The sequence below is a fragment of the Hoplias malabaricus genome, chromosome 15 (assembly GCF_029633855.1).
Source record: "Hoplias malabaricus isolate fHopMal1 chromosome 15, fHopMal1.hap1, whole genome shotgun sequence".
Taxonomy (NCBI): Eukaryota; Metazoa; Chordata; class Actinopteri; order Characiformes; family Erythrinidae; genus Hoplias; species Hoplias malabaricus.
In genome coordinates, this window is record NC_089814.1 from 22,527,467 (window position 1) to 22,815,824 (window position 288,358).

The following is a 288,358-nucleotide window of genomic DNA, read 5'->3' on the forward strand; positions in this document are numbered from 1 at the left end:
TTTGCTAGAATGGTGCAAGTGATCTATGACCTCATGCTTTCTCAACCTCTTGGCTCTAGGTGCTGAAGCTGAAGTTGACAACATTCATTCATTCATTATCTGTAACCACTTATCCAGTTCAGGGTCACGGTGGGTCCAGAGACTACCTGGAATCATTGGGCACAACCCTGGAGGGGGCGGCAGTCCTTCACAGGGCAACACACACACTCACTCACACCTATGGACACTTTTGAGTCGCCAATCCACTTACCAACATGTGTTTTTTTTTTACTGTGGGAGGAAACCAGAGCCCCTGGAGGACACCTGGAGCGAGAATCAAACCCACAACCTCCAGGCTCCTGGAGCTGTGTGACTGCGACACTACCTGCTGCGCCACCGTGCCACCCCAAGTTGACAACATGACTTAAGATAAATTTAGTACAGACTTTGTGATGTTCAACACCTGTAGCTACATTGTGAAGAAAACACAATAGAGCCATGTCCACTGTGACTGGATGGCTGGAATACACTCACATACACTGTTTTGCAGAGACCCCTAATAGAGGCAAAACAGACCTCTTTGAATAATATCAAATCCTGTCTAACTAATTCAATAATGGCAAATGGAGGAGTGGTGGTCCATCTTGATGGTTTGACTGTTGCCTATGTGGCATTATTTACACCCAGCAGAGTGAGTCAGTTTGGCTTGTCATAGCGTCCATATTTACCTGATATCACTCTTCCTGTATTTGGCAAATGCCCATTCACTATTCTACCAGCGCCATCTATTGGATTTTCAAAGTAAATACAATAGCGCGGATGAGCACTACAGCCACCAGTCATAATGGAGAATTGGGTAAAAGTTACTGCCGTTCATAATATGACAGGTAATCAATCCATTTTATCACCATTGTAGCTGAAATGTAAGAGAATATTGCTAATTTTCTAACTGGCAAATAATGCTGTGTTAACTAGTGTCGATTACTTTGTCATATATTATATATTCCAGGGGACATATGAAAAAAACACAAACATTTAAGTGCATTAGCACATACAATTTGGGATCTGGAGTTTCTGCCAACCCACACACTGAAATAAAGCAACTCAAACTGTTTGGGTTTGAAAACATGGGATTCAGCTGCCCGTCTGATTTTGAGCAGTGTCTTATGAAAAGAGCACACACTGAGTAAAAACAGAGAAAATGTTATGGAGAAGAAAGAGAACTGAGCAAAAATGGTTAAAATCTAGTGTTTTGCTTCTAGATCCTCCCATTAGTTATCTTTCATGCGGAATAAGGGAGGTTTATTTTCAACAGGCATTGAAATCAGTCATTCTGAACAGGATGTTTATGGGGGACAAAATGTTGCATTCTTTGATCCTTGTGGTATTTTGACCAAAAACCTCTTGTACTCCTATGGTGCTTATTTGCTTAATAAGTAAGATAAAACATGTAATTGTTTCCCCTTCTAAAAGCTTCAGTATATTTAGAGACTTTTTCTCAATAGCTTGAAGTGTCACTAACAGCTTTTAAAGAAAGCATTTTAGCTGTATCCTACATAGTTTCAATCATGAGAGACTGTCTCAAAAAGGCTTCCCAAAAAAGGGTCTTTCACTATCAGTCTCTGTGCATTATGGGGCTTCTGGCAAATTGTGCTGCCCATTGACATTATTTTACTTTTTTCCACAAGAAAAACGTTTTCATATTTTCACCCACACAATAACAAACCCACACACACACACACACCCACAAACATACATATACATAATGAAATAAATGAACAAAAATAAATACAATTAACAGTTTTACATAAATTAATAATTAATTAAAAATGGAGAAGAAATATACATAAGATGGCATTATCTGGAGTGAATTTAAATATGAAAGAAAATGGTTCCATTTAAAATACAATGCAGTAATTTTGCCTTTTTATTTTATTTTATAACATCACGGAGCCACATTGAAATTGAAGGAGTTTTCGATTATTTTCATAATAATATAGGATGTCTCGCCAAAAGAGTCGTAAATTAAAATACTGGGCGCTGGACGGGATCACACCCTGGAGGGGGCGCCATGTCCTTCACAGTGTAACACACTCACACCTATGTAAACTTTTGAGTAGCCAACCCACCTACCGACGTCTGTTTCGGTCCCAATACATTATATTTAATCAAATATTAAGACAACCCTCTAATCTTATAGCAACAGATTTTCAGTTTTATTACAATATTACTTCTAAATATCTTTCAGTGATGATCTTAGATCGTCTAATTCATGACTCACAGTCCTTCTTTTAGACTCTACTATGGCAGACAGATCTTTAAGTTTCTCTGCCCCAAAACTTTGGAACTCTTTAACTCCTATACTTCATAAGTGTTCAACTCTGTCACACTTCAACTCTCTGCTCAAAACGTTTCTCTTTAATTTTTCTGTCCTTCATAATTTTCCCTACGCTAATCATAGCATAAAGCATACTTGAGTTAATGAAAAGTGCTATATACATTGAACTAATTATATTTATTATTATTATTATTATTACTATAGCTGTTTATTTTTTTCTGTCATTCTTCTCTTTTTAGACTCTTTAAGCCTAAAAAAATTCTAAATCTTCGAAGTCAATTTTGTGACAAATCACATAATAATCCATTCATTATCTGTAAGCTCTTATCCAGTTCAGGGTCACGGTGGGTCCAGAGCCTACCTGGAATCATTGGACGCATGGCGAGAATACACCCTGAAGGGGGCGCCAGTCCTTCACAGGGCAACACACACTCACTCACACCTACGGACACTTTTGAGTCGCCAATCCACCTACCAACGTGTGTTTTTTTTGGGACTGTGGGAGGAAACCCACGCAGACACGGGGAGAACACACCAAACTCCTCACAGACAGTCACCTAGAGTGGGACTCGAACCCACATCCTCCAGGTCCCTGGAGCTGTGTGACTGTGACACCACCTGCTGCCCCTCATATAATAATCAACATATTTAATAAATGAACCATTCTTAGTTTTTAAAAGAAATTAAACTAAATTATTTTTAGTTTTATAAAATAATATAATATACAATAAATAGTTTTATAAAATGTTATATTTTTATTTCAGTGGAGGAGTGATACTGCCAACCAGAAAATAAGTAAAAAAACATCTCTTTGGCTAGTCTGGTTTTGAACACACCAGCGGTGTAGGAGATTTGAAAGATGGCCAGTCTGTACTACAGTGACAGTTCGCAGTGGGCACTGGGGGGAGGGCACCTGACAATTCTGAGGGTGATAAATGAAGATGAGGCACCAGCAGTAAGTTTGGGTGGGCTAAAGGGCGTGTGACCTGTAGTTTTAGTACAGTCCAGATCTAAGAGCTTGAAGAGATATTTGAATTGTTTAATTAGATACAAAGGTCCTCCTCATGAACTAATCCAAACCCAGCAGTTTGATGTGCTGAAAGGTAAACTAAAATCTGCCGAAACCATAATTTAATCCCTCAAAAGACTAAAACCTGCATCATTTCATTTCAGAGCACATTTTTTATTCACAAACACTGAGCAGCCAAAACACTATGACAACCTCATTGTTTTTTACACTCACTATTTTCTCAGCTCCACTCTATATTTCTACAATTACAGACTGTAGTCCATCTGTTGCTCTGCATAATTAGTTAGGCCACTTTTACCCTGCTCTTCAATGCTCAGGATCCCCACAGATTTGTCTATTGGATCATACTTAGTGCTGCAGAAACACGGACATGGTGATGTGTTAATGTGTGTAATGCTGGGGAGTGTCTGATTTGCATGTATCAGCACAACACACATTAACGTTAGTGTTATGCAGCACTGAGAATCCACCACCCAATTCATGCCTGCTCTGTGGGGGCATTGTTGGGGAATAGAGTAAAAGGAGGGACAAACAAAGTATACAGAGCAACAGATGTACCACTGTGTGTTATTGTAGAACTACAGAGTGACCTGTATCATAACTGGAGCTGAGAGAGTGTACAGTGAGTATAGAAACAAGGAGGTGTTTTTAATGTAATGGCGGATGGGTTGAGTGGAGTCTCCGAGAGGCAACCTGCGCATGCGCAGCAGATCTCCGCTCCTCGTAATGGCTGCCAGGTGGTGTGAACGGGGGGTGGTGTGTTGTTGTGTTCTGCTGAAAGTTTGCTAGTAAACGACCAATTCCTCCTCACTTCTGTTTTAAAATGATCGATGCTGGGGCAGAGAAGTATACGAAGAGTGAACTGAACTCCGTCAAGTGAAGCCCTGTTGGGTGAGTATTGAGTTAAATGGTTAGAAATAGGGGCGTCTTTTCGAGAAGAGATTCCTCAGCGCCAGCGCTAACAGCTAACACGCTGCTCTCTCTCCGAGGGCCTCGCCGAGAACAGCGTACGGTTACAGACTTGTTTTATGGTCCGTGACCTTGAGAAGCAGCACATACATTTCCACAGAGACGCCGGGTTGTTTAGTTGACTGCATTTAGTGTTCATTTCTTATAGTTACTCGCCCACACAGGACACCACCGTTCTCCCTTCGCCCCAACGGCGGGTTACTGTCGGTCAGGAGTTTCCCCGCAGTGCTGCTGAGCTGATCTGAACGTGGAATTAATCTCCAAATGTTAATCCAGAGAACTGTGAAAGAGCTGAACCTTAACGGCTCTTTAATGCGCACTTGATAGATTCCTGTCTTGAAGTGATTGCCAGGGTATAACTTTTTAAAAAGCCGGAAAGTATTATTTAACAATTGTAGGGTTAGTTGTACTGGTTTGGGCTTTATTATAGAAGTGCGGTGTTATTTAAGAGTTGGAAAAACTCTCTGATGATCTATACACCAAAACAAGATTTAAGTGTTGAATTCCTTTCTAAGTGCATTGTTGTGGCCCTCTTCGTGAAGACAGCAGCTCTGAATCCTCTACAGTTACAGATTTGAAAGGTGTTCTTTAAACATTGCGAAAGAGTGCAAAGAACTCGACTTACACCAACCAATGCACAATGATCCCTTTAGTACAGCTTTACTTTATGTACCGTCCTATACACACCATGACATCGCTGTTTAGTTTTAGAGAGATCTCTACTTCGGTATGTATTTCTTAGTTCATTGAAATAATGCCCCATTATTGCAATGTCGATATGTTAGTGTTGTTTTTATATATACACTATACTCATAGATCCAGACAACTGCGATGTATGTTATTTTCTTCATGCTCCAGATTAGTTTAAAAGTGAAATGCATAATGCACCCAGGTTAAAGCAAGTGGTTCCCAAACGTTTTCTGCGCCCACATTGACACGTACACTTCTCCCAAGCTCCACTGGAATTTATACATTCATACAAAACTACTAATAGAAAAAACTAAAATAAAACGATTGTGCTTGACATCAGTTGTCATTGTTAAACATATTTGCACCTAATTGCTTCCCTGAACAAAAATTTTGCTGCTCTGCCAAAATGATACATTTAATCCCCTCATCTCTTCAGTGACTGGTATGAGCTTGCTTTGAGATATGCCTCATTATATTTTCTTGTTTTCCCTTTGTTAGTTGGGGCTTGTGAAAACTCATTTGCTGCACGGTTAGCTCTCACAAACTTGTTCATCTTTTGTTAGCAGCGCTCAAACGTGTGTAGCTTTGCCCCCATCCGTTAAAATAAAGCTGTAATTCATAATCAGAGCTTTTGATAACAGCGGTTCGCGTTTTGAACGAACGTTTATAGCACTGTGCAGAACTTCATTAGATTTAAGCAAAGAACAGAACAAATAAATATGTCAGATCTGTAAGATTAATACACCGTTTTAAATGTTTGCTTATATATCTGTAGACATTGATGTATTTTGTAAAATATTCACCATAAATAATAGTGTCATATAACAATGCCCTCCTAATAACTGCAATGTATTTCAGAGAGATTTGTGAACACCGAACATTGTTCCAAGTATAATAATAATTACACTGATACTGATCTTAAAAAAATTAGCTTTTTTCACAGTTCTCTAAAATATATGCTACACCATTTGTGTATGAAGACTGTGGTTTAATGCAATAAGAGGATTTTTATATTATATCTTGTGCTTTATATTCTACTCCATCCTATTTTTGTTTTGTCTTAGTAATACACATGCTCAAACGTGACTCTGAATAATCAATCAAGATACATTCCAGTGCCACATGAACTCCTGTGACCTTTAACAAACCTCATTTCCAGAAAAGTTGAGATGATGAGCAAAATGTAGCCTAGAGAAAATCTGAATGCATTGATGTGCAAATAATTTTAACACTGTATTTAATAGAATCCATGATCCTAATGAGATGCACTGTTCATGGTCCTGGTCATGATCAGTGATTCAGCCCTTTAACTAAATTTATAGGCTAAACAATATTTGAACACTTTATTTAATTGTTTTTGTAAACAATTTCTCTGCAATTGTCTGCAAACTGATGTTTGAATTTTGAACATAAAGTGCTATTGTAGTGGCTTCACCACCTTAATTGATGTGCCATAACTCAAAATGGTGTGCACTGTCCTTTATTTTAATTGTAGGAACAAAATAATGTTAAAGCCTCATTGGTTATAAAGTGTGCATTTTAACATCTGTCATATCTTAAAAACACAAGTGATGTGTTAAAATCTTAATCAAGATTTTGAGAACATGCTGACAGACTATAGCTCAGTCTTTAAACCCTCAGGCACTTTGCCTTGATCCTTAACTAGGATAGTTTTTCATTTTCAGAAATCTCGTAATCGCCTTTCACTGGACTCCATTGCTGAAAGGGAACCATTTTAAACCACAAATAAAGCTTAAGAATGTGGGAGTGGTGTGTGGTTTACTGGTGCTTAATAAATCGATGGTGAACTTTGGTGTTCAAACAATACAATAGCATTTGAAGGTTGAATAAACAGAACTGACGTGTCAAGATGACTTTATCATCCATGTGTACAGTGCCCATTGCCTGGTTTTTGTGATGTGCTGTATCCCTCTAAAGAGCATTGACCACAACTATTACAGCCGTTCTTTCAGCTATATTGAAGTTTCTCTCTCTCTCTCTCTCTCTCTCTCTCTCTCTCTCTCTCTCTCTCTCTCTCTCTCTCTCTCTCTCTCATATTCTAACTAAGCTGGTATAGAGGGCTATTTGTGCCCCAGCAGCCATGGCAATGAGGGCCCGAATGGAGGCAGTACTAAATGTGGGTCTGCGTGTGCCCAGCATCATGTTGTTGGAGGTCCTGTACCGCTGGGATGTCAGCTCCTTCTTCCAGAAGGTCCAGAGGAGCAGCCTCAACAACAACCCACTTTTCCAGTACAAGTACCTGGCCCTCTATCTGCACTATGTGGGTAAGTAATGGAAAGTTACTGGGTTTAACCAAGATTGGTGGGATTACTTTGAAGTTAACTCGATCAGATTTGGCTGTAAAGTTAGTTGTTTCAGTTAGTTGTATTTAGACTTGTCAGTCTTTAATTAAAAGAATCGTACCAGGATTTGCTCTCATAGTGCAGTTCATTACAGTAAGTGTGAACTCTGGTGTGCGTCTAACAAGCGCACTGGGACTCACTGAGGACTGGACTGGGTCCATTACACTGTTTGGCATAATGCCAAGACTCATTATTGCAAAATTACCCCCAAATATTGTGTTAAGTGTAGTAAGCCCAGCTGATGACTCTGACGACTGGCTCGCCAAATAAGAGTCATGCGTGCATCACATGTCATTTTTTTGCGACATACTTTGGTTTGATTGTAAACGTGCCTGTGTGAACTTGAATCAAACCAGGACTGAAATGTAACAGTGTATCATTTGGTCCAGACCAAAGAATCAGAATTACTTCCAGAATGAATTAAAGTCTGAACACACCCTTAGACATCAACAGCAAATGTGAATGAACCTTGGAGATTATATGTGGATGTCGGAATGAAATGAAGATAGCCAGAGGTCACAGTTTATTCTGTTAACTAGCTGTGAAATCAAGGACGTTGTCCTCTCATTTCTGTAAGCAACGCTAACTGTATAAATCTATCAATAACTGTGTTAACATCTTAGAGGAGGCATTTTTAAAGCTGTGTGCCTTGATGAAATTTGCTTATGTTGATTACACCGCTAATTGTGGTATGATTATACTTACTGTTTTCCTATGTGTCTGCTGGTGCAGTGTTTTTGCATGTGTGAGCTCGTTTCCTGGCTGGAGGCCTTCTGTAACAGGCCAGTGGAAATGCAGTGTCAGGAGTTTTAATGAAGGAAACGTCCCAATCTGGCTGTCATTAAAATGACAGCAAACAGTGCCTGCTGTAATTAAGATTTAGCCTGAGCTGCAGCAGCTGCTCTAGTCAAGTGGGAGATTCGGATCTCTGCTTTTCCTCCAAGTTTGTAGTAAATTTTCACGACTGACCATTGTGTCATTGATTAGAGAGCTCCAGCTTTAGTTTTTCTTTCTTTTTAAAATTTTATTTTACCCTCAAGCAGTGCTCCTGTTGTACCAGATTTAATCTGCATACTGTTTAAGCAGGCCTTTTTACTTATTAGCAAAAGGAAAAGAAATAGTCATGCACACACATGTAGTTGCATGATTCATTCTCAGTGTTGTGTAGTGATTAAGCACAGACTAACTTATGTATACTAAGTGGAATAAGGGAGTTTGTTCTCACCACAATGGGGGTGGCACCACAGTGTTATGGAAGGACATTTACTATCAGCACAGACAGACAACGAACAAAAGGTGGAGTTTTTTCTTCAGCCTTTTTACAAATGTTTAGATGTAGACAGAACAGCTTGTATGATTTTAAAAAGAGCAATACCAAAGAAAAGTATAATGATGCTGTCCATTAGTGTATTTTTATGTATGCTGTAGGGGTAGACGATATGGCCCTAAAATAATACTATGCTATTTTGTGGTATTTTTACAATATTATTATTGGCGATATGATAAACCACTGAAAAGTACTTTTATTCATTTCAGGAAAACACTCTTGCAACCAAGTAAATGTTACTAATATTAATTTTATTAAATTATTTATTAAAGTTTATTAAAGTTTTACAAATATAAAAATTTGTAAATATTTGCTTATGTTGTAAAAACTAAACAATGTAGCATATAAATATTTTATACAATTTTCCACAATACTTGTCGCTATGCCTAAATGACTCACATTTATAAACATATTAACACATTATAAACACCATATTACAGAAGTCAGAATATCACAATTTTAATTATTCATTCATTCATTCATTCATTCATTCATTTATTATCTGTAACCGCTTATCCAGTTCAGGGTCTTGGTTATTTTAATAATATTGATTTATATATATATATATTTATATATATATATATATATATATATATATATATATTTGTTTATTGATATTAAAACAAACAATAAGATATGGCAAAGCCCTAATCTGCAGCTCCTTTAAAGTGCAGTCATTGTGCAAACAAGTTTTTAGTTGTCTCAAACATGACACAAAACATGGGGAAAAAATAGCAAATTCTATTGATGAAACAGTTCTCAAACAGTACTAATTTCTTTTGGAATAAACATGTCAATGACAAAATATCAGACAAACCATATAGATGAAAGGAAAAAATGACACAGTACATGAACGAAGACAGAGCAGAGTAAATCACATGGTTTAAAATAGAATTGAGCATTGCCAATAAAATCAGGAATCCTTGGTGCAGCGGCACATGAGCTGAATACACAATCTCTGCTAAAGTGATATAATGCCCCTGAGAACTGTGGTGTGAAGTAGTGGAACTCTGTGTGGAGTCTTATCAAATATGGAATGAGATGATTTGTTGTAGTGTTTGTAATCAGAACTAATAATTTAACATCCCTAATACTCTTGTATTAGTGACAGCTGTCATTATAGTCTTTATAGCTATGTTTTAACATCTTTTAAAAAGCTGTGCCTGTGGGGAACTGCAGTTCTCTCGGATTTATGAGCATTCAGAAGCTCTGCGTGTTTTAATGTGGAAAGTTCTGTTTGAGGGGAAACAAAACTTTGTATGTGGCTGAAGTTTAACTTGCGTGAAAGTTTGGTCCAGTATTTAATTTACCACGTGAACTTGTTTGTAACTCTAGTTGTTTAGTTTTAGCGCTTTTGCTCTGTTTATTTTCATACAGTTTACATTCTCCTAAATTTAGGGAGGGTTCCTGCTTAAATAATCTGAAAGAACAAAAGTAAGTCAATATTATCCATTTATGGAGCAGGAATAAAGCAATATCTTCTCTTTTCATGATTTCCAGTGTTTGGAGGGCGCTCTTCCATTTTTCTTCTCTGAGCAGTGAGAGAGCAAACCTAGCATTCCTGAACAAGCCACATTGGGTGGTTTTTTTTTTTTTTTTTTGTTTTTTTTTTAAACCTGCAGTTTGGTAACATGTAGTTGATTTCTTGTTTGAGCTGTACTTATGACAGATTAGAGAGAGACTTGACGCCATGCAGCAGTGGCCTAATGGTTAGAGAAGGGGCTTGTGTCTAGAAGTCATTGGTTTAATTGACTGGCAGGCAAGTTGGTGTGATTAAATAGAAAATGAATATTTCTTCAGCTTACTCGACTCTCCCATGCCTTGTTACTCTTGGTTGTGTAAAATATCTTTGGAGATGAAAATGTGAAAAAAATAAGTTATGAAATAGTTGGTTGAGTTAATTGCTGTGTGTGTATTACCCTAGTTCCTTATTTTAAAAAACAAATTATTGTTGTCTGTGTACGTGGCTGGCTCAAATTCTGCGAGACAGGTCAGCTGATATGACTGAAATAAATTGCTGATGGAAAGATTCATCTTGTTGGAAGGCTATGTCTGAACGTTAGGGGTGAGTCTGACCCCTAAGATAGCGTTATACACTTATGAAACACTATTTATATAATTTTAGTGTTTAGTCTTGGCCCCCATTTTCTCTGTGCCTTCTGCTTTCCTGCTGCACAGTGAGGTCCATTGCCAATTTGTGTTCCGAATGTTTGCTCACCTAAAAAAAAAAGACAACCCATCTACTCATTAAGATTCTTGTCATGCTCTGTTTAGACAAACAATGACTGTCTCTATCCTCCCATCGCTTTCCCTTAACCTTAGTTCAGTATTTGGTTATACATAGCTCTAATTAATATGTAAAAGAACCTTCTAGCGAATCTCTTTTTTTTTTTTTTGTATGCTAGTAAGCAACCTTACCTTGTGTCTGTGGGTATTTGTTTTAATTTGAATAATAGTAATACATGGTATTTATATAAAATGTTATATTAACAAACACAGACACTTACACTCTTTAATACACAGAACATAGTCTGTCAGAAGGCAAGCAAGGAAGCACAGTAATAGAGGGCCCATTGAACAGGCCCTGGAAATAAACAAGTCCAAGGAAAACAGGAGCAGTTAACAGCAGTGCTAGTGTGGAGAGCAGCTGCATTGTGTTTTTGGCATCAGTTAAGTGGACACTCCCTGCCATCGCGCAGGGCAGAGTAGCAGCGGGGAAATCGGGCCTTCTCCAGCATGCTGGAGCTGTGGCAGACACTTCTGAAGAGCTCACAGAGCTGAGCACTTGCAGCTGAAGAGGGCTTCCTCAGTCATTGTACTCAGAAGATGTGAGTACAGTGATGAGAGTAACTGGGGTCAAGCAGAGATTGGAAAGCAGACTACACAGGTCTGCGCAACAGCAGACAGCAGCACCGAGAGCATGCAGTGCCAGCATAGTGGAAAGATGCCCTGGCTATTGCTAGAGATATTGATGACTATGAAGGGACAGGGCAAACAAACAGTAACTGAAAAGAGATTCACGTGATGGTAAAGCCTGTATGTAAACATGAAACAAACTGCGTGCTTGGCCCTTTATTTAGCCGTGTGTGTGTTTGTTTGTATTTGTGCCTTCCTGTGTCATTCAGTCTCTGCTGAAACATAATCCAGGAAGTCCAGGAAGGAGAAGCCCTGATATTTTAAGTTTTTAGCACATAGGCACAATGTCATTTATATCTTCTTTACAGATTTCTCATTGGAGCATTCTGTTTTAATATTTCACTCCAGAGGTCTTAACATTGTACTGACATTGGAGGAGTTTTTTTTTATATATATTCAACATTTTTATTATAATTAATAACATTATAATGCATCTCTTAAATGAAACATTGTCAGAAGCATTTGTGATTAATTGTTATATTACTTCTATTATACTTAATATGCTTCTGTTAACACAGAAAAAATATACTTGGGTATAGCCATTGGATTAAGCAAAATGAATATATAAAAACTTAGGGCTTTAGGATTGCACACATTCTGTATTTCAGTAAACATCAGTGTTGTGTGTTGTTTCATGTAACACAAATCAGTTTATTTTATTTTTTATTTTGTGTTTTGTAAAGAAAGTGGTAAGACTGTACCCTCAGACTGGGGTAAACATATGTTGTACCTATCTGTACAAAACCCTGTCTTTCCATTAAACAGTGAATATCTTTCTACGGGTCAAGGGCTGACATTGGGAAGTTTTATGGAGCCTTGACCATTGATCAGTTAAAGTTAGTATGAATTGTAAATCAACTGCAATGCAAATACCTAGTGTGTCGTTATATGTTTCTGAACGAAACCTGGTATTAGAAAGTCTCTGTAAATAAAGAAAAGAAATCTCTAAATAGCACATAGTTTTTGCTGACTGATGATACAAGGTAAAAGGGAATTTAAAAAATCAGGAGACATTTTGATTACAGACTTTCTATTTAATATGGGTCTTATCCAATATGACCAGTGACATGAAGTAACAAGGTTTAAAAAAAAAACTGTCCATACACCAATCCTGTATACACTCGACTTATTTACTTAGCATTCACATATAGAGTACATGTATCAATACACAGGAATGTTGTAGGAATTACAGTTACATTGTTGCATATATTTTTTTTCTGTATATTAATAGGCTGTTAGTATCATATTCTATACAACTTCTCACTCACTTATGTATATGTTCAATTGCTCGTATGTGTATTGTGTCTCATATATTTTATACTTTGTATATTTATAGTTATTGCGACTCTGAAATGGATAAGCAGAAAAGATGGTGATATATATTTATGCATATTCTTATGTATATTATATACTTTTAGTGCTATATATATGCTTGACATATCTTTATGTACGTTTATTTTCCTTTGTTCATATTTATTGCATTGCTTTTGCACTCATCTGTCTTTGCTCATTGCACTTCTGGTAGGTGCTAATTGCATTTCATTGCCATGTACTTGTACTGAGCACCAGTGGGTTTTACTGACCATCACATCATTTGGGTTTGCCCTTCTCTTTCATTAGGCTACATCCTCAGCCTGGTGCTGCTGACTCTGCCACGGCAGCACCTGGTGCGGCTTTACCTGTACGTTCTCACAGCTCTGTTGCTCTTCGCTGGACACCAGCTTTCCAGGTATGTGCACCATCCAATAGGCCTCACACAAATGGTGTTGGATTTGTAAAAAAAAAAAAAATAATAAAAATAAAAAAGGTAAATATACATATAAAATCTGACTTTTTTTTTAAACATTCATAAATCATTTTGATTTATGCTGAGTTCAGCATGTAATGGGCCTAATTTTGTTTTCTTTGCAGTGGTTGTCTTAACTTTGTAGACCAAATACTACCCATTATCAAACCACAGCCTCCAAGTACCACTTATGAGTGTTACCACAGAAACAAGAGAGGCCCTGGTTCCTCTTTCAGAATCTTGTTTTTTTTTTTTTTTTTTTTTTTTTTAAACTGCATTTTTTACGCAATTATTCTGCATTAATTACTAAACATTATAGAGACAATACAAATAACTAGGCCTAAACTGAATGTTTTAAACACAATTACACACTTATGATGCAGATATAATTTATGGTAAATAAGCTTTATGAAAGCAATAAAAATCAGTTATGTGCTTTAATCGAAAATAGGTGAAAATAGCGCAGCACTTGGAGTAGGTGCTCACTGCGGCTCTATTCGCTTGTATCAGCAGGTGAAGGAGGTGCGGCTCTGTGTTTTAGGACTCTAATGATGCGAAGAACAGCCACATTGTTTTCTTTCATTTGAGTGTGTCTTCACGTGTACAGAATTCTCGCTTTGTTTTTCTTTATTGCCTCTGGAATTAGTCCTTCTGGGTTTCAGGGTATTTCTGAGGTTTGGTCTCTGCTTGTTTTTCTCAACTCCCCTTTGCCCTTTTTGTAATAAAGTCCAACTTACTCGTGTCTGTCTCTAGCCTTTGTTTATATTCAGTAAGCAACTGAAACTGGGTGTTCTTTACAGGGATTTCTCAAAGTGCATTCTCTCCCTGTACCCCATTCCCTTAGACTTAATAAATTACTGTGTATATGTAGCATGTTACATGTTTTCATTGGGGCATGATTATAAAAACTGAAACATTGTGTAATTTCCACATGAAAACTTCAGATTTTCACTTAAATAAAATAAATTCCTTAAGTTATTCGAAGTCATTTGATGTACCATCTCTTGCTGCTTCATGTTCCACTGTTTGAGAATCCCTGCTTTAGATAATGCATTTATTTTTTTTAATAATGATGGTGCCAAAAACAAACAAACAAACAGAAAATCTATGGATGTCTCTAGAACGTTTGGGAAGACAATGTTTTCTATCAGATTTGCTGAATTGTCCTTTTGCCTTATTCAGGGATTATGTTCGTGGTGAGCTGGACTCCGGATATGAAGGGCCTCTTTACCTGGACCCACTCTCCACAAATCGCTTTACCACAGCCCTCCTCGGTAAGCCCTGCCTGCTTAGTTTTATGGCTAGTCTAGATTGTGTTCTCACCCAGGCTCCAGGAGATTTGTTTTAGTAGCTTAAGATGAATCACATTTAAAATAGCAGACAATTTCTCTACTCAAACCCTGACATGATAGCATTGTTGTTGTCGTTCTTTGTGCATTATCACGTTTCCTCCTAACTGCCTATCAGCATGACATAAGCACGAGAGCACAAGAGTCCTGTGGACCTTTCAGAACATTGTAGTCGTGAATGATGTACCTTTTTTTTTTTCTTCTTCCCGCTCATACTGACCACTACAAATCAGTAGTTTGGTTCTCTGTGTTGTGCTCCTAATTTCCTAAGTGTACTTTGAGCATTTTGTAGAGAGAATTTGATAGGAATGGGTTTCAGATGACTGAAGTTCAGTTCCCACCACTGGCTGAAAGAGATTTGACTATGGAACAGACACCAAAAACCTGAAAGGAAAGGAACTGGATATCAATGGGCATTGTCCACAGGCCCTCTGTTTAGAGAGCCTATAAGCCCAGAGAACGTAATGAGCGGTCTGGGAACATGAGCTTTCATGGGAAACTGTGTCGAAATGTTAGTAATTGTAGTAATTTTATAGTAATAACTGATGGTCGTGTTAGATTTTGTAGGAAGAGAGTAGTCATGTTTGCTGCTTGTAATAGGGTTAGTGAATTAAATGTACTTATGAGGGATTTATTTATTTTTAAAGCATAAGAATAATGGAAGCTTATGAAAGCAAAAGAATGCATTTTATGATGTGAAAGAATGCGCTAATACTGTGTTTGGTGAAAATGGAGTACTATTAAGCTGTATGATTCTCATTATTCTCCAGAATAGCAATTTGCAAACATTCAATTTTAGTCAGTGTGTTGAACATTGATACATAAAACTGTTTTATTTTAATATTAAATTATTACAGAAATTACGATTGGCAAGTGCCATCTGAGCCTGATCCAATACTTGAATCCTGTTCAGTAAGGACAGATATTTCAAGCTGTTGATATATCAATTTGTGATATATTTGTATATTTATTTACATTATTTTTATTTTTTTAATGTCATGAACTAGTACCTAATACAAAAAATGCTGTCTGTTTACATTCATTTTGTCAGTTATAACCATACTTGAGATTTAACCCCACTGTTGGGGGTGGGGGGAGGAATCATATTCTGGGTTATCCTTTTATCCTTATGTGGGCAACAACAAAAATGTTGTTTTTTCTTTAATTTTGAAAAGAGTGGGTTTTGGTAGAAGGAAGGGGGGATAGGGAGTTCCAGAGCCAGCGACAGAAGGGAAACATAATTCTATGTAGATTGTATGATGAGCAGAGATTGTAAAAGGTAAAATGGAAGTGTGGGCGAGTCCTGGAAAATGAGTTTGTAAAGTAATGGAAATCCTGTATTTAGCAACTGTGTGTTCCCTCTCCAGGTCAGCTGGTGGTATGTACACTGTGCTCCTGTGTGATGCAGACCAAACAGATTTGGCTTTTCTCTGCTCACCTGCTCCCCCTGGTGGCCAGGCTGTGCCTAGTCCCCTTGGAAACCATCGTCTTCATCAACCGCTTTGCCATGATTTTCACAGGCCTGGAAGTGCTATACTTCTTGGCCACTAACCTGTTGGTGCCCTACAACCTGGCCAAGACTGCCTACAGAGAGCTAGCACAGGTATTTTAATGCATGCTGATCGTTGATATGTTTCAAATGTTTGTATTCCTCACTGTGAAAGCTAACATTTGTACCTACTAAAATTTGAAATGTGTAATGAATACTATTACTTTTCTCTATAGTTTGCTTTATTTTCTCTCTGACCCTTCATCCACTTTTTTTCCCTGTCCATAGGTCGTAGAAGTGTATGGGCTTCTGGCTCTGGGGATGTCTCTGTGGAATCAGCTGGTCTTGCCTGTACTTTTTATGTGTTTCTGGCTGGTGCTGTTTGCACTGCAGATCTACACATACTTCAGCACGCGGGATCAACCACCTTCTCGCGAGAGGCTGCTCTTCCTCTTTCTCACCAGGTGTGAAAATGTATAACCTAGCGCTGACGATACTGATAATGCACTGTTGAAATCTCCTTTACTGGTCAATAATGGCCTCATTAAAGAGGTCATGTGTCAGTCAGACGTGATTATTCCACATTTTGTTTTGTTCAGGTTATGAACATTGTAGAAATGTTACAGTACAGGGGGAAGAATGTATGGATTCTTGTAAATATTATGCCTGTGTCTGCAGCATTGCAGAGTGCTGTTGTACGCCATACTCTCTGTTGGGGCTGGTCTTCACCGTTTCCTTTGTGGCGCTGGGCGTCCTCACACTCTGCAAGTTCTACCTACAAGGCTACCGAGCCTTTATGAATGACAATGCCATGCACAGGTAAGCTCTGCCATTGTGCTAAAGAAAGCATACTACTTTCTGCCATATCCAAAGTCAGGTTATAGAGCACATTTCATGAAGCAACATGTGGATTTTAGTGCTTTACCTGAATGTCAAATGAGAAAAGCTGAAAGGTGATAACATAAAACATAATTACCAAAGTTGAATTCAAACTAATAACTAAAGATAGAATCAGAATCAGGTTTTAAATGTGTTTATTTATTTTGCTCCTCCCTCTCTGTTTTATCTGTCTCACCCTCTCTATTTGTTGCTCCCGCTTTTTCTCTCAGGGGGATGACAGAGGGCATTACTCTTCTGATTTTGTCTGTACAAACTGGACTGATTGAGCTCCAGGTCATCCATCGGGCTTTCCTTCTCAGCATCATCCTATTCATCGTGGTTGCTTCTATTCTCCAGTCCATGCTGGAGATTGCTGACCCCATAGTGCTGGCACTAGGGGCCTCCAGGGACAAGTGAGTATTCTCCTCTTCTTTTTCCTTTTTCCTTGCCCAATTTATACTTCTACGTTAAACCTACTTCGTAGCCTGACATGCACCTCCGCCGGACATCTAACCATGTGACATGGACTGCAGCTGTTGTGATTGGTCCGCTGAGCCTTGTGTTCCTGCTCACACATTAAATTATGTTAATGGAATTGAATGGTCACTTTCTGAAGTAAGCTATATATTTTTTGTTTTCTGTTTTGTATTTACATTCTATCATTTACTTAACCGTAAACTGTTTAAAATAAACAGCTTTAGGATTGTAGTATTATATACGGTTCATTGTTGCACTGTAACCATTTCAAAACTGTATTTTAAATAAATAGTGCATATTTTGCCATTGCATTTTTAAAGAAAAATTGATGTGTCCTTGTTCATGTCCTTTAGTCAATGGTCAGGCTACTAATCAAATCCTAGTTAACTTTGGAGTACTGTAATTGCTGTTTACATATCTGGGCTCAGGGGCCTACAAGTTGTGTTAAATGTGTGTTGCATACATAGCACCTCCACTCCTACCCACCTCCCGGGCATGGAAACTATCATGTAACTATCAGCCCTGCCTAAGTGAAACATGTAAAATCATAGTAATTTAAAGGACAACTGTCTGTTTTGGGTTTATAGCTTCAGTTTTTAGACAGTATACCAATATTAAAGTTTTAAATAGAATTTCTAACTGTCATGAGTAAATGGCTAAATGCATGAAATGAGAAATGGAAACGTTGAACAAACCCTTTTTATTAATAAACTGGAAAAAGGAAGTATGCAGTTACATAAAATGTCAATTGCTACAAGTGGAACACTCTAAGGGAGAGTTACTTACAATAAATTATAAAAAGACAAATGCACAAGCATTAAACAAAGCATACATCTCTTTCTCTCTGTACCTCTTCCCTAGGAGCCTGTGGAAGCACTTCCGGGCAGTCAGCCTGTGCCTATTCCTTCTGGTCTTCCCTGCCTACATGTCCTACATGATCTGCCAGTTCTTCCACATGGACTTCTGGCTGCTGATCATCATCTCCTCCAGCATTCTAACCTCACTACAGGTACACACACTCCCACGTTTACAGCCTTACAGAAATGCTGAAGTGTAAACATGGGTGGAGTACAGAAATGGTTGTTTACATATATCACGTATGATGTTACTGGATCTGGGCAGGTACATATTTGGTATTGCACGGGTATTAAACATGATTATGTATCATGAAGAACTTGTTTGGTATTAGCAGAAGCAGGTTGTGGATGGTAATTTTTCAAAAGAAGACACTTTTTTATTTTTATTTTTTATGTATTTTATATATAAATTAATAAGTGCTTACTGCATGTAATCAATGTATTTTGCACATTGCTACATACATGTGTATACACACAGATCAGTCTCAACATTATGACCACTTCCTTGCTTCTACTCCCCCTGTCCACTTTCTCTGTTCCATTGACCATACAGAAACCCTTTGAGTACAGTCTGTAACTGTAGAACTACAACCTGTTGCTCTGCTTCATTTGTTCAGGATGATCAGGGCCAACACAGAGCAGGTAATGTGTGTTGGTTCTTTCTTAGCACTGCAGTGACACTCGTGTTGATTTTGTGCTAGGGTGTGTTGCACTGGTGCCAGTGGATCTGAGACAGCAGTGCTACTGGAGTTTTTTAACCCTGTGTCCACTCTCAGTGGTGGGGACCTTATTGATCCACTTTGGTCATAGACAGTAGCTCACTTTGTTGCTGCACATTTTGTTGGTCATCCTGTAGTCCATCAGTGGACACAGTACGCTACCCACATGTCGCTGTTGGCTAGCTATTTTGGTTGGTGGACTTTTCTCAGTCCAACAGTGACACTGAAGGGAAATAAAAACTCCAGGGGCACTGCTGTGTCTGATCCACACAACACACAGAAACACCACATCAATATCAGTGCAGCGCTGAGAATGATCCACCACCCAAATCATACCTGCGGTGCAGGGGCCCTGAAAGGATTCAAATAATACATGCAGAGCAACAGATTAACTGCCGTCTGTAAATGTAATTGTAGACCTGTAAAGGCAGTGGAGCTAAGTGAATACAGAGTGTAGAAACAAGCAGGAGTGTAGTGATGCTTTATATTAACTTGTATGCCTTGTCTCTAAACCGCGACCCTCTCCCTCAGGTCCTGGGCACACTATTGATTTATGTGCTATTTATGGTGGAAGAGTTCCGCAAGGCTCCTGTGGAGAACATGGATGAGGTGATCTATTACGTCAATGGAACCTATCGGCTGCTGGAGTTCCTGGTGGCACTGTGTGTGGTGGCTTATGGCGTGTCAGAGACGCTCTTTGGTGAATGGACTGTCATGGGCTCCACCATTATTCTGGTGCATGCCTATTACAACGTGTGGTTGCGGGCACAGCTGGGCTGGCAGAGCTTTCTACTTCGCCGAGATGCAGTGCACAAGATCCAGAGCATGCCCACGGCCTCAAATCTGCAGCTCCAGCAGCATAACGACATTTGCTCCATCTGCTATCAGGTATGTATGTGAGATGTGTGTGTGTGTTATATAGCAGGTGTCAACAGCAGCAAAGGCTCAGTCAAAGGCCTGTCACATTTATCTGATCTTATAAATTATAAATGGTCAGCAATGTCATTTCGTTAGTGTTTTTTGGAAATCTGTTAAATGTATTCAAACGCAAGTCAAATAGGCTAATTTAGCTATATACCTTTTAGCAGTCAGTATTTATTTAAAGATGCTGTATCTGACATTTTACGTGCATGCTCATTAGTCCCAATCTGTGGAAACCTTTTCCTACCACACATTTTGTTTTGCATTCTCTGGGAGACGAGACAGCGACATACGTTCTACTCAAAGTGACTGTCCAAATACTCTTATATTGAGGGAAAACAAAAAAACAAATTCTTTAGCTAAATACCACTCGGACAAAGAGTTACGACCCCATTCACAATAGCAGGTGATGAGTCTCCAACTTTTTCTCAGGTTTTCTCTTATGGGTTTCTTTGAGGCACTATTTGTGTCTTGGAACACCAAATGAACTTTCCTGGTTGAGAGTCTCATCCATGTTTAACACCACACCGAGAATATGAATGAAATAGTGTGAATGCAGAGAACATGCTCTTGTACTCTTTCTCTTTCTGAGCACCATACCTGAGACCATGAACTGGAATCAGAGGTGTGACTAAATACAATGCATTATTTTGGTCTAAGATGTTGGTGCTCTAGTGTGACATCTCATGGTATAACATTGCACTAGAATAGCAGCGTCTCAGACCAAACCCAATGCTGCCACTCATGGTGCCCAGAGAACTGAATGTTATGCATTTGTTTGGTCTGAGATGCCGGTGCTTTAGTTTGGCAGAATGACAGATATAGCACCTTTTTAATACAACTCGGTTATAGACCATTTGCTCCCTTGAAAGACCCATGAAATCTGTTTGCTGCTATGAAAACTCATGAATGTGATGCTTACAACTGTGGAAAAAATTGTGCTCAGTTCCTTAAAGTTTAATAGAGGTTGAATCTTCTGCTTAACTATATAAGTCTAACTTCACACTTAGCATGTAGTAATACTTCTAAACTTAAACAACACTAGTCATTTTTCTTGTGTCTGTCAAATATCATCTCTCTCCATGTTTCAGCGCTTAAATCTGTTGTCCCCCTCTGCTCCCATGTCTAGGACATGAAGTCAGCCGTAATCACGCCTTGCGGTCACTTCTTCCATGCTGGCTGCTTGAAGAAGTGGTTGTATGTGCAGGAGACCTGCCCACTCTGCCATGGTCAGCTCAAGAGCCATACACAGTCCCCCCCAGCTTCTGAAATTTCACCAGCTAATCAGAACTCTCCAGAAACAGAACAGGGAGAATCCACAGGTGAGCTGGCTACAGAAGAGGAAGCTCAAGCTGGACAGTCTTCCCCAAATTTGGAAACCCAGTCAAGCCTTGAATATTCACCTGAGCCAGAGGTTGAAGGGCAGTTGTCAGAGAATTCCCAAGAGGAATCAGAAGAATGTGACTCACTGACGCATAAAGAAAGTGTTGAAGGTCAAACAGAAGAACTGGACGCTGAACAGGCTCCACACTCTAGTACAGGTGTCCCTCTTTCCTCTTAAGCAGAGCTGTGCTCAGGGGGACTATCTGGACTACTATCACTGGAACCCTCATATGGGAGCTCAGTGGTTAAACCGGACACTCAAACTGTCTGCACCATTTTCATGTCTTTCTCACACACACACACAAACACCATAAACATCTACCCTTGATTCAGCTTGGGATTCATCTTCATATAGCAAGTTCCATAACATGTCCATTTTTAAAACCATCTCTTTGACTGAGCTTTAATGCCACATTGTGGTGACATTTATAATTATTGGAGGTTTTGCCATAATTTCTGTAAGCTGTGGTGTAATGGTCCCTACAATTTCTCTGCATTACCAATGAGCCACATTCATTTCAAGACTCGTTCAACATTCTGAAATGGAGAACTGTTACATTAAAAGGCACATCACTTAAGATTTCCTTAAAAGATTGCAAAACATCCAGAGGAACTGCGTCATAGAGATAGGTACTATGATGCAGCCTCCAGGGCTCGTTTCTGAGATGTCTGTTTTGTAGGAACATTGGAGAGTGCCACAAAATCTTGGGAAAATTTTGAGTGCCCTTTTTTTCCAGCTGCCTTTGAGCCAGACTAGTTTCTTTATTGTTTATTGCTATAAGCTTATTCACAGATTTTACCATCTGTGTAGAGATATTTTACATTTCATAGTTAACATCCAAATGCCAGAATTTTTATTATTGGGAAGTGGTGAAAGACTTTGGATATCAAGAAAAGGCTCAACTGGATTTAATTCAAGCAATTCTTTTCCCTCTAGAAGAGGGAATCAGCTGTCTTTAAAATGGTGAATATGCATTAACAGTAGACAATCACTTGAAGTCGGAAGGGAGGGAAAATAACATTTTACTTCTGAAGATGTCCTGCTCGAACCTGCTTACCCCATTTCAACTGGCTCCGCACTGTGTCCAAATTTCAGTTACAAAATTAAAGCCCCACCCACATGTATCTGGAAATTGAGAACGGCTGCATTAACGTGCCACTCCAGTAGGGGGCCACAGTACTTGTAGAGATGAGAGAAACTATAGTTTAATCCCAAATCACTACATGCTCTCTATTTAGTGCACTACACAAGTCGCATGAAATTGCTGACTCTAGATCTTAATAGTACATAATATATTTCTAATAAAGGATCATTTTGTTTGTTTGTATTAATCTGAATGAACATACTGTAGTTTTCTGACTTGTGTAATTCACTCTATAGGGAGTAAGGAGCTGTTTTATTTTCAACCTCTTTAGAAAACCTCCAGTGACGTAAAATTCAGTTTTGGTGTGAATGGGAGACAAATGCAAACAAAAACCTCGGTTTTTAAAAATATCTGGATACATATGGACAAGGGCCTAAGACAAATCCTCATCAGTACCATATTTAACCATGTTTAAATTACTGAAGGCAGCCCTCTATGTAGGCACCTGAAACATGGTTAGATTTGCACTCAATGTCTTGTTGTTTAGCCTGATGTCCTGCCAATTTGCTTTTGCACAGTCATTAAGTGCTGCATTGCAATCTTTTCTTCTTGGCACGAATTTCTCGTCAATGCATATAAGGTACAGCCCTATTTTAATGTCTGTATATACACACATTGAAATGTATATACACCCATCAAACAAAACATTAAAATCACCACCTTGTTTCTACACTAGCAGTCCATTTTACTTCTGCAAGTGGAAAAAGGACTGATAAAGTATGCAGAATAACAGAGTACAGTCTGTAAATACAAAATGAATAGTGGATCTAAGTGAATGGACTTACTGTATAGATATAAAGAGGTGACTTAATGTTTTGACTGATGGGTGTGGTTTTTATATGCTGAACAGTGTTAAAGCAGTATTCACTGAAATGACGTGTCCTTTGGGCTTGTGGGAACACTTTGGTGCCCTCTACAGGTAGAAGTGGGATTGAGCCTAAAGACACTGAATGGAGTTACACTGCTCTGTTTGGGGCTTTCGTCAGTATTAAGTATTTTGACATTGGTGAGTTTGTGTGGATGAATACATGAACTAATGTATGACTAAGCATAAACACCAATAACATTAGCCACATCTTAGTTTTGCACATTTTTTTGAAGGAAAATTAAAAAAAAAAAAAAAGGAATCACTGATAAAATTGGAGTTCAAAATTTGTTCATCTTGTTTGTTATAATTATTGTTTATTATTACTGCCTAAAGCAGTGACACACTGTTTGGAAATTTGGGAAAGAGTTTTTTTTTTTTTGTCTTAACATACTGTATTGTTGTTTACCACCTATTGTTTCTTTTATAAGGGTGTGTGAAGTAGGCTACTTGGAACAGAGTGAATTATTTTCTTTTTTCCAAGAGACATGTAACAGATTTTAACATGCTGAATGTCAAAATAAACTGTTTATTGCTTACCAAAGGATTCTGAGATTTATGTATTTATACTTTTGATCACAATGTGCTGATGTATATTCAGTGAATTTTTATGAATTGTATCCTGTTTTATAAAAAACAGATTTGTCATTAGGGGTGGACGATATGTCCTAAAAATAATATCACAATATTTCAGTGTGTTTTGGTGCAAATTATATTTTGGTGACATGAACAAAACACTGAAAAAACCTTTTATTCATTTCAAGAACACACTAATGCAACAAAATAAATGTTTAATTTAATATAATTCATATTAATTTATGTAATATATACAGGGTGGGCCATTTATATGGATGCACTTTTAAAAAACGGGAATGTTTGGTGATATTAACTTCCTGTTTGTGGCACATTAGTATATGGGAGGGGGGAAACTTTTCAAGATGGATGGGGACCGTGGTGGCCATTTTGGATCCAACTTTTGTTTTATCAATGGGAAGAGGGTCATGTGACACATCAAACTTATTGGGAATTTCTTCTTTCATGACTTATTTACAAGTTTCTGACTACTTATAAAATATGTTCAAAGTGCTGCCCATTGTGTTGGATCGTCAATGCAACCCTCTTCTCCCACTCTGCACACACTGATAGCAACACCGCAGGAGAAATCCTTGCACAGGCTTCCAGTATCCGTAGTTTCAGGTGCTGCACATCTCATATCTTCACAGCATAGACAATTGCCTTCAGATGACCCGAAAGAAAAATGTCTAAGGGGTCAGATCGGGAGACCTTGGGGGCCATTCAACTGGCCCACAACGACCAATCCACTTTCCAGGAAACTGTTCATCTAGGAATCCTCAGACCTGACACCCATAATGTGGTGGTGTACCATCTTGCTGGAAAAACTCCAGGTTCAGTGCATAAATAGGGAAACACATCATGTAGCAATTTCGCATATCCAGTGGCCTTGAGGTTTCCATTGATGAAGAACGGCCCCACTATCTTTGTACCCCATATACCACACCATACCATCACTTTTTTGTTCCAACAGTCTTCCAACAGGAGGGATCTATACAATGTGGGTTAGTGTCAGACCAATAGCGGTGGTTTTGTTTGTTAACTTCACCATTCACACATTGCCTCATCACTGAACAAAATCTTCTTTGTAAACTGAGGGTCCTGTTCAATTATTTTTTTGCCCATTCTGCAAATACAGTGCACCTATCTGGGTCATCCTTGTTGAGATGCTGCAGCAGCTGGAGTTTGTAAGGCTGCCATTTGTGAGTAGCTAATATGCCGAAGGGATGTTCGACTGATGCCAATCTCCAGTGACATGCAGGGAGTGCTACACTGTGGGCTCTTGCTGAATGAAGCTAGGACAGCCACTGATGTTTCTTCATTAGTGACAGTTTTCATGCGTCCACATTTTGACAAATCCAACAATGAACAAAAGAAACAAAAGAAATCAATTATGCAAAAAGTAACCTTCAACGGTCAGACATCCAGAAAGCAGGTATGATTTGGCTGGTGGATCATTCTCAGCGCTGCAGTGACACTGACAAAATGGTAGTGTTAGTGTGTGTTGTGCTGGTATGAGTAGATCAGACACAGCAGTGCTGCTGACATTTAAACCCCTCATAGTGTTTGCTAAGCCATGAGTGTCCTGTGTCCACTGATGAAGGACTAGAGGATGGCCAACACAAACTGGAGTAACAGATGAGCTACTGCCTCTGACTTGACATTTACAAGGTACAACATGGTAGGTGTGTCTAACAGTGTGTGCACACAGGGCTTTAAAATTCTAGTAGAACTGAAGTGTCTTATCCACTTGAACCAACACAAAATAGACAACGAATGTAAAAACAATGAGGTCATTATTTATGTTTGTGCTTATCTGTGTGCATTTTCCCAGGAGGACTGTGGTTCATCTAGTTGGGGTTTGTGTATTGTCCTTCAATAACAAAGTACCTCCTGGACTTCCAGCACACACAATATGTGAAACCATCACTCCAAATCTCTCCAATCAGCTTTAAAGGTGACATATTACATGCGAATATAGCAGCAAACAATATCTATGTAAAGAGTGTATGTCTGTGTTTAGTGGAGTAAAGGCATCCTGAGCGGAGAATGAATTCATGCACCATCTGTATGTGTTGTTCCCTGCTCTTTGTTTTAATACAGGTTTGTCTCACCCTGTGGAAACTTTGCCCATTGTTCTGGTTTTTGATTTTCCCTCCACAAGAGACTAAACCATGACTACAAACACATCAAGAGGCAAATATTTGCAAGATGGAAAAAGGGTGTGGGTAAAGGGAAGGGCATATCTGAATATGAAGCATTAGTTTTGGTCTGACACGCTGGTATTCTAGTGCAACATCTAATGGCAGAATGGTAGATATAGCACCTTTAAGATCTTATGCCATGTTCACCCCAGTTTTGCAGATATATAACATCAGTTTTATTCTTACAAAAACAGCACCAACAGCTGCCAACGTCTTGCAAATTTTGATTATGTTGCAAATTGTGATAAATATGCCAAGGTTTGTAAAGAGCAGATGATTTTTATGTTTGGATATGAAGATCTGTCTGCCCACCTCAGTCTTCGGAGTTGTCAAAAACAAAGGCACAAGGACTACATGGGTACCCATGGGCCTTGCGCAACAAGTAACAGTAGTTGTTAAGGATTGCCGGTTGCTGATCGGATCATAAACGGCCACAGCAACCTTAGAGTTGAGAATTTTGGTCGCTGCAGGTAATAAAAGAGTGTGGTGGACCCTATATGAAGCTCTAATGGATTGGCATAGGATATCTTATTTTGTGTATGATAATAATTAATTATTAAATCCTATTATTTTTGACACATTTGTGTTCAAAAGCACTTATAACAAAGTGAATATCTAAAAGCTCTCAGCTTTGTTAATGCCAGTAAATAATTCTACATTTGCAAGTTTACAGCTAATGAGAGTCATAATGTAACAGCAGGGTTCAGTAATGTTGACCAGAACACTTTTTCACCAGAGAGAATGTGAATGATGAGAATGTGATAGATTTATTCACGAGGACGAAAAGGAGGCGTGATGCACAACAGCAGCCTCACAGTCAAAACATTGCCAGTGGCTTCATTATGAGATTCAAGAGAACCGGAAAATCATTTGGCAAGAGCTGTGGGTGTTGCAGGCAAGTCATATTAAGTTTTTGCTGAGAGCAACTTACGACGTCCTTCCAACGCCTCAAAATCTATAGCTGAAGACCCTAGTTGTGGATTATGTACAGCGGTTGGCACATTGAAGCATATTCTATCAACTTGTAAGGTTATTTTGTCCCAGGTTCAGTATATATAATCTGGTGCTAAGGGTTTTAATATGTTTATTGGACAGCAAATGCCTAGAAGTACTATAAATATTGGTAGATGAGGTGACACACAAGATTGGAAATTGCTGGTGGACATAGGTAAATAACTGCAGGTCCCAGAGTAAATTGCGTTAACTACAATGAGGCCAGACATCGTGCTGTACTCTGAAAGTAAATGAATAGTTTACTTCATAGAATTAACAATTCCGTTTGAGTATGCAGTAGATGAAGCATTCGAAAAGAAGAAGCTGAGGTCCTCAGACTTGGAAGCTGAGGTTAGGGAATGTGGATGGCAGGCACATGTAAGACCAGTGTAGATAGGTGGTAGGGGATTTGTAGCCAAGTCTGTCACATCCTTGCTTGTGCAGTTCGGCATCAGGGGCTGGAAACTAAGGGAGGCTGAAAGGTCTAATCAGTGGTTGTTGATAAGGAGAGCACAGATTATTTGGGGAAATACACTGTAGAGGTGTTGTTGTGGTGGTTGGTGATGTAGCATGTAAAGATCACATGGAATTGGTGGCACTGAGCATGCATTAACAGTGCCAGTGGAGCTAGGTACGGCCTTAGTCAAGAGGGAGGTCAGTGTGGATATATGGTTGTTGATGGTTAATGGAAAGGTAGGACTGTAAAACAAGCTTGGAGGGGGTTCGGGTCTGGGACGCCAGACTTCACTTTTGAGCCTTCTGGAAGTCTCATGGGCTTAATTCAGTGAAACACTGACAAAGGGAGGTGCCTATCTGATGACCCTTGTAAAGAGCTAGTGATACAGTGGCTGGTTTGGGAACTCATGGGCTGGGCTCAGTGAGTAACCGTAGTTGTTATAGATAGCTGGTTGCTGATTGGATCATAAACGGCCACAACAACCCTAGTGGGTAGTAGTAGGATACTAGTACACCTAAATGTTGCCAGATGTAGCTGGATGCTGATTGGATCATAATTGGATCACCACAGTGACCTTAGTGGTTAGGTGTAGGAACAATTGGTGATAGCAGGATTTTTTGTGGGTGCATATAGGAAGAGAATGGCATGGGCCATATGTGAGGCTCTAATGGATTGGCATAGGATATTTTACATATTATCTTGTGTATGGTTATAATAGGTCTAAAACTTGACAATTAGCTTCATGGAAAATTTGGGCAGCTTTGTGTTTAGGTTCAATTATGTCAGGGTTTAAAAGGTTACTGATGTAAACAAAGTTTGAATAATAGACTCAATTCACATAAAAGAACAGCATTGCAGAATATGCTACAAAATTGTGCCTTGAATTTTAACCTCTGTGGCAGTGAATGCATGCAAACACACACACATTCACTCTCATATCTGTGCATTATGAGGGCATTACATTATAATTATACATTACGTAGACTTTCATTCACTTTGTGGAGAATTACCATTAACTTCTCCATAAGTACTGTTAGCTTAACCCTGTAAACTCTAATGTTCAAAGTAATTAACTGGATTGAGGGATTCTAACTTAAAATATATAGAAATGTTTCACTCAGTTAAATAATTCAATTATTTTCAAACAATTTCTTCTTTTTGAGATTGTGAAATTGTAAAATTTTGATTTAGCAAAGTCCTGTTTGTGGTTTTAAGTAAAAATACCTTGTTATGAGAGATTTAACTGAACTTAAAGGTTATGAGTTTTTTGCAGCGTGACGTCTGAAGTCACAGACATAGGACCAGTGCAGCAGTTTTCAGCCGAGATGACGGATGGTCTGGGGTTCACTGCTCTTAGTGAATTTTGAATTAGATTTATGTGTTTATTTCAATGCAAGCGGCCGTGGTGTAACAGGTAGAATCACTGTCAGCTAGCTACAGATTCCTTGGGTCGTGGATTTGAGACCCACATCGGGTCACTGCCCTGAGAAATTTGGTGTGTTCCCCCACAGTACAAAAACACACGCTGGTAAGTGGACTGGCCATACAAGCATGTCCATGTGGGTGTGTAATGCCCTGTGATGGACTGGCACCTTGGTTACAGACAATTAATTAAAATATGGTTAAATTAGTTAATATCAAATCAAATTTATTTATATAGCGATTTTCACAACTGATGTCACAAAGCGGCTTCACAGAATTCCAGTAATTAATAGTACTTAATAGTAAATAATAGTACGTAATAGTATTGAGTACCAGAAATGCATTTTTTTGAGTTGTATTAAGTATTAAATGAAGTTGTAGACACTTAAGTAAATTTAAAGTAAATGTATGCATAATTCAGACATTTGAGTTTATGAACTTATATTCATTCATTCTCTGTAACCGCTTATCCAATTCAGGGTCACGATGGGTCCAGAGCCTACCTGGAATCACTGGGCGCAAGGCAGAAATACACCCTGGAGGGGGCGCCAGTCCTTCACAGTGCAACACAGACACACACACATTCACAGACACTTTTGAGTCGCCAATCCATCTACCAACGTGTGTTTTTGGACTGTGGGAGGAAACCAGAGCACCCGGAGGAAACCCACCGGGAGAACACACCAACTCCTCACAGACAGTCACCCAGAATGGGAATCGAACCCACAACCTCCAGGCCCCTGGAGCTGTGTGATCTGCTGCACCACCATGCCGCCCATGAACTTATATGACTTATTTAAATTTTATGGCAACTGATCGCCTTAATTTTTTTAAGTTTGCTAACTTATTCAGGTTTACAGCGTAGCCCTAACCTTAACATTAACCCTAAACCAAACATAATGTCTTCACCTCAAATTGTAACGATTTAAGCTGTGGCATTCAGCTTGTGGTCCCCACAAAGAAGACAAGTCTCCCCTATATGTGTAAATAGAATATTGTCCATACAGTGTGATATATTCAGGGAGAATAAAACTCAGAGCTGTGGGCAGCCATCACAGCATCCAGAGAGCAGTTATAGACCTACCTCAAACGCTCTTCAGCTGTGGAATTTGAGTGAGGAATCAGTGCTATTCTTTCACTTCCCAAAATTAATCCTGTGGGTTGAGGGGATTGATGTAGCAACCTTCTGGCTACAAGCTCACTGCATATAACACAACTATGCTGTAAAAACTGCCAATCTTGCAGTAAATATTTTGTGACATTTATCCTTTTAGCCTACAGAAGTTTAGACTCTCGCATTATACTGTTTGTTTCAGCCTGGACTCTTTTTCTGTGTATAGGACATCATCATTAACATATAACTATCTTAAACACAGATTAACAAAAACAAATGGCCATAAAAGGGAAAGGGTCATCAAAAGGTATCGTACAAAATGAACAGAACTTGTAAAGTTATTATCAAAAATGGCAGTAGATGTGTGTTGATATCGCCTGGTTCTCACCACCACTGTAAAGAAAAATCAGATAACGCTTTAAATTACAGCCCGCTAATTACTGGGTAAGTACAGAGTAAGTACCTGTTAAGTAAGGTGTAAGAAAATGTAAGTAAAGGGGATGATATAAAAACTTTACAAATAAGGCACGAAACTATGTTCCGAATCCATTGTACTTCTCAGCATAATTTTAGATTCATTCATTCATTATCTGTAACTGCTTATCCAATTCAGGGTTGCGGTGGGTCTGGAGCCTACCCGGAATCACTGGGCACAAGGCGGGAATACACCCTGGAGGGAGCACCAGTCCTTCACAGGGCAACACAGACACACACACATTCACTCACAAACTCACACCTACAGACACATTTGAGTTGCCAATCCACCTGCATTGTGTGTTTTTGGACTGTGGGAGGAAACCGGAGCACCCGGGGGAAACCCACGCGGACACGGGGAGAACACTCATTGGGTTCAGTGCATGCGATTTACCACAGTAACCATAATCACATACTTAGGAGTTATTTTACCATGTTTAGCTTATATGTACTAATTCATTATACGTACATAGCTGACTAATGATTAAATGAATTGTCCCAGACAGTGAGCATATATTGGTCCACTGGCATTAAAAGAATGGCACACCACTGAATGTAGACCACTGCTGGTGAACCATCGGACCACTCAGATTACTGTCCTGTACCGGATATAACAAATTTGAAATCTCATCAAACAGATTTTAAATTCACAGAGACTTCTATTCTGAAAAACAAACTAATACAAATGTTACCAACAACCAGATACAATAATGAGTATAAGCCTGATATAAAATGATTATGCTAAAAATGTTGACACTGTACTGGATTAAAATTATTTACTAATCTTATTTATAAAGAATAACAAAAGAACCTAATGAAGGAAAAAAGCACATTTTACTGTGAATGGATAAGTGCTAAAATTGGCATTTTGTATAAAATCTGTTTAATAACCAGTGGTCCACCCAGAAAATGCTGTGCAAAACACTAGTGGACCTCCAACGTTGCCCTCAGTGGGCCAACAGTAGTCCGCTATCTCCTTGCTATCAGGGGTAAAATACCCAGCATAAACCACATATTTCTAGTATCATACCCTTTAATTACTTAGTTAGGGTGACCAGACGTCCTCTTTTACCCGGACATGTCCTCTTTTTTAGACTTAAAAAATGTCCGGGCGGATTTTCACAAACGTCCGGGATTTTGTTTTTCTAGATCTTACATAGAATTTCGAGAAGTGTTTCGTTCACAAACTAGTCCCGCCCTCCCCTACTCTGATTGGTTCCCTTGAGTGAGAAGGGGCGTGGTGAAGTAGCCTAAAATCTTCTGATTGGACCGTCTGACTGTAGAGCTACCGTTATTGGTCGATAACCTTCTCTGTAAACATTTAATTGCACGTCAGTAGTCATCCCCCCCCCCTTTCTTCTTTTTCACCATCTCAGATCTGGTCACTCTAACTTAGTACTTATATTATCTTACAGCTTACTTATCAGGTACTAACTCTGTGAAGATCGGGTGAATTCACTATTAACCAAAACGTTAACCAACACTAAAGCGATTGCGTGTCATTTTCTTTTAGGCACACGATGGCGGTGTTGCATTTTATAAAAGCTTCGCCTGTGGGAGCGCTGCTCCACCGTCATCTCCCTCCCAGTGTCTCAGTGTCTCAGCGCCTCTGCGCCGCAGGTCCGAACTCGAGGAGAGAGGCAGCCACGAGAGGCCTGTTTACTCCGTCACGATAGAGAAAGATGTTTTTATTATTATTATTGTTATTGTTGTTTTTATAACAGAATAATAATACAAAAAACGCCCGTAAATAACACTGTTACTAAGTCCCACACTTTTTATTCGTGAATCAATTGTAACGATATTTTCTGTTTACAACGCGAAACGTCATCAGGACAGTGCTTGGACTGAACAGTGACTTTTCACAGGAAGCTAATGCATTAGACTGCTGCAATCTGTTGCGGTTTCCAGCGGTTGCTGGAAAAATAACATTTATTTTTCAATAACAGGCTCGTTTAATTATAGCTCAGTGACACTAAATGTAAAATAAAATAATATATTTTTTTCGCCCATGTGTATCATCAGTAACAATTAAATTATTATTTTGGTGTGTTTTTCGCAGCCGGAACTGAATAGTCTTTAACGCCGGTTAAATTCAACGCCAACTTCTTTGTCTATTTTTCTAGTGTTGATTTCATAATGTTAAATAAACGTGTTTACTCCTCTCCCGCCCTGTTTCCAGTGCTCTCTTGTTGTGTCGATTTTATGGATAACTGAGGTGTGGAGTTCAGTCGGGGACAGTCACTAAACACGGCCAAGTTCTGTGCAAAAATTCTGGCGCCCCGGTCAACGGAAATATGTGTGTGAACATAAGGACATCCTGAACACACATCTGCACTCTTTAATCCACAATTACAGTTGAGCTAGTTCAGGTTGGGAAAAGATATGAGCCTCACGCCTAAAAACTCATCACTGTTCTTTAAAATGACATCTAGAAATAATTTCCAAGAATAATCTCTACACCATGGAGGATCTAATAAGAAATTAATTCCTGCCTCCATCTCCATTGATCCCCTCTGTTAGCACTGCCCTGCACGCAAAGGATTAATTCCTTAGGCTTATGATGTAAGTAACCCTGGCTGTTTGAATTTGCCTGTTCCTGGAACACAACCATTGTTTTGTTTTATAGTGGAAATGCTCGGCCATGGTGTTAACTGCTAATTTCTCACATACTATTTCTAGCATGTGACCTCACGTGGACACTTTATCCAGGTTAAAATAGTAGTGAAAATAAAACCTTTACTAAATGTGGTGTTTTGGTCAGACTTTGCATCAAAACCCAGTATGGACCACCCTTCATAAGATCTGTTTTCTAATTTCAGCCTGTTCATTACTAAACAAGGACTCTACACATGCTCACAAACTCTCTCCCACACGTTTTGCTCTGTTCTGGTCGTCGTATCATTAATATGATTTGGACGACTGTTTCTTCAAGCATCGAGGCAATGAAAGCTATATTTAACTGTTGCATCAATGAGAGCTGCGCTTAGCTTTTCGTTCACTTCAGCGGTCAGAAAATCATTCCCATTTCAGTTGTGGACATCGCTACTGGCTAATAAACATTTTTTAAATGATTATTAAAAAAAAACACACAAGAATTTAATATTTCTCCCATTTATTTCTTGATTATTTTTTGTTAAATGGACGGGAATGACGCCAGACCTGTTGGGTTGTTTTTTAATTCCTCAACATGGCTGTTAAACCTTCGCCTGCTGTTGCTGAAATCTCACTTATGAGAGAAAAGTCTCTCATCTTTATTCCCCTGAGGTTTCGAACCTGTAAAATGTATTAAGAATAAAAGTGAACTAAATCATACGACAGAGGCCTGAACTCAATTTTGCTTTTGTGAAATACTACGGTACATAAAAATATGACATACACAGTGAACTAAATACATGGGAATGAGGGGATATTACGTGCCTCAAAAGAATTGGGATCATGTTAAGATGTTCTTTGTGTGAAGTAGAAAATAGAGGCCAGCTTTTAGTATCTGTGAGGAAATTTGATTTATCTTGGGACCGAAAAAAACAAACCAACCCGAGCCATAAATAATGATTCAGACGTGTCCCTGTGTTCTGAACTGTAGTCTAGCTAGAGCTGTGTTCACTCAAATTGGCTTAATAGGTTTAATGTAGTTTATGACTTTTAAACCACTAAAAAAGGACAGAGTGCCGGCTGTTTAGTCCAGGGAAACCTTCGCGGAGGGACCATTTTCGACCACCCCGCTAGTCTCGTCCCCTCGGCGCTCTGCAGCCGCTCCTCACACTTTTACCTCAGGACCAAGCAGAGAGGGAGGGGTCAGGGATGGGTAATAAACCTTTCGGCACTGCGATTGGTCAGAACTGGATTGTGGGCGTATGCTGGTTCCCCAGCCCCGTGGCCCCGCCCTCCAGGCTTTGGGGTTAGTGTGCCGTTGTTTGGCTCGCAGAGACAGAGAGGTTTCCTCAGGGAAGAGACACAAATCACTGCAGGTTTTCCGCAGAATCTCCAGCGACCTGCTGTTTTTGCTTCTCCGGTTCGTTCTCCCTCTTCCCTTTCACAGGGACGGATCTGTGGGCGAGCGCAGAGGAAGCGGAGAGGAGGAAACTTCTTGGAGGATGATGATGGTGACATGTGAACGCGGTGCGGACTCTTAGCTGTGTTTGACTCCAGTTTTCTGAACTCTTTCCGAAGTCTTGGTGCCGACCCCAGGACCTGGACCTCGCTGCTCGCCGTGTACTTGTTGCCCGCGGTTACTGTCTTTTCGTTTCGCCGCCACTCCTCTCCTCTCTCTCTCTCTCTCTCTCTCTCTCTCTCTCTCTCTCTCTCTCTCTCTTTCTCTCTCTCACTCTCTCTCTAGCTATATATACATTTCTATCTCTCTCGACCCACGAGGTAACCGGGGAAGCTCGACAGCACGCGCGCACTGACGGGACGGAGGCACGTGCGCGCGTGTTTTTGCTTGTGTGAAGGAGGGAGCGCGTGTTCATGTTCGCGGTTCAGGACAGCGTGCAGCGGAGCGCGTTGAAAGAGGAGCCGCTCGGGATGAACGCGGTGAGGTCGTGGATGCAAAGCGCCGCAGTGCTGGACTCGAGCACCGCTGCGCAGAGGTAACTAAGACACACACACACACACACACACACACACAAATAACATCTAACAATAATACAACAAATAATAACAACAACATTTTAAAATCACCGACCACAACAGCTAAAACGTCAAAAATAACAAATGTTATTCACTCTCACGCGTACGCCACCCGTTACAGTAGGACGCGCGAAGAGTTTTGCGCTGTGAGACGCGTTGACCGAAGCTAGAAGTGGACCTTGTTTCATTTTTACTATTAAATAAACAGATTAAATAAAACAATTTAATTAGCTTCTTATTAAATTTAAATATTCCGCCTAGTTTATTTACAGCACAATATTTACATTCAATAATCATAACTAACAAACAATTCTCGAAACCCTAATAATAATAATAATAATAACAACGATATTTATAAATTCAATCACTAATGAACAGCAAGGAAATGCACTTTAGCAGTAAGAGCTACGATAACAAACGACCGTGCTACTTAGCAATAATAATCTTTATGTAGTGCTGAAATATTTCAGTGACACATGGAGACATATATAAAGTGACAAAATAAATCAGTCACAGTCAAGAACAGTTTATGGACGGAAAGTCGAATTAAAACATTCAAACAGTGATTTCACTTGTCATTGTTTTATATTTAAACAACGAATTTACAAAAAGAAACCCCTTTTTAATGGCGTGCTAACAACAATAATACAATCAAATACAGAACAACAGAAACAACCACAATGCTAGTAATAACATAATTAACAATAATGATAATATAATAACAATATAATAACAAAAATAATGACGTCAAGACGTATTATTATTATTATTATTATAAAACAATGATGGGTTGTAGAAGCAGTGGTAGTAGTTTATTCTTACGATTGTTGTTGAAAACAGTTGTATTAAAAAAAAGTCATGAAATAGTACAAATTCAATAAACCAGAAAGCAAAATAAAAGTCTGTGTGTGTCCACAGTGGGCTCGCTCTGGCTCGCGCGCACTTTGAGAAGCAGCCGCCCTCTAACCTGCGCAAGTCCAACTTCTTCCACTTCGTGCTGGCGCTCTATGACCGGCAGGGTCAGCCCGTGGAGATCGAGAGGACCTCCTTCATTGGTTTCGTGGAGAAAGAAAAGGTGAATTCACTGCGCTGTCCCTGTCCACAAACCCTTCATTATTTTACTGGACTCGGACCTAGCTTCAAGACTGTGGAAACCAGTCAGATTCTTCACTTATTTATAAATGCCTGTATACTTTGGAATGTGTAGCTGCTGATGCACGTGTAACACTTGTGCTTTAGCATTTATGCCGAATATTTCAAGATAGTTTGGATTTTGCCGTTTTTTTTAATAACAATTATTTCAAATACGTGCAGGAAATTGACCGAAGGCATAAAAAATACCCACGGTGCTATTTCACGAATATTTAAGAAGTATATTAATTTACTCATATTCTTACATTCAGCCTGTGGGGTGTGATACAGCTGAATTAAATCAGCAAAGTTTTCTTTAATGTTATTGTTATTTGTTAAGTGTAGTTGCATTATAGGATGAGAATGGTGTTTATTTCACTACTTTTAAATTGTTAATGTGCAGTGTTCTGTAGCTGTTTTCCTAATTATAATCCGTTGGTATTTGTAGTCAAATAGCGAATACTATTTATAATATTATCTATAATACTTATAGTACTTTAAGGCCACAGAGTGTTCTGTGAATAAATTAGAAGAATAAATGTTATATATTGTTTTGTTTTTTTTTTTGCTTCGTTGGATTTGCATTTAATGTTCGTCTAAGAATAGGTTTCGTTTGTCGGAGGCCTGATTATTCTCGTGACTGCTGTGTTGTTTTGATGTGCAGGAGACCACTGGAGAAAAGACCAACAATGGAATACATTACAGACTGCAGCTCCTCTACAGTAACGGTGAGGCACTGTAGACCCCGGCTTTCACTTCACTCCTTTTGCATGCGACTAAAATAATATATAAATAAATAAGTAAATAAATAAATAAATAATGAATATTAAAAATAGCCCCGGAAAGCAGGTGCTGTCAGATAATCCTCTACACGAAGATTGACGTTTGATTTAGCTGCTTAAGTCAGCGATTAGCATCGTTTAAATAACTGGCTTGTAAACAATTAAACTAAACTCATGATTGACTTAACAACATTAAACGTCGTCTTGGAACAATTTCAGACTCTTTACTCTCTCTTAATGTTCCATGACACGTCCTAAAATAATATTTGGCTTCGTCTTAATATTCATAATTGGTTTTTGGAAAGAACTATTACTCGCGCATTGACAAGACGGACTGTGATTGGTGCCCTGCCTGCTCCCGAGTGACCAATTAGAATCGAGCAGAATTAGGCATTACGAATGAAGTTTAATATTCAAAGTAGCAGTGTCCTTCTATTAAAATACAATAAAGCCCTAAAAGCGACGCGAGTTGCTTCGCAACGCGACTGTTTGTCTGATATTTTAAGGACGTTTTTATTTTCTCAGCTATTGACAGAGTTATTCTTATCACGTGTTGGATTCGTTGCTTTTCAACTTGGCTTTTAAATGTGGAGCATATCGCCTCAGTTCAGTTTAACATAGTTCCTTGAATTGTTTTTGATATTTAAACCAGCTGCTTTTGGAGCACTTGAGGCTGGTTTGGTTGACATGGACGAAGCATTAAAATGTGTTTTGCAAGGACACCTACACCAAGGGTTGCTTAAGTCAACATGCTTTGGGAAATAACGGGCAGAAAAATATATTTTCAGTTATATTTTTGTATTGATATTCCATATGATTTTAAATGTAGTAATGTTTGTGCAATTTCACATATATATTTATGACACACAGGAACTTTTTTTGAGTATATATCCTATTGTGTATTTTAATTGCCACTCAGCATGGTATTAGTGTAAGTTCTTTTCACATTTTTTCAAGCCCCAGTTGGCTGGCCCTCTTCATGTTGCTTTGAGGAAGTCCCAGACGCCATTTTAAGCGCTGCTCTATCAGTGTGTTTTTCTAAGTGGAGGTTTAAGAGATGACACCTTGCAGGGTTCAGTTATCAGGGGAATGAACATGAATAGGCTTTATAAACTGTGCTCAGACAACCACCTGTTCCCTTTTCAGCACCACAGTTGTTTAGGAACAATACTCTTAAAATGCTCAAAGTTTTATACTGCAGCATTAAGTTTGCTAAGTGCCAACCAAGATTTATGTAACAAACTCCATTGCATTCTTGATACTGTATTATGTTCTATAGCACTGATATTACTTCATTTTATCTTAATTTGCAGTTTTTCATTTGCATGTTTGCAAATCACAGGGTAAACTACTAGCAACCTCCACTACAGTTTTAGACCAGGCAAAGTGATTATTCACAAAATGTATGCATATTCTGACTTCTCAGATACACCTAGTCAACATTACAAAGACTAAATAGCTAGCTAGTTACTTCACTTTGGATAGCCCAGCCTTTCAGTCCTCGCTTACTGTCCTCGCAGTGCTTTGAGTGCCCCCTAGGCAAGTGGCACACACTTCTAAGTAATGAATCGAAGTTGAGGAGGTCACCTAGAAAAATTGTAACAGGACCTAGAAAACTGTACTTCAAGAAAACATGATCATGAAGGTGTAAACACTGAATTTTGTGAATTTCATCTGTCTGTTACAGGCATTAGGACAGAGCAGGACTTCTATGTGCGTCTCATTGACTCCATGACAAAACAGGTAAGACATTGTATTGGCAGCATCTTTACACAGCATGAGGGTGTCACAACAGTGTACGTGTGACCAACAGCTCTGGTTGTGCTTTTTGCATTTTTTTTATTTACAATCACTTTGACTTGCTTTATGTCTATAGTCAAGTTTGTTTTTAAAGTAGCTGCACTTTGCTGGAATACAATCACAGTGTGAAGGGAAGCCCATCTGTTGTCAAGCACAATGGCAGGATCCTTTAGACACTCTTGTGAGAGGTGGACCCCTCTGAAATAATAGTTACACAGATGTTGTGTAAAAAACAGATTACCATACCCAGTGTGCTGCCCATGCCATGCTACTTGTTGTTATAAGTACTGTGTTAGCAAAGGTCCATCATGCAGATAATATCAACAGCAGTCCTATGGTCAGAGACTGACCAGTAATGAATGAGACATAGTGTGGCTGACAATTGGCAACATATGGGCTGCAGTCTGTAAGTGTACACTGACATAGTGGACCTGTTAATTAGGTTAGTGGTCCTCGGTCTTGGCCCTGGCTTTGTCAATTAGCTGTTTATATCAGGTGTGTTAGAACCGGAAAAATAACGAAAAATATGCTTTAGGGGGAAAATCTAGGTCAGGATTGGGAAACATTGCTGGGAGTTACAAAGGGGACTCTGTAGGTTGATTCTAAGAGGAATGAAAATAAGAGGTTTCAAACCTAAAGTTTGTACCATGGCCTTTGTTAGAAAGTTAGCATTGCTAGCGTTCCCTGTTTCTTGTTCATTTAAATGAAACAAAGTCCTCATTACAATCCTGTTGCTGGTGGTTCGCTGTTTTATTTGTTGTTAGCAAGAGAGAATATCACAAAGACTGATAGTAAATCAGGTGTGAACTGTGTTTTCTCTGTGTGTATTGGCTAAAATGGCTAATAACTTACATTTCTTGTGTGGTTTAATGTACCAAAAAGCTAGTCGTTATTTATTTTTACAATAGGTGGAGTTAAAGAATGAATATGCAAATATATATGCATATAGGCAATTATATATGTTAATTGTGTACATATATACATATATATATATATATACACACACACACACACACACTAAGCGTTACGGTTACTAATGGCTCATTATGGTAAGTTTTGTTTCAGTGGTCTTCTCTGATTAGAAATGGCTGCACTGTAAGTGTCTTGGTTTCTCAGCGGTAACATACCTGCGGGCGCTGATTCCCCCTCGCTCTCTTTCCTCCATGCGTCATGGGGGATATCAAAGCACATTAAACCCCGGTAGCTGCCACTTTGACAGCACTTGTCTGCCAGTGCTGGGAAGCGCTGTTGTTTCCTAACTAACTGTTTTGCCACACTTCGTGGGAGGACATGGCACTTTTGTGCACTGTGTCGCTTGCACTCTCTCTGTTTATCAGTGTCAAGTTGAAAAAAATATATAATAATAATCACCCTGTCGCCTTGGCTTCTCCCTTACAAATCTTTTGTAGTTGTCTGCTGGCAGATCGCGGAATATATTTAGCACTTGTATTCATTATTTTTTTCCCTCACCTAAATGGAATAGGTGTAATAGAAGTCGCTTGTAATAAGATTGCCATCCGCTTTGTTGCCACATTGGAAAAAAAGTTGAGGATTGCGAAGGAAATGCTGCTTAAGACATGAATCGGTTGGAATTCAATGTGATGTGCTCGTGTGCACTCCTCTCTCAGGTAGTGGAGTGGGTGTAAAAGTAGTATCACGTTTTGTTTTCTCCTCCACAAAGGTGCTGCTCTGTGTCGCATCCACCTGTTCCACTAATCTTAGAACAACTATGGTTTTATTTTTTATTTTTTTTTACCCAGCTCCTGGGTAGGTTTACTACAGAAGAGTAGCAGTTATGTACCTCAGTTGGCATGTGGCTTTGATTTCTGATTTCCTCAGATCAGATGTTCTTTAGCTGTAGGCCAGTCACATCTGTCTAAAGCTGGAGGAGACACCAAGATTAGAGGCTGGCCACATGCCGCACCTACAGAGCTGTACCCGACAGCGTCATTGCTGGATTTTCCGTGATGTGGTCCAGTTTTTTTGGCAGAAGAGTTGCACTGGTCATTATCTACAATATCACAATCAGGTTAAATTATCAATTTTTTTCACCACAGGCTTTAGTCACAAAGAATCATGGTTGGGAGATGGCTGTTATGGATAGCCTCAGCTTGTCTTCTCAGTGGTTTGGATGCTTTACAACATTCAGCTTCACATTCATCAAACTGTCTTCTTCAGCTGTGAAGAGCATGTTTGGTCTAAATAATAATTTGAGAGATTTTTTTTAAAATATTGTTCGCAGCACACTTTGTAAGTCTTTTAGCTCAAAGATGGTTTAAAAAGCTGAAAGTCTGGAGGGCTGACAACATTTTGGCTTATATCGTTATCTCTGAAATAAAACTAGCTAGTCATTAATGCAACATAGGTAGTATTTATCTTAAAATTACATCTTCAAAATTACTGTGACGCTTCACTGACCTGTAATAAGAAGAATAGTGTCTCAGTTGTTGCTACACCAGTCCCAGCACTGCAGAAACTGCACTATGTAACTTTTAGAGGAGGGTAGGACATTAATTTGTATTTGACTCACAGGTTCTATGTACTGATCTTCTGAGTAGGGCTGGACAATAATTCAATATCAATATGAATCGCAATATAAAACGTTTCAATTACAACGTGATTTTTTAAACACATTTTCAAAACACATTATTTACAGCATCAGTCACTGATTTACATTCATTACAATGTGCTGTTTGCACTTCGTTGCGCTCAATTTTAGTTTGTTTAAAAACATTAAAATTGACTAAACCAAGAGTTTCCATGTTTCTTGTTTGTTCTTGGCAGTTTTTCTGTGGCTTATATTTTTCATATCAGTATCGGAATTATATTGTATTAACCAAAATTCTGTAATATATTGTGACATCATTATTGGCCATATCGTCTACTTCTGAGATGGGGTTTTATCTTTCTAACACGTATGGTATACTCCAGGTAGTCATTAATATATGAATAAATCATGTGAGGAAGAAAAACCAGACATCTATCTATTTTAGCATTTGTGTTAGGGCCAGATAATGACAGATTGCTGAGGGAAAAAAGACGAGAGAGGGTAAAAGTCCTTTAGCTTGTATTTAGCGGATCAAAGCTACAGCCCTTTTTCTATTAATCCTCTCCACTGTCGTCCCAATCTCATCTCTTCCTGTTCAACTTTTCCTGTTTTGACTCCCAGTTACAGTTAAACGTCTCCTTATCCTCACAATTTCTCTCTCAATCTTCATATTTAATCTTCTTTTTCACCCACTCTTTGTTTTATTCACTCTGACACCCCCCCCCCCCACATCTGCCTTCCTCTGCGTCTCATTTAAGCGTTCTCCTGCTCTGTGTGGAGCTCGCTTCTCTATCTATATCGGTTTCACCCTTCCTGGTCTCTTAGGCTTGATGCCTGTGTCTCTGAGTTGAGGTGTGGTGGCAGAGCTGCTTGTGTGTGTGTGTGTGTGTGTACGCGCTCTTTGGAACAAAGGGTAAATCACGGTACCTAAAAGTAACTCACACACAGGCCAGCACAGAAAGGCGGCGGTGTTAGCACGCTAACAGATGATGCTAACCATGTAGGAAGTGTGTTTCCGTGTATTTATAAGCTCCTGTTTACACGACCACGATTGCAGGCGTCACATCAAAGTCGTCGAGGAAAAACACCGGATAGGATACGAAGAGGGCATTCTGCAAGATGAAATATGTATTAAACAGTAACATGTTTCTAAACATACCCCCCGTGTACCTTCGAGGGCGAGGCGGTCCTAAATAGCGCTCTCGTGTCAATAAAAGATGGCACTCATTTTAGAGGGCAGCTGTTATTTTTTCTCATTAGAGCATTGTTTACTAAATTAAATGTAAAATAATAGCCATGTTATCAGGACTTTATGTAGAGCCCCACTAGTACTTAATGAAATACTGTGTAATAGGTATTATGCAGCGTATAGAATAAAGGTTCAGTGTCTTAAATGTCACAAATAGTCCAAATTCAGTCCTAGTTGGTCGCACTTTTTCCGCTAAGTAACTCCATTAATTTAATATTGTTGAGGTCTGCTGACCTCTTTTTGTGGTGTGTTGGTTTAATCCACCATGTTTTCCTCATCGGTTTCTTTTCTGAGTAATGAGGTCTTCCCAGGTACATATCCTTTCAGACCCATAGTGTTGAGGTCTCAATTCAGAGGAAATTGTATTGCTCATAGGTTGCTCCATAATGGCTCAAGAGACAGAATGAGACTAAAAGGAGATGTAAGACACAAGAAAGTTTAGTTCATTTGGCAAATCTGAGCACAGTTTGTGCTGTTGCTGAGGTCTCGACTAAAACTCCAGAGGAGATGAGTGTGAGATCACTGAAGGTTTCATCTCAGGAGACATATTTGAGCAGCTGGGGACTTACACTACAGTCTGTTTTGTCTTTCCATCTGATCTTGCTGTTGTGTTTTTAAGAAAAATTTAAAACGGTAAATAAACTAGTTATTTTTTAAGATTCACTTGTAACTGGAAAGTAAATAAACTCCTATTAATGATGGGACCAACTGCCCACTGATGGGAACTGATCCAAATATGCAGTTGAGGGTTGTCGAGTGTTTCTTTAATTTGACCATTAATGAAAGCAGATCATTGAGCTGACAGTTTGTGTGTACAAACCGTACGGTACAGAGATATCTGATCTAGTTAACTCTTGCTTATATTTCATGATAATGGAGTTGGCTTCTACTTCATTCTAATTATGAGATACACTCTGCTTCTCATCATTTAGATATTAGACACTATAAAAGGTATTAATACAGCAATTAATTTACTTCTAGCAGTCTGTTGGATTTTTAGGTTGTGTAGTGATGAAGTTCAGATTTAAAGGGGACGTATCAAAAAACCAGTAGTGTGTACATTACTGTGTGTGTGTGGTAGTATCTACTGTTCCTACCAACATGCAAATTGTGAAAAAATACAGTGATCTGCCAGAAAATATTCAGTAAATACAGGATAAAACAAGCCGTTTTGATTCTGCTCCGTGTCAGACTTTAGAATCGTAACGCCCTTTCATCTGAGTCTCTCCATCCACAGCGCTGGACTCGTGTTTATGTGAGAGCAAAACAGACACAACGGGTGCAGAGATATAAGAGAGAGCGCTAAGTAGAAACAGAGAAAACCAGAACAGAAGAAAGAAAACTGAGCGAAAACAGCTAAAAACCAGAGGTTCTGCTCCTCGCTCCTCACTGCTGTGTGCTTGGAGCCGGGGGGTGAACCGTGAGCGGCTTATTGTTTAAAGGAACAGGCGCTGAAAGTGGCCATTCTGAACAGGGCTGTTTAGACAGAGGGAGAACGCTGCTGTGGGGCTTGCGGGATTTGGACCAAAGCAAGTCACAGACATTTCATTGAGAATTACAACTGTGTTCTCATGGAGAAAGTGGGGTTGTGGGTGGTGTATGTCCCTTTAAATGATGCAGTTAAGTTCTGGGGCTGTGAAATGAGGAATGGCTTCTTAAACATAGTTTTAGTGTCATGAATTTTATTAGATTTGTTTTCTCATTAATGTAATTTTATTTATTATTTATTAATTTTTATAGTGTATCAGCTGACACAAAATCAGTTATATTTAGCTTCCCTTAGTATGTATTAAGAGCATTAAGATTTTTGTAGCTTAGGGCCTCCCTGGGTTTAGAAAAGGCCTTTTATGTGTTTTCCTTCCATGTTCTTTAGATTAAAGAGGTCAAGTAAAGCATATAAAAATCTCATAGATGACAGAACACTGATTAATGAACTGCCTAACGCTACCAACCAAATATACCAAGGGTAATTTATCTCCTGTTGTTAAGCTTCTAGAAACAGTTCAGTATTTGCTGAGCCTTATTTTTGAAAGCCAATAAGTCATTCTGAGTTATTACAGCTTGATGTTATTGATGGCATGTTTTTTAACTGCTATGGCATTTGCGTACCTAATAATATGATCTCGAGGCTAGTTTTGATTTCAGCTTGTTATTATGTGCTATTGGAATACATTAGACATTTTTATAAGGAAAGCTTGGCATGAGTTTAAGATGAGCTATAGGTTTGTCCTCATAAAGAGTGCAGGGCAAGGCCGGGACGAGTGAAAATACCTACCTACGCCGTGTAAGTGCGGAGTGGTGAGGAGACAGTGATATATTCTTCTACACGCTTTTAGAAGACCTTGGCCTGCATTCTCTGAAAGTGAAAGAAAAGCAAATGAATGAATCCTGTGAGCTTGCCAGCTACGGCAGTGGCTGCAGAGCTATCATTTTCAGTGCTGTTTGTGTGGTGTAAAGTACACCTGAAAGACATCAAACAATGTATCAATTGTTTGCCATTGTAAGCCGACATATCAGCTGACAAGTAGGACGAACCCAGCGTCCAGCGACAGATTGTCACCAGTGTTATTCACTGGAGATTTTGTTGAAAACATATTCAGAGATTTTGCTTTCATTCCTTTTAACACACTACAACTGGGTTGCCAATAGAGTTGGGAGGGGTTTGTGTCCATCACTAGATGAGGAGTGCCTACCTTATTTCTACACTCATTGTTCATTTTTTTCAGCTCCACTGACTATACAGGAGGACTTTGATAAGCCCTGATGTGGTGTGTTAGCATGTGCCGCACTGGTACAAATGGGCCAGACACAGCAGTGCTTCTGGAGTAATAAAGCCCTCAGTCTCGCTGCTGGAGTAAGAATAGTCTACCAACAAAAATGTCCAGCAAACAGTGTCCACTGATGAAGGACTGGAGGACGACCAACACAAAAAACTGTAGCACAGAGGTGGTGTAGTCTCTGACTTTACAAGGTGGACCAACAAGATAGGTGTGCCTAACAGAGTGGACAGGTATTGGACACAATGTTTAAAAACTCCAGCAGCATGGCTGTGTCTGATCCACTTCTCACTGCAGCGCTGGGGATGAGAAAGTATGCAAGGAAGCCGATTACAATCTGTAATTGTAGAATGACAAAGTGCTCCTGTATTGACAGTGCAGCTGATAAAATGGACAGTGAGTGTAGATATAAGGTTGGTGCTCCTAATCCAGTGATCATTCAGTGTATATCAACTCATAGAACAACAGAATCGGTGTGCTGCTGTGTTTTCAGTACAATGCTTCATAGTCTGATATCGTCTCTCTAAAAATAGTAACATTAAAAGAGGAGGAAACAACAAGTCCAACAAGCTTTCAATGAAAGCCAATATAAAAAGGTTTATTTCCAAGTAATTCCGGAGCATTTCTGTTGGTCCATTCATTATGAAACTTTCACACAGTGTGAAGGACAGCTGCTGTCTTCAAATGATGTTTTTCCGTGGGCAGCGACAATATGTTTGACAGTTCCTGAGCTAATGTGCACACATTAGTTATGCAATTCAGTTTGCTGAGGGCTTAGTACTGTTTTATCATATACATGATTGAAGTGAAGTATAATCCTATTCACATATTTGCCAACTGCACTCTAACCAAAGAATAGTTTTGACTGGAATATAATAAAAATGATTAAACCTTTTGAGGAGGGGACTTTTGGAGACAGACTGCTTTAAAATGATCACTATTTGTATTTGTTTAGCTGGTTATTTCAGAAGAATGGCAGACAGCATACATTTCTTTAAAAAATGTAATATCTCATGATATGTTATATCTTATGGTCCATATATCTCGATTAACGGTGATCAGATCAGCATGGCGGGAACGGTTTACTCCAATGACGAATATGGCTTGTCAGAAGGGGAGGAAGTTAGTAAGGTTTATGTCTATCTACTTTCATGTTACTTACAGTACTATGCAAAAGTCTGTAAAAGAACTGATGCACTCAATTTCTCTTCAAAAATATAAATACAGTCAAAGTAAAAGGATTTCCCCCGCCCCCTAAAAATGTGTAGGTGTGTTGTGAGCGAATGTGAAGAACAAAGTTTCCAGATATTCTCCTTGACATGATATGGATTTGTTAAATCAACAGCACACTTGATTTAAAATAATGAAGTATTTATTAAAAACTAGGTATTACATGATAAACTTAAATTATACTGGACTGCCACGAAGAGAGATTTCAAAAGAGTTGTTTGTTTTTATGTATTTTTAGCAAATAAAGTTTTACTGCTCAAATTAACAGCTTTTTAAATCCTATTTTCTCAGATTCCTATAACTTTTGCATAGTACAGTATATTTGACCTCATGCTAGCTTACATTTTTTAATTGGCCTTTGGCTTAAACGGCTAGGCTTGTGGTCAATAATCCCCAAGGTTCCCATTGTTTTTTATGCATGACTTTGGTTATAGTGTGAGAAGAGGGGTATAATATGCTGCATTAGAGAATAATGCATATCATTGACCATAAAAAACATAATTTTAGATCGAAATACATGTTTGAAATTTTAAGCATTTCACTTTTAGTTTGTCCATTTCTCCAAAGCTTGCCGTCTTTTGTCGAGAAGCAGCCGTGCTTTGCATGCTGCAGGTCACAGGTCAGCAAATTTGTGGAAATGGGACAGATTTGTGGCCAATCTGCACACTTCTAAATGAGATGCATGAGTCCTAGCAAGGTGACGCTGTTGGCACTGGAAAGCGAATGTGTGGCACTGGTTGGAATGGCGGGCCATGCATGATATTCCGCTTTAGAGGCCTGTTTTAGAGGGTGGGGGCGAGGAGAAGCGTTGCCAGCCTGGCACAGATGCATTTTTTTCCCCCTGCTATGGAAGGGTGAGAGCAAAGACATGAAGTTTCAGGAGAAAATTGGTGGGGGGTTGAGGGGGGCATGCCAGATGGCGCCTCCGTGCTCCAGTCTGGCATCCCAACTGCTCGCCCCCACAGCCACCTCCAGCCCTCCTGCCCACCTTCCACGCACCCCATCCCCGCACCACCACCCGCCACACCCCAGCGATTGTTTGGCGCGTTACACGCTAGAGTAGGTAGGACCTCAGCGAACGCACAGGCCATTACACTTCCTACCCAGCTTTCTCCACACTTTCAACAGCTGAGAAACAAACCGAGAGAGAAAGAGAGAGAAGCAGAGGAATGAGAGAAACAGAGAAAGCAACAAAGCAGAGAGTAGAAGAGAATTTAGACAGAAAGATGAGCTCTTTCTACTTCTTTTTTTTCCCCCAGAAAGACTGGGTACTATGAGTCATAAATTTTTAAGGCTTGAGAACGAAGGGTGGGGATCCAGCCATGCACAGACAGGAAAAAGATTACATTTTTCTCCCCAAATGTCTTCTAGTTCCCCTAGAAGGCATCTTATTCCGGTTCTCAAAGAAAAAAAAAAGAACTGGCTTAAGTCCATGAGTGTGTTTAATCTCATATAACACATGGGAAAAGCATGTGCTGGCTATTAATGTCTAATTCTGCGTCAGTTTTCTCAGAATTCGGATGTATTTTAAATACCTGCATTACCACTAAAGGTCACGTCATCTTTCCCTCCTACAACAGGTGTTCTTTAAGATCTTTGTCCCTTAAACAGAACATAGCCTGGGACTAGTTTTAAAAACATACTTGGAGATATGTGCTAAGATGTAATGAGCACTAATAAACAGATTTACAAACGTCTTAAAAACGAAATGTAATTTTTATTCGTAAATTCATACTTAAGATAAAAGTTAATATAAATAGTTTTTTAACTACATTTTTTCTGTAAAGTAAATTCTAAGAAAATTAGAATTTTTATATATGTTTATATATGTTCTAAAATGATTTCCTTAACATTAAATAGAACAAATTTAAATAGATGAAAATGTCAAAAATGTGTAATATAACAAGATTAAAAGTGCAGATGGTTCTTAAATTACTGTTAGATTCTACATAAGGAAAATATGTTTTTTTCCTTTTATTTATTTCTTGTTCCATAACTTATATTTTAAGATCCTTCTAAGTCTGTGTGATATGACTGCAAATCAACACCATGTTTAATTGAACATTTGACTTTACGATTTTACGATTAAATAACAACATTTTTGTTTTTATTTGTTGCACTGACAAGGCTTGTACTGTAAATATGCTCAAATATTAAAGCTGGGATATTATTATTTCTTAATTTGTTCATATTTGGTGCAGATACAGCATTTTTTATTGGTACAAGTTGCTTGAGTTGCTCGGTTGACCTCGTTGTTTAGGTTCTCCTCCATATTACTTCCATGTGGTCAGATTGGATGGGGCAGAATCATATGACTTCATGAGTGGTAATGTGGTTTTAATGGACAGTACATGGACACAGAGGACATATTAATGCAATTAACACACACACACACAGAAAGAACAGAATTAAATAAGATTGATATGATAGATATACGCCAGATTACACAGATTAATAAACATTAACAGATATATTTATCAGACTGTTACAATTTTTTGTATATTTTAGACACTAAAAATGTGTTTTGAGGTAAAATATGCTTTGAATACATTTTATGTAAGTATTTTTCTAGGCGTGTTGTTTCATAACTTTTGTAACGATCAGCCTCACGTTGGGAAAATGCAGGAATGGTCAAAAGCAAGATGTTTAACAGCTTGTTCTTCCCATCATCACTTTTTTATGTCTTTCCATGAGCCCCGTGGCTGTCCAGACCCTCTGGATGGACAGTTCCTTGGCCAGATAACATTGGAACACCCCAAATGGGTTCCCACGACACATGGTGCTGTGCATTATACACAGTGCTGGCCACAGGCCGTAAAAGCTTAAGCTCTCAAGCCCCTTTGCTGGATGTTTGTGTTTTTCTCAAGTGGAAATCGCTCTCTTAAATTCCAGACTGTACAGGAGCAAGCGAAGGAGGAGCAGGGTGGGAAAAATGTTACAGATTGGGTTTAAGAGGTTGCACTTGAGATTGTAAGTCTTTAAGAGATAGGAGCCCTATAGAACATTCACATACACTCTGAAAATTTGCATTAATTCCTATTCACATGGGATTAGCTTTACATGGGGAGATTACATGTGATTTTACAAACAGGACGTCATGTAATGTTTATGATGGATTCGCACTGGATAAGATATCTTAGTGAAAATAACAGAGATGGGAGTGGCTGCACCATTCATGCATTGCTGTCACACTGTGTGGATCAGACTCAGCAGAACTACTGGAATTTTTAGACTTTCATTACTGTTCCGAGAACAGCCCTCACGCCAAAAATATCCAGCCCTCGACCACCTTATCTCTTAGTTCTTCAAAATAGATGATGGGCGAGAAGATGGCAAACTAGGACACATGGTTATAACATGTATGTAGGCTGCTATTACACACAAAACCCTACAATAAATGTCTCGTTTTGTTGATTTGAGTGTGTCACATTGTTCAGCAGCTGAGCTTGGCCTCGAATTGTATATTTGGTACTCGAACTGTATATTTCATCACTAAATGCTCCTCCATTCTCGAACAAAACCCACGAGGGAAAACAGTTTTCCCTGGGATATGAATATTTGCCCACATGTGTATTCGCATGGGATTAATGAAACCTGGAGATAATTTCACTGGTCATTTTACAGTAAAATGCTCGGGAACCTTTCCCTAGACGGGAGCGTGAACTTGTGACAGATGAGTGAAAAAGTGTAAAGAGTGAATGGTGGTAGGATTAAAAACCACAGAGAAATTCCAGTAGTAATTACTTTACCCCACGTCCACAGGTAAAACCTTTCTGTATGAATAGGGCTTTAGACTGACAGTGGTGAGTCCCCCTTATGTTACTGGGGTTGTACCATGAAGGTGTCTTCAGTGCATTTAGATAGAAAACAGATGTGCCATATTTCAGTACAGTTACATTTGTTCAGTTCTTTCTGTACACGTTTTGTTATGATTGGTCAATTCATTACAAGAATTTCACACAATGTGAAGGAAATCTGCAAAAATGGAGATGTCTGTTTTTATGTTCACAATGACAATATGGAACCAGCAAACTTGGAGGTATTCTTATGGGGTGTTCCCTCATGTGAAACTTGCTTCAAATGCTCATTGTTGAAATCTCCCTGTTCCAGTTACTTACCCTACCCTCATTTTCCTTCTCTCCAAGGCTATCATCTACGAAGGTCAGGACAAGAACCCCGAGATGTGCCGTGTGCTGCTTACCCATGAAATCATGTGCAGGTACGTTAGTCATTCAGCACAGAATTGGTCAAAGTTTGTGATGACTGTACTTAAGTGAACGCACACTCGTTATCCTCTACTAGTTGCTTTTAAATTCATGTTAAAGTCTCCAAAGCAAACTTAGTGTGAGTCATAAAAGTATTAATAATGGTTATTTTCTTTGATGATTTCTGTGGTACAAATGGGAATAGTACTTGCAAATTCATGACATGGCAGTGACTTAGAGGAAGTGCACCATTATGAGTTGCTTTCATTTGAAAGTGCATGTGATTATTGAAATCATATTTATATTGCATTTAATTAGATATTTATAAAACTGGTTATTTTATCCAGAAAAAAGTAAAGGCACATTCAGGTATTACATATGGGATATATCCATAAAATATGATTATTTTCATCTATATAATACAATTATATTTAATTATAAACATATTTAAATAAAAAGCAAAAATGTTTGCTTTTTGCTCCTACAGCTGCAGAGTGTAATTCACTTTTACAGCACTGTAATCAAGGGGGAGAGTGGAGGTTGTTGGGGGTGTTTTCCTACCCTCCTTCAAAAGTTACATAGTCCAGTTTCTGCAGAGCTGAGCCCAGAGTAGCGACGACAGAAGCTCTGTTCTTCCTGTCACAGGTCACTGAGTCATCACAATGATTTTGCAGCTGTGTTTATGAAGTGAAAGTACGACCTAGTGTTGCTTTAAGAACAGAAATCACCACACTGTATTAGCCTATGTCCCTCTAGGACCCCTATAGTCCCAAATACCTAACAATAGACTGTTCTCTTTTCTAACAACACTTTCTTTTGCACTAGTTATATAACTGCACTTGTGTTTTTGTGGGTTACCTTGAACATTTAATATAGGTTCTTAAGGAAATCTGGCCATTGTTCATTGCCTAATTGCAACAGTGTGACACAGTGTAGTCCCAGTTTAGATGAATATAAAATATGCATATGCATTCGTTTAGATATATTCTGCCTCTAAATGATAACCCTACGTCCTGTATGATTGCAATGGTCTCAGTAGAATACAGTAATATGCTAGGAATGAAGTAGTATGCCTTGTTGCTAGTGCCTAATGCCAACCAGGTCAGCCTTTAAAACCTCTCGTGTATGAAGAAGACAACGATAAGTAAAACAAGGTAGAAGATGAGTTTTTGCTATCACCCGTTCTGTCTTTAATTAACATGTGAAGATGAATTTTGCATAAAAGTAGGTTGTGAAGATAGACCTCCTCCTATTTTTAGCGGCATTTTAACAGTGCCCCTCCTCATGAATATCACCCCGATACCTAGTTAATTAGGGCAAGTGGAAACTCATTACTCAGTTTGATTTTTTATTTTTTTTCCCCAACTTAACAAATACGCCTCCACTCCACTCCAGCAAATGCCAGGTTTGAAATAGGAGGATACATAACTTAGTCAAAAGCTCATGTAGTAGTGGAGGCATGTGTGTATACACACAGACACACACACACACACACACACATGACAGTGACAAACATCTTCCAGCGTGACACTAGGCAATCTGGTGCCAAGCATTTGGGCTCGCCTCCATCACTTCCCACAGCACAGTGCTGATTCTGTGAGTGTGTACGTATGTCGGGGGTGTTCCGACGCACTCTCAATTATAAGCAGAAAATTAGGCTGTTCACTATTAATCAGCCCTGCTAATTGCCACACACCACCATTAGCCATATGGTGCGGTGCCAGCTTGCAACTGTGGGACAGAAGTTCTTATTCCTTTCATTTGAACAGATAAAAAAAAAAAAAAAAAATATATATATATATATATATATATATATGGATCTTGGTTTATATAAATATATATATATATATAAACCAAGTCCAAAACAGTGGGGAGGACGTGCTTGGGGACACTCTTTGCAGAACGTAGCCAGACCGGATCCCTTTTTACAGATTAAGGTTGTCATAACACAAGGGCAGTGACATAAATCAAAGCATTCGATGAAGCAAAACATACGTTGGGGCGTGGGGTGGTGGTGGCTGCGGGGGGGGATCGGGGCAGCCACGTTGCGATGTCGACAGCAGCCGCTGCGTGTTGTTAATTACGTGAGGCGATTTGGGTTTAATTTCTTCATAAGCTGCATCGGGAAGGAAGCGCTGAGATTAAAGATGCCATTTCCTTTCAGGGGGTCCTAAGGGATGGACTGATGTTAACAGGAAAAATAGATAATGCCCCCCCCCTCCGAAAAATAAGCTGATATAGGCATGAAGTAATTAACATCATTTCTGCTTATAGTGCTTTAATGCTGTGAGCATGTGTGTGTTGTTCTGTGTGGCAGGAGGAGGTTGATAGGGACCCTGTCTCCCATGGGTGCTAACAGATTTGATCGTTAGGCAGCTACAAAAATCATGTTCCCTCACTCTGCTCACACAAACACACACCCACCCACACACATGATGGCTCTACAGTACTTCTGAGGACCTGCAATGGAATAATGATTAATGTAGCTAATTAACACTACACTTACACCTAACCCTAACCCTGACCTTAACCTCAGTAACAAGAAGTAAATCATTACTCTCTATTTTGCAGGTTTTTGTAAAACCAAATTATCCTCCCAGTACCACAAATGTGAGATATTCCTATCCTTGTGAGGACATCTGGTCCTCACAAATATATAGAAACACAACCACTCACACTCACACACTTGACTCTCTCTTGTGTTGGTCCTTTGGGATGACACTGACCTAGTTGAAGCGGAATCACAAAGGAAAGAAGAGGGAAAATTTGATGATATCTCACTATTTGCAACATCTTAACACACAAGCCCATTCCATTTATATATTTTATAATATATATATATTAGATAGTTCAAAAGTATGAGGCCACTAATGAAAATACTTCTATTATACATTTTGTTCTCATATTAAACAAGACTCTGATATGTAGATATAATCCACCTGAGAGCCATCTATGCAAACAACCATACAACCAATCTACTGCTAGAGTCATAATCATTATTGATAAGGGCCTGAAAATTGTGTCACAGGGACGAATGGGGTTGGGGGGAGTGATAAGAAAGCAGGAAAGAGAGAGAGAGAGAGAGAGAGAGAGAGAGAGAGAGAGAGAGCGCAGTGAGTATATTGGGGAAGAGGGACAATGCCAGGGGTTTCATGTGACAGTTTCGTCCCCAGCCCCTTTCAGCGTTCCACTGCCATCTGTGCAGAGGAAATCTGAGCCCAGGGGGTCTCTTTCTCTCTCCCTTTCTCTCACTCCCTCTTTCCTTCTTTATTGAGCCCCCCTTTTTACTCTCCCTTCACAATCCCTAACCTATCAATTGCACTCTGGTCACCTCAGCCCTAAATGACCTTATTAGCCTTATAGTATTAATGTAAAGTATAACAAAGTTAACTATTGTAAACCTGTAGAATATCAAAATGTAGTTTTACTTCACAACTTTATATTATATGTCTCTTGTGAACACACACTCTCAACTCCACTGACCACGCAGGAGCATGTAGAATGTAGTTCTACAAATCAGACTGTCTGTTGCTTTGCATACTTTGTTAGCCCTGTTTCACCCTGTTCTTTAATGCTCAGGACCCCAACAGAGCAGGTATGATTTAGATGATGGGTCATTCTCCGTGCTGGAGTAACACTGATGTGACTGTGGCATGTTAGTGTGTGGTTTGTTGCGTTGGTACAAGTGGATCAGACACAGCAGGGCTGCTGGAGTTTTTAATCCCCTCAGTGTCACTACTGGAATGAGACTAGTCCACCACCCAACAGTATGCACTACCCAAATGATACCTGCTCTGTCGGGGGGCCTGTGTGGGTCCTGATCACTGAAGAACAGGGGGTGTAACAACAGATGGACTCCAGTGAGTACAGGTATACAGTCAGTGGACAGTAAGTGTAGAAACTAGGGGGTGGTAGTATAGATATGGCTGATTGGTGTAAGTGCTGACCGATCCGCATTTAGTGCAAAATGAATCGTAAAACCAAAGATTTTACTAGCTGCTTCCAACTGGAGGATGACGTATGCGTGCACTCAGAGTAAACCCTACCCCCGACACACAGCCCCACCCTTTACCTGTCTCAGGTAATATGAGGACAAAACCCACTGGATCCTTTCTGCTCTCCTCATGTCACTCATTCCCACCCAGCTGCCGTTAAAGGCAAACCAGCCTCTGGTTTGAATTGCTGTTATTTGGAAGCAGTTATCTGTCCATATGTGTCAATATCTAATGAACCTAAGGCCTGTTGCCCTCCTGTGTGCCGTTAGCTCCCCACTGGCTTTAACCAAAGTATAGTGTAATTCAATAGTAATGACTTCTCACACATATTTCGGGAATGACAAAATTGTGTAACACCGAGTTTATGTTAAAAGTTGTCTTTCTAAACACAGTAAACACGAATGACACACGTGTTATTTCATGAGAATGAGTACATGTGATTATTTGAACAAAACTAAAACCGTGTCTGTCAGATTTTAAAGGTTAAATGATGTCTGTATTTACTTTTTAAAGTGCCTTGTAGGGAACACATAACTGGAAGTGAATGAGACGTAAGTCTTACAGTGTATAGCTCAGTAATAAACCTAGGATGTAAAGGTATAATGTATTAATGTGTTATTTTTTTCCTCTTTTTTTCCATTCTCCTGCACCAGTCGGTGTTGTGACAAAAAAAGCTGCGGGAACAGAAATGAGACACCCTCGGACCCAGTTATCATCGACAGGTAGGAGCACTTCCTTTCGCTTCACTCTACAGGGGCAGGTGTCTGGATGTGTGTGCACAGTAAACAGGAGTTTTTATGGTGCTACAGTTGTGGTAATGTCAGGCATTTGATTCCTCTGTATATTTGGAGATAGAGGCATGTTGCCAGACTCTGTGATCGGGACTCTGCGATCTTCCTGGGGCAGAGTTTTTGGCTTTTGTTTCTCTTAAGGACTTGGTCAGGTTTTGTAACATATTTTGAAAATATGATCATGCCTTATAATCCAGTTGTGCCCTATACTATTAAAGCTACATTTGAAACAAGTGAGATCTTTAAGATGTCTGCTGCTGGATGCTAATTTGCTACTGGCAGGCTTCACCACTTTTGGATTTATTCTGGAAGCAGTGCGAAAGAATTCACGGCCAAAACTCTGCGTTTTTCAAATCGGTTCTCCAGAGAGTGTTTGACAGGAACCATGCAAACATTCAAGATAATATCAACATAATAAGTATTTCAAATTGGTAATTGGTCTTTATTTGGATTCTGTTCCCCAGCCCCAGAACTGGGCTGTTGGTTATTTGTTTTTATTTTATTTTTATTTTTTTTTGTGCATTATTCTCCTTAATGAAACCCACATGGATAATGGCCTTTGAAACAATAGCAGCCAAAGGCCCTCAGACTTCCTTCTCTCTCTCTCTCTCTCTCTCTCTCTCTCTCTCTCTCTCTCTCTCTCTCTCTCTCTCTCTCTCTCTCTCTCTCTCTCTTTCCTGACCCTCATAGGTATCCAAATGCAACTTCCTTTTCTCTCTGCATCTATTCCCTTCAAATCCTACTCCATCATTAGTGTATTAAAACACACTTGTATCATTAATAGTTAAATTATATAAATAGTTGTATTTATTGCACCAGCCATAACATTGGCATATTAGCCACATTCTTGGCCACGGTCACTTCATTGTTGTTTGTGTTGTGGTTGTTAACGCTTGTGCACGGTGCCCCAGGTACGCTTGGTTCTGTTTAGTTGGGTAGTGTGGAAAGTGCTCTTTTTGCGTAATGTGGAAGCTCTGGCCTCAGCCCTACACTCTGAACGATACATACCTCTACTCACTGGACACTGATGTGACCATGAAAGACCACGTTCTGGAAGATGCACCTAAGGATGCCATGAAAACACAAGAAAACTATCTCGTATGGCACCATGCGCTGTTCAGAATTTTTTTTTTCTGTTTAAAAAAAAGCAAAACCAAACAAACAAAAAAAAAAAACTGGCATCCTGTTGAATGTGTCTCATTTTTTCCCAGCAGAGTTCTTCCATGATTTGTCCACATGACCACGTCAGGCCACAAATCAAATCTATTCTGCAAAGAATGTACAACCAAGACAGAGAAATGTTTGATTTATGCTGCATTGATCAGCATGCCTTCTCAGAAGAGTTATTGTTGCGTGCAGTCGAGAATGGCCTAATTTGAAACTTTTCTCAAATGGACATCATTTGTAAAAATCAGTCCCTGATGAGGGGACAAAGGGGTGGGGTATCTTCTCTATGTTCTTCTCCTGTTCGGTCTTCTTGTCTTCTTGGACTGGGCACTGCTTTAGTGGTATAGCTTATAAAACAGCTATGGACACATGTAGCAGAATTTTTGTTTTACAGTTTTATTGTACTCTTTTATTATAGTGCATTTTGCAGATAAATTTCACTTATGTATCACTGTTTATAGAAGACAACTTTACAAAAATTCATTCATTCATTCATTCATTATCTGTAACCAATTATCCAGTTCAGGGTCGCGATGGGTCCGGAGCCTACCTGGAATCATTGGGCGCAAGGCGGGAATACAACCTGGAGGGGGCGCTAGTCCTTCACAGGGCAACACACACATTCACTCACACCTACGGACACTTTTGAGTCACCAATCCACCTACCAACTTGTGTTTTTGGACTGTGGGAGGAAACCGAAGCACCCGGAGGAAACCCATGCGGACACTGGGAGAACACACCAACTCCTCACAGACAGTCACACGGAGCGGGTGGTGCAGAGGGCAGTGTTGCAGTCACACAGCTCCAGGGACCTGTGTGTGTGTTGCCCTGTGAAGGACTGGAACCCCAGGGTGTGTTCATGCCTTGCACCCAATGATTCCATGTAAACTCCAGAACCACCGCGACCCTGAATTGGATAAGCGCTTACAGATAATGAATGCATTGCATTTAAATTTGGCATTAACCAAAACTATTGTAATAAAAATATTGCAAAAATGCCCCTACAGAGCACAATAATGCACAATCATGCATTATTTTATCATCTTTAAATTCTTCTTACAAAAATATATGGCATTAGTTGTAAATTTAAAATCTCACTTTTCAACAGAGTTGCTGTTTGTTTCAGTGAAGTAGACGATAGATAATTTTATATAGATGTTTGCATATAACTTGGGCTTTGTTTAATGTCTGTCAAAGACCTGATCAAGTAAGGCATAAATTATATGTTAAAGAGTTTGCAGACATTCCTTATTAGTGAATGACTGTACAATACATTGAGGACACACCTTGTATAAACTTCACAGGAAATCATGAAATGAAGAGGGATGCTCCACCGTCAACATTGTGCTGTAGAGTAGTGACACTGTTCTCCGGAGTGATGAAGCTCCATGCAATTCCTCAGGGATGAGTTGGAGTCACTTTTGTGATCCATGAACTGCTCATCTTCAGTAACAGAGTACTGCTCTTGTAGCTGAATGCGATCAAATCCTCACAGAAATGAGATCAGTCCAACACCATCAACACCCAATACACTGTCAGCTTCACATAATTACAACAGCCACAGCTTTTTGGGGACAGCTGAGGCCAGAGTCATCAGAAACACATGTAGACGGAGAGACGCACACGCACGCACACACACGCGCACACAGATGAGCAATAAAATGTGCACATGCATGCACACATCGTCTCACACACACACACACACACACCTTCAAACCTCACAGAACAAACAAGATCCGCTGACTTTTATCAGCGCAAGAGCTCCTGCTCTCTCATCTGCCTCAGTCGCAGCGTATTATTCATAGCTAGTGTTGTGATTCTTAGATTTTGCTTCCTGTGACTGATTAGGCTGTGTATTGCTAAAGTGGGACAATTTCAGACACAGCTCTGTCTCCAGCAGTGTTTCTCACAATCCTCCATTATGTGCATTAGTTTGAGCTGATCAAAGGAAAAAACCCTAAATGTGCAAAAGTGCAGGCACATTTAATATATATATATATATATATATATGTATATAATAAATTAAAAACAATATATATACAACTTTTTTAAACGTGTACGGCCGAATTAGGTACCTGTAGTGGACCTGTAGGTCCTTAATGGAAAAAGGCTGTGACTTAAATGAACCAGGGTTAATGTTTTGTTTCCCTGATAATGTGCTTTTTGGTTTCTGAGAAGCCAAGAATGTTTAGGTAAATTCAAACACAAGCCCCTAGATCAGCACTGACAGAGTGGAAAATGTCGATTCACTAGTAGTTCCTACTGCTAAATTATGGTCTGTGCTGTTGATGTGTGAGTAATGAATACAACTAAAATTGTGTGCAGTTTTGTTTTTCAAAACCTAAAATTCGCTGCGTTGTTTTGCTTATCCTTAATATTCAAGGTCCTGGTTTAGAGGAGACGTTTAACACTCCCTGCAAAAACGACACTCTGAGGAAAACACATGAACTCATGTTGCTGTGTAATTACTGAATCAAAGGTTAGAAAAAATTTCAGAGAAATATTGAGGCACGAGCCTAAACCTGAGACTTAGTAAAATTTGCATAATGTTTTTACTTACCATAGATGTGCTTGATTAACCAAGACAAGTTTGTGTCCACATTTTTATTTAGCACAAGAGCTGCTAGACTAACTTTACAGCCCTAAAAATGTCTCTCAGTTCATTCAAAGCTTGTGGTTCACAATCTGTCCTGCTGTGTCCCACATCAGGTTCTCAAGTCTGTATTATTGCAGATGAAAGTGTGGGTTGGGCTAGTTGAGGTCTAATTGACATTGTATTTGTTAGCAATTTTAGCCACACAGAGTCAATGCTAAGCTAACAAATAAAAATATGATGCAGACATGACTTGGCTAATAGGCTATGTATGGAAATAGATTACTCATCTAAATATTATTTCAAATGTCTTAAAGTCTCTCGGATTGTTAACATACAACAGACTCTTCAGAAAGAAGCCACATTCTCATAGCAACAAATTCATACCAGTTTTTTACATGGCACATTCAGATTTTTGTCAAATGTTCTCATAGCACAGAAAATGGGTCACACAAGTGAAGAGCAAAAAAAAAAAAAAAATAAATAAATAAAATAAAATAAAATAAAATAAAAAAGTGATGGGGAAGGAGACATTTTGTATTTTTTTAACTTCATTTGCTTTGATAGCTTGCTGGCAGTGTGTCGTTTACTCAAAAACAAACAGTGCTCCCGATGATACTGCCTCGATTATAGCTTATTATTTCCACTCTGCGTGCAAAACAACATACAGCGGCCACAGCAGCACCCAGCCCTTGCTCTTTCCTCTGAGTTATTTATCTGGGTAAATAAGAGCTCATTAGGCGGCTCATGTTTGAAAGCGCTGATTCGATTTCACTGCAGCAATTAGCTCAGCTAGTGCTAATTCTCCGGGTTTTCGTGTCGAGAGGGACGCCCTAATTAGATTCCTCTCCGAAGACGCTCAGACAGACCGCAGCAAACCTAGGCCTGTGTTAAAAACACTAATGAACTCTTATTATAGCGTTAAAAGAACAAATTTCATGTTTATCCTGGTTTATATCACGCATTTGTAAACAAACAATAGCAGGTCGGGCTTTGGCATGCAAGGGTCGTTACTGAGCGTATTTGACTTGAATTAAAGCAAGTGCGTGTGTGTCACTTTCACAGGTTTGCCGGTTGTTTCTGGTTTGTACACATGTGCGATGAGTATGTAAGTTGAGGGCGGTGAAATACCACAAATCAAAACTGCTCACGGGATTCATAATCGACTCCAGCAAGCACTTTGATTTACGCCATATGTAAAAACATTTGTTCTTCATGCTTCTTGTTTTCTGTGGATCTTTTGTTTCTAACTTTTTTTATTCTTCTAACTCTTTCTTTCTGTGTGTGTGTGTGTGTGCATTTGTCTAAATTAGGTATATATTACAATGCGGGGACCGAAATTTGTTTACACACTCACCAACAGGTTCCTACAATGGAAATCATTACATTACATTAAGCTGAAGACATGTTTTAAGGTTGGGTTAAGAGGTGTGAATGTGTGTGTGTGTGTGTGTGTGTGTGTATACACACATGTTTGCTTTCATAGAGAAAAACACCCAAAAGTGTCCACCTATTAAGATAAGACAAAGAAGTGCTGTTTATCGGATTATCAAATATTTGATATTGGTATTTAGGAATCACTAGGTAGTATTTCCTCCAGCTTCAAAATCATTGTGATGTAACGTGTGTAAACGTGTGTATCCTGCTGTAGAAATACGTTAGTGTCTCGCTTGTTAATCCATATGCTCTCTCTCCTGGCCTCCTCATCCTAGACTGACCTTTCATTCTTCTTCTGTCAGTTCATTTCCAATACCTTAATCCCCCTCTCATTGACATAGACACAACAGCCAGCTGACGTCTAATAGACACCTCCACACTTTTTCCCCTCCCCCTCTCCATGTTTTCCTCCCAGTTTAATCACTTTCAGATCAGGCACTCCACCCCCCCCCCCACCATCTTCCTCCACCCCAGCCCTGCTGAGGACCTCTATTGTTCAATGCGTTGTTTTATTCCACCCCTCCCTTTGCCCTGCTAGTTTTAGTTTTATGTTAGGCTAAAAAAACAATATCTAAACATTTTTGTCCCCAAGTTCAGCCTCCCGTAGGAGCAGTTCATGCGGCTGTGTTTTAACGGATTTATAAAAGATCTGTGCATCTCTCTCTGTTTACTATTTGTCGTGATTTTTAAAGAGAAATAGGTCGCTAGCATCAAGTTTTGTCGCTCTGTTCCTAGCGGCTCCTTTGAGGCATCTCAGCTTACAGGTTGCTTGTTATTCCTGAGACCTGAGATCCTTTTGGCCTGGGAGGGGTGTGAGAAAGCTGAGTTAGTTTGTGTGTGTGTGTGTGTGTATGTGTGTGTGCTAATTTAGGCTTATTTGAACCCCTTGCCACATGTTTATTCATTTTCATAATAAAGCGTGAGAATTTTATAAGCGTTAGGGCAAGTAAGTTATACAGCGTCCTACTACTTCCAACATGCCTGACTTAAAGCGACACTAGGTATTATTTTTACCATAAAATGACAGCTTCAAAATCACTGTGATGTTCCACTGACCTATAATAGGGAGAACAGAGCCTCTGTCATTGTGCTCTGCAAAAAACTGCACTATGTAACTTTTGGAGGAGGGTAGGAAAAGACCTCCTTCCCACTCCTCCTCCCTCTTGCAACTGAATTACACTCTGCTACGTTATACCAGTCTGTTTGTGAGTTGGAAACCTGTCTAATGTGTTTACGAAGCTCCAGTAAATGGGTCTAGGCTATGCTAGGATTTCTCTGCTCATGGAAGAAAAAAACTGGTTTTTAGACAACAAAGAGACCTTCAAATGTTGAAAATGCTTGATTCCTGCTCCACAGAGGGGTCATTTTTACTTATTTTTGCTGTAGATGGATCTGACTGAATTCAGAAAAGAGCTAACTGCATGAAAGTAAACACAGATGGAAAGTGCTCCAAAACTAAACAACTCGAGTAATAAATTACTTTCTGTGGTAATTCAAACAGTGAATAGAAACGTACAGACAAGTTAGACTTCAGCCTCATACAAACAACAAACAAGCTTTTTCCCCTCAAACATACCATTCCACCTTAAAAGACTTGGAACTTCTAAATGAAAACAAACCAGAGAGACCAGCAGCTCACTGCAATGTTAGACTTTGCCTTTAAATGTGTTTGATCTTTTGTTAAATTAAAGTTACTCTACATCTGTTCACAATAATCATATGCCTGATTTTAGTTCTGGCTTTAGTCTGGCTTCATCTTGTTTTGGAGGTGCTTGCTGCTGTCCTCTGTGAGGTTTCTCATACTCTTTGGATGTTGGAGCCCATGCTGGGACGTGTCAGGAGGCTGTCGCCAGGCCGGTCGAGGATGGAATGTCAGAGTTCCCGTGGATATCGTGGGACTTCCTGAAAATCCACCCCAGTCTCCCACCAACCCCCGCCACCCCATCGCCTCGAGTTCTCTGCCTTTTCGTTTTCTTGGCCCTGGCCGGCCTGGACGCTAATGGCCCAACATCTGGATCTACACACTAACCAAAACAAGACAGTGAGAGCTGACGGAAAGAGGCAGTGGTAGCAGCGGACCTAACGGGACACCCCTGCTCTCCCCTTTCACGTTTTAATGGCTTGTTGAAAAGGGGTAGTGCTAACGTAAACATTTCGGAGTGGCTTAGCAAAAGTAAATGACCAGCAAGTCAGGAGGTCTCTGGGTGTGTAGGGATGAGTGAACCCACCTTGGCTTTTTTGGGCTGGAACAAAGATTGCTTCAGGGATACTGACTATGCCTGTATTTTTTCTTGATAGACCGAGACTGGTTTAAACCTTGTATCCAAACCTACATTTTCCTTTTATTAGCACTATATCAAAAATAAATAAGTAAATAAATAAAAACTTTACTGAAAATTAAGGAAAATAAGAGAAAAGTAAGAAAAACTTTTGGTAGATGTGCCTCCAGTGCCATAACTATATCATAGGACCGAGACTTTCTATTTATCTTAAAGGAATATTACAAATCAAGATGCTTTCCCACCCTCTTCCAAAATTTAGAGTTGTTTCTGCAGTGCTAAACTTGGAGTAAGAAAGCCTTTATTCCTCTAGTAAGAGTCTGCATTCTCTCTTTTACAAGTCAGTGAAGCATCACAATGATTTTGAAGCTTTAATTTTAAGGTAAAAATGTGTGCTGTCAATGTTAACCTGATTAATCTGGAAAACGTAATTAATATATTTTTTTTGTTTTTCAATTCAAATAAATGATTTTACCTAAATTAACCACATCTTCCTCCGATAATTCACCCTGTTTACAGATTCAGTGATGTATTAGTGGTTTAATTAGGTCACGTAAACACAGCGTCGCTACTGGTGCGTTCAGAAGGTAGATTACATTATTTTTGTGGTGAAATAAAACACACACATGCACATAACGGCTGCTGTGAAAAGTCCTACATGTTTATTTTCTAATGCTTGGCTTAATCCACACATTTATCTCTCATAAAGTTGTTGAAAAAGGAATACGTAGGAGTTTTATTGACTGAGCTATGAGCGGGGTGCTGCAATTTTCTCAACAAATAAATTGTGTCCAAGCTTCATTGTGTTAAATGTGAACACTCTCCCTGAAACTTTTACTTAGCAAATTAAGAGATTTCAATTCAAAGATCAAAAACTACTCTGAAATGATATAATAAAGTAAAACGAATGGTACCCTCTAATCCCTACCAATGTATTTGATTTATTTCCCTTAAAAAACAACAAACTAGGAAATACTAGCATTTGTAACTTGTGATTAATCATGATTAACCACAGAATACATTTTTTTATGTCAGTACATTTTCATATGTCAGTAAAGGACTAGAACTGAAACAGCGGCGTTCTGGAACAGAGTCTGTTATTATTATTCTGGTATTATTTTCTGATTTATTATTGCTGATTATTGTTGTATGGAAAGCAAACACATGCTTACCATTGAAACAAGTGATAAAAATAATGACTTGTAGAGCTAAAGCTGCTGGAACATAATGCACAACTGCATAATTGTGTAATTGCATTTGAGTTTAATAACTTCCAAGGCTTTTTTATAAATTATGCGTATAAAAATAATAAAGATCGGTGTTTGCTTGTGCATTTGTGAGACTTTTTTTTTTTCTCTGAGACTCTGACAGACATGACCTGGTGTATTAGCAGGATCCATTGCCTACCACATGGTCGCTCCGCATTGTCTGTGAATAAGCTGATCTGGTCATTGTCAGGGCAAGCCTGGCCAGCTTTGGGCAGCTATTGTGAAGCAATTAAAGAGAGCAGTGGCATGCAGATTGAGAGAACGAGGGAGGAAAAGTGAGGGCCAGCGAGAGAGGAATCAAGAGCAGCAAGAAGGGGAGCATTAAGAGAAATGAAGAGAGAGAGAGAGAGAGAGAGAGAGAGAGAGAGAGAGAGAGAGAGAGAGAGAGAGAGAGAGGGAGGAGGAAATCTCTAACACATTCAGACGTGTCCCCAGTGCTGGGCTGACACAGTAGCGAGCCACAGGACTTGGCTGGGCTTTCTCAGCAGTGGTCCTTTGTGATCGGCTGCGTGTGGCCCACTTAATCCCAGCCTGCGAACGAGATAATAACACACCATCGACCTCTACCTATCCAAGTTAATATAGGGTTAACAATATGCAGTTCACCCCGCCACAATCCTATCATACGCCTGGTTGACCCCAAAAGAGTCGGATGCGTTCGGCCGTGTGAGAGGGAGGCTGTTTCTCCGCTGCTCTCTCTCTCTCTCTCTCTCTCTCTCTCTCTCTCTCTCTCTCTCACTCACTCACTCACTCTTGCCCAGCCTTTTAGGAACACCTCGTTTCTCTATCGAAGTCTGTTTTTTTCACTGTCATTCAGTTCAGCTCCATTTTATTAGTGGCTTTGTGTATTTCTTTATTTCACTGTCAATTCATATGTCAGTTAGTCAGATAGTCTCTCTCTCTCTCTCTCTCTCTCTCTTTCTCTCCCTCTCTGTCTCCCTTATATTCTATTTCTTTCTCTCTCTCTCTCTCTCTCTCTCTCTCTCTCTCTCTCGTATTCATTCCCTCTTATTTTTATCTTTCCTTCAGTCCTTCTCCCTTCCTCTCTTTCTTTCTCTCTCCTTCTGCCCCCTCTCTCTCCCCACCTCTCTCTCTCTCTCTCTCTCTCTCTCTCTCTCTCTCTCTCTCTCTCTCTCTCTCTCTCTCTCTCTTTCACCCACTCTCCCTCCTTCTTCTCCTCCAAGACAGTATTGGCCCCAAGGGCTACCTACCTCACAGCTCAAAATGTGTGTGTAGGTTGGATGTGTGTGTTGGGTGTGTTGCTGCAGTCAGTGGAATCACTGGTGTGTGTCCTGTCAGAAGGGGGGGGCAGCCTGTGGGGAGGAAGGAAGCCCCCTTTCCCCTGCTGGAGATAAGACCAATCACAGCACTGTGTGTGTGTGTGTGTGTGTGTGTGTGTGTGTGCGTGTGCATGTATATGTGTGTGTGCTTGTGTGTGTGTGTGTGTATGCAATGAGGCCTGTCAATCAAACCTCCATCGACTCTGCTGTCAATCACCCTTTGTGGGCCACTCTCTCACAACTCCGTCAGATCGGCTCAAGAGCAGAGTTGACTGGGTACGTTCGCATCAGCCTGTGTGTGTGTGTGTGTGTGTGATTCTTTTGCACCTATTTCAGATTTCTGTGGTTAATTTACATTACAGAAGGTGAGACCATTACTCACCATCACGTAAGCTTAATTACTGTCCATCTGTTCCTGGCCGTCTAATTGACATCTGAGAGAGACTCGGAGGTAGACAAATGGAATGGACGCGTTCATTCCTCGCCACGTCTTCGCCAAATCCGCTGCGTTGGCCGCAGGCTGTAAATGGCAGACAGATGGAGGGGCTTTGTTAGCTAAAGCAAGCTCAGCTACAGCATATAGCTTTAGTAAGTATATACACTATATTGCCAAAAGTATTTACTCACACATCTAAATCATACTCACACAGTTTGGGGAATGACCACTTCCTGTTCCAATATGACTAGGCACCAGTGCACAAAGCAAGGTCCATAAAGACATGGATGAGCGAGTTTAGTGTGGACAAACTTGACCGGCCTACACAGAAGCGGAGACTGCGAGCCAGGCCTTCTCGTCCAGCACCAGTGTCTGACCTCACAAATGCGCTTCTGGAAGAATGGTCAAAAAAATTCCCATAAACACACTCTTAAACCTTGTGGAAAGCCTTCCCAGAGGAGTTGGAGCTGTTACAGCTGCAAAGGTTTGGCTGACATCATATTAAACCCTAAGGATTTCGAATGGGATGTCACTCAAGTTCATATGTGTGTGAAGGCAGATGTGCGAATACTTTTGGCAATATAGACGTGGGATAACGCAATGTGTTTCATTGTGGTCATTGAGGACCAGTGTCCAGCGCAGAGTGGTGTGGTTCCTGCCGTCTTTAAAGGTGCTGTTCACTAATTTAATAAAAAACCTTTTTATAAAATTCTGAAGAGTCTGTTTGCATGCTCAGAACCAGTCTAATGCGTTTGTGAAGACCCTGTGTCTGTAAATGGGTATGAAAACAAAGTGTCTCTGTCTGGTATGCTAGGATTTCTCTCTTTGCTCATGGCAGTAAAAACGGGCGCAAGGTGGAATCACACCCTAAAAGGGGCACTAGTCTTTCACAGGTTGATACACACTCACACATTCACTCACACATCTGAGGACACTTTGAGTCGCCAACCAACGTGTGTTTTTGGAATGTGGGAGCACCTGGAGGAAACCCATGCGGACACAGGGAGAACACACCAAACTCCTCATAGACAGTCACATGGAGCTGTGTGACTGCGACACTACCTGATCATTTCTACCTTAATTTCAGGAGAGCGCTAACTGAATAAAAGTAACACAGACAGAAAATGCTACAAAACTTAACAACTCGAGTAATAAAGACGTTTCTGTGGCAATTTAAATTAATCATTTTTATTCCCTCATAGATACTGTTCCACCTTAGACGATGAGTAGAAACGAACTTTATTTCATATTGTGTGACCTTTTTGGACCAATGGATCAGTAGCGATGGCTCAAAATGTAATATATTGGACTGTTTATGACATGGAAAATTCAACAGATTTATTGTTCATTATTTATTGTATTCTTTCCCTTTTTAAAGGAATTGGGTAGTATTTTTTTTTTAAATTACAGCTTAAAAATCATTGTGATAATCACTGTAATAAAAAGAATAGAGCCTATATCTTTACTAATCACTACAGAAACTGCACTGTATAAATTAAGGATGTGGGTAGTTTCTCAACACTTCCGATCCTCCAATCTTAAAAGTGGGTTACACTTTCTGCTTCTCACAATTCCGTTTTAAAACCAAACATATTCAATGGTGTTGAAGACTGGGCTCTAGGTGTTCAGTTCATTGTTCTGGGAGCACCAGGTTTTCTTCATCTGTTTTGTAAAAAGACATTACCTCCGATATATTTTCCAGAATAATAATCAGTTTTGGTTTGAAAATTTGAAATGTTAAAGTTGACAACATTTAGGGTGATCTTAGACTTTTCTACAGCACCGTTTTTACAAGAGTGAAAAGTGGGAAAGACAGGAGTGTGTGTGTATACAGGTAGGGTGCAGGTTCCTCACCTCCACTGCTCAGGTGATTGTGCATGTGTTTACCACCAGAGTACAATAAGAATATTTTCTTCAGCGGCCAGAGAGAATGTTTTTCCTGTGGAGTTGTGTGTGGGCATTGGGTTTATGTGTGTGTGTGTGTGTGTGTGTATGAGTGTAAAACACTTCCCACATGTTGTTTCAATAACTTTATCATGTCGGCACATCTGAAACCAAGAGCGACTCGCAGCTTTTCCCATGTGAAAGAGATGGGCACTGGTTTGTTTTGCTCTTCGAATGTTTTGCTACTGTGTGTACTGTGTGTGTGTGGGTGTGTATGTGTGTGTGTCAGGGATATGTCACCTAGAGGGGACTAAACTCTGTTTACACACCCACAGTTTGTGGACTTCATGTAATCATTCAGTTTTAAGATGAAGCCATGTTTTATGTTTGGATTTACGTTAGAATTAGGGTTAAGGTTTAGGGTAAGAGTTAAGCTAGTACCACTTATGGAAAACGGAATGGTAAGTCTCTACAAAATGAATGGAAGTCTTTGTAATGTCCCCACAATTCACAGATACGAGATTGTGTAAGAGTGTGTGCGTGCTTAGCGCCAGCGAGGTGTGTAAGACCTTATTTGTCGGCCTGATGATCAGTGTTTCCTGCTGAATGACCTGAGCCCAGAATGGTAGACAGGAAAGACCCCTCCTATGGTATTGATGTCAGTTCCTGCTGTGTGTTGCACTCTTTCGCAGGTGCGCGAGAGCGGCGGAGAGGAAAACACTGTTTTCAACACACCGCAGCGCTTGGATTTGTTTGTTTCTGTGGTGTGTGAATAGGATAACTGACCAGTAAACCCTCTAAAAACTGTCACACACCTTTGGATTCAGAAAAGTATTTTAGTGATTGTCAGTGAAATATCGGCCATGCGTAGTGCTGGTAAACAGAGAAACAAGAACCGAAAGTTTAGCAGGGCATGTAGAGTGGCAAGTCACACAAGATTGACTCTTCTGAACAGGATAAGCTACCTTAAAAGAGGAGGGTTACAAACAATGGTTAAACAGAACTGTGCAGAAGTCATAGAACAGTGAACACATTACTAACCTCAACAAATAAATGTCATAAAACAACAGCTTTTGTATTCAAAAGTAAGGCAGATATTAAACTGAATCCCCTGCACTTTGGGCGCCACTGAGCTAGCTGTAGTAAGGCTGGGCCTTTGCTGGGTCTTTAACTAATTCCATGTCCACAGAGACATATCTCAGTGATGGCTCTGGAGATATAAATCTAAGTAAATCAGACGTTTGCACTGTGCTGTAAATGACCCTTTCTTAATTTACCTCAGTACGTAGGACACTGCCATTCCACCAACAACACGAGGCCATGCCGAGTTTGATGTCATGGCTGTTAGTTGTTGTGTAGTCTTAGCACAATTGCTAACGTTTCTGCAGTGTGCATAGTTTTGAGCTTTGTTTACTTCAGCGTGTGAGCTGATTGGGCCCTTAGCCGCCAGCGCTGTGGAGCTTCTAGCCAGTGGGTGGCTGTGTTTATTCAGAGCACATTTTGGGTTCCGTAATTGAATAATTCATGAATTTGTAATATATGGAATCCTGCAGATTTCTGTATCCCCGGCTGTGGTTTTAGCGTCCCGTTAGCTGGGGTCTCCCCGTGCTTCGGGACCATTGTTGTGCTTCGATTCCACTTCCTGCGGGGAAAGGTCACCCGTGGCTCTGAGAGAGAGCGTGAGACCAGTGAATTATTCATGCCATTGACTTTGTGTCAGAGAGAAGGAGAAGTGTGAGGAAGGGAGGCAGAGGGAGAAAAAGCCAGAAACCAGGCGAGAGAGAGAGAGAGAGAGAGAGAGAGAGAGAGAGAGAGAGAGTGAGAGAGAAGGAGAGAGAGAGAGAGAGAGAAAAGAGCAACAAGGATGTTTTATTCATTTTTCTAATTTAAGATCCCTAGCCGCACCTTTTCTACCATTAAAAAGCTAGCGTTTACAGTGGATGCTAATATGGTTTAACTAATGCCTCTCCCAGATACCCCCAGGCTTAATGCTTTAAAACACACTGCTTTGGAGCACAGACCCCCAGCAGATTTTCTGTTTATGGCAATAAACACGCATCTATAATTTCACCATAATATCAAGACCTAGTGTTTCACCACTACTAATTTAATGAGAAACCGCTGACTATTTTGCAACACAATTCCAACCCACTGGCTTTGCGTTAGCACCCAGTGCTGCGCAGTGGAGGGCCCAGAACAGTGCCCTCAGGCTGTGTTTAAAGGGGCGACAGGCGCACACCCTCCTCCTGGGCGCAGGCTCTTTAGGGTTTACAAAGCACTGGAATTGAGGTAAGGGCAAGGGGAAACGGCCTTGCCCCAGGGTACGCTACACACACAGATGTGCACCTGAGTCGAGCCATTACTAGCCCCTCATGTTGCGCTTGGCAATCAGCCCTTTAGAGAAGTGTGGGGGTGGGGGGGTTATGTGTGATGGCTGGGCCTGAGGACCACTTACTTTCTCCGTCTATCTGACGTCTCTCCCACAGCATTTAGTCTGGGCTCATGTATATGGATATTTTAGTTTTTTTTTTCTTATCCATGTCAAACAGCTCTTTAAGAAACATTTCCATGGTGGTCTTTTCTTTTTGTATTATTATTTTTACTTTAAATTGCTATGATAAATGTGCCAACTTGCTGTTCTGCTGCTTTTAACATGTTGTAGGACTTATATGGGACATGATCATTAATTATATATGGTCAGTAATCATGGGTTTGTATTTATTTACATCATTTAGTTATTTGTTTTATTTGTACACAGCCATTGTTTTGTTGCAACACATGGTCATGTCACTTCTACAGCTGTACATCTTGCAGGATGGACATGTTTGTAATGATGCTGTCTATTAATGTGTCAATGCATGTTAACACAGGAGAGTAACTGGTAATTATATTTATAAAACTGAAACTAGAAATCAGCAAATTAAGAAATTCTATTTCATAAAATCATCAAAATTACACAAATAAAGAATACATATCACTCCACACATTTATCTCCCTGCCAAAAATACAAGGAGGTACTAGCATTTCACTGTACTGTTGTGATTACATTTTTTAGATCGATAGACAGACACTGTAAATATAAATATAATTCAACTCTGTTGATCTTGCATTGATTCTTTTATTTTACTTTTAAATATAAATGATGAATAGCTTTAGTCTTATAAAGGGACAATGCGATTAATCAAGATTAATCACGATTAATTGCAGTAAATTGTGTGAGTAATTAGTTATTTTTTATTTGAAAGACAGCCCTAGTTGTAATGTTTCTCTCTGGTCATTTGACATCATTAAAAAAAATAACAACTAAAAAAAAGAAGAGTTCTCAAATATGACAAATCTTAACGTTTTAGATACAAATGAAAACAAAAGAAAATGGTTTCCTCTTAGAAGGGAACCACTCCAAGCTCTGTGATGAAGTCTTGGTGGACACACACACACACAGAAACACACTCACACCAGCCTGCTCACTCTGTGCCACCCTGCTTCCCACAGATTACAGACTAACCCTCCAGGGCTCTCCGTCCAGTCAGTCAGCAGTGCTTTAGTGAAGTAGGCTCTTGGTGGACGATGGTTTGTACAGCCTCCCCCCGCCCAGGCTCCTGGGCACCCGTGCACAGTGCTACACTCACTCTGAGGGCCATTAGCTTCTCGTATGCGTGGCACCCCCTCTGCTACCTGACCTCTGAGTCCGCTTAGCCATGAATAGGCTGCTGTGTGTGCCCCGCTCTTCCAAATCGCCACTGCGCACCCACCCAACCCCCGACCGAGTGCGTTTTCATTAGCAATGTCATTAAAAAGAAAACGGACGCCGTTGGCTGGGAAATTTGACCAGGCCCTCTCCGTCAATGGACAGATTCAACCAGGCCTCCAGCCCCTCCCCATGTAATGGATGTTTATAATTTGCTCCTGCGAAGCAGCATGTGTGTATGTGTGCATGGGCTTGTGCATGCGTAATTTCATTAGGACAGTAAGTGGCAAACATACCTCGCTGCTGGTTTTCTTTATTTTGTTTTTAATTTCACAGCTCTCCGGGTGCACATCGCCATCACGAGGAGGCCTGTTTTGAAACAGCACTTTTGAGGCATCGCTCGCTCTGGTTTTTCGGAGCCACTCCCATGCAGACGGGGCTTCAAAAGGCTGTCAGGAAACACGTTCAGATGGCTCTCCATCAATGTGCTATTTATTCCCGTACTCTCTGCCTCCCCCGTCGCATTAGAAAGAGACACGGTGGAGGGTGGGTGGGAGGGAGCGAGCGAGCGAAGGAGGGAGGAAGGGAGGTAGAGGGCCGCTTTTGGAGTGCGGTGACACGTTTGAGATTTTTTTTTTTTTTTTTTACATTTCTGAGCTTGACGGAAGGTTCCTGAGGGGTATGATCCTCTTGCTTGCTCTGGTGGTCTCGAAGTGGCCATCCGACCTTTCCGTAGTGGACCCGGCTTTGAGTGACAGCTTGGGGTCTGGGGATTGCCGGACCTTGGGGAATTGGTGCACTGTCACCGGCCAGACAAGGCATGATGGAGGATGCTCCAGAGGCTGTCACTCTCTTCAGCAGACAGTGTGGACCAAGCTATCATTCTCCTGGAAATATAAGTATGTTAAATCCATAGAAAAGGACACGGGAGCCTGTTTAATAAAGGAGACACGTATGAGGAAATTGTATATTCTCACACATTGTTTTCCATGGGTCAAGATGTATTTGTGCTCACCTGTAGATACCTGTAGTGGGGTCTTCGGGACTTTGGCAACAAAGAAAGTGACACAGAGGTGGCCTTATTATTCTCAATCCTAGTGTGTTTGTGTATGTGTGTGTGGATGTGCGTGTGTGTGTGTGTGTGTGTGTGTGTGTGAGACAGAGATGCTTCAGTGCTAGTGCCTCGAGCAAGTACAGTTGGATGAGGCTCTGAAATTCTCTTTACTTTCCTTCTGCCTGTCTTTGTTTTTCTTTTTTCAAGCCAGGTCGATGCCATGGAAGAAAACCCCTTGAGGACTGTGGGGCGCTATGATTGACACGCTGAATGTTTGGCTGTTTTTTAACTTGTCAGTCGCGGAGTTGGACTTCAGCCTCTCGTGATTTTTTTTTGCCAAAAAAACAAGTTTAGAAGTGCAAATGCTAGGTCTCACAAACTCGAAATGATTATCGACAAGCATGGTCCATGTAGACTCTGGGTAGGCCTGTCACTGTAATTTATTTTTGATTGATTTATTGTCCCAGAAATAATTGCGATAAATTATATTATTGTCATTTTAAAACCATTTTATTCCACTGATATGATAAAACACAGCTCCAGGGACCTGGAGGTTGTGGGTTTGATTCCCGCTCCGGGTGACTGTCTGTGAGGAGTTGGTGTGTTCTCCCTGTGTCCGTGTGGGTTTCCTCCCACAGTCCAAAAACACGCGTTGGTAGGTGGATTGGTGACTCAAAAGTGTCCGTAAAAGATCTGTAAAAATGTATTATAAGGGTCACAAGAGCAAAACACCCAAATCTTACCTCGTGTTCCTTTAAAGAGCAATCGCCTTTCATCAAAAAAGTTATAATTTTCAGATGTTGGAATTGAAATATAAAAAATATATACAAATATCTTACATAAATAAAATAAAGACAATGTTTTCACTCCAGAATAGACCAGAGAAACAAGATGAACAGAACAAAGCAAGTGGCTGAAATAATGGTGACATTTATGTTTATGTAAACAAACATGCCAATAAACACAAAGCGTGATATTAAGGTAAAAAGAAAACATTTTGAGGAAATGACCTTATTGTACGATTAATCTTAATAATAAAATTGTGACAGGCCTAACTCGAACTCCTGGTAAAATTGCCATAGACTTTTTAATAGCTACAACTTTAAAGGTTGTACGGAGAACATAAACAAGCCTGAGCGGTTTGTTGTATGTGTTGTGATGTGCATCAGGTAGCGCGTCAGCACTCTGGGCCGCACTGAGGGGATTTAAAAGCATCTGTTTTGGGGCGTCAGTGGGGTGGAGACGTGGGGGAAGGTGAGGTGGCAGCCATGCATCACTCTATTATTAATAGCCGGGTCCAAATAAAAATGCAAACCTTGTTAGATTTAATGGATGGCTGCGTCCATGCTGCCGGCCCTGTCCAAGAGAACTGGCGGGGTGCTGGAGGACCATGCTCCTTGCACAAATCTGTGAACGTTTGTGTCTATGTGTGCTTGTGTGAATTTATGGCCCTACCTGCAGGAGGGAATGAGCAGGACACTTTGGCAGGAAACAGAAGCCATGCCATGTAAATGATGCAGTGTAAGGAAACGTGCACTCTTTTAAGTGCTGCATAGAAGTTAGCAAGGATTTTCAGTAAACTGCATGTATTAACAGCCTAGTGTTTTGTTTTTACTGTGTTTCTTATGCTGAAGTTTGCTGTTTGTATTCCTTAGAGCTGGTGCCATAGTCACTTAGGACCCGCCCAAATGGATCTATTTATTTTGTAAAACAGTCATATTCGTCTGGATGGGGATTTTTCATAAACAGAGAAAAAAATTCCCAGTCCAGACGAATATGAAAATGGTTGCCTTATCATGCCAGTCCAGTAGGGGGCCATAGTACATCTTTTAAAGGGACATCAAAACACCACAAAGCATGAGAAATACACAGAGATATAATACCACTGCATATGAAGTACACTATGCAAGTCAGGAAATGACTGAATCTTAATAGTCCTTTATATGATTCTAACACAACCTTTATATTTATCCCTATGTGGGAATCTGAAATCTAGTCAATTCTGAATGTATACATTGTAGTTTTATGACTTTTCACTATATAGGAAGTGAGGAGTTTGTATTTGTATATGGCTTGTATTTCAGCCAGAGACAGGAACGTTTTGTGATGTTAGCATTTCTGAAAACCTCCATTTTCCTTGTCCACACAAGAACAGTGCAGACAGCTTTTCCATAAGACATCTCCCCCTTGAAGAGCGTTTTTTGAAAACGAAATCTCTGTTTTCAGTCATCTAAAATTCCATTTTTGTGTGAAAAAAAAGGGTCGCACAGGAAAATAATAATAATAATTGAATAACATAAACATGAAAACCCTTGTGCAGGCTTTACCTTATGCTGCTACATAGACGGCGTAGTTAGCCTAGCTGCTGCTTTTTTAACTTTGAGTGTGAACCCCACTTCTTATTTTTACCCCTACCCTTTGTTATTGAGTGTCATCCTTGGCAGGAATTACACTGTGTAGCGGTTAAAATATTCCCCTACAAAGAACCTGATACAACATTACAACACAAATTAAAAAAGAGCAGCGCTTCTTTCCCAGGCTACTAGCTGCACTCTTAAGTTAGCTGTGCACCACTATGCACTTGCTGGACTTTAGGCGTCAGATTGAAGGCATCATATGCGTTCAGAAGTGTTCCACAAACATTATATTATACATTATATTATAACTCCCTCCTAGTTCCAGTGTTCTGCATCTTTTTCAAACCGTACAGTTCCACCTTAAATGTTACCATAATGTCAGGCGCTAGAATGTAATGGATTCACAATTTAATGTGGAACTGGAAATGTATTATCTATCTTCCTACAGAGACATCAGTGTACTACTAGTGATGTTTAATGCTTGTTATGAAGAAAACTGTCATAATACATTAAAATTATATTCAATTAATATTAATTGTTATCATAGTTTTTAAAGGAGAAAATCCTGACATTTGTGTGTTTATTCCCCAACAAAAACTGAGACACCCTGTCCCTAGGCCTATTCTGAATACTGTAAATGTTCAGAGACTGTGCTGCCTGCGTCACGATATAAATCAGTGAGCAAAATGTGGATCACTTGAAAAAAAAGTTTAAAAAACTCTGACTTAGTGTACTTAATACAGGCAGTAAATTTTGTTATCCAGCCCTCAGCCGGCTCAAACGGTCTCTGTCGTCTTGTATCATGAGCTCTGTGGAGTAGAGCTCTGAGGAGCCTTTTTAAGTGCTTGGCTGCGCAGGGGAAAGCTGGTCCGGGGCTTCGTAATGAGTCGCTGGTTCAGGGTGGGTGTGCCACCTCCCTGTGGCAGCCTGTCTGGACCACTTTGCCACTGGGTAATTAACAGGCGGATGACGCTCCCTCCAATGGGAGGAGGGCTCAACCCTCTCTATTTTCTTCTTTCACTCCAAGTGTCTCTTCTGCAGTGCAGTGAAAGAATATGCACTTGTGGGTAGCGCTGGGCAATATGACTGCAAATCCATATCACGATTATTTGAACATTTTACTTTGTATTTGTTTCTGTGCTCATGTTTTAAAGCTGGGAAATGTTTTTCTAAAGTTGCTGGGAGCTTGTCAGTCTTTATTTGAGCCATGCACTGTTCATATTTGGTGATGTGGTAGTGCTTTAAGTGTTGAAACAAGTTTTTATTTTTTGGTCAGTCTATACATGCACAAATAACAGCATTTATTTGGGGGTTCTTTGAGATTTGGTTCACCTCCATGTTGCTTCCCTGTGACAGATTGCACTAGGCAGTATCATGTGACTATATGCACATTAGTGTGGTTTTATGGGGATGGTTTATGGGGACATATTAAAAGAATTAAGATGAAAAAAAAAAAAATCCCAGCCCTTCACGTAATGATCTGAATGACTGAATACCATATTACTTGTTTCTCCAGGCCTTGCTTTTCAGGATGACATCCTTAGAGGTATTTTACCCCTCAGGAGTCGCTGATCACGCTGACGTGATCCAGCCTTGTCACTGTTTCCAGATGAGACACGTGAAAATGAAGTCACGCTGAGCATTGCAGCCAGTTTCTGTCGAAAGTAAAGGCTTTGTGCTCTGATTTGTTTTTGTTTTCTGAGGCAGACTAAAGTAGAATTTAGGTGTAAAAATCACACTCCCATATGTGGACAAGTGTGCAGAAAGGGATGGGACAGACAATGCATTTGTTTAAATATTTTCGTGATTTTTCATCTGCATACGAAATGCAAGCTGAATAAAGTAAGGAGTGTGGGAGGAGCACACCTGCTGGAAGAGAGAATGTGGAAGAGAGAGAGCAAAAAGCATATAAAAAGAGAAAAAGAAAAGAGAGAGCGATATGAAAATCACATGTTTAATGTCGCATATAAAGGCAAACTCAGAAGTATACAAACATGGCCAAAATAAACCAAGACTCCTGGGGACTATGGAGTTTTTTCTGGTCAAAATGAGTCCTGTTAGGGAGTTTTCTGTCCTTTAACAACAGGCCGTTAACCCTCTTTCATTTGTCTCGTCTTTTTCTGTCCTTTTGTTTTTCCGCTCTGCGTTGTTTGGATACTGGTTTTTGAGACTTGGCCATGGGAGCCACAGCCGCCAAAAAAATGAATAGCGTCATCAAGCCCGAGTCACTTAGATGTGCTGTTAGGGCCATATTTATGGAGCGCTTGCCTTGGCAGAGCGTGGAAGCGTAGACAAGGTGCCCTCCTCTTCCAGTGCCAGTGCCTGTGGGCCCCTGACACAGCTCCATGTCCTCAGGCGCTTTCCTTGCCCAGGCTGGGCCATAATAAGAGGAGAAAGTCCCGTTCTTCCACAGCTGCTGCTCTGTTTGCTTAGGCCAACTTAAACGCACTCATCTGGACACTCCTAATTCGGCTGCCCCACCTTCTGTTGGACAGCAGCAGCAGCAGCAGCAGCAGCAGCACTGTCTGTCCGTCAGCGATCGTGAACAAATCTGGTGCCGAGGGCATGCTGACAGACCTGTGGGAGAATGCCTGTAGAATCTCATTGTGGTTCTCTTTCAGATCAGGTCCAGCGTCCCCTGCCCTTGTCCTTGGTGAGGGATGATGTCATGTGTCTGGCAATGCTGGCGGTCCCTTTGTGTAGATCAGGCGGCCCTTCCTGTCCGACACGTCTACCCCGAAACTGGGAGACGAAGAGGGGGGTTTGAGAGGTGACTTCCCCCTCCGAAGCACATCAGGAAGACAAGGCCAGTGTCCCGTCGAGTCTGGCATTGTTATCCACACTTGCACCCTCCTCTCCTGCGGCCCAGATCGATGGCCTTGTTCACCGTCTCGTGTTGACCTGTTGTTGACGCCCACCCCCCCCCCCCCCCCCAAAAAAAAAAAAAACAACACAAAAATATTTTCACAGATTTTCACCCCAAAATATCATTGTTTCTCAGTTGCCTAATATCTATAGACTGTTCAAATTTGTGGTTCATAACAGAAGGTGCCAGGGGTTTGGGAGTGTGAACCACCAATTGTGTGCCATCTTCCTATATTACATCAATCTCATGCTGGAAATGTTGAAAATAAGACAGCACTGTGTAGAAGCACTGTGTAGACATAGATAGCAGGAGTAAAGACACAAAGAGCGTGGAGAAATAAGAGCAGTGAGTAAAAATGGAGAAAACGAGAATGGAGACGAAAGAGAACCAAGAGAAAACAGCTAAAAACCAGAGTTTCTGCTATAGTATTTTGTGGGTATTATATGGGTATTTTCTAATATCTGTGATTAATTAAACATTTTAAAGCAGATTCCCTGGGTAATCAGTGGTGAGGATACGTGCTATGATCTTTGGTGCCAGTTCTTTATTAATTCTGTCATTTTGTTGCAGCAAAAGCTACAACACGTGCATTTTCACTTTCTTCTCCTCCCTTTTTCAACTGTGACCTCTCTGATCTCGTCCAAACAACAGAGGAGCAGTGGTGCCTGCTTGCATTTTGAAAGATATTCCGTCGGCTCTTGATAAATCTGCAAAGGAGCTTATGCAAATCAACACGCAAGATTAAAGATCAGACATCCCTTAAACCAATTGGGCCCAGGGCCAAGGAGCTTTTTACCCGGGCATTGTTTATCTCTGTTATTGTTATCATTACCCTTTATTGTGCTCTTACTCTTCATTGCTGGGTAAAGACAGTGTTCAGACTGAAAAGGCGTGCATTTTGATGCTGTCCATTGTTACATCTGTGTTGGATGGTTTATTTACTCTGATCTATGGAATATTTCACGATCAAAACACAACAAATCAGCTCTGTGAACAGCAGCGACTCCGCGGGAGCTTCCAGCTTAAACACCTCAGGAGCATTACGGAGAGACATGTGGCTAGGCAACATCAATTGCTCCTCATCGATCGAGACTAAATGCCATGGGCGACTGCACTCTTGCGCTTCCTGAACATTTAATGTTTTCTTTTGTTTTTATTTATTTATTCATTTATGTTCTAATGCCTTTTGTAAACATCCACACTTCATATTAAGTCTTCTCCTACAGGTGGAGTAAGGAAGAAGAAAAAAAAGAGAGAAAAAGAAGCAGCAATTTTCTAATTCAGTCAAATAAAGCACTCCCCGTGTCAGCTGTCAGACAGGGAGCTTAGCCGAAGGGTCAGGGGTCGCGGCGCGGCTTTCATGAGAGTGCTAATCGATTAGCCGTCAAGGCGCCGCGGCCTCGCTCAAGTGGCAAGACCGATGGCAAGCCACCTGGGTCCCATTTCAATAATTGCTCGCTGCCTGGGGTGTGCCATCATCTCCTACTCCTCCTCTTCCTAAGAAAAGGGCAGATGAAGAATGAGATGAAATTGAGAAAAAAATATTAGTGTAAGAGCGTTTAAAAAAAAATAAAAAAATAAATCTCCTTATACACCAACCTGCCAAGTTGGCATGGGTGAAAGTGTCAAGGGCAGTATCAAATCGATTAGCACAATGGCGACAGGTAATTGGGCCTGTATTTATCAGGTGACCCTGCTGAGGTTAAGCACAGAGCTCGTGACGCTTCATCCACTATCAAAGAGAAGGTTATTTACTCCTTGGAAGTCAGGCCAATACCTGTAATTCGGAATTAAATGAGAAAGCACTTGATCCCTGCTCTTGTACATGGCATGTTTGGCCAAGTGGGTCTCCCATTAGAGGCAAGTCTCTTAAAATGTTGCTGGAATGGAATTCCTACAATGCAAGACCTAGAGCCAAAGCAGAATGATCATCGTGGCATTTTCAGAAGGAAGCGCAATGCATTCCACTCGCTCCTCTCTTGTCCAGTTCCTCTCACTAGGGTTCCTCTAATGCTGAAGGATTAATTATGAGGGTAGGATAAGAATCAGATTTAAACAATGATGAAGTTCAAAGGCCTCCCTGAGAACACGTGTGTGTCTCAGCCTGTCGGAGGAAATGGCTACATTTCCCTCGTTGACAAATGTCAGGGACCTACGAGATAATACACGGAAGCGGTGCTATCCATCTTTCCTGAGGGCCTGTGCTGAGTGGGGTGTTTATTCCACTCTTTGTAGACTGTTCTGTTGTCTGTGAATGCAACTATCTTACTCAGGCAGGGCGAAGACTGAGACCTGCAAAAGGGAAGAAATGAATGTAGCCCAAAACATAACGAGCATTTAAAGAAACAGTATGTAATAATTCGACCTTAAACTTACAGCTTCAAAATCATTGGGATGCTTCACTGACCTGTAATAGGGAGAGTAGAGCCTCTGTCATTGCTATTCTGGGCTCATCACTGCAGAAACTGCACTGTGTATCTTTCAGAGGAGGGTAGGAAACTTCTCTTAACTCTTAACCCTTCTCATTTCCTTAAAAATCCATGCATGCACAGGCAACAAAGACAGTGCTTATTTATTTATGGCAGTGAGCATGCAAGAAAAAAATTGGGATTGTGCTAATATAGATTTTATTATTTCAGGGTGGCAATATTAATATATATTATTGGTATTGTATTATTTGCTATAGCATTAATTAATGGCAATATAACTTATTAAACATATCATGATATAAACTTCTTCTTCTACTACAACTACTACAACGAATAATAATAATCTGTTATAATCCGGTATTGCCCCCCCTACAATTGTAGAGTTTAATACACTTTTACAGCATTGTCCTAAAATAAAGCGGGAAGGTGGAGTGGGGGTGGGGTTGTTACCTACCCTCCTTGAAAAGTTACATAGTGCAGTTTCTGCAGCGCTGAGCCCAGAAAAGTAGAACAGAGGCTCTTTTCTCTCCATTACAAGTCACTGGAGCATCACAGTGGTCTTAAAGCTGTAATGTTAAGATCAGACTATTACCTAATGATGCTTTAACCAGCAAATTAAATAAAGTCAAATAAATATTAAAAATATATTAACATTTCTTTCAGGAATTGGGGAAAGTAAGATACAAACAAGTCCATGAAAATGTTAGAACCGTGCAGGTTCTGTAGAGCAGCTGTTCTATTCCCAGCAGGCAATAAGAGGTGAATTATTGCTGAGGCCTTTTTTTTTATTCTTAATGTGCGAATGAGAGCTGGAGACTACTGCTTTTTACTACAAATGTCCCCCGCCTACCCATTCCCTTTAATGGCTGTGTTTTCAGTTTTAATTGAAATCAATAGTCCTGGCAGATTCCCTTGATGGGTTTTGTAACTCTTTTGCGATTTGTGGTCTATGGGATTTTGCCCTCAAAGAATTAAATGACATCAAAATCCGTTTGTCTGAGAGGTGGGGTGAGGGGCAAAGAGTGTTCCTGTTTATGACCAGCTCACAAAGGGTGATCACGTTATCACTCTCTCTCTCTCTCTCTCTCTCTCTCTCTCTCTCTCTCTCTCCCTCATAAGCACACACACACACACGGTAGCAAGATGGGCCAGAATATACAGCCTCTCTTGGCAGTACTGGGGGGCGATTAGGCGCTAATAGATTGCTCAGTCAGGCACCGTAGCTTAGGCTGCCATTAGCGCTACGTTCCTGACATGGGGCCTCACATTGCTGATGTCACACGGTCAATTGGAGATGAGACAGGTCCCATCCGTCAAGCGTTTAGCACACTTATCACACTGCTATCACGGCGTGCCGCTTTCCTCTCCTCCCCAGGAATGATCAAGGTGCCACAGACGCAGCCAGAGAGAAATGAGACAAAAGCACTACCGCTGTAGTCTGAGAATCTAAGAATTGACAATGTTTTACACACCCTTTCCCTGAAATGTTTGTGTTGCCTTGGCAAATATATGTTTTAGCAGTTCTCCGAAGCCACAGCCATGTTTGGCCTGGTAGCCAAGGCCTTTTTTTCCCCCTCAGGTTGCAAATGAGTGGACATAAATTAGCAGCTTTATTTTTTTCACTTGTGTTTGCTGCACTGTAATTTAGGTGCCACCCAACAGTAAGATCCTAATTGGCTAAATTACCGTGCAACGACATGGGATTTATGCTCAGCTAACGAGCTGTGGGTTAAGCCGCTGCTCCCCCCACTTCTCCCTGAATCTCCACCAGAATAGAGAGGGGATAGGAGGGAGCGAAATGTAATGCAAACTTGCTGGCAACTGGAGGACATGGCAGATGAGTTACAACACTATAAACGTGCCCCACCTCCAAAAAAAAAAAAAAAAAAAAAAATCTCCACTATGTTCAAGCGCGCACTGTCGGAATCATAAATTCACGTCATGTTCCAGTACTACAAGCTTGGGGGGAACCTATCTATGTAGAACCCCCAGTCACCCTATCACATTCTATTCCCCCTCACATACATCCTTTTATCCCCCTCTTTCTACATGTAGCCGATAGCCTGTTTGGCTAGCGCAGTATACCTCCTCTCCTAAAGGTGTCATTGAAACAGTGGTTAGCTGGGAGTGGGAATGTTTACTAACACGTACTTGTAGGTTAGAAACTGTACCCTCAGATTAGCAAAAAACCATACCCTCAGATTTAAACAATACCTTTAATTTAGCAAAACAGTGGTCATGGATTTATATAAAATACCCTAATATTGTATGATATATGTATATATTTTACATACCTTTTTTATTTTCCACATTATTTACAAGCTTGGATTAAAATCATGGACAAATTTCAGTGCACTCAAACAATCCCATAATTATAATTCTGAGATTCTGACATTATTTTCAGAATTATTCTAAGATTATTCTCAAAATTCTTTATTCTCTGAATCTTTTTTCTCAATAAAACACTGTCATGAAACAGAGTATAGTAAACCATGGGTGCAGATTTTCCTCTTCATATTTTTTTTCCAGCTTACCTATTGTTCCATAGGAACATGCCAGTCCAGCATTTCCCTCCAGATCTTTACTGCAACTTACTGAAATAAGCTCTGGCGATTCACGCTGGCTCCAGTCAAAACACGGCAGTTTGCTTTCACACATCCACCTGATTTGTTTAGACACTTTTCTCTTGTCTAGGGGACCCGCCACTTAGCCTTCAAATTAGCTCGGCCGCTGTGTAAACAGACACTTTCTTTTTAGCCTCTCGCTCATTAGGTGGCCAACCTCTAATTTAACAGTCTAAGAATCTGAGGCGAGGGAGGTTTCGCAGCGTCTGAGATGCTGAGTCACCGCAGAACAGAGCAGGCAGACTAAAAAACTAGCCCTGTCCACACTTGCAGTTTACTGTACGCCAATGCTTTGTTCTGCTTTAACTCTAATAATAAACAGGACTATTAATACAAGTCATTGTTGGGGTAACGACATGGAGAGCAGTCTCACGGACCAAAGGAGGGTCTTGAAACAAAGAGCGTGAAAGGCTTATTGCAGGTGACAATAGATGCGCAACAGAAATAGAATGGAAACAGGGGGCAGGGGGCAGGGTGTGGAGCCAGTGGGCCCCATGTTGATGTCACCATAGGAAATGCCCCATGACCACCATGCCTTAGCAACGTTGATGTAAACAGAGAGGGGTGGCTGTGTTGTCAGCGCCGGAGGGGCAAAGGCACACGCTTTGCACGCATAGCGCTAGAGGACACAGCTGGAGACTGTGCCGTTGCTAGTGTTTCTAACTTGTTCACATGTATTGTCTTGTGAGAAACTGTTTTATTGCCACTTGTGTTGTTATGCTTCTAGGATTTTCAGCTTTAGTATATTCCTTTGAAGCATTGATATTTAGTACAGTGCAAACTCTGTTCAGGAAATGAATCCCTTCTAGAAAACTGATTTGTTTGAAAACACAATTATTTTGTCCCATTGGACATACCCCAAAATTCCACATGTTAAAGTGTTTTAAGTAAAATCCAGGGCATGAATTGATTATGGAAATATTTATATTAATATTTAGAGACAACAGCCCATCAGTGTCTAGTCAAAGTATTAAGTAATACTGCAAGAACTAAAATACCTCCTGAACCAACACTGCTAACAGGCTTGGCTTTGCTCTTTCTGACTAAAGTATGAGAGACTGTAGCTGTAAAGAGCCAAACTGTTGTAAACATGAGGCTGAGAGACACCACCCACATTTCCTCCCAAATTTATTAAGGGACAGTGCATTTTTTAATGAGGATCCATTCCATATGCTATTATATGCTATTATATGCTATATATACAGAAATGGTGGCAACCCTGTGTGTGTGTGTGTGTGTGTGTGTGTGTGTGTATGCTCTGTCAGAATGGCATCCAAAAAAGAAAGATGAATATTATGGGAAGAAAACTGTGCTCCAAGCCCAAATTCCCACCAAGACTTCACACACACTGTTCAAGCCCAAGCGTCATGGTCTTAAAGTGACAGTACACCCAAAAATAAAATCACAAAAACAGGTATACCAATTAATCTTTGGCTGAGAAATTTTTTAATTAAATGTAGGTGCAGATTTTAATGTAAAGCATGTTAAGAATCTATTTAATGCTCAGCATTTATCAGTCCTCTGTAATATTGTTTTATTTATTCAAATATGCAGTAATATATATTTCCTTGGTTCCTTCCTTGAAAAAGACAGGACAGCCACATGGAGAGATTTGCAGAATATCACTACTTTTGTATGTAATTAGTTTTTATACTAACATTAGGATATTATTCTATTATTTTTTCCTAAAGTTCCCTAATAAAATGCACAGTACATACACACACATACACACACACACACACGGGTATATATATATATATATATATATATATATATATATATATATATATATATATATAAAACCATGGTGTGTATCACCATCAGCAGGGCAGAGGTCAGGCCCATACTCTGATAAGACCTGGCTTGTGTTGTGCAGACGCGTGGATGTGCGTGTGTTTGGCGAAGATCTAGTGATTTTCTGCGTATGGCGGTCAGACCTGCGGAGGGGTCTTGAGTGATGAATTCCCCTCCACTCTGGATTACTTCCTGTTCTGGAGAACCCTGGCTCCATGTCCAACCTCGGCAGCCCTACTCCCACAGGAAGTGGATGTAGATCGGCTAATGGAAAGGAATGCATGTCCCCGGGGGGGTTAAAGGGTCCTAAACACTCTCCTGTTCTCTCTCTCTCACTGTCTCTCTCTCACTGCTTTTTCCAGGGGGTAAGTGTTGTGTTTTTGGTGTGTGGTTTGTGTTATAAGCAGCCCCAAATAGACAGACAGAAATAAACACGAAGGACTCAGCGCTTTTACACTGCAGCCGTCGCACCCAGAGGGAGTAGTCCTACCTGTGGAGTGAGGACATCTGTGCAGTCCTCACACGAGGATTGAGAGATGCTTTAGCATTAGGCCTACATCCCTATATTCATTTTCTTTCTGTTTCACTGGAATGCAGTTCATGTTAACAGGAAGTGCTTGATGGAAATGTAAATAAGTTTGGATAGAGATAGGAAAATGTTATCAATGATTATGCTAGATTGGATAAAATAATAATCCAATCCTTTAACAAATCTAGCCTGAAATAGCATGCACTCCTAGTGATATAATGTTGTTAGATGTGTTTTTCCTGTGGGGTAGTCAAGAGTTTGAGTTTCAGAGGCGTGTTTAGATAAAGTGATTCAATTTAAAATATCTTGTGCAGTTCTTAAAATATAATTATAATTTTTTAATAATTTAAAACTAACTGTTTTGATCAGTTAATCGTTATGAGGAACAGTCTAAAAAGCCATTTCCTATTTTTAAAAGCAGACTGACGGATGCCAATTTCCCTGGCTCCAGAAATGTGTTGAAATCCAACACAGTCATGGACTGATTACAGGCAGAACGCCTTATAAAACACTTAACAGATTACCATCTTTTCCTAGTGATTTACTAGAGGACATTGATTTAATGGCCCACCACGCCTCTTCCGGAGTAAAGGGAGCATTCAGAATGGTATGGTCCATTTCTGAGATGATAGGTAGAGTTTTTCTGTCCAAATCAGATAATGTACCTTCAGCTGAACTGGAGGAATTAAAGTTTTATAGGAATCTGGGAATGTGTTGTTAATCACGAGAGGGTCGTGGGTAACAGAACTAGGTTATAAATTTATCGCAATATTGCAGTCTTTCATTCAGAATTGTTTTCAGCTAATATGCAGAGAGGTGGCTGGGCATCTTTTATTTTTTCAATAATAACATTTTTATTTGATGAGAAAAAGCTTATTTGCCTGAGTTGTATAATTTATACTGAGTTTCAGTTTTGCACCTGTCAACAGACAAGTTTGAGTTGGTGTAAATTGGTGCAGTTTTTCAAACAATTCTCTGCCTCAAGAGATTTCCTATTTTTGTGTCTATAATTTTGCCTGGGAATAAGAATTATATGACCTCTTAAAGTAGCATTAAAATCATACAATTTACATATACTTACAGGGATAGATTTGGAATAAGAGTTACACAGATTGGAGATAAATGAGTAGTCCTTGTCTTTGGAGTGTAAAAAAAAAAGCTAAAGTACTTCAGCAACCCAACCTTAATTCTATCCCCAAATTGTAGGGCACAACAAGAATCATGCACGTTACGATGAGAATTCTCCAACAACATGGTATGGCTCTGCCACATCAAGCTCATGAAAACAAAAGCAGATGGTATAAAATGCAGACACTATTTACAGAAATAATAAATAAAATAATAATATGCTGGATGCTTTCAAGACCAAGAGGAAGAAGAGGCGGAAGGGTAAGAGAGAGTGAATTATTATATTTAATACATATTTCAGTATAAAAATAATGTACTCTACTGTGTGTTTACATCGCTACATAACACTGCTAATACTTCCCTGGATTCTGTAAAAGGAGTGAACCATGGGGGACATTTGTGGCCAGAAAAAAAAGATAGGGTTAAATTCTTAATGTTTTAATTTTGGCAGCACTAATTCTGTTATATAACACACTTGGTCTGTCATTAAACCCAAAGTGAGATCCTGTGAATGAACCTGGAGGATACACTTTTAAAGATTGAGCTTGTATCGCAGTGGTCCCAGACCTAGTGATAATAGTAAGTAATGAGGTTGTCAGAGAGAGGCCTATGGTTTGAGTGCTCTGGCTGGAGGTGGATGATATACAGCAGGCCTGGCTTACCCCTCCGCTCCATCCATCACATAAGCTCCAACCCCCTTACACGAGTGTATTGGTGCTATAATAGACTCCTGGCCCCCACTGAGCATGGTGCCATACCCCCTCTGGTAATGACAGGAGAATGCGCTCAAGACAGGCAGTGTATAGGGACATGACTGACAGGACTAAGTTATACGAAACAGATTTTTCCGCATACAAGCCTTGCATTATCTTTAATAACCATGGCCGATTCCCTCTGCATTCCCTGTTTTTGTGGAAATGTGAACCTAAAAACTGTCAGCAGCATTCAAAAGCAGTGATGTCTGAAATCTAATACCAGAATTAGGAGTAGACAGAGCATAAAAAATAAAACTTCAGATGGCCAAGTACATCTCAAAACCCTTAAAGTCAACATAGACGATCCTGGAGGACTTGTGTTCTCTCAGCAAAACAAACTCTCCCTTCCCAGTTGTGTTCATTAAGAAGCAGCACATCTTTTAACGTGGAATGATAGGTTTGAGTAAGAAACCAAGTGTAGCTTGTAACTTGTTTGTAAGTTTTTATGCACAGTCTGAATTAAAAAAAAAAGTCAATATTACCCACCAATGTTGCAACATCCTCATCTCTTTTCATGCTCTGTCAAGTTTCTGGGGTCCTCCAGATGTTCAGCCAGCCTTGCACAGAAAAAAACCCCATTTTAATTCAAGGCCTTTAGTGTTTTCCTCCTATTTACAGAGCTAGGCCTGTGTACAAAGCCGTAGTGTTTTCCAAACTGACTTGAGACCTAGTAAATGGTGAGGAAACATCCTCTGAATTTTATGAAGCGTTTTTGGATTACAACTTTTTTAGGTAATGTAACTAACAGCAAAATAAGTCAATGTTACCCACCTATGGAGCACGAATAGAGCAATATCCTCATCTCTTTTTGTGCTTTTCAATGTTCAGATGTCTCTCCACCATCAAAACGCCTCCAGAAGCTATTGCTCTTGTCTCAGACAGCGATGCACAGAGAGAAAGCCTGAGCCCGTTTGGAACCAAGACACTTAGTTTGTATCCCATTTACGGAGCCAGGGCTGCATACAAACGTCTGACCTTTTTCAAGTGTGCAAACAGACTGGAGACCTCGCAAATGGTTAGGAAACATTCTCTACATTTTATAAACACGTGTATGGGAATATTGGCATGAAGTGAAACAGCTGTGTGGAATGTATGAACAAATGTTTTCTTCCCTCTTTGATATCCTGATATGATTTTATCCCCACGATGCACCCATTATTTGCTCTCTGAAGGCCGAGAGAATGAGTAGGAGGTTTGTTCGGTTTTGCGACAGGGTGTGCGGATTTCTTTGGTTTCTTTTTATAAATTGTCCCGGAAACACTGACAATCGCTTGGCTGTTATGAGCAGTGTTATTAATCTTGCTGATGACAATAGAAGGAAAACCTGTGCTGTGTGCGAGGCAGGAGGGACTGTAACCCCCCCAGCCCCCACCCCCTCTTAAACCATACACCCCCGATTGCTACCAGACTCACCAAGCTGACCTTCACTTCTGGGAAACAAACCTCTGTCTAACATTCATGTCAGCTGTACGTCTAGTAAAGTAGGAATGCCTTTACCTTTGGCTTCAGTTATTCAGCTCCTGTTGCATTCTGAAATTATACCGACGTCTAGTGTCACCTTTTTCTTTTCCAAACTAAACAAACCCAAGCCTGGCAGATGCCTAATGAGCCGCAGATCCTCCCGCGTCCCCTCTCGGTCACGGATCACCACAGCAGGCAGAGCCCAACTCCCAGAAATCCCTATCCCTGTGTGGATAAACACCTAAAGCGGGTGTTTACGCGGGGAGTGATTTGTGTGGGAACCCCTTCAGGTCCCACTGCTCTGGTTTATTTATGCCTCTGCCATATGGAGACGATGCAGCAGATCGTATCACATCAGGGGCTACCGAAAGCACTAGTCCATCAAACCCCATTCTATACAGGAAGAACCCAGAGTCCCGGAGCCCCATAGCCAACCCTGGCAGCCTTGCACTTCCTAACATCATCTTTGGTACACTTTTGTAAATATGGGTTCTAGTATTTTAGCGACTCAAACATAACTATAAGGATTCGTATTTTGCCCTATGTGTGAATTACATATGAATCGTATTCCTTTTAAACATCAATTATTTACTTACACTTGAGTATGCACAAATACACACATGAAAAGATGAAAAGGACTTTTGTGGAGCGCTCATGTATATTTAACCGAAAGAGAAAGTATGCGTTAAATAGCCAATGGGGTTACAGAGAAGCTCTGTAGATGCATCACATTATTGTCAGATTTACTAGTCTGTTTGTTGCTTCAGCTCCTTCAGTCAGGTCATTTCTGCATGCAGAAGCTTTGCCATCAGCAGTAAACACTTGCTGTATTATCAGTATAGCATGGGGATAAATGTAAAATAATATAGGCTTCAAGAGATCAGGACTTTAGCAAACAATTTGAAAAGAGTCATTTTCCCATAATTGACATCTTAAGGCCAATCAACGCTGCTGAGTCATATGCCGTAAACAGGGCGTAGGTCCGGTGTAGATGCAAACTCTATGCCTATGCCATAGCACCTCCCGGAAAAATATAACTATGTGTGGCGTTGATGCAGACTTCAACAGCTGTGAACGGAAGCTGAATCAAGGAAGTGCAGAAATATAAACTCTTCTGCACAGTTTGGACATTGTGGAACAAATAAAAAATGTTGAACAAGAGAAAAATACAGATGCCTCCAGAGATTAAAAAACAAACAAACTACCAAACAAACAAAAAAAAGCAACTTTCCTACAGGAAAAAAGAGCTAGCTTTGGATTTGTTGCATGTTTACTATGCTCTGTCCCAAACTGCGTCCTACTCCCTAAATAGTGCACTTCTCAAATTATAAACCTAATAACACTGTGTACTACATAGGATTGAGAAAAATATTTGTGATTCTTGGGATTGGGCCTTGGTATTAGTCTGAAACTTTCAACATCTCCCTCACGCTCTTTTAATCACCCTTTCTCTCTCTCTCTCTCTCTCTCAAATCACAATTTCTTCCTTGCTCAGCTTCTTTGGACACTGTGGTTAATAGATTATTACCTTTTTATACTTGTTATATTTTACCACATGCTGCTTTTATGACTTCACTTGACTTAGGGGGAATACAAGGCAGGCTCTGGAATACATCACGTTCGAGTAAACCCAGCAGCTCTTTTAAAACGTCCTGAACCTGAACGGCCTGCGCTACCCGTCCAAAACGCAGCTATTTCACGTACCCCATGCTGTTCCTGCAATTACCTGCTCCATTATGTCCACATACATGCCTTTCTCTGGGCCAAGTAGCAGTCGGGAAGTGTTAAGCGCTGTTATCATCCTGTAGAATGAGAACCAGGGTCAGCTGAGAGTCATCTGTATGGTCTCCTGTTGTGAGACTACTGAGTGCATAGAAAGGCTGTAATGGAACATCTACTGAGAGACCTCTGGGCCTTATTGCTTTCTCGGTCATGTAGGGAAGTGGGCTGCTAATCCAATGCCACGGCAAGATGGTAACAATTTCATTCTCTTCTGTGTTAAACAAAAACAAGACCTCTTTGCATGATCTGGATGTGCTGCTCTTGTAGACAATAGACAGCGTTGTCCAATCCTTAATTTTACCCGCGTTTGTTCCCCGTAACTAAATAACCGAAGACCCGCTGTGCACAGTTAAGTGCCCGTGACCAGAAGAAGTAACAGGACAGGCTCAAATCACATCGCAGATTGAAGAAAACCAGACCTTACAGGACAAACCACAAGCAATAAGACCAAAGGACACTGATGAAGACCTTAAGATGCACAGCTTTGTGGGGAGGAATTCAGACAGTGCCTTTTAAAGGAACACTACGTAGTATTTTTACCTTAAAATTATAGCTTCATTAATTCATTGTGACGCTTCACTGACTGGTAATAGGGAGAACAGAGCTTCTGTTTTTTGTTACTTTGGGCTCAGCACTGCAGACACTGCACTATGTAACTTTTGGAGGAGGGTAAACCCCCCCCCCCCTCTCCCCATTTCAGTAACCCCCAAAAGTTGCATAGAGCAGTTTCTGCAGTGCTGAGCCTAATGACAGAGACTCTATTCCCCCTACTACAGTTCAGTGATACAGCACAATGATTTTGAAGCTGTAACTGAATGGTAAATATCTTACAAAGTGTTCCTTTAACAGATAAACATGAGCGAGCACACACAATATTTCAAAACTGACATATGCAATAATTAATAGGAATTTTTGTGTAATTAGTTATACAGCTTTGTTTGCTGCAAAACAGCCATGAGAGACAGTTGACAGTCTTTTGAACTGAAACATGTGGTTTAAACTGTTGGAAGTGCATTGCTCAGGCCAGAGAAGCAGGTTTCAGACATGATGCATGTTGCTTCGTGTGCAGTGTGTTTGAAAGGATTTAAAAAGCCGTTATCTGAATGCCCTTCTTAAAGGGAATGTCTACAATTGCGGGGAACTGCAGTTCTCTGTGGTTTGTTCATGTTCAGAAGCTCTGCGCCTTTTAAGGTGGAATGGTATGTTGAGGAAAAAACACCACAACTCTTGTTTGTACGTGGCTGAAGTTTAACTAGTTTTTATTCACTGTTTGAATTACCACAAAAAACATTTTGTAATTCATGTTGTTTAGCTTTGGCCTTTGCATTTATCCCTCTCCCGAATTTGAAGATATTTTCACTTTAAAGGCTAAGCACAACTTAATGGACCTCCATGAATATTTCACATTATTTTAGTTACTGACATATATAAGTATTAATTAAAATGAAAATAGCAGCTTATTTTGCTTTAAAACCGACAATTTTATTAAATTGACAGAAAAACCCGAGCTCGCTACGGTAATTCTTGAACGCAACCGTGACGTCACTGGTGGACAACAACTGAACAACGGCATGGTAAAACATCGTTATGACTGACTGTTATGACAGTATCTAGCTAAATAACCAACATTATTCATGACAATTCATCCGACACTATAAACATCCGTAATGCAGCTACGTAGTCGAGTATAATCTGAGCCACCAAGTTTAGAAGGTCAAGCTAACGTTAACTAACACCAACTAAAACAGGCGAAGTGAGTGTACTTACCCTGTTTACCTCCATGTTACAGAGGCTCTTGAACACCTTTCGTTGGTTTCCTTACATGCCCATATTGTTGGAAAAGCGCCAGTGAAATGAGCTACAGATAACGGAGTGAGCGGATGGTCCTTTCCAAAGTGCCTGTTTAAAGTTGACAAATTTAGTCCATTTTCTGGATATTTTGGGATCTTTAGGCCATTTGTGCACAGATGTCCAACTGTACATTGAATTATTGCAGCCAAAACAACACACCTTTTCGTTATTTTGCATTAAATTAAGTGCAACTTCTAGAGTTGTTGTCCACCATCTACGTCACAGGCAAGACGCCTATTAGACCGTTGGGGGTGGGTGGCGGACCAATGGTCTTTTAAACGTTATTCCTTGAATTAATAAGAAATAACATGTTTTCTGACTCTCAGTAAACACAAGTTAGGAACTCAAATTCCACTGTATTTATTTGTTTGACACTTTCATAGAGCTGGTGCTTAGCCTTTAAGTAATCCGAAAAAGTAAAAATAAGTCAACATGACCCACCTGTGGAGCAGGAATAGAGCAATATCCTCATCTCAGTTTGTGCTTTTCAGCTTTTAGAGTTCTCTAAAAAACTCCAGATGCCTTTGTACTGCCGTGAGCAGAGGGATAGAGAAAGGTACATTAGACCGGTTTTGAGAATGGAAGGAGACTTGAGAGCTATCAAATATTGAGGAAACATCTTCTAAAAGTGATAATTACAGTCGTGAACGTCTTTAAACCCTGTTTTAGTCATTCATGCACATCAGTGGTGATTCCAATTTTTTATACCTTTGATTTGAACCCTTAACAGTTACTACACCGAATTGTAAATGACATTCACTTTTTATGGCTTATTAAGTGGTTTTACGGCAAGGAAATTGGCATTTCATTCAATTCGTTTGAAACATAAGCTTTCTTGCTGAATTTGTGTGATTTTCAGATTCCTCCTCTTCCAGTTGTTGTGTTGAGAGAGAGAGAGAGAGAGAGAGAGAGAGAGAGAGGGAAAGAGAAGGATGTGCTAAGTCAAAGCTTTTTTCCCCCTGCGTTTCTGCTGAAGTGAGGAGATTAGGGCTGGTGTCAGGCTGCTACTTTCATTAGAACAGAGGGTGATGAGTGAAAAAAGCGAGCGAGCGAGCAAGGGTTCTGTTTCAACACTATACCAGAGTGAAAACAAAAGAATGATAGTCTCGCTTTCTTCTTCCTTTTCTTCTTCTACTTTTTTTTTGGATCTCTCAAAACAGACACATAACTGCCTTTTTCTGTGGTGCTCTTTCTGTACACTTGCATTTGTGTTCAAGACAAAACAATAGGTTTATTTATCGCTCTGTTTTGTGGTGGACTGGTTTAAATAACAGTTGGGCCTCTCTGTTTTCCTCCCATCTCTGTCTCCTCTCTTTCTCTCCCTCTCTCTCTTTCTCTCTCGCTCTCACTCTTTCCTTTTCCCTCCTCCCTTTCTCCCTCCCTCTCTCTTTTCCTCACTTGCCCTCTTGCTAATGGCACCCAGTTAAATTGCCGCTCTGAAATGTTTGTTTTCTTGGCTCCGCAAAAAATAGTTCACAAATGACAAACATGTCAAACTTCTGCCAAGCGTGATCTTCCCTCTAGATGCTTGCTTTTATTTGCTGTGGCTCCACTTTGCTGTGCAACAAAGGCCTCCCCCTGCCTAGTCGTCGCCCATTTTTGGTTTTGATTTACTGTAAGTGGCCTTTGTGTGTGCATGTGTGTGTTTGTGTGTGTGTCCATGCGTGCATGTGTTTGAATGCCTGTACAGCCCTTACCACTAAACTGTAAATTATGAGCTGGCCTTTTATGTTCTCTTTGTTGTTAACTAGATTAAGATTTGGGCCTTTATATTATTTGCATTAAGTTAGAGTTAACCGTCGATTTTTATATTAGGCGTACAAATATTTTAAAGCATTTTTTGTGTAACGTATAATTGTAACTCCAAATTAATTCCCCTATTTTTGTGCTGTTGCAAAGTATTAAAACTCATTATTGTCAATTTATTTAAAAATAAATAAATAAATAAATAAATAATTGAAAATGGCAAGTGGGATGTAGGCGGCACGGTGGTGTAGCAGGTAGTGTCGCAGTCACACAACTCCAGGGACCTGGAGAGTTGTGGGTTTGAGTCCTGCTCAGAGTGACTATCTGTGAGGGGTTTTTGTTGTGTTTTCACTGTGTTGGAGTTGGTTTCCTCCGGGTGCTCCAGTTTCCTCCCACGGTCCAAAAACACATGTTGGATACTGCGAGGGTCTGCAACCCCCCCCCCCCCCCCCCCCCCCCCTTAAGGGGCGTGTTCCTGCCTTATGCACAGTGATTCTGGGTAGGCTCTGGACACACTGCGCCCCTGAACAGGATAAGTGGTTACAGACCATGAATGAATGAAAGTGAGACGTATATATTCATCACTGCACTCCTTTTGTTTTCCATCCAGGAAAGGTAGGTCTAGGTGCTTTTTCTTACCACATAATACCACATAACAACCATTAAAATGAATGCTCTGATGATGTAAATAAAAAGAGTTTTTTAATATATGTAGGCCACAGGACTGTAAAAAAATCTGTCCAATCATATCACTCGGAATGAGCCATATGAATGGATGGAGTTTGGTTGAATTATTTCAAAAACTGCTGGCTTCTACAAAATCACCTAAAAAAAGAAACCCACACTTAGCATTTGTTTTATTTCCTACCCTCCTCCAGAAGTTACATATCTTAGTTTCTGCAGTGCTGAGCCTTGAGTAGCAACAACGGAGGCTCTATTGCCACTCTGAATTAAAGCTGGAATTTTAAGGTAAAATTACTACCTATTGTTGCTGTAAGGAATCAAATCTATTATTCCTTACCATGACTCCAGTGAACCTGTTTTAGAGCAGTGTATGAACTATCTACATGCTGTGGGCTATGTATGTTCCAATGGAAAGAATACATGAGGTGGTATAACATTTGGTGGAAGAGCTAATGAGCTCTTGGTGTTGTGCATTTGATGTTGGGACGTGGGATTCTTAGTGTCTGCAAGGCTCCTAAATACCCCATCAGATTGTTTATCTGTGAATCTGTGTCTGCGCAGAGTTACTTTTCCGTAGAGTTCCAGCATGAACTCGCTTCCTAAACTTGACCCTGCACTTTCTAGGATGTGACTCAGCAGACATGGAGCAGTTTCACGGGTCGGCCTCTCAACTGGCACAACTCCTTTACCTTGGACAATCTGCGTTTCCTGGCCTCTGTTTCTTCTCTGTACAGCATACGACTGCCACAGATGCTTGGCAGAAGTGGAAGGGCTCTGTTTTGTGGACACAGCACAAGCACAAAAATAAAACATACCACCAGAGCGCTAGTACGCGTGGGCATGACAGAAATGTTTGCTATTTTTGTGACTGCCACAGAAGCGCTAATCCAGCACAGAGTGGTACAGTTACAAACAGAGGTTGCATTAGACTAAGGAGTGTTTAGACATGCTGCTGCAATATGTAATGACATTAACTGGTCTCATTCCTTGATATATATATAAAATAAATATGAATAATAACAAAAAATAATAATGACAGTAGTAATACTAATGTTATTGGCTGTATTACATATTATAATGATATAGGTAGTTAAACCCATAACTATCCATTACTACTACAATATAACAATGATCAATGATTATTATTACAACAAAACTATGTAAGGAATTTTTCCTCTTGAGTTCCTCTTACAGTTACAGATTGTAATTCACATTTACAGCACTGGCCTGAAATCAAGGAGAGGGGTGTGGGTGCTATCCTACCCTCTTCCAAATATTACATACAGTAGTTTCTGCAGTTCTGAACCTTGAATAGCAACAGAAGAAGCTCTGTTCTACATATTACAGGTCAGTAGAGCATCACCATTGTTTTGGAGCTGTCATTTTAAAGTAAAAATGCTACCCATCATTCCTTTAAAACATAAGCTGAATAAAATGCTGTTATTGGCATCCCACAGATGTATTAGCTCTGTCATCAAGAGACTATGACCCTTGGAAATTGTATGACCACATTCATAGTGTTTTGAGATGACGCTGACAAGGACTAAAAATGAAAAAAATAAAAATAAATAAATAAATGTTCAGCATGAACTATCCCACCCATGGTTGTCCTGTGCCCACACCAGGTTGAAAGATCTCAAATTTGTCATTAAAATGCAGGCTCACATCCACCTTTGTCACAGAACCCTTGCAAAAGTCTTTCTCATGACAGAGAGGGTAGGAGAGACTGTCATGTCCCACAGGAGCAAAAAAAAAAAAAAAAAAAAAAAAGAACTATGCATGTGTTCCGCTTCAGGAGGAGAATGGCGGATGCTGTTGGCTTCAGAACGGTGACATTTGCTGTCTTTGTTTGCCTGGCTGTGGGGAGTATTCCCTTGTGACTATGGGAGCAAGGAAAGCTAGACAATGTAACAGCTTGGTAGAGTAACACCCAATAAGAAACAGAGTTCAGATAATGCTTTGATATCTGTGGTAATAATCACAGTGTACATTATCGATGCTATCTCCCTGTGTAAGCTAAAAAGCAAATAGAGGGCTGTACTTTCATGTCATCTAATGCCACATTTACTGCCATTTGTTAATTTACTGAAGAGAAAAAAATGCAACTGCAACAATATGGGTGGGTTATATAATGGGTACATCAGTGAGTGTGATAGCAAGGCTCAGGGGATGGCTGCCTGCCGCATTGGGTGTGTGTTCTTTGGGGGTATCTGTGGCCTTCTGAAGATATTTCCTCACCATTTGTTAGCTTTCCAGTTGGATTGCATGCTCGAAACTGGTGTAATGTGTTTACGAAGCCCCAGTGTCTGTAAATGCATAAAAAAACAAAGCATCTTGGCCTGGTATCCTAGGCTTTTTCTCTCTGCATCTGACCCCCAATCCTCCAAACGCTGAAAAGCAGGAACCGAGATTAGGATATTGCTCTGTTCCTGCTCCATAGGTGGGGAAAATGGACTTATTTTTGCTGTAGATGAGACTCAATTGGGATGAGATTTGACTACATGAAAGTATACACAGACGGAAAGTGCTACAAAACTAAACAACTCAATTTAGAAACAAGATTGTGTAATTTTTTTCTCCTCAAACTTACCATTCCACCTTAAATGATTTAGCTTCTGAACTTAAACAGATGAGAAAACAGCAGTTCCCCAGAATCATAGACATTGACCTTAAGTTTAGAGAAGCAAGACAGAAGGGTCACTTTTTCAGTTCTTAGGACCAGCAGGAAAAAAATCATTTATGGCTGAAGTGCCCTTGAGCAAGGCACCTAAGCTGCTTCCTGGGTGCAGAGGTGGTTGGCAGCCCACTGCTCTGGTTGTGTCTACTCATTGCCCCTAGTGTGTGAAGAATTGCTTAATAGGGGATAAATAAAGATGATTCTTCTTCTTCTTCTTCTGCCTTCTCAAACATGGTCTTAGTGTAGTATTTTCCACTTATTCATTATTATTGTATTATTGTTGTTAAAGCAACACTAGGGAGTATTTTATTTTAAAATTACAGCCTCAAAATCATTGTGATACTCCACTGACCTTTAATAGGGGGAATAGAGACTCTATCCTTGCTGCTCCAGATTCAGCACAGCAGAAAATGCACTATGTAAATTTTAGAGGAGTGTAGGTGGCAGGACAGTTACTTGATGTTCGCCACATTAATTAAATGTCTGTAGGATGTCAATTTAAAGTGCAGAGTCACATCAGTTGTGACTGATTATTAATAAACGTGCTGAAAATGTATAAAACAAATGATTTTGTATTAATTTATTCATTCGGTCTGTAACAAATTATCTAGTTCAGGGTCGCGGTGGATCTGGAGTCTACCCGGAATCACTGGGCGCAAGGCGAGAACACACCCTGGAGGGGGCCCCAGTGCTTTGCAGGGCGGCACACACTCATGCCTACAGACACTTCTAAGTCGCAATTCCACCTACCAACGTGTGTTTTTGGATCATGGGAGGAAACCGGAGCACCCGGAGGAAACCCACAGGGAGAGCACACCAAACTCCTCACAGACAGTCACCCGGAGCGGGACTCAAACCCACAACCCCAGGGCCCTGGAGCTGTGTGACAGAGACCCTACCTGCAGCTCCACTGTGCCGCACTTATTCATTCATTAACTCATGGTTAAACCAGATACCACTGTAAACTTTTCTCTTCTTAGCTCTCCTTTCCTTGGCTCGTGACAAAAAGTCTTCAGTCAGCACTCTTTCAGTCTCTTCAGGCTTCTGAATGAATAGTTCCTACTCTTGATCCAAGTAATCAAGCAGGTGATTTGGAACTGGAAGGCCATTAGCATTTCTATAGGTGCTTAAAACACACTTTGATCAGGGATGTCAAGGGGTATCGGCTAAACTGACTTATACATTCGTCAAGAGTTGCTCAATTTTCCCTCATCTTGGCAGGCCAGGAAGTGTCTGACAAAGAGCCATCGTCTCCTGAAGGTAAGGTGCCCTTTCAGGGTGCCTTCTTCTACCCTTAGTTTTCTCCACTCAGCAGCCAGAATTAACTGAGTGCAGACGGAAGGTGCATGTCTTCTCAAGGACGAGATCCACTTAACCCAGTTGAGAAAGCTGTCAAAATTGATTAATTAAGATCTTAATTTAGTTTCCTAATAATTGCAACAACACTCTTTTTTTTTTCCTCATCTACTTTTTTCACTTTCACACTATGCCAAGTTACACGTTATTGCAGGAGCGAGGTTGAAGGAATGCGCTCCATTCTCGGCAGGGGGAGTGAACGTGATGGTAAAAGGAGGTTTACATAGTGTTGCAGTGAGATCTGAAATTGCTTGACACCTTCTTCGACATGTTAACATATGGGAGGCAATAATTGAGTCCTGTGGGCCGCAGCAGTTCTCTGACGTGCCACACTGCCAGAGCAGCTTCTTTTTTTTTTTTTTTATTCCCCCCCTTTTCCTGGCGTCAGTAACAGGATACGCCTGCCTTGTCAGACAAGAAAGGGTGTTAGAATGGCTGCAGGATCCTAATGAAGAGGGTTCTGTGAGAGGAGACAATGAGAGGTGAGGGGTAGCGCAGCACAAAAAGCCACTTCGTGATGCACTGAAACGAAATCCGGAGCAGGATCGAGTTCAGCTGCGACTTTACTGACGCAACGGCATATGTCCAGAGCCAGCTTTCCCCGTTCCTCTGACATTTTTCCATATTCACAGGGTTCAACTTACTGGGGTTTGTCTACCTGAAGGATAGATTTTTAACAGCCAACTTTGTTAGTTCCTTACTCTAGCTAATTTCATAATTAAAAAAAAGTTTATAGGCCATTACAAAAGTATGGTGCAGGCCATGATTGCCGCTTTCTGAGGAAAAATACATATCTCCATAATTTGTACGGGATCATTTGAAAACATTAACTGTTCCTCACATTGTATGAAAATGTCATGGACCAATGGACCAACAGAAATGTTCTAAAATAACTTCATAATAATATATTTTAACTATTATTTTTTTACATTGTCTTCCATTGAAAGGTATGTTTTTTTTTTTGCTGTTTTGGAGATACATTTTTTTTCCTTTGGACGGTGATGATAATTATTGTCTTCCATCGTCTGATAACTGAGAATACAAGCTTGCAGTTTTGCAAGCGGAATATTGCACATGCTTTCTTAAACACTGCTTAACAGCTAGTGGTCACGTTTGTCATGATGTGCCATAGGAGACAGATCTGGACCACATGCAGGTCAGTCAAACTCATGCACTCTTTGTTTATGAAGCCATGTTATTGTAGCATGTGCAGATTGAGGCCTGGCATTGACTTGCTGAAATAACCATGGACTCCCCAGGATATGTTATCACCCTTTATGACAGCATATGTCATGTTAAAATCCCATTGTATGCTTTCACATTCATGGTATCTTCACACATATGCAAGTCAACCAGGCTGTGGCACTCAAGTATTTTCACTGATAGCAGTCTGTGTAATTTTCTTTGACACAGAGAACTTAACATTAGTTTTCCTGAAGATAAGCTGAAATGTCGACTAATCAGCCCATAGCACATTTTCCACTGTTCTTTTTGGACCATCTGAGATGAGCCCAGGTCCAGAGAACACAGTGGCATTTCTGCATGAATTCATTAATTGGTTTCTCCTTGTGCAATAGATCTTTCAGTTGCATTTCTTGATGCAGCAATGGACTGTATTAAGTGATAACGATATTCTGAATTACAATTCCGAATTACATCTGAGCCCCCGTGGCTATAGTTATCACAGCAACATGACTGCTCTCATAGCTGAGTTTCCCATGCAATGCCTGAGGGCTCGAAGGTCACACACACTCCACAGTGTTTTTCTTGCTTTGCCTTCACTGGCTGAGATTCCTCCTGATATTGTGTATCTAAGATGGATGGCGAAAGACTTAAATTATTTGCAATCTTGCATTGAGAAATGTTCTTTTTGAGCTCTTTCAACAATCTCTCATGACGTTTGTCACAAAGATATGAGCCATGGTCCATATTTGCTTGTAAACAATGAGCTTTTCTTGGATTCTCCTTTTATACGTTTTATATTCTAACTGGTGGAATTAGCAATATTGTAATGTAAAGTTATTTTGACCAAATCCTAACTTATTTTTGCAGGCATCAAATTTATACAGTTGAGTAGGCTTTTGAAAACATAAAAAAAGGTTATTATTTGTCTAAGTTTTTATATAACTTCAGTTTTGGGATTAGGAATCCCCTTCTAGAATAGAATGGCTGTTCTTATTGCAAGCTGTTTTTAAGAATGAAGCTGATTAATCAACACAACATTGCGTGGCTGTTTACTACAGAGAAAAAAGACAAAAAAAGGAAAACGGGGTCTCAGTTCAACAGCCCTTACTTATTCCTTCAGAGTCTAATGACTGTGCTGACAAAGCCCACTTCAGAAGAGAAAACGCCACAGCGCACAGAAAGCTTTCCCCTGTGGACGTCCTGTGAGCTACTTAACACTGAGGGGGGTAGCCGTACGAATGAATGGGGCTGAAGTCTAAGCGGCTCGGAGGTGACTGCGGAAGGTGGGTTATTAGATAAGTGGTGGAGTGTTTACACAAACAGCGCCGATAGCTATCAGGAGGCTAGCGAGAAGTGTTCCACAAACAAGCGCAGTCACACTTCGAGGGCGAGCGAGAGAAAGGAAAAAGCCAGGGGGTGGGGGAGGTAAGCACTAGAGGAGTAAACACACATGTGTGCATACACACTCTCACACCCTCATGCATGTGGGCCACTTCCAAGCCCTTGAGTGCTGAGAGCAATACAAATATTCGACTTCCAAATATTATTGGGGAGGGGGGGGGGCAAAAAGAGAGAGAAGGAAAACACTCAGAGTTGTTCCAACTGTGCCTTAACCTCTGGCGATGTGATTTTAATTGTTAACACTGCAGCAGTCGAATAGATGAATTAGGTAGTGGAAGTTAAGCCTCCTTTGAAAACATTAATTGAATTAAGAGGGTTGGAAGCTCGCAAAGCATCCTCTAATGAGACAGCCGGGTAAAACATGAAAAGCCGCTCTCAGCCAAGGTCTCCACTGCTTAGAGCCTGTCGGGCGCTTTGAAGAGGGCTTAAGCGAGAGGGAGGAAGGAGGAAAGTGAGGAGAAGTTGGAAGGGGGATTTCCTGCGAAGGAGGGCCTGGATGCGTGTGCATGTTCGATTGTGAGAGACAAGCATTTTCTTATCCCACCATCCTCATCAGCCTTACTTATAGCACTGAATTAAAGGAACAGCCTGTAACACACACTCGTTCAGATCACTGGAGCGGGAACACTTACCTTGTATCTACAATCACTTTCCCTGTTTCCCTGCATACTTTCTTACCCCCATTTCAGCCTGCTCCTCAATGGTCCAGACCTCCAAAGGACCCCCACAGAGGTGGTGGATCATTCTCCGTGCTGCAGTGAGACTGACGTGGTGGTGGTGTTTACGTGTGTGTTGCGCTGGTACAAGAAGGTCAAACACAGCAGTGTAAGGTTCGGTTTTACTCAACTTGGCAACCTTTGTGAGCTTCAGGACAACTTTTTGAATCTGTGCGGATCCCATTTGAAATTACAGACTGCTCCTTTAATCGGTTATTTTTCAGCATTAAAAAAAATGTCTGAAATTTGGTCGGTCTCTCAGGTCTTTTTTGTTTGTTAGGGGTTCCCCTTCATTACGCAAGTGGATAATCTTATGTCTGACAGCATTAAAGGAACACTAGGTTAGCAGGAGCAAAACCAGGAGCAATACCCAATCTTACCTATGGTGGCTTTAATAAAAATGAAATATTTAATGGCATTAATGGCTGGAAGTTAAATAAATGAGAGATGGTCTCTGACTTTTGCACAGCACTGTATATATTATGTGTAATATATTATGTGTGTTGGTGGGTGGGTGTGTACCGGTGAGCTTTGGGCCTAATCTAATAAAGTGCTCCCTGCCAGTTGCGTCTTACATTGAGCCTGGGGGTCCTTGCTAGACCGCCAAAGAAAAGCAGTGAAAAATCAATAGCGATTTATAATTTACAATGGCAGAAGCCTGGACACTTTTTTACAGGCTCCATCCTGGAGCCTTAATATTGCATGAAGGGGTGAACCCAGTGTGTGTGCGTTTTGGTAAGGAGGGATGGGGCGGTGGGGGGTAGGAATCGCATCAGAGCCTCTCTACTGGGGGCTTAGGGGCCTAGCATGTGTGTGTGTGTGTGTGTGTGTGTGTGGTTTAGGGTTTTGAGCTCAAGGCCGTTCTTCTAACCTCTCAACCTCAGCCTAGACTCTCTGCAGGGGTTTGATCATAGACGAAGACCCCCCCACCACTTCTCCTGCCTGCAATTCTTTGCACAGCACCACCCTGAAGATGTTACACGCTTAATTCTGTGTGAGCTGCTACGCCGATATTCGCACCCCGTCTCTCCTTCGCACCCTCCCAACAGCCGTAGGGAGACTTGGGTGGTGAAGGGCCTCCGTCTTCATATAAGGCTCGCATTAAAGAGACTGGGTGAGCAGAGGTCAAGGTTTTAGTGGTCATTAAAAACACACACACACACATACACACACTTACACACGGCTGTGCTCCGCCTGTGTCTGCTCTTCGAGCGTGTTTGTTTTGTTCTTTCTTTTTCTTTATTATGCCTTCTTTTACCGAACGTGCTATTGAATTATTTAGTGAGTGAGTCTGTGTGTGTGTGTGTGTGTGTGTGTGCGCATGCGTGCGAATGCCTAGAGGACCCAGCTGGCCAGCAGTCCTCCGTCACTGGCTTGGAAGATGAGCATGTCATTAATTAGCCTGAAAAACGAAAGAACGAGACTTTCTCTGGCAAAAGTGGCCATCACATAATCAAGGGCTTTTTTCTACATAAACAGTGTACTTTTAGGGTCTGCCCAGTTTGAATCATTTGTGCCCAAAACCAAGGTTAAATGGTTATATGTATTTTTGATATATTAATTTGTATTTCAGGTATTGCCCCTATTCTGAGGTGGTGTTATTCTTTAAGCAACATTTGCTAGTATTCTTACCTTAAAGTTACAGCTCCTGAATGATTGCAATGATCCACTGACTGGTCACAAGGAGAATGGAATCTCTGGCATTGCTACGCTGGTGCTCAGCACTGCAGAAACTGCACTTTGTAACTTTTGATGTACTATTGTACGGCTCTAGCCAGCATTGTACTTGTTTCTACACTCATTGTTCATTTTATCAGCTCCACTGGCCATACAGGAGCCCTTTGTAGTTCTACAATTTCACCCTACACTTTAATGGACAGGACCACCACTGAGCAGGCATGATTTGAGTGGTGGAGTATTCGCAGCGCTGCAGTGACACGTGACACTGGAGTGTTACTGTGTGCTGCGCTGGTACGAGTGGATCAGACACAGCAGTGCAGCTGGAGTTTTTAAACTGTGTCCACTCACTGTCCACTCTGTTAGACACACCTTGTTGTAGATGTAAAGTCAGAGAGAGTAGCTGTAGTATCTGTTTGCGTTGGTCCTCCTCTAGTCCTTCATCAGTGGACACAGGACGCTGTGGGCTGGATATTTCTTTAAGAACTCACACAGCAAAACACACAACCATGTCAGTGTCACTGCTGCACGGAGAATGATCCACTACTCAAATCATAACTGCTGTGTGGTGGTCCTGTGGGGGTATGTTGTATGTAGTATGCAGATTAACAGGTCAACAACAGTATGTAATTGTAAAACAACAAAGTGCTACTTATCCAGTGATCGTTCAGTATAAGTCATGCAAATATATGATGACTGTTTTATGTATATGACAGAAATACTGCTTTGGATATACAGATATACCAGAGAAGGCTGTAATATGCACAAAAGTTGCAGACCTATCAGCATTTGGAACATGTGTTTTTAGATTTCTTGAGGTGTTTTTGGTAAAGTATTCCTTAAATGTAACCTAACAGAACTTAGTTAATTTAAGGAGATGCCTGGAACCATGTTACATTATTGATTTACAAAAACATTCCAAACAAAAAGGTCTGTATAGAGTCGCAGTATTAGGTCCATATTGTACAGCACCGAGCTGGAGTGACATAGACATCTTGATGCTCTATTTTTTACAGTGCAAATGAGATCCTTCATGTTATTGTTGACACATTGACTGAGCGCTAGATCACACGGCACTTTTCATTCACTTGTGTGTGTGTGTGTGTGTGTGAGTTAGTGTGTGCAAAAGCATGTGGTGAGTGACATACAGCAAGATGTGTGTGGTTTGGTGACATGTGAACAGACTTCTGTTCAGCAGGTGTTTATCAATCAGCTGGTACCCTTGTGTGTGTGTGTGTGTGTGTGCGTATAGTGTGTGTGTGTGTGTGTGGCCAAGTGGGCCCCCAAGCTCAGGATTAACTCACGTGCCAACTTAGGTCAGCACTACTGACCCCAACTGTCCATACACCAGGGCCAGCTGAAAGAAAATCAATCAGCCTTACACACACACACACACACACCACTTCAAAGGAGAGGTCATCAAGTCCAGCCCTTGGGTCTATGTTCCAGGCCAGGATTTTAAAGTGACTGGGATGTCTGACACTATTGCTGCAACTGCTAATGCATCTGACTGGCCAGGTATGCTCTTGTCGGCCGGCTGTTGTAAAATCCTGGCCTGGAGCCTGGATCAATGGTCTGGATTCGATGACCTCTGTTCAAAAGCTTTTGCCTTAATGCCTTCCCCTAGGTGATAAACCCCACTATTTAGGAATTCAGAGGCTGTACACAAGGCCTTAAAATATAGATTAATGACCTACATAATTAGGAGCTGACCATGTAATCAACATCATGTGTTTTATGTCCAATGGTGGAGGCCAAATATGTAACCCTTTCTAATTCCTAGATATGGATGCACAGCTAGTTGGCTTTTGTTGTTTTGGACCTGGCCTGTTAGTAGGTACTCCCCCTGCTGCTGACCAGAAGCAGCCTACAAGCTTTGATCTTAATGCTAGACTTTAAAGGTGATGTTCATGAATTTATTATTATTATTATTATTATTATTATTATTATTATTATTATTAATATTAATAATAATAATAATAAACATGATGATGTTTCCTTATGGTTTTCTAGCTCTCCAGTGTGTTTGCATGCTAGAAACAATGTGTTTACAAGACCCTAGTGTCAGTAAACAGATATAAAAAATGAAGGGTCTTGGTCTGCTATGCTAGGTTCATAGCAGAGAAAAAGCATCTGGAGGTGGTTAGATGGCAGACAGACTTCCAAACTTTGAAAATAATGAGAAGAGATGAGGATAATGCCCTGTTCCAGCTCCATAAGTGGGTAATTTTGACTTGTTTGTGATATTTCAGATTACTTAAAGTGGAACTGACTCTTAACTTGGGAGAGCATGCTGAGTGCCTGAAAGTAAACACAGACCAAAAGTCTGCAAAACTAAACAACTCACGTTGCAAATAAGTCTCTGTGAAAATTCAAACAGTGAATAAAAATGACAGGCAAGTTAAACTTCAGCCTTGTAAAAAACAATAGTCATAGATTGCTCCTCAGTCCATTCTACTGGAAGAGACATAGAGCTTCTGAATGTAAACACATCAGAGAGAACAGCAGGTCCCCAGAATTTAGACACTAGAGATGTGCAATATTGTGTAGTTTAAAATAATATTGATGTAATATATAAAGTGATTAAATAATAATAATAATATTGTAATAACAGTGATATTCTGACATCTTATGTAATGATGTCATGTATTTACGCATCATATGGTGTACGTTCATTACATGAGTCTTTTAAGCACAGCAAGTATGGTGAAAAGTGTCCCTGCAGTGATGGTGGATTGGTGACAACATATCACGTGTAAAACAAACCATGCTGATTTGTAAGATGTGGGAAGTGTGAAACACCTGGTTGAGTACACACTAAAAATAAAAAATTATTATTATTATTATTATTATTATTATACGATAAGAGTACAATAATTAATGGTACTTAAGACATGTTTAAATATGAACACAGTAATTGTCATGCTCGCTTCTCAGGACTCCATATCCCAGAATGCCCCAGAAGATCAAATGACTCCACACCGGTCCCATTCACCTGAATTCTAATCATGTCCACACCTGTTTGTCCCCTATTATAAACCTCAGTCATTTTCCCAGCCCTTGCCCAGTATTGCCGTGGTTATTTCCCTGCATACAAAGCGTTCTCTAGTATCTAATTTACCTTGCTACCCTGTTGCCTACTCCTCGTCTGTTTTTGGTTGACGTCTTTTGCCTTGTCCTTTCAGTATTGTTGATCCTTTCTGGTTCTGGACTCTGCCTGTTTTCGACTACACTATTTGTTACATCCCTGAAGTATTGTCTGCTCTCTGTGTTGGACCCTTGCTTGTTTTTTGACTTCGCTTTTGGACTCGTGTTAATAAACTTTATTTGTGATCCGCAAGTGTCGGCTCTCTGTCTGTTCGTGACAGAAATAAACATTACTAAAGGTTTAATTAAAGTTGAAATTAATAATAGATTAAAGATAGATAGAAACAAGATTTCAAATTTTTTTAAATCCTACAAGAAGGCAAGTTTATACTACATTTTGTTTATTATCATTAGTTATTGATTGTGACATCACATAACCATTTATTAAGGCTGTTTAACTGTCCAAGTATCATGGATTATATACCCTTATTGTGAAATGTTACCTTTAATCAATATGTTTTTTACAAAATAACCAAATATTTACAGATTATTTAGTTGTTTCTGCTGAATTTTTGAAATTTAACATTAATAATAAAATAACATTTAACATATATTTTGTTGCAATATTCTCTTCCTGAAATGAATAATATATTTTTTAGTCTTGTGTCATATCGTCAAGAATATTGTTATCATAAAAATACCCAGAACTATCGTGATATTTATTCAGGGCTGAATCACTCACCCCTATCTTACGCCTGCCCATTTTTCTTGCTTCCAACCCGTCGACTCTACTGTGTAATATATAATACCTTGCCATGCACCGCCGTTACAAGATAATCAGCATTATTCACTGATTTATTCTGTCAGTAATCTCAGCGTTTGTTTCTCAGCAGTAAAACAACTATACTTCACACAGTATACTACATATATGCACACACACTTTTCCCTTATTATGGCCACTGAAGTGGTGGACCTTATTCACGCAGCGACATGAACGCTAATATGCTGCACACAATGAAATACACACACGCAAGCTCATTCGGTCACGTGCACGCGCATGTTCCTGAGTGGCGCACGTCCCCCGGGAGCCGGTCTCTCGCAGCTGCTCCCCCTGACAGCTCAAAGTCGGGCATGTTGCACACCGCCCGCTTCAAAAACAACAGCTAAATGTTGATCCCTCAAGTCTAGCAGAAGGTGTGTTGATGAAGGCACATAAACAACTTCAATTGGAGCCTGTCCCCTTTTCATCCCTGTGTGTGTGTGTGTGTGTGTGTGTGTGTGTGTGTGCATGAGCATCACGCTGCAATTCCCACAGCCTCAGGTGACGCGTCTCCACGGCGACTTCCGGCCTTGATGGAGAATGAAGGGGGGGAAAAAAAAGCCAATTAGTAGAAAAAACGTTGATTGGTTTGAGGCGGTAATTAACACAGGTGATGTTAATTAGGTCCCATGAAACCGAAGATACTGTTTTGGGACGAGCAGTGCACACACACACACGCATAAGAAAGATGGGAAACTGCCAGATAGAAAGAAAGAAAGAGGGGGAAAATGCGGGTTATTATTCTCTGATACTTTATTGCTGGTGAAAAGTTGTGGAAGGTTTTAATATGCATGCTCAAGTCCCTGGCGAGTGGCGGCTCAGAGCGAGGAACAAAAATAATTGAATCTGCCTGATTATGGAAACGAGGACAACCTGAGCTGTGAGGTGTGTGCTCTTCTTGACAGAGGAGTTTGTAGCATGGGGTTGAGAGAGAAAGAGAGAGAGAGAGAGAGAGAGAGAGATAGAGAGAGAGAGAGAGAGAGAAACAAATAAAGAGAGCAAGAGGGACACAGAGAGCAGATGAGACAGAAGGAGACAATGAGAGACAGAGAAACAAAGACAGAGAGAGATACGGAGACAGTGTGTGGGAGAGGGACAAAGAATGAGAAAATGAGATAGAGAGTGAGAGAAAGAGAGAGAGAGATACAGAAACAACAACAGAGAAAGAGACAGGTGACAAGTGAGACAGTCTCTCAGTCTTTGACAGAGAGAAAGAAAGAGAGCGAGAGATACAAAGACAGTGGAAAAGAGAGAGAGACCAAGGGAGTGAGTGAGAAATAGACAAAGAGAGAGTGAGAGAGACAGAGAGAGAGGGAAATAGACAGACAGACAGAGAGAGCGTGGATTAAGTGTTTTCAGATGTGTTTGCTTTAAACATGGACTTTCTAATGTGAGGGTTTGGTGTTGAATTTTAGATGAACAAAGATGTGCTGACAACACTCAGCTGGCCTTTGTTTAATTTACATTTGGACAGTTTTACTCTCTCTCTCTCTCTCTCTCTCTCTCTCTCGCTCTCTCTCTCTCTCTCTCTCTCTCTCTCTCTCTCTCTCTCTCGCTCTCTCACTTTATGTTTTCTGTGAGCATGAAAACATATAAACAAAGCATTTATTCCTGATAATAACGGTCAGATTTATGAGGGCTGTGGCGGTATGTTGACCAGCTTAGGTAGAGTCGGAGCAGAGAATAAACTGTGTGACAGAGAGAGTGAGAGAAAGAGAGCATAAATGATGCATGCTCTGCTGATGGTGGACTTTTCCTGTCAGGCTGGGGGCCTGAAGTGACGTTAACTACCCTAGAGCTCCAGCTCCGTCTAACCATCTAACCAAGGTATCAGAGTGGAACACTGGCGATACACCACACAGAGGCCTTTAGGGTTACACAATACATCCATTCTTATAGCAGTACTGACCCTCACAGTACTGTCGAGTGTGTGTGACAGGCCATGAGCCAAAATGACAAATCCAAATACCAAAGGTCCTCAGACCCAAATATTTAAAACCATATATGGCTTAGGATTCTCTAATAATGGGCACTTAACTTGGCTTTCAAGTGATTACATATTCTAGGACCAGAAACCTTCTTCAAGGTCTGAATATAAAGACCTTGGCAGTTTACAAATGAAGAAAAAAGGGTTATCAAAAAGTATTTTTTATAAAATGACTATCAAGGGTGAACCCCATTTTATCACTTGCCCTACAACCTAGCCCCACCATTTTGCCTAGGGGTGGTTTGAAGAGTGAGGAGCGGTTGATAACATTGGATTGTGAAACACTTTTTGAAGGCATATGATGCCCTAAATTTAACTAAAGTCCAGCAGCAGTGTGCCACTCCTCTGATTCCATTGCAGACTGACAGAACGATGTTTCAGGCTGTTGTGGGGATTGATTTTGTAGGGCTCGATTTTAACCCCTTAACTCAGTTCCAAGGGGCAAGAGGACACTCAAAAATAAGGGGTAAGGGTAAAATATTGGGCCTATGTTTTGGTTACTAATGGTTTCAGAATACACAGCTGAGGTAATAATATGATTTTGATATTTTCTAATATTTTGGTGGGTAATATCCAACAGATTCATAATACAATATTAGCCCGAGGGCAACTTTAAACAGTTTCTTTTAGTTTTCGGTGTGAGCTTCTTGGCCACTTACAGAATATTCACCCCAGAAATCCTCCAGAAATAATTCCACACAGGCCCCTCATGTTATGGGTTTTCAAAGTCTGGGAAATGTAATACTGCTGTGTGCAGTATTTTCTACAGTGAAAAACCCTCAACCATGACCAGTTAAAAAAGTGTGAGCAGTCTGATTACAGTTTCTGCAACAGTGAAATAATGTAAATAACGTAAATACATGTATGGACTCAGAGTATGTCAAAGAGTTCTAAATATAACATTTACAGTTGGGTAAGAAAGCATACTATAATATCTTTCACACAGCAATGGTATGTTTCATGGTGAAAATTGGCGACCACCAGTATTTTGCTGCAAATTTTATAGATTAATTTTTAACAATTAAGTCATATATGAATGGTAAAGCCAACCCTATGGTTACCTGCTCTAAACTGGAGTAGCTTTTCATGGTAAATGTTGAAATTATTTTCTATAATTTTCAAATATCACAATAGATTTTGCTGCGGCAGGGTTTGCAGTAGCCGAGAGCTATGCATTGTGATTCCAGTGAGCCGTCTGACACTCGGCTATTAGACCTTTAAGAAGACGTCCACTCTGTGCTTGCGGTACTCTGAATCATGTTTGGTGGAAAAGTTCAAAAGGTGTGCTGAAGCGCAGTAAACAGCTCGCTGAGAAGGATTTCTGAGAGGGTTTCAGTGCTGTGAGTGTGGGGCTCACACAAAACAGCAGGCGGCCTGACTCCCACGGGAAAGCTCCCTGTTCAAAAACAGCGTGAGTGAGGAAAACAAGGTGAAGCAGCATAGACACAACATACACATGGTACACGTACACACAGACGGACACCGTCTGCAGCGGCTATAGAGAAAGTAATGTGCAGTTTATTGTAAATGATTTCTTCTATGCCCTCACAAGGGAAAGTCTGAAGGAAGGAGAATCTAGCAAGGTTGATTTTTGTTTGCATAAATATCTGGTAGGCCGTTCCAACTCCAAGAGGCCTTTTATCCTGACTGGCCCCACATAAAAACCTCCACTTTATAGTTACATTAAATGCCATGTATTTGCATTGACAGACTAATTTTTAAGGCACGCCCAGTTTGTACTTAGCAAGGCAGCAGATTTTAATTTACTATTAGCCTTAGTCTTTTGACTAAAATGTGTATTAATTCAGTCTCATTTTAGTCTTTTAATTATTGTTGGTTTTCAAAAGTATATTAGTCTAGTTTTAATTCAGCAAACAGTGACAAAAAATAAGCCAGTTTTGCTATTTTAGAGGTATTAACTTTAATAAACAATAGCATAAACATGATATTATTTTTAAAAACATGTTCATATCCAAATTTCTGAAAGGAATATGGACATTTTTTCATTTTTTATCCATCCATTTCGATGAATGATTTAATTTCAAATCACTGCAGAAATCACTGGCGAACCAAGACCGAGTCGACTCCAAGATCTCTATGGATCATTGATCAGCGACTCCTAAATGCTCCAAGAAATTATTCTCTTCACTATTTCACCAAATTGTTTTGACAACAGCAAACAGACAGAGCATTTTTCTGTTTTTCTTTCCTTGTGCTTTTCAGTTTTCAAGTCAGACATATCAGGTCATTTATCAGTCTATTGCATTCTCATTTTGTTTCAAGTGCAAAACATTTCATAACGGAAATCTTCTTCAAATTTGTATTTTTATTTAGTTCTCGTCTTGTTTTCCTTGTGGAAAAAAGGCCATCAGTGATTATATTTCGTCATAGTTTGCGTAAACAAATTTAACACTGGCACTCAGTTACAGCCTACATTATAAGAAATATAAAATGGCGCATAAGCAGATGGGCTACAGTAGTTGTTGTTGATGAAGAGAATAGATGTATGAGTAGAGTTAGAAGGAGTATTTAGGTGGTTTGTTGAACAACATTACCTTTTTACTTTTCATCATTTTCAAAGACAAGTTTGTCAACTGTAATAGAAGCAGTTTGCAGCGCCTCTCGAATCATTAAGCGAAGAATATCGACAAGAGTTCCTTTGGCCTGAAAACACCTCCACCAAATTTCTTTACATTTGTCAGCTGAGTTTTTTCCGAGTGCACCTCCACAGTTATCATTATCGCCTTCGCTGAGAGCCTGTACATGTTTGTTTTGAATGGATAATTAAACCGACGTTGCTCTGTAAATGCGTGACAGTTGTCACCGCCGCATCCTCTCTCTCTCTGCTCTTGTAAGGGCTACTGCGACAGCTCGCTGGCACGCACAGGCTTGGCACGAGGTCTTTTTGAACGGAGGCAGCGATTGACGTCTGCGTGACAAAGAATTTTTTTTTGTTCTCTCTTCCACGTATTGATATCTCTTTCGGCGGAGGTGGCTCGTCTTTGATCACCTCCACGACGCTAATTAAAAGGAATGATGCTCTCTTGAAGGAGGCGCTTTTGGAGACTGAAGTCTGACAAGCCTCCTCGTCCTCTTTTCTCTCATTCCTCACGCTGGGAGTTTTATTGGAAAAGAACAGAAGCTTGTCAGTTACAAAAGCGTTCCCGAAGACTAACCTGGAAAGTTGTCTGAGTGAAAGATAAATAATTAATTCTCACACGGCGAGAGTTAAAAAAAAAAGTGGTGGCATTCTGTGACTAATGATTGTGTTTCGCTGCTGTTTAAAGGAGAATGTGGTTAGAGAGATGCTGAGCAATCATATACATATGCAGCCCTCTGTAATAATATTATACAATATTCTTCTATGGGCTCGACCTTCACTACAAATCTACTTTATGGCTGCATTTTTACAGACTTTTTTACAGAAAAAGCCAATTAGTTTTTTTTTATTAAGCCATTTACTTATCATTTGATTGATTGACCACAGGATGAAATATGAACTGATATTGTTTAAAGCCACCCAAGGTAGTATTTTTTACCTTCATATTACAGGTTCAAAATCATTGTGATGTTTTACTGACTTTTAATGATGAGAATAGGGCTTCTGTCTTTGCTGCTTCTGGCTCAGCATTGCAGAAACTACACTATGCAACTTCTAAAGGTTGGTAGGAAACATTCTTTTGCCACACATTCAGAAACTATGCACTAGATTTCCTCTTTTTCTTTGGTAATTGATAAAGCACTGAGCAAATATCAATTTTTTTCATACATCCGCGGGTTGGGAACCAGCAGAACCTAAAATTACTTGTAGTTGTTCTATTTTGTATATTCTAGAAATTTTGATTCTAGGCATTTTGTTTGGTTTTAGTTCACATCTATAAGATTCCTGGCAAATTAAAGCAACACTATGTAGATTTTTACCTTAAAATTACAGCTTCAAAATCAGTATGATATTTCCCCTGACCTGTAATAGTAAGATTAGAGCCTGTGTAGTTGCTACTCCAAGCTCAGCGCTGCAGAAAACACACTATGTAACATACAGAGGATCTATGCACTATGTGACATCTTGATTTCAGCACAGCGCTGTAAAAGTGAGCTACGTTCTGGGAGCAAAAATACCAAATCTTACTTAGTGTTACTTTAACACTGTAATACCTATATAATTCATCAACGGACATCTACACTGTTAGAGTGCTAATTGTTATTGTGCAACTTTGAAATTGCCAATTAACATAATGCAAATTAGGCTACCGCTTGCTAATTGGTCACCCTGGATAGCTTAATATTATTCATGTTTTCATGCATTGCTGTGTGTTATCAGTCTGTTTGTGTATCAGTCTTGCCTCTGACAGCTAAGAAAAGGCTGTGTGGCCTCCACCCTTTGCAGCCAACCTCTTGCAGTTTGTTGCTGTCAGGCTTGGTCCTCGTGAAGCGTTTTAAGAGCAAACATGATACAAAGTTTGCTGCCAGATCAGGTAGTGCGCGAAGCTCGGCACTCGACATATCTGTCTCCTCAACCCCTTCATCTTCCTCTCGGTGCTTCATTTATTTATGATCCCGTGTAGGGGAACAAAAGAGAGGCAATGGCAGGACAGCCAGGAGGAGTGTTTGATGCTGTGTGATAGTGAGAGCATGGCATCTGCTCTCTCTCTCTCTCTCTCTCTCTCTCTCTCTCTCTCTCTCTCTCTCTCTCACTTGTGTGTGTGTGTGTGTGTATGTGTGTGAAAACCCCCTCTATGAGTGTCTCTGCCACAGTCAGGGAGCTGTCGGGACCCCTCAGAACGAAACGTGCGCATTAGTGTGTATAAGAGAGTGTGTGTGCAGAGTTACACCCCCGTACCTCATGTACACACTCCTCCTGGAGTCACTGATACCTGTCAGAGCTCTCTCTCTCTCTCTCTCTCACTCTCTCTCTCTCTCTCTCTCTCTCTCTCTTCCTCTCCCTCTCTCTCCCTTTCTCACCCTTGCCTCATGACTTGAAACGAGTGTTTTCCCGCTGCTTTAAAACACACTGTCTGGGGGCTGGCGGGGCTGCAGCTTTATTAAGACAAGAGCTGGTGCTGCCTGTCACTTAACATTGCTCATGGAGAACAAGAGGAAGACAGGAGGAGGGGAGGGAAGGAGGAGGGAGGGAGGACAACCATGTTGACATAGGTAGTGGATAGATTTTTTTCCCTGCTCTGTTGTTAAAAACAAATGAAGGTGCGCAGCTGTCAGTAGGATGATCCTAGCATATGTAACTCTACCTCACCTCTTTTTATGCTTATATAACAGACCTGTACATTAAAGGAACACTGTGTAATATTTTTACCTTAAATTTACAACTTCAAAATCCTTGGAATGCTCCACTGAGCTGTAATAAGGAGAACAGAGCCTGTGTCTTTACTACTTAAGGTTCAGCACTGCAGAAATTGCACTATGTACGTTTTAGAGGAGGTTAGGAAATCCCCCACTTCTTCCTTCTCCATATTGATTTATGGATTGATTTATTGATCCTGCTCCAGGAGTAAAAAAGAAATACGTTTAAAAAATCGTACATATTGTTATATTAATGACTTTATATTCTGTGAACACCTAAGTGACACTATCTAAAGTTTGTGCTAGTGTTAGAAGTCTAGACCAGAGGTCTTCAGATCCAGGCTCCAGGCTGAGATTTTAAAATGGCCGGCCAGTATGTCACTATAGCAGTGTCCGAAATGGCTCCCTGTTCACTATTCCCTACATTACTCACTATATAATGCACAATGATAGGGGACTGAATTCAGGAGGCTACTGAACGATTTCAGACACTACCTCATGCGAGTTTTTACCAAACAGTGCTGTTCATTATGGGTTTCTGCCATTCACTATCCAACATGGGTTGTACACTACCTTTTGTGGTGCATTGTGGGATTGTCTGAGTGCACTGAAATTGTCCACTATGTTTTGGACACAATGTATAGCTGTACGTTATAAAGCTGACTGGCCAGGTATAGTGTCATACCAGCTGGCCATTTTAAAACCTAGCCTGGAACCTGGATCCAAGGTCCAGTATTGAAAACCTCTGGTCTAGACCTTGGTACTTCAGAGGTTGTGATATGTGGAGGACTCCCATCATCCTTATGAAGAACTGTTTTAGCCAAAGTCATAATGAATGAAAATATTATTGGTGAAGTTCATACTATCAATCAAAATGGACTTTTTATAAAATTCTGAGGATGTTTTCTCACCATTTACTAGCTCGCTAGTCTGTTTGTATCAGTAAAAAAACAAAGGGGTTCGGCCTGATTTACTAGGCTCCTTCTCTCTCTATGGCAGAGAAAAGGCAGTGGTGGTGTTTAGACAGTGTAGAGACCTTTAAATGTTAAAAAAAATGAAAAAAGATGAGAATTTTTCTTTATTACTGCTCCAAAAATGGGTAATATTTACTTGTGTGTTTCTGATAACTTAAGGTGGAACTGACACTACCTCCGTTAAAAAGTGATTCTATGGTCATTTAAACATTTAATAAATGTATATATACCGAGAGAGAGAGAGAGAGAGAGAGAGAGAGAGAGAGAGATAGAGAGAGAGAAAGAGTGCTTTTAGACTTTTTAATCTGTTAAAAACTGTGTAAAGAACTTTACCAGAACAGTATACTGAGTCCTAGAGAGAATGTGGCTGGGGCTTTGATTTTTACCCATTTAGCTGGAGTCTGTCTGTTATTGTTGGTGTCCAGCCAAGCGCCTGTTGCTCTGGCCACTCTCACCATCACTGCCTACCCAAAAAACAAATCTCAATTAGCAGTTTGGAGTGTGTCTGCCTCTCTCTCTCTCTCTCTCTCTCTCTCTCTCTCTCTCTCTCTCGCTCTCTGCTTAATTTCCTAGGCAAGTGCATCCGCTCCGGCTCATTTTTCCTTTCGTAAAACAATGTGGGCTTGCCCAGCAAGCTGTTGCATGCAAAAGTAATAATTAGATTTGCCCTAATGAGCTGACAGAGTCCAAACTCACACACACACACACACATACACACACACATACAAACACACGCGCACACATGGCAGCTTGGCAGTGGATCGCAGTAATGAAGGAGCAATGAGGCCATAATTGAGGGCAGCAGAAAGAGTGAGAGTTGTTATTATGAAGGCGGGTTGGTATACGCAGATGACCTGAGGATTGAGGAATTAAGCTAGAATTCTACGCTGGAAAAGAAGTCATAGATTTAAAAGAAGACTGAATGCAGCATAGCAAACAAGTGTATTTCCATGGATTATTTTTCATCATCAGTGAAAAAATAGAAACAAATGACTTACAACCCATTCATAATAACTACACTTCAGTGTGCAAGTGATTGGGAGTTACTGGGTTGTCCCGGTAACACAGTCATCCAGTGATGGGGTGAGAGGGGGCGGGAAATTATTCAAACTTAATACTCTGCTCTGAAGATAAAATCAGTGTTAATTTTGCTAGCTGATTTTATTTTAGTTTTAGTCTTAGTCTAGTGACTTAAATGTGTTTTAGTTTTTAGTCTCATTTTAGTGATTTAATTATTGTTAGTTTTAGTCCATTAAATAAAAAAATAGCCTAAATTTAGTCATGTATCTTTAAAGGTTTTACTGTTTTAGAGGTACTTTATTAGTAACTTTCATAAACATCTTTAATAAACAATCTTAAACATTTAACAACACGTTAACATCTAAAATTATGGAAGGAATTGCCACTGGTTTCTTCAAATACACTTTGCTCTTATTTAACAATAACACTTTAAGTTCAAAACACTGCTGAAAGACTGAGTTGACTCCAAGAGTTCAACTCTCTGAATCATTGATAACCAGTTACTGGCGTTATATAGATGCATGAAGGATCGATTTTTGGGAGTCGACTCCTCTTCACTATTTCACCCAGCTGTTCCCATTGCCCTCAGAGGAGTAAACAGATTTTCTTGTTTTTCTTTTCTTTGTGGTTTTCTGTTTTCATATAAAACCATGATAGTTTTATTTATTCTGGTATTTATTGGGAAAAATAGGTTGTCAGTGAATATTTTTTGTCATAGTTTTTATTAATGAAATGAACACTGGATAAAATGTGCTCTGTTACAATATACCTCTGTACATGTTTAACCAGTGCAGCTCAATAGCATTTCCAGCGGTTAATGGAACACTAGATGGAGATGAAATTGATAAATATTTGAATATCCATTTGAATCCTTTTTGTTCTCTCAGACAGACCTATAGCACCTCATGTCATTTATGGATGTCAATTTCCTATGGGTTCGCAAAAATAAACCACACACACACGTGGGCACACACTTGCCAATATGTATTTTACATGTTTTATGATGCTGATCACACACGTTAAATAAGGGGTTGATAAAAGGCAATAGGCCTGTGTTTTCATATTTGCAGTTTCAATAATTAAAGTGCATAAATTTGGTGGCTGCTTTAGTTCCGATTAATTATTCATTAACGGCATGTTAATTGCATCCGCACTCTGAATATTTAACAAAATGCAAAAACAAAAGCGGAGAGGAAAAGAGAATGAGCCCTGCGTCAACGTTATGAATATTCAAGACGCTAATGAATAGGAGCTTGGAAAGGAGCAGAAACAAAGCTACATTTCGGAAGAATGAGAGCGGCGTTTGCCATCCAGAGCAGGATTAGGCACTTTGGAAGATAAGTCATCTCCACCGCTACGTCCGGCATTTCCATAACAATGGCTGAGGAAAGAGTTGCGAGAGATAGCGAGAGGGCGTGCAGAAAGACTTAAAGTGGTGCGTCTTTGCGATGGTTTGAGTGCCGGGGTTCAAAGTGACTTTAGAGTTGGGGGTGACCTAGTGCCTGAGTGAGTAAAAGAGAAAGAGAGAGAGATACTAGGGCCTTCATCCTGCAAGGCCTTCATCTTTCATTTGCATGAAAGTGAAGAATAATCTTAAGCATTAAAGGGGCATCTCTCTCTGCTGCATCTACTGTGTATGACCAATAGAAAACTCAGAGACTTGATACTCAGATATAACGGAAGCCAGTGGGAAGTCATTGTTTTCAATTAGAACTCTTTCTCAAACCAACAGGTTTTGTTGACTTCTTTTTGTCTTTCTTTCTTTTTATTTATTTTTTTTGTAGAGTACTTTTATCACATTTAAGTTTTTACAGTTACTAAGTACTGCTTTAGTAATTGTTACTATCAGATCAGAGGTGTTTCTGAGGTGCTAGATCTCATCTAAACTAGATTGTCCAAAAGATCATGTCTTTTCTTTTATTGTACTGTTTTATTTGCCTTTTATTTTTTAATTCTTATTTGAATTGCTTTTAAAAATGTTAAATTATCTTTTTAAATTTGTAGTTCTTCTACTGTAATGCTTCTGCAGTCTATTTAAAGCAGTTTGAATTGCCATTGTGTAGGTTCCCTATAAATAAACTTGCGTTGCCTTTCCTTGCCTATAGTATGGTAAATTGTACATTATTATTTTGTGCTGCAGGTTGTGTTGAATAAAACCTGAAATATTACATAAATGGATGAATAGTGTAGTCTGTGGATTAGTCTGTACTTTATATGCTCCACCTGTCTCATAGGTCCGGTTTGTAGATGTTCAATTGGTAAGTTGACTACACAGGGCATTCAACCATCTCATGCAAAATTCCAAACCGTATTGAGTGAAAGCATTCAGTTCGAAGGAATATGAAAATGCGTAAGGCGTAGTGAGTAATGGTTGATCACCAGAAACAGGAAGTTGATAATGAAGTAAAGCAAGTGAAATAAAGCAATAAGTCACTCATCACTGCAATTTTATCATAGGAAAGGGTGATTTTGGCACCACATGAAGCAATTCATAGATATGTTTTTGTTTCTCTGTTTGTCCGTTGATGTTCTTTGCTCTGCGTTGTAACATTGTCAGAGCTTTGGGTTCTTGAAAAGTGCTTTATAAATAAATTAATACATGTATTATATTTATTTATTTATAAACAAATTCAAGTTTTTTGAGTAGAACAGCTTCTTTCTGAAGGGACTCTTACTCTATAAAACAAGCTGCAGGAAGTAGAAATGGCTTAGCAGAGCAATTTATAGCACTGTATTTCTCTCCTGATATCACACTGTTCACTGAGAACTGAATAAAACTGACTGGCTTAAAACAGTTGGGCATTAATATGGACTTCAGATGTTGTTATGTAGTCATAAGTGTTTGTATAGTGTGTATTTTACAATGGCTTTGAATGCGGCTCAGATTTTAGGACTGGAACTGTTCATTTTATAATCAAATTTATTCCCATATTGCATACTAAATATGATACATGTCTGCAGGTTTTTAGTTTACCAGTTACTCACAAAGCAATGTTGTAGACAAAGTAACACACAACCTTTTACGTGATTGCAGGGTATTTGGAATAAAGGGATTTAACTGGTAAATTCCCTTAGCCAATATCACGAGATGAGTGTGCAGGGAATATAAACTGCTTAGGGACCCTGTGGAATGGAATGAAGCTACATGGAATGCAGTTATCAGTTACAATTGGTTCTGAACCCTCAGCCTCATTAACTATTGCTCAGTTTCTGACCAAATGCTTAATATTAAACAGATATAATTCAAGTGATATCATTTTCCATAAAGCAGTAAGAGGCTAGTGGCGGGACTACCTGAGAAGCAGATTTGCAAGTGTTTCTACATGTCGTCACTGTCCAACAGAAAACGACCTCCATTTCTGTTGATATTTATTTACTACATTTGAATTGTGTGAACATATCATGATTAAGGGATGAATGGGAATATTCCAAAATTACTTGGAATTAAATCTTATTACACTGACTACTCCTGAATGTTAAGAAGACTTTTTCTAGTGGCTAAGTAGCCACTAAGTGGCTAATTTGGAGATACATATTTCTCTTTGGACATCGTCGATAAGTTCATGTCCCTGATAGGTTGAGAATAGTTCATCTCTCAGAAAATGATCCATACTACAGTGTCTACAGGGCAGTACAGGGCAGAAAATACACTATAAACTCTTGTTGACTCTTCATTGTCAATTCTCCAAACTCTTCATTATATTTAACTATTATTGCATCACCTAAAAACAATATTACAATAAAATAATAGCATAAACCCCTGAAATTTAAGCTTATTATTCTGTTGTTGCTCTTCATGTTTGGAATCCGCCAAGATGGGAAACATGCATTCCACTGATGGAAAGCAACCCTAGGTAAGAATTGGTATTTTTGCTGAAGGCCTCCCCCCTACAGTTGCAGAGTGAAATTTACTTTTACAGCACTGTTCTGAAATCAGGGGAAAGAAAAATGGGAGGAGGTTTCCTACTCTCCTCCAGAAGTTACATAGGGCAGTTTCCACAGTGTTGAGCACCTTCATTAGCAATGACAGAGGTTCCATTTTCCCTATAACAGGTCACTGATTTATCACAATTGTTTTGAAAATACTACCTATTGTTGCTTTAATGGAACCTACTGGGAATACGTTTGCTTGTTTTATATATTCATTTAGATTAAATGATTTACAAAATCTGCCAGATGTTTGTCACTGACTGCTGCAAATCAGTGCATTCAAAGTGTAGGTTTCAGACTGAACTGAAATGAACTGAAGTGTGGGCTCATGTACCTTTTAGGGTTTAAGGGGTTAAGGATTCATTACTCTAGTGTCTGCTCTATAGTACGCTTTAAAGCTGAAGTGCTGCATGGTGCATTAATAATAAGGCCTGTTGTAATGTAGTGTGCCCCGGCTTTAGCCCTTGCTGTATTTGATGCCCTCTCCCCTCAGGCAGGGGCGGGTGGGGAGACGAGAGGGGGGTGGAAAGGAGCCGTCAGGGATGACACCCCAGTATAAACACATTTACCGCCACACTGCTGAGCTGAAGGAGCCCCCTTTCAACAAGCTCATTAGTGTCACTTAATTAAAACGGCAGCTCTTGACTTTGATGCCGATGGAAGCTTGGGTCTGAGGGGTTTGGAATGGGGAGGGGGGGTTCATTGTGAAACCAGGCAAGATAAAGGCAAATAAAGGGGTGAAAGGGAACGATGCATGAGGTAACAAGGAGGAAAAATAAAAGAGTTGTATGGAGGAAATGATGGATCACAGCATTCGGCCACGGGCCCCAAATTGTGTCCTCTTCTTGTGAGCCACGTTATTAAACGCACTCTGACTTTACACAAGGCAAAATTAATCAGCGGGCACATAATGGGCCAGGCCTTATTGATCACAGTTCCATCTAAGATGTGTATTCTTAAAGGCAGAGACTCAGAGAGCTGGTGAGTGGTGTGTTTAGTGGCTGCTGAGCAGACAGTGTGTAGGAGTGGTTTGGTCGCTGGTGGTGGGGGTGGTGGTGGGCTTGGTTGGCAGACTGGAGGAAGAGGAGGGACGGAGCGAAGCGAGCAGACGGTATTGAAATGCGAGCACCCGTTCGGCGCTAATTAAAGCCGCAGCTCCTGAAATGCCATAATAACCGTTAATTAGGGGCTCTGCTTTTTTCGACGTAATTTACTAATTAGTCGCTACATTGGTACGGGTGTCTCCGGCTAATTATTGGCAGGGCTGAGCGACAGCTACTTGTGACTTGAGAGGAAATGACACCATTACGAGGTCCAGCAGCACCAGTGACCTGCCAGAAAACCCTTAATTGCATCTAGAAGAGTGTGGCGAAGGGGGGTGGTGGAGGGTGGGAGGGACAAATAATGTTTCTTCTTTTCTTATTTGATTCTAGTCTGAAGCTTCAGACTAGGTAGAATTTCTCCCTTTACAGTTTCAAAATCATTGTGATGCTTCTCTGACGTGTAATGGAGAGAACAGAGTCTCTGGTGTTGCTACTCCATGCTCAGCACTTAAGAAAATGTACCCTGTAACTTGTGGAGGAGGGTTAGAAAACTACCCCCACACTCAGTCCCTTCTCCCTCCTCGATTTCAGGACAGTGCTATAAAATTGAGTTACACCCTGTGACTGAAGGGGGGAGCCCTTCAGCAAAAAAAATACTAAATCATATTTAGTGTTGCTTTAAGATTTGCTTGTCATGCAGCTTGCTGCCTTTTCTTGTTTTTTACTCATCACTGTTAGTATGAGGCAGTAGTCAGTCCGGGGGGTCTCGGACAGCCTGCGTTGTGTACATCTGTGAGCACAGCTGTGATTTTATTCTCACTGTCATGAACCATATGAGGCCAGTCATTTTGAAACAGAGCCAAGTTAGTGCATGCTGTCTGGACAATAATGCTAAAGGCAACCCAAAAAACCCCCAGCTTGGACAGTTTTCTTGCATGATTTGATATCCTAGGTCAGGTCATTTGATTTCATTTGTTATACTAGGTTAGTAAAAAAAAGTATATATACATGTGCAAGGATTTTTCACTGTTTTCACTGAATTACAACAGAAACTCCATTGCTACTCGAGTTGTTACTGTGTTTGCTTTCATGCTGTTAGCGCGCTCCCGAAATTTGAAGTCAGTTCCAATCTAAATAATCTGCAACAGCCCAAATAGGTTAATATTACCCTCCTATGGAGCAGAAATAGAGCAATATCTTCATCTATTTTCATGATTTTCAGCGTTTGGAGGACTCTCCACCATTTTCCTGCTATGAGCACAGAGAAAGGAAGCTTAGCTTGTCTGACTGAGGCACTTTACTGACACTGGTGTTCCATAAACACATTCATCAACTGTGTTGTGTAATTTTGGATAAAATCTGCATTCTTACCCATGTTTTCAGTCTAAAAGCATACTTCAGGCAATCCTTTAAATAGTAGTATATATTGTGTATATTATGAAGTTAAAAAATGTCTTATCACCCGCATAATAGTAATAAATATTACCCAATTATATCGTAGTGATACAGAGCGTGGGAGGAGCAGAAAAGCTAACAGGGGAACACCCAGCATGCTTAGCGGTGGGGTTTTTGGTTAGTTCAGGGTTGATTTGTGGTTATTGAAGGAGTTTTAGTGTTGTCTGTGGGTTTTAGCGTGAGGGGATTTTGTATTTGTGTTGGTGTGTGTTGGACATGGTGTGCAGTCGTTTCCGCTGCTGGAATGTTAGTCACTCTCTATGAGTTTGGGGTGGAGGGAGGATAAATGTGTCCACCAGTTCTGCCATAAATGAAGGCCAAATTGCTGTTTGTAATCCTTTCTGCCTAGTGCCCTTGTAAGTGTGGTAAATAAAGGTTTCTAGCTACAGTAATTACCCCAGACTCCAGTGACATCACAATGTTATTATCATGCAGGAGTGTGCATTAATCACAAAAGGCATTTTAGAATTCATACTACCTGAATTTAAAAGTATGTTTGCGATTAGGCGGATCTCTGAAAAAAACAATGAGTGTACACTGTTACCTACATTTTGAGTAAATTCTAAAAAGAATTTTTTTTCAATGCATACACAGACTAGTGTTCTTTTGAATGAAATATTCTCTAGACTATTCTCTATTGTTGGCAGTTTAATTCAGTCAGATTTCTCACAGATGTTAAAGTAAAAGTGTGAATGCGTCTCATCTTATTTAGTTCCATATAATCCGGATATGGAAAAAAAAAACTCACTCAAGCTTTGCTTTTCTAACAGTTTCACGTGGTGACAGCCGCTTAATGTGTCATAACTGTAGGCTGCCACCATCTGTGTGTTTCTTTGCACGTTTAAAGATCATTACGCACATTTGTCAGGCATCGCCATTGAAAACACATGCTTCAAAATGAACTGTATAATTAACTAATCAACATTTTCCCTGTTTCTCTCTCTTTCTCTCTCTCTCTTTCTCTCTCCCCCTCTCTCTCTCCCTCATGCCCTGCGGGTCCACTTGACAATCCCGGCAAACAGGTAGGAAAACATTTGTACTAAGTGCGTTCGTGTGTATGTGTGTGTGTGTGCGTGTGTATGCTCAAGCATGGGGTTTTTAAAGCCATTGGAACAGAAACACTGTCCATGTGTTTAGAGGGAATTTCCTTTTCCGTGCTTCTGTTGTTTTTTGTTTGTTTGTATTTTCTCTATTCTGAATCACAATCTCTAGTCTCTAGTGGAGAAGTTCTAGAGTTATGTAGCCCCTCTGCATTAGTAGAATGAACTGTGACGTTCACAGTTTGTCACAGAAACTGTCAGCACATATTTTCCCTGTCCATCAGCTGCCACTGATTCAACTTGTACACAGTGACCACAGTTACTGTTAAAATGATTTGCACTTTCGTAGACTTTCAGTGTTGCAAAACTGATACATGTTTATGGATAGTTTACATGAAATGTGATACATCTCAATGCACCTAAAGTGACATGGTGGTTGTTTATCATAAGCCAAAGTAATATATTATCTCATGACCTCAATAAATTATTTCATAGGCACAATTAGATATATTTAGTTGTTGATATATTGTCTCAGATATAATTGCAGTAAATTGTATTATTATTATTGTAATATTTAATGCCACTAATATAATGATACTATAATAGCATAATAATGCAAAATCCAGGCTCAACACTGCAGAAAATGCACTATGCAACTTCCGGAGGAGAGCAGGAAACCACACCTCCTCCCTCTTCTCTCTTGGTGTCAGGATAGTGCTGTAAAGGTGAATTAACCTTACTTCACTGCAACAGCAACGGAGCCCAGGAGCAAAAACACCTAACCTTACTTAGAAAAAAAACACTATGTCACCTTAGGGGCTTCATACTGTCAAATTGTAAAAAGATTACTCTGAATACAGTGATTAAATGGGACCACTGAGGGATAATCCAAGCTTACGCTAGTTAGACATCCTAAACTACCCTTATAATGACAGGAGCACACACACAAACACACACACACACAGCTTTCTGTCTGCTTCGAATAAGGTCACATACAATCAGAACGGTGTGTCACTTTTACTTTCTTTATGGGTTTTCAATGACTCCTCCGGATTCCTGCAGAGGAGTGGGTAGGAGGGTTCAAGTGCCTGGCCCTGATTAATTGAAATACGACCGGCCTGGCTTTTTACATTAGACAGTGGTCCAGACCCTGCTCAGTCTCTGCAGGTTCATTAGTGACTGTAATCAATAATGCAGAGGGCCTTTCCTGGACTGGTCAGGGCTCGGGTGTACCCTTACTTCCCCGTCCCGTCCCCCCTCCAGCTCCCTAGAAGCCCACATGCCTGAAGCATCGGCCCATCATCCTGTTAATCAAATTACTCCTGAACCAAAATTGACAGTTTTCATTAATTATAAAGGATTATTCTAATTGCAATTCAAATTTATTCATTTAGAACAGACGGTGTTCAGTAATATTTCAGCGCATTTGCATATTAAATGGAGAGGGTCGGCCATTAGGCATGCTAATGTATGCATATTTCCTTATTTTGAATGGGGGTGCCATATGTGGCAGCCGTGCGCGAGGCAGGTGAAGAATCTCCAACGCGTTTAATTTGTTTGACAAACACGACGGGGGCAGCAACATGTCCTCTGGCACGCGCTCCCACCTCATCCTCTGTTTTTGGAGAGAGAGAGAGAGAGAGAGAGAAAGAGAGAGAGAAAGAGGGACTCCCGCATAGCGTCTGCTCCCATGAAAGCAGCACAGGTGATACTGAGACGGCGGAGGAAGCCTGTGTTTTCGCATGCCATACAGCTGCGACCAGTTTGCACACTTCATAGGTTTGGAACCTCTCATGTTCTCGGTCCCTTTTTCTTTCTCTCACGTAATTTCTGCATGTATCCCTTTTCAAAGGAGTGCACTGGTGTGCCGTAAGGGGTGTGTGTGTGTGTGTGTGCCGGGGGGTTTGTTTTGATGTGACTCTTCTACGCTCCCACATTCTCCACCTCTCTCCTTGTCTCTTTTTTTCTCTTCCTATTTAAGAGCCGTGATCTCGTCATTAGCAAACACGGCTGCGGTGAAATTGGCCGTTTGAAAACCCTTAAAACGTCCCGTTGAGCTGGCAGAATTTCAAGGTCGTTCGGCCCAGGCAGGAGAACGAGGAGAATGAAGGGGAAAAAATGAGAAAAGAGCAAAAACTCCCATTAAGCAATATGCTCGGTCCCCTGAGGTCACACCGCATAACATAAAGAACCTCCAGGGTACAGCATCCTGCCTGGAATATTTTACATGTGTACCTATTACCTCCATATCACATCTTACTGCTCCATTTACTTGCCAAAGATGATACGAATATAGGCAGGGGGCTTAGATTGTGTGTTTTTCCTGCTGCTTTGACTTTGCTATACATTCAGATTTGCCATCTATGATTACTGGATTAGGAGCACCTACCTTGTATCTACACTCATTGTCCATTTTATCAGACATTATTACACTTTCTTATACCTATCTCACCCTGTTCTTCAGTAGACAGGACCCCCATACGACCATCACTAAGCAGCTATGATTTGGGTGGTGGATCATTCTCAGTGCTGCAGTGACACTGAGTGATGTGGTGGTGGTGTGTTACTGTGTGTTACAGTGCTAGTATAAGTGGATCAGACACAGCAGGGCCTCCAGAGATTTTAAAGCCTGACTGAGAATTGTCCAGCAACCAAAAATTCCCTGCCAACAGAGTAGTAACAATAGAGATTCTGTTTCCCTATTACAGGTTAGTTAAGTATCACAATGATTTTGAAGCTGTAACATTAAGGTTAGAATACTACCTAGTGTAGTCCTTTAAGATGAAAAAGTGGTTGACATGTTTCATTGCACACACTTGAACACAAGCTTGTTTAATCTTAGTACTAAGTATTGTAGAAGAATCTGAGAATTTTTATTCCTACAGATTCATCAGTCTATTTTTCTCACCCACTTTTTATCTGGCATAAAATATATGTGTTGCAATTATCGGTTTGAAATATCTACAACATCTAAGCATCGGTCCGATGCCGATAATATTTAAAAAAAGAAATTGTCTGCCAATACTGATATAATTCTGATTTCATAGTGCATCACTACTTGTTATACCCATAAATGGGCGTCACACTGCAAAAACAAGTTCTGTTAGAGTACCTCTGCACTGAAAATAAAATGTCATCTAAAGATTATCGTGAGAGTGAAAAATCTACAGAATTTTAAATGATTAATGATAAAGCTGGTCTTTCTCTCTTCAAGATATTTGTGAGGGTGAATAAATGAAAACTCATTTGTTTATGACCACAGCTGATTGTTCCGTCACTGTAGAGGCAAAATTAATTTTATTAAAGAACAGTTATTTATAATGAACTCCCTTTTATAGCTATCCACAAATACTGTACAATATATTGTTAAAGAGAAAGCTTTTACTTGTGGTATTACTACATGAGGTAACCAAAAAAATAAAACTCTTGAATGTTAGTTGACAGTATCAAGTTAGTTTCCTTATTCATTTATACAATGCAATGTGCCAAATGTTTAGATGGCTAGCTCTTAATTTACTGATTGAACAAGTCACCTTGCCACTTTATTCAGTGATATATAGCAAAATTATATTTATACTCTGTTCAATTGCTTTCCATAATTCATACATAATCCTAATGTGATGTACGTGCTATGATTTGCTTCATTTTGTATTTTTAAAAACATATATATTAGCTTGCTACACTTCTTCTCATTCCACTTAATATTATCCCACCTTGCTGACCTGTTTTCTGTTTAGTGTCACAATTACACTTTCCCCCAATCAGTGCTTGGACCCCTGCATTGCTTTAATGAAGTCTAACTGCAGGTTATGTCACTGTGTGAGTAATGGCATCGCCTCTACCTGACCAGTCTCTCACACTCAGTCCTGACAGCTCCATTAGTCACTCTCAGTGCCAGAGACTATAGCCAGGCTTTGGTTTTACTGTGTGGAGGAGGGTGGGGATGGGGAGGAGGGGTAGTTCCAGTCACTACATGCCTGACAATTAGCCCCTCCACTGGGCTTGATGACTCCTGCTCAGCCCCCGGCAGGGCCAGTGCAAGCCCTGGAGACTGTCACATTGGCCCCTGTTCAAATTAATGAGGCGTGGACCAGAGGAACACCAAGTTCCGGTTTTCCTCACAGCCTTTTGTTGGCCTTTATTTATTGTCCATAGCTTATCTTAAGTCGCCTTGCTGTAAGGTTTCCATATATATAGTCTGCTTTTTTTGTGTTAGGTCATTGATTTGATGTGTTAAATATCACAAAAGAGATAAGAAACTGTATAAACAGATATATATGCATCCCATGAGAAAAAAAGAAAAAACGAAATAAGTCTAGGAACATAGACTATGTTCACATTACAAATCGTGACATTGCCTCTGTCACCAACAACAAAAACATCATATTTGTGAGATGAATCGTATGAAAACGAATAACTAGTGTTACACTCTATGTAGTGCGCTCACGCTGTACCTTATATGTATAAAAATGTTTATGTTCATATACAGTCTTTGTCTTGCTGTCAAACTAGGGCCCTGTCTGGGTTCACTAGTTTTAGTTTTGTACTCTGTCAAAAAACAAAAACAGATTTTAGTCACTTCAGCCTGGTAATGTGTACGAAGCCCTAGCTACAATTTAGCTGTAATTTAGGGGGTCCAAGCACTAACTCATAGGGCACTTCCTAGCTGAAACCATGAGGGCAGAGGACAGTCCATAAGAGGACAGAATATACTATTTGTTCTGAGAAATATTTAAAGATGGAGCATTACAGGACACAGACAATATTAGTAGAGAGCATGCATGAATACATTTTTCATGACTCTGGGATGTTGTGACTAAATAAAAGATTGGACCTGAAATAGACATGAGCTGATATCGAGGTGCTGAAGCCACTCTGGCTGAGACTCCTGCTGAGCAATGATGCTACCTTCAAGCCAAGTCCAAGCTCTTTCGAGGTAACCTGTATTGCATGATTTCTACATGCAGCTGATATAGGTTCATATATAAGGCACTAGGCCTGAGTACAAATCCAGAAAACACTCATTATTGTCTCTTTGTTAAGCAGCATTATCTTTATTTTAATGTTATACTATCACAATTACAATAAAATATATATAATATATCTAATATCTATAGATCGATTGTAGTTTAAATTTTCACTGATTAACTACTTCATCATTTGGCTGTCCATTGATAGTAAATGCAAGAACAGATAAAGCAAACAAGCCAGTTCCCAACTCCATCATGGTCAAGACTACTAGCCTGAGACAGAGTCTGCTGCCGAGTGGTACGATAAGCCCCCTTAGGCTAGACTTACCGTCTGGGAGCCTGTACTAGTCTATGTATTTTTGATGGCAACTCTGTCTCCCCTGGGGTTGGCCGTGGCTGTGCCGCTGGCACAAGACGCACAGCACCATCTATCACCTTCCACAGCCCAAAGGCACAGGGAAAGACGGGGAGAGCGGATGTTAGACAGAGGTAAAATTTATGGGCCTTCTCTTTCCTCGGGTTGAGATGTTAGTGAGAATGAGAGCTGTATATGTTTACTAATAGTCGTGAGAAGCAGATTTAAGTCATCTGTTTTCTGACCCTCTGATTATTGTCCTAGGCTCTCTTAAGGGTCACAGCCTCTGACCTGGAAGGTCAGAAGAGGCCTTGATTGGCATATCCAGAACAAGGCATTTCAGTTTGTTTTAGTTCTCATCAGATGTCGCCACCACTTTGAATACTTTCTTTTGATTAGTAATTCTCTCAAAGCATCCATACATCTACTATGGTGGTAGCATATATATATATATATATATATATATATATATATATATATATATATATATATATAAATCAGCTACACTGACCCCACAGGAGCACTCTGTAGTTCTAATTCCATAATAATTATAATTACAGACATATAATTACAGACTGTAGTCCATCTGTTTCTCTGCCTACTTTTTATTCTCATTTCACCCTCCCCTTCAATGGTCATGACCTGCACAGGACCACCACAGGGTAGGTATGATGTGGGTGGTGGATCATTCTCAGAAATGCAGTGACAATAACGGGTGGTGGTACGTTAGTGTGTGTTGTCCCAGCATTAGTGGATAAGACACAGCAGTGCGGCTCACATTTTTTAAAAACTGTGTCCACTCACTGTCCATTCTGTTAGACACACCTACCTCATTGGTCCACCTTGTAGCAGTAGTCAGAGACAGTGGCTTATCTGTTGCTGCACAGTTTGTGTTGGTCATCCTCTGGTCCTTCATCGCTGGACACAGGACGTCACCCACAGGACACTGTTGGCTGGATATTTTTGGTTGGTGGACTATTCTCAGTCTGGCAGTGACACTAAAGGGGTTGAAAACAGCACTGCTGTGTATTTTCCACTCATAACAGTGCAACAGATTTAATAATTATTTTTGAAAATGTATTTATTTATTTAGTTAGTTAGTTAGTAACTGCTTCATACTGTGCCAGTCCATCACGGGGCATCACACACTCAGACAAGCACGCACTCACACTACCAACTACCAACCTACCAACATTTGTGTCTGGACTATGGTTAGAAACCGGAGCACCTGGAGGAAAGCCATGTCAGCACAGGGAGAACACACTAAACTTCTCACAGGCAGGGACCCGAGGAGAAGATCCCATACAGGACCCTGAGACCCAGCAGCTGGGTGGCACTAACACTACATGCAGTGCCCCTATGCTGCCTACACATACTTTTGCTGTTAACTGAGGGCTGGAATAACTAGCAGGGTTCCAGCTAATAGAATAGTATTGACAAACTTGAAAAGTGATAGGTTTATAGATAAAATATAGATACAATTTTATCGTGTAATTTCTTCAAATCATTGCTGTCCAAAGAAAACAATTATCTATAAATTAGTAACTTTACAGGAGAAGGTAAAATTTTCAAAGGAAGTCAAGGTAAATGTTATTCCAAGTAATTTTAGAGCATTTTTTATTGGTTCATTCATCACTAAATATTTACACAATGTGAAGAAACGCTGCTGTGTTCAAATGATATAGTAAACTAAAAAAAAAAATAAAAAATAAAAAATAATTTATTAAAATGGAGATACATGACTTCTTTGGACAGCGATGAAATGCAGATAAACCTAAACCAAAAAAAAAACATCTTAGCAATAACACTTTTTTTAACACAGAATTTTCTGTTAAAACAACAAACAACACCACATTAACAACACCACATAAAACCAGGTTTAGGTGCAGTCTGAGTGGCATAGGTAAATGGTATAGGTAAAAGCAGCCTCAGAGTCTGTGTGGATATTGGAGGCAATGTAACTAACATAGAGCAAAGAGAGCTAACATAGTGATGTCACTGTGTGTGTGTGAGAGAAAGAGAGGGAGCTTGGCTGCTGGCCTTGTGTATTGTCGTGCTGGGTTGGGTGCAGATGTAGCAGCCTTTAGGCTGTGTAACATTAACCTCCATGCCTGGGTAGAGTTACCTATGCACACACAAATACACACACAGTCAAAGCGTGGATCACTACTTCTTCTAAAATCCCATGCTTCCCCCTGACCACACACACAATCCTGAGTGTGTATGTGTTTATCATTTTGCTAACAACTAGGTCTAAAAACTCTTTTCTTATATTTTATTACTAAAGCACTAGAAAAATGTGCTTCTTTTTGTCTGGGCCCACTGGATTACCTGCTTCATGAGGTACATCAGTGGCAGGACACATTGCCTTTAGTTGTGCAGGTAAGTAGTGGGGAGATGAAATGCATTCCTGGGCCCATTTTTCAACAAGATATATATGACACAAGCCACGACTTCCCCCCGAAGTAAATATTGTAAATAATAAAAGACCCTGAGGAGAGTCTCCGCTCTCGGCCATTTATAACACGCAGCAAACAAGAGGAAATCGCATGGACAGGGGGCCAAAATAAAGTGCCCCATTGTGTAATGAAGCATGGGTAAGGGATTAGATCATCACTAAGAAGCAAATTTTGCATATGCTCCAAGAGCTTTTTTATGCCTTGCTTGTTTTAGGATATTTGCACTGGCGTATATACGTAAAGTTATAGCAGACTATGATAATAATCTGCTATGAAAATGTACATCCTGTAGATGGCTATAAATTAATGGGACATTCTTCCAGTGAGCAAATGCTAACAGGATGAATGAGTAATGAATTATTTATCTATTTTTACTGGGAGAAAAAGTAGTTCATCGCTCTGCCTGTAATACTCAACCAGCGCTTGGCAGTAAGTGAAGTTAAATAGCTGTTCCTTGGCTTTTGTTTGGCATTGTAAAGTATTTATCTGTTCCTGGATGGGGTAATAGCTCATTCGTCTAGAGTGCTGGATGTTTTAAGCTGAGGCTGAACTGTTCTGCTGTTGTTGCACTATCCTGAGCATTTGTGGACAGTTTTAAGGTGAGGTGATCCTGTGCTATTTTTTTTTTTTCTGTATAGGTGCTGAAACAGCTGTGATTTTCAATGGTAATTTGAAAGTAGCAGCCTTTGTAGCTACTAGTTTAGTCGATAGATTTAAAACAAAACAAAACAAAACATTTTTTTTACATTTTTAACATAATTAATCACACTGTCTCTTCTTAAAACTGAATAGATATTTAAATGTAAAATTAAGAAATGTAATTTGAATGTCAACACACTGAAATACACTGGGTATTTATATTAGTATGGTCAATTGATTACATTTACAGTGCAGCTCATGGCTCAAAATAGGAGACAAATCAGGAGCTCTGTCTCTGTGTGCCTAAATAAACTGTAGTCTACATTCTGAACTCACTAGGAATGATGCTGTGTTTACATTGCTAGATAAAACAGATAAAACCTCTGTATGGCAGGAAGTTATGGCCAAATTTGGCAAATTACTAATTAGCATAAAAAACACAGTAAATTCCTGCATGCGTTAAAGTGTAATGATCCTTTAATTTTGACATCACTAGTAGCAATATTAAGGTTATGAGTATGGTATTTAAATTAGCACACAGCAACATTAAGTTACTTCCCTGTCCTTGTAGAATTCTTGGCCTAACCTCTTGGATAAGTGATACTTAGTTGTGGTGTTAATATCCTGTGTCTATTAGCACAATTCCAAAAGCAGCCCATCCACAGTAATTAAGCCAGACAGAAATGAAAAGGTGATGGCATCTCCGGAATAATGTGGATCTTTCACAAGATTCCAGGAGATAATAAGGAGCTTTTCTCTTATCCATTATCCACCCTAATCTCTAGCTGCTAATGAGCTAGCAAGTTAGATGGGGAAATCCGATGGCAGTTTGGTTCCACCAGATGTTCAGTGTGGAACGAGGAGAGAACCAAAGTCAGAAAAGGAGATGGTGGGATTAAAAGTGAAACAGATGGAGAAGGCATGTGAGATGAGGCGGTAGTTAGCTGCTGATGTTGAGCGAGGATTAGCATTGTTTCTGCTACTTGCTGCAACGGTACTTTAGCATGTTATAAACACAGACTGTGTGTGTGTGTGTGTGTGTGTGTGTGTGTGTGTGTGTGTTTTATATATTTCATATACCTGTGGTTTCAACAAATGGAGCCCGAGGAATATCTCTGAAGAAACGTGTGTTAGTTTTCACCTTTCTTGAAATGGCAGCCACTGCCTGCATTTGTCTTATACTTTGTTTCCACATATGCTGGTCAGCCAAAACATTAAAGTTACCATCATGTTTCTACACTGCCCAGTCGCCATACATGACCACCTTGTATTGACACAGATGGATTACAGAGTCTGTCTTCTGCATACATTGTTAGCCCCTTTTTGCCCCATTTTTCAATTGTCAAAATTGTTCAATTGTTTTCAACTTAGCAAGTATTTTTAGGTGTTGATTTCTTCTCAGTGCTCCAGTGACACAGATGTTTGAGTTGCATGTTAGTGTTAAAAAAATTGAGCAGAATCTTAGGCTAAAAACCATTCTAAAATAATTTCTCAGATATCAGGTATTCCATTATTTTGTGTAATGTCATTGTGCGATGTAGCTTTTGGAGGCATTAAAGCAACACTAGGTAGGATTTGTTGTATTTCCTGTAGCATGTAGTGTCGCAGTCACACATCTCTAGGGACCTGGAGGTTGTGGGTTCGAGTCCCACTCTGGGTGACTGTCTGTGAGGAGTTGTGAGGATGTGTTCTCCCTGTGTCCGCGTGGGTTTCCTCCGGGTGCTCCGGTTTCTTCCCACAGTCCAAAAACACATTTTGGTAGGTGGAGTGGCGACTCTAAAGTGTCCATAGGTGTGAGTAAATGTGTTAGTGTGTGTCCCCCTGTTAAGGATTAGTGCCCCATCCAGAGTGTGTTCCTGCTTCTCATCACCATTACTGTAAATATTCTAAATGGCAGATTTATGGAATGAAGCATAATGTTTTAGATATTGTAAACCAATTATCTTTAAAGTTTCAAGGTTACATTTTGTCAGGTTGAAAGATCCTAATAGAATGTCTACAGATGGTAAAGGTTGTGTCTTCTTTTCCCTTTTACACGATAGCACATCAGAATATCACCATCCCAGTTCAGTGAGGAACTGTCTTTTTATTTATCTGCATGAAAGACAGGACCAGACAGTTGGAAGCATGTGAAAGTGCTCTCTGTCAACACCAATACTCACGGTCCAGCCATGAATTATTTGTGAAGCTTGGTGAATCCGTTGCTTTCCTAACATCTCCTGATTCTGGAGGAATGCTGGAGATGCAGGCACATGTTCGTTCATCTAACTGTACACTAATATGTAACATATCTGTGGCTTTGATCTGGAGAATGAGCTGCTCAGTGCTTGTTTTCTCATAGCAGTGAAGCTGTGTTCAGGAGAGTGTAAGAGATCTGCTGACATGCAGAAAACCACTGATAGGCCTTAAGCATGAAACAGTTTTCTGTGTTACAGGCAGATAGGAATTACGTATATGTGGGGGATCTAATCTCATCGTTGGGTGTTTGTTAGATGTGTAAAGGTTTCAAAGGATATACTTGGGTTGTTTTTTCCCCCTCTTTATTATACACTTGTTTGTCCATGTTGCCAAACCTCTCTGACCTATTTAGCATTTTTGCATTCTTGTTGACTGAGTTGAGTTGGCTCTCTCTCTCTCTCTCTCTCTCTCTCTCTCTCTCTCTCTCCCCTCTGCTTGTGTCTTATAACATACCTCACTCCACCTCCCTTTAGAACACAGACAAAGAAAATGTGAGGATAAAGGCGGCACGTGCAAAGAAGGAAAACAAAAGTAGTAAATCTGCCAGACCCTGAGGTATAGCCCCCCCATTGCACTGCTAACTGTTAATCAGTCTGACCTAAGAGTGAGTGTGTGTGTGTGTGTGTGTGGGTGGGTGTGTTATGTGTGTGTGGGTGCATGTGTGTGTTAGAGGGGCTAATGATCCCACAGCTAGCCCACCATACCAGCCCCCTCGCGACCCCCTGAGCTAGCCCCCGAAATCAATCTCTCTCTCATGAATTATTGAGTTGTTTGCCTTCAGCCCTCTACAACAGACACCAGAGGAGCCCTTCCCTTTCCTCTTGCTCCATGCTCCATTTCTGGGTCTGCCTTTTGGCTTTCTTTCACTTATTCGCCTGCTTCTCAGCCAAGATCTATCACTCTTTAAGAAGGACAGGCACAGGGGTCACGTCATGTCCCTTACCACACCAAGGAGTGGACAGTGCTTTCAGTCTTGCTCGTGAGATTACTTTCTTTCAGCTAGTGCCACCAGTTGTGGGAAAGGTTCCCAGTTTATCGTCCTAAAAGACCTATTAAAGGATGCACCAATTTGCAGTCTGATAACAGAGGAATGATAAGAACAACCAGGAACGAACCCCTCGATTAGGCAGAAGCCTCTCATTTCTTTGTTTCATGTGTTAAATCATCTCTTACTATAAAATAAGCTGGCGAAGTCTAAGACAGGTTCAAAATATAATGATGGGGCATGAATGAATTTTAAGCCCTACTGGGATGGGATTAGTTTTCCCTGAGGAACTGGCATAAAGTAATTATAACTGGAGCATCTCAGTAATTTTAGTCCCATCCTAATACACCGTTTCAGTATTGATTTTTTTTTGGAGTACACACTCTCGTCTCAGAAAACATTCTAATTCTAGAACCTTTATCTACTGTAAAACAACCAGTAAAAATAACCCAATGCTGTATTCATCTTTTGTGAATTGATATGTGGGTGAATATTGTGTGGTAAAGGAGTGGTTTGTGGGATTTTCTCAGCAGTAGAGGCCCTGGAGGAGGTGTTTAGTGATGAACAGCGCAAATCAGAGTCGTTAAAGTACGTGGTGAACCTCAGGCGTTGAACGACACACCATGTTCAAATCCACAAGACGACAAAAAGGACCACACTGATGAGGGACAACCACAGATTTTAGGCCCAGCAGCTGCCTAAAGATGTGTAATGAACTTTTAAATGAACAATAACCCACTCATTAAGATATCACCATTAAACAGATAATAATAGCAGTGATGAATAGAAGTGTGAAGAATTAAGAGCGAGTAAGGTTTAACGCCATCATCTCTCCTATTATCTGTTATTGAAATACTAAAAGATAAGCTCATTGAGGCCTGAATATTTTTGTTGGTGGGCGGTTTTCAGAACAGTAGTGACCTTCTAAAAATTCCAGTAGCTCTACTTTGTCTGACCCACACTGTGGAAAACATGAACAAAAACACTGTAATATCGTTTCAGTGTCAGTAGTCACTCACATCTTTGTTATTTACACCAAAATTGGTTATTCGGTGTGAATCCATCAGAAACCTGACTGGTGTCCTGTGGTAGACTGAATTACCCCAGCTCAGCACATCTCAATAGGGCTTAATTCACCTAAGCTAAATCAGCCAGTGGAACAACCAGTTTGTGTAAACCTTTGCTGTTGTTAATTAGTAGATTATAGAGACTTGCAATGATGAGTAAATGTGAGCCTAGCATTAGATTTCTTGCTAGTAGAGTGTTGTGTGTTCATCCTCTCAACTGAACTCAACACGAGCTCAGTTCAGAATATCTGCTATCTCTAATGTGCTGAAAACAAGGGTAATGCCCACTTTTAGCTGTACCTTGATGCTAAAAAGCTAAGTTAACTTAAAAATTTATTGAATGTAATGAAATAATGAGTTCTTGTTTGTCAAGTATTTTAACATTTTTCAAAATTTTCTAGGTTCAATATTTTCTATGTTAGAATGATGTGTTATCAGCCTTGGTCTCAGACTGACTCGACTAAGCAGATGATTGTCAAAAAAAAAAAAGCCCATAGCTTCTTTTTAACATCTTTTTACAAAGTGGTATCTCATTGACACTAGTCTTAAACAGGGGGTGAAAGTGAGTTAAAGCAAACTGCTGCAGATAAACCAGGCGCTTGTTTCACTACAGCATTTTAAACATACAACTTTAAGCCACATTTGGAGTGCTGGCAGGTATGGATTCCCATAAATCTCACTAAATGCAAAATGAAAGCATCACTAGTCTTTTTCCACCTTAAAAGTTCAAAAGTTTCAATATCATTGTGAAGCTTCACTGACCTGTACTAGGGAGAATAGGGCCTCTGTTGTTGCTACCCCAGACTCCAGGAACTGCACTGTGTAACTTGTGGAGGAGGGTAGGAAAGCACCCCCCGCACTTCCTCCCCTCTCCCTCTTGACTTCAGGACTGTGCTGTAAAAGTGAATTATATCCTGCAACTGCAACCTATTGTTACTTTAAAGCCAAATCAGCTGTTTTTTGTTGTTGTTTTTGTTGTTAATGTTTATTTATTTCCTCAATGACATGTTCTGCCATAAGGTTGGAATCTGTTATGTATAATGTAATAAAATAAAATATCATTATACAAATAATGTAGGCGGCACGATGGTAGTGTCGCAGTCACACAGCTCCAGGGGCCTGGAGGTTGTGGGTTTGAGTCCCGCTCCGGGTGACTGTCTGTGAGGAGTTTGGTGTGTTCTCCCTGTGTCTGTGTGGGTTTCCTCCGGGTGCTCCGGTTTCCTCCCATGGTCCAAAAAACACACGTTGGTAGGTGGAATGGCGACTCAAAAAGTGCCCATAGGTGTGTGTGTGTGTGTGTGTCGCCCTGTGAAGCACTGACGCCCCTTCATTGTGTGTTCCTGCCTTGCACTCAGTGATTCCGGGTAGGCTCCGGACCCACCGAGACCCTGAACTGGATAAGCGATTACAGACAATGAAAGAATGAATGAATAAATATAAATCATATGAATTCCCTGCTCTATATTTTTAGTCAGGGTTTTGACAGTCTGTGTTGGCGATTGCTGACTATGTGCCACAATATTAGGTACAGCTCCCAAACTGTTATTGAACAACAAAAATGGCTTTAAAATATGGTCCTGAAAACAGTTTATTGTGTTTGATAGAACTGTTGTTGCATATTTCTTTCATAGAACCTCTGTAAAATAGTTCCACCTGAATGCCAAAATGCATTTGGAGCTTCTTTTAAGTGTGTACATGCCATAATACCGCTGGTAATATTTCCACTGCACCCAGTAGCTCATAAATCTCATTATTATAATGTATATAATTCAGGTGAATGCATTTTTGGGATGATTTCCATATCTCCAGGGTCTCTGTGTTTTGACTGACAGGTCTGTGCTGCTACACTGGGACGATCAATTACCACTGCTGCATATGAAGTGTTGCTTATGTAAAATAATACTCCCCTGTGTTAGTTCTCTCTCTCTCTCTCTCTCTCTCTCTCTCTCTCTCTCTCTCTCTCTCTCTCTCTCTCTCTCTCTTTTTCTGTCTCTCTCTAAGCAGCAGTCTCCCTACATTGCTGGAAGAAGCAGAAGCTCATATTCTTTCTGTTCAGCTCTTTCGACCTCAATTCGACTCCATCATTATAAATGTTGTAGCAGCTTTAGGATGATGTTAGATTTGGTAATATCAGCTCACCCTTGCTCAGTCACTGTGTAATGACAGAAGAATCGAAAAGGTTAATTAAGGATGACATAACCTTTCACAATGCAGGTCACTATTCCCGACCTCTTTAGCTCGTCATCCTATTGATCAGAGTTGAGAGAGCTTTTGAGTATGTTCTGAAGTAAAAAGGAAAGGATGAATGCCCACCAATAGTCAATATTGTTACTTTATTGCTGCTACCATTGCTGAAAACAAAGTGTCTACCCCCTCGCTCTCCTGACCTCCCACACAAAGAAAGCTCCATCCAGTAGTTAGACTTGTTTGGTTTTGACTGGCTTATGGGCGATATGACAGTGAAATGTAATCACAAAAAAAAGAAAAAAACAATTTTATAAAATGTTGAGGGTGTTTCCTCACAATTTGCTAGCTCTCCAGTCTGTTTGCACTGTTTGCGTGCTCTTAACATGTCCAATGTGTTAACGAAGCCCCAGCGTCTGTAAATGGCTACAGAAAAACACACTGTCTTGGTCCAGTATGCTAGGCTTTCTCTCTCTCTCTCTCTCTCTCTCTCTCTCTCTCTCTCTCTCTCTCTCTCTCTCTCTCTCTCTCTCTCTCCCGGCTTAGAGCAGGGCAAAGTTATCTGGAAGTGTTTAGACAACAGAGAGAACACCAAATGTTGAAAAGCATGATCTCAGATGAAGATATTGCTCTATTTCTCCTCCATTAGTGGGTAATATTGACTTATTTTTTTAGTTTGGATTACTTAAAGTGGAACAAACAACAGTCATTTTTTTCCCCCTACATATCGTTCCACCTTAGCCAGAGCTTCAGAATGTAAACAAACCAGTGGGAATAGAGTTTCCCCACCATAGTAGACATCCCCTTTAAGAAGGCAAACATTGGTAGCAAGGTTCTAAACATACAAATGGGTTTAGTACAGACTGTAAATAATCATCAGTCATGTTAAACCTTCACATGTACAACTGCAACAAAAATGCCCTTGTCATTTTGTACCAGACTTGTCAGTTGAAGTAGTCAGTTGAAATAACATGTGAACCAGTAAGCATGCTTGCTAAAGGACCAATTTGTATTATGTTTACCTTAAAATAACAGCTTCAAATTACAGCTTCAAAATTGTTGGGATTCTTTACTGACCTGTAATAGGGAGAATTTAGCCTCTGACATTATTACTCCAGGCTGAGCACTGCAGAAATCGCAATGTGTATCTTTTAGAGGACAGTACACACCAAGCCCAGATACACATACAACACCCAAATTAACAAACACCACAAAGCAACCACAAACCCCCCCCCCCCCCCCACACACACACACCACCACCACAAAACCCCAAAATAACAAACAGGGGTAAGACAGGGTGCACACTTGGAGATCAGCTGCAAGCCCCCAGCCCCTCAGGAATTCCCATGCCCTGACAATACAGTTCAGGATTAATTATAATTTTATTTACATCACATACAGAGAATGCTTTTATTCACAGTGTTAATCACGTTAGGCTGCAGTGTTAGGAATCTTGCCCAAGGACTTTTATTGGTAGCATGGCGTTCCTACCTACTCTGTCCTGTAGAGGGCAGCATTGTAAGCAAGCAGCTATCAACACTCAGCCGCAATAATTATAATTAGTTAGTTTGTGTGTATTTGTCACTGCTGCTTTACTGTAGTAATTTACCAGCAAACACATGTTGTTAAAGTGCTTGATAAATTGCATTTTTAGTGTCACTGCAATATGAATATGTGTGATAAACACATCACAAATCTTCCGGAAACTTAATGAGTAATTCAATTCATAGTATTTACATGTGGTGGGGAAGCATATGGGCTGGAACCCATAGTATTTTTAAAATGTATATTTAATTTAGCCATAACATATTGAACAATGGCATTGTGCGTCACAGATATTCCTAATACCTTGCAGGCCAGGGGCATATACGTGAACCTGCAGAGAGGGGAGGCTCTGATGTGGGGGGGTGTTTACCTGCACCCCAACCTCAGTAAACTGCCTGGTGAAAGAGAGATGATACGAGGTTGCTGAGAATGGCAGGATAACAGAGGAGAGAGAGTGTGAGGGAGCCCTATCTGAGAAAGAGTATAAAGAGAAAGTGTTGGGACCCTCACTCTCTTACCTCTCTCCCTCTCTCTCTCTCCCTCTGATTCACTTGGAGGTATGCGTTAGCCCTCATAAAATATTAATGTTGGTTGTGCTCAGAGCCATAATTGCCATCTCAGCCTTTGAATAATTTATGGGTGCTGTACTGTTCACTCGGGCTCGTTTACTGGCGCGGTGGCCAACGCCACGCCGGAGAGTATGGCAAAGGCAGTAATGGCCGCTGTTTTGCATTTAGTAACCAAATGAGATTACCTCATAAAAATGCCTTTCTCAGGCTTGCTGTCCTTCTATTCTCACTCTCTCTCAAAATAGGCAAATCTCACTCCTGCTTCTTCTTGATCAGTGGTCAGAGCTTGGCAAATTAGAATATGTTAATGACACACACTGCTGAAGCGAAGGGCAGGAAAGTTTTAGTGGAGAGCTGAGCTCGAGTTTTCGGATGTTCCTGTCGGCGGGCGAAGCTAGAATCGGGACAGGATTTGATTCATGTCGTTCACAAATCATTTTTTGATATGCGGCTGCCCTCACCTGTTATATTTGTGTGCATTTACGTGTGTGTGGGACTCTGTAGCTTCACTTGTTTCCTGGAGTCTGTTGACTGATGGCCAGATGTGACCTTCAGACATGTAGGTCAAAGGTCGCATTGTCCGAGACCCATGTTACCCCCACCCACAGAGAACCCCGCCAAATTTACAAGACACCTTATACCTCTCATGCGGTTTCAACCATGCATGGACTGCAGTTTGGGGGCGGGACTTCTACACAGAGTTGAATACAGAGTTATACACTTTACAAATTATATATTAATGAGAAAATCAGTTTTAGGGTAAAGACTTTCCAAATCAGATCTGGACCACGTTCTCCTGTGGGCCTACTTTGGGAATGTTTATAATTCATAGTCATGTGGTTATAAAAATGAAAGTTATAATGAATATCACAGGCTTTTCTTCCCCACTTCCAGAGTTCAGCTTTTAGCTGCTTAAGTTGCATTTTCTGCAAATTCACTGCAAAATCTGAGAGTGAGTCCAGTGCATTATGTGTACAAAGAAGTTTTAAAGTTTTGTTGTGTAAGGTATAATATAAAATAGAAATTCAAAGAAGACAGAAATTCTCCTGCTCTTTTGTCATTTTATGGTAACTTTTGCAGTTTATTTTCATTTTATTGACAAATAAATAACCCTGTGAGGAGTTTGGTGTGTTCTCCCAGTGTCCGCGTGGGTTTCCTCTCACGGTCCAAAAACACACGTTGGTAGGTGGATTGACGACTCAGTCAGTGTGTGAATGAAAGTGTGTGTGTGTGTGTGTGTGTGTGTGTGTGTGTGTTTCTGCCTTGCGCCCAATGATTCCGGGTAGGCTCCGGACTCACCACGACATGAACTGGATAAGCGGGTACAGGCAATGAATGAATGAATTAATGAAAATAAATAACCAAAAATGAAACTAGTTTTCTAGAATAATTTATGTGCATTCATTGAGTTATTATTTTTAATAGAATCAATTTTTTTAATACCACACAACAATGACAAAAGAGACAGAATATTACAATTATACATTAAACAAAAACACTGTGAAACTTATTTGTACACCTAATATTAATGACTGCAGGATCAGGACGATGAAATGACTGGTGTTATCAGTCAGCTGATTGGATCATCTGATACTGAGGTTCCTCTTCATAAGAGTTTCACTGGAAACCTTTGTTCACTTGTTTTTGACATTGTCACCATGTATGGGCTGATATTGTCTGGTTTGTGTGTTAGTATAAACAAGTGCAGATTTATCCACAGTGAATGACAAACAAACTGTACATCGTCTTTTTTCATGAAACTTTTTACAACATTAAAACAAGTAAAATTATAGCGCACTTGACGAATCAGCTTCACTGTATTAAATCAAGCTCTGCCCACTGCAACTCATTTACATATCATTTACATACACCCCACCCAAATTCATGCATATATTTTGTTAATGAGCTTATAAAATGTGGGATTTAGAGGCATGGGATCTAGTGGCTTTGTCATAGGTGCAGTTTGTGTAGTGAAATACTGTGTATTAAAATAAGGCTCATGGACCATTGCTTAAAGTTAAAGGTGATATTCCCAATTTTAATCAAAAACTTGTTTTATTATATTCTGAGGAGATTTCCTCACCATTTGCTAGCTCTCCAGTCTGTTTGTGTGCTGGAAACTGGTCTAATGTGTTTATGAAGCGCCAGTGTCTGTAAATGTCTAAAAAAATGGTCTCAGTCCGGTATGCTAGGCTTTCTCTCACTGCTCCAGCAGTAAAATGGCATTCTGATCATTTTTAGACAATGAGAGACCCCCAAATGTTAAAAAGCATGAACCAAGATGAGAATATTGCTCCATAGGTGAGTAATACATTATTTATTTTTGCTGTAGATGGAAATGAAAATCTACATTCAGGAGAGTGCTAACTGTATGAAAGGAAACAATGATATTGAATGATACCCTGTGGTAATTCAAACAGTGAATAAAAACTACAGACAAGTTAAACTTCAACCACTTATACTTTTTTCTCCTCAAATATATCATTCCACCATAAAAGCCTTGGAGCTTCTGAACGTAAGCAAACCAGAGAGAACAGTATTTCCACACAATCGTAGATGGTGCCTTTAAGGAGGGGATTTTCTGAATCCTTGCCTCCAGGAGTTGTCCTGGCCTCCTACTTTCGTTGCTCTGTCCTGTCTTGTGTTTGTCATCAGTCCGCTGTGTAAGGTCTGTGTGTTTCGACCGATAATCTGTAGTGCTGTTGAAAGGTCAGTGGTGGAACTACATGAACACATGTAGAGGCCCCCACCCACCCCCATCCACCCCACTCCACGCTGTCACTGTAATAATTGCCCTTTTTAATTGGAGTGCCCTTAACTGAAGATACGCGAACGCTGCCCTATCAATTATGAAAGCATAAGGTGGCCGTCTGTATATACGTGTGTGTGTGTGTGTGTGTGTGTGTGGTGGGCAGGGGGTTGGGGTAAAGGGGGTGCTTTTTTATGCTTCTAGACCTTCCCCAGCCATAATCACCATGTCACTTAATGTGAACGACAGCGACGAAGAGAGAGGTGGGTGTAAGAAAGGAGTAATATTTCAGCAACAAATCCAAGTAGTATAGTATCACTATATAAGGAGTGAGGAGCTGTTTGAATTTCAGTCAGAGACAGGCACACTGAGCGTCATCGGCATTTTTCGAAAAGTTTCGTTCTGGCCGTAAACACGACACCAGTGACAACGGGCTTTTCATAAATTTCCACTTTGGAGAGCATTTTCAAAAACCTCTGTTTTTAATGACCGTGTGGACAGGAGGCCAAAACACAGACAAAATCAGTGGACACAGGACGTCACCCACAGAATGCTGTTGGCAGGATGTTTTTAGTTAGCTGACTTTTCTCAGTCTAACATTAATGGGTTTAAAAACTCAGACACACACACACACACACACACACACAATCTCTGTGATTGTGCGTCTGTTCAGGAGGCTGCCAGTTGCAGCAGCTGGTATTTTGCTGTTGCAGCTTTAATGTCCATCTGTGAGTGAAAGAAAATTGTCTTATTGGTCAGTCATGTTTTTGTTTTTTTGTTTTTTTTTCTGCTTTAGTGGAGCTGTGTGAAAGGAGGGTGGGGTTTCATTATGAGTTTAGGTCATGGAACTGCTAGAGCACAAAATTTCCTTCCTATCTATCTTTTCTTTTTTCTCTTTCCACCTCTTTCTCCTTTCACTCTCTCTATTACTTTCCTCTCTCTCTCTCTCTCTCTCTCTCTCTCTCTCTCTCTCTCTCTCTCTTTTCCTCACTCTTTTCTTCCTTTTCTGGTTCCATTTTTGTGCCTGATATCCCTTCACATTTCTCTTTTTCTTTCACCTTCTCTTCTTTTTCCTTCCTCGCTTTCTTTCCTCTCTCTCTCTCTCTCTCTCTCTCTCTCTCTCTCTCTCTCTCTCTCTCTGAGGTCAGGACTGTTATGTGCTTTTGGATTTTAAGTGGATGATGCGGGTGGATATCATGTTTTACAATTTATGAATCTGAAAGATGTTGAAAAGATTATGACGGGGCAATAGTTGCAATATTTTTTCTAATGACTTAACTTTTACTGATTTATTATAATTATTATTATTATTTTTATTTTTATTTTTGGCCGGCATGGGGTCGCAGCAGTTACTGGCACAGTCACACAGCTCCAGGGACCTGGAGGTTGTGGGTTCGATTCCCGCTCCGGGTGACTGTCTGTGAGGAGTTGGTGTGTTCTCCCTGTGTCCGCGTGGGTTTCCTCCGGGTGCTCTGGTTTCCTCCCACAGTCCAAAAACACACGTTGGTAGGTGGATTGGTGACTCAAAAGTGTCCGTAGGTGTGAGAGAATGTGTGTTTGTGCCCTGTGAAGGACTGGCGCCCCCAGGGTGTATTCCCGCCTTGCACCCAGTGATTCCGGGTAGACTCCAAACTCACCACGACCCTGAACTGGATAAGTGGTTACAGATAATGAATGAATGATATATCATTATTTTCATGTGAGTCAATGTTGACTGGCAGTGTGTGAGCTGATGGTATTAAAAAAGTTCAGTTTAACTCGTAGCTCTCTCTCTCTCTCTCTCTCTCTCTCTCTCTCTCTCTCTCTCTCTCTCTCTCTTTTTTTTTTTCCCTCTCTATTTCCTTTTATGTTTCCACTTTATGTGTCTCTCTTTGCTTCTTCACTTTCCTATCTTCTCTTCTGTCTCTCTCTGTCTGTCTGTGAGTTGTCCAACTTGTCTTTCTCCGTGTGACAGATGGACTCACTGCACATTTCAGTGTCTGTGCGGTTAGCTCACACTGGTCAGGAAAGGCTGAAGCTAAAACATGGACTTGTTTTGAAACAAACAGGATCATTTGAGAAAGAGAGCGAGTTCCTGTCCCCGCCCTGTTGTGATGAATGCCCTGTGTATTGTGTGTCACCGCTTCAAAAGCTTTTGTCCGGCTCTTTTTCTCGTTCTGACCTTTCTTTTCTCTCCCTCCTCCAGGTTCTTCCTCAAGTTCTTCCTGAAATGCAACCAGAACTGTCTGAAGAATGCAGGGAACCCGCGGGACATGCGGCGCTTTCAGGTAAAACCACTGGGCCTCTCTTTCTCCCTCTCTCTGTTCATCCCTCTGTCCATCCATCCATTAATTAAAAACATTAAAGCAACAGTAGGTAGTATTTTTACCTTAAAATTACATCTTCAAAATCATTGTGATGTTCCACTGAGCTGTAGTAAAGTAAACAGAGCCTGTTTCTGCTACTCTGAGCTTAGCACTGCAGGAACTGACTTCTGGAATCTAACATTTGGAGGAGGGTAGGATACCACCCCATCCTCTCCCTTGATTTCAGGACAGTGCTCTGCACCCTGCAACTGTAGGTGGAGCCCAGGAGCAAAAATTGTGTTGCCTTTACAATTAAGAGAACAAAATCCTAAAATGTAAAATGTGCAGCTTGGAAAGAAGTGTAGTGACTGTTACATGTTTCTTATCATTTTTGACTATGTGACTGTCATAGGTTTCATCTTACTCTCACTGAATGCGAGCTTCGTTAAGCAAGAGCACTCAGCTAGCTCAGAGCCACCCCCCCACTCCTGCCAACTTTTTATTTCTATAATTTCTTTATTACACAACAACAAAAACTCTTAAAGGTGACACTCAGGATTTTAATCAAAAAACACTTTTCATAAAAGTTAGAAGATTTTTCCTCACCCTTTGCTAGCTCTCCACATTTTTGCGCACTGGAAACCAGTCTAATATGTTTACAAAGCACAAGTGTTGGGAAAGTGTGATATGCAAGGCCTCGCAGAGAAATGGCGAAGAGACCTTTAAAAAGTTCAAAATCATGAACAAAGATGAGGAGATTTCTGCTTAGTAATATTGGATGGCTAATACTGACTTATTTTTGCTGCTTCGGATTACTTAAGGTAGAACTGACTCTATATTTGGGAGAGTGCTAAACACAGGCCAAAAGTGCTACAAAACTAAACAACTCGAGTTACACACGAGTTTATGTGATAATTCAAACAATGAATAAAATACTTACAAACAAGTTCAACTTCAACCATGTACAAACAACAGTTGTTTTTCTCCTCAAACTCACCGTTCCACCTTAAAATATCACAAGCTTTTTTATTCATTTATTGAAATGCAAACCCCTTTCTGCCTATAGGACATTTTACTTTTGCAAATCTACCTTTTTCTACATGTTCTACCATAGTAACAATCTGGTTATGCGGTTACAACTAATGCATTAGTAGTGTTAGTAGTAGGTAGTAACGGAGAGCTTGAGGAAATCAGTGCTTTGATGGAATGATTTTTAATACACATATTTTCTCTCTCTCTCTCTCTCTCTCTCTCTCTCTCTCCTAATTGACTCCTTACAGACTTACTTTCCACAGAAGGGAAATTTACTATTTCAAACGTAATGTTTTTTTCCCCCTACACTTCCTAGTCACACTTCATGTTCATATTTTCAGAGAACTGGTCAAATGTGGGTCCGTTTGAAAAATACTGTAGGGATAACAAAATAAAGCACATTTATAAGCCAAGGAAAAAACGTTAGGCCTTAAGGCGGGTTTTGAATTTGTCATTGGATGTCAGGGATCTATTTCCATGAGGCAGTGAATTCCACACTCTAGGAGCAGCAACAAAATGCACGGTCAGCCTTGTGGGGTATAAAATAAGTAATGTTCTAATATTTTTATATTCAAAGATCAAAAGGAAATGTAAAAGCAAATGTTGTCAGATAATCTTTGATTTAGTGATTAGTACATTTTTAACTAATATTTACGTTATTCATTCTCAAGATGGTGTTGGTAGATTGAAATGTGAAAATGTAGTGATAAGAGTGTCTATGTTTGGAGTATTGACATAATCACGTGACCTGAGAACCAACCCCGGTGATGCACTTCCACTTTCATCGTCAAGTGTTAGGGGGCAGCCGTGGCCTTGAGGTTAGAGAAGCGAGGGTGAGTGCTGGTTCAATTCCCAGGACCAGCAGGAAAAAATTCATACATGGCTAAAATGCCCTTGAGCAAGGCACCTAACCCCCAAACTGCTCCCGGTACTAGTGTGTGTGAAGAATTGCACACTAGTGTGTGTTTGTGTGTTCACTGCCACGGATGGGTTAAATGCAGAGAGGATTTTCCCTTAGAAGATCTATGAGCGTGACTGTCTCATCTCTTCTCACTTCTCGTCTCACTTGCTGACCATTCTCTAAATAAAAAAAACCCTCTTATAGTCATCTTATAAAACCATTTACCAATACACACATGTACACACTACAAAAAACAATCTGTTCCTAACTAAATGACTGGTTAAACTTCAGATATGACAGCATCCAGTCTCAGTCCAAGGTGAAAAATATGTGAAGCAGCAATGCTAATGTCAAAGAAAACCCACATCACCATTCAGTGTTTGTAGGCATTTATAAAAAAAAAAGTAAATGAGAAAATGCATTCAGTTTTTAGTTATTAGTGTGAATTATTCGTGTTTTATATATACTTTTAAGTTAAAATAGTGTTTGCTATTTTTTTTAAAATGGCTGTTTACTTGTTTAAAAAAACTGATGCCCTTTATTAGTTATTCCTAAACAATGTTTATTTTCTTCAGTATTAACAGAGCAGATACATTGTTTTTTGTATTATCCATAATAAAATCACATCTTTTCAAATGTACTTCTACCAAAACCTTTATACGTTCACAGCATGTAAAGAAACAATCTGACTTGGTGTTGTGTAGGAGGGAAAAGAGTTATATGCAGTTACAAACTGATTTCAGTTATATTTCACACTGGGCATGGGACAGTGTCTGAACTAAACTGTTCCTGCACTGTTACGCTTCACGCTGTAACTAATGCATGGTTACCAATGATCATTGTTTGTATGGTGGCTAGCAGAAAGCAGTGATAGGATCGATCAGTAAAGAGGAACCCCACTATTCTCCCAGACAGTAGAACCCCATTATTCTGACAACAAAAGAAAAGAAAAGTGTGTGGAAATGGGAGGAAGACTGAATTCATGAGTGCGCGAGAGAGATAGAAGTCAAGAGAGTAGGAGTGTTTGAGGGGGGGGGTAGTGAGTGGCAGTCCCTTGGAGACTTCCCACTCTTTGCCAAGTCCTTTCTTTTTGGAGCGCTAGGATTCCTCTCAGAGATCAGCAGCAATTAAAACGAGAGCTCTCTGCGGAGCTGCCAGGGGAAAACCTCGGCTTAAGCCGGCCTCGCTAACGCCACTCACCACACCAAGCGCTAACGCCATTAGCTCCACGCCATTGTCTCAGAGCACTCGAGTGCTGCCCGCTTTTTAATTGAATTAATCTGTGCCAACCCCTATCAGCAATCAATCACCTAGAGCAGGGGATTGTGGGCCAGGCGGACGGAGCAAGAGGAGAGGCTGGAGGACTTTGATAAAAGACGAAGAGGAGAGGTGTGTGCGTGTGTGTTAATTAGTGTGAAGAATAGAGGGGATTAGAGACTTTAAGTGCTGCAGCCACAGCGCTGCTAGAGTGAAGAGGCCGGCTCCAATGATGGGAATTTTAGAACAGAACACTAAAATAAGTGGATGTTTTAAAAGGAAGTTGCTCTGAAGAAATATATATCAACACAACACATTCCTTTCAGCCTGTCTACTTGTAAACGACTCATATCATACTTGGATATATAATAAATACTTATTTAAAATGTCTTTCAAAAAGCTCATTTTAACAAGCTCTGTAGGATCATTTGTTAAAAGGCAGGAGGAAAAAACAGTAATGTACCCTACCCTAGTCATTCATTGATTTTTCATATATTTTATTAGGAGTATGTGAAACCTGTGTGCACTCACTGTCCACTTAATTAGACACACCTACCACATTGGTCTATCCTGTAGACAGTGGCTTATCTGTTGCTGCACAGAAAGTGTTGGTTGTCCTTCAGTCCTTCATCAGTGGACACAGGATGCCACCCACAGGACACTGTTGGCTGGATGTTTTTGGTTGGTGGAGTATTCTCAGTCCACAGAAGGCTTTAAAAACTCAAGCAGCAATGCCCTGTATGATCTACTTGCACCAGTGCAACACACACTTACACACAACCACTACGTCAATGTCTCTGCAGTGCTGAGATTGATCCACCACCCATGTCATACCTGCTCTGTGGGGGTGCTGTGGCGGTCATGAAGAAGTCTTGACCATGGAAGAACAGGGTGAAAGGGGAATGACAAAGTATGCAGAGCAATCTATAATTGCAAGGCAGGAACACACACTGTAGGGGGCGCCAGTCCTTCACAGGGCAACACACACATTCACTCACACCTACGGACACTTTTTTGAGTCGCCAATCCACGTACCAACGTGTGTTTTTGGACTGTGGGAGGAAACCAACGCAGACACAGGGAGAACACACCAATTTATATATATATAATTTTTTATATTGACAAATTTACAGTTATTAATCTTTATTTAGAGGTCTGAGTCTAAGTAGCTATTGACTGTTCAGCCCCTCTGTTTTTCAGGTGGTGGTGTCAACCACAGTGAGTGTAGAAGGACATGTTCTTGCTGTTTCTGACAACATGTTTGTTCACAACAATTCAAAACATGGACGGAGAGCACGAAGACTGGACCCTTCAGAAGGAACCCCCTCATATCTGGAACACGGTAAGCAGCTGGGGTTAACTGCCTTTTACAAAAAAAAAAAAAAAAAAAAAAAAACAAAGCACAAAAAAACTTCTGATCTTTACATGTTTTTTTTTTGTGTACATCAACATTTTTTACCCAATTAGTGCCAAGTTATTATCATTGTGATACTATTTGTAATAAGATGTAAAGCCTTTTTGATTCTGGAGGCTGGGAGGTTTTACTCTTGTATCAGGGTCACAGTGTGTCATTGATGCAAAGTGCAATACAAAGCATCGGATGTGGTGGTGTAAAGCACACTGCCACTAGACTAGAGCAGAGGAGACGTGTTCACTGGAGTGACGAATCATGCTTCTCCGTCTGGCAATCCGATTGAACAAGTCTGTGTTTGGTGGTTGCCAGGAGAATGGTACTTGTCTGACTGCATTGTGCCAAGTGTATATTTGCTGGAGGGGGATTATGGTGTGGGGTTGCTTTTCAGGAGTTGGGCTGGACTCCTTAGATCCAGTGAAATGAACTGTTAATGCTTCTGCATACCCGGAGAGTTTGCACCCAACTTTGTGGGAGCAGTTTGGGAATGGCCCCTTCCTGTTCCAACATGGCTGAACACCAGTGCACAAAGCAAGGTCCATAAAGACATGGATGTGTGAGTTTGGTGTGGTAGAACTTGACTGACCTGGCTCAACCTGATAGAAGCCAGGCCTTCTTGTCCAACATCAGTGTTGCCCTCACAAATGCACTTCTGGAAGAATGGTCATAACAGTTCCGAGATATATATTTGAGATATATATTGACTCTAAGTGGTTTTCCATCCACAGTCTTGTTGTGAATTCTGAAAATGCACGTTAAAGTTTAAAATATCAAATTGTGGAAATGTGAAGAACAGTGATGGAACAGTGATTTTCTTCCTCTCCTCTCCTATCCACACATTAGGACCATTACCACCTGAGTGTCTTATTCCAGTGCCTGTGTAGATTATACAGCACTGTGCAAAAGTCAGAGACCACAAGGCAGTTATTTACTTCACTGTCATAACTTTAGAACTTTAGAAGTTATTTTTGACAGAAATGACACAGAAGCCTCAGCTAATAAATAATAAATCAACCTTTATTGATACAAAGTGTATTTATGATGTAAACAGTTGTAAATTCTAATGTGATCAAAGCAAAAACAAACTCAAATCTCTCCATCTCAGTCATTTTGATGCTGCCCTTGAAGATACACTCCGAGTCATTTTTTCTTCCACTATTTCTTTATTGTGCATAACATTTGCATATTTTTTGGGAGGGAAACCTGGCTACTGTGACCACATTTTCTGCTGGTAACAAACAACACATTGCTAGATCTCTGTCACAACAATTTATTTTGTTATTTCTACCCTCCTAACCAGAGCTCTTTAAAGCTCAAACTGTAAAATTCTTTTATTTGACTACATTTATAGTGATGTAACTGCATCTAACAGGAAAGTAAAATGTCTTTTCTGTCTTTTATACTGGGAGACCTGTCAGACATTTCACTTAAGCATGTTAACTGGGTCAATTTAGGGCGGTGGGTGGGGGGGGGGGACTCCAGAATGATTCCATTTGGCTGTGGGTGGGAGAGAGGCTGAGACTGAGAGAAAGAGAGGGAGGGAGTGAGGACAGGCGGCGGGGACCCCTGTCAGATCGAGTGCACACACACTTTATTATCTTATGATCAAATATGCAGTGAGCCTCTGCCACTGACAATGAGGACACACATACACACACACACACACACACACACACACACATATAGTAATATAAGATACTATTCATTTTAAGTACATTAGATTAGAGACTGTGTGTATATGTGGGTGTTTATGTGTGTGGTGGAATAGCTCCACACCCGCACGCATTTCTTTGAGCTTTGGCCTCCCGAGTCATGTGTCCAGTGGAGCAGAGAAAGTAAGGATGAACCACAGATTAATTAAAACACAGTGCAGTGTGTCCTCCCTCCGGTCCTTCTTTATCTCAGTTTTATAGTCCCGCTGGCAGGTTAGTGGTAACTCCCGATGAAGGGATGGTAAGAACGGTATATAAATCACAGTGTCGTTCTTCTTAATGAATGCCTTAATGTCGTTCACGACATTAAGGCATTCATTAACACCTCTCCTTTTCTGTGGACAAAGCCCAACTGCAGAAGTAAGCAATAAGACTGCAGAGCAGGCACATGTGGGTGTGGCATAAACTTTGTTTGCTATTTTTGTAACTGGAGGCATAGGCACTAATCCAGCGCACATTGCACAATTCCAAAAACAGTTGGCTTGACTGAGTAAATGATCAGTAGGAGTACGCATTGTAAGATACCTGGATGAGATGAGGTCTGAGGAAGCAAAGGGGAAAACATGTTATTTTTTAAGACAAAATGGTTTCCAAAGTAATATTGCACCATCAGATTTTAAAAGTCACACACACTGTTGCATCAGTTCATCCATGTTTTACCAGATGCATTAATTTCTTTGCACCAAATGGCCTTAAGTACTCCTGTGACCTATGAAATTAGTCACTTCTGGTGGTTTATTTATTTAAGTTATTTATTCATTGTCTGTAACTGCTCATCCAGTTGCAGGTCGCAGGTGTACAGAGCCTACCAGGAATACATCCTAGAGGGGGCACCAGCCATCAGAAGGGCAACAAACACTCACACATTCACACTTTTGAGTAGCTAATCCATGTGTTTTTTGGATTGTGGGAGGAAACCGGAGCACCCGGAGGTATATATATGTATATAATACCTTAACTTATGAGTTTAATTCATTCTGTGACTGAGCTCGTAACTAAATTTGTTTGAATGCCAAATTATATTGCCCCATTAAAATGAACTGAAATGCTATTAATCCGTTCCAGCCCCTCAAAAACCACACCCATTGGTTGTTACATGTTTCTAAATAAGAAAATGTACATTACAAATAACAAATAATGTACAAAAATATAATGATACATAATAAAAGACAATGAAAGGATTGAAAATGATTCTATTAAATATATTTACGTTGAAGATGAGACAAAATGCTGGCGGAGGTGGAGGAGAATGGAGAAGGAGGTTGGGGGAGTTTTTTGTTTTCATGCTCTATCATTTAACTCAACTTACTCGATTGCTACACACTTAATGCTACAATGCTACAATAACAGTCATATGAAAGAGATGCTTTCATGGCAAAATAACCAAGTGAACTGAACACTTGCAGGGCTACCTGTGGCGAGTGGCATAAGCTCGCTTGCTCGTAACTCGTAAAAGCAAAAAAAAAAAAAAAAACGGTGGCTTGTATCTTGGAAAATTCATAAGTTGATTCATTCGTAAGTCTAGGTTTCACTGTATATAAGATAGAATTATGTATATATATATATATATATATATATATATATATACATATATATATACATTTATACATTCATGCATTGCCTGTAACCACTTATCCAGTTAATGGTCACCGTGGGTCCGGAGTATACCCGGAATCACTGGGCGAAAATCAGGAACACACCCTGGAGGGGGATATGTATAAAATTTTTAGTACTAGTCTTCTTCAGAAACTCCAAGAAGATATGTTACATATCATTTACTGTTATAAAATAATAAATAAAATTATATCAAGGATGTACTTACACACATGGCATTTTACATGATATTTACTTTTTACTTTTTAACTAAAAAATACAAAAATAAATAAATAAACAAACACACAAAAATGTCAGCCAAACAGAAAACCCTAGAGTTAAACAAAATGGCCACATTTTGTCTGTTCTTTTTGTTTTCTTTTAAAATAGTCAGCTGTGGCAAACAAATCAATCACTCTTGTTTATTCCAAAGCCATTTAGTTTGTGCTGGAGCAGCTAACGACAGTGTATGTTAGCATCATTGTGAGTGATGTACATTACTTCAACCTCTGAAAAGTCCTGACAGGTCATTGCTTTACAATTTTTTTCACTTTCCTCAAAGACTGGAATGTCAGTGTGTCCCCTTTATATATATCCTTTCCTATTTCTCCTTGACAGATATGGAAAAAGCATGTGCTTGTTATTAAAAAATGCATGCTTTAATGCATCCAGCCACTCATTCACCACTCAGCCCATATACGTTCCCCTTGAAACCTGCTGACGAATCACACCAGAACATTCCACCTACCACCACCATGTCCATCATGGAGGATTACCCACAACTGACACAGAAATGGATGCTGGAAAAAAAATTGTCTGAAAATGCCATTTCTGCCTCATTGTTTGTTTTTCCAAGTGGCATTAAAAAGTGAACAGATTTAACTAGTGTCCCTAGTGGTCCTGTTGGGCTTTTTATTGATCCATATGCTCTTATGGCTTTGGAGAAACTTTGCTTTGCTGTGCTTATTTCCTTAGAGGTGAGGTTTTTATTTCTCCAATCAAGTCTCCCAGTTCAAGCCCAGGCCTCAAGTATGTCAGCTCATATCATAGCATTTCACACACTGCTGTACAACTTCAAATGCACTCTATGTACCAAGCAGACTGAATGTAGAACATGGATTGAATTATGGAAATAAGGAATAAAAAACATAATTCAGATACAAAGATGGAAACACATGGAATTTGACAGTCAAACAAGCCCTAACATTCTGTACCTACACTCTAACAATATTCCCTCCACCCTTAATCCTGAGTTATGAGGGAATACAGTCAGTGAGTTACTCTATACCCCTTTAGCATGAGCAGAGTCTGATACGCTGTCTTCCCTGCCTCTGTTTACATTCGCTTCCTGTCTTTGGGTTGGATGCAAGGCAATGGTCGCCTCAGACCTCTGCATGTGGTCAACAAGTGGTCAGCTAAATGTTAAATATTTACAGTGTTTACCATTGTCTAGTAGGTTGTCAGTCATAGACAATGATAGGCTTTTACACACTAGACAAAGTGTTATATACAAATAATTTGTTATGCTAATGCTAAATTATAGCAGCAATTTCAATAAATGCGTAGTTTATTATTTGTAGTTATTAAGTGTAATTATTGTGTTTCTTAGAATAAAAAAAAAGTAACCCATAAATAAAATGAAAATTGGTGGTGCAACAGGGTGAGTTTTTTGTCGCTAAGCTCCAGGATCTGAGGGTTGTGAGTTTGAGACACTCCTTGGGTGACTGTCAATAAGGAATTTACCTGTATTTTCCCTTTGTCTGCATGGGTTTTCTCCAGTTGCTCCAATTCCACACCGTCCAAAAACGTCGCAGGTGAATCAGCTACTCAAAATGTGTACATAGGTGTGAGTGTGCGATTTCATAGGGTGCAAGTTTCATAATGCGTTTACGTTAATAACAAGTAGATTTTCAGACAATGTTCTTCTTATGCAGATATACTGATGCTGGAATGCAGAGCTTTTATTTTAATCCCCTCTGTTGTTGTCCTGACTGCTTATATCCCACCACAATCAGTGAGCAAGAAACAACACACATAAATGGCATTTGTTTTAGAGGCTTATATTAACCACTGAAACTGAAGGGCATTTCTATTTACATTTTACAGAATTTATACCAAAATGTATTAAATTTCCCACCTGGTAGAATAAAATTAAATGATTTTTACTTCAGTATTTGAAACTTCCTTATTTCTCTACATAGCCTCCAGACCATTCCTCATGCAAGCCTCCCCAGTAAGTAAGGCTGTTAAAACATGGACTAGAGAACAGAATGCATGCTATAAAAGTGCTTGGCTAGCACCAGCTGGGTTGTTTTCAAAGTCTCTGCCACTTGAGAGGGTGGGTATTGTTGCCCTGGAGGAGTATGCTACAGGTGTGAGAAGTTACATCAGCTCCTGGGTTGAAAGTATGGTGCCAGCAGAGCTCATCCGACATATCCCTACCAAATAAAATTGGTAGAAAAAACTGTGAGGTTTGGTCTTTATTGCATGCCTGTTCCATTGCTTTTATCTCTAGCAACTCAGATGACCACAGAAAGTACAGATCTAACCTACATGCAGCATTTTAAGGAGATAGGAATCAATCCAGACTAACTGGAGCACCACTACACCTCTACGGACACCTGGCACACATGGCAGAGACAGAAACACTTCACAGGCTATTAGAACAAGCACAGAGGGTAAATTAACACCAAGCCACAGAGGTGGGCTCTGGTGCGCAAGCAGTCACAGGAGCCATCTCTTACAGTTTCATTTGAAGTATCACTTCCTTATTGGCATAGATCTGTATCTGCACACTATCTGTGTGGTGGAGGCACATGTGTATATTTTTATATTCAATGGACACTATGTAGCAACATGCTACTGTTTCTACTGAAGTTTACCAGTATTACCAGTTTTGAAAATTTACACAGGTTTATACAATTAACTTTTAGTCTATGAGGTAGTGTACAATCAGAATTTCATTGTACTGAGTGATTGTTTACCCCACACTTCATAAAACAGTAAACCCCCTGAATCTTAAATCTTATCACTTTTAATCAAGTTCAATCTCTGTCAGGATTTGGCTGTGGATATGAATTTGTGGGATCTGGCGGCGAGCAGTGGAACATATGATGTGCTGATTTGTGTCCGAGGATGAATGTGGTGTGATAAGCCATGGAGGCCTCCTGGGGTGTGGGGTAAGCAGCGAGCAGCTTAGCAGGTGGACCATGTTCTTTGATAGAGAAATATGGGAGCGTTCATGGTTTTGGATAGAAATAGATCTTGGACTTGATTTGCAATCACAGTGTAGTGAAAGTGATAGGCTTTATGATCAGTATATCCATCCATAACAGTGAACATGTCACACACACACACACACACACATAAACATAAACACACACACACACACAGCAGTGGGTAGCCATCTTCGGCGCCCAGGGAGCTATTTTTTTTCATTTATTTATTTATTTTTTTTTTTTGTGGGTTAGGTACCATGTTCAAGGGCACTTCAACCGTAGATGTTATTGCTGGTCATGGGTTTTGAACCAGTCACCTTCCAGTACCAAGCCCACTCCTGGACATGGCTGTCCCCACTAATTAGCATTACTGTGCTGCAATCATTATCATAGAACCCATGAGTCTCAGTTACAAAAAAACAAAACAAAAAACTGTCATTTATTTAAAAATAAAAGTGCTATACACAGACAATTAGCTCAGAATAAAACTACAAATGAGTGATACAAATATGATGTCATTTCCTTGGCTTGGTGTAAAGTGTAGGGTAAAGTGACTAGTTATTACATAGTGAACCGTGCTGGGTTTGTAGTGATACAGGTAAAAGAACTGCTACTTTATTAAACTCCTTGCAGAAAATGAGTCTCTGCATTTACACACACACACATTCAGGTAGCCAGTTCTGAGGATCAAACTGGAGACCTGCATGTCCCAAGCTCATCTCCATTACCTCAAGACCACAACTGCCCCTGCGGGATTGTGTTATTGTGTTATGCATCACGTATAAAGAGACATTAGATAACTAACTAACTGTATAATGTTCTGTATAAAGTTATTTTGACAGATTGTAACATGCTTCGGAAAATGTAGGGGTCATATAGTTTCTAATGTTGCATCATGACGTAAAAGAATAATATATCAGTTAAATCTGTAAAACAATTGATCAAAATGATTAATAGTCCATAGATTGATCCGCTATAGAAACAATTATTAGTTATAATCCAGGTTCTGTATCATTGGCCTTCTGCAGGTTTGAAAACAGTTCAGAGGTCAGGCTTGGCTCCTGTGTTTTTATGAGGAAGGATGTATCAGGGCTCGGAGGAGCTGACCCCAGTTCAGTTCAAAAGCAGTGCCTGTGCTGTTAGCATCCAACAAAAGGCCACTGTAATGGCTTGCTAGCTGTTGCGTCAAGAGTGAAAGACTGCAGGAGGTTGGACAAGGGCCACTTCATCTGTAGTGTGTTTTTTTTAAACAAACACAAAGTTTGAATTGCTATCTTTGTAGGGTATATTCACTGATTGAGCTCTTAACCTCTCTAACCTTGTTTTACTTTCACGTAAACACTGTATGCAGACATGTGTATTAATCTAAGATAACAGAGACATACATGTGTGTGAAGGCAGTGGTGTTTGAGCTGTAGGTATAGAGCACAAAAACTACAGTGATTAATACATTAAAGTACAACATCATTAAAAGTCATGATTAAGTATTGAGATCTGTTTGAATACAGGGAGATGGGTTATTGTCTTTATTAGCTTGGCACAATATGGAATTTATAAGTAGAATAAAATCCACTGTAATATTTTACAATTCTGCCTTTCTGATATATACTATGCTATATTATATTGCACTGTACTATACTATATCATACTAATATATACTGTACTTAGTGCTAGGTGATATGAGAGCAAATACATATCATGATTAATTGTACATTTAACCATGATTTTGATTACTGAAGGATTATTTTGTTTTTGTATTTTTGATCCTCATAGTTCAGTGACGAGGCTTGTACTGTAAATATACTGCGGTTTTAAAGCTGGGATATTTTTTCTAATATTTCTGGGAGCTTGTTCCTCTCTTGTTTTCTGAGCACTGTTAATATTTGGTGTGTGATTGTGCTTTGGTTGATGTTCAGTGTCTTCTTAATTATAGTCAAAACACAGAACATCCAAACCACAGACACTGTGTTTTTCTTTGGTACTAACTGCTCGAGTTGCCTCTGTGTTTAGGTGGGGACATAACAGAATAAAAATAATCGATAGAATCGATATGGACAAGATTATGTCGATTTAGATTTATTTTTGATTAATTGCCCAGCCCTAACTGTACTATATTATACTGTACTATACTCTATAACACTATATTATATATTATATAACATGACTTATGGCAGCACGGTGACACAACAGGTAGTGTCACAGTTACACAGCTCAAGTTACCTGGAGGTTGTGGGTTCAAGTCACACTCTGGATTACTGTCGGTGAGGAGTTTGGTGTGTTCTCCCTGTGTCCATGTGGGTTTCCTCCCACGGTCCAAAAACACACATAGCTAGGTGGTTTGGCGACTCAAAAGTGTCTGTGAGTGTGTGTGTGTTGCCCTGTGAAGGACTGGTGCCCCCTCCAGTCTGTATTCTTGACTTGTGCCCAATGATTCCAGGTAGGCTCTGGACCCACTGCGACCTTGAACTAGATAAGCGGTTACAGATAGTGAATGAATAGTATTACTTATTATATACTATTATATATTAGAAGTACCAATATATAAAGTGTATTTTTAATGTATTATTGTAATTAAACATTCTCTCGCTCATTTCTCATTTTATCGTAACTGTGTTGTAGCTTTAAAAATGCCAGTTGTCATTTTATTTCAAAATGAAAAAAATATAAATTATGTTTTAATACATCAATTTTAGGTTATTTATTGATGAATAAAATGTCAATTGTCATTTTTTAATACTACGCAACAGTTACCATGACATGACAAAAGAGCAGAAGATTGTTTGGATTATGAATTAAAATTGTACCGTACAAAAAAAGGCTTTAAAACTTATATTTTGTATTTATATACCTAATATTAATAATATTGTACAGTATGGTATAATATAGTATAGTTCAATACAACATAGTGTAATATGGTGTAGTGTAGCATAACATGATAATATAATAGTATAGCAGTACAGTATAATATTGCATAGTATATATTAGATCAGAAACTCCTATATAATCCATACATATTAACTTTGAAAGCAGGCTGTTTTTATTTTCTTAAATGTTTGCCATTCTGCTCACCTGTATGTACAGGTTTGTGTGTGTGTGTGTGTGTTTAATTTTTGCATGCCGTTTTTTTAAAGTGTGACTTTCAGTGTCACTATGTTTAATTACTGTCTTCATTGCTTGTGTTTGCTTTATTTGTGTATGTGGGTTTTCATTGCTTTTGTGTGTGTGTGTGTGTGTGTGTGTGTGCATGCGTGCGCACTCTCACATTCGCGTATGTGTGTGTGTGTGTGTGTTTGTCACTGGGAGCAGCATGGCGAGCAGATGGTGCAGAGAGAGCCACAGAAAGTTTAATCCTATCAGATGGATTCATGCTTCTCCATCTGCTTAATCCAGCCACCAGCTCAGCCCCTGCCAAACAGTCCACTTAGGCCAAGATTAGCACCACAGATTGCACCTCATCTACCTTACTCCGCCACCTCCAAATTGCATTATTCTAGTGTGCATGTGTGTTGGTGCCTCTGCATGTGCATCTCTATGTCTGACATGTAAATAAAGCAGATTAGCATGTGTTTACAGGAATATAGGAGAAGTTGGTCTTTTCAGTAATCTAAAGCTGCTTACGATCTGGACATGGAACTGGTTATGGAAATGAAAATGAGGATGAAAAACATAAATACAGACCACAGATTACAGCATGTGGCTTTTGCACAAAATGTCATTCTTTTGAATTTGATTTACTGTTTGAAAATCATGTTTTTTCAGCCTTGATCTTTTTTGATATCATAATTGTCAGAAGAATCCCAATTGCATGATAAAAAAAACCCCAGCTTACAATATGTCAAGATTTCATGGTGAATAGATCAAAGAAATAGTCTAAAATGATTTTTATTTACACACACTAAAGGTTTATTTTTAGGCTAATGTAGGTCCAGTGAAAATACTTTTTTTGGTTGAGGACGTTGCTCTATTCCTGTTCCATTAGTGGGTAATATTGACATATGTTTTCTGATTCATATGTAGTAGGTAAGTTGGAAATTACTTCGACTGCTAAGTTTCCAGGAAAGTAAACATATACTGAAACGAGTTTCTCTGGTAATCAAAACAGAATAAAAACATACAGGGGTGCGTTTCCATTACAACTATGGAGCCTAGCATTGAACTAACATGGTATGATGCATCATTAAACTAACCAACATCTGAAGTCCAACAAAATGTCAGTGGTGTTTGGTCTGACTTTCACAGCAAGAAACTGGCAAAAGCTTTAGAGTTGTGACTGTTTATTAATCATATTGTAATCATATATAATCAGCAGCAAAAATAATAACATTACTTGAAATAAAAATATTTGCATATTTAAAAATAAAATAAAATAAATAATAGTAAAAATTTTGTAACAAAAAAGTGCGTTTATTATTATAAGAAATATATATTAATTATATTTGAAAAGTTTATAAATATGACGGCTGAGATGTTGCGGCAATGTTTCTCAGTGGCGCAGTGGGCTACACGTGAAAACCCTGTCTTTCTGTAGGCACAGATGTGGGTTCGGAACCCAAATGCATTCAGTGTCCACATCCACAGTCTGGGAACTGATCAGCCCATCCTGCTGCTCTCCTACACATACGGACACTTTTTGCGCCACCAATCTACCTACCAATGTGTGTTTTTAGACCGAGGGCATGCTTGATTCAGCCTTAACTCTTAATAAAATTGAAATGTCATAAAAATTTCCCCTTGTACTAAAATATAATGAACATTTAAGGGGACGGCTACAATTTTGGGGAGACATTGTTTTCTCTGGTTTGTTTATGTTCAGGAGCTCTGCGTCTTTTAAGATGGAATGGTATGTTTGAGGGGAAAAATGACTTTTTGTGTATAGCTGAAGTTTAACTTGTCTTATTTAGTTTTGTTGCTTTTAGCGTACTGGAGTGAAACACTTCGTTGTGGGTTTTGTTTTACCCATTTACTGACATCGAGGCTTCATAAAAAACATATTTGACCGGTTTGAAACTAACTGGAGACCTACTGAATGGTGAGAAAATCCTCTGAATTTTATAAAAAGTGAACGCCGCCCATAAGTATTTTTGCTTGATTTTTACTTTAGCCATTTCTGTTAGCAGCACACACCTTTAGCCAGTGTCATTATATTACTATTACTATTTTTTATGGTGATTGGTAAAACTAGTTTGCTAATGACCATATCTATGGCAGTCATTTGTGAATGAACACAACATCAAGTCGTTTAATTTTATGCAAAATTGTAAAGCTGGGGATGATATCAAATGACACAAACAGCCATATTCCAGTCCAGTGTATCAGTTTCATGGTCTCATGGTATTCTTACACAAGCCTCAGCTCCTTTATGGAGAATATGGTGCAATAATGTTTTGTTTAGTTCCTGTTCGAATTGGAGTGCTTTAGATTGAAAGTATATACCACCGTATAGAACTCTCCCAAGCCCTGGCCTTCTTCATCCTCCTCGTTGCAAGGTTATAAGAACAACACTGCGTACTCTTGTTACATCCCGACGCGAACCCTGCCAGCTGCATCGGTTCCCTCTCTGGCTTTGTAGCTCATTACGGTGAACGGCACTGTTGGGGAAACTAAACGGAGGTAAGTAGCGGTGGGCTAAATTGCTTTCTTTGCCCCCTGCCAGCGAGGGCCTCTCTCGCTCGGAGGGGAGCGGACAGCTCTAATAAGCGAGCTGACCTTTCTCCACAGTGTTCCCTCCCTCCACCCCACCACATCGTCACCAATCCGCCCGCACCATGGAGAGCAACAAAGGGGACGTGCTAAACGAGCTGCTGTACATCAGCACCCAGCGACAACAACACTTGTCGTCTGCAGTATGAGCTCCAGGTCACCTAACTTCCAGCACACACTTCTGCCTCAGTGTTTATCTCCGTTACACGCATGAGAATCAAAGGTAGAAGATCAGTTTTAGTTTCTACAGTGGGTCAGCTCAGTGATCAGGGTACTAGTCTGGATTAGGGCTTAGCAATAGTTCAATATCAATGTATATTTATGTTTCAATAAAAATGGTATGAATTTTAAACACATTTTCAGTATTTCAGTATATTTATATCATCTTACACTAACTGACATTCATTACAGGACAATGCTGTCAGTTCCTGGCACACAATTGTAAATGCATTTTTAAAATATTTATATTGACTGTGATGTCACTTTTCTTTTTTGTGTTTTCCATTTTTCCCCTGGCGTTTATATTGTTCTTATTGATATTGGAATTATATTATACAACCTTTCTGAAAATTAAGCAATATATCAAGATATACATTTTGGTCATAAAATGCCCCTACTCTGGATGCTGTTGATCACCCAAATGTCAAAATTAGGTGTAAGGAAAAATCCCATTACAACAATTAGAACAGACACCATAAGTAAACCAACAGAAAAAAAAAAAAAACAATGCAGGGAGAAAATGCAAATGTATATAGAAAAATGCATTTTATTCAGTGTACTTTAAGTAATAGCCAAGGTATGAAAGAATCAAAATAACATTAAAAATACACCTTCCATGTCTAAAAATTTTTTATTTGTTTTTTAACTGGAACTATGGGGCTAATGTGGCTAAGTAATGGTAACTGCAAGCTACCATTATTGTGGCTAATGAGCATTTTGATACTCAATAATCATATATATATATATCATATATATCATGTATACTTCCTAAATCAACATGTTCTTGCCTCAAACAGAGGCATTATGTAATCTCTAACAGAGGCATGACACTGAAGTTATTAGTTGAAAATGGACAAAATTATGTTGTATAGCTAAAACCAGTAGTGGTCGCACTGAAGCCAAGCATGCATTCTGATTTTTTACAGTATTATGGAAAAAATTTGTACTTTTAACACAGATTTTGTGTTTATAACTTCATTATATTTGCGATAAGTGAAAGATGATCTATAATGACTTACAGCCTATGTCACTATGTTTCTCAAAGTCGAAAATCTGAGGAACAGGGACTCTTACAGTAAGCGATCCTTTATTTTCATGCCTGAAGTGCACTGTGAGAGCTGTGAAACCCACCAGTGCTCTTTCCAGGCAGTGTGATGTGGGACTTCTAGTTAAATCCAGCTGTGTGAGTCTTCTCGGTGACGCTGGTGTGTTTTTGGTTTCCTGCTCTGATTTGGAAACGGGAGAACTCGTAGGTGTCGAGTCACTCAAACTCCCTCAAGCCCCTCTCCTCTCTCCACCAAAACCTCATGAAACAAACCACATTAGATCCTCACCTCTAACCTTGAAGCCCCCTGGGAAAACAGGGTTAAAACCCCCTCACTGGATCCCCACCAGCCAGACGTCTACCATTTCTGAAGCGTTAAAAGACAGTGGGCTAATTTCGTGGCAGTGATTGGCCCATTACATCCATGTAATAGTGCATATTACTAATTTTGTCCAGTGTTTTGTGCATTTTTTGCCATTTGTGAATGTGGAGGACAGAATGATGTGATTTTGACCATGAACAACATCCCACTAAAATATATTTCCCAGTTTAGAACTGCTGATTTTTTTTTTTGCTGAAATAACAATTATGTTGTGTCTTTAAATGTGAATGTGTCATGGAACTAAATATAATTTCAATCATTTGATTAGTCATGTCAAAGATATTTTAATATAAATTTTTTTCTCAACACAGTGAGTTGCAATAATACTGATAATAATAATGATTTTTATTACATACCAACACTTAATAATAATAATCATAATAATTAACCAATAACCAAATAATTAACCAAATTATTATAATTTAAAATTGTGCTGCTCTCTCCTGGTTAGTGCACTCTATCCAAAATAGCAAACTGTATTTCTGCCATGTCCATAGACAACTGTGCTGCGGCCATATATGTTATTTATCTATGAAAACAGAGCTCATAAACACAGTTCCAGTGTCCTGGGGTTGTTGGTTCAATGCCCACTTTGGGTCACTGTTTGTGAGGAATGCGGTGTGTTCTCCCTGTGTGTGTGTGTGTGTGTGTGTGTGTGTGTGTGTGTGTGTGTGTGTGTATATATATATATATATTGTTTTTGTTTTTATTTGTTTTGCTGCATCATTATTAATGTACGCCCTACTGTGAAACACTTTGAATTGTCACTGGGCATGAGAGGTGCTCTATAAATAAACTTACAACCATGCAACTAAAGAATGCATAAGTAATTATGAATACATATCTCTCTCCTTCTGTTTTGTCTCTGCCTTGACCACACTCCTGATTCTTATGTGATGGTACTACTGGAAAGCAGCAGCACCTTGCATCAAAGCCATCAGCCCAAGCGAAGGATGGACAACGGGAGGAGCTACGGTGATTATCATTGGGGACAACTTCTTCGATGGACTGCAGGTCATCTTTGGCACCATGCTGGTCTGGAGTGAGGTGAGTGGATTTTTCTCCAGATGGTTCAGTTTCCACTTCCAAGAGAGAGGGTTTGGACTAGGCCAATCCATTAATCTGTAAACGTAAACAAGCCAATTTAGCATAACTACAGCCTTCCAAATTAAGCTGTGTCTACGTTCACAGATATACACAATGCAGGATATGTAAAATATGTCCATTAGAGCTTAACATGGAGCCCAACAACCACAACATCACTAACATAGGTCGGCACCTCCTTTTGTTGGGATTTCACTGAATTAATGCTACATTCCATTTAACTCATAAGTTGGACGTTTGAGCTGGGCAAGAGGTCACGCCTGAGTTGATCACGATCCAGTTAAACATTCAGAACACCCAGTGCTCTCCAAACACCATGGAAACATGTCCCCATAAATCAGTTAAACAGCACTGTTTTATGACTGATATAATGAGAAACAGATAGATAGAAACACTAATAAACTCTTAGATACTCTATGATATCCTACTGCTTTTACACACTGTTGATGTGTAGGCAGCCATCTTGGATTTAGAACTCTGGGGATTCTGAATTTATGAGGCCCTCCAGAATTTCTTGCAGTTTACATTGCAGTACATTGCAGTTTAAATTTCCTAGAACTCAGAAAATTCTACATCCAGAATTTTCACACTACAAGCACACTACACTTCTGGAAGGTTCAACAGTGAGGTCTATTCTGCTCTTATATGTAAATCCACATTGGCCTCTCTGGAGACATAGGCTGTAACTAGCCCCACTGACACTGTTAATGCATACACAGTGCCAACAGTTCCATGTGGACCCTACACCCTGCAACCACACACACACCACATCAGCATACTATCAATAACCAAAAATCCACCCTGGCATCCCTGGTGATTACTGTGTGAAGGATTTATTTTCTGTCATTTCAGTAATTAGCCAAAATAAGTGAAATTACACTTCATTCACATTCCTTATACATCAAAATATCAGCTACTTAGTTCTAAACTCTATATGAGCTAGCAGGAGAAAGTAGTGGCATCTCGCCAAATGGTCTGTTAAATAAAACCATCACACATCATTAAAGATTATTTTAAAACTGCATATCCTTCATCTGCTTCACTTCTCTGTCAGGCTAGGCCACTTTGCCTCCAGTAAAATACATTACACGGGATGCTAATATTATACAGGTGATAAATTCCTCGTACTGGAGCTGTTAGATAGTGTAATACCATAAAAAGCCTTTCATTTGACATGACATGTCTTTATGTAGGCAAGTGGGCTGCATATGAAATACTGGCTAACTGCTCGCTAACAGACCATTTAAAGACATCTAATGTGCTGCTGGCAGCTTATGCTTCAAGTAAATGTGCATTCATATATACACACATATGGATGTCTTATATTTAAAGGTTTGTAGAGCTAGCAGCTCACTTAGGAGGAGTTCCTCACAAAGTGATGCTTTGTTCATAACCGTGGACGCAGACACAAACGTCTCTAGTCATTTTGAAATGTGCAGGATATCATGCAGTTAAATACCAGAGAAATGAGCACACACCAACAACACAGGGTGCCTGCATAGCGAGGCTGTGTGCAAATGTGTGTGCGCTAGTTAAGGCAGCATACATCTGGGATACATTTAATGCACCCATTTCCCTCCCACCCCCTCTAGCTGTTCCTGTGGATGTCAGAACCTTTTGACCTCTCTCCCCTAACCCCATAGCCCTGAAACAAGGGGGCCCACCCAAAGCCCTCCTGCACCATCTCAGCTCTGCCCATCAGCTTTGGATCTGATTACCACAGATGCAGCCTAATGACAGAGAGAATACTTCATATGCCTGTCATATTTTTTTCTTATTACAAGCTTACATAGATTTTTGCTTAGTTTTCTAGTTTTATAGATATTACTTCCTACTAGTGTCTTATGGAATAAAATTTATTTTTTTAAAGCCTTGTAGAGGAAGTTCGAATTATTAGCCAACTGGTGAGTCAGGAATAGCTCTGATTAGGCCTGGGGGAGAACTGCGGTGTATAGGTTAGCGACATGTTAGTTTGTTTATGCTCTATTTATGCTTGGGTTTATTTCAAAGGTCAAACATGCACTTGCAACTTAAAGACTTATCTAAAGCTGCAGTTTAGGTGCTGAAGAAGCTGAAAAATGTTAGTATTGTGTTGTTGGTGGTCGCAGTGTTAGCAAATGCATTGTTTTTATAATAAAAAACGTTTGTTTCAAATTGTAGCATGGCAAATGTGATTGCTCATTATTTGATTAATTTAAGGGCAAGTAAACTGGAAAAATGCATATTCCTAAAAAAATATTTTTTTCTTCATAGGACACAGTTTTATGTATACGATAAATGATATGAAAAAAAAAGATAGCTGAAAGCACTGATGAGAACTTCCACCAACACCACCCACATCATATATATTTACCGATGTGCAAGAGCATTCCACTTGGAGATCTACTGTAGCTCTACGGGATGCATTGGCAATATGATACACTGCTTTATCAGATAAGCGGGGACTTTTTTGTTTATGTATAATTTATTTACTTTTTTAAAAATTACTATTATATATATTTCTTTTTTCTATGACCTCCCCCGGTTCCTGTCATGAGCCCTGAAAATATTTCCAGTTAACTAGTCCTCTCCATTCTTAATGACTCTGTATACATCTTCATGATGTTTTTTTATTCTTTTCCGAAATTCTGAAACCTCCCCTTTTATAAATATGGATACAACTACAACATCATGCAAACCTGTATACTACCTGATAAAGACAATGTGTAACAGTGTAGTCTTTCTGTTTCTCTGTCACTCTGTCTCATCAGCTCATCACACCTCACGCCATCAGGGTGCAGACCCCTCCTCGTCACATCCCGGGGGTCGTGGAGGTCACACTGTCATACAAATCCAAACAGTTTTGCAAAGGCACACCAGGCAGGTTCATCTACACTGGTAAGTTGACCATAATATACATCCAGTCAAAGTCCAGGCAAAAGTCGTCAAAAGTTTAGTCCTCAAACTCTTAATTACCAAAAGGAAACAGCTCAGCTTTGGAGAAAAAGCTTTATGTAACTGTACACATAACAGTAAACATACAAGTTCTGCTGGAATGCTGTTCACTCCCTTCTAAGGAGGGCAATAATATGGGAAATTTTGTTGTCCCAAGACTCAGCTTCCGGCTTAGAGATAAACTCTCTGTTGATTTTGATCAGAGTCCAAAGTTGTGTTTGTTAGTTTCTGTGTTTTGTTTCTTCACTCACATCACACATGAGTGTGTGGACAGAATTTAACCTATTTAATTGAATTTCAGAAATACTAAACGGTAGGAAACCTTACTTCAGATTAGCCACAGACACAGCAAAGAAAACACAGCACTGATGCTTATGCTTTCCTGTGGTTTAAATCATCTGTAATAATTTATCTTCATTCTGTTTATATTATGATTATTTGTAGGAATGACAAATAAATAGCACCCCCACTTCCCACCCACACACATCCACAAACTCTGAGTTCAACAAGAGGGTATTGTTTCCTTAATTAGTGCAGATAGGGAGATAGTAAGCACTGCTGCTTGTAAAACCTGCTACAGTTCAGTTGCAGAAACAGTGAGCGCTTTACTGGCCTGCATCTTGAAGCCATTACAAAAAGAAAAAACAAAACATGAAGCTTTCCAGATTGCACACAAACACACATGATTCAGAGAAACAGCCACAAATGCACAATGTCTTAGACACACACAGCTCCAATGTGAGATTGTGTTCTACATTCCTTCTGCAGTTCATTGGGAAACAGTTAAATGTAGGGCTGGACGGTATGGCCAAAATGCATATCACAATACATTTTTTAAGTCTCTGTCGATATGATATAATTACGATATTGATATGAACAATGAAAAAGACACAGAACAATTGCCAGGAAAAACAAGAAACATGACATGACTGATAAACCTAAACCTCTTGGCATTGTCAATATTAATGTTTTTAAACTAACTTTAAAATCATGTGCAGTGAACAGACGGCAGTGCCCTGTATTGAACATCAGTCAGTGACTGATGCCGTAAATAATGTATATTGAAATATGAAAAATGTGTTTGAAAATCATATCATTGTTATTGAAATAGTTTATATAGCCATATATTTTGATATTGAATTATTGCCAAAAGCTGGTTCAAAGTAGTGGAATAATCCTGGAACAATTTGTTGCAGCTTGCAAATGAATACAACTGTGCATGTCCCTCTCTCTCTCTCTCTCTCTCTCTCTCTCTCTCTCTCTCTCTCTCTCTCTCTAATTAATTCAGTTAAAGGAACACTAGGTAATTTTTGGATTTTTGCTCCTGGGGCTCCCTTTAGTGTAATAGATTTTTACAATACTGTGCTGCAATCAATGGGGAGAGGGAATGAAGGAGGATGTGATTACCTACCCTTACATAGAGCAGTTTCTCCAGTGCTGAGCCCAAAGTAGGAATAGCAAGACAGGGTCTATTCTCTCTATTACAGGTCAGTGAAGCATCACAATTAATCTGAAGCTGTAATTTTAAGGCAAAAAAGCAGTCTTGCCTTAGTAAGGCAGTGTTGTAGAAATACACGTCACAAGTCATCCTAATCTAGGCCACACACACACGCCTCACCATTAAACCCTCCACCCACTATTGCCCACATCCACATGGTCAGAGGTCAGAACTCTGAGAAATCATTAGTCGACTTTGTAATTTTTTTTTTTTTTTTTTTTTGTCTGTGAAAGTTAGTTCTGGCCTGTGGGTGTGAAGTGGTTGGGGTTTACCTCACACACCCACATGAGCACATAAATGCACTTGAAAGACATTTAAAACTGAAGGAAACTTTTCTTTTGGTTTGGTTTTTGATTCATGTTGCAACAGGATTTAAACTGGCTGCATGGACTTGAACATATTGGAGTTAGTATTGTGGTTAGTGTGTATGGACCTCAGTGATTGTAGAAAAGTAGGTGGTGACTTTTGGGAAAATGCTGAAGGGAAAGTTTCATTTGATAGTTTTTCACTACTCTTTTTTGTCTGTAAAGTTTTTAAATGCTTTTTGACACTATTTGACACTCTTTAAAATAAGACATTCTATAGAGAATATGGGGTTCTGGTTATAAAGTGAAAAGGGCCTCAGTATGTGTTTCTTCTTATATGTTTTTTTTTTAATTAAAACTCAACAAAAGATTGTTCTGTAATGAACCATTCACAGAAAGATACTTTTTTGTACACTTAAAATAACTCTTGTTGGCACCATTATTTTTAAGAGTATTAAACAGGCAATACTCAGGAGGGATTCTATCTTCTGTGACTCTTTCCTCTTTTTGTTTGTCTCTTCCCTGAAGGCAGAAACCTCTCTGAGCACTGGACTAACCTGTACCTCTTAATACTTCATCAATGGCACTGTAAATGGTACAATTGTGGGGACACACTGTTCTGTCTGCTTTGTTTATATACATTTATATACACATCTTTTAAGGTGGAACAGCATGCTTCAGGGGAAAAAATGATTTTTCTTTGAATGTGGCTGAAGTTGAAGTTGTCTGTAAGTTTTTATTGATTATTTGAATTACCACGGAAACACGTGTTTTACTTGAGTTGTTTAGTTTTGTAGCGCACTCAGTCTGAGTTTACTTTCATGCAGAGAGAGAGAGAGAGAGAGTTTTATTTTTTACCAATTTACAGACACTGGGGCTTCGTAAATACATTAGAACGGTTTCGAACAGGCTGTAGAGCAAGGAAAATCTGATTCAAATCATGAACGTCATCTTTAAATGAGCAGACATTCCAGCAGTGCTCTTTTGAATAAAACTTTGGCATGGTGACTTCTAACCAATAGTGGCAGCTGGCCTTGCCATGCCTGGTACACAGTGGACAGCTGGCAAAGCTAATCAGCCACTGTAGGCGAACTATGCTAGCTTCTGCTATTAGCGTAACACACTAGCAACTCCATGGGCCTAATTAAATCAATACAGGCAGAGCCACGGACACCTCCTGCCAGGTACCAGGCAGACGCTAATCAATGGCTACCTGGAAAGTGCCAGTGCTGCGTCAGAATCTGTAGCCTGCAAAGTCAGTCACCCAGGAAGGAGAACGAGAGGAGGAAAAGTGTGAGGGTTACTCTAACAGGTAAAATGGAAGACAGTCAGTTTAAGACCATTTTTTAAATAATTATTTATTCATGAGTCCTACATCAGATTATTGTTTAAAGTAAGATGAATACAATGTAAGTTGTACATGACACAACGTTGCTTCCTTTTTTATCTTTCTTTCATTTGCTTTCTCTCTGGTTTTGTCTTAGTCGCAGAGGGTACATTGTACCTAATACATCTCCTGTAATTGACAGTGGAGGTGCTCTGTCACTCGTGAAGCTAAATGTCAGGGCTGGGTGTTTGTAAAGAGGAAGTGTGAAGAAGCAATCAATAAACCAATACCTACAAAGACAAAGCTTGCTTGTGTTGCAACTTCAGGTAGCGTTAGGTTTAGAAATACAGTGAGGCTTATACACACTTATGTACATACTTACATGCATACATTATGCATTTAATATATATATATATATATATATATATATAAATACATATTTTCATTGTAACCCCATTGTACATTGTATCATTGTATCATGTTATACTATGCTCCTAATTCTTGAAATAAAAGGAAATAGAAAACAACGCCTGAGAGGCAGTGTAAAGTAAATATATTGTTGAGTGCAAATTGTGATTGGATTACCTGGAAAGTGAATAATTCCTCTTGAATACACAAAAATATATTCCATAATTAGTTGCTATAATAAAATTTAAAGTTATGTATTTTTAGAGATATCATTTTTTGTCTACAACCTTAGCCATGCACTTAAATACAGTAATAGGAAAAAAGAAAGTACACTACGGTGTATCAATATGCAAATGTTGACAATACATTGCATTTCATATTTTCTGCTTCACTATAAAATATATATTTACAAAATGAAAAAAAATTATTGGCAAAATAAATTACATTATTATTATTATTATTATTATTATTATTATTATTATTGTTGTAGTTTATTTAATCCCTAGAAAATAGACAACAGTGCTATAAATAGCATTAAAAGTGCAAGATCTAAGTATAAAGAATGCATTTCTGGTACACAAGTGTGTCTAGCGTACATGTGATATTTTGGTTCATAATAAAATGAAACAAAATAAAAATAAACTCATTGTAGACTATAATGCTAGCACCCCAGAATTAAGTAAACTGAGACTGCAACACTGCATTCATTCATTCATGCATTCTGATCATGTGTTTTGTATAAAAGTGTAATGTATCATGACCGTTAAAGAATATTTCACTGGATGAAAATTAGACTTAGGCTGTAGTGTACATGTAGTGTGTTTCTGAGCTGGCATGTGGAGACAGTTGCAGGGGGTCCTAAGAGAGCAGTAAACACCTCACACACACAACAGACAAATACTAAAAAACTGAGAGTTTGTTTAAACTTGTATATGAACAACGTGGCTGAATTTCTCCTTGCAAACTACAAAATCCAGGATTCTCTAAAACAGAAACCGGATTTTGATCCAAAGCTTTGTGTAGCAAGCTCTTTCATTTGTTCAGAGTGATTACATAGTTTGATGTACACTCTTAAAAATAAAGGTCCTACAAAGGTTTTATTGAGCAATGCCATAGAAAAAACACATTTGGTTCCACAAAGAGCCTTGTTTGTTAAAGAGATGTGAGTGTGAAGAACCTTTTAAAGGTTAAAAAAATCTATCACCCATTTACATTTCTTAAGTATAAAAAATGCTTTTCATAGCACGTTTATTTTTAAGAGTGTAGCTGGTGCCACTTTGAGCTATTAGTACCAATATTTGATACACACTGTGAAGTGTAAACATAGTACTGTAATATACACTACACTACAATAAGAGCCATGTCTAGAAGGCACATGTAAATATTTCTTAGTGCTACATTTAGTTGCACTCCAATAGGAACTCCAACATTGCACTCCAATAGGAACTCCAACATTGCACTCCAATAGGAACTCAGCACTTCCCCCACTTCACTTCACGAATCTCCACTGACAAGACTCACATCATAAAGATAACACATTCTTACTGTATTAGGGAAGGAGAAAGAGAGGCATGATATAAGAATAAGATTGTTCTGTATTGATCTTAAAGTGGGGTGGCTTGGGGAAAAAAACTCATCTATAATAAGGAAGGAAGAATGAAGCAATAATTCAGAGGTATTGAGCGCCTCGCTGGTGCATGGATCGATCCCCCAGAGCCCTCGCCTTGAGATCACACCTGGAAAGGGAGGGGGGTGTACCCCTCAAGAAAGAGTGAACACTACATTCCCTCATTCGTTACTGAGCCGCTGTATGGCAGACTCTCTGGAGCCAACGACAAATATGAAAAAGATCTGAAGAGACATTGTAGTTAAAGCGTTTTATAGGTATTGTATGACAATATGAAGAATGGAGAAATCTTTTTGAGAAATTAGAGGTGGAACTGTTAAAACCTTCGTAATAACGACTAAATATTTAAACATATACAATATGAGTTTCACTGCATACTTTCTTATTCCCTTTTCATTCTGCTCTTCAATGTTCAGGACCCTCACAGGGTCACCACAGAGTATGTATGATATCGGTGGTGGTCTCAGAGTTTAAAAACTCCAGCAGCACTGCTGTCTCTGATCCACTTGTACCAGCTCAACACACTTTAACACACCACCACGTCAGTGTCACTGCTGTGCTGAGAATGATCCACCACCTAAATCATACCTGCTCTGTGGTGGTCTTGTGAGGGTCCAGACTATACAAGAGCAGGGTGAAAGGGGGATAAGAAAGCATGCAGAGAAACAGGTGGACTACAGTCTCTAATTTGAGAACTACAAAGCACTCCTGTATGGGCATTGGAGCTGATAAAATGGAGAATGAGTGTAGGTGTTCCTAATCCAGTGATTGTTCAGTGTAGTTTAATGGTGAACTGAAAAATATGGCTATCAAGAAATGCACCAATCCAACTTTTTCAGTTCTGATATGATAAATAATCAAGGCATATTGGATGATACCTGATAGTGGTCTGATACAGACCAATATCCGATCCTAATATCGGATTCATGCATCCGTGATTTCGAGGCTGTGAATGTAAGATATAGAGTCATCAGAATGGCCATGAGTATGATGCTTGCACCTTTTTCATCTCCTTTGAGATTATTATAGCATGAAATGTTTGTACTTTTTAATTGTATTTTGTCTTGTAGACACTGGTACATAAAAACACATGGATTTGACTATATATATTTTCCCATTTTTGTGAGCAGGCGCAATGTGCAACCACAGGTCCTCATTAAGCTGACTGGTTTCAGCCATGACTTACAGTTGACTAGTAACTGACTCCTGCATCAGCTGTTTTCAGAACGCTCTAGGACATGGCAGAAATGACCAGGAGCACTTGGCATGACATAGAAACTTGCCTTTTCCCAATACTCTGTGACAATTACAAGGGAAATGTCTGAACTTTGGACATGTTTTTTTCATAAAAGTATAAATAAATATAAAAATTAATTCTTAATCCAAATTTGGTATTAGTACGAATAAATTTGGAAGTAGCTACACCTAAACATTCAAACAGTTGGATATTTTTGGTAAACGTGCTTTGATTGTTATGGTACTATATAAGAATCTGGCAGGCTGCCATACACTCACTTTCTGTTCTGGCCGTTTTTAATGGTGGGTTTTACCTACATCCCCTTCCCCCCTCCTCCTCTATTCCTCTTTCTCTACTCACACCATCCTCCCCTCCAGGTCATTATTGTGAAATATGATGAGGCCTGCATCTGCCCTCATGAAATTTCAATGAGCATTGATCTGTGTGATTGCAAGAGATCTCTCACAATGTGGTCAGAGAGAGAGAGAGAGAGAGAGAGAGAGAGAGAGAGAGAGAGAGAGAGAACCTATTTGCTCATTAATTTATTGCTGAGATAATTTCAGTTCTATCATTTTGACATTTTCCAAGACACCCGCCAATAGTTTTGTGCTGGTAATTTCTAGTAATTTTATTCCACTGGAACTGTCCATTAATGCCATGTTCTTTTTGTGAAACCTTAACAAAGTGGTAATGACTAAATCGGCTGTGAATCTAGCCTGACATCCTCGACTTATCACGTGCCCTTAAGTGGGACTTAAGAATACAAACCATCAGCGAATTTCTCCTCCACTTTCTACTCCTGAGAACAGTTTCCTCTCAAACTGATGAATGCGGTAATTACACTGAGACAGCAAGACTAAAACACTTACCTGAAACTAATGTCTCTAAATTGCCTGTCCCATGTTTTCAGAAGTCAAAATGCTAGTGGCTTTAACTTGTGGTTGCTAACATGGCACGTTCATTTGTTTTAAGTTCACAAAATTATGAAGATAAATTTAAATCCATAAGGTGAGTTCAGTTTGAGTTCTGGAATGCTTGTAAAAAAAAATATCTGGCTGTGTGTAGTTTCCCCTCATGCTACCAAACAGCTGAATATCAGTGAACAAGTCTGAATATCACTAAAATCACGATATTTACTACTTTTATTGTTTTAGAAGTTATGATGATATTATTGCAAACGATACGATATGAACCAGCCCTACTGTTGCCATGAGTTCTTGGATGCTTAAAAGAACCACTTTTGGTTCAATCTAGAATAAGCCTGTTAAAAACTAAATAGGTTAAGAGATTTAACACTAAAGTATTTTTTATTAATTAAATTCATTCGGGCCCCCTCCAGGGTGTATTCCTGCCTTGCACCCAATGATTCCAGGTAGGCTCTGGACCCACCGCAACCCTGAACTGGATAAGCGGTTACAGATAATGAATGAATGAATGAATTCATTCGGTTTATATGCACTTTCTTGAACAAGTAAAAACAGAAACAGTATAAATCTCTTTGGCTTTGACTATTTGTCAAAACTACATCCATGTTTTCTCTGACGTACACATGGGGTTCAGTGAGAATTGTGTTACTAACCTTCTGCAACTTTTAATTTAATATGATGTTGTCTAGAATGATAATCTTTAAAAAGAACATGATCATGAGTAGTTAGGATGGATGGTGTTATATTACCTTATTGTTATTGTTTTTGTGGGTCTAGTCATGTTCCTGCTGCCTAGTATATCCCACCCATTGACAAGTACAATTGTAACAAGATAATCAATGTCGTTCTCTTCACATATCAGTGGTTTTAATGTTGTGGCTGATTGGTGTAGGAATGAATCTGAAGTGTTGATTTAGTGTCCACTTTAAATCTCATTAATGGTGAGGAGAAAGTAGGTGTAAAGTTTAGTAGCCTGCTATGTATGGTTTTGTCTGTCCCCACATGACTGCTAATTGTGGCTAAAGCAAACACACTGGTGACCTCATTAATAAAACTGAATTCACAGGGAAACCATGTAAACACTAACTCTTGTCAGTCTTTGTTAGCTAATCCCTTTTTATTGTCACTTTTAGCAGGGCTCTGTTAGCATGTAGCATTACACAGTTGGTACTTGTCCAGCTTGGCCTCAGATGCTATTTTGAGGCGTTTAACCGCTAAGGCTAACCCAGGGAGAACGATAAACCAACATCCTTCAGCAAATTGAAGCCATGTGGCAGCACAGAGAAAACAATAAAACAGTCTGAAGGAGCAGAGCTAGGCCAAGTTATAAATATGTGCGGTGTGGTTAGCGCTTGTTTCACATGTAGCAAATATTGTACCAGGCTCCAGTGAAAGTTTAGGCCAAAAACAGTCCCACTTCCCCATTTTAGTTAGTGTGATTTTTTTTTTAATACTTTTAATGGGCATATTTAAGGAAGTTATGGTGTTTGTGCCATTGTGGTCTGTTTAAATGAACAATGGGGCTAATGGAATAATCACCTCCTGTATAAACACGTTTGTACTGGCAAAGGAATACATAAACTCTACATTGGGTATATATTGTATTTATGGGAGTTTATTTAGGCCATATTTAATAATTATACAATATTATAAAAAATACAGATCATGGGCTCTGAAATGATTATGGAGACTGTCTCCTATACTATGTATAGTCTCTTTTTACAGACAATTTCTCTTTGTTTTTATACATGTTTTTCTCTCACTTTATATTTATTCTCGTTCTCTCTCTCTCTCTCTCTCTCTCTCTCTCTCTCTCTCTCTCTCTCTCTCTCTCTCTCTCTCTCTCGCTCTCTCTCTTTCTCTCTCTCTCTCTCTCTCTCTCTCTGACCTTAGTAAGTGAATGTTTTCCCCAGGCTGAGTGAGACAATTGGGTGCAATGTAGAAATCAATGGCAATAAAGGTAGAGCAAACTACTTCTGGCATCTATGAGCCATGTGACTGTTTTGCAGAGAGTTAGCCCATCAATCTTCGTATTTAGCATATTAACACAAACACAAGGACACGAATAACACCTCCCCAAAGATATCAAAGGACTGCCATTGGAAATCTGACGAATAATTGTAAGGTAGCTGATTCACAGATGCAAATAATATGTGGACTTTTGTGCTGTTGTAAATCATATCTTGCCTGAATGACACCTACTCAAGTTTCTTTTCCTTTGTAGCGGACCACATACTAACTTCATTAGTACTTAATAAGAATTCACTGAGCTGTGACCATCTGCTCCAACTGACAGGAAAGCACCCAACTCCACTCTCCCTCTGTGACCCATCAACCCCTAACATTCACCCACACACTCACCATCCAAACCACTCTCTCATTTTCTCTTCCTCTTTTCTCTTCATCTTCAAGCTCCACGCGTGGAGGAGAAGCTGCACTAAAGCCTTCTTTGTGCTTCAGTAAATACCATATTGTTTTTATCAAGCCTTGCTTTTATGGCTTTAGATGGTATTTATATCACAAACAAGTAAAAGGACAGTGCAGCTGAAAGGCTGAATATATCCGGATTAAGCTTAATTTACTTTGAGCATCAAAAGATGCAATACATTATAACAAACATATTCTGGTCATTCAATATTGTGAAATAAGTTTCTGCTTTTAAATGGTTCTTTCTTAAAATAGTACATGCTTCATTCTGAAACATATCTTGCCCTCAGAAAATTCTTAGAAGAGCTTTTAAAGAGTAGGCTTTTAAAAACAAAGCACTGCTGGAAATAAGCCCGCGCCCATGATTTCTGCTTCCATTTGCTCTCTATTATCGAAACAACTTTTGTCAGATAGCTTGTAAATCTCCCTCCTGGCCTTCACCTCCTGACTGATGCGATCGTCCTGATTCTGACAAGATAAAGACTTTGCACGTAGTAATTGCCACGCAAAACACATAAGCGTCCCTGAAAATCCTTAAAATCCAGAGATTACCATACTATATGTGCCTCTTACACTTAGCGTTCGATAAATATGGGCAATCTTAGGAATATACAACGACTACCATTAGAACAATTGTATATTTTAATGCCACTTCCTGCAGCATTAAGCCTGTTGCAACTTTGATTGTTGCAGTGTGATTTTCCTAAAAAAATAATAGTAATAATAACACCCTTAGAAAACACTTTAGACCTCCATTAGTCAATGCATATCTTTAAAAATGTCTTGGTTTGTCCTGGTATTGCTCTGCAGTTAAGATGTGTAAATAAAGTTTGTGTTAGTTACTTAATTAGTCTAACATGTGGACTATATTCAGTGTATAGGACTAATAATGTTTTCATTTTCCAGCCTTGAACGAGCCCACCATCGACTATGGATTCCAGCGGTTACAGAAGGTTATTCCTCGGCATCCTGGAGACCCAGAGCGCTTACCAAAGGTACAGTCTGTTTGTAACACTCCTTTCGTACCATTGTACACCTCCCAGTTTGTTGCCAGGCAGGTAACTGGTCATCTATTTTATCACCTACCTCATAGTTCAATTTCTATGTTTAGATTTACTGACTGTAGCCCACTGGACATGCACAGACCCTCTGTTTGTGACTCCAGGTCTGATGGTGGCCCCTTTCCAGCAGTGGATGGAGTAGATTGGGATAGAAAACTGTGTACCTACAAAGTGTATCTCTAAGCTAGGTGTACTTGAGCATTTAAATGACCAACGATTGCAGGTACAAGATAGGGCTACATGACTAAACAATTTGTACATGTGTAATAGGTGACTAAATTACGCTAGGTTTTATTTTTACCTTAAAATCACAGCTTCAAAATCATTGTGACGTTTCACATATTTTGCAATAGGGAGAACAGTCTCTGTCATTGCTGCTCTGGGCTCAGCACTCCAGAAACTGCACTATATTATAACTATTGGAGGAGATTAGGAAACCACCTTCCTCTTTCTTGATTTCAAGGCAGTGCTGTAAATGCTGCAACTGTAGGGTATCCAAGTAGCAAAATCTAGCCTAGTGTTCCTTTAGTAGGTTATCAAACCTCCAGCCTTTAAGAATGCATTTTATGACAAAGAACTCTTGACTCAATTACTGTTCTCCTCCATCCTTACAAGGGTGGTTAAGATGCACTAGGTCCAGAGCTAAAAAGCTAGCAGGTTTCAGTGGGCCGTGTTGGGTGGGCTGGGTCATGACCTAATGCTCACATATTGTACAGCTGCACTCGTTTCAGGACTTTTGCCTTCATGTATATTAAGTGGTTCCAGATCAGCTTGATTTAGAGCGAGGCGCTGACATCAAAGTGCTCATTGTCACTTATAAAGGGCTAAGATGGCTGAGTGCTCGCTCTTATGTCATTATGGGCCTGGTGATGAGCCTCATGTGGTAATGATTTCTGTGCTCTGATTGTTATTAGCAACTGTTGCTACAGCGCAAGGAGAATTGCATCACCGGAGCAACTTGCATGTGTGTGTGTGTGTGCGTGTATTTTGCAAGCATTGTATGTGCCAGCCTGTGTTGTGTGAGGATGTGTGTGTGTGTGTGTGTGTAGTGGGGTGTGGGTCTGTTTTTGAGGTCCACTCTTTTGGGGTTGGTACATTGAGCAATAAGTACTACAGAACAATAGATGGTTCTCTCATTAGCTTGCCTTCTATGCTTGCTTGTGTGTGTGTGTGTGTGTGTGTGTGTTTAAAGTTTCTCTCTGTACAAGTAGTGGATAACAATATTCTGACTAAAAATATCCTAGACTAGATAAAAATCGCTAACTACATGAAAACTAACAATGACCTGTCTTTCTTAATAAAAACAAAAAAAGAAAAAAATATAGCAAGACATAGCAAGTGTTGTTAAAAAAACCTCATCCCAATCTAAGTCATTTATACTGACTGTCTTTCAATATTGAGTCTCCTATACTTTAATTTTCGGTCATAATACTGCTGCACAGTGGGCCCTTTGAGTAAACTGAACAATCACAGGATTTTAAATCCCTCAGTGTTCCTGCTGGATCATGAATAGTCCACCACCAACAAAAAACATTCAGCCAACACCATCCTGTGTCCACTGATGCAGGAATAGAGGACGTCCAACACACTGGACAATGGAGTAGCGATTGAGTGAGAAACACTGGGTTTAAAAACTCAAGGAGCACTGCTGTGTCTGATCCCCTCATATAAGAGTTAAGACAAGAATATAATAAAAACATTTCAGACTTTTTAGCACCATCCTGCCACACACTGCACTTTCCATTTACAACACCCAAGTGACCGCCTGCATAAAACAAAATATTTAGGGTTGGGTTCATGGTAAAGGAAGCCGATACCGATCAGTTACAAAAGGTCTTATTGGGCCCAAAAAACATTCCTAGAAATCAGATCGGGACAGCCCTAGTTTAGTTGTTAAGGCTTCTATTGTAATCAGTAATTTCCTAGATACTGAAAAATACTGGAAAAGCTTAACTTACTGATTATTTAGCTTGAGTTTAAATCAGGGTGATACTGCAGCGTGACATACACGTAGGACCTTTATGTATGCGCCTCATGTCCTCACATTGTGTAATCGACCTGTGTGTGTTTGTGCATACTACAAACAGCCCTTGCTGTTAGAACAGGTGAAGCGTATATCATTATGTTTTCTGGTGAGGTTTCGCGCACACGTCTGACGCCCTCCTGATTGCACTGCTGTTGTCTCTAATTATTTTGAGTGTGCGTGTGTGTGTGCATGTCTCACACAGCCCCATTCTAATGAACTTGCGGAGTGTTCTGGGTCTGCGGATAGAGGAGAGAGCCACACTGTACTACAGCACAATAACACTCAGAGCCTCAATTCGTTATCTCGTATTAACCCCGTACTCCCACACATGCTCAGACACTTCCAATCACAACCACACACACACACACACACACACACACACACACACACACACACACACACACACACACACTCCTAAGTGAACCAAGTCATTCATTGCAATTAGACCCAGCAGAGCTCACTGTCACATTCAATGAGGATGTATAGATTTTCCTCTCATGGCAGTACCTGAACAAGCCCAGCAGTACTCAGCTGTGGTGGTCTTATTTACTTGACCGTGTTTGTGTGTGTGTGTGTGTGTGTGATGATACTGATCATACCAGAAACTGTATCAAAATTCATGAAATCACGAATGTATCGAGTGCTTATCTCTTTAACGTCAGGCTCAACACGATCCTATTGAAGAATGTACAAGCAGAGTATTTACATCACGCCACTTCTCAGTGTCAAATAGGGGGTGGGGCAACCTCTGTGCAAATGGTGTGTAGAGAGGTGACAACTTCCTCTTGTGTCTGAAAGCAGAGTTGACATGTCATTGCACTTAAATATATGTATTCCTTGCTTGTGTTCTGTTTTCACCGCAAAGTACACAAACCACCCCCCCCCCCAGTGAGGACATTAAAGGGTTAAGAAACAAAGCCAACTGCCTATTTCATTAAGGAAGAGGATTAAAACGAGATTTAGTACAATTTTCTAGCCCATAAATGTGTTTTGTCAAAGCTATTCTTGTGGGATTAGCCACGTTTAACAGAATACTGGCATTAAAATTCGATTTAAAATAAATTTGCTCGTGTTGGTTCCAGCCTGAGCAGCAAGGTGGCGCTGCAGGTGGTTTCACTGTCACACAGCTCCAGGGTTCTGGGGTTGTGGGTTCAAGCCCTGCCTCTTTCCTCTGTCTGTGAGTAGTGTGATTTGTTCTCTCTGTCTGTGAGGGTGCCCAGGTTTTAGACATTTTCTTTAAATGTTTTAAAAAAGAAATATTTAAAAATATACTCCACCTGTTACTCTGCACACTTTGCTATCACCATTTTAACCTGCTCTTTAATGGGAAGGATCTCTACAGGACCACCACAGAGCAGGTATGATTTGGAGGGTGGGTTCTCAGCGCTGCAGTGACACCGACGTTGTGGTGAAGATGTGTCAGTGTGTGTTGTGCTGGTAAGAGTTGATCAGACACAGCAGTACTCCTTGAGACTTTTAAAGCCCTCACTGTCACTGCCGGATGGAGAATAGTCCACCAAACATCAACACCCTGTGGGTAGCATCCTGTGTCATGACTGACACACACTGTGCAGCAACAGATGTGTAACTCTCACATGCATACATACACACACACACACATACATAAAACACATTCACACACACACACACTTTACACTGTAACATAGCACATAGCAAAGGCCTGCAGTTATACACAAAACAACTCTTTCTAATTTCATCACATTTCAGAAGGAATGAAGCCTTGCTGTGAGCTGTTAGTGTACCAGCAAATTTTCCACATCTGCAGTTCAGCTCAGCATCGCAGCACTAAGTTATGAAATTAAACTATTTAACAAAAACAGCTCAGCATTTTCTCATTAGCTCTAATGGGTTTTTTTCTTTTCTTTCGTCAGTATTCTGTAAAGCTTCTCCAGCCTCACAATCATAATCTACATGAAATCACATCTGTGGTTGGTGCATGGCTGAGTCAGACCGGTAACATTCATGCAGTCAGGATATCTACAGAGAAAATGTGCCACTCAGTCACATACTGGTGAAGTACACACCACTCCAGACTTCACGAGCTGGTTGTGAATTTCATGCTGGAATTTCCCTTTTGTTTTTTTTTATTTACTTGCTTTTTGTTCCTTCAACATCACGTGTATGAATCGTATCCTCCCAAGAGAGGAAAGTACACTAAAACTGCTCCACAAAGTGTGTTACGGTTCAGTTGCAGCAGGTGCAAACTCTACACTAGAGTGCATTGTGAGGCGGGGGATTTGTGTGGGTCGGGGTGTGTGAGTGGGTGCACACCTTTCAATGATCCATCTGCAGTAGTGTATACATTACGCTGCTTTTCACAAGTTTGAAATCCCCTATCATGGATGTTTCAAAACTTTGGTCACTTTTAACATACAAGTTATTATTATTGATGATGTCAATTCCTAGTTGTGGACACAGCTGACATTTGTTTGTTTTTAAGTAGTTTTAAACCATATCATTATAATAATAGTAAAATATATAATAATAATAATAATAATAATAAGTAATATCAGACTCTAAATGATACACGACAGATAAATATTACTTCATATAGTGAATAGTCTTTAAGGAGTAGATTCTCCTTATGAAATATATAAAGAGTGCATGTTGTGTACGTGAATTTGCAACTGTGTGTGTGTGTGTGTGTGTGTGTGTGTGTGTGTGTGTGTGTTTAAGAGCATGGGCACTGAGAGGTGATCCATCATGGTGAAGTCAGCTTGTGCCTCCCGGCAGGTCAGCCGATCGAAGCCTTTGCCGTCCGGACTTTATTATTGCTCCATCGCTAGTAATTGAGTCACAGCAGAGGGTGTGTGTGTGTGTGTGTGTGTGTGTGTGTGTGTGTGAGTGTGTGTGTGTGTAAGAGAAATCGTTCTCGCACCTCTGACATTCAGAACAGCATCGAGCTCAATGAAGAGGTCAGAAATACACAGAGGAAATGTTATGTTAAATGTTATGTTATGCTCTCTATCTCTCTCTTTATATCTTTCCCTCTCTCTCTCTCTTTCTCTCTTTCCCTTCTCTCTCTCTCTCTCTCTGTCTGTCTCCCCCCTCTCTCATTTTATCTCATTTCTTGGCTGCTGTCCCAGTTGGCTTTAAAAGCTTGTCTCTCTCTCACACACACATTCTCTCTCTCTCTCTCTCTCGCTTGTACACACACACACACACACACACACACACACATACACACTGCATGCTGTTCTTCTCCGCCTCATCGATTTCTCCTCTTTATTGAGGTAATAACTGTTTGTTGACGGGTCTCACTTTTCAACTGCAAGTCTCAATCATGCCAGTCCTGACTCAGAGACAAGAGAGCGCACACACCACACACACACACACACACACACACACACACACACACACACACACACACACACACACACCAGCAGGATAAAGGTTATATTTGCAATATTAAATGTCTGCAAATACTAACACTAATGGAAATAAATTAAAAAGAACATACATCAGAAATATATTTCAACTTATCACCACTGATTTACTGAGGAGGTACATTTAGAAATTTTAAAACTGAGTAGGAGTTAATCTTACCCTTACTGAAGAACAGTGGACCTGTAGGTGCTGTGGACATGTCAGTGAGAGAGATACAATGGATCCCTGTGATTTAGCAACAGCTCAGATCTGACAGACAGTGCAGACAGAGAGGGCCAGACGGTGTAGTGGTCCGGATAAGGGGATTAGAGGAGGGGACAGAAGTTTGAATGGTTTATTGGGCATTCACACCTCAAGAAAGACAAGCTTCACCGCTGACACAAGACACAGGCATTTTACCGGGCAAGCTCAAGCCTCAAATTTAGAGAGTGTGAGTTTCTGTGTTTGTGTGTGTGTGTGTGTGTGTGTGTGTGTGTGTGTGTGTGTCATTTTTACAGATACATTTCTCTGCTGGAAAAAATATAAAGACATCTGATGTCTGATAAAAAATACTGATTAATCTTTAAACAAAATTACAGTATTCTTATTTAGTGGGCATTCATTTAGACACTACTCATAAACGTGTCGTTAAGTGAACATGATCAGCCGGGAATTTTAACTTTAGTTTGGCTTTAACTCAATGTGGTGATGTCATTACTTCAAATATCTCTGTCACCACCATCTGATGTCATGCTTTTTACAGTTACTCAGTGCTGATATCATGCCATTTCCTTTCGGAAAACCTGATTTAATCAACACAAGAGTAATATGAGCAAGACGCCCCACATCAACAGAGAGAGAGAAGCAATGCCCTGTTTTCACTTAGAAAAAAGGACAAATGTAATCTGACCATAGACACTCAAACTTTTGAATATAACGTGCATTAAAAAACTCTAAAGCTATAATTATAAATATATTGAAACATTTTAAAAAAGAACACTCTTTATCTATCACTGTGACCATGTCCCACAGCTGTTGGCCCTGCCTTTAACACTGCACTAATGAAGCATGAGATGACAATGAAGTTGTGAATGAACAAGACTGGAAATCACAGATAGAGGAAAAATCCCACTTGTATTTCCCATATATTCCATGTTTATGTTATGTTTTCTACAGACTGTCAGTACTTACAGCGTCTTTCCAAAGTCTCAGTCACTTCTAGAAGGTAGAATGCACAGTCGCTGGCAAAAAGAACACAGGGCAGTAGCCAGTGTAATTGTTTACGCATTGTTGTGAGTTGGAAAAACAAAAACCAGTAACCTCTACTGCAGCCAGGAGACTTCACAGATGGCTTGTTACCACTTTAGAATCAGTCTACACTTATAAAGCCTTATGAATGATTTACAGTCTGTTTATGGATGCTTATTAATATGATTGTAAACACATTAAGTCATTAATTAATTATAACACATAGATTAAACCTCAGATCTTGTAGAATACTGACCTTACTTTGTGTTCTTCATTAGTTAATAATAATAATAAATTCAATTTATATAGAGCCTTTCACAAACCCAAGGACACTTTACAGAGAGTTGACATTAAACTGCAGCACATATTGGTTAATTATTGTAATCATACACAAAATAAGATGTAAAATATCCTATCCCAATCCATTACAGCTTCACATAGGGCCCACCCCACCCTCTTTCTACCAGCACCCACACAATTTCCATTGTTCCAATCCTACAGCTACCCCACAGATAGAATGTCACTTTAGATATTGTGTATCTTAACAAATTGCTGTCCAATTAAAAACATGTATCTCCCAAAATAATAACTTTACAGGAGAAGAAAAAGAACTTTTTAATTTTCAATGAAAGTCAATTTTAAAAGATTATATTCCAAGTAATTTTGGAGCATTTCTATTGGTTCATCATAAAATATTCACACATTGTGAAGGACAGCAGACACTTTAAATATTAGACAAAACAAAAAAGAGGTCATTGTTGTCCTTTCTATTTGTGTTAAAAATGATTATTAATGATCTTCAATTAATAACCATGTAATAAAAAGATTTTAAACCATTTATAAATATATTATATTATATATATTATAAATATTTATATATTTTAAACTGGTAGCCCTTTATTTTTTAAATCAAATTCCAATCTCAATACAAATACTGATGATATCATGACTGAGTGTCTTCTAAACATGGGGAGATGATGTGTTTTTTTTTCCAGTAAGCTCAGGCATTGCCCAGTTTTACTGTTAATGTCCCTACCATGCACACTTACCTCACTCTGATGTCAGGCCTACATGTTTAAAATTGAAGTCCTGCTATCATTGTTCCGATCAACTTGAGATCAGAATATTTGATATTCTTTTTTCATATTGTAGAAAACAGCTAAGAGTGCCATATCATTTAAAACATTCTCATGTGTGATTACATTAATGAAATTCTGCTGGATATATGGTGGATTAATTATATTAAAAAATTTAAAAAATATAGAGGGTGATTCAAAATCCATAGGGCACCATTTTATGCCTTTGATATGCTACATGACCACCTTCCCATTGGAAAAACTTGACCTTTATCCAATAGCCCTGTCACCAATTACTTGGCAGGGTAAGATAAAAGGGTGTCCTGCGACTTTTGACTCACCCTGTATAAATATATATATATATAAAATAAAATAATAATTATTTGACCTCCCTGCCGGCCTGCCACCAATGAGATTTCTATGGTTGAAATATCTTGCCTGTAGTTGTTCTCACCTAGATGTTCTGTTTCACTTGATGCTAAAGATATAATATGCTTTCTGATTTCCAATTCACAGACTGCAACATGGTTATATATTTCAGACACACATTCTCAAAGCTTTAGATACACCATTAAACCTAATCCCGAATTAAAAGTTATAATGACGAGTAGACACAGAGAGATAGTAGCTCTCATAAGAAAAGAGATTATTAGTCTCCTGCACCCTCTGTCTTTTCTATAATATCCATCTCATTCCTCATCTCATCTTGTCTGATTCATGTAACTCTTGCACTGTTGCACTGCCAAATTCAGAAGATATGGTACCACTGTTCTCTCTCAGGGGACACCTATGTTCCTCTATATCCCCCCTCTACACCCGCTCTATGGGCCCCAGGCCTGTTCTCCCCACTCTGAGCCCAGCAGCTAGCAGAGTCCATGCTGCTAATGAGAGGTTAACTGAGTGGCAGCACGGCTGGAATGAATTTAGCACCTTGGACAGCGCACTAAAGCTCTGTTGCTTTCCTGAACCCTGAGTCTTGGACTTTGGTAGGTGTGTGTGTGTGTGTGTGTGTGTGTGTAATAAACTCTGTGTGTAATCATTGCTGGATGGGATTGCAAATATATTCTGCTGCTGCATTCACACATTTGTTAGCAGATAATTAAAAGTGAAGGTTTGCCCACAATGGGCACACATTAGGGATGTTCCATATCGTATTCGCAATACTATTGTGATCATTTTTAATACAATAAAAAAAAAAATCAATATTGTGATATTAGTGATAATCCCACTTGATTACGTAATGACATCATGCAGTGACCTGTAATATAGCATACAGTCTTTACAGGAGTTGTTTAGGCACAGTGAAGTATGGTGGAAAGTGGCTCTGAGGCAGAGGAATTTGCTCCAAAAAAGGGGGAGGTTACTTCAAATCAAATCAAATCAAATCAAATTTATTTATATAGCGCTTTTCACAACTGATGTTGTCACAAAGCAGCTTCACAGAATTCCAGTAAGACAAGATTTGACATGAAATGTAAAGACAAATGTAAAACCCTCAAGTGAGCAAGCCAGGGGCGACAGTGGCAAGGAAAAACTCCCCCAGCTGAGGAAGAAACCTTGGGAGGAACCAAGGCTCACAAGGGGTGACCCATCCTCCTCTGGTCAATCTACTGGTGATGATAGTTAGTTAGTAATTAGATGATAGTTACTTCAATCGTATGGAGGTGGTTTGGTTACAAAATATCAGATGGAGAATAAACCATTGTGTTATGTTAGAAATGCAAGAAGGCATTAATATTATATTAATATAAATTAAGTTATATATTTAATATATTTAATTTAATATTATTCATATTAATATAAAATTATTTTGTTGCAATAGTATGTTCTGGAAATTAATAAAAGTATTTTTGTGATATCACCAAGAATATTGTTATTGACAAAATACCCTGAAATATTGTGATATTATTTTAGGGCCATATTGCCCACCTCTAGCGCACATCCATATCAACGTGAAATTCTGTTTATAGTTCACCATCAGCCACCTTATTTCTCAAGAAAGCCCCCATGAATATACATTATGCGTAACTGAGAAAACAGGTTAAAGAGTAAATTAAGCAATGCTATTAATACTATAGCCACGTGCCAATTGTAAACTTAATACTAATTCTAACTACTAACTACTAACTGTCAAAGTTAAATATAAAAAAAAAAGTCCCCAGTGCATACATAGGACCAGTCAATGTGTCCTACAATCAGGTGCAAAATTGAAAGAGAAAACTTCTAGCATCTGGAAAAATTTGTGTTCTACTCCCTATGAGGTGCACTTGACAAATTATAAAACTAACACCACTAAACTTAAAGAGTATAAGCTTAAATCCATTATAAATGCATTATTTTAGTGCAGAAACTAATATTTTATGATTTACACTGTGCACTAATGTGGACAGTGGTAGTTGAGTTGCCCTAACAATAGTTTATCATGTCTGTCAGTATGAAAAGGTGTGGTATTGTTAATATTTTGTGCACTATTCTGGCAAACACACACTTTTAAGGTTAGTACAGAGTATTTGCCGTGTAAATTAGTGTGTAGTACTTAACTGTGATGCAGCCTATATTTTTCAGAGTGGTTTGTTGTGGTTAACTGTAGAAAGATTTACTGTGCTATATTTTTTACACTGTTGGTGATAAGAACAAGTGATGGCAATGTCTACAATGCAGATATTTATACTAACTGTCTATAATTTTAAATCTGAAAACATATGTTTTCTTTGGGGCCTGTTTGGCCTTACACTGCCCTGAGTGTACCTTTCCACCATGATTGGAATTTCAGAGTTTTAACTCTTAGGCCAAACATGTTTCCAGTCTGTAATGAATCAATAAGTCACAAATAAAACCAGAATTTATACATTGAATATCACAACTTTGATATCTGTTTCTTATCACTGATGTTGTAAACAAAGACTTGATAAATCTTATGAATGTATACGTCTTAACCATGTTTTAAAGGTAGGTAGTATTCAAAATCAGTGTGATTCTCCACTGACATGTAATAAGGTGAACTGAGCCAATGTCAACTTAATTTTAAAATCCAAATGTATAATTTATTATATTTAAATGGAAAAAAGTTGAACAAATGTCTTTCTGCTTAAAGCCACATTAGATAATACACATATCTTAAAAATACAGTTTCAAAATCATTGTGATTTTTCATTGCGCTGTAACAGGGAGAATAGAGCCTCTTTTGTTGCTATTCCAGGTTCAGCACTGCAGAATCTGCAGTATGTATCTTTCAGAAGGGGGTATGTCAATTACACTCAACAGCTGAAGGAGGTAGCCCTTGGGCAAAAATACAATTTTTTACCTAATGTTTCTTTAATTGTGCTGATATTTTATAAACTGAATCGTTTGAAGGGTTGTAATATAAAGCTCTGATCTCTGTTTGTTTTCTTTAAGCTTTTAGTGAGCTGTGACTCTCAAGGCTTCAGTGTGATGCAGAATGCACTTAACAGTGGCTGCATAGTTTTTCAAATGTACTCAGTACACTTTTGATATCACAAATCACATCAGCCAGCGTCGATGACGGCTGAAAACGGCCGCGAACACTGTTCAGACGTTAGAGCACATGGTGGTTAAGGAAGAGCTGAAAACAAATCAGTACAGTAATCAGTACCGCTCCTCATTATTGGCCACAGAGAGCAGTGCTGTGAAGCCGTTGTGAAACCTAACAGCCGAGGCCCTGCTTTTGTTTGAGTTATTGCCTTTTGTCGGGCTCTATGGAACAGGCTGATTTTTTTTTCCGCAGAACATAGATCGTATTGTCTGCTCTTCAACCCAAACCAGATGGCAGGGTGAAATAAGGCGCTTTTTCATTCCTACAGACACCAAAGTATTGAGCAAGCCGCTCTGAGAGTTTTGCCTGTCCACAGTGTTATTAAATTGATTTTCTTTAATCTGCTTATTGAAAAGTAAAGGACTTGCTGCTCAGCTGTGGCTAAATGTTAACTCTTTATATATGCTGGTGACATGGAGTGGAGAATAAATAACTTTAATAAATCCCTCCTCTCTCCTTCTCTGTATTCTCTGTGACGGCTTTAGGAGGTGATTCTGAAGAGAGCAGCAGATTTGGTGGAAGCGTTGTACGGGATGCCTCATAACAACCAGGTGGGTCTTTATATATATATATATATATGGCAGCTTCTGTAGCATACAGTAAATGAAATAAAAAAGTGAGGCATATTATGGATCACTAACAGTTGAAACAATATAATTGTTTTTTTAACATTCAGATGTGTTCCCTAAAGGTGCATTATATTCTTTTCTCCAGAAAGAGAGGTGAATATTTGTAAACTTCCATTGAAGAACTGTGTTTCAAAAAAAAAACTGCTAATGCCAGGTATAGTGGCACACCAGCCGGCCATTTTAAAACCCCGGCTTGGAACCTGGATCAAAAATCCAGATTTGAACACCTCTCTGAGAGGGTATGGTCAATTACAATAGGCAGTGTTTTCCACTCCTATACTTAAGGTAATAGAACATTCATCCGTTCATTCATTATCTGAAACTGCTTATCCAGTTCAAGGTCGTGGTGGGTCCGGAGCCTACCCGGAATCAGTGGGTAATAGAACACCTAAATTGAAAATCAGTGTTTAGTTCAGTACATGCCTGTAATATTGATCTCTTTATTAAAATCAATTAGTAGGTTAAACCTAGTGTAAATAGCACTGTTCCTCTGAAATGCTCCAGAAATTACAACAGTTGGTTTGTCCGCAGGAGATCATCCTAAAGAGGGCAGCAGACATAGCAGAGGCACTCTACAATGTACCACGGAACCACAATCAACTGACCGGCCTGACCAACAGCTCTGTCCACACTGGTATGATGGGGGTTAACTCCTTCACTGGACAACTTGCCGTCAACGTATCGGAGTCATCACAAGGAGGAAATCAGGGTAAGGCTCACAGAACAGGGCGGCTCTGTATGGATTATTATTGCTATTAAATTATCAGTAAAGCTCCTGGGCTCCCCCTACAGTTGAAGAGGGTAATTCACTTTTACAGCACTGTCCAGAAGCAAGGGTGTAGGGGAGTTGGTTTCTTACCCTGTTCCAAAAGTTACATAGTTCAGTTTCTGCAGTGCTAAGCCCAGAGTAGCAACTACAGTGAAGCATCACAATGAGTTTGAAGCTGTAATTTTAAGTTTTAAAATACTACATAATATTACTTTCAATAGTGATTGATATAAAAAAAAAATTGATATTCGATAGTGTTCAAAACACGTAGCATGCTATTCCTCTCAACTCCTAAAGACGAGAGCTTTAAACACTGTTGATGTGGTAGTTTTTGTGACCTGCCAAGACTTACACGATTGTAGAGTCTTTTATCATTTCACAAATAATTTTATAGAGCTTATTGTTAATTGCCATTTTACTGGAAATTAAATAAAGTGATGTTTGACCTTTGTATAGTGTAGTGAGCTGTTAAATAGTAGTCCTGTGAATGTCTTTATTAACCTGAAAACTCCAAGAACATTTAAATATGAAGTGATGCTTTTTTAATATCTATTAATGCTCTTGGTCCCCCATACTCTATGGCAGTAAACACACACACTAGTGTCAGGGAGCACACACCCACCCACCCAGAGCGGTGGGCAGCCACTTCAGCTGCAGGACCCAAGAAGAAGTTAATGCCAGCTGTGAAGGTTTAGGGATGAGAAATAACAATTGAGTGATGGATTATTTAGAGCCTCATTTGCATTAAGATCCACATGCAGGCACATACACAGACACAGTGTATTATCAGATGGAGCAACCCTACCCCTCCCTTGCCAAAGACTTTGGTCCAATGAGAAGCAGGTGAGTAGGGTACAGTTCACTGCTGCTGCAATCTTGTTGCAGAGTTGCTGGAAAGTCAGGAACTCTGCTAAGGCTTGAAACAAGGCCAAGGCCAGGGCTTAAGAAACGTTACTCAGCATTTTTGCCTAATGATCTGACACAGCCTTGTCTCATTTCCAGCTGTGTTAGGTTTCATAGTAACATCTGGGTCCATTGCAGTTTCACTGTGGGACTGATCTGATCAGCTGATTAAAAAACCCACATGGAGTAGTTGAGAAGTTTGCAATACGGACGCGATGATTCTTATTCCAGGGATATCCATAAACTTAATTCCTAGTTTGTGCCATTTGCATTCAGACACCAAGTAAAGGGTCATGAAAAACGGAGGATTGCATAGTACATGATCAGATTCAAGCCATTTTTTGAAAAAAGTGGGTTGTAATTTTATGGCAATGACAACTTGCTTAAAGCAACACTAGGTAACTTGGTATTTTTGCTCCTGGGCTCTCCCTACTGTTGAAGAGGGTAATTCACTTTACAGCACTGTCCTAAAAATGGGGGGGGGGTGTTTCCTGCCCACCTCCGAAAGTTACAAGTGTAGTTTCTGCAGTACTGAGCCTGGACTAACCTCTATTTGCTTTACTAGAGGTCAATGGATCATCATAATTATTTGAAAGCTTTAATTTTAAGGTAAAGGTGCTACCCAGTGTTGCTTTAAAAAAACAGATCCTAATGATCCTTTTAAAATTAAAGCAATAAATATGAAAGCACTAAAATATTTCTTTATCTCCCTCAGGCTTCAGTCGGAATACGAGCAGTGTTTCTCCTCACAGTTATGTGCCCAGCACTACGCCGCAGCAGAGCAGCTACAGCACGGTGGCCACCAGCATGAATGGCTATGGCAACACGGCCATGACCAACCTGACCGGCTCGCCCAGCTTCCTCAACGGCTCCGCTGCCAACTCCCCTTATGCCAGTGAGTACCCGGCTTCACTGCAGTAAATGAAAATGAGCCATTGGAAGTCTGTCATACATTATTTTGCAACGGTATTACACACCTGGGGAAATGAGATTTAAAAAGCTATTTATCTGCACCGTAAGAATAAAAAAACATAATATTCGAATAAACATTCAAATAACATTATTACAGTAAGTAGTGATATTGCTTAGGGAAGTATATGTTTAACCCTTTCCAAATCTCTCCTCGAGACAGTCCAATATTTCTTGAAGTTATCATCTAATACCTAGTTTTACCGGTGAATAAAATCTTCATTATGTTAAACCAAGTATGCTGTTGATTGAACAAATGCATAAAATGAAGGAAAATATCTGGAAAAAATCACTGTTCTTCAAACTAGCTCACAACACATCTACTAGTTTTTCAAAAAAATTTAAATAAAACAAATTAGATGTGTTTATGTTTTTGTGTTATATTAATTTAACATATTCATACAAACACCCTGCTTACTGAGATGATAAATTATTCATTCATTCATTGTCTGTAACTGCTTATCCAGTTCAGGGTCCCGGTGGGCCCGGAGCATACCCGGAATAAGATCAATTACTTTAAATAATAATATTAGTCTTAGGGGCCCAAGACCTTTGCACAGTACTGGGCATGGCATATTTAACAGTATATTGAGCTGAACTGAATGTGTATGTGATTTGACAGCTAAAAGTCTACTTTTCAGACTGTTCCTTTCAAAATCTGAGCAACTACTATGGCAAAAAATGCAAAGCATGTAACTATCCGTCATATTGAAATCACAAAGAAATATCTCCTGCTCAGCTTACTTGACAGTAAGTGGGGAATTTGCAGAAATGCGTTATTAGGGGCTTTTGAGTGGGCCACTGTCTAAGCGTTTTGGACCCTATTACCGGGAGAGTGCAAGTTGGATCCCTGGCAATGCCATTGCTCATTCTTCCTTATCACTCGGTGCTGGCCATTGCAGGGATCTAGTAGCTAACACAAGACACTGGTGGGTAATTAGCCTTCTCCTCCGAGTGTGTTGATTGTTCAGTGTTGTTTTAGTAGTTTAAAAACAGAGCTTAAAACAAATGAAAAATACTTGCAAAACTAGACGCTGCTTCAGTATCTTCGGTAAATCATAACTCTGCCCATTGTCTGTGATCCATCCTTAACTGCGCTTGAGGGATGGAAACAATTTCTGTGCTTAAGCTTGTGTGCCGATTCCATATCCCAGGGGTTTTCAAGCACTGGTCAGGAGGGGGTTGGAGGGTCCAATCTGACTTGCTGTAGTTGAGACTGATTGACATGTACCCCACCCACAGGCAAGTCAAGAGCGTTATTTTCTGCGATTTTTCAGCCAGAGTTGCTGTAAAGGGGGTACACCCTGTAAACTATCCCAAAGCAAAGAGTGTGTCACCCTCACCACAGTGAAAATATCTCAAGCCGATGTGTTACGTAATGCCACCATGAGTGAGTTAGAGCTGCATGACAGCATTTACAGTGGGCTAGTTCACATCACTTAATGCTGGCCATTGTGAGGAGCAGTGATGGGCAGACTTTGAGACCCAGGGTTTTGTAAATAGGATAAAAACCCTGAATGATTTTTTAAATTATTTTATTATTTTGTTGTGTAAACAAGGAAGAAGTGGTCGAAAAAAAAGAGTTTACTTAACATTCCGAATGAAATTTCCAGGTTTTTTTTTTCATTTCATTTGGCTTCAATAGAGGTAGAAAATGAAGAGATAAAAAACAAAAAACTAGTCTCCAATATTTATTTAAATTTTAGTAATGACATAATGTTATGGGTGGAGGAGGCAGGTTTAAATTAGACACACCGAAGGGGCGGTTGCGTAAATAGGCTGAAAATCACTGCCATACATAACACACAGGCTGACTGCATCAGAATGGCCCTGAACCTGCTGAAGTGAGCCTACTCTCTTGGTGTGAGGTGACGGATTGATCCAAAGACGCCTCAATTTATTTTTTACTTTGTGTTTAATGTTACAACCAGGTTACATAACTGCCTTTTTTGTTCTTAATGAAGCGTCTTGAAAGCAGAGGTTCCTTCCCTGCCTTTGGTGTGTTGCGTAGTCATCACTGAGTGTGTGTGTGTGTGTGTGAAAGAGAGAGAGAGAGAGACAATACGGCCCTTCAGCTCTTGCACAATTCCCCACTGGCTGTGCTGGGGTCCTTCCAGATCTGAAGTGTGTCTTTAACAGCTCTTTAAAACCAAATAAACCAAAATCCTGTTGCTCCTTCCCCTTTCCGGGCACAGATTTTTTTTTCATGCTCCACTCTTCTACCTCATGCCTGCTGTTATCTCTTTTGCAGAGTCTTAATTGGTTCCCTTTTCTAATTAACAGGACAGAAAGAGACAGAACACAGGGGAAAGAGAGAGAGGGGGGGGGAGTGAGAGAGAATGAGAAAGCTCAAGAGCCTTGGTCTAACACCCACATGTTTGTTTGACTTAATTACGTGTGGAGGAGCGCAGGGTGTGTGAGGTTTGAAGTGTGGTGTTTGGGGAGAAATCTGGCTCAGAATCTGAAGAAACACCCCTCCCACTGTCAGAGGCGCTACAATTTACACTCCACACCAAGTTGCAACATAGCAGAGGCTTTGACACACAAAGGAAGAAGGAGGCATGCAGGAATTTAGCTCTCTCTCTCTTTCACCCTTTCTCTCGCTCTCTAATAGAGATGGGCACAGTAGCCTAACTGTGTTATTAAAACAAATATTTTTATGTGAGTGAAATAACAAATAGAATTAAAAAAAAAAATCCTAATTAATGAGTGGAAATTTATCCGGCATCTGCCGGCATAGAAACAGATGCTTGTGTTTTGTCTACTTTGGAGTTTCAGATTCAATAGTAGTATTGTGACATTGACGTTAGGGTGGTGCGTGTTGTACTGGTAAGAGTGGATCAGACACAGCAGTGATGCTGGAGTTTTTAAACCCCGTGTCCACTCACTGTCCACTGTATTGCAGTCTGTCCAAATTGTAGATGTAAATTCAGTAGCCCATCTGTCACTGCACTGTGTGCGTTGGTCCTCCTCTAGTTCTTCACCAATGGACATAGGAAGCCACCCACAGTACCCTGTTGCCTGGATATTATTGGCTGGTGGGCTATGCTCAGTCCAGAAATGACACTGAGGGCTTTAAAACCTCCAGCACAACACACACTAACACAACACAAGCATGTCAGTGTCACTGCAGCACTGAGGGTGATCCACCACCCAAATCATACCTGCTCTGTGTTGGTCTTGTGGGGGTCCTGACAATTGAACAGGGTGAAAGGGAGTTAAAGTATACACAGCAACAGATGGACTACTGTCTGAAATTGTAGAACTACAGAGAGACTTTTATGTTCAATTTATCTGATAAAATGACCAGGGCATGTAGAAACACGTAGGCTGTTTTAATGTTTTGGCTGATCTGTATATGTATGTCTGTAGGTAAATGCAAGTAGTTACGACCCACCTCTGCCCTCTACTCTGAGCTAAATATAAAGTGCTATAGGTGACCACGTGCTTGACCACGTCCATCAGAGCGACACTTCGCTCCGGCTTCCAAATTAACGGCCGCTAATTAAATCGATAAACTAATTCGAGGGGTAACAATTCAATTCCACTGCTTTGGTCTCACCTTGTTAACAACTGTTTTAAAAGGTTTGCTGACTCCATTAGACACTGTGAATCAATCTCAGATAGCGGTGCTAAGATTCCAATTTTCATTAATTGATTTGTTCGGCCTTGATAAATGGATTTTGCTACTGTTCTAGGGCTCCCAGTGGTCAGGGTTGAGAACATTGGATCTGGTTAGAGCAAGAGTGTAAGGTTCTTGTTGAGGGAAAGAAAAGGCTCTTAAATGTGAAGTTATTGATTTGTGGGTTTTTTTTTTTTAATAGCTGTAAATCTTCTCTTGAGGATTGAATGGTTTAATGATTAACATAAATGTTTTTTTCCAGATAAGGACATGGGCTCACGGCCTGTATGAGGTCCTCGTTTCAGTGGAAATTACAGAAATAAAGTTATATCATTGAGAATGAATAATAATATTTGTCTTTTCTGGACAGTGGTGGTGATAGCTATCATGGGCTTATTGGTCTACAACAAAGAACCTCAAATGCTTTTAATTTTATTAGATATTTTTAAGGGTATAACATCCAGTGTAAGGGCTAGGTGTTGCTTTCTCATTGATTTCTATCCTTAACGCTCCTTGTGATCATTTTTCCTTACTTTTCTCCCCTCAGTTGTTCCCTCCAGCCCCACCATGGCCTCCTCCACCAGCCTGCCTTCCAACTGCAGCAGTTCCTCTGGAATTTTCTCCTTCTCCCCAGCCAACATGGTGTCAGCCGTGAAGCAGAAGAGCGCCTTTGCCCCAGTCGTCCGGCCCCAGACGTCCCCCCCCCCTACCTGCACCAGCACCAACGGCAACGGCCTCCAAGGTACAACTGCAGATCCTTAGATACTGTCTTCACTTTGCCCATATGATACTGATTGCTTAATGAATATTACAACCCTCTGTGGAAATTGAGGCATTGTGACCTAAATTTTAAAATCCAAATGCATATTATGTTTCTGAATGGAAAATTTGTGCTTTTGTATTAAAAAAAAACATTCTTAACACATATTTTTCTACTTAAAGCAACACTAGGTAATATTTTTACCTTTAAATTACAGTTTCAAAATCATTGTGATGCTTCACTAACCTGTAATAGGGAGAACAGGGCCTGTCTTTTGCTGCTACAGGCTCAGCACTGCGGAAACTGCACAACGTAACGTTTGGAGGGGGGTAGGAAACCACCCTGAAACCCTCCCCACTCCCATTTCAGGACAGTGCTATAAAAGTGAATTACATTCTGCATCTGTAGGAGGAGCCCAGGGTCAACAATACTAAATCTTACCTAGTGTTGTTTTAAAGCAACAGATGCCACACTAACCCAGATGTGCCGGTGTTAATAAAACACACACACGCAATACAATGTGGACATATTACATTTTTCAAACAAGCTTAATCATTGGGTCAGTAATGCCAAAAACACTGACTGCAGGATTGTTTTTACTGAATGACAGAATCTTTCAGTATTCCCTGATATTAAAATAATTTGGTAAAATTGTTTGAATTTCTGTACTCAGCCTGTTATATTTTTAACACAGAGTTGGAGTGATACTTTAAAATATTTTTCAAAAATTACTTCCACTTCAACAAGTGGGAAGAGACTGAAATATTTCACGTCTCTGTGGGTTTAAAAAAAAAAAAAAAACTAATAAATTCCATACTGTGAGTATCTTGGGTTGTTGAACGATTCACTTCAGTGGATCTTTTAGAGGCAGCCAGACTGAAAAGATCTAACTGCATGTTTCTCTCTCCTCTGCGTTTTATTCCATGAATTTCATATGCCATCCGCATCAGGTCTGATATTAACCCAGATTTTCTGGTTCCTTTTTTCCCTCCTTTTGTGCCTCTCTTCTCTCGTTCTCCTCTACCTCTGCTCCTTCTCTCCACTCAGATCAGTCTTTTGTGGACTCTAACAAGTACTCCACTGCCAGCGCACTCCAGGGCCTGGCCTTCTCCTGAAGTATGTTCCTCATTTCTCTCTTCGCCGTCTGCTTGCTGCTTTATCTAACCATCCATCCGCCCATGAGCATGTATATCATATGGATGATTTGTTCGAAACATGATGTAGATGCCGTGGATCCACGGCCAAAAGTTTGGTTGATTTTTAAGTGAAATTGCTTACACATGTTGTATCTAATGCACATTCACCACCACTGGTTCCCAAATATTTCTGCAGTGCCCCAATTTGTAGATCAGAATATTCTTGAGCAACCCCTAACTTTGACACTTACATGTCTTTTGCTTCCAGACTCCCACTGGAATGGTTTTTAAACACAGTAATTCGTACAGAACCGTTATCAGATATTTTTTCACCTATTGTGACTCTGATCTGATCTGATCTTTTTAGGGATGTGTGGATATGTCAAGTCTGATTTTCTCAAAACAGATTTGAGTCACTATGATATGTGGTCTTAGGTCAGGTCTTAGACCTGAATGTGAATGATCAGACCAGATTTCATGCATCAACAGTGCAGCAAAACAACAATGGAGGAGAGGCTCGACCTGCATCCCAAATAGTGCCAAACGTCTTACGTAGATTTTAAAACTAAAAGCCTGTCTGCTACACCCAGACAAGACACTAGTTTGCCTAGAATCCCCTCATGTGACAGAATGCAGAAACCTGTGTTTTATGGCCTAGAGTGTGCATTACACAGGGTGCAGGGAGACAATTAGGATTCAGAAATAAAAAACGGCCGTCTATTTTTTTCTCCCTTTCGTCTTAATCAGGTACAGTCGCCGTGCTGAGCAAAATGTGTTACAATCGAGCTACAACATGTCTATTTTTCCTGTCCAAAAACAAGAGTTTCATCTCGCAAATATGATGTTTTTGTTGTTGGTGATAGAGGAGACATGCACAAATGTATTAACGTGAGCATTAATGCCATTTCAGAGACAGATTTGTTCACATCAAAGACAATATATGAACATTTCCTCATCATTGTGACATGAACAAACACACCACTCCAAAAAAAACCCTTTACATTATAATAATTAGAAATGACCTACATTCATTTACCTTGCTGCAGCCCCCAGTTTGGGAACCACTGATCTAAAGCAAAACAAATCTGAAACTCAAAGTGTTAAATTAGCTTCACTTACAAAATCAACAAAACATTTCATGTGAGCCGTGGCGTCCAAGACTCTGCATGCAGCTTTATGTACGAATGCTCGTTGTGGATGTGTGTCATGCGTGTGATACAGAGCAGGTAGGGATGTGTGTGTGTGAGTTTATGCATTTGCTTCAGGCCTTCTTGTGCATCAGCAGTGGTTGTGGTAAGACATTCACGCCTGCAGAAAGCCCTGCCACTCACCTCTCTGGTTTGTCAGCAGTTGCTAAACCAACACTAAGCCAAATGTGCAGCAATAAGCATTTCTCGTGCTTGTAGTAATTTTCCGTAACGGTCCTGATTCGTGCCAAGTCCCTGCACTAACAGAGCTGAAGAAGAACCTTTAAATCTACACTTTTGTCATAAATGGATATATTTATATATACATATTAAAATACGGTTGGAATTATTAACCATACAGAACTCATCACTGGGCCAGTCAGGTTTTATTCATGATTTTTATAACTACATTTTGAAGCAGAATATTAAAAACTTGTTAAAGTATTTCAAGCTCTGATGCATCCTACACATGAATAATAACAATTTTATTCGTTCTGGAAAATAGAGGGAACAGCCTTCCTCACAAACATTGTCACGCAGACTCCCTTCGTTTTAGTGACAGAGCCGTCATCCCCCCACTTTGTCTCTAACTCACACTCACTCTCTCGCCCTCTCTTTGATTCACTCTCACTCCTCTACTCCTTTTCTCACCCTATTTCTTTCACTCCTTCCATTACTCTCTCACACTCTCTTCTTTTGCTCTCCCTCTCTGTCCTTTATCCTCACCTTCTTTTGCTCTCTATTTCTCTGTCCCTCTCTTTCTCCTTCCCACTTTAACTTCTCTCTCTTGGGTGCTCGCTCTCTCTCTCTCTCTCTCTCTCTCTCTCTCTCTCTCTCTCTCTCTCTCTCTGTCTCTTTGTCTTACCCTCTCCTTCTTTTGCTTTTTTCTGTCCTTCCCTTTTTCCCTCTCTCCTCCTTCCATCCCTTTTGTCCTCTCCTTTCTCTTTCTCATTTTCTCTCCCTCCTTCTCCCTCCTTCTATTCTTCTGTCTTCCCCTTTGTCTCCCTCTCCCCTACACTTTCCCCCTTGCTCTCTCTCTCTCTCTCTCTCTCTCTCTCTCTCTCTCCTCTCTCTCTCTCTCTCTCTCTCTCTCCATGTTCCTCACATGTTGACAAACATCCTGGCCCTTTGATGGCAGGATGATGCAATGCCTTACACGGCTAGAACAATGGAACAAACTGTGTGCAAACAATTATGGGGGAGCTGAGACGGCCGTAATCAAGCATTGCAAATACGAATACGTGCCAGTTTGCCGTCACAGGGAAAAACACATTAGGATTTATCCCCCATTTGAAACTGTACTGGAACGCAGAGGCCTCCAGCTTGTTCTACAGATGTGAGAACAGATTGGCATGTTTAAAGAGTTATTATGTACGGAAAATATGAAAGGACGTTGAGTTGTGCAGCAGATACAAGCACAGGCCTGTTTATGTCTGTCTCTCTGTTGCACTTTCCTCGCTCGCCATGACTCACACTGTAAAAAAACTACAACCTTCAGAAAGCACCGAAAATATCAAGGCACTAAGATTGTTTGGAATACACTTGGCAGCAGCTTTCAGTCAGTGTCCCTGAGACTCCAAATGTTAGTTACTCTCTGATATGATGGACATCCTTCTGGATGAGTGTCTGTCCAGTTATGTAAATGTAATAGTAATCTTCCACTCCATGGAAACTAATCTGCTCGAATCTACTCGCTTTTTGGTAGATGGTCCCTGGTAGCTTTTCCAATAGCTTCCAGAAGCTGGTGACATCACAAAACACCGAGCCCCACAACAGTGGTGGTACGTGTCTTATTTTTGTGCTTTGGGACTGAACACGGCTTAGTTCAGACAAATCTGCTTCGTTTTTTGTGCCATGTTACTCAGTATTTCGTGATCCACTGGTCCGAGGAACATTTGCGTAGTTTATGCCATGTGTCTGCTTTTCATCGTGACACGTATCTTTGGCCAATCAGAGCTCTGCAAGTTTTCCTTACATTTAGTCCCTGTTCGGCTTGCTTGGAGCACACACACACACACACACAAAAAAAAAACAAGTTTGCAGGTACCAGATTTGCCTAATGGAAAAGCAGAATGAAAGTGCTACAGAACTAAAAAAAAACAACAGCCATGTTTCTCCTCAAACACACCGTTCCACCTTAAAAGAAACAGAGCTTCCAAACGTAAACAAACCACAGGATTTTAAAGGCAAGATCGTTGGTGTTGCCTTTAACACATGTCAAGGTATAAAAAACGGCTGATGCGTTTAAGGCTTGCTCAGGCCTTCCACAGGTCACAAACTGGAAGTGAATGCATTCCAGCTCATAATCATCTTTTTGATATTGTTTGCCTCCATGTCCTTGGAGAGCTTCTCCGGTTGTGTTTGGGTAAAGAAAGCAGCAGCTGCTGAGAAACCACAAAAACCTGTTGCCTAGATTTTCACTATATTTCAAATGTATTTATTTATTTTATCTTTTCCCCCAGTGCATTCACTGACTGCTGTCTGATCTTGATGCATGGGATTTATTGGCTGATGTGTTTCAGTAAAGAAATAGTTGTAAATGATGTAAATGAACTAACTCTCTCTCCCTCTCTCTCTCTACAGTGATCCCTGGAATGATTGTTCCTCCTATGTAGTGTGTGTGTGTGTGTGTGTGTGTGTGTGTGTGTGCGCGTGTCTGACTGTACACAAGACTCCGGTTGTGGACTGACCCTTGCAGTCCGACTCTGAAGGATCACAACTTTAAACTCAGGCCCTTTTTTTAGATGAAATCACCTTTGAAATGAAGTGGTGTAGGGGGAAATGAACCTGGACTGTTGTATGAAGTTGTTTTAATGTTTGAAATTTGTACTCACCTTGTACACACTTTTTAAAATTTGGGGGTTGGGGGGTGGGAGCAAAGCCACAGACAGTTCGTACCTGCCCCAGCCACACTAGTACAGCAGAGTTCTATTTATTTATTTTCCAGTCTGCCATCCTACCTGTGTGTTTTAGTGAAAAATGCTTACTGATGTTATACTCTTTTATGACATGTAAAATACACAAAAGGACACAGGACTGTGTTTTCTATTTATGATTTTATATAGTAAATGAAGGATTACTGAGGATATTACAACAATACAAGTATATGTCACAGTTAATTGTCACTTAAAGCCAGAATGCATCAAAAGAATTTTTGTTGTTGTTGTTGTTAGCATTCAGATCATTTCAAAAACTCGATTCAGCTTCTAAAAAAAACGCCAAAACACAATCTTGCCATGACCCAAAAGTTCCATTGTTGCCACTACCATACTTCCCACTAATGTTTTGCCATCTTCATGTTTAACTAAGATATCGAGATAACACTTGTTTTCTTTTCATAAGAAATGAAACAGGCGGAGAACAACTAGAACAAAGATTTTTATTTTGCTAACTGCACAAAAACCAACTCACAACACAGCCCAGAGAGGACTATGTTTGAAGTGTTTGTTGCCACCATTGATGGAATATTTATGAAGGATTGTGTTTTCATGGTGTTGCCATTTCAGATTAAAAGATGTTTGTTGTTTGAAATGTTTTCATATTTAATTCTTTAGCAAAGAAACTGTGATCACATTTACTTTTGCTTTAACTGTACCCTGAGCTTAGCTGAAGGTAAAGAGGGAAGAGAGTGTAAAAAGGGAACCTCAAACTGTTTTTTTTTTAATATCTGCAAGACGAATCTGTCCGAGTAGTTTGGTGTGAAATGGTTGGTTCATAATAACCCAACGTCTGTTTAAAAACTACATGTTCAGTTATGACATGAATAAAAAAGGCTGAGACATTGATTTGAGATTAGCTTCTGGCTGCAGAAAAGTATAAATGGACTTTAATTGAGTTCTTTCAATTGCAACTTAGTTTACCAATTTAATGCAGTGTTTCACATCAAACCATTCTGAATTCCTTGGTTCACGTCTGAGTGAATGAATTATGCAGAAATTTCGAAAAGTCGGTGTACTTCCCCTGTTAATGAAATATGTGTCTGTCTGATCCTGGGCCTGCACTGTGTTTGAGGTCCTGCATTCTGGTTCTATTCCAGAGTTTAGAGAGTTAAACTGTTAGGCCCTGGACACTGAAAGATGCACAACCCTTTTTATGAATCACAGGATTCTGAATGAAGTCTTGTTATTTTATTTTGTTTAGGTCGTAGAGATAAATATGCAAACTACTTTTCTTTTTTTTTTGCCACAGTTATTGTTTGAAAAATAATATTTATACATCAGAAGAAAGTCTTAAGGCAGCTTTATATGATCTAATCTCACTGATATCGTGTTTACGTAATGCGCAACAGATCTTGTCCGACCTAGCTAGGAGATTTTGAAGATCAGACAAAGGGATATATGTAAAATATCCATATAGCATATGTATGTATGTATGTATGGCTTACATTTTGTACATTGCTTCTATTCAAGGCCCTTTATTCATGTTTGTGTTTGCTGTTGTAATGTGCCGAGCTCTTTTGGTTTTGTCCATCTTTTGTCCATAAATGTGATTTGTTTTTTAAATTTTTACATCAGATTTGTTAAAATAACATCTGTTTTGTTTATCCCTTCCTCAAAAGGCCAATTTGTTATTTTTATACCATTTGTAAGTTAATGAAATGTTGTTTTACCATATGTGATTTTTGTATCATGTGACAAAATATGTGAAATATTAGATATTTCACTTCACAAGCCCTTTTACTTCTTTTTTTTTTTTTTTTTTTTTTGCTATGTCTCATTTCACATCTCAGAGATATTGTTTTATGCACAGTATGTACAATATCTCATATTTCTTAATTTAATGTCTATCATGTGTAGTGTTCCCACAAGTTCAGGTTTTCTTATGTCGACCAGCAGTTCCAATGCCTTAACAATAAAGAATCACAGATAAATGTAGATTTAAAAACAAGTTCTTTGCTGTTGGTTTCTGAAGAGTTGTTTGTAAAAAAAAAAAAAAAAAAAAAAAAAAATATTCTGAATTTGTGAAACTGCACAAAGATAATAATATACAAATCACAGAAAACTAATATGTTACTGAATAGTCTTAAAGTTCCCAACTCATGATTCACATTAATTCTTGAGGGTATTTCCAGTTATAACATGGCTTATTCATTGCATAATGGATGCCCTTTCAATTTTCACACAATCCACAGTCCAAGGTAATGTTATTAAACCCTCTTTTTTTCCCTGTTCATTGTCATTACTCATGATAGACTGGACACTAGGTGGGCAGTTATATATTGCTGGGGTGGGAAATAATATAAAAATGACAACTACTGTAAAGATTATCATTTTCTAATTAACTGTAAAATAACTTTTCCACTTTCACAATATTTAATTAAAGTTCCTTCTTGTCTGTGGCCATTCATTCCATGTGTTTTTCTTCCTGCTTGTAATTTTGTGCTACATCAGAAATCTCCAAATGTCTATTATAGACTCTTTAAATTGGAATGTGTAATAATTTTATAACCTCTAAGTTTGAATCAATATTGACGAAGCTAACCCATTTGTCTGCAGTTGTCCTGTATGTAGTGAATGATGGCTAATACAAAAAAAGTGACATGAAATGAAAGGCTTAATAACTAAAAAGTCTCATTTTCATGTGGAATATGATAAGATAATTACACTGGCCCTCAGGGACCTGGGGCTGGATTCACAAACACTTCCCTAAGAAAAAACTTACAAAAACAGAAAATGTGAAGTTTTCTTCTTAAGGCAGAAAAATAATCACATTGAAGAATTATTTCTTTCTTAAAGGAGCAATCTGTAATACTGACAGCGAGTGTTTAAAATGACAACTACAATACATTTTTGGAGAAGTGTCTGCCTCCTCCCTCTCTTCCCCAAATACAAAGCTTAAAAATGCTGCCAGTTTGAGGAAGACGAGTTTAAGAACTTAAAATAGCTAAAAAGAACCTGCCATATTCCATATATTTCCACAGAAATGTGTTCACATTGCTGTAAAACGTCTACCTACTAGGTACTAGTGCTACTAGTACTAGTGAAATGTTTATATGTATAAAACCCACACGCACACCACAGAAACACACATTTATCTGCCTGAGTTACTTTAAAACAAACAAAAAACGGTATTTAAACATTTTAATCTTCTTTTTTAACCTCATATAAAATCAGCTTTTTGTAAATATAAAACACACAAATTATGGCGTTAACCCATTTAATCTATACATAAGCATTTGTACTTAGCCAACTCTCAATCTGTTTTGGTAGTTTTGCTGTTTCTAAATTGCCTTTATCTTTCAAACACATGGCCAATATTTACTCCTGTTTCACACCGTCTCTGGTCATGGAGCATTTTATAAGTGCACTGAACGTTTTTGGGTCTGGTAAAATATAACATTTTCTCTGTTTGTGGACCTGGCAACCCTTCTGTTTCCTTAATCTATTATCACACCCTGGACAATTTATGACAAAATGCAGTAAATATCTTACACATTGCTCCTTATCAACCCTAACCCTGCATTTTGCGGGGTAGAAACACACCTTATATAATCAGCTTTGTAAGTCTTGAATGTCTGAATGCGTCTGTGAGCTCCGTATACTGTTAGAAAGCGCAGATCCTACCGTTTCTAAAAATAGCGCTCTTGTCGCGGTGCTGTGAAGCCTCTGGGAGTAATCCAGTGTAAAAAACCACCTAAAAATCAAGGTGCTCCTTCAAAATTTGTGTGTCATGTTCATCATGAAAGATTCTAATGATATTCGTTATAATCAGAAATAAAGATGCTGCAAAGGAACAAGAAAGACGGCGTTTACTTTCAGTTTCGTTTTGACTCAAATGACGTCATCTCACGCTGTCTCTGGGCAGAAAACTAGGAGTCATCAGCAAAAACATATTCCTATTATTGATTTATAGGTTTTGAAGGTTTTTGTAGGTTTCACATCAAATAATACTGCATTAGATCAACAAATATAAACTAAAAAGCTTAAATAATTCTTTATTGTGTATTTTTATCTTTAATAGTCATATACATAGAGTTCATAGGGCTACGACACTTCCGTGAATCCAGCCCCTAGTGTTCAGTAGAGCAAAGTGGCAACAATTGTACCCCCACCACAGGTGGCTTGGGTTCAGATTCCTGCTTCAGAAAACCTTCACACTAAACCAGTGGAGGTCTTGGGCAAGACTCCTAATGCTGCTTTTGCCTAGCACAGAAACATGATTAAGAGTCCTTCTGGATAAATGACAGAAATATATATTCACTGTAACTAAAGCTTTGGACACACTAAAATCATTTTAATTCATAATTAATACCATTTTAATTATTTTATAGCAACAAGACCTCCAATCATTGAAAAGCATGAACAAAAATGAGGATATTTCTCTATTCCTGTTCCATGTATGCGTAATATTGCTTAATTTATGCTGTTCCTGATCACTTAAAGTGGAACTGGCTCTAAATTCTGGACAGTGCTAACTGCATAAAAGTAAACCGTTTCTGTGGTATTTCAGTGAATAAAACCTTACAGACAATTCAAACTTCCACACAGAAACAACAGCCATATTTCCCCCCTCAAATATACCATTACATGTTAAAAGACACAGAGGTTCTGAACATACACAAACCAGAGGGAACAGCAATTTTCTCAGAAATGTTGCTTTAAGTAAATTTATGGACAGATTGTGTTGTTGCTAATTTGGAGTACACTCAGTGTCTCCAGTGCAGAAATGTAATAGCACAATTCATTACATATGTATAATGTAATGTAGTGATAAGTAAGGCCATGTTAGATGTTATTTTAGTGCTGTATTCCCAACTACCTTGCCAAGTGACCCCCCCCCCCCCCCCCCCCCACCACGTTAATAATATAGACCCAGTTTAATGACTCTAATTCATTAATATATTACATCCTAATGGCATAGAAAATATGCCCGCTGTGTTTCTTTAACACATTAATGATGGCTCTCCAGACAGGAATTGCAAGGCACTTGGTGCATAATTGATTCATCATTTGCATTTATGATCATGAGCAGATAGATCCTCTCTTTCACTGTGCATATTTAATCTTAGGCACTTTAATATGAGTAGATTGTAAAAACTGCTTTCTGCTGACCTCAGTGTGTCCAGCCACACAGAGTTGTGGAAGGGGTGAGTGAAAAACACCAGCATTGCATTTAAGATTCATTTATATAGATTCAAATATATTAAGTATATTTTGTAAATAAATGTAAACTGAATGCACTGTTAATTTGTTATGATCAGTAAAAGACAGGTTTTTATATTCATTCATTCACTGTCTGTAACTGCTTATCCAGTTCAGGGTCACGGTGGGTCCAGAGCCTACGTATAATCACTGTGTGCAGGGGGGGGGGCACCCTGGAGGGGGCGCCAATTCTTCACAGGGTGACACACATTTACTCACAGCTATGGACACTGTTAAGTCGCCAATCCACCTACCAACATGTGTTTTTGGACCGTGGGAGGAAACCAGAGCACCCGGAGGAAACCCACGTGGATACAGGGAGAACACACCAAACTCCCCACAGACAGTCACCCAGAGCAGGACACGAACCCACAACCTCCAAGTCCCTGGAGCTGTGTGACAGCAAGACTACCTGCTGCGCCACCTTGTATCTACACTCATTGTCCATTTTATCAGCACCACTGACAAAACAGGATCACTTTGTAGTTGTACCATTACAGATTGTTGTCCACCTTTTTCTCTACATACTTTCCTATCCCCACCACAGAGCAGGTATGATGCGGGTGTTGGATCATTAGTTAGTGTTAGTTGTTGTCTAGTCCATCGGTGGACATAGGACGCCAACCACAGCATGCTGTTCTCAGTCCAACAGTGACACTGAGGGCTTTAAAAACTCAAATAGACCTGCTGTGTATGACAACACATACTAACATTACCTACACGTCAGTGTCACCGCAGTGCTGAAAATTATCCACCACCTATATCATACCTGCTCTCTGGTGGTCCTGACCACTGAAGAGCAGGGTGAAATGGGGATTAGAAAATATGCAGAGAAACAGGTGGATTAGAATCTAATTGTAGAACTACAAAGAGATCAGGTATTGTCAGTTGGGCTGATAAAATAAATAACGAGTGTAGATGCAAGGTAGGTGTTCCTAATGCATTGATCATTCAGCATAGTCTGGGCACTGCTTTCTTGTTAATTTTCTAGTTTGTCACTGTCCAAAGACAAACAAATATCTGCATTTTTGTGAAAATGTCATGATGAATGGACCAATTTAAATTCTCCAAAATTATTCATTTATTAATCCATTGTCTGTTCAGGGTCGCAGTGGGTCCGTAGACTACCCGGAATCACTGGGCGCCAGTCCTTCACAGTGCGGCTCCAAAAGTACTTAAAATTAAATATTTCTACACTGACTTCCACTGAAAGTCAGTGATGTCATTTAGAAACATTTTAAGTTAATTGGCCTGAACAACAAGAATCACACACTGAACAGGGCACCAGTCACCCCAATCACAGAGCATCACATATTCACCCAGTCACTCACTCACCCACACATACCTGTGGACAGTTTTACACTCTCACCCAGTCATTCACACACTCACACTTGGGAAAAATTTCACAGTTAATACACCTACAAACGTGTGTTTGGAATGTGGCAGGAAACCCATGCAGACTCACCACACTCTTCACAGACAGTGACCCGAGGAGATGGTTGATCACATTACCCCAATACTCTATAGAAATTTGTTTTTATATTTTTTCCCCAATTCAGCCATTATCTGTCTGGTAGGTCTCCCTCAATCACACAAGACATCTTCATTTGATAGTTGTACATCTAAGAGAAACTAATGGCATATTATTTTGCTAATACTTTTGAAAGCCTTGACAAGCCAACCCATCCAGAAAGACTGAGGCCAACTGTGGTTTCTTGGATATTTGGCCACAGATGGTTTTGTTTCCAGCAGAGGTATAGCCCCAGGTAACAAGACACCATTGAACCATAAAAGGCAATGGCTCAATAATGCCACATTAAAACAAGAACACGCTCAGTTTGTGTGTGTTTCTGGGGCTGTGTTTGGCTCGGCATTAGTTGTGTTACTCCACTATTCACAAGCTCAGCAGGAAAGCTTGGAACTCAGCAACATTTACACATATATTATATCTCACAGAGAGAGGACTGCTGAATGTGTCGTGTGAGTGTGTGTCTTTGTGGTGGGGAGATATTTTGTGGTGTTAGTGTATTTATAAAACTCCATATATCTGCACACAGCCACATGAAACTTCATGTGTTTTACTCTGACCGGTTACATTGAATAAATGTTCTTGGTATTCTTTGTTCTTTGGTGGTAGATCAACTAGTATTTACTTTTGAATAAAATAAAAAGGGCACCAGGATTTTGTAAACAGACTGGTTTTGAATGCAAAAACAGACTGGGAGCTAACAAATGGTGATTGTTATGGAAGGAATTTTAGAAACAAGTGAACACTGCTTTTAATAATGGGAAAAATAGCAAAGCATCAGAAGCACAACATTTAGCTTCACTTTTTTCAGTATAGAAGTATGCGTTCAGAGAGGCAGGACATTTTTTTTCTTGGTATGGTACTGCCAGTTGTAAGATTTACAGTGATATTAGGATGACTACAACTCTCAGCTAGATACACTTACATCCTTACAGCTATTGTTCTTATTGTTGTTGATGCTTGTTCCACCCTCCAAAAGGCCATATGTGTACACACACACACACACATACACACACACACACACACACACACACACACACACACACACACACACACTAACCCTCTGTACTGATTGTGATGTGTGGAGGTGCATTTGACAGTGATGGTAACACAGGGGTTAAGTGATAGCGCTTAAGGTATCCATTAGCTAATGGGCTGGTCCAAGTGTGTGTGTCTCGCCACCTCCCCCCTTGCACTTAACCCCTGAGTGTACACCCCCCTCCCCGCTTTCTCTTTCTCTCTCAGACAATGACGGATATGTGAACAAGTGAAAATATAATTGAGCATTCAGAAATACAGAAATATTTATCCTCTCAGACAGATGCAAAGATAATGCTGCTTGGGAAAAAGTAGTGCTCATCTTTTATTTTGATTTAAAAGTTTTGTTAAAGTAACTAGTGCTAGAAAGCTGTCTTGCAAAACAACACACTGGGGAGTCACTCAAGACTGATGGACCTGATGAGGAAAGTTGCATGCAAATGTTTGGGCAGCCCAAGATAAATCTTTTGTTGATTTAATACTGTCATAATCTGTGCCTCTTATAAGGCCTATTCACATAGAGTCTGATTTTTATATTTTATATATTTTTTTATTAATATAAAAACAAAGGTACTTCATGTTTTGAAAATGAACATACATTTGTTAATGGAGTTTTTCCACAAAAAAATTAATCTTAATCTTGTCTTGCCTTCCATCATGTTTTGGTCACATTTTTTGTTTTGTTTTGTTATCCATGTGCTTTCATTCCTTCTTTGTACCTTAACCATGCCCCTTTGAACAGTGAATGAGTCATGTGACGTAGCTACCAATTGTGCTCCTCTTTATAAGACCTTTCAGTGTTCCCTTGCTTTGTAATCCATAGACATATTGTTAGATTGTTCTCTTGGACATGTCACTAGATGTATTTGTGGTCAGAAAAATGATCACTGTGGTGGTACCCACATGTTCTGTACCTTTAAATAGGGATCATTATTATACCTATTTTGAAGAAATGTTTTGCATAAAAATTATTTTTTTCTATTTTGTTATATGGGTGGCACGGCGGCACAGCAGGTAGGGACCTGGAGGTTGTGGGTTCAAGTCCCGCCCCGGGTGACTGTCTGTGAGGAGTTTGGTGTGTTCTCCCCGTGGGTTTCCTCCGGGTGCTCCAGTTTCCTCCCACAGTCCAAAAACACACCTTAGTAGGTGGATTGGCGACTCAAAAGTGTCCGTAGGTGTGAGTGTGTGATATGTGTGTGTTGCTCTGTGAAGGACTGGCGCCCCCACCAGGGTGTATTCCCACCTTATGCCCAATGATTCCAGGTAGGCTCTGGACCCACTGCGACACAGAACTGAATAAGCACTTACAGATTAAGAATGAATTAATATTTTGTTTTATCTCACTGTAATAAATTAATTTGCAAAGTGCTTTTTAAACCCTTTTTTTAAAGTGCCATATAAGGTAATTGTTATTGTTATTATTATTATTAGAAGAAGAAATTAAACACCATAATAAATAGACAGTAATTTGTTATGGGCAGGTAATAGCTGCAGATAATTACCAGCCTAAACAACTATAACATAACACATAATCACAAGTCTATAAATAGGCAAGAGGCTGATGCATGTCTGTCATAATGGCTTTTTTGGCACTACTAAAACCTAGATAACTGACAAATAAATTGACAACATGTTTTCAGAGATTAAGAAGATTTTTTGTGAACGATGATTATTGTCTAATGAGCCGATTTAACACTGTTTACTGCTGCAGCCACATGTTGTCACTCAACTAACTTGAGTTTGTTTGAAATCCCACGACTGAGGCCTCCAAACAACACATTTTTCCTTGCCTTGACCTCTGAAACCTTTTTTGACTTTTGGTCCTCCATTGTCTCCACTATATCATGTGAAAATGAGCAGAGAAGCCCATATTTAAATATTCACAATGTTATTTGTATTGACCATTTATAGATAAATGTGGGCGTTAACGAGGCGGAGCATGCTGCTGGTTCACCTGCGCATGTTTTGAAGAAGGTTGTGATTGATAAAGAAAACAGCATTCAGATGTGCGTATGCACAGTTTTATAAATCTGCATTATTTGGGTGCATGCTATTTTCTGTTTTTTGTGTGCATGCACACTTTTAAATGAGAACCAAGGACTTGTTTTGTTGTTGTTTTTTTATTAATTGCACAATAATAAATGATTATAAATATTCACCTCCTTAGAAGAGAATGTACTGTACCTTTAGTGAACACAAGTGGACTTTAAAACTATGATGAACTTTTAAATGGAACTGTTTGTACCATTTTTTTTCCCTGAATGTGTAGGTTCAATAAATTCCCACCTCTGTGTATGCATCCACTTTACACATATTCTTCACTCCCTTCAGCATTATAAAAAACAAAACAAAAATATAATGTGCTGAGTAAAACTGTTTAGTCATTTTGATCTGCTAATGGTTTATTTATTGGTTAGTTTTTCCCCTGTGTTCTCCCCATGTATTTTTTTATTCTTGCTGGTTCCATCTCATGACTGAGGAATCACTGGGGATAAAACTCTGTTTCCTGATGATAAATCTAATGACTCTCTTCTGTCAGCATCCAGATAAACATTCATGCATCGCAAACCAGACATTATATCCTGACTTTTGCAGAGGTGTTAGCCAAAGTCATATAATACAGTTGCTACTCTAAATACAAACTAGTTCTGTTCACAGAGTCAGTAAAATCAGCCTAGGCATGCAGCAGTGTAGTTAGCTTAATGCTAGTCTCAGCCACAGACGCTCTGCCCACAAGTAGACATATAGTGTGATATTTTCAGTGTATTAAGCTGGTCTCACTGTCTTGATTCTGACAGTTGCATTCAGATTGGCTATCTGTACATCAATGTATACACACTTCTGTGTATTGTTTTGTGCTGGCTCTGGTACTGGTTTGACGTGAATACATGTCGGGCCAAAATAGCAGACTTGTGATTGGTCCTTTTGCTTGTGAGTCAAATTACTTTTCCTGCATTTCTAGATACTTCTTGACCATCTTAAGTGACTCCGGCAGATCTGACTATAACAGCTTTAACTAAAAGCAGAGACCCAGAATGACAAAAAGACACGGGAGCATCCTAAAACGTTGGCATCCCTCCGCTTCACTGTTGACAAACCTGAGTGATCGCATGCGAGCGGCGGGACAACAGCACCAGCATCTCAGCTTACTATAATTCCCTGTGTCCATGGACCCCTGGATCTGCCTCCTTTATCTAAAGGGGAACATTACCTACCAAAAGCTAAACTGAAAAAATGAGTCTTCACCCTAGATTTGAAATTTCCAACCCAAGCCCTGAACATTTTCTGGAAGACAAGAAATTATTCCAGAATTTGTAAGAAAAGGCTCTTCCTTCAGCTGAAGCATTCTGAATTCTGGGAACTATTAAAAAGTCAGTACTCTGTGATCTGTGATCTATAGATGACAGATCAAAAGTTTAATCTGAGTAAATGTAACATTTTAAAAGAAAAATATGTTGATTCAAAATTTCACAGTGTCAACAAATCCCAAAAAAGTTGGGACAAGTAGCAATAAGTGGCTGGAAAAAGGAAATTGAGCATATAACGAACAGCTGGAAGACCAATTAACACTAATTAGGTCAATTGATAACATGATTAGGTATAAAAAGAGCTTGAGCATCAGTGTCTCTCTGAAGCCAAGATGGTAAGAGGATCACCAATTCCACCATTGTTGCGCAGAATGATAGTGCAGCAATATGAGAATAGTGTTACCCAGCGTAAAATAGCAAAGACTTTTAAGTTATCATCATCAACCGTGCATAACATCATCAAAAGATTCAGAGAATCTGGAACATTTGCTGTGCGTAAGGTTCAAGGCCGTAAAACTCTACTGGATGCTTGTGATCTCCGGGCCCTTAAATGTCACTGCACCTTAAACAGGAATGCCACTGTCGAGGAAATAACAGAATGGGCTCAGGAATACTTCCAGAAAGCATTGTCAGTGAACACAATCCACCGTGCCATCCGCTGTTGCCAGCTGAAACTCTACAGTGCAAAGAGAAAGCCATTTCTAAGCAAGCTCCACAAGCTCAGACGTTTGCACTGGGCCAGGGGTCTTTAAAAATGAAGTGTGGCAAAATGGAAGACAGTTCTGTGGTCAGATGAGTCATGATTTGAAGTTCTTTATGGAACACTGGGACGCCATGTCATCCGGACCAGAGAGAACAAGGATAGCCCAAGTTGTTATCAACGCTCTGTTCAGAAGCCTGCATCACTGATGGTATGGGGTTGCATGAGTGCTTGTGGCATGGGCAGCTTGCATGTCTGGAAAAGCACCATTAATGCAGAGAACTATGTTCAGGTTCTAGAACAACATATGATCCCATCTAGACGTCATCTCTTTCAGGGAAGACCCTGCATTTTTCAACAAAATAATGCCAGACCACATTCTGCAGCAATCACAACATCATGGCTACGTAGGAGAAGGATGCAGGTACTGAAATGGCCAGCCTGCAGTCCAGATCTTTCACCTATACAGAACATTTGGCGCATCATAAAGAGTTGTTGCTTCTATCATCTGAATATGATTTAATATCGATTAGGTTGTTGAAATGGGCTGATTAAGTTTTTCTACGTTTAGATTAAATTTGGGGCAAAGGCAGTCTCGATACAATGCCACAAGGCATTTCGCAGACAGTCAGTTTAGCCTGTCTGTCTGGGGCCTGGTCCCAGCATCAACTCTGCCGACTAACTAAAAGGCTATGTGCTATGCTACAAGAAATGCAGCACCCTCCCACGTGGGATGGACACTATCCCTAGTAGTTACTGTAGCAATGTATAATTCACTTAATAATAGATACTTAGATGTTGGGCTTTTTTTCACAGAGAAAATTCCCCTAAAGTCTTCACCTTCATTAAATACACGTAGATATATAATTATGCAATTGTTTCTTGTCTCTATTTCCATTTAACCCTCGGCCCCCTGCAAGTTAAAGGGATTGGTTCCATACGTTTATTGCATAAGAAGCCCTGGCTGTATCCTAGCAGAAATACTCAGCCATATTGTTGAGTGTTATTTCACAGATGTTAACCCCTTCTGATTGTACATGTTAATCATGTACAATCTTGGTTTTCGCCGGAGGGGGTCTTTTATATCTTTTATTTTAGCTTCAATCCCCACCACCTGCTTTGGAAGCTGCTTTTCAAAGTTTGATTGGTGGAAGTACTGGTTTAAATTTCTACTCTTTCTCAGTCAGCAAAGGCTGTGTTTAGTGGGTGTGTAATGCTTTGTCTTTAAAATTGTTTTCCCACATTAATAATCATTAGAACTGGCTAAATATGAGAAGTGACTGGAGTAGACAACCTCCAAACACACACACACACACACACACAAATGTTGTTTTTCTTTTTTTCTTTTTTCGTTTTTTATTTTTTTTTATTTTTAAATTATGTGTGCTTGACTGACCTGCATCTAGTCTTTCCAGATTTGTCTTTTAGAAAAAAAAGAAAAGAAAAGAATCCATCAACATCGATCACAGAGTGTTCAGCAGCTAAAATCTTATATCAACCAGCAATTGAAAAACTGCAACAATTTATATCCTCTGTTCCCAAATAATAAAAAATAACTAAAATAATAAAAATAATACAAATAAAATAATAAATATAAATGAATGAATAAAATTACACTGAAAACATGTAATTAATTTTTTTGTTGTAATTTAAATAACACTTTAAGAAAAGTAAAAAACATCACAGATATTGTTTTTATTTCATTTTACCAAAATGCCTAACTTCTCTGAAAACTGTACGCTGAAGAAAAATTTGGATATACTGAGATGTTAGTTTAGTTATTATGTTTGTATATTTATTTTATCAGCAGAATTTTTGCTACAGCCTCATTTCAAGCCTGTAACCATTCACCATGTATCATTTTATGTATTTATTCTCATAATTTAAAATGTACTAAATAAAAGCTCCATATGCTCCAAACTCTCTGGGAACAGATGGTAAACGGTGGCTATTAAAGCTTCAATATGGGTCATGTCATTTGAAAGCACTGAAGTGGTAGATAATGGATGAATGAATGAATTAATATTTTCTGAAGTACATGTTGGCACTGCAGTATATAATGACATATATTTGGTATTGTATATAGCAGTTCTACAGAGACTCTTTCAATAAATAATCCTAGCATAAAACTGCTTGTTCTCGATTTCTAACAGCTAACTGAAATGTGGCTTAACAATGTCATTCAGTAAATGCTATATCTAACATGAACAATGTAGTCTCACCACATGACAGGTTGATTATGATAATTCATTCATTCATCTATTTTAGCTGCCTTATCCTACTCAGGGTTGCAGTGAGTCTGGAGAATACTCAGAACCACAGGGTACAAGGAACCATGGGGTGTTTCACAGGGAATCACCCACTCAGACACATACACTCACCCAGTCACTCACACCTGTGGACAGTTCAAAAAGTTACTCCTCCTGCCAATGTGTGTTTGGATTGTGGGAGGAAATTTCCTGGAGGAGTCGTACACCAACACAGGGAGTATACACTACACACTTCACAGACAGTGACCTGAGGTAGGGGTTGAACGCAAGGCCCTGAGACCCTGCAGCTGTGTAGCAGTATCACTATTTTTAGAGTAACTGTGCTGCATTCTTTACTCATTATAAGTTAATATAATATGCAAGTCTTCCTACTTATATTGTTCGCTGACTGATAGGAAAGAATAATCAAAACTGAACAGAAGATGGAAGGACCAACCAGAGAAGCAGGTGGATGGAGAACGCCAACACACACACATGCTCTTTCTATCCAACAGGTGCATGACATCATCATGTTGCAGCTGAACCGGAAAGCATATGGAGCTGGAAGTGCAGAGTGGCCTGTAGTGTCCTACTCCAAACAATGAGATCAGCTATTACAGGCATATGCTAACTATTGATCTGTTCCTCTCAGGGTGTCGCCCAGTGAGGTCATTTAATGAACAGATTTCCAGGGTTTCAGTACTTCCAATCCATCTAAATTCAATTTTTCCTCCCTGATTTTCTTCCTTCAGCAACTCCCCCTTAACAGATCAGAAAAGCTGAATGTGATTCCTAAAGCTAGACTCATGAACTCTGTCTTTAGCTGTTGTGGTCGTCCTAGGCCTAGATACATAAATATAGGTGGATAGGTCCTGTAATATTAATATTTATTTTCTTGAATCATTAATTTGTTCTCAGAAATAAGTTAAAAGCCTGTGTTTGGAAAAATAATAGAAATTAGATCCTTGAAAAGCAATAATTCCAAATGGAGAATATTTAGACTTATCTTTAGCATAGCTATTTTTCTGGGGATCCCTTAAAATTTAAGAGGGGCACATTCCCTCATATCCAGCCTATTTTCTCTTCAGAAAAATCTGCATTAATACAGAAACAAGCATATTTTAATTAAATTATTAATTTAATTAGACACCCTCAGGAGTTGAGCCCTAGGTTAAAGATCGGAATGAACTAAGTTCAGATAAGATAACCTAACAAGCATTTGTGTGATTTCTGCTTTTGCCTGATCAGTGTTGGAGAGTTGGAAACAAATCAATTAGTTATTTACTTCACTTGGATAATTAAATTGCTAACACAAACTTTAGTATTATTCTGACTACTCTGTGGCTGTCTTTAAACATAGATAGAGATAGATGTTGGAATAGTGATGTTAATATTTAGTCAACTGTAACAGCATTTAGTTTACAAATATGTTTATAAAATAAACATTCAAAAGTCTTATCCTGAGGCACCATGGTAAATGAAGTACATGCAGAGATTTGTATGCATATTGTTTGTGTTATGTGGTTTAGGCCAAAAATTAGAGTTTTCCTTAAACTCTCATTAGAAGACTTAGACTCTCTCTCTAAGCTCCGTTTTAGCCGTTTTCAGAAATCTCTCTTTTCAGTGACCCAAAATGCTAGTGCAAAGTCTGACTGAATTTGGTGAGGGCATCAGCGCTGTTTGTCTTGTATCTGACAAGTGAATGACATTGATATCAGACCAGATACCAATATAGAATCAGATCGAGTGCATCTCTAACCACTGTGTATATTTTCTGTGAATATCAGAACATTGAGATCCCATTCAAGTTCCACGTCCGGGCACTGTGTTCATTCACACTGAAGCATACAGTCCCCATCTCCCAACTGAACCATGTCCATTCTCAGTACTGAACATTGACAATAGTCAAACAAACAGGAGTTTGGGGGTTCAAAAATTCCTGGGTATGGTATAGATTTCCTAGTGTGAGTACACCCTGTGGTAAAATATAACTATGGTCTAGGGTTAGAGATTTAAAGAATGTAAAGTGCAGGTGGGCATTGAGGGTAAATGGCTGTGTAATTAAATTTATGTAAGATGTAGTGGTGTGGCAGTGATTTGAGTAATCTGGCAACCTCAGGGAGTATGGTGGTGGAGCATATGCTCAGGTGTCTGTTTCCAGACATCAGGAGTTGGAAAAGTCAAAGAGAGGTCTCCACAATGTTGGTGGTCTTGCAGATTAAGTGATTGGCCTTGATGGTGTTGGAGATGAGTAGAACCGTTCTCATAACCCACAGCAGATCGGAGAAGGTCCCCAGAGACCACCATGCGCCTTTATGGAAAGATGTAATTAGTGTAGAAACAGACCATTACATCTGAAATATTATTTAGCAGAAAATGTGTGGTGATCCTGTAACTGAATCTAAATTTACAATTCACTAGTCTTTCAGTATGGTGCCTTTCTCATATATGCTGTTTTTGGATAAACTCTGGGTTCATGAATATGGACATAGCTTTAAATAATATCTTTGTATTAATCTGCATGTTGGCCCATCTGAATGTTTGCTCCTCTGCTAATACTAGCTTCTGTCAGCATGTTCATTTTCAATGCCATAACTATGCTGGTGATGTCATGGGAGTTGGTGGCCCCAACACACTAAATAATTGAGATAATTACAATCCCATGATGTCACCTTGAGCCCCTTAAATATTTGATGAGGCACTTCCTGTAGGTCACACAGGCCCAGCATGGACTTTAAAGCCATTGTAAAACTTGCATTAATGGTCTGGAGACCCCTATAGCGCAGGACGATAAATCAGCCGTCTCTCTTTTCCTCTCTCACTCCCTTTCTCTACCATGCAGATTCATCTAACTCTGGAGACCGCAGGGTCCTCTATTCTCTTATTCTTTGTTCTTTTTCTGTCCTCTGTGAACAATAGCTGTCTGATTTGACAAAATCTATTTGAGGTGGATATCATATATCTAATGTTATAGGCTATTTTATCAGAAACACGTACCTTGTAAGTTCTCTTATTAGGATCAAAACTACAGACAGTTGCCCATCTGTTGCTGCAATTAGTGAGCTTTCTATACACAATATCCATTAAAGGAAACAACTACAGGAACACAACTGACCCTTATTCATTCGGGTGGTCAACTACAGTCAACACAGCAGTAAGACTGAAATGGTATTGGCATTATAGTATGAGTGCAGGAGTTTACTGCTTTATTAGGTATCTCTATAATTGGCCAACCTTGGTTTATATGTTTGTGCCAGACATGCCCAAGAAATTTGCTGTGAATGGTCAGCTTCAAACCACGGAGCTGTTGTTGCCCAGTTACTTTTGGGTGGTAAACTAATCCTGACTCAGCTGTGGAAGAGACCTAAAAACCAACAGCTCTAAGCTTGATACACGTTGAAATGCAAACAAACACACAATTACATGTCATTTTCAGTGCTGTGCTTAGAAAAAAACTATCTATGTAGAGGTGGGCCAGTGGTGGTCCCTTTCGATTGACAGATGAGTTTAAAGGGACTTTAGAACAAAATAATAAATTCAGTCATAGTATACAAAAAAACAAAAAAAAAAAAAAATATGGAAGTGGAATTCAAAATATATTTAGAGAAAAGTTTGGATTATCTAAATTACCTTGTAGAAACTATTCATGACATATGCAGTGTACCCCAGCTGACAGTACTTGTGAAAACTGTCCGGCTGTCCGGTATGGACTGCCATTTGTGTGTTTATTATAACATTCTCTCAGATTAATGGGGGCGTATTTAGGTTTAAAGCATCTAAAGCATCTAGGTTTGGGCTAAATTACAAGCCAAACCCAAATCAGAACCTTTTGGCCTTATAGTGGAAAAAAACATCTATGTTACTCTACCCCTGTAGTGTTAGATTGGAGAGTATTTGATGCTCATGCCCTTATTCTCTTATTAGAATTAGCTGTAGCACAGGAAATATCCTGTGATTATTTTTTATTTTATTATATGATTCTTTAGATGAGCAAATAGTCCTGAAGTGCTTACAACAGGCTACATTTAAACAAAGTTGTATAGTAATATTTAGTATAAATGTACTTTCCAAGTAGCTGAGGTGTTTTAAATGTGGCAATAATTCAAATCTACTATGAACACCATATATTTTCTTACATTCATCCTTCTTTTTTAAATTATTTGTTGATCCCCTGCATTGATAGATGTGTTTATAATACAGTTAAACTCTCCTCTATAAATCTGTATTTTTCTTGCCACTTCTGCTCCTTCACCCACTCAGGAGCATCTGAGGGGGGAGGAAGGTCTTGCCCAATGCTTACCCCTAGCCAGTATGGTGCTGGCTAGTGCACATTTCTTTTTTTTTTTTTTTGTGCATGTACCGTACTTACACAACCCCACATTCATCCTAGATTAGGACACTCTCAGTGTGTGGAAGCCAAAGGCAATACAAGCTATGTTTCGCCTTGAAAATTTGGTATGAACAAATTGAAGAGAATGTGCAGTGCCATGTTTTCTTTCAAAAATTACTGAAAATAGTTTGGATTGGAGAGGGTTTGAATTTTAACTCATTGGTTGTTTGTGTGATTTTTTTTCTCCTTTCCCCCAATCCCCAGGTGGTTTTATTTTAAAATGGCAGATATTGACTAAATGCGGTTCAGTGTGAGCCATTGCAGAAGACTGACTTTTGACTCTTGGCCCAAGTTTTGCATGACAGCAGGGTTTAGTTGTCCAGCACTTCTAGAGATAACACTGGAAATGGAAATGCATTTGACGTTTTCAAAGAAAAATAACACAGGCAGAGTTCAGTGTTGTAGTAGTTGTGAAATAAAGCTCTAGCATCATCTCCAGCACTGTGTGTAACTAGATGATTGGTGTCTATCCTTCTGCAAGTAAAGGTTTTCAGTGGTGGTAAAATGTAAAAATGCAATTTATTGTCACTGTACAATGTACACTGAAATATATCTTCTATATTTAACACATCAATGGCAGTGAAAACACAAAATCTGGGTGTGAGGTGTGTGGCTGAAAGGCACCTCAGCCATCAATTGAAGGAGGAGGACAGCTCTGTTCCTTCACTCGCACCATCCCCGATATTCCTGCCGTTTCTGGGAATCAAACCAGCAACCTTCCAGTCCCAAGCCCACTTCTCCAAATCTTAGGCCACCTCTAACCCTTAGGTACTGTATTGTACAGGGTGGGCCATTTATATGGATACACCTTAATAAAATGGGAATGGGTAGTGATACTAACTTCCTGTTTGTGGCACATTAGTCTATGGGAGGGGGAAAACTTTTCAAGATGGGTGGTGACTCACAAATGGCACCCGTACAAACTTCAACTGCTGCAGCATCTCAGTAAAGATGACCCAGATTGGCATAGATTTTGTTCAGTGATGAGGCAAATTTTATGTGAATGGTGAAGTTAACAAACAAATCCACCGCTATTGGTCTGACACTAACTCACATTGTATAGATCCCTCTAAGACTGTTGGAACTAAAAAAGTGATGGTATGGTGTGGTATATGGGGTACAAAGATAGTGGGGCCATTCTTCATCAATCGAAACCTCAAGGCCACTGGATATGCGAAATTGCTAGATGATCATGTGTTTCCCTCTTTATATACTGAAGCTGGCACGTTCCCTGAGTTTTTCCAGCAAGGTGGTGCACCACCACATTATGGATGTCAGGTCTGAGCATACCTAGATGAACAGTTTCCTGGAAAGTTGATTGGTCATCGTGGGCCAGTTGAATGACCCCCCAAGATCTCCCGTTCTGACCCCCATAGACTTTGGGGTCATCTGAAGGCAATTGTTTATGCTGTGAAGATACGAGATGTGCAACACCTGAAACTACGGATACTGGAAGCCTGTGCTAGCATTTCCCCTGTGGTGTTCCTATCAGTGTGTGAATGGGTAGCACTTTGAACACATTTTATAAGTGGTCAGGAACTTGTAAATAACTCATGAAAGAATGAAGTTACATTAAAACCATTGTTTTTCTTGTGAAATTCCCAATAAGTTTGATGTGTCACATGACCCTCTTCCCATTGAAAAAACAAAAGTTGTATCCAAAATGTCCGACTTCAAAGTGGCCGCCATGGTCACCACCCATCTCCCATATTCATATACCCCTCCCATATACTAATGTGCCACAAACAGGAATTTAATATCACCAACCATTCCCATTTTATTAAGGTGTATCCATATAAATGGCCCACCCCGAGCAGTGTTGACTTCCTGTTGGACATATTAAATTATATTGAAATATAACAACATTTGTACACAATCTAATAATGTGTCTAACAAAAGAAATAACTTTTAAGGTCTATATCTAGAAGATGGCATAGGTTGTTCAGCACAGCACCTGCCAAGCAATTAGAATATTTTGCTAATAACCAAATTCAACTAAACACCTACCACTTCCATCACAAAAACCTTGCATAATTGATACATAGAATAGGACTCCCTGGAGCAGCTATACATGAGTCTGATGTCACTATGCTGAATGCTAAATGTGGTCTTGAGGTGTATAAAGCCCCTCCAGCCCTGGGATGTGGAGCAGTGGCAAAGTGTTCTCTAGGGTGATGAGCTCCATCCAATAGTTTTGTGATGCATTTGAGATCCAAAAATAACTTTCAGTACACACACCCCTTCCTCTCAGTTTTAATAATGAAGTATCTACAAACTTGTGGGCATGTAGTGTAATTCTTGCATGGGCATGCTGCTAGGTAATGCAAGTCAATATAGGTGGTATTTGCACAGGATTAATTTCTCCTTTGACGCATTGCACAGCTTTCCTTTACACTGTATCTGTAATTCACAATAATATTAATAGCACAGTAATACATTTTAAGCGTTATAATAAAATGCAACTATGTGCTTATTAATATATATATTATTAAAATTTTGGTTAAAGGGAAGTAAAGAAAACATGAACATTTCATGAAAACTGCCCCAATGTAAATGTTACAAAGTAAAACTTCATTGCATTACTATTCCAGCATACTATGACAGCATAACTTACATGTTAATGTTATAAGTTTGAGTTGATATTGTATGACGTTTTACATATTTATATTTTTCTGGGACACCACTGTTTCCAGGATGAGCACATGTATAAATAACAACAACAAAAAAAATATAACTGCATTTATTGGTGCAATATGGGATGGGACATTTTTTTATGATTTTACTAGTATTACTGTGATTACTTAGTAGGAGGATGCTGGAAAATATGTACAGGCCGTTTAATGGGGGAGGGGGAGAGAAAGGGAGAGGCTGCATGCAGTAAAATGTGGATCTCTCTCTCTCTCTCTCTCTCTCTCTCTCTCTCTCTCTCTCTCTCTCTCTCTCTCTCTCTTCTCTCTCTCATGGGAAGAGGTCCAGTATCAGCCTGGGGATATTATGAGCCATACATCAAAATGAAAACACTTAAAACACATACAAGGCCCTCTCCCATAATCATTCAACATTCATTTGGCAGGTCTCGAGGCAGCCTTCAGCTCAGATAACATCTACGTATGTGTGTTTATATGTGCTCAAATCACTGGTAGATTTGGGTCCTTGCATGGTGGGCACAAGGGTATTATACAAGCCTAAGAATGATGGTGCAGTGGAGGGTGACCATTGCTGATAAATACTATTAAAACTATATTTAAACTACACTTAACATAAGGCATCAAGAGTTATAATAAAACATGTAGGCAAACAATCCTTCTGCCGCATTTATTGTATACTGAGGAGAACACCATATTCTCAAAAACTATTGTTTTAATTATTTAAGAATAAAAATCTACACTTGCCTGTAAGCTCTAATTGCCCACATCACAGAGGTGTGAGAGCCACATTGTTCAATTTGCTTTTTTTTTTTTCCTAATTTAGTCATAGTCTGTGCAACTTATGAAATAAGACACCCCCAGTCTCCCAGAGTGTGAGCAGGCTCCTTGGAGACATGTTAAGTCAGCCACTGCTTCTTATTGAACTTTTAAACCTTGTATACCCTTTTTACGGCGAGTAGAAAAATGTCAGGCACACACAACACAACAGAGGACAATACACTACACAACTCCCAAACTAAATACGCGACTGTGGTTATTGTTTGAGCTGCTACTTGTGTAGATCCAAAAGGAAAAAACAGAAAATTTCTTTGGATCGTGGATGGGAAGACAGTCAGCGCTGTTTAGAGGGAGCTGGAGATTAGTAGAATAGCACATACTTGAGGATATGTTCCACCTTAAATGGTCCAGAAACATTAGCAAAAGCAGTAGTGCACTCCAAAGATTCTAAGCCATTTAATGTGGAATGGAATATTAGAATAAAGTTGGAATAAAGGCTGTACCAGCATGTTCTGTGGCCCACTGTTGTTCCTCTTACAGGAAATCAGGGTTAAAATCAGACTAAAAGTCATGTACTGTAAGCTTTAATATAACAACACCACTGGACTGCTCAACATGCTTGGAGGAGAACATTAACAGTCCAGATCTATTATGCCAGCTAACAGATGCTTGTAATGGCTAGCCCTGTTTGTGATGAGGGAGCAAAATAAATAAATAAGGGTTTTATTTGTTTCAGTCACAGTGCCAGATCCCTGGGGTCTGTCAGATGTCTGTGAGCAATGTGTTGTTCTCCCTGTATATGCATAGGTTTCCTCCCGGTGCTCCAGTTTCCTTCCACAGTCCATGAGCACATTGATGGATTGACTATTCAAGAGTGTCCATAGGTGTAAGCGATTGCACGGATGTGTGATGCTCTGTTATAGACTGCTGCCATGTTTAAATGATTCTTGGTGTGCTCTGGTTCTCCGAGACTCTGAACAGGATCCGTTTTTTGGACCCTTTAATCTAAAATATAAATTTAAAGCTCTGAAGTCCATGTGAATCATTCACACACAGCTTGTATTATCTCAATTAAAGGGCATGAAATAAATGGAGCAGCTGCACATTTTTAAAATTGCTACTATTTATTTAACCAGACAAGCCATTAATGACATTTACAATAGTGGCCTGGCTAAGCATTTTAACGCAAAGGGGAACATGGGAGAAGGTGATCAATAATAATAATTAATTAATTAATTAATAAAAAGGGACAAAATACACACACAGACATTTACTGAAAATTTAAACTGTTACCAATATCACTAAATCTGTTCATGATACTAAAGCCTAAAAGCAGAGATGGAAAAAAATATATCCTGTTTAATCTCTACTTGTTTGAGCTTCAGCCCTTAGCTGCAGCAGACTTAAATAATGAACAAAGGACAGTGTTGGATTTATGGAACTTTAACAGGACATAATAAAATGGCCAGTATTGCGACAGACATTGGTTGCAGTAACTGACATAAATAAAGGGGTGAGTGACCTAGTGGAATTTTGTAAATATTCAAAAGCCAATGTGTGCGGTGTGTTTTGAAGGGGGTATTTTTACTGAAATGTATACCAGGCTGGAATAAACTGTGTCACCATAATGAAACAGGAGTATGGGGAGGAGGTATGTCAAATGAATATGAGTAAGAATGGGAGAAAGAAGAAAGGTTTCTACACCGAATGCCAATTTTGCCATAACCTTTGATTGTGGTTCAGCAACACAGTGGGAGAAGGACAATGACTGAATAACTATAAACCCAAGTATTTGTAAATATTAACCTGCTCCAAGCCCATAACTTCACAAGAGGTGACCTCAAAACTAGTCTCTGTGCCCTTTCGGCCAAACCACATAATATAATCTTAAGGATATTGAATACTGAATGATAACTGAAGATTGGTGAATGCCTGTCAAATACAGAGAAGGCTATCCTGACATGATATTAATACTGGCATAGAAGACAGGGTAGCACTGTGCAAGATTGTGTCATCAGTACATACATGAGTAAATTACCAGAAGTATGAGACATGTCATTAATGTGTATAGAAAACAACATGGGACCTAATATTGAGCCCAGGGGAAGAGCTTTTAATGACAGGAAGGAGGTGAGAAAGATAATGATCCAGTTTTACATGCAATATTTTATGTGAGTCGTAATTCAAAAACCAGGCCAAAGAGTGAACCAGAAGTCCAACACTGTGAATATTTTGTTGAATCTTCTGTGTTACTAAACAGATTAAAAGCTGCACATTGTTGTTTAGCAAATAATGCAGTAAAACTTGCCATAATCATATATAAATATACACATTTCTCAAAAGCTTTGGAGATATACACTGATCAAACAAAAATGACAGAGTTTCAGTAACATACAGGAGCACTTTGTAGTTTTATAATTACACTAGTCCATTTGGTGTGCTGTATACTTTCCCCCTTTCACCCTGTTGTTCAATGGTCTGAACATCCCCCAACCCACCCACACACCCACCCCCCCACACACACACACAACCACACACACACACCCACACAAACCCACCACACCCACACACACACACCCACACACACACACACACACACACACACACACACACACAGCAGGTATGATTTAGGTGGTGGATATTTAATGTTAATGTGTGTTATGGGTGGGTGCTGCTGGAGTTTTTGAACACTGTGTCCACTCACTGCCCACTCTGTTAAACACACCTGCCTAGATGCCTTGAAGATACAAAGTCAGAGACAGTAGCTCATCTGTTGCTGTACAGTTTGTGTTCCACCAACAGCATATTTTTGGTTTGTGGACTATTCTCTTTTCAGCAGTGACACTGAGGCCTTTAAAAACTCCAGCAGCACTGCTGTCTGATTCACTCACGTCAGTGTCGCTGCACCTCTAAGAATGATGCATGGCCCAAAAAATGCATGCTCTGTGGTGGTCCTTCGGGGGTCCAGACCATTGAAGAGCAGGGTGAAAAGGAGCAAGCAGTGTATACAGAGCAACAGATACACTAATCTGTCTATTAGATACCAAAACATTAGGTACCATTTGACCAGCAGTCTCAGACGTCTAAAAATATTTTTATTTGGTTAAAAAAAAAAGATTAAAAGATATCTACAAAAAAGGCATCTTTCTAAGTGTAAAATTGTATGGAATGTGGTAAATGGTCTGGGGGTGGGGTCTGTCCTAGGCTAAATAAATCAAATGGATCAAACAGCCCAAATTCCAACATCTATTTTGGGGTTAAATAGGTCATGAAGGACTGACCAGTTTTAACCCAAAAAAAAAAAAAAAAAAGAAGCAAAAAAATACATTCATATGACGTCTGGTATTTGGTGGACTATGAAATGTGCTACAAAGGTTTCTTTGAGGGATGGAATAGAAGAGCTACTTTTGGTTTCATAAAGAACAATTTTTATTTTAAACTTTCTCCCCACTCACAAATCTCTTAAAGGTGTAAAAATCCATCACTCGATTTTAAAGGGAACATCTACGATTGTGGGGAACTTCATTTCCCTCTAGTTTGTTTATGCTGAGAAGATCCTGCGTCTTCTAAGTCGGAATGGTATGTTTGAGGAGAAAAAATGACTGATATTTGTATGTGGCTATAGTTTAATTTGTCTGTAAGTTTTATGTGTGTATTAATGTGTGAATTACCACAGAAACACGTTTAGTCTGTGTTTAATTGTATACCGAATTTGTTGTGGGTTCCTATGTAAATGATGCGAAAGAGCCAAAATAAGTACATTTTACTCACATGTGGAGCAGGAATAAAGTGGTAATTTTTTTTTCATGATTAACAGTGTTTAGGGCTCTTTTGGTTTTCCAATGTGACAGCAGGTAGTGTCGCAGTCACACAGCTCCAGGGACCTGGAGGGTGTGGGTTCGATTCCCGCTCCGGGTGACTGTCTGTGAGGAGTTGGTGTGTTCTCCCCGTGTCCGCGTGGGTTTCCTCCGGGTGCTCTGGTGTCCTCCCACAGTCCAAAAACACATGTTAGTAGGTGGATTGGCGACTCAAAAGTGTGTGTGTGTGTTGCCCTGTGAAGGACTAGCGCCCCCTCCAGGGTGTAATCCTGCCTTGTGCCCAATGATTCCAGGTAGGCTCTGGACCCACTGTGACCCTGAATTGGATAAGCGGTTACAGATAATGGATGGATATATATATTTAGACTACTTTCAAGCACACAAACATGCTGGAGAGCTAGCAAATGATAAAGTAATCTTCTGCATTTTATAAAAAAGTATTTTTTGATTAAAATTCTCAATATTGCCTTTAAAGTTCTTTACATATTTTAAGGTTACTAGCAAAAATGATTCTTCTATAGCATTGGTCAAAGAAACTTTTGTAGCACCTTAAGAGTGTATAGCAGTTGGGGTCATCTTGACCATCCTGTTAAAAATGGGCTTCCGGTTTGCTGATACATTAATCTATAAATTTCAAAGAATTCATAATGTAGCCACATTTTCATAAAAAGAGTTGTAATTTAAAAGACAATGGGGCCTGAATTCACCATGACCTAGAGTGGACTAACTCAGTATATAGCCCCCATATTTGGATTGTGGAGCTGAAGAACTTCATTCTCAGGACTGAGGGAGTTGTTGGATCCAGTTGTCAGAGTGAAATTCATGATACAAAACAAATCATTTAACAGAAGAATCTGACCTCACTAAGGCTCTTGTGACGGAATGCCATCAAATACTAACAAACATTTCAACATCTGGTGAAAAGCTCTTCTAGAAGAGTAGAAGTTGTTACTGTAGCAGCCTATTAACAGCCTTGATTTGAGAAGAAAGGTTGCATAAAAAAAACTTTCTTTTTATTTGGCCATAAATATATATCACCTACACCACTGTGTGTTTAGCCGAAGAAGGACCTAAGGATGTGAAATAATTCTTTGTAATGGATGGCTGTTCTCATGCTCTTGGCTCTCTTGCTGTTGCGATAGAAGTCATTCATTAGCGCTAATTTGACATGTTTACCAGCTAGCCTCCACATGTCAGATACTAAAGACGATTGATTGAACTCTGATAGCAAACGTGTCTGGCCTAGATTGGAAGAGCTACTTAGTTTTAAGGACCAGGTGATTTATGTTTATGTCAAACCAGAGCTCTCTGTGTGTGTGTGTGGTTGTATTTGTGTGTGTGCGTGTGTGTGTGTGTGTGTGTGTGTGTGTGTGTGTGTCTGTCTGTCTCTGTCTGTCTGTACTATTTGGCTAAAATGTTATGGACACCTGCTCATCAAGTTTTTCCCCTTTGCTGCAGTTCCTAAAGGACTCTAAACATGATGCTGTTATATGTGTTTATTGGAATGTATTGAGTGACAAAAGCATTAGTGAGATCAGGTAGATTGGTTCACTTATCTTCTGTAACTGCTTTATCCTAAGCAGTGGTCATGTGGGCCTGGAACTCCCCTGAATTTTGGTGTGTAAAGATTTAATGTTATTCCGGCCTTACACCAAAAGACTTTTAACATTTTCACTGTCACAGAAAAATTTCCAAAATTCACCCAAAAAAGCTATATATATGTATGAATATATGTGATAGAGTAAAAATGCCATACAATGTCATTCTTACAACTGCAATGCAACTTTCTTACCAACTCTATTTTTTTTTCTTTACCTCTGCCCAGCTAAGCTTGAGAGGAAAATTGGAGTAATTGGGGAAGCATGCTCCAGGATCAGAATGAGCTCTGGGAAATTTGGATTTAGCCCACCCCTTTGGTCCCACTTCCTAAAGTCTTCTAATATTCCCCAAGAGGGCCAAACCTCAGACATCAATAACCACATAAGTGTCCTCTAAAGTCAAGGTCGTATCTGTCTCTGTCACTCTCTCATACCTTATTATTGAGAACTTCTGACCACTGTATACATTTTGAAAATAGTGTTTATTATCATTATTATTGAATTTTATATTCAGGAAAAATAGACATGAACATAAAAAACAACTTAATCTTTAACATTTCTCCAAACAAATACAGAATATGAAACTCTACTCATTTTATATTTATTTATATATAATAGCTTTAAGCGACCTATCACATCACATTCTTGTGTTTACTAAATTTTTGAAAATGTCCCCACATTTTTTGTAGTTTTATGAACTAAATAAACTTGCAAACCTGAACAAAGTCAATGTTATATTTGCTTTGCACATCCAACTTAATAAAAATGGGAAATCTGGAAAGTCTGACAGCAGGCTTCACTTTAGTCAGCTTCAGTGATTAATCTCATCTGCCTGATGACAACTCTACAGTACGTTCAGTGTCCTGTGTTTTTCGATAAAGCACACACTCCAAGTGTTTTCTTTTTTCCTTTTGGTGGGGGTTTCACAGAAGGCAGGAAAGCTGGAAGGAAGGAAGATCTGTGACATTACTGCATATTTCAAATTTATGAAACTTGGAAAAGCTCCACGTTCCAGCAAGTTTAGTCCAACTGGAGCTGAAAAAATAGGAGAGCTAGAAATACTCATCTGGATGTTATTACAGTCACTTTCACTGCATGTGTGTGTGTATGTGTGTGTGTGTGAGCATTATCAACTCAAAACGTGACAACATTAGTGCCATATTTCATAATTATGGTTCATAAACATCTGGTGGACCTCTCAGTCACATTCCTATGAGAGTGACTTTTCCCCTCTAGTACTGTGTTCGAGGTTAAATCTGAGTGAGGTGAGTGTTCAGTCTCTGATTAGTCACTTTTCCTGTGGTAAAACCATTTCAATTACAGACATTCAAGAATGTGAAGCCCCAAGGTTTATTTTATTTTAAAAGCCTTATCATATTGTAGAAATCATTGCTCATGTTCTTTTATTTTAAAATTGTGCAAACTCAAATTCCATTTAAGATGTGCCAATGCTAATGTTGCTAACTATTTGAGGTGACATATTATACCCTCTTTCCACAAGATAACTCAGTTTGCATGGATGTTAATAAAATGTCTCTGACATGGTTTGATCAAAATACCACCAGGCTCAAACACCACATCACCATTTATTATCATATAAGCTTAAGGACATTCAAGATTTTATGCAAAAACACTTATATATTAAGAATAATATTATTCACTTATTATTCACTATTATAAAACTTATAATATTAAGAATGTTTCTATACCATTTGCTATCTCTCCAGCAGTTTTTCATGTTCTAAAATTATATATAATCAGTCATGGATGCTAGGCTTGAGAAACTGCAGACAAATATAGACAAAGGATAGACCTCCAAACGTCGCATGAACTGAGATGAGGATACTGCTCTATTACTTCTGCACAGGAGGAGATAATATAGACTTATATTTGCCATAGTAATTACTTAAAGAGGAACTGACTCTAAATTTGAGAGTGCATGAAAGTTAACACAGATGGAATGTACTACAAAACTAAACAACTCTAGTTACAAATGCGTTTCTGTGGCAATTAAAACAGTGAATAAAAAACTCAACTTCAGCCACGTAAAAACAACAGCTTTGATGGTTGTGCACAGTTCTTATTCCTCTACCCATGTTTTGCTTGGTTTTGCTTGCTTTACTCTGCAAGATGGATCTGGATGCAGGAGCTCCACAGTGCATGTGTGATGTACATTCATCCCCAAGACACTGGAATACACTATCAAACCTTGGCAACAGATATTAGAGGCAATGCGATATGGCACTGAAGCAGCTCCATATCCTGCCAGACCAAATCCCCACAGAAGAAGAGTAAGAACATATTTTTGTGCTAGCTTTCGATTTACTGCTGTATCTAGCTCCCAACCCTCACCTATGTTCATGGAGTTCAGAGTAATGAGCTAATGAATGAGATTGTTGGTACAAGCAACTGAAATGAGTTTCCTCCACAGGGTGTCAGGACTTTGTGTTTGAGAGTTGTTCGGACATGGAGTAGCTGCTTCTCCACATTGAGAGGAGCCAGTTGAGTTGATTTGGGCATCTGGTCGGGATGCCTCCCTGTTGAGGTGTTTTGGGCCTGGCCAAAAGGGAGGAAACTATGTGGAGAGACACACAAAAAGCTGGATTGGATATACATCTCGACTGACCTGGTAATGCCTCTGAATCACCCCTGGAACAGCTAGAGGAGGTGGCGGAAGTGGGAGGTCTGGGTATCTCTACTCGAACAGCTGCCTCCGTGACCTGAACCCAGATAAGTGGCAGATGATATATGAAGTTACATGCATTTACTATTTGGGATTTTTAAAATCAAAGTAAAAAATGCATACAGATTCTTTACAAAGTGTCTATAATAAACATATCACAAAAAGTAAGGAAATGTGTGCAGTTGAGCTGAGTGTGTGGGTTGTGCCCATGAAAAATTTGCCAAATCCTCTCTGCCAATGCCAAACAGCTTATTCTGCCATTGACTGGTTTTGTGGACTGGATGATTGAAGTTTGAAGAAACAAGACATATTGGCAATTTAACAGTTTATTAATTTAACAAACAGGAGCCTCAGTAGTGTGTGGAAAAACCTTACACAGCCACAACAACTCCTCCTCATGCTGGTCACCAGCCTGGTCTCACACTGCTGTGGGATGGCATCTCATTTTTCAACCAGCTTGGTTGTGTAGGTCACACTGGCATGAACAGCACACCCAAGCTTATCCCACAAGTGTTCGATGGGATTGAGGAATCTATGCTGGCAGGCCATTCCATTTTTACACTCCCAAATTCTGGAGGTAGTCTCTGATAAACTCCGCTCTGTGGGGGTTAGCGTTGTCATCAGTTCGGTCCGAGACTGTGGAGATATGGGATTGCCACTGGTTGCAGAATTTCATCTTGGTAGCTCACTGCATTGAGATTGCCTCCAATGATGACAAGCCTTGTTTTTCCAGTGAGGGAGATGCCGCCCCACACCATCATACAAAATAAGCAGTTTGGCACTGGCAGAGCGGTCTACTGCTCATCCCACAAATACATGTTCTTTACAAATGTTTACAAATGTAAAGTTTAAAAGGGAATTTACAGGCTTCCCAACAGTATAATATTTATTACCAAGAAATATTGTTACAACAAATATCAAATAATTACAACAAATGAAATAATCTACCAAACAAAAATTTCCTTACGTTTGTGCTATGTTTATTTTAGGGCAGTTTATTAATCAGATTAAATTTTGCTGAATATACATTCCTTACTATTCCTTAATTATGTTGAATATACATTCCTTACAATAACATTGGTTTAGATCCATTATATCATTGACTCTCCAAAACATTATACAAAGATATGACAGACATTGGAAATAGACTGTTATTTTAACAATTACCATTTGCTTAATAGAATAACCACTGGTTCTACTCCATTGTCAAGTTATGCAGCTTTTTTTATTTGTTATTTAATACTTGTCACAGAAAGAGTTTGCACAAACTATATGATTATCTTTGTAAACTAGCATCATAAATGTCAGCTTTTTAATTGCATTCAACACACAATGGGTTTAAAACTAAGCTCTTAAACCTTCAGAAGCATTAAAATGCCCATGTCTCCAAATAATTTCATTGGCCACTGACACTTGTGGATGTTTTTTAGGGAATGGAGCAAAAATATGAATGGTTTGACTCATCCCATGTTTTCTGACTGAGGCATAACAAATATCTGCCTGGGTGGTGTTATTTCACAGTTTGTGTGTTGGTCTGCATTGCAGAACTCCAATTTAATGTGCACATTAAATTGCACTAAAAAAGTGAGTTTTTCATAATATCTCAACATTAAAGTACAATGCATTAAAATTAAGCACAGTGGTTCTTTTGTCCATGCACTTATTTATTTAGAAATTTATTCTAAGGTGCCCCTATAGTGTTGGCCTGTTTTGTGTTTTTCTTGGCCCTGTACTCCACACTTCTCCCCTCCCCTCCTCTCCATAATTTCACAGATCCAAAACACCAAATGTTGGAACCGGGGTGATTTGTTGCTGTGCCCTGACAATTACACCACATGTCAAAACAGCCCTTCAATAATTTGACAGCAAACTTGGAGAATTGTCATTCAAAAAAAAAAATAAATAAATAAAACCTAAGACCTCTTATCAGAACCACATGATCTGCACATGAAGGAAGACCATAACTCTGATGGTCATGATAGAGCTTGTACTGTCATTTGAAGGCCTGTTTGTGTTAATATGTACCAATGTTTACAGGACAGACAGACCTAAAGGGTGGTGTTTCTCATGATATGTTGCCCTTGCCACATGTTGAGGGATGTCACTCTGCCTTGGTTGAATGTTCTGAGCTTCTAGTTTTCTTTGGTTGGGTGTAAGGAAGAAATGGAGCCAAGAAACATGGAATTAGAGTAAGTGTAAATATTGAATGAATGGATTCAACTCCACAGCCTCCCATTGCTGTGTCACTTCACTGCCAGCTTTCATTTTCACTAATGTGCCATATCTACCACTGTCCAAAATACACACACATGTACACATAGGGCACTCTGGATTAAAAGGAGGACATTTGCATAGTTGCGCTGAAGGACTTCAGTAACATGACAAACATTATACATTCCCTGCTGAATATAATGTATTTAATGTTCAATATGATAGGCTTACATTAAGAAGCTCTGTGTCTTTTAAGGTGGAACGGTATGTTAGAGGAGAAAAAAGACTGTACATGGCTGAAGTTTAACTGTATTCAATGTCTAAATTATGATAAAATAAAATGAAAAAAAAAAACAAATTTGTAACTCAAGTTTTTTAGTTTTGTATCACTTTCAGTCTGTGTTTACTTCCATGCAACTAGAGCTTTCCCAAATTTAAAGTCAGTTCCTACTGATTTTTGAAACAGCAAAAATAAGTCAATGTTTTGATCAAAATCATGAACATCGACTTTAATGATCTTTCTAATTTAAAATTATTAGCAAAAATGGTTCTTTATGGAATCAAAAGTGTTTCTTCTATGCCATCGCTAATAATAATAGTAATATAGTTTTTAATCTTTAATCTATATATTTTTTGATCTAACTATAGTATGACATCAGATAATGATATATGATAACGTCCCTGTAAGTCCCTTTGAGATTTTTAATATAGTGCTAACACTGGTGGATATTATCAGGACCCCTGTGTTATAAACAAATAATTTATTAAAAAACAAAACAAAACAAAACAAACAAAAAAAAAACAGTGTACTGAACCCTGGCACCTAGGGGGACACTGCCTTAAAATACAAATCCCGGCAGAGAATACTAAAGAGAACTGAGAATTTTATCCATGTCACTCTCCCCTCCATTATTTACAACATTTACAACACATGCTACATCCACAGAGCAACCTACATTGTGGATGATCACACACACACACACACAAACACACATGCTTCAACTTCCTACCATTTGGAAAAAGAGAAGCATTCAGCTTTTTCACACAAGCCAACAGACTCCTTAACAACACTCACAAACATACCACACCACACCATTGGGATTTCCTCATTCATTCTTTTAATAACACTTGCTGCTAAATAAAGGACCACTGAATGGACAATAATTGTGTTCCATCTACTGCTTTTTGACTGCATCCTCCGTGCATCCTCTAATCACAATGCCAACCCCATGGTCCTGCTTCGGGAATAGTGTGCAAAAGACTGACTGAATCTGTCATAGAGTCTGGAGTCAACCCCCCCCCCCCCCCAATAATTCTGACTTTATTCTCAAAATACTCTGACTTTATTCTTGAAACTTTCTGACTCAGGGGCATGGCCAGGTTCCAAACAAGACCATGGATCCACCTGGTCAGCCACTGTTAATACAGTGCGACTCAAAATGACATATGACACTGCAACCGTTTTATTTTTGTGAAGTGCATAGATTGTCTTAAACACTGATTGACAATGCTAAAGTCCCCCAGCCCCCACCATCAACAAACTAAACCAGACACTCACTTCTACCTGCACCACTTAGTAATGCTGTGGAGCTGAAATAATTCAGGCCCGGCTGCAATTTTATTTCTGGTCACACCATTGCTCTGATATCATAGCTGCATTTTTATAATGCAGTTTTTTTAATATATATATTTTTCAGCAATATCAGAATATTTTTAATGGCACACATTGAGAAAGGCTGGCATAACCAACTGGACAGTGAACTTCCATAGTGCAAAAAACTGCATTTTATCTTTGGTTTTTATTGTGTACTCTAAAAAGCAGGCTTTCTCAGCAAAAGGCCTAACTTAGAAAAAAATTATTTCTTGTGACTGTTGCGGCACTAGTGGAGGGCCAAGAGCACAGAGGGTAAGCACAAGATGTAACGTCCTTGACTTGAAAAGTTCATTTGATTTTTGTCTTTAAGATCACTTGGAGATCATTAGCTTCTCCTGTCTGGTCAGAATGTTCTAGAAGGAAGAACGGAATGAAACAGAAACTTAACAGATTGTTGCTCAACCATAATTTAAGTGTAATCTCATGCTCTCCGTAAACGTCAAGTGATTACATCATACTGGACAAGAACCATCAGAATCATAGCTGCCAATTTATCATGTAAGAACAAGAAGAGTGACTGATTGGAGGTCGGTAGAGGCGTAGTGTCCTCTGGTTCACTGAGGCGTCCACTGATCACACCCAGAATGCTGTAATCAAACAATCATCCAGGAATTGAAGGGTGGAGGGACAACACTGGGGTTAAGAGTAACATGCTGATGTCATGAAATAAAACTTCAGGCCTTTTCTCATTGAAATGCTCCAACTGTGTTCAGAATATATGCTCCACTCAATGCTACAGTGCTGGGACCTTGGAGGAACGTTTGAAATTCTTGGCAGAATTAACAACTTGTTGAAATAGCACAGGCATTCTTTTCTGTCTGTCAGAATGGAGCCCCTGATTGCATTGTCTTCGTTGTGAGCTGGTCTCTTGTGCGAGGTGGGTTGTTTGTAATGGCACTACACTGGAGTTTATTTTACATTTGGCCTGAATTTCAATGGCAATTTGTAAGAGTTTCACAACTGCTAAACCCTCTCAGTCAGCAACAGGACAAACAATCTTATCTGCTGCCTGCTGTACTGGGATTTGCAGAACAAAAATATGGTGTATTTTCCCATAAAATTGCTTATAAGATAGGAAAACATTTAGTTTTGTTGACTTCCAATAATTTGGACTTTGTAGCTGTGTTCTCCTGTATGTTTCAAAGCAAATATTTGATACGTTTCTCAGAACGATTTCTTCATCAGCCAAAATGTGCTTGGTGTCTGAAGGTTGCCTCTACAGTCTTTTAGAGAATGATCACCTTAGCATCTTTACTTCTAAAAGACTCAGAGACATGCTGTTAAGGCTATTCATGTCACTGGTCATTTGCCAATTAACATAATTTTTGTAGCAGGTTAGGGTTTATTTTTGTCCCATCCCAAATTTTTTGGAATGTGTTGCTGGCATCAAATAAAAAATGGGCATATATTAAAATAAATAAAAAAATTTAAAAAATAAAGAATATAATTTCTTTGTTTCAACATTTAAAATGTCACAGTATTGCTTTCAATTAAACAGGGTTTAATTGTTTCCATGTCATTCCATTCTTTTGAAAATGAGTTTTGAATATATTAGCAAAACAGCACTTCAATATTGAGACATGTATTGATAAATATTTTGCAGTCAGAAGGATTGAATTATTGTTATGGCAGAAATTACCAGCCTAAGTCAACTCATGATCATATTACAATAAATGTGCCTTCAAAATATGGGTGGCAGCAAGGGTCAGAAGCTTGCTTTATACTTATTGACATTGTTTCTTAAAAAATGAAGCAGTAATCTATTTTCTATTTAAAAAAAAAATTACATTTTGGGGGCAACAGAACAGTATCCCTTCTGAATATAAAGGCCTATGCCGGAAAATCAACCCGATAGCTTTATCCTGTATCCATCACACATTACATTTGGCACTGAGCAGTAGGGCACTTATGTAGCATAATGTACAACGTCAGTTAAAAAAAAAAGATTCGGAATTTCATTGTGGACACGTTGTTAGCAGAAGCGCACGTGAATAAAATTTACTTGATAGCATCAAATGTTGTCATCACACAGTCCACAAAACCAACTCCCATATTTTATAACAATTCAAATTACTTGCAGACCGATTTTCACCCGTCTACACTCACCATTCTCAGGAAACACCAAATACATCCCAAACACACCTTGCTCTGATCTGATTGGCCTAGAAGAGACATTCTCACTTACTGACTGAATGAATGACTCCTAATGTTGAGATGCGTGAGTAGGAACTGTTAGTTCATCCATATTTCACAGAGAGAACTTAAGGTTGCCCTAGTACACTGTTTGTTGTTAGTTCAGCCATATTTCATATTCCAGTTTGTGAACAAAATTTGGAAACGTTCGGCATGTTAATGATAAACAAGACATCTTGTGCAAAAAGAAGGTGTTCTAATCAGAATTACAAACTCACCGCCCCATTCCACCTTAAATGGTGCAGCAGCTCGCTTCCTCATTCATCTTTAAATATTTTATTTAATATTTAATCACTGACTACTCAACTAATCAGAAAAAAACTTCAACAGATTAGTTGACGACCAAAATATTGTTAGTTGCAGCTCTACAGGGCAGCTGCACATTCTCCTAGCATATGCCAAACCCAGACTTGTTCATAAGACGAGAAAAAAATAAAGAAGCATGATTTGTCACTCTACAGATAAGTGAGCTCTTTAGTATACACTTTATTTCACAAATGTTTGTAAAGGCAGACTGCAGAGCTAGTTGCCTGATTTCATTAATCTGTGGTAACAAATTCATTGATTTGGATATGTATCCAAATACTTTTGTCCATGTACTTGTGCCCACATGTGAGACCCATAATGTATCACCCTTACATTCCACTGCTGAATAACTACTCACTGGCCATTTCAGGGGAGCACAGTTTAAAACAGGACTCCCACATTATTGTTACATCACTGTCTGTATCATTCAGATCTGGGCAGTAGAAGGAGAAATCCTCCAAAAAAGTGCTCATCAGAGGAGCTCAGAATTGTGCAGACATGACAGCCCAGGGATTTCAGTAAGGGTTCCTGCTGCCTTCATCCATAAATAGAACCAGCTGATGCTCAGAAGGCCTGCTACAGACCTTCTACATTCCACACATGATGGCTCTGCACTGCTCACTCATCTACCCACAGCTGGGCTGTTGACAGAAGGAATTGTAATGTCTACCCACCAACTCTCCTTAAAAAAAGAAGAAGAAAAAAGTAGGGGGTGGGGGTGTGGGTAAGCATTAAGAATTATGAAACTCAGGGAACATAAGAGCTCTAAACACTCTGTCGCTTGTGGTTGTTGCCACAGCATTTGTTTTGGTTTTCGGTGATATTTTAGTAAATTGAAAACACTGAAACTCATGCTTTTTGTGTGTGTGGGGAGGAGGGGGGATTTGCACTGGGAATGTGCTAGAGAAATACTTCTGGGATCTTGGGAAACATTTTCTGGAAAGAATAGCCTGGAGGCCCAGGCATGCTGAGATGTTCAAGCACATGTTTGCTGAAAGTGGTGAGTGGATTAAAAAAAATGTATCTCTACAATTCTTCCTTATCCATTATAGAGCTAATATTTTGTATGTATGTAAGTCTAAAGGCTTTTTTATGTTTGTGCTATTTTCTTTTCCCATTTCCATTCATGCACATTTATGGAACAAATAAACTAATAATATTAATAATTTTTGTTAATGCCATAGTTTTATAGATAGTTTTTAAAGATCTTGTATTAAAACCATGTCCAAAAGTTTGCATATTTTGTAAAATGCAATAAGCAAGAATTTGTGATATGTTACTTCTTTTAACATTTTTTAAATTGAAAAGGAAAAATTATAAAGTGTTTTCACTCACAAGCTTGATGAAATGTTAATGCCTACAACCTTCTCAAAAAAATTGATAGAGGAAAAATTGGAGTGAAAATTGTATTGAATATTCAAATTACACCATTCAGAAACATTCCTAAATAATCATGTGGAATGGTACCAAATGAGGTGATCATTCACCAAACACTCTGTCTATGCTAGATATGCTATTAGGGTCAAGGCACACAAAACTCATGAGATGATTGCCAAGCTGTTTTAAAACAACAATTCTCCAGAGGACTCTCAATCCATGAAGGGCAAGCTTGAATGTTTGTGACCTTTGAGCCCTCAGACAGCATTGCATGAGATATCATCATACTTCTGTGACTACGGGGCTGTGACAACATGACTATCCTTAACCAATTTGAAAAACTTGGTGACATGTCAGGGGTTATAACAAGCCTGAAAGATTTGAAGAGAGAAAAGTGTTTGCCAAATGGCTTTTTGTTTAATGTGTTGAAGAACCTTAGAAAAATTGCCTTGGGACCAATTTGCTCTTGCCTCCATCATCCTCCTATCCAGGGTGGTGTGTCTTTCATCACAGTCCCATTGATGTAGAGGTGTATATTGGGGTTTTTTCCTGGTAAGTCCATGGTTATTTCAGCAAGACCATGCCATACTTGATCGGCCTCATTAAAAGTTAACCATAGGGAAGATGCCCCTGTCCCAGCTTTTTTTTTTTTTTTAAATGTGTTCCAGGCATCAGATTCTGTTTGTTTATGTTTAAAAAATACAATTTGAAAAAGTTGAAAATATTTCCTTTACATTTACTTACTTTTGTCTGTGAAATAACAGTTCAAGAAGATTTACAAATCACAGATTCTTGTTTGTTTGTTTTGTATTGTTTTGTTTTTGCACTTTATAAAATGCCCCAGCATTTTTTAAATGAGCTTTGTAAGCAACAAAAATATTTCCATGTTTATTAAGTGCATTATAGAATTTTTCCATGAACTAGTTTTGATATTCTTGTCAAGATGTTTCTGCAGGTCGCTAGCAGCTCATCTGCCCACACCTGCTGCATAATGGCTAAGCTGGATGTCCATGAGATGGACAGCTCTTTGGAGAGCCTGTGGCTCACTGCCTTCCTCTGCTGAAATAAATCAATCAGTCAGTGGCTGAGGCAGCACCATATGCACTCTCTCACTCTCTCTGAGAAGACATTTTGTGTGAGAACACTGCCTCTGCTGACCCTCAAATTCACAGCAACAGACACAGAACCTGCTCTGACCCTACTGAAGGACAGTGCATTTAGTTATGAGTTTACAGAAATATTTGGGGCTGTGACTTTTTTAAGTTCTAAACCCCTAGTTTTTGGCAGCTATAGACTGAACACAATAAAAGGACATCTTTAACATAAAAAAAGCAAAAAAAAGCAAAAAAAAAAAAAAAAAAACAGCTAGGCTGTTGTAATGAAAATCAGGATAACGTTGGTAATTTGAATTTTCACTCTTTGATGTTAAGTAGGGCAGCACAGGCTGACAGGTAGTGTTGCTGTCACACAGCTCCTGGGGATATGGGTTCAAGCCCCACTCCGGGTAACTGTCTGTGAAGAGTTTGGTGTGTCACCCTATGTCTGCATGGGTTTCCTTCATGCGCTCTGGTTTTCTAACACGGTCCAAAACACACATTGGTAGGTGAATCGGCTACTCAAAAGTGGCCATAGGTCTGAGTGTGTGAGTGACTGTGGGAGCGTATAATACTTTGAAGGATTGGTGCTCCCTCCAGGGTGTGTTCCTGCCTTGCGCCCAGTGATTCCAGGTACAAGTGCATATCAATAAATTAGAATATTTTCATAAAGTTCATTTATTTCCGTAATACATTTCAAAAAGTGAAATTCATATACATATTCATTGCAAACAGATCTATTTCAATTTTATTTCTTTTAATGTTGATGATTATGGCTTACAGACAATGAAAACCCCAAAGTCATTATCTCTGAAAATTGTAATATTATATAAAACCAATTTAAAAGAAATTTTAATACGTAAATGTTGGCCTACTGAAATGTACATACAGTATAGGCACTCGAGGCTTCATCGTGGCTTCTTTTGCATATCCCTTTGATAGCTGCCTCCAGTTTGTCTGCATTGTTGGATCTGGTGTCTCATATCTTCCTATTGACAATACCCCATAAATTCTCTATGGGGTTTAGGTCAGGCGAGTTTGCTGGCCAAACAAGCACAGTGATACTGTGGTTATTAAACCAGGTACTGGTACTTTTGGCAGTGCGGACAGGTGCCAAGTCCTGCTGGAAAATGAAATTTGCATCTCCATAAAGCTTGTCAGCAGAGGGAACCATGAAGTGCTCTACAATGTCCTGGTAGATAGCTGCGCTGACTTTGGACTTGATATAACACCTGGACCAACACCAGATGATGATATGGCTCCCCAAACCATCAATGATTGTGGAAACTTCACACTAGAGCTCAAACAACTTGGATTGTTTGCCTCTCCACTCTTCCTCCAGACTCTGGGACCTTGTTGTCCAAATTAAATGCAAAATTTACTTTCATCCACAAACAAGTCTTTGTACCACTGTGCCACTGTACCAATGTCCAGTTCTTTTTCTCCTTGGCCCAGGTAAGACGCTTCTGGCATTGTCTCTGGGTCACGAGTGGCTTGACACAAGAAATGCGACAGTTGTAGCCCATGTCCTGGATACGTCTGTGTGTGGTGGTTCCAGCAGCAACTGACTCCACTTCTTGTGAAAATGTTTGAATGGCCTTTTCTTGACAATCCTTTCAAGGCTGCAGTTATCCCTGTTGCTTGTGCACCTTTTTCTACCACACTTTTTCCTTCCACTCAACTTTTTCCTTTAATATGCTTAGATAAAGCAGGAGGGTGTCAATGACTGCCTTCTGGACATCTGACAATGATGGTGCATGTGCAACATGCGTCTTCTGGATGTAATGGGACACATTATCAGTGATGTAACCTGGGGTCACTGGGTGTTTAGAGTCTTTCAACATCACACACCCTCACTCAGGCAACCCAGCTTGCGTCCCAGAAGCAACCGCCCATAGCTCAGCCCTCTTTATCCATAGCCACCTTGTAGCCTTCTCTGCTGCTTCATATGCAGATCTTCTCCACCAGCACGTGGTACTTTGCATGTTTTCTTTCATTTGCTTCATCCATCCACTTTTGTGAGTTCAAGCACAATCATATCTTTTGTTGCCTTAGAGATGATGATTATGTCAGGAGTGATGTTATTTATGATGTACGCTGGAGAAACTTCAGCTGCTTCCACTGGTCGTCTTGCAGCTGGCAGTCAAAGGCTGTGTGGAGGATACCTGATCTTGTTCTTTGCTGTTGGCAGGGTTCCTCTCCAACTTTGACAAAGGGGATTCTTGTCTTCGGAGCAAGATGGCATTTGCCAGGGATTGCATTGCATATGCTTTCTACCACCGCCTTCAGCACTTGGTAATGGCACCAGCGGTAGCGACCTTCTGCAAGGTCCTTTGAACAGCTACTCAGCAGGTGTTGTAGGGATCCCCTTCTAGAGCATAGCTGTCTCACTCTTGCCCCATACATGCAATTTGGCTGGGCTTGGTAGGGCATCATATACAGCCTGGACGGGGAAGTAGACACAACGAAAGTCTGCCTGCATGATGTTTGCTCAGGTGATTTTTGCGCTCTAGGATCCTCTCCCACTTTATACATGCACCCCGCTGCCTGAGCCTGTGCTGGTAGATCCATGCCTTGAATCTGCCTGGCAGGCCTGACTTGTCGACCTCGGTGAGCCAACTTTCCAACTCTATGTTGGACTTCTGAATGGCAACGGTATCTTTCAGAGATGTGTCAGACAGCTTCCCCTGACTCTTCACTGGCTGCTCACTGATGGAGACGATGGCTGTTCTTACTCCAGTTAGTTTTGTAGGACATTTGGTCTGTGTTTACTTTCATGACGTTAGCCCTCTCCTGAATTTAGCGTCAATTTCACCTACATCAAATATAAGCCAATATTTCCCACCTATGGAGTAGGAATAGAGCAATATCCTCATCTCAGTTCATGCGTTTCAACATTTTCAAAAACATCTGTGAGCAGAGAAAGTGAGAGAGAGAAAGACTTGCATACTGGACTAAAAATTTTACACTACAAAATTTCGGCTAACGTAGTGGTACAGCAAAAACCCGAAATTATTTAGAGGGCCCCCTGATGGCTGTGAGCCCCCAGTAGCTGCTTATTTTTCTTATTTGCTAGAACCAGCACTGGATTAAAACTACTTTCTGAATGGTATTTTGAATCATGCCTCTTGAGTCATTCCCCTAGTAGGATCGGGGTTCAACCCCCCCATGGATTCGGAGCAGGATAGGGGGCTTTTTTTCAATTAATCTGATGAATAAGGTCAGTGTTGTTTTACATGCAAGCATGCTAATCCTTCTGTAGAGCCCCCCAACAAGGCCATGTATCATCCTCTGTGTATTCAGAGAACACCCCTGCAGATTGATTTGCTTACGCCAAGTTGATCCAGGGCCTCCAGCAGTCCCTTCCAGGCAGCTGGATTCTTGTCTTTGCTTCTATCAGATAAAGCCAAAGTGTTGAGCTAGGCTGCGTGAAGGATTTTCAAACCTGACAGCCTTGCCCCCCACCTCCTCTTGCTCTGAGACCATGTAAGAGCAGAACAGGAAATTAGAAAGAATGAAATACTGGGCGAGAATACAAATATCCATCAGCTGGCATTTTTTCTCTATTTCCCTCTCTCTCTCTCTCTCTCTCTCTCTCTCTCTCTCTCTCTCTCTCTCTCTCTCTCTCTCTCTCTCTCTGTCTCTCTCTCGGCCAGAGGCCAGAGGAAAGCACCTAGCTGTACATGGAGAGGTGAAGGGGTGGGGGGGGGTGGGAAGTTGGGAGGGATTATCGGATTCGCGTTGTGTCCATGTGGTAACCATTTCCCCGTAATCTCTAGTAATTGTATCCGTATTAAAGCTGGAGTTCTGTTTTCCATTCTCTCTGCCGCTCCTGACCAGTGCCGTTCCTGAGTGGTGCTAGGGGCCCCTTTTGGAGCAAAGTGATGCAAATTGATGCAATGGGAAAGACTATTAAAAGTTTGTCAAAATAGTGCTGCGGAGATTTCCTGTTTTAATGAGCTAGCAGAGCACATTCATGAAAAGGCACTCACATGCACTTCCTCTGAACCTTGCAAAAACATTTCCCATCACTTCTGGTTACAGCCAGGGCTCGGCAGAATGGAAATGAACACTGTCTGCATTATACAGTTGGCATAAAAGGATAATGCTTAGATTTGATGTGAGGTGTGCTAATAAATTTAATGTATCCTTTTATGGTACATTGACTGGGAGTCTTCAAACTTCTTAATCCAGGTTTAAAGTAGAACTTTAATCTTGAATCTTTGTTTTATTTAGTTAGCTATTTTCTCCTTACCTAAATACTTGGACACATAGTTTGATTTTTCTTTTCCTCAATTTTGCTCTCCGCTGCACAGTATCAGGGTCTGTCCCTGAGCTCCTGTTTTGGTCTTGTTTTCTCCTTGTTTTCTTGTGTTTTGATTAGGTAAAATGTTGGTCACTAAATGTGCATATATTGTAAATGTACCTTTTAAAGGTACAACAAACAAGGTACAAACATGCCTTCTGTGTTTTTAGTGGAATGTGGATGTGATAAAATAATGTAAAATCCAGTGGTATCTCTGGCACAGAAAGCCTGGTAAGGCATAATAATGTATGGGCAGCATCCTTCATTGATTAAACTGCATTTGAACCTACTTGCTCAATGAATCCAAACACAAAGACATTATTAATAATATTGGTATGATCACACAAAACTAAAAAAACTTTGTTATGAAGCAGTGCATTACAAATCTAAAACTGAAACTGATATACTGTCATTCTTGGCTACAATTGTGGTAACACATCTGGAAAAAGGTATTGACCACTAGGACAGTGAGGAAGTGGTCAGCCCAGGCTACAGAACTACAGAAATATTTAGAGGTTACACAGTGATATTTTCCCTGTCGCAGACTACATCAATTTTTGTGTGGACTCATTTGGACCATCAAATAATATCCAATGCTTTATCAATAGCAAGCAATATGTTATTAGACACTTACTCTCTCTCCTGAATCAGAACAAATAGCCTTCAGGACAGGGTCTTCTGGCATTTAAGCAATGGATATGTAGGGTCTAATATGTATGAGGGTCAGTTTATTAGAGGTTTTTGAGAGGATTTGGTGCTTCATATCAATGTCATTGTTTACATGTTTTATTTTATATAATATTGTATTATTTATTAATTCAGTCTAACAGTTTACTTTGAAGCTATATGTGCTGTGTATCTTGAATTTTGTGTTTGTGCATTCACACCTTTTCAGAAATATTTCAAGCATACATACAAACCCACATGGTACGACACGACATTAGCTTTAGATTTATTAGCTCTCCTGTACACAGATGTGGTAAATTCCAGGTTGGGTGTGCATGTTTAAACAAAGTTCCCTTTTTTATTCAGTCACTCAGTTGGACAGTAAGTGAAATGGCATCTCTTAGGCTTAAATAGGACAACAAATTGTATCAGATAAAGATGGAGAACCAGCCGGAAAACAAGAATACATGTGATCTGTTGAGAGGCCTAGAAGACATCCTGACCATCCTGAACAACACCGGAGACCAACTGTTAATGGACTAGGCCTGCATCCTCCTGATCATCTTGTAGTCAGCGGTCTTTAGTGGCCTCACAAGTTAATATGCCAGCACATCAGCCACCACCATTCACAGTCCTTACCTCACACCTCACCTGCAATGAATGATTCCTTGTACCTCTACAACAGCACAGCATCATCACTCACTTTTGACCAGGGTGTGAAAGACCTGAATCAACACAAACGGCAAATATTATATCATAAGAGTTAGCCACTGTTTACTCGTTGTTTATTCTCATGTTTATTCTCTTTGAAACACCACTGGGTAATATTTCAAGCTTCTGATGTGAAATTGGATAAAAATAAATTTAACCACTGCTGTAACTTGAGAGATTTTAAAATCTTGAGCTGATCTTTAAAATCAGCTACTTTGTGCTGGAGCTCTATAGTATATGGTGATTAAAAGGTCTCTCAATCAGCATTCTGTAAGGTTTACACATCACATTTAGTACCCACTTGACTCAATTTGTACCAGGCACGAGATACCTGATTTGGCTAGTGGAAAAGCAAGCGTCGTGCAGAGTCAAGTCAAGTCGAGTAGGATCCATGCAGTGAAAAAGCAGCATTAGGTACTCAAATTACTAAATCCTTCAGCACATCTTCAACCTAAGCTACAATGAAGAAAGAGTCCCAGTCTGGTGAAAAATTTCCGGGGAGGTTCCTGTTCCCAAATGAAGCAACCTGTGAGACTAAATGCTTTCCAGTTTGTTACCCTAACGCTTGTGTGCAAAAATCCCTACTCAGAATGATTCTGGAGGCAGTGTTGCTTTTGAGGCAGAAGGAACATTATTAGTTACCAGCCAACAGGCGGGGATCAAAGGGATTGGTTAACATGCATTGAGTGGAGATTTTCAAATGAGGTGCAATAAGAACAACATACATGTCTTAATGTGTGTCATAGTAATATGTTTTAGTGTTAATTCTAGGCATGGGGCAATCAATGGACTTATTGTTGGACATGCACACTGATTTCAAGTGCTTAATTTGGTAAATTAATGCTGATGGGTTAATAAGAAATTAATTGGCCTTTAAGTCACAGGTACAGGAATCAGACACAACACTGCTGCTAGAATTTGTAAACCCCTCAGTGCCACTGCTGAACTGAGATTAGTCCACCAACCAAAAATGTCCAGCCAACAGTGTCCTGTGTCCACTGATGAAGGACTAGAGGATGACTAACCCAAACAGACTTTAGTCTCTGACTATACATCATCAAGGTGGAACAATGAAGCATGTGTGTTTAAAAAATGTAGCAGCAATGCTGTGTCTGAACCACTAGTACCAACACAACACACACTAACACAGCACCACCACATCTGTCCTATCACCACCACTGTGAACAATTCTAACTGTGTACTGTCTTTTACAACAAAGCATTTGACATGGGACTGCTTTGTATAACTTTGGTTAATAATACCTCATGATTTTGAGATTTTAATTTTTGTCATTTATTAGCTATATTGGCTGCAAGAGGGGATGTAGTTGGCATTCATTATTAATGTAGATATAATTAATTTTACCTATATTACACTAAATATATTAAATATAATTCACATACACTTATTATTTCTATAGTGCATGTAGAAAAATAAATTGATGAATAAAATAGGCCACTATGCCACACCTTTGCTTTCATAAATTAGAATACAAGTCAACATAACAAAACCTATCTGAACTATGTGATAATTAGACATTAACTCCTCTCGCCTGCCAGAAACACTCCTCGTTTATCCCCTTGTGGATACAACAATGATCCCATGGCCAGGCTCCTTTAAGCAAGATCACCCTTAACAGTCCTTTTATTTGAAAAAAGAATATTCTGGTGCCTTTGATTATCTAGAAGAGCTATATGCATTGCAATTGCCCGAGTGCCCCCAAATGCGGTCAATTTGATGCAATTGCAGAATGACCCCTCGACCCACGATTTAATGGAGACAGGTAATTATGCCATACCACCCACTTACTCCTACCCTTAAAGTGAGCTATAATGGGGGTTTCCATTACAATAGCACCCATTCCTTTTCCTCTCTCCCCTCAACCGTGCAGTGTGAAGTCAGAATACATTACCGCTGCCGCAGTCAAAATAACATTACTGTCGCTGGTGTTACAGGTTATTAAAGAGGGATTCATCAGGCTCAGATTTTGGGTAGTGTAAGAGCAGTAGTGTAACCAGATGCTGGTTTTAACAGAGCAAGGCTCTTTGGCCATCTGTTTTACCAGCTTTTTAGATCAGAATGACTAAAGCAGAAGAAATATAGCTGTAAAAATTTAAACACCACACCCTGCCCCCCATTTAGAATTTGCCATGTAATTCAATTAACACAATGGAGTGATGTAAAAATATCATTAAACCTAATGAAAAAATTGTAATGAATCGTTTTGTCAAAATGCCTACTTAAATGTATCACTCAATTCAAATCATTACTTTAAAGTAGATGATGAATGGATAGTTTAAAAGCACTACTACTGGTGGAAATACCAATAACAAAGATAGTCTATTATGTTCATAAATCAAGGCAGAATTCCACAGATTCTTGAAAATTTCGGAATAATTTAACTGTGGTTGTGATTACAGAGAATAAATGACATTAAGAAGAGGGCTTGATTTAAAATACAGAGAAAGTTGCTGATTGTGATTTCTTTATATTTTAACAAGAAATGTGTTGCAATTTTACATATTTATAGAACCTACGCAAGTTTTCTGGGTTTTTATACTCAGTGCTGATAATGGTACAATAGACCTATGTTGTTAGAAATGTGCAGTGCATTAGAGGAAGAGTGGTGTTCATTATTCACTCAGTGACTTCAGCATTGCTGTGGCATTCTTACAAACAACATCTAAAGACACGACCTCAAACAGAACCTGCTCTCTCTCTCTCACCTTCAGACTGACCAGCCATCACCTCATGCTCATGCCTCTCCACATCAGCTGTGATGAATTTCCTCTGGCTCTGTATCCAGTCTAGACCATCATTTATTACCGCTGGGATATAGAGAGGGCCTTAAAATATGAGGAACGCCAGGCTTCACAATACCCACCTCGCCTGCCATTCCACATCCCTACAAATAAATAAAGAAAGAGGAGAGGATGATCCATTAGCCTGTGAATGATAGGCCAAAGACCTCCCTTAATTACTTTCTTCTTGTTGTGTCTCAATTTATTTCTCAAAACCCCTAACACTCACTCTGGTACACACCCACACACTCCTGCACGCGTGCAGTGGAGCTGGGTTTATGATGGATGGAACTGGAAGAGGATGCACCAGGGCTAGGTAAAGCACGCAGGGGCTTTGATTAACGAGACTACTGGGGGGGTCCCTGAGGAGCCCAGGGCAGAATAATACTGTTACAGGGAAACAGCTGCTACTCACACACCTCAGGGCCCCCACAGGCACACACAGGGCCACAGAGACACAGAAATTAAAGGATGGATAGAGGGAAAGGCAGATAGATGAATTGATATAAGACTGGTGAAAGTAGGGGGTTATGCTAGATAGATAGATATATGGATAGATAGAGGAAGATATTCTACTTCTGGTAGGACATGAATAATAAAAATGAAAAGTGTTAATAAATATTTTGTCCTCCTCTGGTTCAATAAGAGCTTCTATTCTCCTGCAAAGACTTCATTGAACATTAAGTGGCATTCAGCCACGACACTGCAAGGTCAGGTCCTGACGTTGGATGTTTTTAAAATCCCAAACATCACTTCAGCTCATCACTAATAATGTAGAATGTTGGTCCCTCACTGCACACAGTTCCACAGAGTCCTGTATAGCGCTCTGTTTCACAGTTAATGTTAAGCATGTTGAGCTAAAATTTCTATAAAACGGATCTAGAGTGTCACATTTAGTTCATACCTTTCTATGGAGAATATTTAACCTTGGCTTGAGCAATGGAAGGTCTGTGCCAGATATGGCTGTAACTTAAATTAACTGAATTGGCTCATTTTATGAGTACCTATAATCTTTCAGACATAGAGTGACTGGAATTATCATTATATAGTGTTATGGTAAAAATGTTTTACTTATTATTGTACTTTATTCCTTTATGGCTCAGCTCCCTTTTTACCTACATGGTCCAGTATAACAATTTCATTACTGCAGCCCCTGCACCTGACAAATGGTCAGTCTGATTATCTCTCTTCTTATCACTTGCAAACTAGACCCTGAGATATTTCCACTTGGGCTAGGGCATGCCGTCTTTTTTTCTGAGAGATCCATTACCTCAGATTTGGAGGTGCTGATCTGCAAACCAACTGCTTCACACTCTGCTGTAAACCACTGGAGACCTCTGTACAAAGACCTAATCATCTGAAAATAGTAGAGATATCACATCGTGAGTACATCAACAGAAGTCCTAGTAGTCCTCGCTACTCCCATACTATCTGGTTATTATCTACATCTGGTGATAACTGTGGAAGGAAACCCTCAAATGAAGAAACTGTCACCACAAACAAGTACAAGAGTATAGAGTATTTGCAGCCTACATGAAAATGTAGAATGGTGGCCCAGAGAGGGCCAAACAAAACAGCAAACAAAGAAAATACAGAAAAAGAGATGAGAACATGACAACACTGAGTAAGAACACTATAAACATTATAAAATAATAAAACATTAATATTTCATTGCTGTCTGATTTTTGCTTGAACACAGCAGCTGTCTTTCACATTGTGTGACATTTGCATAATGATGGAAATTTTCACAGTGGCATGGTGGCGCAGCAGGTAGTGTCGCAGTCACACAGCTCCAGGGGCCTGGAGGTTGAGGGTTTGGTCCCCGCTCTGGGTGACTGTCTGTGAGGAGTTGGTGTTTCTCCCTGTGTCCGTATGGGTTTCCTCCGGGTGCTCCGGTTTCCTCCCACAGTCCAAAAACACATGTTGGTAGGTGGATTGGTGACTCAAAAGTGTATGAGTGAATGTCTGTGTTGCTCTGTGAAGGACTGGTGCCCCCTCCAGGGTGTATTCCCACCTTGCACCCAATGATTCCAGGTAGGCTCTGCTATCTGTTTCCGGGTGACAACCATGGTCTTGTGCCCCTTTCACACTCCTTGTGCTCTAGTAAAAATTCTAAAGCTGTGCACTGCATGTGTGAATGACCACTCTGGGATGTATCTAGACCCGATACTCAGGAGCTTCTCTAGGAGTTCATGTGTGAAAAATGCACTGAAGGTGCTGATCTGAGAAAATCATACACAAATAGCAGAGATGCCACCTTCCAAGCCCCCCACAATGAATACCTTTCTCTCCCAGACCTAGACTTGCCACGGTGTCCATGAATATCAGGAACAGCAATGAAGACAAAGAGTGGAGAATTCTGCATTGTTCCTCCAAAATCCTAGGTTTGACTATTGAACTTAAATTGCAATATACAATAGCATAGTTCAGTAGTTGAACCAAGGATTTTTCTGGGAGATTTCTGGAAGCTCACATACATGTTTAATGCACTTAATACATTAGAGTTAATTTCTGTAAAAAAGTAACTCTTCCTGAATTCTCTTTAGAAATAATGAGAAACACTATGGACATTACTTCAAATTCCTTAGTCTTAGTCAGCTGGAGTCAACATATCAGTAGGTGCCAAAGATGGAGCTGTAGCTACAGTGTCAATAGGGTTTAGCTGACTAGTTTAGCTGACTACTGGCTAGTGTTTCTAGGGGGACTGGGTATCCACATCTAATAGAAATCACTGCAGACATTAACTGTGGTTTTAAAGTAAAATACTATAACAATTTGTACATTGCATCACTGTAAATTAACAGTACTAATAACAGGACTGTGCTCCTATCATGTTTGCCAGTCCTGCCTGTTTGCTTACAGTCTCCGTTAAGTTCTCCAAATGCACCTGACCAACCCACAAATTATGTTCATTTTCCTAGATCCATGAACATTAACATCTCCTACCTGTTATCCAGGCTTTTTTGTTTGTCTATACACATGTTTTTTGTTATTAGGAGTTCATTATTTGTTATGCTTTAGGTATGACCTTGGTTGGCTGCTCTCTAAAATGTACCTCACAGAAAACTATTACACTAAAAGTTCATAAATAAAGTACCTAATTCTACCATGCCTCATTTCACATTCAACCGCATAATGATTGTTTACTTTTAAGCCATTTAGTCAAATACAAATTCACCTTTCACCACTGCAAATGCATAAAACATCTAAACTATTTAATGAAACGGATTTTGTGGTAATTCTGACAGCAGGTAATTTCAGTCTGAGTTGTACCCTGCTATTCTGTTATGTACCTCATGGTTAGCTAGTAAAATCTTCAGCCATTAATTAACATTACGGCACTTGGTTGGTTGAAATGAGTAAACAAGCAAATTATAATTTATATTTATTATTGCAATACCCCTTTGGTATGTTTTTGCAAACCCTCCCTCTGCCCTTAATCCTCACCCTGCTGCTCGTTCCTACGTTGAGTTTGCTCACAAACATGAACATTCAACTGTTTCACTTGTATAAAGTTGGACTGTCATTATAAGGTTCAGCTTAAGCAACTATGTCAGCATGCATTTGTTTGGTCCTGCAGCCAAATGAGTTAACTCCTTCACCTCTGAATGAAAAAAACTTTGTTTCTTAGCAATCAGAGAAGCCATTATTGTATGGACACACAGCATGTTTTACAAATAGCCAACACACTGCAAGTTTTTTTTTTCTGGTTAAAACCTTATTGTTTCACTTTGTTTGAGATATAAAGAGGGTCCGGTAGGCAGGCAATACATAAATGTATCTGCATCATCCATCTTTAAAACTGAATTTAAGAAATGAAAGGCTAGTTTTTCCTGTTTGTTGCAGTGACAGCTTTGTTAATGTTGTGAAGGCTTTATACTAGTAAATGTTAAAATATTAATATTGTGATTTGATTGCATTTAGTCCCAAGCATTAGTGAGGGCTGGTAATGATTTTGAATGATTTGTTTTGGCAGACATTTTTGGATTACCAAAATTTCAATAGCATAGTTCAGTAGTTGAACCAAGGATTTTTCTGGGAGATTTCTGGAAGCTCACATACATGTTTAATGCACTTAATACATTAGAGTTAATTACTGTAAAAAAGTAGCTCTTCCTGAATTCTCTTTAGAAATAATGAGAAACACTATGGACATTACTTCAAACTTTGTATATATAACTTTGTATGAGACAATAAAGATCTATCTATCTATCTATCTATCTATCTATCTATCTATCTATCTATCTAAATTCCTTAGTCTTAGTCAGCTGGAGTCAACATATCAGTAGGTGCTGAAGATGGAGCTGTAGCTACAGTGTCAATAGGGTTTAGCTGAATTTGGCTCAGTGTTTCTAGGGGGACTGGGTATCCACATCTAATAGAAATCACTGCAGACATTAACTGTGGTTTTAAAGTAAAATACTGTAACAATTTGTACTTGCATCACTGTAAATTAACAGTACTAATAACAGGACTGTGCTCCTATCATGTTTGCCAGTCCTGCCTGTTTGCTTAAGTCTCCGTTAAGTTCTCCAAATGCACCTGACCAACCTACAAATTATGTTCATTTTCCTAGATCCATGAACATTAACATCTCATACCTGTTATCCAGGCTTTTTTGTTTGTCTATACACAAGTTTTTTGTTATTAGTTATTTTGTTCATTATTTGTTATGCTTTAGGTATGACCTTGGTTGGCTGTTTGTTGGCAAGTTTTTTTTCTGGTTGAAACCTTATTGTTTCACTTTGTTTGAGATATAAAGAGGGTCCTGTAGGCAGGCAATACATAAATGTACCAAAATTTCTAGGTAGGTTATATATCCATGAATCAACAGATTACATGGGGTTGGCCATATTTAAACTATGTTTAACAAAAAACTTATGCACTGTAATCCCTGGGAGTGTCTGACTCCCAGGGAGTCAGACACTCCCTGCTTTTTAAAGGGGATGTCTACAATTGTGTGAAAATGCTTTTCTCTGGTTTGTTTATGTTCAAAAGTGCTATTTCTTTTAATGTGGAATGGCATATTTGGAGAGAAAAAATACAACTGTTGTGGGTATGTAACTGAATTTTAAATACTGTAAGGATGTTTTCACTTTTTGAATTCCACAGAAACTCATTTGTAGATCTAATTGTTTTTGTTTTTTGTTTTTTTTGTTGAACAAGTAAAACTAAGTTCGTGAAACAGAATTATTTTAGTAAGGACAATTGCTTTATAACTGGTTGAGACATTGATTAAATCTTGATGCATCATGCTGCCGTATAATAGTTTTATTTTTCCAAATTTTTATTATTTTTTTTTACTTCATATGGTTGGAGCCAGCCATTGATGACGTTGGTATTTCATTATGTGTTTTACATGGAGGAAATAAATGCTCATAAAAAGCACTTTGCAAATCCATGGAGCAGGTGTCTCTTGATTTTAACCCAGGGCGACTGCAGACCTGGTCGAATTGAAACAATACGTCGACCCATCTCGCTTAATGAAGTGTGGGCTACCGGTGACAGAGCAAACGTTCTTTCCCTGCTCTGAATAACAATAACACAAAATGAAAAGGAATCGGGGCATGTAAGGAGGGAGGGGGAGAGAAAAGTTTCCCTGTTGTCTGTATTAATTTGTGTCTCGTTTACCGACCGGAAGAATCAAACACTCTGCCGAGGAGGTGGGTGAGGAGACGAGGAGCTGGAGCCGACAAACAAACAAGGAGAGAGAGAGAGAGAGAGAGAGAGAGAGAGAGAGAGAAAGAGTGTGTAGGGGGAGGAAAAAAGGGAGCAAGTGCAGGAGACACAAAGACATCAGAATATATATGAGTCCAAAAATAGACTCTTCCTCTTTGTTTGCCACAACGGGGAGAGGTGTAGCTAATTAGAGCCGAGATGCTAGCTGGGGCGACAGGTACAGGTACGGAGTGGTGCCTCCTCCACTGTGCCTGACAGTGCATGGTAAGAGTGGTGCGTAAGCAGGGGTAATGGCTGTCAGCTCCTGACAGCTGTAAAATGGCCTTTTAGTTTGCCATGCTGAAGCTGTCATGGAGACATGCGTTAGCATGGTGTATGTGGATAATCGCAGCGGCAAGGCACATCATTATTAACAAACGCTATAGTGCTTACCTGAGTGGTCTACACTTCGCTATAGGAAACCCCAACCACCCACTCCCCTTCCAGAAACACAGGCCCATGCACATAGTTGTAACAGTTGTTCGAGGGAACAAGCTTTGGCCAGAGCCCTGGGCCATCACAGGGATCACTGGCATCAGATACAGCTTTTTCCAGTTGTCCACTGAGAACATGAAAGGACTGTTGGCTATATTAATTTGGGGTTTTCTTGTTGACAATACTGTAGAGGTGCTCCTAACATCCCTTTCTGCCTCTTAGTTGTGTTTGTGCTGCTGTGATGCATAATGTGTCAGTTTTTTGTTGTTGTTGTTTTGTAGTGTGTTTTTGCCATTGTATGAGGCGAAAGAGTGCAGATCAAGAGCAGAACACGCACCAGCATTTCTAAAAGAAAGCACCACTTTACATAAATAGGAACAGGTAGAAGCTTCAAAGTTCAGCATGCAAACTCAGTGGGCCTTATATCTAGACGCATCTACAAGCACCAGAGTTCACTCTACGTCTACATTGGGGTTCATTGGAGAAAATGTAATTGGCAACTGAATGCAAGAAAATGAAGGGACCAAATTCTCTCATGCTCATTGTTAGTCAGAGATAGTCTCCGATTAAATTCCAGAAAGCCCAAACACCCCAGACTTTATTCTTTCACACAGGTGTGTTGGGTGTTCCTGTTTTGCATTACAATGGGAGAGGCAGTCTCTGCAGATTCTACCTAGAGTCACTTTACACTTCCTCCCTTGAGGCCTGTGGGGAGAGCTCAAAGTGCTTTTGCGGCGCAGTCGGGCTGTGTTACTGCAAGGAAGGGTCTAGGAGCAAGTGAATATCAAGGAACAAAGGAATTCAAGCCTGGCGAGAGCAGCTCAGGTTCACACAATGACAGTTCATAGACTGGTCATAGGAATGTTGTTGTATTTCGCGTCTGTGCATTTTTGATTGGCTCTAATAGTGCTAAACGTGACCCAGTCTGCATACCCAGGGTCAAGCTGAGGTTAAGTCACCTCAGGGATCATAAAAATTATGGTCCGGTCATCCATGAGAGTCAATTGCTTGACTCTAATTGGTCATAAGTGCAGCATAATTAACAACACTTGGTGTTTTCCATTACTTCCAAATGACTGTGGCCCTGTTCACTACCCTCTATTTGGTAACCTTTTGAAACCCAATGTTAGAAACTTACCCACTGAGATGATACTCCTTAGATCTGTGAACACAGATCAGACACCTGTCTGTAATTCCCTAATTGGAGATGAGATCAGCTCTGGGACTTTCTGGGATGTTTCAATAATTCATGGAATTCGCTGAGGAAAATATTTGGCCTGCATAATATTCCGCATGGAATTGAACTGCTATTCATCTAATGGTTAAAAGGACCATGAGACTGAGAATTATTATTTTTTTTATAGGGATGCTCTATCTTTGGCAGTCCTTTGATGGTAGCATGTATTTTATTTCAGGAAATTTCTGACCCTGGTAACTCAGGCTATGTTTAGACAGCAGGTTGCGATAACTTCATTAAATACTCTAAGCAACAGCACTTATATTAAGGAACTGGTTTTCCTTATTGGAGATGCCCTCAAACTCTTTTCACACCTGGTCCAGCTAATGAAGGTCTTCAGAAGGACATAAATAGAATTAAGGTTAGAAAGAATCTATTTAAAACAGTTGGCACCTAATGATGTTTTTCCAGTGCATGGTATCTACTTGACTTGATTTGGCTTTTATGCTTTTCCGTTAGACATATTTACCTGCTACATGGAAACTGAGAATTTTGCGTTTCTGTTTGTTTGTGGTTCTAAGCGAGCTGAGTAGGGACTAAACCGTGACATTTGGCAGAGCCATGACTAGACCAAGTGACTTGTTTACACAATGAAACACAAAGTTACTGCCCTTAACAATACTGCTGCTATTATTGTTGTTTCCAAAGTCCGCAGTTCCCATTAGAGGTACTAAGCAACCAAGTAGAGTAAGTACCATACAGTGGAAAAGCCATATTAGACATTGCTTTCCAAAGGAAAGAAGGACCTAATTTCCTATTAGGAATTTCCCATCAGGGTGCTGGCTTTCTACTAGTTCCCAGAATTCAGAAGCCTTCAGCAAGGTGTGGGGGGAGCTTTTTCATATAAAGCACCCAACTCTGGAACAATCTTCCAGTTAATGTTTTGGAGTCTTTAAAGGAAAACTAGGTAGTATTTTTACCTTAACATTTCATCTTCAAAATCATTGTAATGCTTTACTGACCTGTAATAAGGGGGAATAGAGCCTCTATTGTTACTACTCCAGGCTCAGAACTGCAGAAATTGCGATATGGAACTTTCGGAGGAGGGTCGGAAAACATATTCCCACACTGTTGGAAGGACTGTTGGGGTTTCCTGCTATCCACCCCAGAGCCACTGCTCACCTTCAATCTATTGCTACCTGCCCTGGACTAATTGTCCACCGTTAATTACCAACTAAATTGAAGTTATATGGTCCCTAATTGTTAAGCCTTTAATTTGCTGCTATTATTATTAATATGATTACTATTATTATTGTTGTTATAATAATAATAATAATAATAATTATTATTATTATTATAACAATCACTACTATGCTTATATCAGTACGCTTGAGCACAACAACAGACTGATTTGGAACATATCCATGCAGCTAATTCACTACAAGGGTGTATTCCTGATATGCGCCCAATGATTCCAGGTAGGCTCTGGACCCACCACGACCCTGAATTGGATAAGCGGTTACAGATAATGAATGAATGAATGAATGAATAATTAACCACAGCATAACAGCACCTCACTCTAGAGCTAAAGCATTCATGCTTGAACCATATACTGAGTTTTAAATAGAAGAAAATGAAAATCACTTTGTCACCATTTCTACTAACATGATGGAAGTTCCTCCAGTTTACCACCAGAAATGAACCAAACTAAATTAGATCCATATTTGAGGTCAACCGATCTTTCTCAACACTTTAATACACATTACAGAGCATTTACGGAACATGTGTCATGTAGTACAGTTTGTCTATCATTTATCAGCTGCACTTATTGTTGTACTTGACTTTCATTTGCTCTTTACTAGTTCACACCACTAGTGTCACAAAAAGTGACTTTGTTGGGTTAACTTCACTGACTTCATTGTTTCATACTCCTACCTTAATAATCTAAAACAGTAAAAATAAGTCAATATTAACCACCTACGAAGCAGGAATACAGTAGTATCCTCATCCCTTTTCATGATTTTCAACTTTTGCAGGGCTATTTGTTGGTTTTTGGCCACGAGCAGACAGAGAGGAAGCCAACCTTGTCTGACTGAGCTTCTTGTTTTTTTTTTTACTCGTTTACTAACACTGGGGTTTTGTAAAACCATTATACCCAGAGCTACAAAATGGGGAGGAAACAAATTTTGAAATTTATAAAATACATTTTTTTTATTACAAACCTGAATGTCACCTGTAAGGGGCTTAGGCTTCATCCTACATAAGAGCTAAAGTTAACACTTGAACTGGGCAAATGTGACCAAACTTATATCCCAGAAGAAAAAAGACATTGATGCAGAAGGCCTAATCAGGGCCACAAAGTGGAGAGCTCTTGTTTTCACAGGAAGCGTTTGGGGGGATGTTATAAAACCATGGTCCTTAGGCCTGTCACCACACTGTAACTCAGGCCTGCCCCTCTGACAAAAACAGGCTGTTGCCGGGGCCACTGCTCCGTCCGAACTTGCTCCTGGCTAAAATTACCTCCCTAGCTCATTATCAGCCAAGAGCGAAAGAGAGAGAGAGATACAAAGAATGGGGCAGAGAGTACGAGGCATGTGAGGATGGAGGATTGTTAGTTCAGCAGAATAATTTTCTGGCAAAATCTATGTACATTACTTATATCCCTTATAAGACTCTTGGAAAAGTGCAGAAGAGTTAATAAGCTCACTGTAAATCTGAGACTCATCACATGATGAAACTCTGCTAGCGAGGCAGTGTGTAACTCTCTGGGTCCGTTGGTGGGCCTGCTTAAGAAGTGGACCCAATTTGGGTTGAGAAGCCAATTCTCAGCTAAACATTTTTGGCTTGTACAGTTTTGCATCTCTACATTGTTCCTAATTAGCCTTAAGTGCAAATTATGACTGGAAAGTGCAACATGTATGTTAACAGTTCATGCTGAGGTTAGTGGGTTAAAATCATGAGTAAACCAATTTTTGAAAAGGTTTATTATTATTATTATTATTATTATTATTATTATTATTATTATTATTAATTAATTAATTAATTTAATTAATTTTAACAGTAGGTTATTGAACAGTAGGGTTACTGTTAATTTGGGTGTGAAATAAAATGTATATATGTGTGGTTCAGTACCTTTTATTAGGGAGCATAGTTGTATCTTCTAACATAATTGATTTTTTTTTTACATTGTCTTGATTTCATATGCCAGGATTTGTTTTCCATGTTCTTCATATATATATATATATATATATATATATGTGGGTATAAAAATGTTGAATTATGAATTTTTTACAAGAAACTATTCTGGACCATTTAGTTACCTCTGTCACTGAAGAGTTCAGACAGCTCAACTGTTTGCAGAGTTTTGCAGTAACATGGTTGGAGGTGAAACTGGTTCTGCTTGAGATTGACAGAATCTTTACCCAAAATGGTTCTTTGAGGCAAAAGGAACATTATCAGTTATGAGCCAACAGGTGGGGATGAATGTGATTGGTTAAAAAGGATTGGGCAGAGATTTTCAAATACCGAGCTCTAAACCAGTAAAACTCTGCATAGACCCTCATGGTTTGCCTGCTCTGACTGTTGGAAGAAATAAATGTGCAATATACTGTACACTTTGTTTTTTTGCATAATTTCTTAGAAGTGTTGCAAAAATGTCAGTATTTTGTTTTACTTAAATGGAGTATAATGTAACTCAGTGCATCAGAGCATGATGCAAAATGCTCTGCTGCCTCTGAGGCAGATTCGGAAGAAGTACTTTCCTGCACATTTGGGTTATGATTGCTTTAGAGGAAGCTGCAGAATGTTATACAATAAAATTCAGCTTCCTCTAAGGCAGATTCTAAGTAAGTACATTTTGCACACTTGATTTATGATTGCTGCCTCTGAAGAAGCTGAATAAAGACATACAATAATGCTCTACTTCCTCAGAGGCAGCAGAACCTGTACACCTCCAACCTGTACATCTCCAATGGTACGTCAGGCACCAGGGATGTTGCTGGAGGCAACCAGGGCACCAGAGATGCTGTTGAAGCCGGGTTGGTAGTCTTCAGCTGAATGCAAACCCACAGTCCTCTCTAAGAATATAAAAACCTTTATGGCTATAGTTTATTAAACCATTAAAAAAAAGGGCTCATCAGCCAAATACGTATCTCTCTCCTTTTCACTCACCACACCACTTAACAGGGATTCCCCAATTATTGATGCCATTCTCTCATGAAAAGGAGAAGTTTAAAGTGTGGGCTTTCTCCCACCAGTTGCAGTTGTGCTCTGCCTTTGCAAAGAAATTCATTTCTTTGCATCGACTTTCCAATCTGACCATTTTTCTTTACTTACAGTTAAACTTACAGTTACGGAGGCGGAACATGAGGCTGGTTCACCTGATTATTTTTGCTCCTGTGATTCCACCTAGTGTAATTCATTTTTACAGCACTGTACTGAAAGCAATGGAGGAGGGAGGGATGGAAGGTGGTTTCCTACCCTCCTCCGAAAATTACATAGTACAGTTTCTGCAGGTCAATGAAGCATCAAAATTAAATTGAAGCTGTAATTTTAGAGTAAAAATATTACATAGTGCTTCTTTAATCCACACATATGCATCTGTACTTTACAGAGTAACTAGAGATTTGAACACAAAGGTGGAAGAATTAAACTGTTGAAAGGGGGATGTCACGGAAAATAGTGAATAATTATTCGAATCACGAAAGTTATTTGAACTTGGTTGCTAGTACATTTGATTGTGAAAGCCCAGTAAGGCAGTAGCTTCTGCATAAGCATTTTGTTTTATCTACACAATGTACTGCAGTCATTTCTATTGGCTAAGAGATGCTAATACTTCAGCTTGTCATGATATAATTAGTTGTCAAAGGTTAGCTATAGTACAAGGTTGAAATGTTGTAGATCAGAGTCTGTACAAACTCCTGTTGATCCCATGGATTAGCAAAGCAGTGGCATGCAGCAAGAAGTGGATCTGTCTGACATGGCCTTGTCTCTCCCAACAGCTGGCTCTAATCAGCCATGGCTACTATCTTTGTGTGTGTGTGTTTGCGTGTCTGTGTCTGAAACCAGTTTGATGGGTTTGTTGGTAGCTTGGGTGTCCGTCATCACTTGCTCAGAGCTCGTCAGAAGCAACAGGGCACATGTGGCATGAATCTCTCCCGGCATACCTCCACACCCACGGCTCTCGCTGGGGCGTCCCAAGGCTGGCGCTGACCTGAAGGCAGAGGGGCGGATGTGATAGGTGTTAATGATGGGCGGACGCTGTTAAATACACAGCTGACAGGTGAGTAGAGTGCCATGAAATTCAGCAAAGCCTGGCATTTACTGCAGCAGCTGGGGCTGGAAAGAGAGTTCTCAATTAGGCCACAGAGATTTGCTAAAACTGACAAAACAATATTTACAGAGTATCACAATTTTTATATATCCTTCACATTCACACATTATGGAAAGGTTCATTAAAGGTGACGTTCTAATCAAAGAACCTGTTTTATAAAGTTTAGAAGATGTTTCCTCACCACGCTTCAGTATTTTTGCGTGCAGGTCTGATGTGTTTATGAAGCCCCAGTGTCTGTAAATGAGTAAAAAGAAGGACTGGCTCCATCTGGTATGTTAGTCTTTCTCTCTCTCTTTGTGCTCATCGCAGAGGCATATGGAGTAATGTAGACAATGGAGAAAACTCCAAACATTGAAAAGAATAAACCAAAATTTCTTTTATCCTACACACTTATTGAATGAAAATGCTCAGTTGGCTTCACACCATCCTTCAAATTGTATTGCAGGAAAAGAAGTTTTGATTTCTGATTCAAATTTACTTTACACTAAAAGCATTTATTTTATGCTCATAAAATTGTGGTGGTTTATTAGTGTGTGTTGTGCTGGTATGTGTGGACCAGACACAGCAGTTATAAAATGAATAATATAAAACGGGGCACTTACTAGAGACTAATGATTAGGAGGGCTAAGCTTTAACCATGGTGGTCTAGGGGTAATTGCCACATAGCAGCAAATTTCTTTTATGAGGTACAGATAAAGCAAAGCCACAATGTTACTTACAGTAGCAGGTCCCAATTATGCTGACAGTTGACAGCTAAAATAGTTTCTCTATTAATATTTTATTTATTTTCATATATGGACATATTACAAATCATTTTTAAATCATTATTATTATTATTATTATTATTATTATTATTATTATTATTATTATTTTAGAGCCAATTAAAAAAATGTTTTCTTTAAACTGGTCTTTCAAGGAGCTGCTGCCTCTACAAACAATTTTTGAACAGGTTTTCTCTGCTAGCATAATGCTATTTCAACCAGTGCATCAGTGGCTTTTCAGTTTGGTTAATTAAAGATTATAAAAGGGATAATTAAAAAATTAATAAAACAATGTATATAGAAATTAATAAAAATAGTAAATAATATATATATATATATATATATATATATATATATATATATATATATATATTATTAAATATAAAAATATATAAAAAATAAATAATAATAATAAAAATTATAATTAATAATAATAGTAAATAAATAATAATAAAAAATGAACACAATTTAAATACATATAGAAATATACAAATTATAAATTGTATTACATTACTACACCTTCTCCCCACATGCACTATTATGTTAAGAAAGCAATACAGACTGATATGGCAACAGAGGAGTAACAGCAGTAGCTCCCCCAGTTCCTAGTGTGCCCAGATTTCAATACATAGTTAATATGGAGAAAATGATTGTTAGAAATGAAGGAATTTGGGGGGTCAAAGAACATTTAGGGGGGCTACAGTCTCCCTAAAACAGGTCTAACGACGTCCATGATATATAATATTTATTTTTGAACTAAAAGAAATGTATGTTACGTAATATATCACATAATTTGAGGAGGCCTTTGCCGCTGGTTCTAATTAAGTACTGTGTTTAAGCACTGTTGAATGTTTTGCAACATTTTAAATAATTAAAACAGACTATTAAATCAAATAAGGTTTCAGGGGATCATTATATGAATTCAACTTTTAAAGTATTACTTTCTGAACACACAAACATGGGGAGGATACCTTGGTAAATTTGTATAATTGTTTTACATATTACTCCAGCACAGACAATACAAATGAGCTTTTTTTTTTAAATTAATGTTTCATTCATCACAATTAATTCATTAATTCATTCAGCAAATTATTAGGCTCCTTTTTTTTGCCAGACCACCCCTGCTGCAAGATATGATTTTAAAAAAGCATATTTATCTACATACTGTGACACTGAAATGGATTAAGGGGCAAAGAAGATGATGATGATGATGATGATGATGATGATGATGATGATGGTATTTACCTACATAAGCACAACCCTCTTCCCCTAACTCTCAGCCTAATCAGTGCAGATGGCTGTTAGCTGACATTACAGATTTTGTAGTTAGTGTTCTCCTCCAAACATGTGGAGCTGTCTAATAAAGTTTGAAAATATATGGTTGGGTTATTTTGTCTTGGAGGAAGCTTGTACTTGATTTTATCAGCTTGTACCAGGCAGCAGACAGACCTGGCCACTTTACATTATTATTATTATTATTATTATTATTATTATTATTATTATTATTACTATACAATGGGTTTTGGTGTTAAGGCATGGACTGGGCTATTCTCTTAAACACAAAAAGTTCCATGTTTCCCTACTACTTCAACTCAAGCACCACATTTATGTTTTCAAATAAATAGAGATTCTGGCTTAAGACATGTTGATTTATTTTACATTAACATCATAATTAATACAAAAAATGTATATAACCCATAACACATATATTCCTATCCCAACATTAAACGGTGTCAACACTTATGGCTTTCTATAGGACATGGAAATGAACCTACACAAAAAGGGACGTGTAATATCTAATGGTGCTAAATTAATATTCAGTAGTGCCTTGCAATTTCTTCAGTACATAAAATGCAAAAGAGGACAAAAAACACTGACAGTGGGTAGAGCATCAGCAGTGCACGCTCTGAAAGCCCAGGGGCCCAATTAACTGCAATATCACCTGGAAATGAAATGTGTCTTTAACAGGTTCGGAGAGGCGCTTTGTCATTGTGAGGGAGGCGAGGTGCATGTGTTTCACCTTTTCTTTTTTTCTTTTTCTTTCTTTCTTTCTTTCTTTCTTTCTTTCTTTCTTTCTTTCCTGCAGATGAGAGAGCAAACATTCTTTCAGTCTGATTTTTTTTGTTCAGCTGGGCAAACGTAGGTCATATTATTATGTCACCACTGCCATGCTGTTATTAATTTGAAATGTTCTGTTACATAAGGATCATACATACATTTGTATGAGAGCAAAGCTGCTTTGTATACTGTTGCACAGAAAGGATCACAGTGTGAAAGTGCTTAATTCTGAATTTGAATTTGTATTCAGGGTTTGTATATAGTTAATCTGAATAGGAGAATATTCCACTTTGTCCTTCATTGTGATGCATACCCAAGTAAAGCTCTGTTGTTTCACAGCTCAGTGAAGGCCGTGGATGGTTGGAGGAAGAGGTGAAACATATTGATTCACATTTTCCCTTATGTGGTGATGTAAATCAAATTCAAACGGTGTATTTAGAGAATCAGCAAAAACAGTACATTTTGAGGGTAAATAAAAGAAATGCAAGAATTTGGCTTTTATATTGTATGATGTGATGTACTGTGTTTACAATGCTGGGGGATTTATATCTACCTGCTGCTTGGCTTTGAGCATGTTGACCATATAGTCATGTGTAGCTGCTCTAGATCCTATTTCATTTTGTTTTTTCAATGTAGCAAAATTTGCAGAATACACAGAGACTGACAGATGTTCAGAATTGACTTTATACATGAAATTATTGATTGTTTCAAGTATCTGTGCTTCACTATAACTTTAAATAAGACATAGAACGATTTGTGGGGAAAAAAGATGCTTGGTTAAAGTAATGTTTGGAGAAATGTTTTTCTCAAAACCAAAAACTTGTGTTTCATTTTTAAGAATTTGGTTTTTAAAGTAAGAGTCTTCTATTCACAGTCCTCAAACTATATAATTTCACTCTCCATGTGGAACACTTACATAAAAAAAACATCTTATTTCATTCCAGATTTTTTTCTGTGATAAATATAATCATTCCCTGTGATAATCATATTAATTTTGAACACACTAAGCTTTAATTAACAGTTACACATTTAAACATTCTTTCATTCAATTAAAAATATACATACAAACACATTAAAAGTGTCAGAATCAGACCAGGAATGATAGAAAAAGATCATTTTCGCATAAATTTCACTGAAAGTGAAAAAAATTCTAAAAGTGACAGAATTAGTTATATTAATTGACCCAAGTCTCTATATATTAGAGTAGATTCCATGAATCTCAGTTTTATATTGACTCGTATGTTCAAAATTGCAAGAAGAAAGTCTTGTTTGTGGATAAAATGTATTGTTGTCATCTATGGACTTCATTCATTGTCTGTAACCACTTATCCAGTTCATGGTCACAGTGGGTCCAGAGCTTAGCCGGAATCACTGGGCACAAGGCAGGAACACACACTGGAGGGGGTGTTTGTCCTTCACAGGGCAACACACACCAGTCCACCTATCAATGTGTGTTTTTGGACTGTGGGAGTAAACCAGAGCACACTAACCTCCTCACAGAGAGTCACCTGGAGTGGGATTGGAACCCACAATCTCCAGGTCCCTGGAGCTGTGTGACTGTGACACTACCTGCTGCGCCACTGTGCCACCCAACGCTTATCCAATGATGTAGAATATTCCAGCACAATTTAATTTAATTAAAAGTCAAAGAAAAAGTTGCTTTTCATTTTATTATTCATTTGGAACTATATATATATATATATATGGAACTATATATATTGGTATAACTACTGAGGAACACAGATTAGCTTGGCTTCACAAATTAGCTTTTCAAATGCATGCTTCATAACCCATAATATTATATATTCCTTGATTGGACTGGCCTGTGTAGCATTTTACAGGCACTGAATATTATGGATATCCATTGAATATTAGGTGTATCCATCAATTGCCTTTTAATATATTGGGTGTTGTGAAACTTTTTAAAATTGTTAATTAGTTTTTTGCCTTGTGATGGACTGGTGCCCTTCCAGGGTAACTTGCACCCAGTGATTCTGGGTAAGCTCCCGACCTACTGCAACCCTGAATTGGATAAGTGGTTACAGACAATGAATGAATGATTTGTTTTTGTGTAGTTAATTATTCCTGTTTTTAATTCATAGATTCAACAGATTTTATATACATATTTTTACGACAGATGTACCAAAGAGTCTGAGAGACAGATATGTGCTGTGTACCAAGATATCTGCAATGATACAGAAGTAAGTTCAATATGTAAATCTTAATATCACTGCTTGTCGATGATCTGAGCAGCAGGTAGTGTCGCTGTCACACAGCTCCAGGGGCCTGGAGGTTGTGGGTTCGATTCCCGCTCCCGGTGACTGTCTGTGAGGAGTTGGTGTGTTCTCCCCGTGTCCGCGTGGGTTTCCTCCGGGTGCTCCGGTCTCCTCCCACAGTCCAAAAACACACGTTGCAGGTGGATTGGTGACTCGAAAGTGTGAGTGAATGTGTGTGTGTGTGTGTGTCTGTGTTGCCCTGTGAGGGACTGGCGTCCCCTCCAGGGTGTATTCCCGCCTTGTGCCCGATGATTCCAGGTAGGCTCTGGACCCCCCGCGACCCTAAATTGGATAAGCGGTTACAGATAATGGATGGATGTAAGATAATATGAATTGTTAAATGAGCAGAAAGCTGAAAATGATCAGGAGTTCATAAGAATGTTCCAGATTTCAGCTGGGGTCTATCCTTTTAATAAAAATTAAATACCTTGAATACTAAATGAAGAAGCAAATATCTAAAAAGTTTCACTGTCCAAAGTATCTCTGTTTTTGTTGATTTTAGTTTACTACATGATTTGAATTCAATTGAAAGATTGTTTTTCCTTGGACAGTGATGATATATTTATATTTAGTTAATAATAGATATTCAGATAAATAAGGCCAACCCTCTTTGACTAGTGCTCTTATCCAAAGCAATTTACATGTTACAGATATAGGTGAACACGGAGATGGGAGCATTGCCCAAGGATCCTCTCTCCTTTAGTGTGTTGTTCTTACCCATGCAAGAAAACTGCTGTAGACAGTAGTTTAGTAACCACATATATTTATTATTATTTAAAACTCTTAAAAAACAGTTTATGCTAATTTTAGACTCTTAACATTTGTAGTGACGTACCTTGAGAGTATCCATGTCTGAGCCAGTCATTAAACATGCATTAATATTTATTTTTTATTAATTAAAAATAATATGTGTAATGCCACGGGTAGTCTAAGTGTTTGAGCACAGTTAACCATTAAAGAAAGAAGAGTAAATTATAGATAAATAATGAAGCTATATCTGAATATGTTTAATTCATCAATTCTTAATTCACATTATAAGTGGAGGAAGTAGATGGGTTTGTTAAAGCTAACAATTATAGCATTTTGAGCCTATGCTGAATGCTTTCCTGTGCTGTGTGGGATGTAATATTTAAGCTCCATCTTATTTTAGAAGCAAAAGTATTGCACAGAAAAAAAAGAAAGAAAAAGAAAAAATCTGTTTTTTTTTCCTTTTGCAGAATGATCTTGGAATCTTCCTTTCAGAGCTCCCTTCTCTTGTAACCTCTAGATAGTGTGTGTGTGTGTGTGTGTGCGGGCGCTCAGTAGAAGTGGTGTTTGGGCCTAATGATTAACAGGTTGACTATAATCAGCTGGGACTACCCTTAATAGATATGATCTTTATCTAGGTTTCCATGTCAGGTCCTGGGGCACTGACTCTTTATCTGAGATCACCCTGATATAATGAGCCTTGTAACGAGAGCACGCTCATTCAGACATATTTTTTTCTGTACTTTTTTTTCTTCTACTTTTGCCCTCGTGCTAAACTTCCAAATTGCATGAATTACCCAATTGCTGTGTATTTACAAGCTCCAGGGCATAATGAACATTTGTGTCTTGTGTGTGTGTGTGTGTGTGTTTATCGTCAATTATTTACAAGCTGCAACTGCTGAATCACAAGTTATTCTCGACCTGCAGCATGCTGTCTCACAAGACACGCTGCTAATTTCTGCTAACAGTCCCTTGCTACCCGATCAAAATATCTAACACTGCCATCACACAACTTAAATAAGCACAAAGAATGTGCTAACATTGAGCAGCTACAAAAAAAAATGACTTAAGGCATAGTCGGTTGACTCTGACCTTCTACCCTTGACCTTGGTCCACCATTCCACCATGTCATTCAGTACACGAGAACATGTGGTGGTGAGCAGCCGGCCGCAACGGCCCCTAATTATTTCCACCAACCATCCCCGCACAGGCCCAAGAGCTTGCTGCTGTAGCCCAATTGGGAGCAATTTGGTAACCCATACCCCCGAACATTAGTAATGGTAGCTGACCGAGTGGGACTAGGCCTGCATTAACCTTCAGGATTGTTTGGCAGGGGGGCCTTGGCTAGCATCCAGTGCTGGAGCTCTTGAAGATTCTGGGCATGGCAGCCCACCCAAGATCACTAGGTCCTTGACAGAAGGGGCAGTTGAGTGAGGATGGGAGCCAGCTGCAGGTGGGACAACAGGGGCCTATTTTCAAAGAGCGATCATTTGTTGTTTTCTGTCCACGTATACCCCATGAACATGTCACTGTTACCTTCAAGGACATGGAATATGCAGAAAGACAGAGGCCGGAAGTGGGAAGCTGTTAATGTTAACCAAAGAAAACACTGTTGGACATTCAAACAAAGTGTTGCAGTTTGTTACATAGTCTCTCTAATATCTCCGCTGAAGTTTTTTTTTTTAGCATCCGACAGCTTGCAATTAGCAGTTGCTTGTCGTTGCGTCAGGTTTAAATCTTCTCTGATTTGACATCTGCTGATGATGAGCCTAAATAATGCATTCATCCCAAAGATGGGAACTCATCATTTTAAGCAGACTCTTTCGTCTTTTGCCTACATGTGTAGCCTGTCCAGTTATGCCACATAACATCACACGAACTCATTAGGCCTATGTATTCTTCAGAAAGGCTTTGAGGGCAAACAGGTTGCTAGACTGTGCCTTATAGGATTTGATGGTGTCACTCACTGAGAGATGAGTGGCAATGGATGAATTAGCGTCAAACTTTGAGAAAGTTCTGCATTGATGTTTGTGTCATCTTTGCGTAACAGGGACATAGAACCTTGCATCACTTCTAAAGATAGAATATTAGTATTGAAGATTAATAGTATCACTCTGATACCACACCAAATGCAGAATTAGATATCACAGAGGCACAAGGTATAGCTGGTAGCGCTTTCATCTCAATCGACCATATCAACTTTAGAATCCTACTGGAGCTTATTATAACAATGTACACAGTCCCCTCCTTGTTTCTTCACCCTCTGTGCATTCTCCCAGCTTCACATACTATACAAGAGCATTTTGTAGTTCTACAATAACAGTCTGTAGTCCTTTGTTACTTGGTTAGCTACCTTTCTCCCTGTTCTTCAGTGCTCAGGACCACTACAGGGCAGGTATAATTTGAGTGTTGGATTATTCCCAGCACTCCACTGATACGGTTTTGGTGTGTTAGCGTGTGTTGAGCTGATGCAAGCGAATCAGACTCAGCGGTTGCTGCTGGAGTTTTTAATGCCCTCAGTGTCACTGCTGGGCTGAGAATAGTCCACCAATCAAATCTTTCCAGCCAACAGCATCATGTGTCCATTGATGAAGGGCTAGAGGATGTCCAACACAAACTGTGCAGCAACAGATGAGCTATTTTGTCTGTATTTACATCAACTAAGTGGATCAATGATTTAGGTATATTATAACTGGACTGTGTACAACTTAACAATAAACCAGTGTACAGCTTAATCAATATCTAAACACTGCCCTTTAAAAACATTTCAAAAGTACTTTTTCTGAAAAAAAAAAAAAATATATATATATATATATATATATATTTTTTTTTTTTTTTTTTTTTTTTTTTTTTTGGGATGATCTACATAGCAGGTTGCATGGTGGTGCAACAGGTTGTGTCACACAGCTCCAGGGTCCTGGGGTTGTGGGTTCGAGCCCTACTCCTGGTAACTTTCTGTGAGGACTGTCCGAGTGGGTTTACTCAGAGTGCTCAGGTTTCTTCCCATTGTCCTTGAGGAACTGGCGCCCCCTACAGGGTGTGAACCAAGTGATCCCGGTAGGCTCCGTGCCCACCATAACCCTGAATTGGATAAGTGCTTACAATATGACAATATGATCCATATAGCAGATTTTATGTAAATAATGTAAATGTGTACTTCAATTGCTGTATATGTGCATCTGTTGCTGTATAAGTGCATGCTTCCCATGTGTGTAGCATTCTAACCAGAGTTTATTATAACAATATACACAGCTCCCTCCTTGTTTCTTCACTCACTGTCCATTCCCTCAGCTCCACTGTCTAGAGAGGAACACTTTGTAGTTCTACAATTACAGCCTGTAGTCCATCTTTTGTTCTGCATTCATTAATTTCTCCCTTTCACCCTGTTAGGACCCCTAGAAAAGCACCACAGATTATTTGAGTGGTGGATCAGATACCCCTCTCCCTGGATCACTACCTTAACGTGGTGGAGGTGTTTATGTGCCTACATGAGCCTAGGAGCAATGTAGTCGTAGGGTCTCCCAAGGCAAATTGGTCCTAGATGATGGGCCAGACAAAGAATGATCCATAAGACCCAGATGAAATGAACAGGAAGGACATGGCCAGATTTTTACTCATGGGGTTTGGCAGGGCTTAGTCCAAAGGAGCAACATATAAAACCGGATTCCAAAAAAGTTGGGACACTAAGCAAATTGTGAATAAAAACTGAATGCAATGATGTGGAGATGGCAAATGTCAATATTTTATTCATAATAGAACATAGATGACAGATCAGAAGTTTAATCTGAGTAAATGTAACATTTTAAAAGAAAAATATGTTGATTCAAAATTTCAGTGTCAACAAATCCCAAAAAAGTTGGTACAAGTAGCAATAAGTGGCTGGAAAAAGGAAATTGAGCATATAACGAACAGCTGGAAGACCAATTAACACTAATTAGGTCAATTGACAACATGACTGGGTATAAAAAGAGCTTCTCAGCGTGTCAGTGTCTCTCTGAAGCCAAGATGGTAAGAGGATCACCAATTCCACCATTGTTGCGCAGAAAGATAGTGCAGCAATACCAGAATGGTGTTACCCAGCATAAAATAGCAAAGACTTTTAAGTTATCATCATTAACCCGTGCATAACATCATCAAAAGATTCAGAGAATCTGGAACAATTGGTGTGTGTAAGGGTCAAGGCCGTAAAACTCTATTGGACGCTTGTGATCTCCAGGCCCTTAAACGTCACTGCACCTCAAACAGGAATGCCACTGTCAAGGAAATAACAGAATGGGCTCAGGAATACTTCCAGAAAGCATTGTCAGTGAACACAATCCACCATGTCATCCGCTGTTGCCAGCTGAAACTCTGCAAAGAGGAAGCCATTTCTAAGCAAGCTCCACAAGCTCAGACGTTTGCACTGGGCCAGAGGTCTTTTAAAATGGAGTGTGGCAAAATGAAACACTGTTCTGTGGTCAGATGAGTCACGATTTGAAGTTCTTTATGGAACACTGGGACGCCATGTCATCCGGACCAGAGAGGACAAGGATAACCCAAGTTGTTATCAACGCTCCGTTCAGAAGCCTGCTTCACTGATGGTATGGGGTTACATGATGGGGCAGCTTGCATGTCTGGAAAGGCACCATTAATTCAAAGAACTACGTTCAGGTTCTAGAACAACATATGCTCAAATCTAGATGTCATCTCTTTCAGGGAAGACCCTGCATTTTTCAACGAGATAATGCCAGACCACATTCTGCAGCAATCACAACATCATGGCTACGTAGGAGAAGTATCCAAGTACTGAAATGGCCAGCCTGCAGTCCAGATCTTTCACCTATAGAGAACATTTGGTGCATCATGAAGAGGAAGGTGTGACAAAGAAGGCCAAGACAACTGAACAGTTAGGGGCCTGTATTAGACATGAATGGGAGAGCATTCCTATTTCTAAACTTGAGAAACTGGTCTCCTCTGTCCCCAGACGTCTGTTGAGTGTTGTAAGAAGAAGGGGGGATGCCACACAGTGGTAAAAAATGGCCTTGTCCCAACTTTTTTGGGATTTGTTGACACCATGAAATTTTGAAACAACATATTTTCCCCTTAAAATGATACATTCTCTCAGTTTAAACTTTTGATCTGTGATTTGTGTTCTATTCTGAATAAAATATTAGATGTTGGCACCTCCACATCATTGCATTCCGTTTTTATTCACAATTTGTTTAGTGTCCCCACTTTTTTGGAATCCGGTTTGTAGGTACACTCTCCCATGGACCCTCCACCTGTGTGAGAGGTAGTAATCTGGGTCTGGTGCAATGTGAATTGGGTAGCAGCTGAGAGTGGGGACCCTGGCATTCTGATCTTCGGTTACTGAAACTGGCTCTTGGAACATGGAATGTAACCTCTCTGGTGAGAAAGAAGCCTGAGCTGGTGTGCAAGGTTTAGAGGTACCAGCTAGATATAGTTGGGCTCACCTCGACACACATTATGGGCCCAGAAACCGATCTCCTGAAGAGGGGCTGGATGTTCTTTCACTCTGGATTTGCCCAGGGTGAGAGGTGTAGGGCAGGGGTCAACTGATCACCACCTTGTGGTGAGTTGGATCAGATGGTGGGGGAGAATGCAGGACAGACCTGTCAGGCCCAAATGTATGCTGAGGGTTTTCTGGGAAAATTAAGCAGAGGAGCCTGTCAAAGATTTTCTACATGTGTCAGAGTTTTGATTGCATACCAGGGGAGGCTGGTGACACTAAGTTTGAATGGGCCATGTTCCGTTGTTGAGGTGGCTTACCGGAGCTGTGGCAATCCCCCCACTCCATGGTGGACACTCCAGGTGAGGGAGGCTATCAAGCTGAAGAAAGAGTCCTATCGAACCTGGTTAGCTCAAAGGACTCCGAAGGGCCAAGCAGATTGTTCGACTGTTGCTGAGGCAAAAACTTGGGTGTGGGATGAGGACATAGAAAAATGACTTTCAGTCAGCTCCAAGAAGATTCTCGCATACCATCAGGTGACCCAGGAGGGGAAAGCAGTTTTCCACCAATACTGTATATGGTGGGGGGTGGGGAGTTGTTGACCTCAACTGTGAGCGGCATTAGGTGGTGGAAGGGATACTTTAAGGATTTTCTCAATCCCACCAGCATGTGTTTTACAGAGGAAACAGAGTTTAGAGACCCCAGGGAGGGCTTGTCTATCACCCAAGCTGGGATGGCTGAGATAGTCAGAAAACTCCTTGCTGGTAGGGCCCAAGGGATGGATAAGGTCTGCCCCGAGTTCCTCAAGGTTCTGGATGTTGTAGGGCTGTCCTGGCTGACACATCTTTGCAACATTGCGTGGACACAGACTGGTAGACAAGGGTGGTAGTTCCACTTTTTAAGAAGGGAGACCAGAAAGTGTGTTCCAACTATAGGGGGATCACACTCCTCAGCCTTACCGTAAGGTCTTTGCGGGGGTACTGGAGACGAAAGCCTGGCTGATATTTGAACCTCAGATTCATGAGGAACAATGCAGACTTGTGGATCTGGAAAAGGCATCCAACCATGTCCCTAGGGATATTCTGTGTGTGTGTGGGGGGGGGGGGTGCTCTTGGAGTATTGGGTACTGGGCACTTTGCTACGAGCTATCCAGTTCCTATATAAACAGAGCAGGAGTCTGGTTCATATGGCTGGCAGTAAGTCTGACTGGTTTCCAGCTGGACTCCATCAGGGCTGCCCATTGTCACCTGTTCTGTTTATAACTTTTATGGACAGAATTTCTCAGCGTAGCCAAATGGCGGAAGGTTTCCGGATCAGTAGTCATAGGATCCCATGTCTGCTTGTTTTGGATGATGTGGTCTTGTAGGCTTCATCAAGCTAGGACCTTCAGCTCTTGCAGAACCAGTTTTCAGCCAAGTGTGAAGCAGCAGGCATTACAATCAGCACCTCCAAATCTAAGTCCATAGTACTTAGTTGGAAAAAGGTGGAGTGCTCCAGGGTTGGAGTTGAGATCCTGACTCAAGTGGAGGAGTTCAAATATCTTGGGGTCTTGTTCACTAGTGAGGAGGTTGACAGGTGGATCAGTGTGGTATCTGCAGTAATGCAGACTCTGTACCAGTCTGTTGTAGTGAAGAAAGAAATGAGCGGAAAAGCAAAGTTCTCGATTTTCCGTTCAATCTATGTCCCAGCCCTCTCTTATGGTCATGAGATTAGAGCAATGACTGAAAGAATGAGATTGCGAGTACAAGCAGCTGAAATGAGTTTCCTCCGCAGGGGGTCAGGACTCTCCCTTAGAGATAGGGTGAGGAGTTTGGACATCCAGGAGACTCAGAGTGGAGCTGCTGCTCCTCCACATCAAGACAAGCCAGTTGAGGTGGTCTGGGCATCTGGTTCAGATACATCCTGGACACCTTCCTGGTGAGGTGTGTCCAACAGGGAGGAGGCCCTGGGGAAGACCCTGAACACGCTTGAGAGATTATATATTTTGACTGGCCTGGGGACACCTCCCCCCAGAAGTGCTGGAAGAAGTGGGTAGGGAGGGCTGGGTTTCTTTACTCTGACTGCTTCCCTGTGACCTGAACCCGGATAAGCAGTGGACAATGGATGGACAGATGGATGGATGGATCAGACACCTCAGTGCCTCTCAAGATTTTATACAATATGTCCGCACACTGTCCATTCTGTTAGACACACCTACCTCCTTGGTCCACCGTGTAGATGTAATGTCAGAGGTAGTAACTCATCTGTCGCTGGACACTTTGTGTTGGACGTCCTCTGGTTCTTCATCAATGGACACTGGATGCTGTTTGCTGGATATGTTTTGAATCTGGCTTTATTTGATAATTTTTTCCTTAAATAATAATAAAAATATCTGCCAGTCTTTGATTAACCTCTTAAAATATCTGTTCATTAAAATTAAATAAAAGTTGTTTTCTAATCCCCCAATGGCTTAAATGTGGCCTAAAACTATAACTCTGAAATTTTCCCTTCATTCGTTATGCACAGATTTATAAATATACAGTTAGTCCACATCTCAATCTCCATGCACCCCTCAAGTACTTGCCTTCAGCTGAAGCTTACATGGAAAGCCCCACTCTGCAAGCTGATGGAATTGGATACTTACCCTGACGGTCTGAATCTGTTTTTTTGGTACACTGCTGTGTCATTGGTTCACAGATGTTTCAAAGCAGAAATGCTTGGCCATGGCATTGACTGCTATTTTTGTTTATGATACATCTTCTAGCTAATAAATTAATTTAAAAATACATCTCTTTGACATGTTAACAGTATATGTACAATAATGTCAATATTTGGGACACACAACGGCTTCCTTTTAAATGCAGGTTAGAAATGTAACAATTATTTCAAGCATTTGGTAATTTTGTTCCTGTCAGTTAAAATGTGCAGATCTAGGGGCTAATGGACATATTGGACATTGAGAATTTTGGTAATCTGAGAGTGAGGCCAATCATGCAGTGGCACTATTTTGGATAGAACATGCAATCTCCCAATGACAGGGACACGGAATATGGGTCATTATTTTATTTGCTTCAAAAAATGCATATGCAAATATATATTTGTTATGATGTGAATTGGAGTTGGAAAAAGAAAACTAACTTTCTAGCCTTGACAGGAGTGGGGTGGTGGGGTAAGCGCACCCCACCGACTGGAAGACAGAGAGGCAAACAAAGCAGCTTTTTGTTCCCCCTGTTTGTATCCGTGGTAATTACCACCATGGCGACAACCTCGCCTTTCATCTCTTCCGTCACATCACATGGCGAGCGGCAGTCGGTGGCGCAGACGCCACTGTGCCACATCTGCCACACTTCAGCACCAGAACACCGTCCCGCTGGCAAGCTGAGTCAAGCTGAAGTTCCACACACCAAGAAACAGCACTTCAGATATAAGATACAAGCAGCATTTATCATTTTAATACAACATATTATTGGCCGCTTTTTTTCAGTATGTTTAACAGGAACTGTTGGATATGATATGTAATCTTAAATATCCACGTATAATGTTATTAAACCATATTCAGACAGTATTAATCTGCAACGATTGAATAATGCAGGAATATTCACATTTTGATCAGCTGAAATGCGGTTTAAATTATATTCATTGACAAGTGTAGCAAGAAACCATTTGACCTGATTATTGATTATTCATTGCATAGCATTCAACTATTCAACTATTCATCATATGTATCCATACTATGTACTGCATTTACAATACAGTTTATATATAATTTGAAAATTGACAAGTGTAGAATATATAAAGAGCGTTAAAGGTGACATAAAGGAATAGCATGACAGTCGTTAGACTGATATCTTCTCTTGGGTGTCAGCTGACAAATGCTGTATCAAAATATTATTTTTTAGGGCCACAAAAAAAAAAAAAAAAAAAAAAACATCATCATCATCATTTTATTCTCCGCTTCAAAAAAAAAATAAAAAAATAAAAATAAAATAAAAAAACATTCTTTTCTCAAAATGTTTTTTACAAAACCTGGTCTCCATCATGAACACAATTATATGTTCTTTCAGAATCACATTTAAATCAGTTCATCCCCTTGGGAGACAGCGTTTTTCAAAAGTAAATATGACAAAAAGGTTCAAGGACACTTGGCATCATTATATACACGAATGTACAGCAAATATCCACAAACAGGACTATATTTTGTCAATATTTTGCTGCTACACAATATGTAAAACTAACGTTTACTTCTGAGGTGTGAAACAAATTTTCAGAGTCAGATCATTTGGAGCAAGAGCTGAGGACTATAGGAATGTCTCTCAGCTCCTCGACAACTACATATCTCTAAACTGAGGAATCCTGCTCTGAAAGACCCACAGGTTTTAGAAATGCTGTTTCTACTCCAGTGTTCTAGTGGTAAGTTTTCAGATATATAGCACTAGAATTTTCAGTATGAATATATGTGAGATATTTTTTCTTAGAAAAGCATGGCAGTAATAATACTGATTATATTGAAAGGATCGACAAATCCGAGTATAGCTGAATGAGCTCCTACATTCATTAACACTTTTTCAGAAGGCTGTCTGTTTTTTTGTTTTTTTTCCTACTTGACAGAACTATGCTGCCCTCTTTTGGTCCTACAGGATCATACCTACAAAAGGGTCAAATGTCACTGTGAGGAGAAACCAAATAATTTATAGGCCTTAAGTATAAATAAAAGTAGAATTATTAAAGTTTAATGTAATATTTAAGTAATGTTTGGGGCAAATAAGGTACGCTATCTTCTAACGTGGGTGAAAGCCACTGCATCAAGTTAATTTCCATCTACAATTTCTTGGTAGGTGAAAATTTGCATCGACCAAGCTACACACGTTGTATATCCTACTTTGCTTTCTTTAACGTCATCATCCTCTGGTGAGTGCCTTTCTTACCCTGCACCTCCTGTTTGCATGTCTCAGCTCAGACTTGTTATTCCACTCTTTCCTTGGATGTAAACAATGCATGCAAGATACCCTTAAAGGGAACATCTAAGATTGTGTGGAACTGCTTTTCTTTGTGGTTCATTTATGTTCAGAAGCTCTGCCTCTGTTAAGGTGGACAGGTATGGTTGAGGGATTAATGGACTCTTGTTTGTACAATATCCTCATCTCAGTTCATGCTTTTCAAGTTCTCTCTGTTCTTTCTTTATATTGCAGTCTGGAATGTCACCTTTGAGTTCAGTAGAAATAAATCCACAAAATGCACCATGGTTTTATATCTAATATGTAAAATATTGAGATCAAATATTGTATAAATGAGTCCCATGGTGTCTCAGCAGCATCTGCTTTCTAGTGACTGAACACAATTTAATCCATGTGTAATTTAAACATGATGCTAACTAAAATGCTGACTTTCAGACAGTCAGCCCCCATTCTTCTTTAAGCCTGTCTGGATCATTAGCATTCAGCACAGGCTAACAAGAGCATGTTACAAATGGTAATCTTTTGTGCTTTGTTGATAGTAGGATGATCTTATGACCCCTGTAATGCCACCGCTCTGGGGCTCGGCAGATTGCCACATCGGGGAAAGCATATTGCAGTGTTCTCCACCTGTACCCAGATGTCCCTAGCAGCTGCTGAGCATTATAGACCCATGTAGGTGCCACCAAGTAGCATGAGTCACCCAGGAGGGTGGGCCCAGTGTTTATTGGCTAATCCCGCTTTGCATTGCTTTGCGCTACTATTTAGTCAGGGCCAAGCATCTGGTAATGAAGACAAAAGGAGAATTACCCTGCCTGCTCATAGACACAAAAAAAATCCCAAGTGGTATACTGAAATGATTTGTGTTAGAGCCCCGATGCAAAAGGAGGTAGCTTGCAAGTTCATTCTGTCCCATGTGTCTGTATCAGTGGAAAATGTAAGAGTGGCTAATAAGTGTTGCTGTAAATGAACTGGGCTCTCCATGTGCATGTGTTAAAATGTGACTGTGTGTTTGCATAATGTGACATTGTCTTTCAAGGAGACTCAAATGTTGCCTTGCCTCAAGCATATGGCTATGGTGGATTAATTATGGAAATGACCAGTGCCCAAGCTGTAGCCTGACTATTTGAGCAGTTTCACCAATAGTGTTTCTGTGTCCTTTTCATGCAGAATGATCTCTAAGAGGACTTTTACAAGAAATACAACACTGGGTCAAATGCCATATGACTTTTCTCCACACCATAGTTTTACACTGTACATATGACCTGCCCTTCTAGATGGTCTACATATTTGTTTCATCCCAGCTCACACAACATAGGACAATTTGATGTACACTAAACCTGTTTGAGAATCACTGCTTCAAACAAAACTGCAAAGACTCATTGTTTTTTCTAGGGTTCTTAAAGGCCATGTTTGCAATTTTAATCCATATTTTACTAAACTATTTTTTTTAGCTCTTCGATCTGTTTGCATGTATGAAATGAATAGTGTTTGTAAACAACCCTGGCTCAGTAAATGGGAAACAAACTAAGTGTCTCTTTGAAAAATGGCTCAGGAATTCACTCACTGTGTCGCTGGCACAGGTTTGGCTGAGAAACAGTATCTGGTGGTATTTGAACAGTGGAGAGACATCTGACCATTGAAAAGCATGAAAATAGATGAGAATATTGCTCTGTTCCTGCTCCATAGAGGTGTAATATTGACTTATTTTTGCTGTTACATATATATTAGGAACTGATTCCGAATTCAGCAGACTGTTAACTGCATTAAAATAAACATATACTGTAAGTGCTACCACAAGCTACTAAGTAAAACGAACAAGATACATTATGTTTCTAACTCAGATATATATTTCCACCTTAAAAATGCACCAGTTACATAAGGTGGAACTGACGGCAAACTTGGGATACCACTAACTGCGTGACAGTAAATACAGACAGAATGTGCCACAGAACAGTTTGAGTAACAAAGAAGTTTATGTTGTAATTCACACACTGAATTAAAATTTACAGGCAAGTTAAATTAGCATAAACAAGCTACAGTCAGTTTCTTACTCAAACATAGCTTCCACCTCCTGAATGACCTGGGTGTTTGTTTAACTGTGAGAACAATATTTATCCAGAACCATCTATGTTGCCTTTAGTAAGGACAAAGGCTCTTTATGGAATTATAAATATTCAAAGACAACATAAAGGTCTTTTGCAGATCATTTTTTTAATAGTTCAAGAAAGTGAAATATCCCCTAATTTTGCTAAGGGTGAAGTATTTGCTGAAATAAACCTGGTTCTTCTATGATGTTGCTATAAAGACACTTCTTTTTTATTTTTAATGAACCATGGAATGGAAGCCCTGGGGTAGAGGGCGGTTTTGGTAGTGCATTTGTTATAATATTAATTTGCACACCCTTTTTACAGTCTAGTTGTTTTTGTACACATTAATGTGCAGCCCTTTGCACCATCTGGTTTCAATTGGAGACCAGAGGTCACTGAATGCAGCATTTTGTAACCAGTGTTGAATTTGTACATGACAGGGGCCAAATTGAAAGTTTTCTGGAGGAAGTGTGGCTGGTCAAGAAAGAGGGAAGTGAAACGGGTTTTATAGAGTAAATTAGGATAACTGTACAAACGCCAGCATTTCTGTTTTTAACCTCTTTTTTTAGGTGCCCATAGTGAACATTAAGATATAAATGTTGAGGTCTGGTGCTCCATACCTTGTTTTAGGACTGAGGGTTGTCTAATCTCAATTTTTCAAGGGTTACCATACAACATTTTCTCATATAGCTCAAAGTGTGTTTAAACTGTATCACTAAATGAAGCACAGTCCTGTACATTTAAATGCCCACACTACATTAGCTTTATCTGTAAGCTGGTATGAACATTTTAATTTCAAACAATATAGATTGTTTTATAAATAGACAATACAAATGGCCCATTTAAGAACCAGGGGACTCATAGGATTTCTGCCTATGAATGGCTATGGTTGCACCTGGGATTGATTTTTGGCAGTTTTAAAAATATACCGTACAAAATTGCATATTTTTTTTACCTTTCCCTAAGTTGTACTGTGGATAGAAACCAAACAATAAAAAGCACCAAACAGGGTAAAGTGAATCTGTTGTGCATTAATATGTATTCTAACTACTGTTTGAGCATGTAGTATGTAGAATTACAAGTGTCAAAGTTGAGTGTATTAAAAAATCCACAATGCATACCTGGAACCAGTTGATTTTTGAGTACCCTAATGATTTACACTGTTGTCTCACAATTCTATGGGAAACGGAAAAGGAGGAGCTTCTCACATCTGGAAAATTTTGGCTGTCTCAACTAGCGCCCTAATACTGTCTCAGCCACAGAGGCTCCGCCCACAAGTTGACAGAGACTCTGATATTTTCAGTGCACAAACCTGACCTCACTGTCATCAGCTGCATTGCAATTGGCTGTCTGTAGATCCACGTATATGCACTTTTGTGTATTGTTTTGTACTGGTACTGGAATTACCTCCTTCTACACATCATGCCAAAATTGCAGACTTGTAATTGGTCATTTTGTGTGTCAGTCAAATTTATTTTTCTGCAATTGTAGGCAGTTCTTGGCCATGTTAAGTGTCGAAAGGCACCAGACTCTTTAAGCAGGAAAGGAAATTTGACTGACATGCATATGTACCAATCATAAGCCTGCTATTTTGGCATGATATTTTGAAGGAGTCAGATAGCCATTCAAAATGCAACTTGCAGAATTCTGACAAATCTGACAAATCAAATCAAATCAAATTTATTTGTATAGCGCCTTTTACAACTGACGTTGTCACAAAGCAGCTTCACAGTTTCAAAACAGAACATTTAAATCAAAGCCCAATGCAAGCAAGCTGAAGGCGACAGTGGCAAGGAAAAACTCCCTCGAGGCTGGAGGAAGAAACCTTGGGAGGAACCAAGACTCACAAAGGGGACCCATCCTCCTCTGATCAAACTATAGATTGAATTTTAAATGATCACCAATGAAGTGTCATAATGCTACATAATAATAATAATAATAATAATAATAATAATAATAAGGTGAGCAGCTGGTCTGGTCTGGTCTGCAGGAGAATCCAGCAAACAATCTTCCGTCAGTGGGCCACCATTCTCTCAGAAAACAGTAAAACAGTAAAAGGGAAGCAGTTAGTTTAGTTGAGTGCAGCAGAGAATAAGAGCATGTGAATATTTTCTTTAGTGTAGTGAGGGATCTGACTGTAACAGACTGGGGGTAGGGAAACCAGAAGGAGCTCAGGCAAAGACATCCTTTCGTTCCAAGCAAGAGAAATTGTGAGCACATCATCCACGTTTACCCTGATTCTCCATGTCCATTAGTTCCTGAAATGACAACCTTAAACTAGACAGAGGTTAGTTGCCAAAGGCTAAACTGAACAAGTGTGTTTTGAGCCTAGACTTAAACATAGTGACTGTGTCTGCGTCCCGAACACTAGCTGGAAGATTGTTCCAGAGCTGAGGGCTTTGTAGGAGAAGGCTTTCCCCCCCGCTGAAGTCTTATGAATTCTGGGTACTAATAAGAGGCTGGCGCCCTGAGATCTGAGTAATCTTGGTGGTTCATAGTGTGTGATGAGGTCTTGCAAGTATTCAGGGGCGAGACCATGTAAGGATTTATACGTGAGTAAAAGAATTTTGTAATCGATACGGAATTTAACTGGAAGCCAGTAAAGGGCCAATAATACTGGGCTGATATGATCAAATTTTCTAGTTTTAGTGAGGACCCTGGCTGCAGCATTTTGAATTAACTGGAGTTTACTCAAGTTTCTGCTGGAGCATCCTGATAAAAGTGCATTGCAATAATCTAATCTTGATGTAATAAAAGCGTGAACTAATTTTTCCGCATCTAGGAGGGATAAGGAATTTCTTAACTTAGCGAGGTTCCGAAGATGTAGGAAAGCTGTTCTTGTAATGTTACCTATATGCTGATCAAATGATAGATCTGAATCAATTATAACACCCAGATTTTTAGCTGATGAGCTCGGGAGAACAGGGAAGTCAAAATTATGTATTAAGTCTGATACCTTATTTATAGCAGGTTTTGGACCTAGAAGGAGAACCTCGGTTTTGTCGCTGTTTAGCAGAAGGAAATTGTATGACATCCAATGCTTCACTTCTTTAACACAGTCCTCCATTTTCTTTAGTGTAGGTTTGTCATCTGGTTTGGCTGATATGTATAACTGTGTGTCATCTGCATAACTGTGGAAGGTAATGCCATGCCTGCTAATAACTCTGCCCAGTGGCAGCATGTATAATATGAATAGTAAAGGTCCTAAAATGGAGCCTTGGGGAACTCCAAATCTCATTTTTGTATGAGTAGAAGAAACATTATTTGCGTTTACAAACTGATAGCGATCTGTGAGGTAAGACTTAAACCATGATAGGGCTGTTCCTGTTATTCCAACCATTTTTTGTAATCTTTCTAGCAGAATAGTATGATCAAGTCTATCGAAAGCTGCACTGAGGTCTAGTAGAACTAGCATGGATACGCAGCCTCGATCAGAGGCGAGAAGAAGGTCGTTTGTTATCTTAACTAAAGCTGTTTCGGTGCTATGGTGTGGCCTAAAACCAGATTTAAATTTTTCATATATGTTATTCTTATGCAAGTATGACCTAAGTTGTTGGGCCACAACTTTTTCTAAGATCTTAGATATGAAGGGAAGGTTAGAGATGGGTCTGTAATTGGATAGTACACTAGGATCAAGATTCGGTTTTTTGATCAGGGGTATAATAACTGCTAGTTTAAATGCTTTGGGTATGTGACCTAGTCTAAGGGACGAATTTATGATTGATAAGATGGGATTGATTATGACTGGTAATACTTCTTTAAATAGTTTTGTTGGTATTGCATCAAGTGTGCAGGTCGTACAATTTAACGAGTAGATGATTTTCTCCAGTTCTAGCTGTGGTAGTGGGTCAAAGTCCTCTAGTCTTTCTTCTATGTTTTGTTCTATATCATCCACACCAGATGACAGACAAGCTGGATTTAGTAATATGGTATTTATTGTTTGTCTAATATTTTCAATCTTATTGTTAAAAAAGTCCATAAAAGCATTGCTGGTGTGAATGGCTGGGATCTGTGGATCAGTAGCTGCCCGATTGTTTGTAAGTTTAGAGATTACATTAAAGAGTGCTCTGGGATTGTGTTTATTATTTTCAATCAGTGAGGACAGATGTGCTGAACTTGCATTGACGAGTGCCCTTCTATATTGGATAAGGCTGTCTTTCCAGGCACAGTGAAATACTTCCAGTTTAGTCGACCGCCATTTCCGCTCTAATTTCCTTACGGTTTGTTTTAGGGTGAGTGTTTCTTCATTATACCAGGGAGCGAGTTTTTTCTGTTGTAGCTTTTTACGCTTAAGCGGTGCTACACTATCTAAAGTTGATCGAAGAGTGTTATCTAAGTAGTCCGTTAGTCTGTCCAGCTCCAGTGGGTCTGCTGGACTACTGACTGAGGTTAATAATGAGGCCAAATTAATGTACTGAAAGTATCTGACAACTTGTGGCTGAGAAACCCCTACTCCCAAAATACTGCACTTCTATTACACTTGAAGCTTGTACATTGTACATGAAGCTTATATCGAATAAGTTTTATTAACGGACATACATTGCACAATTTTATTTATTATTTATTTAAGTTTCACGCTGTGTCCAGAAATGTTTCATATTCAGTATATAGTGCGCCATTTTGTAGTAGTGTCCGAAAACTTAGTGGACATAGGGCACTTAAAAAAAAGTCACTCAATGCACAGCAAATGAAGTGTACACCCCATGTTCATAGTGGGTTCACATAATCAACTGTGTTGTTTGGTAGAAAAAATCAAACATGAGGTAGTTTCCAAAATTATTGCTGAATTCAGTTCCTTATAATAGTGCACGCTTTACTGAGTAATAAAGGGAATAATAGATAGGGATAGCCAATTCTGACACAGGGTAATACTTTTTAAAAAATGGTGGACACTGTGGCAGCTGCAGCTTGGTATGACATGCACTGCTGGTTGCACTGTCATTTTAAGGTTTGTACATGGTATATCCAGTATAGTATTAGTGTGAAGTACTCAATTGGGATGCAGCCTAATAGTTTATGGAACAGTAAACCACTGAAAATAACCCACCAACTGAGATTTTAATTGAATTTCAACCAGCAAGATTAAAATTTTCTTCTTTGACATAGCTTTTCTATAAACAATTGGGTCTTGAGTATGTTGTGAATGTGCCTCTGCTCCCTGTAGAAATTAAAATCAGGAGCTTCAGAGTATTACTGTCATTAAGCCCTCATATCAGTGGTCAGTCAAGCGGAGATGCCAATCACTCTCTCTTTCAAATGCTAAGTATTAGTAAACTCCCTGAAGAATGCTAACTTGAATTAGTTTTCATGGAGAGCTGGATAATCAGAAGGAGGGTGTGGGATAAGTAAGGGTGGGCTTTGGGGCGGGGAACTGAAGAGGCAGGCCTGTCGAGGTTGGATGTGGTGGTTGGTGTAATTGTTCATGACACCTGCCCCACTAATTATCACCAGTGAAAGGTAATCTCCAAAGATTATGGCAGCTGTCAGGGTAACAAGCATGCAGCTCCACACCACTATGCGGGGGCCTGGTCTCATCCCCTTGTTGCCTAATGAAACCTTTTTTCTCCGCCTTTGGGAAGGATGAAGGGTTCCACTCCACAAATGGGAACGCAGCATTGAACTTGACTGAATCCGTCATCGTGCCACTGCCTTGAATCATGCATGGGCCGATTGAAAATTAGCCCTGATTATTTTCAGCACTTTAACACTTGACCCAGATGTCTGGGTATGGAGGGAGCTTCAGGTATTCAAGCTTTATTGGGTTTGATTTGTAGACAGCATGACACTTTTGAGACACTGATGAAAGGTGTAGAACCACAAAGGACCAGCTATTCAGAGAAGCTTCTTCAGCAGTTCCTCTGGGCCGGGCCTGTGCCAGTCAGAAGTGGCACTGAACACAAGGGCGGGTCAACAGGAGGGTGCCCTGGGGAAGGAAAAG

At 39.6% G+C, this 288,358-nt stretch overlaps 2 protein-coding genes across 7 annotated transcripts; both read left to right on the forward strand.

Annotated features, from left to right (window-relative positions):
• Positions 1 to 4,070: 4,070 nt before the first annotated feature.
• Positions 4,071 to 24,017, forward strand: rnf145b (ring finger protein 145b). Of its 2 annotated transcripts, none has more exons than XM_066646069.1 (11): positions 4,071 to 4,238; positions 7,075 to 7,291; positions 13,233 to 13,341; positions 14,581 to 14,672; positions 16,115 to 16,350; positions 16,525 to 16,700; positions 16,915 to 17,055; positions 17,346 to 17,528; positions 18,454 to 18,601; positions 19,700 to 20,056; positions 21,219 to 24,017. In XM_066646069.1, exons 2-11 carry the CDS (start codon positions 7,108 to 7,110, stop codon positions 21,648 to 21,650), a joined length of 2,058 nt encoding a protein of 685 aa, XP_066502166.1. In that variant the 5' UTR covers positions 4,071 to 4,238; positions 7,075 to 7,107; the 3' UTR covers positions 21,651 to 24,017. The 2 variants fall into 2 exon arrangements, with proteins under 2 accessions (XP_066502166.1, XP_066502167.1); XM_066646070.1 differs by having other exon boundaries at positions 7,084 to 7,291.
• A 10,656-nt stretch (positions 24,018 to 34,673) lies between these two features.
• Positions 34,674 to 206,583, forward strand: ebf1b (EBF transcription factor 1b). 5 transcript variants are annotated; one of them, XM_066645669.1, is made up of 17 exons: positions 34,674 to 35,308; positions 36,267 to 36,423; positions 37,144 to 37,207; positions 38,949 to 39,004; positions 51,011 to 51,084; positions 55,719 to 55,787; positions 146,561 to 146,642; positions 151,051 to 151,192; positions 166,044 to 166,177; positions 168,985 to 169,111; positions 179,830 to 179,918; positions 191,760 to 191,825; positions 192,435 to 192,612; positions 194,291 to 194,470; positions 198,714 to 198,908; positions 199,974 to 200,042; positions 203,833 to 206,583. In XM_066645669.1, exons 1-16 carry the CDS (start codon positions 35,187 to 35,189, stop codon positions 200,039 to 200,041), a joined length of 1,803 nt encoding a protein of 600 aa, XP_066501766.1. In that variant the 5' UTR covers positions 34,674 to 35,186; the 3' UTR covers position 200,042; positions 203,833 to 206,583. The 5 variants fall into 5 exon arrangements, with proteins under 5 accessions (XP_066501766.1, XP_066501767.1, XP_066501768.1 ...); XM_066645670.1 differs by having other exon boundaries at positions 166,047 to 166,177; XM_066645671.1 differs by lacking the exon at positions 199,974 to 200,042.
• The last annotated feature ends 81,775 nt before the right edge of the window (positions 206,584 to 288,358 follow it).

What these genes read in the sequence shown, in the direction of transcription:
- rnf145b (XM_066646069.1), top strand. Translation starts at nt 7,108, where the DNA reads ATGGCAATGAGGGCCCGAATGGAGGCAGTACTAAATGTGGGTCTGCGT. An exon ending in CTCTTCCTCTTTCTCACCAG is followed by an intron (nt 16,701 to 16,914) that starts GTGTGAAAATGT and finishes CTGTGTCTGCAG; the next exon opens with CATTGCAGAGTGCTGTTGTA. An exon ending in AATGACAATGCCATGCACAG is followed by an intron (nt 17,056 to 17,345) that starts GTAAGCTCTGCC and finishes TTTTTCTCTCAG; the next exon opens with GGGGATGACAGAGGGCATTA.
- ebf1b (XM_066645669.1), top strand. Translation starts at nt 35,187, where the DNA reads ATGTTCGCGGTTCAGGACAGCGTGCAGCGGAGCGCGTTGAAAGAGGAG. An exon ending in TTGACTCCATGACAAAACAG is followed by an intron (nt 39,005 to 51,010) that starts GTAAGACATTGT and finishes CTTCTCTCCAAG; the next exon opens with GCTATCATCTACGAAGGTCA. An exon ending in CCATGCTGGTCTGGAGTGAG is followed by an intron (nt 166,178 to 168,984) that starts GTGAGTGGATTT and finishes CTGTCTCATCAG; the next exon opens with CTCATCACACCTCACGCCAT.